Source organism: Athene noctua, chromosome 14 (assembly GCF_965140245.1).
Source record: "Athene noctua chromosome 14, bAthNoc1.hap1.1, whole genome shotgun sequence".
Taxonomy (NCBI): Eukaryota; Metazoa; Chordata; class Aves; order Strigiformes; family Strigidae; genus Athene; species Athene noctua.
Genome location: NC_134050.1, coordinates 20,536,290 through 20,757,021, shown reverse-complemented (window position 1 = coordinate 20,757,021; position 220,732 = coordinate 20,536,290). Strand labels below are relative to the sequence as shown.

The following is a 220,732-nucleotide window of genomic DNA, read 5'->3' as shown; positions in this document are numbered from 1 at the left end:
AATTTTGCCTGCAGATCAGAGAGAGTCCACATCTTCTACTTCATACTGGTATTGTGTTCAGGAACTTTAAAGTAGGATATAGGCTGCTTGGAGTTCCTCTGTTTTTTATCACTTTAAATATAGAAAGACAGGTTAAGATACTCACTTCTAAAGAAAAGTTAGCCATCAGATTTAGAATAGCTGCAAACAGGCTTACATGTCCTGGTCTTTGTGCTTTGTCCAGGCACTCACCCAGCAGAAACTCTTACCAGCTGCTCAGGTGCTTGGTTTCATAATGCTCATGGCATAAAAGGCTGGACACAGTGTCAACGTTCTTTTTGTTCCTACGTCTTTCCTACCAGTCGACCAAGCTTTGGCTCTTGTGCTTTCTGTAGGCATTACTGGTTCTCCCAAAGACTGAGTCACAGCACACTTTACCCTACTAAGAGCCATCCTTGCTGACATTACCCTTCAGCATAGTTTGGCACATCCTTATTTCACAAAACCTGTGTGAACAGAAGCCCTCCCCAAGCCGTGGGCCCAGTGAGTTGCTTCCATTAGAAGGAGATTGTTGGCTGCCAGCTCAGACCTCAGACACATGATCATCTTATTCTGCCTGAATAAGTTAGTAGAGCTGCAGCAATTATGGATGCATGTGATCTTAATGTGTCGCAAACACATGGTAAAAACGCAGCAGCATGAAATGTATTTGCTGATCAACAGAGTTGCACAGTTAGGTCTCTGAGTGTAGAGCCTGTTTTTGTTTTCTTTTTCATGCAAGCAGATTTCTTTAGTAAAATGTACCAAAAAATGCTTATCCTCAAAACAATCAACATGAAATGGGACTTTGTTTCTTTTTTCATTATTTCAGCTGGTGTTTAGTCCAGAAAGCTTTCTAGGCTGTATTTGTTTCACATTTATTTTACCCGTCTCCTTTTTCTTTTCTTTCACTGTGTCTTTTTTTGTTTTGTTTTGTTTTGTTTATGTCATGACACTTGCATGTTCTAGCAGTGAGTACCTGCACTGACTACAGCAAATGGAGATTTCACAATAGAAAGTGTATAGAGACAGTTCTGGTTGTATTGTCAGTTGTCAATGACTGTAGGAAAGACATTGCACTGGAAACTGTGAGTAGGGATATAATAGGAAAGAATGGTCTATGGGTTTAAATAATGAATGAATGAGAGTTCAATGTTAAATGGCATTCTCAGGACAAGCAACTAGGTTGTTAAAAGGATAATGAGATTATAACCTTTAGCAAGCACCAGAGGCAGTATCTAGAGATGGGATTAATATCACAGAATCACAGAATTGTCCAGGTTGGAAAAGACCTTGAAGATCATCCAGTCCAACCATCAACCCAACATTAACAATTCCCCCAACTACACCAGATCCCTCAGTGCTAAATCGACCCTTTTTTGGGGACCTACTTTGAGTGTAGAACAGCTGCTACAATAAAATAGTTAACTACCTAGTGTAAGTTCTGTAAGTATAAAGCTCGTCTTCACAACAAAGTAGTGTGTGTTAACAATAACTGTGCTGTTGTTGACACATCCTGTATCTTGAGCAGATGTACCCTGGATGTAAGGGATGGATCTCAACTCAGAAGGGGAAGGATGATGTTTGCACTGGCGCACATCTGATTTTCAAGAGCTTTGTCACCGCCATCTCAATTCTGGAAAGGTTTGGGACATCACAGGCACTGGTTTTGTCTCACAGAGTTTCTGACAATGTATTTCTAAATCTTGACTTTGTGTAACTATTTTTTAAAACTACAACTGTTCAGGTGATACTACCATTACCATATAAGCTGGTAATGCTAAAGTGCTACTACCTCAAGGTAGAAACACTTCATGTCTACAAGGAAGATCTCAAAGTGCTACTGAACAGTTAGGGGAAATGAGGAGGTTATGTAGTTTGCCCAGTGTCACACATTAAGCTGAAACAGAGGCAAAATACTGAAATCCCAGTCTTTCATCCCTGGGACTTGTGTGCAAATCTGAAGACCATTCCTATACCTGTGATTACAGGCAAATCAGAAAAAAAAAAAAACCTAGCCTGCTTTGAGTTACTTTAGTATTTAATTGCTGGCAGGGAAACTCTGAGAACTTATAGGCATGGTCTGTGACCTGAAACATCATAGTGTTTTACTAAATGGGTTCTTGCTAGTATTGCAAATGTCAGTGTCTTAATTTCATGATGGCTGCTGCCTGGGCACTTCCAGAGACAGCCACTTCTGATGGATTCCTCTAATCATTAGCACCAGCCACTTCCACAACATAAAGTGGTATGCAAATAGAAAAGACATCCAGCCTGCTCAGTCACCATCACCCCATAAACCAGTGCTGAGCACGGTTCCTCACTGTGCACCATTAACCCCTCAGCCATAGCTGCTACCACGTCCTGAAGCCAGTGGGGGCTGCGGGACTCCACTGCCCAGGTGCCAGGGGAAGCATTTGCTCGGGGCTGCTGGGCCTCAGCAGCTCTGCCGCACCTTGGAGAACAAGCTTGTCTTCCCAAGCAGTGGCAAAGCCTGCCAAGCCAGCTCATCCGTGGCTCTGCAATTGCTAGATGTGGCACCAGAGGAGAGGAGGCAGGATTGTACCCTTTCAGCAGCATTTAACCACTACCTGCTGCTGACAGCCATAGTGTCAGATCGTGAGCATGTGGGCTGTGCTTTTGCTTCAGCTCTGCCAGGACAACCATGGTCTCGTCCCTACCAACCTATTGTCTTCCCTTTGCCCCTCCAGGGCAGGGGGGGACCTAACTGAGGGACCCTATGCAGAGTTGTTTGTTTCCAGTTTGCCCAGCTTGCAGACTTGGGTTTCCCCGCAGGAGCAGGGAAGCACCAGTGCCTGCGAGGCAGTGGGAGCAACTGTGTACAGAGCTGGACCTCCACACTGGCAGCTTCTGGCCATTTGATCACCTCAGGCACAAAATGAAGCCATAGTCTAAACCGGTTTTAATCTGATTGTAGTTAACTCTTCTGAGAACTGACAAGTTACACTTAGGAAACAGGACCAGAAAGAGTGGGACAATTGGGTGCCTTGCACGAAACAGTCCCCAGCTGTGTTAGCACTAAAGGAATATTTGTAGAGTAACGTCAACCGAGACACAAACACCTCTGATTTAACCACAGCCCTTACAAAATCCTTTATCCCCTTTATAGTTCAGGAGAGAATAAAGCCCTTTAAAGAATTTTAATGGCTTAATGTTTAGCCCAACATCTTATTAAAATTGTGAAAACTAAGTAGCTTTAAGAAGAAGGAAGGAGCATTTCTGAACAGTGACTTCATGGTTATGCTCCTGAGGGTGAAAGTGGATGTTTGGCTGTACCAAACCCACAAGTTAATCCATTTAGTTGAAACAAAATGTTCAAATTCAGTTTCCTAATCTCATTCCCAGCACTGATCCTATTAGCATTTCTAAGGCAAAGCTTCTGGGGAGCAGGATGGGACCTCCATACCATCCCTGTAGTCCTGCTGGAAAGAGCATAGGCATGGAAGAAAGCTTTTGATTTTCACCTGACCCTCAAGTGCTTTAGCACTTCCACCACCTGGGAGGGCTTATATCAGTATTGGTTGCCCTCCTCTCTCCTCGCGTATTTTCTCCCAGCTGCCCAGCACTAGCAATCATGGCATGTCCCCTGGGAGCAAAAAGCAAACAGAAGTTATTAGCTCTGGTGATCTCCTAGCGAGGCACACAGTGTGGGCACAGCCTGATGGGCTGTGTGAGCCTGCTGGGTGGCCAGAGGAGTGAGGTGGCCCCACAGGAAAGCTGTCCTGACTAATCAACCCCATCCCTCTTAGCAAGATGTTTCCTGAATTTTCTCAGAGGATGTTGGAGGCTGGCAAGGTGTGCTGGTGCTATGGGCAAAGCACTGAGCAAATCCCTAATAAGTTCAGCTGGGCCTCACTATCATGAGCTCTGTGCTGCTCCTGCTGGAAGAGGTGTTGGTCTGAGGGTAGGAAAGGGCAGTTTTGGGAGCAAGCTTTTGAGGAGACTCCTGAGGCATTGAGGCCTAATTATAAAAAATGGGTAAGATGTGTGGAGGGGAAACTAAAAAGGAAATAACCTACAGGAATTATAGGTTCCTTGGGTCTGAGATGTGACTGGACAAGGTTGTTGCTTGCATGAGGCTAGTAGGAGTATATGTCCTTTCTCTAGGAGGTTTTGCAAGCATAAAGGTTAGAAGTTACTGAAGGACTGTTAGAGTTGGCAGCTGAAATTTATTGAGAGGATAAGTGAGTTTGAGGCAGATTCTGATTAAGGCTCCAAATGCTGTGAAGTCATCAAGAGGAATTTATTGCACATGGGGAAAAAAAAATTGAGCTTTCTCACAGATGAGCAGAACATGGAAAAGCAGAAAGTGCTGGTCTTCTCTCCCCCCCAAAAAAAGCATTGCAGTAATCAAGGGGGTTGCTTTGGCAGGAAAGAGTAAAAAGATTCACAAGTGGAGAAACAATTCCCTGTTTCAGCATCAAAGTCTTCCAGTGAGCCCTGTAGGAGACGAAAGTCTGCCTTGAGAGGAAGCAAATTAAACATTTGTCAACTGTGAAAAATACAGGAAAAACTACTGAGCTCTGCAACAGGACTGTCATCTCCACAGAGGCAAGAAACCCCTGTACTGGGAGCTAAAGGGCTGTTCAAACTTCTCCAATTCTTCAACTGTGCTCAAGTGGACAGCAATAACTTTGCTATTGATAAATGCCTGCAAGTATCAGTATGTCTTATCCATCTGTAGAAAATCCTCAGAGGACCAGAGACTATGATGTCCTTTATCTGGTAAGTTTAATGTGTGAGGAACAGTGAATTTGGCTGTAGTAAAGAGCTGTGAGGAATCTTCTGTCAGGTTTGACTCTCCTACTGTCAGTTGTGTAGTATAAGATCCTTTTAAATGGTTTGAGCTCTCTGAGGTATCTTTGTTTCCATGCTGTGATAAGTGCACATATGTATATGTATGTGTGGTCTTTCTTGCATGTATTGCACAACTATGAAACATGGTTATTTAGCAGATTACCTCTTATGATTTTTTCCCATCCATTTTCTAAAAGAGCAGAGCAAACAGTGATATACTGGGCAGAGCATAGTCAGAAGCTGTTTGTGCAGCACAAGGCAACTGGACGTAGTTTTTTGGAGACTCCTTGTACCTTATTATGTGGTAAAATGAGTGCAGAAATGGAATCCTGATGGTCCTGAGCATTGCTCCTTAGTGCTGCCAACAACCCCACGCATATGTCAGGGTGGTTTCCCTTGAACCATGACATGTGGGGGGTTTTTGCCCAGATAAAAGGGTTGAATGTTTACAGTTTATCTCCCATTCAAACATAACACTGTTAATTAGAAATCATGGGAAACAGAGGAAGACTTGGTTACATCAATTATTAACATCAGAACCAAATTATGCTCTGATAATAAAACAGGTTGTACTATAAGCAGAAGAAATAATGAAGCATAGTTTCCAACAGGTACCTGAGGCTAAAACCCAAGTCTAGGGATAAAGGTGAGCAAAACTTAATTAAATCCATTAAACACCAGATAAAATACACTTGCAGCACCCAGAACAGGCAAGAGAAGTTGCCTTTGATGACTGGACTACAGCAGCACTCATCTTCCTCTGGTCCTTCTGGCCTGACAGAGGTTGGCAGCACATTCCCATCTCAGAAGAGCTTGTAATCTGGTGGCATAACTTGAGAGGTGCAGGTTGAAATTCCCATGAGCAAGGAGGGGAATGGGAGCTTCGCGTCCTGTGGCCTCACTAAGTGTGCTAAGCCCTAGACTGTTGTATATATAGAGCACCCATCTCCATTTCTTTTCCCTCTGGCTGTGCTTCAGAAGAACTCATAGCCAAGGACTGTGAGTTGTGAAGATCCAGCATCCTGGAAGCGTGCCTAGGACTTGGAATGCTGACCAAACTGGATCCTGGGAGCCCAGGCCAAGCAATACAGAGTTTCTGCATCATGATTCGGATATGAGCTGCTTGGCTCTCTCGGAGCCCTCCCAGGGATTATTGATACCTAAAAGTTTATAGGGCAACTGAGCAGGAGGATTGCAATTTTAGACTGGAGTGTCTTAATCCCATTTCAAGCAGTTAAATGCTTTGGATATAGATACTAATATCATAGAAGAGAACAAAAAAAAAAGGAAGAAAGCTGTAAACAAATAATTGAATACAGATTCAGGGAGAAAGACTGTTCATTTTTCTTTTGCTTCTTTAGATGTGTGGTGGGTGCTGGCTTTGTTATGTAGTTACCTATTAAAAAAAATGTAACACTGAGTTCAGCAGCAGTGCTAATTAACAGCATAACCACATGACCCCTCTGGGCTAATGATAGTCCTAAACCCATGTTATCTTTTAATAGCTAAGCTGATTAAACTAGCACAGAGGAAAAACAAGTTAGAGAAATTGCCTTCATGGTACTTCTCCTAGGAAAATTAAGGTGCTTTCCAAGCGTGCAAAGTGCATGTATCGTGCCGTTTTCCAACCAGCCAAGATATAGCTGCCTAGTAACTACTGAGTTCACATTTCTGTGGAACTGTAGCACAGGACTGAAAGAGATGATAGAAACAGTCTGGATCACCCAGGCAAACTTGTCAACACAGGGAATAGTCATCTATAATCAGGTGCATGTCATAGCAGCAGTTGCAATTTATTTTTGCCTTAAGCTTTCCTCTCCCTTTTATTTCTTTTCCTTCAATTCTACCCCAGAAAAGGGTGTGTCATCCCCCAAACTGGTCAAGATGGAAACTTGTACAGGGTTTAATTACTGCAACCTTAAGGCAAACTCTGGTTTTACCCCTTGTTCCACTGGGTGGGAAGAATCAGAGGAAAGAGAACATGTTTCCCCGTTTAAAGGCCAGAAAGGACAGCTATGATGAGCTAGCCCATCCTTTGGTAGCTACTATGATTAAATGAGCACAGGAAAAATGAGGTAGAGAAATTACCTTCACAGTACTTCTAGGAAAATGAAGATGTTTTCTTTATCTTGGCCCCCTTCTCTTCCCATCTCTTCTAACCAGCTGTCTTCATAGTATGGTACATGTATGCAAACATGAGGAGCACTAGTCAAGTGGATTAAGTTCCTAAAACATGTACATGATTGCAGCCATGTAGTTCCAACATCTGAGACAGCGAATGCCTTGCAAAGACATCATGACCTGCTTGGGTGGTGCTGTTTGAACCTTTTTATGTTGAGAGACACAGGCACACCAAAGACCATAACCTCAGAAGTATTTGCAAGTGTCTGTCTTCCAAGGACTCACAAAGGCATCAACAGGAGTTAGTACTTAGGCTTGAGAATCTAGGCCTAAATAATGTGCCTAAGGCTTCTGAAAAAACCTGGAAATAATTTTCTATCTGACCAAGCCTTGTACCCAGGTAATAAGAGAATTTCTACTTTTCTTGGGTTGTTACATTTTAAGGGGTTTTTTTGTTTCAGTATTTTTTGTTAATCTCTCCTCCTATGTGACTGTATATAAGTATATGCAGGTTAAAATACATTTTTTAAATTAGATAATCTTAATTAATAGCTGTATATGGTGTGTTAGAGGAACTGTGTGTACTTGGAGGATTTCTGTCAGGCTTTCAAGGCTCAGTTTTATTCCTTGCTGTATTACTTGGCTTTGTTTGTACATTGATGTAGTGTTGATTTTCAAATCCTACACCACCCCCCAGGCAGAAATAGGTGACCTACTTTTCAGCCCTGGACATCTGTTAACTGTAGCCCATGCCTCCCTCTGTCCTTTAACCCCTCCCTCCCTCCCTGCAGAGCATCTGCAGACTCCCAGCCCTTCCAGGGAGCTGCTTTAGAGCTGGGGAGACCCCTCCACAGCGACAGGCAGATAATCCAGAAGGTAATGCTAGAGCAGGAGTGCACACATGACATCGGAGAGGGTTGCAGTTCTGCCACTGTGCCACAGAAGGTCACCCCAAAGCCATCCAGACCCAGGTACCTTCTAAAAAGTCCTGGAGTACCTCACCTTCCCCTCATGCTGGTGACTAAGCCAAACCTCCTGCTTCTGGACCTGCAGCATCACTGGACAAATTTCCCTGGGGGATCTGGATGCAGCCCTTTGGCAGCCACAGGTGCCATCTGAGCCCAGGCCTGACTCAGCAGAGAGTGGTGGTGAGCTGGGGTGGCCAGGTGGGAGCCCCAGGCACGTGTGGCTTCCCACAGCACTGGGAGAGCACTCCCTCCCCACCCAGGCTCCCTGCACCAAGGCTGCTGTGAGTCAAGCGAGGTGTCAGAGGAACAGGAGAGGGCCACAGGGGTGGCTGCAGCCTGGGAATGAGGGAAGGGCTGTCCTTGCCTGTTTTGCCAATTATTAGGCCTAGCATAAAGATGAACCAATAACCAAACTGTATTTGATACAAAAGGGTCAGTACATGGGTGAGCACTGGGGATACAAACAAGTCAGATTATACATAATCAACATCAATCCCACTGACCCCAACAACGACACCGCACGACCAACAATGGGTGGAATAAATGGTGACATGCAGTCTCCCATAGAAGGGACAGGAGACAACTGAGCCAACAAGCCAAATACATAAGACCAAGGAAGCCACATACTGAATCTCTACACAGCCCGCGTTTACAAAAGCCAGACCTGACTGGAGCCCAGTCCCAGGGAGGCGGGAGGTCCTTCCCCAACAGGGAACTCTGCACAGGGCACCCACCTCACACACAGACACTGCCCCTCCTGCAAGGGGTCCCAGCTTTTATCCCTCAGTGGGACACCTGACCTTGGGTTACTTAATGCAGACCCCTGGGGCTCATCTACCCAACGGCTCTGTCTGCCAGGCCGGCACCACCCTGGAGGGAAGCCCAAAGGCAAACTCACCCCCCTTTGGGAAGGGCTGTGGGAAACACCCATATGTCAACCTTAATCTGGGGCTTGGGGTTGAAACCCCAGCAATTCACTGCCTGGTTCAGATAAGCCTCCAGACCCTGAGACAGTCTCTGCCTGAGTGGAGGTTCCTGGGCCTGGCTTTGAGAGACTTGCTTCCACACAAACATCTTAGGCCCCCTTTCCTCACGCTGAACAGGGATGCTGTGTTTGCTCAGTGGCAGTCTGGTCAGCAGCACCCATGGGGTAAAAACCAAATATTCAACCTCCTTCTCATGAGTAGAATAGAATAGTTCAGTTGGATGGGACCTACAACAATAATCTAGTCCAACTGCCTGACCACTTTACAGCTGACCAAAAGTTAAAGCATGTAATGAAGTTTCCCCATTCAGAATTTTCTGTTTTACAGAGGCAGCTCCCAGAGGCCTCCTCTGCTATCACTGCTCTTCCAAAGCAGTCCTTAAGTGCAGCCTTGCAATATGCTTCAACACCAGTTTGTCCTGTCCCTGCTAGCCCCTTCCCTGTCCTGTGTTAGCAGGAGGCAGCAGTGGTATTTGCTTGTGTTGCTGCTTTTTCAGGCAGTGCCAGTTCCGTGCCCTGGCTCTGGGTGGGGGGTGTCTGTAAGGCTGCCCAGGCTCTGGCCTTGCTGCTCCACAGCATTTGTAGGTTTGCAGGTCAAGAGCGTAGTGTTGCGAGGTGATTCTTGCACGATGGTGGGGAGCAGATTCTAAGTGGTACCCAGGTCCTTTGACTTGTTTAGCAATGCAAATATGCTTCTAGTTTGGTTAATTTATGCACTGTCTTTATTGACTATATAATGTCTCCCGACAAACAGCAGGTGGCATGTTTGGATCAAGAATCTAAGTGCTCTGCCTCAGACTCCGGGGGCCAGGGGAAGATGCACTGGGACTGGGAGAGAACTAATACAGTAGAGATGCCCTTTCACTGATTTTCATCATGACGTCAAGCTGTCACTGAAAAGGTCAGTTCTGGCTGGACAGTCCTTCCTCTTGCTCCTGATGGTCTGACAGGAGGGGATGGGTAGCGTTTCCCCCTGCAGCAGCCCAGGTGAAGGTACTCATGCGCCTCAGCTGGTGGAATGGAATGAGAATATGCTCATTTTGCCACTGGAATTTGCCCATGCTGACACACTGCTCTTGCTTTTTAGACCTTTGGTGAGGTTTGGTGAAATGCTGCACAATGTACAGAAGGAAAGAACAATAGGATCCCAGAAGTAGACACTGGACTCTAATTACTTACGTGTTCTCATTTAAGTAATGAGTTGGATGCTGCATCCCCATATGCTTTGTGTACAGGGTGTGAGTTCACAGACATTTCAAGCTTCTGATTTCCCATGCAAGGAAGTAGTCTGCAGTTATCTCATTAATTAGAAAAAGAAGGGCCACTCAAAGCAAATCCCTGCCCTCTGGACAGGAGAAACAAAGTGGCTACAGAAATTTGATCTCATTCTTGTTGAAATAAACTCTGGGCTTATGCAACTGCATGATAAACAGCACAGTCTAGAGCAGGCTTTGCTTGGAAATACTACTTGCCATCACCCAGCCCTGAGTCTGGTGCTCTCCTGCTCTGTCAACTCCTGCATCAGCCTTGGGTCCCCACAGAGTCGTACTCGTGTCCCTCAGGCCTGGTCAGCACTATGCACAAAGTATTCACAAAGGACAGGAGGCTCAGCACAGCCATTTAAGCCTGGCATGGAGCAAAGCTCAAAAAAGGGACAGTATAGAAATGATGGACAGGGGAATAAATGTACATTTTCTTCCTGGGAATCTGACTTGGCTTGGGGTATATGCAGGAGTTGATTTCAGTTGGACAGTCAAGGAGAGTTAGTTAATTCCCAAGCACTCACATCTAAACATGTGTAGAAATTATAAATATGTATCTAGAGAGATGTAATATATGTAGAGACACGTACATAATCTCAAAAAAAGGCAAGTACAGAAGTAATGGACCCAGAAGCAAATGAGTGTATATATATGTATATACAGATATCTGTTTTCAACAACACCAAAGGGTCACTTGTCAAAACTGTTTAGACACCAAGCACTAGTCAAGAGACATCATTCCTGTTAAAAGTGACCAGCAAAACATGGGCTGCTCCAGGCCAAAGGACTACTCTGTTTGTGGTCAGGTTGGGCACTGGCCTATTTCCTGTTAGAGACAAGCAAAACAAACAGTCTACATGAGAGAAATTATTTCTACCTGCTGACAGCCAGCACACAGTCTGCAAACAAAAGTGTCTCCAAGTGTCTGCACTTACCCTATGGTTGGTGAGAAGAATAAGGGAGAAAGACAAATGTGCTGATGATTCCCTTTACTGTGTTGCTTCTTCCTACCAGTGCTAAATCCTCCCCATGTTTCTGCAAACAAAAAGGATCTTTTGTAAAAAAAATCCTTTGATCCTTCTGGGCATTTGCCTTTTCCTTATTCTCATCTCTAGATTTCCATACCTTGCATGTTTCTCTCCAAAGAAGAAAATGCAGGGGATGTATTGATTAATTTAGTTCTAAAAACCTGCATTCGTCTCATGATATTAAAGCCAAAGTCAGGCACCAAATTGCTGCTATAGCTACACAGATAATGCTGTGTAGCAGAGATGCTGCTTTCACCAGCAAAAAAGGGTTTTTTCTGTTATAGATTTTCTAGGGCTGAGGAAAATTAGCAATAGCAGCAACATTTTTATTTCCACGGTAGGACTCTATAAAAATCTCACCCTGAGAAAAGCTAAACCCACCATCAGTGTTTACTCTGTGAAACCTAGTGCAACGGGAGGAGGGAGACAGGGTCAAAAAGGGCTGCTCTGGAGCTGTGTTTCCTTTGGGAAAGTAAGTTTGGTGAGCAACGCTTCACAGCACATGACTGTGCCACCTTGTGGCTTTGGTTAGAGCTAAGCTCTAAAGTATTTATATTTTTTGACATAGATGTCTGCCTGTAAATGTCAGATCTAGTGAAACAGTAATAAAATGCCCAGTAGTACTGCCAGAAAGGCAGTAGGAGTCAAGATCAGCTCTAAAACCTTTATATTTTTTCTTCCTGCCATCCCATATTAGTCTGCCCATACGCCCAACTCAACCCACCAGCCTAAACCGAGGGGCAAACACTTGAAATGAGTAGTTGTCTGCTACACTGGAGGCAGAGCAGTTTATTCTTGGTGGTACTTAACCTGATATCTTCAAGGTGAGAAAACCTTTGGTCACTGCAGCTGTTTTTTTAATAGAAGACACCTGAAACTTTAGCACCTTGACAGCAGAAGCACCATCACAAATCTTCTCTATGCAACTTTCACTCAAGCAATGCATCCCTGATGCCCAACTTGCTTGCACCAGCTGGATCCTGCTGCATCTGAGGAGGGCACAGATGGAGAGCTCTTGAAAGAAAAGGCCATCAGCTGTTTCAGTGGCCTTGAGCTTAAACTGGAGAGTCCCTAGGACCAGGCTTTGTGCACGGGGCAGGCTGCCTCTGTCCATCTCCACGTCAGATGGAGGAAAGGCCATCAGAAACACAGAAGTGATGCAACCTGTAAAGTAAGATCACAGATCCGGATCAATCACAAAATGAAGAAGAGCCGCAAGGTCTCTGGGCCTGCAGTGCTACCAAATGGTACTGAACACTCAGTCTCTTCTCTCTGAAATGTGCCACTGGCTTGTCCTAAGTAGTGCTGACACACATAAGACTGCCAGGAGGAATTAAACTGCCATTAACTCCTTTTTTTGTTGTTTAGGTAACTAAGCAGCCAGATAGTGAGCAGAGGGCCTGGCTGCCCTTGGCAACTTCAATTACAGAGAGGGAAAGGTAGCAAAAAGGAAAAGCTGCAATGAAAACAAACAAAATGACTCCTACACTTCCGTAAGAGGAGGAGGAAATTCTTCATTCGAATTAACTAACTTTAGGAGGAAGAAACCCCACATCAACAGATGCCACCAGGTGTCACAGCCAATGAGGAGAGAAGCTGTGCACTGACTGTTGAATGTATCCGTCCCACTGCAGCTGAGACTTCAAAAGGTGATGTATGTCAGACCTCACATGTCTTGTGATGTTTAATGATTTACAAAATTTACTGATAAAACTTCCACTTTCCACTGGCACATGTTGACTTCATGCATCTGGTTTCCTCTGACTGTCCTTCCCCAGACTGAAAGCCATGCTGGTTTATCAAAGATCATTTGGAACCACTTGCGGGGTTTAAATCCCACCAGTGGACACTCTCTGTGGTGATCACAAGTTTACTCCTGCTGCTTGTGCCAACAGGAAATGGTCCTTCTAACAAGGTGGATGCAGCCTTGATGCAAAAGAAGAAACAATCTTGTTTCTGCATCAGGACTCTGGAGATTGGATTCCATTCCTGGTCTTCCTCTTTTACCTGATCTGGGGCAAATCACTGAACCTCTGTATACCTGTACACCTGCTGAACTACCACATTTGGTCCATGGATGATTTGTTGCAGATTTCTGGCCTAGATAGGTTTTGCCCTGTAACTTGATTTTTGTAAAAAAAATAATAAATCTGTTCTTTCCTACTCACATGTCTCATTCCCCCTCCCTAGCCTTTCAAGTCACTTTTCTATCTCAAGCATGGGTTTCCTATACTATGATGCTAGAGATTTTTGAAATCCAAATCCAAATTCTCACCTCTTTAACTCAGGTATTGCTGACACAGAGACTTTACAAATATGTCATTTGTTGTTAGAACCTGTGAGAGGATATGAGCTATTTTTGCTACAGAATAAAGTTGATTTGTGAGTGTTCTTTCAAAGATGAAGTCACTCTACTAAGAAACTCACTATCTAAATGCATGCAACTTGCTGACATTATTATCTAGAATGTCAAATACTTGTAAACAGATTTAAGTAAGTATTGTGGCTGTGTGATCCCAATCTTTGAAATGGGAGAAGTTACGTCTGTTGTAGCAGAACAATTCTGCCATAACTGCAGGCTTTGTTCTCAGATGGATGTTATTTGCATATCCTGGGGGACTGTCTGTTTTCTCTAGCCTGTTGGCTTACCTGACTGGTCTTTGAGGAACCTGTCTTATGGACACTCAGGGTCTTTCCTTAGCCTTTTTGATTTATGTCTTGTCCCTAGGCTTTGTTGCACAGTCAGTTCTCTTGTATTCCACAATTACAAACAAACAAAACTAATTATTCTCATAAATCCTTAATCTGTTTTCTAGTAAGTCAGAGACGCACTGAGAACTTTGGAAAACAGGTGATGTGTAAGGCTGAGAACTCAGTGTTACCCTGTCAGACACAGAGTTTCAATCCCAATTCACTTACATTTACGTAAACATCACAGATAGACACTGGCTTTGCAACAAAGACAGAAAGGGGACCAATAAGGCAAGAGGCCAGTTGTTATATACGATTTAAGCTGATTGTAACTGAACTGCTGTCACAATAAATGTGACAAATTGTTGGTAATACTGAAATGTGACAAATTGTTGGTAATACTGAGGATTTCAGTCTTTCTAGACACCCAAGATTAAGTTTTGGAAGACGGATGTTTCTGTGTTTCTGTTCATGCATGTGGTAGGAAAGTGTGAATTGTCTGATCTCTTCTTACATTACAGGCTACAGAGTATCACCGCTGAAGAGAAAATGCCGCAGAATAATTCTGTCTGGTTGTAAATCTTAATAAACAGAATTCAGTGGTTTCCTAAAGCCAAAAGTGGTTGACGTAAGAATGGGGGAGAGAACATGCCACTCCAATTTAAAAAATAATAAAAAAAAATCACTAATCTGTCTTCAAAAGAATTCAAAATGTTTGAAACAACTTTGAATGACACAGAACATATGAAGGAAGAGAAAATTCCTTTTAAAATGACTGTCACTTATTTAGCCAGAGGAAAATAACCTTTTAGCAAAACTGGAAGAAAAGATGCTGTACCTTGTACACCTACCCTCTCCCTTGTATTTTGAGCAAGCTGGAAAACCATTCTATGCCTCTTCAGGTCTTCCTTCCCCAACTTTAACTGCAATCATAAGCATTACTAAAGTTACAGCAAGGAAATCTAATCTTCTGCTGTAAGAGTGAGAAGCCTTGTCCCTACATCTGTTGCTGTCTTTACAATGCCTGACATCTGAGAAACACTTCTGGAATAAGACTGAAGATGGTGGTCCCAGGGGTCTTAAGCATTTCCTTGCTGGCTGCATCTCAGAAATCCAACAGGATCTGGAAATAAACTGGATTCTTCAAGTGCTCAATTCACAAAACCTAGCCTTAGTTGTAGGTAAAAAAAAAAAAACAACTTATAAAAAGAGACAAAATACTTGACCCAGTGAACACCATCTCTTGTGAGGACAGTGGGCTCCAGAATGCACATATTCCTCTATCTCTTTCATCCCCAATTCCTGATTTTTCAGGTCTGATTCTCCAAGCAGATCTATAAATAGAGAAGTGGGTTCCCATTCAGTCTAGCTTTCGTTTCAAGTGTGCTGCCTGATCCTGTACAGACACAGCAATACAGTCTCTACATTTTGGATTTCCAAACTTTGAGCTTTCCCTAACCCTGTTTAATTCTTCCTGGGGGATGAATGTTGTAATGGAGCAAACACAGGAAACCTTGTTCTCCAGGAACTGGGTAGAACTGTGTGACAAACAGATCCTCTGAATGCTTGTGTACCTCTTCTCTAAATTTATACTTATTTCCTGGATACACCTGCCAGAACTGCAAAAAGGGGTAAGGATGAAGCCTAGAGGCCATGAGATGCTCACCAACCTGCCGGGGTCCCTTGTCAGCCTTCCTGTAAGGGATAGGATTAGTGTTCAGGTTGAGAAATGTAAAATTCCAGTTTATTGCTGGCTCCTGTAGCATATCAGGAGTTTAAAAAACTTGAACTGAACTGAATGGAAGCTATTTTCTTTTTGTTTTTTTGTTGCGTTTTCTTTTTTTGTTTGTTTGTTTTGTTTTGTTTATAATCAATTCTCAACATTTAGGTTAGTGTAGAGCTAGGAAATTTAAAGCTTTGAGAGACCAGTTCCTTGCTGGTATCAGTCAGCACCCTTCCTGGTTGCAGAATCCTGCCAAATCAAACAAAAGATTTATTATTTTAATCCCTAAACCTGCTCCCTTCCTTGTAATTATAGGCAAAGGATAGGCACCTGCTGTGCAAGAGAAGCTGAGGGCACAGTCTCACCTACATGAGCATTTTTCCCAACTCTAGCTCCAGGGAATATAACAACTGAACTCTTGCCACTCTATCCAAATAGATGGGTTTTTCGTATGACATGGGATTTTTGTATGATAACCTACAATAGAAAAGAGAAGCTAAGGATACCAACCCTTCCTAATGCTGCAGGCTATGTATAATGTGGAAACTGACTGTAACTTCTGGAGCCTGAGATTTCTAAATTCTAATTCGAATGCTTCTCAGTTCTAGTGGCTGCCTATATATAGCACAGTGCCTACAGTAAAATGAGCCTAAGCCCTAAATCTATTTCCCTACAACCTAGGAGGAATTCAGCACTCTATGAGAAAGAGATAGAGACCATCTAATCAAACCTGTAATGATAGCCTAATGAACTGAATTTGGATACAAGAGAAAGCATTGGCATTGTTGTCATGAGTCCTCAGACCTTTCTAGGCCATGCAAAGTTCAGTAACAAACATCACTCCGGAAGTAAGATTGTTAAAACTGTTGCGATCCCTTAAATCAGATTTATTGCCAAAGTAGCTATCCCTTCAGAAAATTGTAACAGAAGGCATTAGCCTCAATTAGGACAAGCCCAGATCCTGTCTTTGCAGTCTGTCCAGAACATATGTAAGCTGTTGATATCCATCTTCCTATCCCAAAAGCCAACTAACTCTAGCCTCAAGCCTGCTATTCATGTTAATTACAGACAGGAGTCCAATCACTAATTGTAAGAGGAAATTCAAGACCTCAGCCTGCCCCTGCCATCCCTCTTCTAATTCTACTGTTCCATGAGGAATCCATCAAAACCCCAAACTGGGCAGACCCAAGTAAACTGCTTGTCCTAATCTTCACTGTAGCTATGATCTTAGCCAGCTGATCTGGCAATACCCCTTGCAGTTACTATCTTCATCTCATTGCTGCAATATATTCAGAGTCCAGTAATTAGCCTGGCTCATCAAGCCTTCATTTCCCAAACGCTAGCTTTGCCTCCAGTCTTAATTATAGGCAGGGGCTCTGTCTTACTGCCCAAACCCACAACAGCATTGGCTCCTGAGCACACCAACTCTCTTCCTATCCCTGCTTTCCAAACAGTCCAGCAACTACCTGGACTCTTTGGAGAAAGGTTGTGGTAGTGGGGCTCCGTGTTGCTAGCAGGGACGTGGGCAGGCTGCTGTGCTCCATCCAGCTTGAGGATGCCACAGCGCACGTGTGCTCGCCTGCCTTCCCTCCACCCTGCTCTCCACAGCAGCATGAAAGGGCACGCCACTGCTCCCTGCACAGGTGGGGGAAAGGCAAATGTACCTGGGGAACGCCCAGCCTAAAAAGCATCAGTGTCACATGAAGAACTTTCTTCTCCCCATAGCTCTGTGTGGGCTTTATGGCAGCAGGTGGCCACAGCTGCTTCACTGTACTGGCTCAGGCTGAGGAGGAGTTCCTTGTCCCCGCAGCACCCTCCCAGCGCCGTGCTCCGTGGGGCAGCTGGGCAGGTGCTGATAACACCGCAGGGTGCTGGCTGCTGCCGGGCAGTGCTCGCACAGCAGCAGGGCTGTCTCTCCAACGCCCCCCCTCACCCGTGGGCTGGGGGCGGGCAAGATCCTGGGAGGGGACACAGCCAGGACAGCTGGCACAGAGTGACCAGAGGGATATTCCGTACTGTGTGATGTCTGCTCGGCCATAAAAGCTGAGAGGAAGGGGAGGCAGTGTTCATTATTTACAACATTTGTCTTCTGGAGCAACCGCCTCATGTACTGAAGCCCTGCTTCCTGGGAAGTGACTGGACATTGCCTGCTGAGGGGAAATAGAGAATAAATCTCTTGGTTTCCTTTGCTTCCCCACATGACCTTTGTTTTCACTTTATTAAACTCCCTTTATCTTGACTCATGAGTTCTTTCCCATCTTATTTTCTCCTCTCCCCCATCCAGCTGAGGAGGAGAGTGATAGAGCAGCTGGATGGGCATCTGGTCTCCAGCCAAGGTCAACCCCCCCATGCTCATGCTTCATTACTTTTTTTTTTTTTTTTTTTTTTTTTTTTTAGGATCTACAACATAGATAGCTTCAACACTGCTGTTTAGCAGCATTTCACTCCTAGTTGCTTTGGGGATGGCATAAAGCATGGCAGGAGATCCAGACAGCTGCATAGTTTGGGACCAGGCTTTTTCTCAGCACAGCTGCAGGTCACCCATGCTCTGGCAGAAGGCATCTTGACCACATCAGCCACTTCCTGCGTAACCAGATGCACTTTCTTATCCACTTGAATCCACAGGGATGCTGCACTGAATCAGCCAAACACCTTGAGCTGCCCTGCTGTGGACAATAACAGTTGGGGCAATTTCATAAAAGATCAGGACCAGTGGATTTAGAATTACGCATCCTTTGCTGTCAGTACAGGCTTGGTCCTGGGAACATATTCAGATTCCATTGAGCCAATTGATATAACAGAGCTGTATTTCGCAGTTAACAGGTTAAGAAATCTGTAAAATGTGGGAGACTACAAAGATCCAGTCAGACAGCTGAGAAAGCTTTTCTGGAGGAAAAACACTGGCTCCTCCAGTTTCAAGAGGGACCCTGAAACATCTGGGATTTAGGCACTGGAGGAGCAGGAATGATAGGTATGCCACACAGAAATCTGTGTTCCTTGTATGGGATGTGTGTATCAAACACCTCCCTACAACCAGCCACTGTGACAGTCAGGGTCCACTCCAGGAGATGAAGACCTTGTGCATCATCTTGGGTGAGAAAGCCCAGCTACAGCCAGGAGTTCTGGAAAGAAGAGTGGGAGCACTCTGCTCCATGCCATACAGAATCCTAAGAAATGTTCCATTCCTCTAAGTAATTTGGTCCAACTTTTCTAACACATTAGGATGATGGATGGCCTCTTCCAGGCTCTGCACAGCAACAGAAACCCAGATCCTTCAGGTTTTTTTCCTCAAAGTACAAATGTATCTTAAGCATAGCAATGGAATAAATCACTAGAATTAGGCAGTCATCACATGGCTGGTCCAGGGTCCATTTATATTAAGCATTACTAGCAAGGCTAATGTGGCTAAGACAGAAAATTTTTCGACATTTTCTGGTTTAGTACAATGTAAAACCTGAAAGAACTTTCTAGGAAACAGAAGCATGTCTCCGACTTTGTATGCTATATTTTTTTCTACCCTGAAAAAATCCAAAGAAGTGGAATTGGACGTCATCAGGACTGCTGATGACTGCTCAGAAAGACTTCCTTTATGCTGAGTCTCATTCAAGCAGCACGCAGCAGAAGGCATATCTCCATTAAAGATTTTTTTGACTTTTAGGTTAACATGGCAAATTTCACAAATCTGAGACCACCAATATTGACTGAGAAATTAAGACCAAACTAGACTCAATGGAACTAGTTTTCAAATATGTTCACCATAAAAAAAAAAAAAAAAAAAAAAAGAAGTTATTAGTTAAAATATTTACTTTGACATCCTATAGCATCAATTTAAAGGATACTATTTTAGAAAAAGAAATGCAGATCAGAGCTAGTCAAAACACAGAGATTATTCCTATGGAGTGTAGCATTTTTGATAAGGTCATGCTGACAAACTTGTAAGTTCTATAGCTAGCTAACAACTGTAATTCTAAAGGTGATCAGTTTTCTAATCAACCTCTTCACCTCCTTGCTCTTGCTGTTATTGTACATTTTAAAATTAAAAACAAGGAGACAGCAACACTATCCTTATCTTAAATTCTATCTAAACCAGTTGTGATACCGGCTGGTCGATTCTACTGTAGGTGATGAAACAGCTTTGCTCATGAAAAGGGCTGCTAATCAAATCTTTTACAAGTATTTATTATAAAACAAAATCCACATAATCTATAGTACAAGTACAGTCTGTTATCTGTACAGATATTTATACAAAATACCAGTTACTTCAAACAAGACTTTGGTTTTGTTAACATAAAGAACCATTGCAGTTTCATGACCAGAAAATTGTTGACTTATAATGGTCTGAAGTGATGAAAGCCCCAAAGAAGTTTTTCTTAAGACAGTATCACCATGTTCATTTGTATGCTAAAAGGCCATGCTTGGAAAAATAATTGGTAAAGACTTTCTGTAAGACAACAAAGATTTTAGGGCTCTAATGAAAAGTACCACAGTGACAATCTGAAAATAACATCAATTTAATCCCCAAATACATAAGTGTCAGTTACTGGCTTTTTTTTTTAATGTTAAGTATTTTTGACAGATATTGAGATTTCTGCTAAAATAAATATGAATGTATAAATCAAAGACCACTTGAAATAACGCATTTGAGAGAAATTCCAGTATATTATGAATTCAAGACATGCATACTCTAAAAAATTCAGAAGTTGCCAGCTTTCAGTTAGTTTCACAACTTGTGTATTTTAACTGAAGACAACCCTGACAATGATACAGAGCTTTGTTAAAACCAGTGGCGTACAATCTACGTATGATTCTGGGTGCACTTCTGATGTAAGGCTTTACTTTTTTCACCAGTTAAATATGCTGAACTGTTTAAAATATGTAAGGCACTGAAGTATTTGGTTTGGTTGTCTTTTGTATTAACAAATGATACAGACGGATACACATGTAAAGCTGTGATTATTAGGCTGTTTGCAGAATACATATTTTAATATACATATGAAAAATATTGTGGGGGGGGTTTATAAAACTTCTTGGTACTCTTCGTATACTCATGTACATCTACAATAGCAGCAACTGCGATACAATTTGGTAAGAAAGTGGTCTGGGTTCGAGTTCTGTGTATGATGCCATCCAAATTTCATGTACAACAGCAAAGCAGTCCTCCCATTTTCAACAGATTTTTATCTACGTAGGCTGATGAATTCCATGTACAAGTATTGTGTTTGTAATTGCAACCAAAATACTTATTTACACCTGCAGGGGTACTTGTACTTATTGTACGAAGTGCCTATCCACGCACTGCAGGATCTCTGTGCAAATCCAACTGGAGCATCGCTCCCTCTGCCAAACCTGGCCACCCTGGGAACGTTGTCACAGGAGCAGCATCATTCTTATTTAGAGAAAGGTGCATCAGTGGAAGTACTTGCTTTTCAAAGATGTAAATGCTGGTGAATTAGTCTGTCACTTACTGTAGCTGTCAAACTTGCTTTTCTCCTCTGATAAATCCCTCTAAGCACATTCTCTGCACATATTTTGTCAATATAAAAGGACCCACTGAAGAACTGCCGTTGTGGTCTTCCACCCACCAGGATCCTGTGTTGGCTGGAGCCCCCAGCCCCTGGCCCCAGGGGTGGGCTGCAGCAGGGGCCATGCTTCATGCTGGCACAGACGGGATGTGGCAGCGTGCTGTCGTGGGTGATGGGAGCACTCCCAGTGGGGCAGGACGTGGCATTGCGAAGGATTTCATTGTGGAACGCAGAAGCCATTTGTATCAGACTGGTTTCCATCATTCCTAACAACAGGCTTAATATTGATTTAAAACCATTTTTTTCCTTTTTTTCCCCGCCAGGGAATGCAATCTTATGTGAAAAGGCCCACAGCATAGTTGGCCAACATCAGAATAAACAAATTAAAGAAAAATACCCTCTACAAAAACTACAGTGAGTGTTCTCAGGAAAGAGAGCTAGAAGACATGACAGGACTGAAAATATCTATGTATATTAATATTTCTTTTAACATGTGGTAAAGGCCTTAAGCTGTTTAGCTAAACTTACAATAACTGAAGAAAGGGGCTTTTACATTTAATGATGAACACAAAGCGTAGCAATACCTAAAGGGAACAGCTACAGAACCAGCAGACACCTCTCAGAAGTGAAGGATTCAGCCTGCCCTGAATCTCTACAGACAAGCCAAATTTCTGGCAAGGACTGCACTCATAATGGGGTCATAATAAAACCAGAAACAACCGAATAACTGATCTGTAAACAACTACCATCTTTGACTGTGGCTCGTCTAAAGCTCTGTCCAAACATGGACGTTTATAAAATGTCCTTCAGCACTGTAACAGCAAATACGTTACTTCTAATTCAGGGCTCCATGCCAGGCACTCCTGTGTGTTATTAATTATTGGGAACATGCTTGCCTTCTGTTTTCATTTCCTGACATTAATGGATATCACTTGTAGCACAGTTATAAGCACAGCTACTCATTTGGATTGACTCAACATATACCCCAACAAAATGGCTGACATCAGAAAAGATCTGCTTGAAAATGCTTGAAGCAAACAGGACACACAACTTCTGTGACGCTTGACTGGCCACATCCTAAAGTAGTACAAGGTGCTCCAGAGGCTCTGATGAAGGGTAGCACAGGAGCTCTCCGGAGCAAAGGGATCTGACCGGCGGGCAATGGAGGAACGTCCTTGTGGCTGGCACATCAGCCCAGTGTGAGCAGCCCTTACTGAGTGCTCCTGCTTCCAAATCCTTTTTCACTGCTGTGCACAGAGCTTCAAAACTGCAAAAGCACCAGAATCCAAGAGGCACCAGTTGGCTTAAAAAATGGTGAGAAGATGATGAGCTCTAGATTGAGCGTATGACCTCTAGATATCAGATGGACAATAGATGTAGGATAAATGTGCCTGGAGATTTCCAAAAGGCCCATCCTAGGTGTGCAGAACAGGTGTCGAGGGAAGAGACCATTTTGCTATTACTGAGAAAATAATCAGAACTTTTAGGGAAGTGCTTGCACCCTTTGCAAAGCAGAGGTGTCAAGGTTTACTACTGAAAACCAAACCCATTATTCCAAAAAAAAGAAACTTGTTTTTCTGCACTCCTCTCTAGAACATGCTTATGATGCAGTCTCATTTTTAGACATGGGGCATTTTGTGCTGTGATACTATCCTAAAGAAAACGTTAGTTGTCATACATACAGATTTAGCTTAATCTTAGCCTAAGTGCTCTTTAGCAATCTGACCAGACAGAAGAAACCTGAACCAGTAAGACATCTGGGATAGTGCTAACGAAGTTTCCTCAAAATCACCCAGCAATAATGAACAAATTAATTACCTCCACTGCAAATTTCAGGGTGCAGTGGCTACTGACCAGTCTAGCAGAAGTCAAGCTCTAATTTACATAAAACTTTTGCTTGAAATTAAAGAAATTATGTCGAAGATCATGACTTGTACATTTACCTTACAGCTTCACATTGCTGCTACATCTGTCCTGCAGACAGGACAAATTCTACAAAAGAGAAGACGACCCAAGTATCTGCCTTCATGACTGCACTGGAAGGCACGTAAGCTGCTCTCTGCCAGGACATCTGCCCTTTCAGTGTAGCACAGAATCAACCATATAATTTGTCCATTACTAGCTGCTCTCCAGACACAGTTCTGTATTACACCCTGAGCTGTTTCAAGTTCTAATATGCAGTCATAATGGGCTTGGAAAATAGTGGTTGAAAACACTGATTCAAGTACTCACAAGCTTGCACAGGTAGTTCAATCACGTGCACCCCTCTGCAGGTTCTCAGGGGAGAACTCTTGGAGTCTTTTAATCAGATTTCTCAGAAAACTTTTGCACTATTAAAACTATGCCTAAATCTCACCAAAATACAACCTTTCCCCCACTTACCTCCTATTGTGCCCTGAACTGCCACATCTTGTCATATGCATTCACCAATTCCCTGCAACTCTTTCTCTCATCCTGATGTAGAAGAAAATGACACCTATTTTCTATGCTTTAGCCTGAAAGTCCACAGGCTGTCAAACCACTAAGAGCACACTGAGGATATTTCTGGAAAGAAGTAGCTCCTGTCACTCAATTTTCCTTCTGGCATTTTCTAGCACAGCAATCCTTTTAGTCTACAGCAATAATATTTCATATTTAAATGTTAAGGTGCTGAATTTGTATACAAATTCCTTTTAGAAGAGGCTTTTAAAGTCAGTATTATGGAACAGTGTGGGGCTTAGATTCTGACCGCCAAACTTCAAGAGCCTCAGAGGAGAGAATTTCTCTCAGCATGATGAGAAATCAAACATCAGCAAGAGGCTATGAATGTCCAACTGAAATCACAATGTACATGCTTAATTTATCCCATTCAGCGCTTTCTTCCAAGTTCCAAAAGAATTAATTTGACTCAAGACAGCTGAACTCTTAGCTATAATGCTAATTTTCTTGCACTCAACTCCAAACTTTGTAATACAAGTCTTCAGATGAAGTGGTTAGGATTGTTATAGTTGTGGCTCTTTAAGAAGATCAGTGGTTTCATGAAAAAAATAATGTAATTTTGCATCCAGTGTTATCACAGGAATACAGGAAAATTTATGTAGTATGTCTCTAAGCTAGAACTGTAACATGAAACAACTAAACTAATGAATTCATTATAAATGGTGAATAGTTATCATGCACAAAATTACGTACGATATGAAATTGGATTACCAACTGCTGTAATGCAGAACAAGTGCTCCTTTATATGGTCAATGTGGTACAGAAAATATCCTGTGGATCTATATTCCCAATTTAGTTCACTGAAACACAATCACATGAGAATTGTTTTGTTTCACCAAATCATTAACACTCGTTCAGAGATCTGCTAAGTCACTCTCAGAGTAACAAACTATGACCTTGTCCCTCTTGCCACACTACAGAATTACTGATGTTGATAGGGGATGGGGGGAGAAGCCATCCTTAATTTCCAGTGTTGTATTCTTCAATTCTGTATTTTTTTCCATGAAAAATGGGGGGCATTTTCCTTGTGGTCCATCTCTCAAGTGAAAATTCAGATGTGAAGGTAGTAAAAGCTACTTTGAGTTTTAGCAACACACTAGCGACAGCATAAATCCTATCCTTGAACAAGGTAGATAGGAAGAGCAGATCTGGACTAATAAATCTGAAAACACATCCTGGATCAGAACACCGTGTCCCAGCCCCTCTGCCACCAACCACAACAAAGACCTCTGTCCTGGAGTTGTAGGGTTCCTCTGATGTGCTCTCAAATAACTTGCTAAAAAGACCCAAAAGCAAGTACAATTTAAGTTCAAACAAGAAGGAAGTTTTCACTGTTGCCAACAATATTAAGGCTGTTAAAGGCCCAACGCATCTGTTATTCAGCAGCTGCAGAAACAGGTGCGAGTCTGCATATTCAGAACTTCCCTCAGATGTCCCAAGCAGGCACCCACATTATCATCACCAGAGCTGAATTTATAAAGTGCCATACAATACCCAGTCCCTTTTGTTACAGCAAGAGAGCAATCAAAGCAAAAATGTATCTTCTGTATTTTGAGAAGGACTGACCCGAGCCCCCGATTCCCAAGGGGTTTTTATGGTAGGAGCTGGGAACATGAGCACTTTGCTGATCATGACGTCCTTAGGTTACAGCAGTTTGTATGGAAGTTTTTATTTCAACAATGAGAAAGAAGTATTTGTCTCCTCTGCTTCCTCCACCATGCTTTTCCTGTCTATTTCTAAACCTGAACTAATTTTGTGGCAAATTTTATGAGATGTGACTAAACTGTTTGAGTAGCAGATGTTTTTGTTTTGAGCTATGCAGATACCATTTTCTACAAACACTGGCTAAAAATGAAAAAAACTTTCTTCATTTAAATGAATACAAGTGACTGTATCGTTCCACTTTGGAAAATTAACATTAGAGATGAAGCAATTCTCTGATCAAGTCAACACAGATGAACACCTCAGAGACCTGGCACAGTGAATTACTGAACTTTTGGGAAAAAGAGAACTAGCACCATATTTAGAGAAGCAGCTGACTATCACAGCCTCTTCCCAGACAGTCATCAAAGCCTCACAAGGAAGGAAGAAGGAGCTTGGTTTCATCACAATTAAAATGGTGAGCGTGACCAATCTGCAGTTTGTCAGGTATTTCTCTTAGCTTAAATATCACTTTAAACTTGCCACTTGCTCTCATCCACAGGTCAATACAACTGCTTTCACTACTATTCACCCAGTCAAGTGAGGAACTGATTGAAGCTAAACCAAGTTTTTTAGGTCTGGTTATCTTTTTTAGCCTGACTCAGTTCCAGAATTGGCCATGTGCAGAGTGGCACTGCGATGAGGTAGGGCAGGATGCCTGTGGGCCTAGTTAAGCTGGAAGGCTTGGCCAGGAGAAGGGTTCTTCCAGTTCAGTGCTAAGCAAATGGAGAAGGAGGTTTGAAATCCAGGTCTCAGCTGGGAAGTGCTCAGCTCTCTTGCAGACAGGAGCATCTGAGGGGTTGTGATCTTTGCATGTTTTCTCCCAGTGGTGGTGAAGGGATGAGATACCGACAATTTTAAATGTGTTTTTCTTCTCTGTGAATAAACTTACATCTTTCTTTAGACTCCTCCTCCCACAAGCCACTTTGCTTTGTCTCACATTATTAAAAAGAATTACATACACTTTGCATGTAAAAAGGCGACTTAAAAATTCAAAAAGGCTCGACATTCCCTCCCCAAATCCTTTGGAGATTGAGTCATTTTCATGACTTCAAAAAGGCAAATATGGCACAAAAGAATGGAAATTAAGTTAAAAAAATCAATTTTATAAATATTCTTCCTCTGTACAATTTTTCACAGCCCCACCCCTCCCACCCGTTTTTATTCACATTTCTTTTTTTAATTCCCACCCCGATTTATTTTTAAATCATAAAATATATATTTAAAATCTGTTCATATTTTAAAATATTTACAGGAAAAGTTCCTTCTGTTGAGGTCATGAGGAGTCTGTACAAGGAGAGGGTGGAGGGGGATAGAGGTGAAAATAGCTTCGTTCCGTGGCAGGAGACGGAGGACAACTTTCTTCTGCCGACATGTACTGACTGCGAGGTGTGGGCGGAGGGGGATAAGGGTCTGAGTCTGAATTTAAATCTATATAGTATTTGTTGGCCTTCCATCGACTAGTAGTATAGTCACTGTCACAAACATCTGTGCTGCATGGGGTTGTGGGTGGAGCTATCCCTCGTATAAGGTATGGCCTGCAAAACAAACAAAACAAAACAAAAGCACGTGCATTAGTTGCAATCTGGAGAAAAATAGAGAGAGCAAGAAAGAAAGAGATTCAAAACAAACAGCTCTGTGTCCTCAGTCAAGACACCTGCTCATTAACACTATGTGAGCCCTGATGAAGGTTTTCAGAGGAACCCAACAAGTACTGCAGCCCCTGGCCAACCAGAGGAGACCACGATGGCCATTTAGCCCAGTCACTAACAAAAAGGCTGACTCATCAAAGAGCTTGAAGATAAGCTTGAGTAACTGAGCAGAAAGCACCAACCTTCTCTACACAGGATGCTAAGTGACTGTTACACAGCAATATAACGTGTACGTTGCATTATTACTCAGCAACACTGTACTGAAAGGTGTAAACCCTGTGGTGTCAAAATAAGAACACAAAGCCAATGTTTAACATTAGAACTGGCATAGCCTCCATTTGAATGGTCATTTATTAAAGGGGGACAGGATTTTTAAACAAGGTAAAGTCTGAACAAGAATATTTTGCTTAAGATCCAAAACTAAAGGGCAGACCAATAGAAGATTTATCAAACCTTTTTATCTGAACTGTACCTGTAAGATCTCGTGGTTGAAGGAATGTTTGAGGAGTAAAACATCTCTGCATTATACAGGGAGCGATCGGTAGCTGGGGAAGGAGGTGGGTTCAAGATCTAGGAAGAACAGGAAAAAGCAGTGAGAAAGTTTGGTTTAATTTTACACCTTTTCTTATTTTGAAAATATTATCTATGCCTTCATCCTTATTTTGGTTTCCTCTCCTTGATGCTTGGGTGAGTTAATGCATTTTTAAAGATCACAGAACTTCATTATGAGACTTTACTCTGGGCTTAGGTACACTGCAGGCCTTCAAAGTTCTCACAGTACAGGGAATTTTCTTCCTTGCCACATCTATTATTACACTGGAAGGCTAGAGAAGCTGGAAATTAGACCCAGTTTTGATGAATCTCAGTGCACTCCCTCGGACGTAAGAACTGGTATCATCCTCAGCGGATGCTAATGGGAAATAAAGTCTGTTCCAGTCCCAGCCCCTAAACATACCCCCAGCAACAGCAGGGTCAGAAGGCCAAGTTCCTTTACTACAACTCCATCCTTCCCTGAATACTTCCTTTTTACTGCCGTTCTGTAAACATATGATTTTGGCACAGTTCACAATGCAAAGAGCCCAAGGCTAAAAATAGTTACAGCCTGTCCTAGCCTGTGTGTGCACATACATGGTTGCTGGTAACCCTCGCACTAGGAAAACAGTTGTGTTTCAGAATCCTTCAGGATTCTTCCCCTAGCAGGAAGCAGAACCCCTGATAGGGCCAGCAGGACACTGCCCTAAGAACAAGGAGGGCGCTTCACCCCTTCCAATGTGGAAAATTACAGCATTGCTGTTTGATGGCTGGGCCTCATCAATGTGAGCATCTTGTACACAGCCTGTCCTGGGCATTCTGCCAAGCCACGGCCTGCCACAGTGACCACGACAGCCTCCTTCCTCTGCCCCTGCTCCTCTCTCACAATAATACTGTAGAATCACTGGAGTGGAGAACATTGTTTTGGGCTTCACTGTGCAGCAAATGATTCCTGGCCACTGAGATGAGCTCCTCCTTACTAACACTGACGAGCCCTGCATCTAGATTCATGTGAGAGGAGACAAGCTTGAATACCCTCCTCCCCTGCCAGCCGTGGGGAATGAGGAGTAATTGCCCCAGGAGTATCTTCCACAAATCCTCTTCCTTGGAGAAGCTACTTCTGGATTCTCTCCCACCAGCACCCTGAGCTGCACCAACACCACTTCACATTCAGATTAAACACAGCAAACAGAGTGTCAGCCAGGAAGCCCGTGGCCAGGTTCTTGGGCATATAAACTGGCATAACACCACTGACATCAATTTCTTCTAGTCTCTGGACCATCTCTCAGTACCACTAAGATGTGTTAAACAAAACAAAGAAGTCAAGACAACTAGATGCTCATATCTCTCCTTTTTATTATTAACCTAAAGCTGGGTAATCAGCTACCAGGTAGAACTGATTAAAGTATTTGAATTAAGCAGTAACTTTAATGTAACAAAGCCCTTGCAACAGCTTCCTTCTAAGAATCCAGCATGTCCTTCCTGAAGGAGAGGCTGATATCCCTGCAGGCTCTGGCTGATGTAGCCCGGGGTGGAAAGTGTGGAAGAAGAATGCTCAGTAATGGACAAATTGGTTAGGCCAGAAGTTCAACAGAAGAGTTGATCTTTTGGCCAACAGATTCCACAGAATGGCACAGGCAGGTCAGCTCTTGGGCTTCTTTCCAGATTTATTTAAGTAAGGGGTTTTTAGTACAAATTCAGCTAAGTTTTTTCTGTTCTGTTTTTTGAGTTCCAAACATCTGCTAGCTCTGACTTCCTGATGGCTTCTTTGAGAATCAATATTACCTTGTCAATAGATGAGCTCACAAGCCTCTCTTTTCCATCTTTCTCCTTCTTAAAGGGGAGAGAGAGCACATCTGCCACTGGTCAAAACACTATCAAAATGCCCATACATAGCATAACAGTTTACATGTAAACACAAACGCACATATACCCAGACAGTATGTGGGCTCCCGAACAAATACTACTGAAAAAAAATCACCTCAATAGCTAGCAGATTGATTCGGCAAGCTTGTGTGAACAGAAGATTGCTCTTAAGCAGGAAGGAAAAAAACTGTCATATAACAAAATGCTGGCAAACAGTAACATAAGAGTATGTTTCTCCTACATATTCTTCAAGAATCATTTCTATTCACACTATGCATCTTTGAATTCATGAAAACTGATGTGGGGACTAAAATTCTGTCACTTCCAACAGTTAAAAGCCAGAAATGGAACTAAATTACAGCTGAAAAAACCCCAGTGTAACCTCTGCTGGTACCAGTGTTTTGTCCCAGTGCATGTGCTTGGTTTTCTGAATCAACAATCAACACTTTATCTAAACATCAAGACAAGCTTATTTCTTACGCGTCTGCATTCCAGTCCTGCCATGTCTTGTTTGTCTTTTCATTCCATGTGTGCCTGCAGCATTACGCAGTGCAAAATGTCACTGGGCAACTGACATCAGAGTGTACAAAGAGCAAAGGAGGTGGCACCTCCAAGGGAGTCAAGACAGAAGAACAGAAGTGCCCAGGAACAACCCAGCTGAGTATCACTCTAATAGCAGAACATTTTGGACACCATATAGCATGGTGTAATCCTGATGGACTTCAACAAAGCCCTTCTGTGAAGTTCAGTGGGTGTTGGACTGGGCCTGTATATCATAAACAGTAACACCCAAGAACAACTATTAACACTCTATTTAGTAGCACAAATTTGCATCGTCCTTTTCTTCCGAACTGGGAAATAGCTAACTCAAGGTGTATACTCAAGACATACCTGTGGGTAGAAAGTGGCTTTAGTGCTGGATGAGCTGCTTGAAGAGGCTCCAGTGACATGGTTTCTGTCATATAAGGGGGCACCACTGCTTCCTCCCATGAGACTCATGGAGCTGATCATGGACTTTCCACAAGAGATGCCTGCAGTTAGAGAGGAAAACAAGGTCAGGTAACCCACAACTGTATCTACCAGTGCAAAAGAGAAAACAAGTCCACAGGTTGGCAAACCTGTGCAACCCTACTGGTTGTCATTTTGGGAACCGTGTTTTATGTCAAAACTTCAGGATTACAAGGAACAACATATTTTGTAAAGAAAACATCTCACCCCTAGACCACCTACTCTCTCACTGTGTCACTGAACTACTCACAACCTGCTGCTCACACTCCGCTGAGAAAGGAATCTTCACTGAATGTTGATCCAAACTTTTCACCCAAATCATTAACTAAGAAATTTTCCAATTAAACAAACTCAGGCATTTGCAAAAAAAGCCTTATACACTGCCCAAGAAAAACAAGCCAGACCTCCAAAGTTTTAATTCCCATCCAAAGAAGTTCAATTGCAAGTACATGAACAAAAACAAAAAAAAAAAAAACTATTTTTATTGAAAAAAAAATTACTGCATAAACTGAAAATCATCAGAGGCAAAAGAAAGGAAACCTGGGTGACAGGAAAAGGGAAGACAACATTCTCCAACGTGTGTTACTCCAATATCCACTTAAATCAGACTTTCTTAAATCAGATTTTCAGCTTCTTCCTGTCAGACTATTCAGTGTTAACGGAAGAGTTTAGTTTGGGGAACTTTTCAGCAATTTTTCAGATGGAGGCAGTATGTATTACAAGCAGAGTGACTCTATTTGTGATCACGATTCATGACTATCTTTTTTGGAAACGCCATGGTATTAGGACCCTATGTATTTTCTTCAGAATTAACACCAATGCTAATATTTTCAGCTGTTGTAACTTGTCATGGCAATATGGATTAGAAAAAAATAACAATACAAATGAGAATCAGAATGACAGCTTAGTTTAGCACCTACAGAGGTACTGATGAAAACCACTGATACTTTCTTTAATTAAAAAGCTTTAGTGTGAATTTCACTTTAAAGAACCACTGCAAAGATTTCACCTGCAATGATTTCATTCGAAAATTTTATTTCCTACCACAAAAACCTGTTGATAACCATAAAACCATAATTTAAGAAGGAACAGCTGACCACAGTCATTAAAGTGTGAGAAAGGCTAAACCTAAGTTGTCTCTGGCTATCCTCAAAGCCATGGCTAGAGGAAAACAATAATTATCACATCTCAAAAACTTCTTTAGTATCTTCATATTAAGTACCACATCTTTTGATTTGTCTTTATGATCTCTCTGATTTTCAGCAGACATGGAAAGCAGACTCCAAGTGCTCTGAAGTACGGATTTCTTGTATTCTGGCCCTGTCTGGTAGCTTTACAGGAGAACATTTACTTTCCAGCTTCCTGAGCAATACGAAGAGATATTCTTTCTTCTCAGGGCTTTGTAGTTAAGAATTTGCTATTTCCTCTATGAAAAGTATATTTTATATTTGTAAAATAACTTAAGGCACACCATTTCAGTGTTTACTTTGATGTCTCTATGAGGTTTCTGGGTTCTTATCTATTAACTGAATATCCTGAGCTTTCATGTATACTTCAAGTCCTTCAGCACCGTAACTGCACGGAGTTCTCTGAATGGGTGGTTTGAGTCCTTGGCGAGGTAGAGAAGCTTTGCTGTTTTACAGATGAAGAACTGAGACACGGAGAGAATAAATACTTTGTCCAAAATCAAACAGGAAAGCTGTCTCAGAGATGGGCTAAACCAAAGGGGAATGTTTTCATTATACTTCAGGCAATGAGCAGCCAGGCTATAAAACCACACCCAGACTGCTTGTGTTCTTCCACAGTTACTGAACTGTCTAGGTTGGAAAAGCCCTTGAAGCTCCTCCAGTGCCACCATGACCCTCACCCTGACCGTTCCCAACTGCCCCAGATCCCTCAGCGCTGGGTCAGCCCGACTCTTCAACCCCTCCAGGGATCCCGGGGACTCCCCCCTGCCCTGGGCAGCCCATTCCAACGCCCAACAGCCCCTTCTGCACAGAAATCCTTCCTCAGAGCCAGCCTGACCCTGCCCTGGGCAGCTTGAGGCCATTCCCTCGGGGCCTGGCGCTGGGGCCTTGGCTCCAGAGACTCATCCCCCCTCTCTGCACCCTCCTGGCAGGGAGCTGCAGAGGGCCAGGAGGTCTCCCCTCAGCCTCCTCTTCTCCAAACTAATTCTCCAGACTATTTGCTCTTGTAACTCTGGGGAGGGAGGTTTATCTGCTGCTTTTCTGTATTAGAGTAAACTAAGCTTCTTCACTTCTTTCCTCTGCTTCTTTCCACTGTGGAGTAACTTACCCACCCTGAGCAGACAGGACAAAACTGTGTGAAGACCTCTGATGGACAGGACAGACACAAGGACATCTGAGTACAAGACACAAAGAGCAACTCCACAGAGCTATCGCTAGAAGGCTGAATGGCACATTCATTCTGTTTCCAATACTGCACGTGGTTCACAACTCTTCACAGAATTTTGCAGGTTTTAGGTAAGAAGTACAGTGCAAAACTCAGGCTTTATTACATCCACTAGAATGAACTACTTAAAGAGGATGCTTTCACTGGCAAAATACTGTAGATTTTCTGTCAGAAAGATGTGCAGATGTAGCCTAGCATTAAAACTGCATTTGAAAATCTGGCAAGATGCCTAATGAAATGCATCTAATAGTTTTTCCGTATCCGGTCCAAATGACAGATTTATACCAAAACCACCGAGCAGATCAACATGATTTCTGCTCTTTGAAAACTCTGTGTCTAGCACTCCAAATCCAAACAATCTGATTAGATGCAGGGTCCTTACCATCCTTACCAGTAAAAGTGCCATGCTGAGAACTTCCTGGAGCAATAAAATTAAGAGGGACGTGAGGGGTGCCACTGACATACTCATGTGGAAAAGGACTGTTGGGCCCAGCATAGCGCTGACACACCACTCGCTGGCACACAAAGTACATTCCTCCCATGACAAAAAGTGACAGTATTATACCAATGACAGGACCGATGGCACTACTGTGTGGCTGTGACTCATCTGAGGCTGGCTTTGTTTTTTCTGGAAAGAGAGGAGAAAAAAAATTAAGGAGGTCATTAAACATGGGGCAATATATATATATTTGCTCGTGCAGCAAATCACTCAGCTCGCAGACATTCACACAGTGTCTTTTAAAGTACCTGCAGCAGACTCAGGCATCTATAACTCCACATATTCTGATTCAATGCACAAGACTTCATGCCTCCTCTTCCCCTCCACATATATAAAGCAGTATTAGCAAGGTACTGTTCTTTCTGTCTAGCAATTAATCTCGTAACAGGATCACTTATTGTCTTGATGTAACAGCAGCCTAGGAAGTTTCTTTTTCTTCCCCCCACAAAGTCTACCAGTTAAGGATATAGGACACTTATAAACATGAAGTCCTTAATCAGAAAGGAATCTGCTCTCTCAAAAGCCATCTGGGCTATCAATAATGTTAAAAAATTAAAACATTTACCAGCAGGGAAGCTACCATATGTATAAAGCCGTGGATGTCCTCCTAGCTAATATAGGCCTTAAGATAGAATACTTTTCCTTCCTAAAATATTACTTGCTTTCTAAAAAAAAATCCTTACAAATTGGAAGGAAACCACAATACAGATCTCAAATACTTTCTACTTCTTATTTCTTTTCCCCTATATAGCCCAATGTTAAGTAATAAAAAGCGCTGCAGTATTTGAGATGAGCTGTGTGTATCTCCACCTGATTACTTTCAAAATTCTTGCCAAATAAACCTGACACCTCTATGTATAAACTTGGCCAAAGCCAATTAATTTTACATGTTTAGATCACACTATAGACCCCTCCCCCCCTTAGTGAAGTTTTAAAGAAATGAAATGGCTCGTGTAAGATTCAAGCCTTCACAGAATTTTTCTCCAGTGGTTCTGGTTTCAATGGAAGGGAATGGGAAACAACTGAAATATGAGAAGGAAGATAAATGAAATACAAAGATGTACCAATAAACTCTTAACAGCTCAGCATCAGAAATCTGTCTTAGAGTCTTTATCTACTTTTCACACCTATTGTGTGCATGCCATCTTTTCTGTCAGCTAAGGCCCTAACTTTCAAATAGTTCAGATATGATACCAGAAAAAGCAAAGCCAAAATTAAATATATTCCCAAAGTAGCTACTTTAAAACACACAACTCTTGTTTTGGTTAAATCTAGCTTGTTTTAAATGTAAGAACCTTATCTAGAAAGTAGCAATCATTTTTATTCCCTACTTGAGTTCTTCCCCTCAGTCAAGCAAGAAACCACAGAATGCTCTGTTCCACAAAGAGACTCCAGAGGAGACAGTCTTATGTCTACATAAAGACACATTTAAATAAGTTAAGACCTAATTGCAGGATTGGACCCTAAGTGCAAACAGGAAACAGCTGCACTAACTTGGCAGCACAGAAGTTTGCTAAGCGCACAAAGAAAATAAACTAAAGAAAGGGAAAAAAGAGTGGCGTTACATTATTCAGGTAATTAGGGGAACTGGGTGAGACCTGACAGATAAACAGAAGAAGCATGAGAAGCATGTTCTGTCTGAAATTTCCAACAGGAGGGCTGAACAGTTTTTGTTGCCATTCTTTTAGCATGCCTGTAACTTGCATGTATCTACTGCCACGAGAATTCAAAGTAACAGTATGCCCAGAAAAATCAAGGTCTCTCCTTATATTTTTTTCCTACCTGCACTTTAAGAGACCAACTTGTGGTCTCCTGTGGACGCTTGCTCACTGAATGCTAGTTCACAGAATCACAGAATCATCTGGGTTGGAAAAGCCCTTGAAGCTCCTCCAGTCCAACCATGAACCTCACCCTGACCGTTCCCAACTCCCCCAGATCCCTCAGCGCTGGCTCAGCCCGACTCTTCAACCCCTCCAGGGATCCCGGGGACTCCCCCCCTGCCCTGGGCAGCCCATTCCAACGCCCAACAGCCCCTTCTGCACAGAAATCCTTCCTCAGAGCCAGCCTGACCCTGCCCTGGGCAGCTTGAGGCCATTCCCTCGGGGCCTGGCGCTGGGGCCTTGGCTCCAGAGACTCATCCCCCCTCTCTGCACCCTCCTGGCAGGGAGCTGCAGAGGGCCAGGAGGTCTCCCCTCAGCCTCCTCTTCTCCAGACTAAACCCCCCAGTTCCCCCAGCCACTCCCCAGCAGACCTGTGCTCCAGACCCTGCCCCAGCTCCGTTGCCCTTCTCTGGCCACGCTCGAGTCATTCAATGGCCTTTTTGGGGTGAGGGGCCCAAAGCTGAACCCACTCAGCGAGGGGCGGCCTCCCCAGTGCCGAGCCCAGGGCTCAGTTCCCTTCCCTGGCCCCGCTGGCCCCGCCGGTGCTGACACAAGCCAGGATGCCATCGGCCTTCTTGGCCCCCTGGGCACGCTGCTGGCTCATTATCACCCCCCAGGTCCCTCTCTGACCGGCAGCTCTCCAGCCACTCCTCCCCAAGCCTGTAGCGCTGCTGGGGGTTGTTGTGGCCCAAGGGCAGCCCCCGGCATTTGCCCTCAGTGAAACTCCCCCAGTTGGCCTCAGCCCATGGCTCCAGCCTGTCCAGGTCTCTCTGCAGCCTCCCTACCCTCGAGCAGATCAACACTCCCACCCAACTTGGTTTCTCCACATAATTAGCCTCTAGCTTGACCGTATAATTACAGAGGATAGGGCTGTGCATTTTTAAAAGCCACCCCAAGCTTAGCAGCAGCTCTGCAAGTCCCAAGGTACTGAGCACAGCAGAATCAGGTCCCCCCAGGTACAGATCTGAAGGTCCATCCAAACAAGGCAGCATTTTATCTCTCGTACAGCATTTTAGAACTAGATTGAAGAACACTGGGCTTTCAGTTTATCTTCACTACTGCTGTTCCTGCATTACCTGGAATAACAGCATTACAGACCTGCTACACAGTGCTGCAAGCTCACACTCTTGCTGCACAGACCAGTGGAAGAGTATGACTATATTCAGCAGCCAAATACAACTATGAGAGTATCTGGCCAAGATTCACTGGGCTTCCCTGAAAGAATATTACTGTGCATAGGCTGGGGCTCTGCATAGGGATGCAGGATGCTTGAATCTCAAGGAAAGACATCTCACCACACAGCAGCTCATCAGAACCATCAATGCAATCCGGAAAGGAGTCACACTGTTGCTTCAGGAGGATGCACTGGCCACTTGCACATCGGAACTGATTGGTGAGACAGATTGCTGCACAGAAAGAAAGAAAAGATTAAGTACTACTTGCATGGGAGCATTTGAGCCTCTTAAGAAAACCAAAAGAAGTGAGACACGAAGCCACAGTACATTCTGTATGACGACCAGGTAGGCACTAGAACACATGCTTTGCTGCTGTGGGTAAAACACAAGTCTGCATTTCTCCGATTCTTCCATCTTGTTGTTATACATCCTACTCAGTGATGCTAAAGTAAAATTCTGATCCCAGTAACACCTCATCCTTTGTCAAATCAGTCCTGTAGGGCCAAAACTGGGATCAAATCAGCAAGAATCTCTTACAATAACTAACAGAGTATAGCTGGTCACCTGACATGTTAACAAAATGTAGTAACATTACAAAACTTTACATAGTCTATACTATTTTATGTAGCCCTGTATAATAAAACCTTGCTAAATAACTGTTAAATTTCTTATTTTCTGTTTCAGCAGAAAGGACCCGTCAATTAACTCTGGAATCTCCATCAAGTCAAAGCATATTAAATGATCAGTAAAGAGACCGTCTTATGAGGGCTAGTAACCAGCAGTCCTGGAAGGTTCATGGTATAGGTTATTCAATGCAAAAAGAAGAAAGGTTCTTCTGGCAGAGGGGATCAACATTCATGTTCTGGATCACAGCACTGATGGTGTTGTGAAGTAGACCTCTTGAACAGCCATACTTATTTTGTTGTGGCACAGTTTGCAGAGCAGTTCTCACGTAAGAGAACTAAATTATCCATGGAGAAAAAAACTTAGCTGGAAACTCCAAACGCGTCAGCTCCTGGTTTGGACTGTTATGCCCCCAGTACGTTGGATGCAGCTCTACAAGGTCCTACAGTGCACACAAAACACACACATGTTGACAGAAGGCTCTAAAAACATCTAGAGCTCCCATCACACCATTTAGGTTCTTGCACTATGAGTAGGGCCAAGTTTTGTGTGCACCTTCCTATTTGCCAGTGACTACCGGCCCTTGACTTATTCTTGCAACTGTCTGCTGCTCCTCTGTCTTCCATCAAGATTCTGCCTTAATATCCTTTCTCTTCTTAGGTGCTGTATCTTCTACTGCTGTCTTGCCTTGCTGGATTCCTTGTTTCTTCTTGATTCAGCAATGGACAGCTTGGAGCACTGAACCTGTGTTGTAGAGATGAAGTTTCTTCAGTGCCATGGTAATCTAGCTGCTCTATCAACAGCCTGTTAACCTTGTGACCTCCACTGGGTATGAGAGCATCAGCTAGCAGTGTCACAATAAATTCAAGAAGATAAAAGCCAGAGTCTTAAAGATGTGGGACAAGAACCACGAACATATCTGTGGACATTTCTTTGGCCACTTCCAGTCACAGTCTGCAATCCCTGTGCCAATGGCTTCAGATTCAACTCTCCAAAAACACGCCTTGGGAAACCAGGGGATGGGAGAATGGCTTCTGATAGAACCAAGGCACTGAAGTCAGACCTATGGAGAGGCAGTGATTATCACTGCTCTGACCAGAAGACAATTCCTCTGACACATGAGGTATAATAGAAAAGTTCTGTTAACTTTTCTGCTATAGAAGAACTTCTACTATAGAAGAACTACTTGCTAAGCCCAGTTAGCCTCACCGCCCTAATAAAGAACAAGAATGTACCATATGCCACCTTCCCTTCCCCAAGCACAGTGGGTTATAGGCTAATACATGCTAAGGGATGAGAAAGGCCTATCTGTTTTATTTTTCCTAGGAACCCACTCAGGCCTTGGCCTGTAAAGATTCCTGAGGACTACAGAGACCACGTTTGCCACATCTCCCTCAGTCTAACCCTGAACAGAGTATGCTCATAGCCCTCCTTGGGAAGTGTCAGACAGCATCCTAGACAAAAGTCTAGTCTTGGGTGGCCCAAGTGCTTGCAGAGGATTGGGCATACAACCCCTGAATATTTGATGCTTCAACTATTCTAGAACAGATGGTAAGGCTCATCTGTGCCCCCAAAGGGTCTGTGTAGGGCAAGTCAGACGTCCAAAGTTTATACAATGCCAGGAACACTGGCATTAAGTTTGCTTAGCAGTGCCCATCATTTCACAGGGAGATGACCAAATGCACATTCCCCTTTGACTCTGTGTGTGGGTAATGGCACTGTTACACTGCATATGGGATCCACAGTGGACAAAGCAGAGCCTCTTGATGAAGCAGTAGAGGTAGTAAGTACAAACTCTCACAAGAAAGGCAGGAACTTGGACGTGGCTGATCTTCTTCTTGTCTGCAAAGAAGGTACTGGTGTGCTGGTGTCCAGTCTCAGAGTTACAGAAGACGCTGCAAATCCACAAAATTGCTCATGGAAACGTCCACAAAAAAATCTACCCTGCTGGCCCTATGGCAATGGTTAGCCACTGAATGAGTAGAGCCAAGAGTCCTGAGGCTTCACAGGGCAGGAACCATGCTACTGAAAGGCTCCTGAAATTTTCTACAGCTCTAAGAAGCCATAGTGCCAGCTCACAGTCAAGTGTTTGTTTTAGCTGTGCCTTGATACTAGACACAGAATATGCAAGTTTTCCCATCAGCCAAAGGATGATGCAAATGCACCCATCCATTCTTTTCTCTTGGACCCAGATCCTATGGCTGACTGCATACAAAGCACCTGCAGCAGCAGGAGCTCCTTGGACGTCATTCCACAGTTTTCTCACAGAAAGGTACATCCAGGACTATAAGCATCAGCTTGCAAAGAGTGAACTCTCAGAACAGCCAGTTCAGCCACAAGATTAAGTTCATCTCTTCCTTCCCATGGCACCTTGTAGTGAGCCCTGTGTGAAGGCCAAGGGGACACCGTGGAAACAGTGCAAGCCAAAATGGTAATAATTATGCAGGAAAAAAAAAAAAAAAAAGCATGTGGTAAGTTCTGCCAGTTTTTTTCCTGTTTTCATTCTGAATGTGGATTAAAGACACTCCCCTCAACCTCCCTCATATCTATAGTTACATGGTCAGAAATTTATGCAGAGAAGTTTAATTTGAGCATCAAAATAAGGAAGAGAGAAAGAAAAACAGAATCAGTGGATAGCTTAGTTAGGCTTATAGTTAAGGCTGTTTTTCCCCATGCAAAACTAAAAATCATATATGTATCAATATATATTAAGAACAGCTAGAATCCCACATGGATGCTTATGTTAGACTAATGAGTTCAGGAAAAATAATCTTACTATCACAATCTGCTTCATCAGATTTATCTTGGCAGTCAATTTCTCCATTACACCGCAAGTGTGCATCGATACACTGTCCCTTCTCACACTGAAACTGTGATGCAGAGCATATGGGACAACTATCTTCATCACTCTGGTCATCACACTCGGGAAATCCATCACACCGCCACGCCATGGGGATGCAGTCAATCTCTCCAGTCGCACAGGTAAACTGGTCTGGGGAACAAGTTGGAGGTTCTGGAGAAAGAGGAAACAAATCACCTTGTGTTTTCCATTTTATTCTTGGACTGGAGTTCTTCCGTGACAATACTAAGACTCCAACAAAGAGGAAAACATGATTTTGCATAGGGAATGAAATTTTGCCAACTTCCTAACAAAAACTGGAAGCATGCTGAGTGAAGAAGCTTGCTCTAGCAGGCAAGCGCTGAACTAAGGACAAGAACTACAAATACTTTCTTTGGCTCTAAGAGCCACCTTTTGGAAGACACTGCCATACACATAAATTCAAATAAACGCTCAAGTTCTGATTGCCAACCACATTCTACACAACTTTAAGCCTTGCAATTATATTAACCTGGAACAATTCTTCATAAAACCTGGGACGTTGGGTTAATTGGCAACAGATACACCTAAAACATTAAAACATTTGCTTGCGCAATATCTGTTTCTCTGTTTTAACAGTGGTTTCTCCACAAACAAATTTCCGAGTGTGTGGTGGGGTTCTGGTAGCAGGGGAGGGGGCTACAGGGGTGGCTGCTCTGAGAAGCTTCTTGATGCTCCCCCAGCTCAAAGAGCACGAGGAGTCCCCCTGAGGAGGAAGGAGAGGCAGACACAATGTGTGACGAACAGACCACAACCCCCATCCCTGCCCCCCTGTGCTGCTGGGGGGGAGGAGGGAGGGAGAGAAATTGGGAGCAAAGCTGCGCCTGGGAAGAAGGAAGGGGTGGAGGAAGGTGTTTTTAAAATGTGGTTGCATTTCTCGCTGTCCTACTCTGATTTATTGGTAAATTGCTGCTGGTGGTGGTAGTCAAATTAAATTGATGTTTTTTTTCCAAAATCGAGTCTGTCTTTTGCTCATGACCATTAACTGTTGAGTGAGCCCCTCCTGTCTCTGTCTCAGTTCCCAAGCCTTCTGTTGTACTGTCTCCTCCCCATCCCCCAGAGGGGAGCAGGGAGCCAGCGGTCCCTGATGCTCAGCTGCCCTCTGGGCTTAAACCACAACGCTGAGTCAGATATGAACTGAAAAACATGAATGGAGGAAAAATAATCTGTAAAGGCCTGTTAAACATTAATCTAAGTCCCCTTGCTGGAAAGTCTCCGGGCTGCAGGTCAGTGGAGGTTCAGAGCAGCATGAGGAGCTGTTGGCCTGCCCTGATCTTACATTCTTTCACCATGGTCAGAGACAGAACACTGGACCTTGCACACAGACATTTTTATGTTTGCTGGACCTAAGAAAGCTGGGACTCCCTTCAAATTTGAGTCTTCACAGCCCCCAGAATCCTAGCCCAAATCCATTCCGCATCCATACTGTTGGTCAGGCTGCAATCACACACTGATAGCATTAAGCAGCAACTACAACAACATGTAGAGATGCAACAATGACGCTCTAATAAGGGATTTGCAGTTGCTTTCTTCAGAGTGTCAAAAGACAATCTGGGTCATGAATCTGTGGTAAAAAATGCTCCTGTTTCTTACATACAACAGATTAGCACACACTTTTTCACCATTAGTATCAATGAAAGAAACAGTCAACGTGTAAGTTCCTTCAGTTGTTGACAGTAGCAATTAGTTACGTTCAAAATGAGGGGCCACTGCAGCAAATAGATGTATTTCCAATCATTTCAAAAGTTACTGGGTCAAACCCCTGTGACATGATTAGATCAGTTAGCAGAGGCAGTCACTACTCCCCACAGCTGCTAATGCTAGAGCTAATGCTCTAAGTAGATGCTTTACCACTTGGATTAACAGAGTAGCATGTCATCCCCTGTCTATGACAGCAACACTGAGCAAGCTCTGACACTGGATGGTAGCCCTCCTCTGGAAACCCAGCGAGCACCTTCAGGCTCAGGAATGGACTTCACAAAGAACACAGCATAAGGGAACCTTCTCAGCTGTAAGCAATGACAAGACTTCTGTATGAATATTTTTCTCCTGAGGGTGGTGTTACAGATCCTAGAGCTACGCAATTACATGCAAACCATTTTTAAAGTGCTGCTGTCCTTCCTTCATTAGGGGCAAATGTTCAAGAATGAGACTCAAGTATAACCAAGAGCTTGAAAAACAAAATGCAAATAAAAATCCAAATGCATTTCATTTTTGAAAATTTTACGATTTTAAGTTTCTGATTTATGATTATTTGGTGTAGCAGTATGAGAATTACAAATGTAGCCAGTGACCTGACGGCTGTAGGTAAGAAAAAGATGCCAGATACTCACATTAAGATAATTCTTGAATGTAAGTTTGATATGAGTGTGCTGTTTAATGTTTAATGTGCAACATTTCATATTGCATTACGGTTGCTCTTGGCAGGCACAAGCTTGCATTTAAAAACTTGTCAAGGGTACATGGACAAAAGCTCTCCAGCCAAAACAGCTAATAATCTATTCTGAAATACTGGCTATTGGCTGCTACTACAGCAGACAAGATAGGTTAAAATTCTGCAGCCTTAGTGGAGAATTAGAATAAAAACCCCAGACACTGAAATGGAGGCCCCTTAATTTTTAGATTTATAGCTGAAGATAACAAAGAAGTGGGATGTAAGACTCTTGTTGGCCATGTTGTGCAACACCAGTACAGCAAGAAATGTAAGTAGATTGATTTTTTGCCCCTCCCTGCAGATGTAACCACCACTACTTTAAAACCACATAACATGTTGTGGTCATGGGAAAGAAAACAGTTTATAATGGAAATGACTGTCCCGTGGGAGGTCAGAGTTCAGCCAGAAAATGAAATTCACAGCAAAACGAATACATAAAAAGAAGTCAAGAGAACCAAGAGAGCCAAACCATTTAAGATATGATGCCTCCCAAAAATAAACAATTTTTTTTTTGTTTTGTTTTTAATCTCCTTTTCAAGTGTAATGTAACAATTTTCAAAAATCCTGCGATTGTGAAAGGGAAGTCGAATGGAAAAGTCTATCATGTGGAAAGACGAGAGTTACCTTAATTAAAAAGGACTGCAGTGGAGCTTTTGGCCTACATTTCGTAACTAGAGAGTGCAGTGTTTCATGTTAAGAGGCCAAATTCATTTGAAAGACTGAAGTATGACACTGTGGGAATGCACAATTTCTGCTGCCAGGTCATCACAGGTTGACACAACATCATCCTATAAGAATTTGTTTAAAGCACAGACCTGTCACATCATACAATTAAAAAATCTCAGTAGAAGATGAAAGTATTTTAAGGTCAAACAAGAATATTCTGCTCACAGTGAAAAGTCACATACGTCCAAAAACTGAAGCAGAAAACAGCTTGTAGAAGAACCAAAGGTCAATTTAACAAATGATGCAACACACCATGTGTAGGAAAGCACTGTGAGTACATCCACATTTGGGACTGGAATGAAACCTCAATCCCCATCTTTTTTGCTGTGCAGTTCTATTAAATATAACTCACCTCCACACGTCAAGAGATTCTGTAGAAGTACAAGATGCTCGGGGCATGAACATCTTGGAGTCCCATCTCCTTTGGCAATGCAGATGTGTGAACACCCACCATTGTCCCGGGAGCACGGATGCACAGCTGGAGAAACACACAGAAAAGAATATTAGACAGCATAAAAGAAATCATAACTACTCCTAGCTAGGGAAAACTCACAAAATCACCTGCAAAACACTTCTGTTGAAGTAACCAAGATTTCACTACAAATTAACAGGAAGACACAAGCAGGATTTTTCAGGAATCAGCAGCAAAAGCTGACTTACTGCTTCCTGAGGACTACATTTCTCCCAGTCACAGTGATATGGAGACGTTTAAAGGACTTCTAAAAAGAATTTGGGAACTCAGGTGAAGAGGAAGGAGAGAAAAGGTCACACTTACAGCGTACCTAGACATCCCACCTACATTTCTAGGATAGCTAGGCATCAAGAATTAACATATGTCACTGCAGGATGCCAGCCCCCAAAACCCTCAGGAATTCTCCTTTATCTTAAAGAGCTCTTAATATCTAGGCCCTCCACTTTCACGTTACTCAGAAAACTGCAATATAAGCACACACAGTTGATTTTTAATTTTTTTTTTTTAAAGATAGGAAGCTCCATGGTTGTGTTCCCAAATCAGTTACCCAGTATCTCAGTATCTGAGAGCTCCTCATAGAATCACTCTAAATGAACATTAGGTGCGTAAGAAACAGGCACAGAGAAGTGAAGTCACTTTCTGAGGACTCCAGCCCAACAAAGAGACCTGGTCTCCTGACTACTTATTCAAGCATCTGCTGGAGCAATTTGCAGGCTGCAGCCTGTGTTACTTGTGATGCTGATGAACAATGCATTCTTTACTACCAGTAAGAACCAAGATTTCCACAGGGAGGAAATGGTATAGATATCTTAAGTTCGGTGTCAAAGTCCTTTTCCATCTGTCCAGGCTTCTCAGCAACCTTTAACATATTCATTGAATTAATACAGTGTTGGAGACACTACTGTTTGATGCATGGGTTGTTAGCAGAAAAACTGCATGCATGCATATTGTGTGGGCATGCACACATGTTCAGATGTATTTTTACTCCCCTGTTGTAACAGAAGTCACCTATACGGGGCAGTTTTCAGCTGCAGAAGGTGATTCCTTTCAGTGTGACTTAGAAGAAACAGATCTCTTGCCATAAAAATTAAACATTTTTAAAACCACACGGCATATAAAGTGGGGGTTTTTTTACGTGCTGAGAATTAGAGAAAAAACTTTTTGAATCATTCAGTAGTACCTTTGAAATACATTAAAAATACGAGAAATGGCACAGAAGAAGAAATACTGGTTATTGTGAAAGAAAAAAGAATGTCTGGGTGAGGATTAGCACAGAGAATCTACTACAGTGTAAATACTTACACTACCTTATTTGTAATGGCCTACCCACATTGCCAAGTTTGAAAATACTTTCAGCTCTCATGGAACCTAACGTACATGGCACAGAGGGTTGCAAAGTGGAATAATTTCTTCTGAAAATGAAAGCATTATACACAAATGAACCCTCCCTAGATAAGACAACTCATCACAGGCAACAAAGTTTAAAGAGGCCACTGTCATTAGCTCCCTGTTTCCCACATCTCATTTGTGCTTTTATATTCTCTTTCATATTCCTACTATTAAGCAGGAAGAGCTGTAGGTTGTCATTTTGAAGTGGTTTCTTCAAGAGGTTTCCGCACTCTCCCTCAGCCCAGAGGATCTCGGACCACCAATCCAGAAAAAGAAGACCCTGCACAAGTGACCCCTTCCAGAAGGGAGCACCTAAAACGGCTTCCCCTCTGACGGGAGAGAAATTCCACATCCACAGTAACTCACTGTAGGAGCTTCCTGCCCATTCTCTCCCCCTCACTGGAGGCTTTTACCTCATTGATTGTGCTGAGTCAAACCAGTCATGCTTTACACAGGCTTTGAAACCCCTGGAGAAAAGGCAAGTACAATCCTTTTCTTTCTTTGTAAAGGTTTTTCCAAGTCTTATTATTTGGTTGTACTTAAAAAATTAACAACCATAATTGTAAGTAGCTTTGAGTGAATTCAGTATCACGTGAGCTTGTACAAAGCAGGTAACTAAGTACATGAAATCACATATTCTAGCTGTGCAGAAATACTCCTCCGGACAGGAACAAGGAACTTGTTTCTCCTCCTCTTCCAGGATCCCAACTGGCCAAGTTGAAAGCACTCCATGGCTTACTTGAAGCCCACTGGGCAACACTATTAACATATTCAACTGGATGAGGACTTTGAGAGACAGTGACCAAGAGTGAGAGACATCATATATTGAAATAAACTCACAGAATTCTTCCATATCAAGCTCTTCCACAGCATGAATGCCTGTCAGGTGAGCAATTCGGCCTTGAATTCTAGTCCTTTTGTACCCATTCATTTTCTCCACTCTCTCAATCATCTGCTGCTGACGATCAATCCAATACAAGTGATTCCCCAGCACTGTGAGTCCCATTGGCTGAAGGATGTTGGAGTCCTCCAGGGTCACACGGTTGGCACCTGAGATCAACAAAAAAAGACGAGTTTTACACCAGTCGACTTTTAACTAATTTCTTTCAAAAAAACCCCAAACGAAACCCTGAAAATAGTTAGCTCTAAGGTCATTGGCTTCATCTGTCTATGCAGACCAAGGCTCTGCTTTTTCAGCCTCCTCTCAGGCAAATGCAACCAGCTGCCAGGTTGTGAGGGCAAGCAGGTACAACACAAAACACAGCTCGTCCGTGCACACACTGCCTGGTCATTTGGACCCTCTAAATAAGGCTCTGGACACTAAAAATGAGGCTTAGCGCCCTAAAACTGTGGCTTTGAGCCCTAAAAGAAGGGCTTGGACCCACAAAATGAGGGTTTGGGCACTCAAGATGCGGCTTGGACCCTAAAAACAGCTGTCTGGATACCAAAAATGATGCTCTGGACCCTGCAAATGAGGCTTTGGACAATAAAAATATGGACCCTAAAGAGAAGCTTTCTGCCCTAAAAGTGAGGGTTTGGGCCACAAAAATTAGGCTTTCAGATCTAGAATCATCGCTTTGGACTCTACAAAGGAGGAGTGCTGAAAATGATGGGCTAAATGTTAGAGATGATGCTTTGGAACCTGAAGAGGAGATGAATGGTTCCTCTATGGATGCCAGAAATGAAGATTTGGTCCCAGATATCGGGCTTTGGGCACTATTATGGAGGCTTAGAGCTGTAAAAGAGACCTCCAGGCCATCAAAAGGAGGGCTTGGGCCTTAAGGATAGGGCTTTGGGCCCTAAAAAGGGGGCTTTGGAAATTAAAGTGAGGTTTTGAACTCTGAAATCAGGTTTTATCCCTTCAGAAGATGCTTTGGTACCCAAACCTAAGACTTTACATCCTAAAATTGGGGTTTGGGGACTCAAAATGAGGCCACATGCTCTGTTAATTGTAACTGTGCAGTTCCTAAAAGCCTGTGTCACCGATACAGACTCAGCTCTTTGGCCAAAATTTTTACCATACCGAGCAGCACACTTTGTTGGAATCTACAATCAAGAGTGAAATGCAACCAATTAGCTTCACGGCCATTACTCAAATAAAAAACATCCATCATGCAAAGCAAGAGGCAAGTACACAAACTCACATGTGAAGTTGTGACATATGTCACAACTACAGAGATATGATCATGGAAGAAAAGCTCATATTCTAACAGCCTCAATTCTTTCTTCACCTTCGCTTTTTTCTTCAATAACCAACCAGAAAACTTAAGCTCCAAGTAAATCAGTACGCTCTTAGAAACACTGTGAAATGCTCAGGTTTTCTGCTCTACAGAAATGTGTAAAAATCAGGTTAAGTAAAAATGCATTTATGACTGCTTTTAACTTTAATTGCTTGCAGTCTGCTACTGTGTGCTGCCCTACACTTAGTGGCATTTAATTGTTGCTTTTGTTCTGCTTGTCTAGAGTGAACAAGAGATTGCAAATTATTCTGTTAATTCACAGAAACCATTCTGAGGCTGTGTATGCCTAGGTATACTGGATAGATTTGATTTTAAAAATGAGGAATCAAAACAAAATCATAACAGTGCTTCTTCTGCTCTAGTATTTCATTTTGGAATGAAGACCTTCTGTCTGCTTGCATTTAAAAAATAAGTTTTGAGTGTCTACACAAAGTGAAATTATTCAATCTGGATACATAATAAAAATGCTATGAGTACTGGATTCAACCAGTTTGCTGCATAAATTATGTAGAGCTCAGCCAAGCATAAGAATGTAACATTTATTTCAATTACAGATTCTATTAGTTTTGCACATAAAACTACCGCCTGCAATGACTCCTGCTTGACTGTCATGACAAACAGAGTGCATTCAAATCAAATTTAGCTGTAGATCAGAAATTCTTGGACTTGCAATTGGGATTTTAGTTCTTTAGCCCTGAATTTCTTTTGTTTCCAAATCGATGAGGAAGACTTACTGTTTCATTCCATTTTCAGAAGAAACATGCATGAACAAGTGACAGTACAGTCCTGGTTGCAATCTGATATGTCTGTTATTGCACACACTTCCAAGGTACCACCAGATTTTACTCTTGTAAAGAGTAAAAGAACAGAATAGATGCACCTACACTAACTTCACTAAATGGGCACTAAACCTGACCCTTAGTCCTACTCTCCAGCAGTGCAGTTCCTGAGACGTTCTTTGTCTTCTCCTAAACAGGTCTTCAAATTTAGAAATACCAAGAAATCTTTTGACAGAAGAAGGTTCTCAGCGAACAAAGCACAGGGCGCTTTGTTCATTTGCCCTGCAATGTGCTGAGCACCCTCCGCTTCTGTGACCTTCAATGTCATTGGATTTTTAAAGATGACTCTCCTTCTGCCAGACTCTAAGCCTCACATTTTGACCCAAAAGCACAATTTTCAGTTGTATTCAAGGTACCACAAGAATAGGCAAGCCTCATTTCAACTTGATATAAAGAAAACTCCTGCCTTCATGATTTTTTAAGTGCTAAATTGCTCATCCATTTAGAAATAAAAGGCAAGCTGGATTCCTGAAGGATATCCTGAAGGCATCCTGAAATCACGAATACTTGAGGTGTCAGGTGACACTTGCAAGCTAGCAGTCTTGCTAGAATCTTAGCCTGTTTGAACAGCCTCCAAAATCCAGGCCTACACCAGACTACATTTAATGGTTTTGGGGGGTATACATCAAGCATCTTTTTTCTCCCTCATCTGCAAAAAGCTGAACGTTGATGATTTGGGAAACTGCTGGAGCTAACATTGGATAAGGTGATTTGATCTTGAGTAAATGACAGTCCAAATTATTAATAAATAATTTTAAAAGGAGCAGCAAAAGGCACCTATAGCACTGGGTGACACCATTACAATTGTTGTTTAGAAGAATGATCAAAATAAAAAACTCCATCTGAATAAATAGGATATTTTCAACAGATACGGTTAGAAAAAAAGAAAATATGTTATAAATAAAGAAGTGTTGTATTTCCATAGCAATTAAATACTTTGATTACCAGAAGGAAAGGGATGTGTAGTCTTTTCAAGATGGAAACCAATAGTTAAATGTAAAGAACATTAAGCTGGAAGGACACACAATTCCTCTATTTAAAGTCTAATTGAAAACAAAGCAACTTTTCACCACAGCAATTTTATAGCTTTTCCAGTTACTTCAACAATAATATAAACCACTACATTTAATTGACTGGTGTGGCAAACAAGTTATTTGTAAATGGTTTATGAATGTCTAAAAAGCATCAAAAACTCCAGCTGAAAAATTCAAGAACCTTGTAAAGAAAACTGTTAAGACAGTTTATAGTGCTTTCATCCCTCTCTGAGAGTCAAGTACTGGACATCTGAGGTTACTCCATGAGTTAGCAGGATGCTGTTAATCCAAGTGTAGTTCAGGCTTCAGGAACTTCCATAAGCATGTCTTCTCCCCAAGCCTATGAGGGCATAAGGTTCTCTAGACAAGTCTAACTGGCATGAAGGATGCTATACACAATTTTGGTCCAATTTACTCAGCAGCCTCAGTTTATGCCAAAATCCTTTTGCTAATATATGCCCGTTTTGGAGTGTTTTGCTCAGAAAATACTTTTTAGAGGAACTAATTCAAGCCAACCTAACTTTGGCTGTCAGATTTCTTCTGAAGTTGTGGTACAAGACTGCAAAATATTTTAAAATAAAATTATGTTGTGAACTGTTTTAAAAAATCAACAGCTCTGTGAATCAAATTACAGTGAGCTCAGCTGGATCCAATATAACCATAGTTTTCTGGCTACATGATACATATCCTCTAGTCAATAAATATTGTTTTATTTTAACCCTGTAGCTCTCTCCTGCTTTTATCTTACCTATAAGGGTTTGATTCTTTAGCTGTGACCCCATCAAATAAATATGCATTAAAAGCTTTGTTTAAATATTAACCAGAGAAAGTTTAGTTTTCCCAGTAAAAGGTTCCAAAGAATTGGATTAAAATATATATCCAGTATGCAAACTTATGCTTACATGGAATTTTAATGTCACAAAAAGGAAGAATGCATACAAAGGAAGCTGCAATCACAGGATACAACTACCAGCACATGACGGCCTAGCTGTTGATTTATTCATATATCAGTTTAACCAAGTCCTATTGTCAGGTCTTATTCAATGAAGACTTAGATCTAAACCAATAATAAGCAGACTCCTCTGAATTTTAAGCTGTACTATGCAAGGACAGAGTCCATCTTCTGACCTGTAACACGACAAGCAAGAAGCACCTGCCCCCTGCCTACCCCCATCTGCTAGCTGAGTGCATGCTAAATCAAAGGGGAAAAAAGGATGCTTAAGTACATACAAGTAGAAGACCTAGGCATAGTCAGGTCCACTGGATGCTACAGATTTATTAAGTAATATGGTTTCCTATTACATGGAAGCTACTTTTTTTATCAGCAGTAGCACTAGTTATGATCCTGTCGTCCCTCTTCAGTTCACTAACTTCTCCCATGTACACCCCCCCTCCCCTAAACCATATGACTTCCACAGAATCATCTTCGGTGCCTCTTCTCTCTGTCTTGTGTTTGTGGATACCACTTCAGCCACAATACCTACATGATACGAAGCTCTTCTGTCTTGTTATTTTACTTTTGGATTCCTCCTACAGCACTTCTCCTTTCACCACTAGACAAAACCCTCTCAGTATCTCTGATGCATTTTGTGCTGTTTCCCACTCTGCCAACCTTCCTTCTCAAACATGGGTTGTTTCATAGGTCAAGTTCTGTCTCTCTCCTATCTTCCTTTCTCCTACAAATTTCTGTAGGTTCTCTGATGTCTATCATGGATTGGACATTTTACGGCTACACAGGCAGTTTGAGAATACTCCCCTACCCATCTTGATAACTGATGAAAAACATTGGCTGCTTTACCTCCCAGCTCTGGCTTCATGTTTTTATTGCCTCTCTGACAGAAAAGACCCGAACCTGACCGTGAGTCAGTTTTAGATGCTCAAAGGTGAACTGTCCTTGTAAAAAAGCAAACAATTTTCTCCTGTTTTAGTTCATTGCCTCACTATAACACAAAGGAAGGATGTGACTACATGGCAAGAAGAGAAGAGCCACCAAAAACTGGAGAATCAGCCTTTTATGGCAGGTGCCAATCACTAGAACAGTTCACCCTCACACTAGTTCACTTCTCTCTGCACTTCTTTTAGGAGTTTCATTTCTTGATACATGGATGATGATGATGAGAGAACAAATCACAGGTCAAAGTAGGGCCATTGGATCCTCTGTGCTGTACTGCTCACCAGATGAGCGAGACCATTTCTTCACTTCTTCAGCACTGTCAAGTGCTTTTAAAAGTCAGTGATGAACAGTGCTCTCTAAGTTCCATGTGGTGCTATCGCTATGGACATAGAGTAATGCTTTATTTTACAAATATGGCACAACTGCAGTGAGTTGACATCTCTCTTTGCAACACTGGTATTCCAGATGAGCTGCCTTATTATCCATCTTGGAAGAAAGCCATTCCCTTTCCTTCTGTTTGTTTTTCAACCTACCTTGACTTACTGAGCTGTAAACTCCAGAGAAAGAAAACCCAAAAAGTTATACAAACTTTTCAAACTGTAAGAAAAAACAAAAGGGCACAGGGGAGGTGATTTAGGGGTTCCACATCTGGCACCACCTATTTATATCTGATCTTGGAAGAGCTGCTTTCAGAACATATCAAAAGTCAAGTGGCTCTCTTGGAGGGTGGCAATCACTACAGTTGTGCTTATTCCAATCACATCAAAGATGGGGAGCCCACCGGCCACTGCTATCCGTGACTACATACACAGAACTGGCAACAGTGCAGACAGAAGTTACTGGCGTCAGCATCAAAGAAGGAATGATGTCCTATACATACACACACTCTGCTCCAAATGCTTAACTGAATACCACATACCTGACAAGTCACAGCTTTCGATGCGCTTCAGATCTGCATCCACCCAGAAAAGCTTTCCAAGTTTGTTGTCAATCACCAGCGCTACTGGTCGGATCAACCCTGTTGTAAAAAGCACTTCTCTCTCGGTGCCATCAAGGGCTGCACGCTCAATCTTGGGAGCTCGCTCTTGCATGTTGGTGAAGTACATGTACCTGAGAACAAGGACAACAGCTGCTTAACCGAGAGCTTCAGAAGGGAGGCAACTCACCTCTGCACACGGGCTCTGCGGTGTAAGTGGGAATGGTTCACACAGGGATCACTGCAGTGACTGTTGCTCCCGGCAGCAAAGATCCAAATCTGACAGTTGCAGAACCCCAAACACTTGCTAACTGGCATATTGAGATAGCCTGAAATTAATAGCATTTGTCATTTATACACCAGGCCAGAAAATGCCTCAGCACTCAGCACCGCTACGCTGGCAGCACTGTTCCTGCAGTGGAGGTAGGGGTTGTAAGAGGCTAGCACAGACTTTCTGCAACTATCCTTGGGTAAAGCTGTCCCCATCTGTGAATTAAAGCCCTGCAGCTCTTTCTGACAAAAAAACATTAACCATCACATCCTCTCCTTCTGGGTTGCCTTCCTTGTCAGCAAGTAGAAGTTCCTACCAAATTTGAGAGGAGCAAAGATCACAGAAGGAAGAACAACCAAGGATGGCATGTTCCTGATGCTTTAGTTCCAAGAATTCTTTGTATCTGCCTAAGCCAGTTCAGCTGCAAACAGAAGCAGTCTCTGCCCTCCCCCTTCATAGGGAAAAAAATGTCTTGTGAACCCACATGATGAACTAAGAACTCCCTCAAGGAAAAGTCCGCTATTTTTTCAGTGGTGGATAACACGGGCAAAATCTCTAATACAGAATCACAGAATCATGTGGGTTGGAAAAGCCCTTGAAGCTCCTCCAGGCCAACCATGACCCTCCCCCTGACCGTTCCCAACTGCCCCAGATCCCTCAGCGCTGGCTCAGCCCGACTCTTCAACCCCTCCAGGGATCCCGGGGACTCCCCCCTGCCCTGGGCAGCCCATTCCAACGCCCAACAGCCCCTTCTGGAAAGTAGGATACATTGCTGCATAATCTTTTGGGATGGCACAAAGAGAGGCAGCAGTCAGAACATGTGGCCAAGAAGAGAGGTGGAGGGAAGGATTTTTGGAATTAAGGCAAAAGGAGCTCAGTACACAGATCACTCATTCAGCATTCCTAGGCAGTCAAGAGTCTTCAGCATAGTCTCTTTCCTCCTTTAATTTAAAACAGATTTATATTTAAATCATTTGAAAACCTGACTAGAAAAGTTGAGAGTTTTAGAGATCAACAAACCCAAACTCCTGTTTTAATGGAGAAAGCAGATAAGCTTTTATAAATACAAAGTATGTCTAAGCAACTTAATCCAGTAAGATTAGAATCTTTCCTCTAAACCCCCTCTCCCCATACCAGCTTGTGAACTGTGCAGAGTACACTGAGTATTGCATAAAATACCAATCCTATAAATGCTCTAGATAGAGTCTCTGGGCACTACTGTATCCACAGTTACATAATATTGTTATTCAATGTATGTCAAGCACATGGTGAGCCATTCAGTAGTAAATTGGGATTTGAGCATCTAACATATTAGAGAGTACAGTAAAGGAGCTCCTTTGATTTCTAAGAATGAAGCTACTAACCATGTGAAGTGGAGATGGGGTTTGCTGAATCTAACCCAAACAGCTTTGCAGCAAAACAATGTATTTTGTTCCTGTGTGAGATCACTCTAGTGCATCCTACCTGTTTTAATTCATTTCAGAAGTTTTTAGGATACACATCAAGGCAGAACTAAAGTAAAAATTTATAGAATTTAAGGGATTGGTTTGTTTGTTTGTTTAACTTTATACTATTACCAGGAACAGTTGTATCTTATGAGAGATTCCTTTTTTCTCCTGGAAACATTTGTTTTATGATGACCATTTATGAACCAGATGCCCAGCTGATATAACCACAGTGTAAACTCTCCTGGTTTTTGCTATTAGATGGTGGGGCTGTGCACTCATGCAGCGAAGAGGATAAGGTGGTTTTGCTTTGCTTTGCCCACCTGGGTTAGTTCCTCACTGTAACCACCATACAGCTGTGTGAACACCTAACTGCATACCAGAGGAGGCAGCAAAGGAGAAAAAGCTGGACACCTTTAAAAGCCAGAATCAGACAGGCAGTTGCCTACATCCTGAACAAATAAATATGCAAAAATTCTCCCTTTTAAAATATAGACGCAACACAAGACTCACACACACAGCTGACATCCATCCCACGAGTGCTCTGTACAAGGTAGAGGAAGGAATCTCACCCTCGCTCTGCATTCACGACGATGGCTCTGGGCCTGTCGTGATCCCCTCGCAGCACCATCCCAATCGACTCGCCGTTCAGCCTGTGCACATTGACTGAATTTGTGGCCTCACAGGTCCAGTACAAGGTATGGCTGTATATATCAATGCTGAGGTCGTGTGGCTGCTTCTCTGGGTTCTGGCTTTGGTTTGGAGTACTCATAACAGTGAAAGGCTGCAAAATAACGTATGAGGAACAATTTCTAGTAATTATTTTGATTATTGACTGAAGAACACTGCACAGAAAGCACAGTTTACCTACGTGATGGTCCAGAAAAACCTTAAACCACCCACAAGGAAACAACAAATACAAGAAATGCAATAAAGCTTAACCAAAAAAGATTTGAATCGAACTGTGGATTAGAGGAAAAACATCTGGACAAAATCTGTAAGATTATGTAAAACTCCCCAGAAAGCCGTTGGGGGGCCTCCTATAAGTAGAATTAATTAGCAGGAGATGGAAGAAAACAATAGTGCATGTTTATGCATGGAAGAATCTTGAATACAACAATGTAAGAAACAAGGCAGCCTTCTGGCCAGACCTGCACTGCTACAGTCAGCTGAACAAATCTCTATCTCTTGACAAAGTCTTCTTACTTTATTATTTCTAGTGTAGTAGATATTAAGTCCTGACTTCTCTTAAAAACTAAAAACATTTAATGAAACTTGGTTCTGTTTGCTTACATGTCAAGTGGCTGCAGCTCTGCCTCACATCCATACTAACAATATTACCTTGCTTTCATCCTCAAATGTTTATGATGGACTTAACAAAACTTGACATTACCGCCAAGTTCCTGGAATCGTTACCCTCAACCCCTCCCAATCTAACTAACATACTATTTACTATACTTTTTATCTCTATGTTGAATACCAACATAGACTTCAATACTTTATTTCTGTGAAGAGCACTAGAGCATATAAAAAAATCCCTAAAGGAAAAGAGTATTTCTGTTGTTTGTTTAACATTACACTGGCTCCACAAGTACCATTGGATAGTAATACTGCTGGCAGGACTCCCAACATCAAATCAGCTTTCAAAGGTGACAGCTTCTGGTGACACGATAACAGTGAGGGGAAAGCGGTGGCTTCCTGAAGTGTCCTAATGCGGCGCTCCCCATCCAGACACAAGAACAGTACCAGAAAAAGTTCATATGGTTCAAGAAAGCTGACGACACCATTTCATGCTAAATCAAATGAATTACTCAACACAGCATTACTTGTGAAAGATATATTTTCACAATTTAGTTTTAAGCCTCCGTGTTCTGCATAAACAGGCTTTTTTCTTTTTATATAAAGCTTTATCCCTATTTTGTCCTGACAGTATGCCTAGAAATAAAAAGAAATAATTTCCTGAAATCAAAGGTTACATTACCCAGGTATGAAATTCATATGCGTCATTGCAAACAGCATGATCAGAAAAATTAAGTAAATATAGTTAGTGAAAATTGGAAAGTCAAAATTTGCAGGGGATCTGCATCTTCAAAGCTGTGTGACCAAGGTAGAGGAAAACACAGAGCAAATGAATCTCCATTGCAATTTGCACCTAGAGAGTACCAAAGAGAAGCTAGACTACAACAATTAGCACCTAGTATAATCCCAAAAAGCAAGAGCAAAACTTCTTCAAAATTCATCCACAACCCAGCTAGCTGCTCATCCCATCATACCTCCTCCCAGTCTTAAAAGAAATGCCCCCAAAACAAAATTGTCATCTCTTCCTTTGAAGGAAACTGTAAAACCCCTGAGTCCCTAGACGTGTGAAGAGACCGGTCCATTTCCACTGAGACTGTGTCATACTGTTTAGATACAACTGCCCAAGAATTAGGAAAATGTAATATGCCCCTTCTGCATTTTGTTTTATATTCTTATTCAAACCACAGTTTTGAAAGAATCTGTTAACTTGACTGAGAGTTAAGCTGTGGTAACACATGATGCTGCCCAGGAGAACAGTACTCTTCCTTCCACTGTTGTGTCAAGAACTAGCGCAAAAGAATAACGTCCCCAACTCAGTAAAACAATTAAGCATGTGGATAAGCCTATCCCTATCTGGCACAGCAATCAACTCTACATTCACTCAGGGTTTAACTACAGCTTGGACAGCTGAGAGTTTTCATTTTGAGAGAGCTTTACAATGATGACAATATTATCACACAATTGGTGTGCACAATACTGATTTTAGAATGCAATTTATCTGCCCCGACTTTAAATAATGAGTCTGCCTTACTTCAGTGCCCACCCTTAACTAAAGATCGCAATTCAAGGCTTATAGTTTCAGGTACATATGATGTACTATATTCTATTACACTTCTTTTGTATGAATTAAAATCACCGATCCTAAAAGCCTTCAGTAATTTTCACATGTAAGTAGAATATACATGAGTAAGTGCTGGCAAGAGTGAAGTTTACACCAATGATTCATTGGTGCAGGGGACAGAAGGGGAAAGTAAAGCATAAAGTACAAAGCACACAAAAAGACCAACACAAAACTATATACACCATGTCAACTTGCCTGAGTGCCATCATCTTTGGCTCTTTTTATAATATTCTGACGTCCATCCACCCAGTAGATCAATTTATCTAAGGGATCATAATCAATAGCCTTGACATTCCTTAGACCATGCATAGGCAGGATGATATCTGGACTTTGCTGATCATCTGGTATCATCCGGCTGATTGCAGATTTCTGGCTAAACAACAGGAAGCTGGCAGGGGCTGCAACAAGCCAAAACAGTGTAAGAAAATGCAGCTCATATGGTCAAAAATACACCCACACAGAAGACAAAGAATATTTAGGACAAAATCCCAGAGGGACAATTACATTACAATGAAAACTAAGGTAATTCATAACTGGAGATTTTTGCTGGTAAGTTGAAAATGGTTCTTCGTGTACTTCAGGAGGATAAATGTGCACACCCTCACCCAGAAAGTATTTCCGTTTCATATTACAAAATAACTAAAGTTCCCCATGTGGAATTTAAGTAACACCAGTGACAGTGGACAATACACAGTCACAGGTTTTCCTGTATCACCACAGAACCATTTTGATTCGAAAAGACCTTTAAGATCATTGAGCAAAACCATTAAGCACTGCCAAGTCCCCCACTAAACCGCATTCTTAAGTGCCACATCTACAGGGGCAGCGACTCCACCACTTCCCTGGGCAGCCTGTTCCAGTGACTGACAGCTCTTCTGTTGAATAAATTTTTCCTAATATCTAGTCTAACCCTCCCCTGATGCAACCTGAGACCGTTTCCTCTTGTCCTGTCACTTGCTACTTGAGAGAAGAGACCAACACCCACCTCACTATAACCTCCTGCCAGGGAGCTGTAGAGGGCCAGGAGGTCTCCCCTCAGCCTCCTCTTCTCCAGATTAAACCCCCCAGTTCCCTCAGCTGCTCCTCATAGACTTGTTCTGCAGACCCTTCACCAGCTTCACTGCCCTTCTGCGGACACGCTCCAGCACCTCAATGTCCTTCTTGTAGCGAAGGGCCCAAAACTGAACCCAGTATTGGAGGTGCGGCCTCACCAGGGACAAGTACAAAGGGACCATCACTCCCCTAGCCCTGCTGGCCACACTACTGCTGATACAAACCTGGATGCTGTTGGCCCTCTTGGCCACCTGGGCACACTGCCAGCTTTCATTCAGCCAGCTGTTGACCAACACCCCCAGGTCCTTTTCCACCAGGCAGTTTTCCAGCCACTCTGCCCTGAGCCTGCAGCGTTGCAGGGTTGTTGTGACCCAAGTGCAGGAGCCGGCACTAAGCCTTGTTGAACCGCCTAGAGTTGGTCTTGGCCTATTGCTCCAGCCCGTCCAGACCCCTCTGTGGAGAGATCAACACTCCTGCCCAGCTTGGAGTCATCTGCAAACTTACGGAGGGAGCTCTCAATCCCCTTGTCTAGATCACTGGTACAGATATTAAACAGAACTGGCTCCAGTGCTGAGCCCTGGGAACACCACTTGTGACCAGCTACCAACTGGATTTAACTCCATTCACCACAGCTCTTGGGCCCGGCCATCAGCCAGTTTTATACCCAGCAAAGAGTACGTCCCTCCGAGCCACGAGCAGGTAGTTTATCCAAGGAGAATGCTGTGGGAAACGGTGTCAAAGGCTTTACTAAAATTCAGGTAAACAACATCCACAGCCTTTCCACTACCAACTAAGCAGGTCATCTTGTCAAGTAGGACCTACCCTTCATAAACATATCCTTTCATCCAGTTAAAATTTCTTTATATGCTACGGAGCCAGGATGCCCAAAATTTTGTTGGTTTAGTTTTTGTAAGTCAACAGTCCACTTTCTATTTATCTGCTATTTTTACTAGAAACTTATATTCTTATGGACAATCAGTGAACTGGCAGGCTCATAGTATCACATGCAGGGAGAAAACAAACATGATTTCAAGCGCATATGCATGTTGCACAGACTACTTAGGAGGCTGTTTTACTGAATGCTATTTTTGCTGCCTGTATTAAACACTTAAGAGAAAAAGATGTTTTTTGCTTAGAACTTCTCTTCCACCCACCTACATGCTTAGGTAAGGACGGGGAAATCGTCAATCACACACCTGAATCACCTATAAAGCACTTCTAGTAAAACAAGAAAGACCAGATTTGACAGTGCAGTTATTTATAAAATTTGAAATACAAATCTTCATCCCTAATTCATGACACAAAATTGGATATAAAACTCCATACTTTGCCCTCGTATTTAAAGATCACCTTTAAAGCCAGAACCTTTGAAATGGACTTGTGATATCCCTTTTCTTTTCATACTGAAAGCGATCACAAGCACCTGGGAGCCACAAGCACTGAAGAATATAGTAGCAAACAAAAAGGCTTACAACTACAGTTCCTGCTGTTGGGATCCAAGGTATAATGAGCAGCACAGCCACACCTAAATCCATTTGGTATGGCGAGGCACAAGTGACCACAGTGGCCGTTATTTTGCACACAATCATTCAAGCCATCCTGACGTGAAGAATGGAAGACCAATATATCCATCACAAAATCCAGGTGACCCTGAATAAGTGTCCTGTTCTTCCCACTGGTCTTGTCTGCTCTTTCTATGCTGTGAAGATTCCAGTCTGTCCAGTAGATGTAGTCACTGTACTGGGTTAATCCAAATGGATGAGGTAGATCATCTGCTATGATTTCTCGTTCTTGTCCTGGAAAAATAAGGATAATCAACTAAAGGACAGTTCCCAAGTCATGAAATGAAGAGTGTAATTGACATCAAGAAGAAGTTTTTTCTTCCGTTTTTAAAATAAAACCTAATTTCTGGTCACCATCATGGGATTCATTATTAAGCAGTATCTGCTCAAGACATAAACTAAACACTTGCATTCAAAAACCTTATCCTGACATCCTCCTGCCTTAGAGCAATTTGAAACTGTGACAGTGTATTTTCATTTAAATAAATATTACTCTATATGTCTCATGCTTATCATCCCAAATAGATAATGGAAAACATGTTCAAAAATACTATCAGCTCCAGGAAATCACTTAGACCAATAAAACCACAATTAATATGCACAAAAGCAATGATATATAATAAACTTGAGATTCAAGAAATTGTGTTGTTTCACTCAAGAAACACAAATCTTTTGCAGTGCAATTTAACATACAGCTACCCCCAGAGATTAGGGAACCATTTGTCTGGCAGAAATCCAATACTCCCACACTCAGTGGCTCAGTTAGCAACATTCACAACAGATTTAACACCTTCTAGAGCATTAAATGGCCTCTGACAGAGATGCCCTACAAAAGCAGATAAAAGTCTTACTGCAAATCACCTTCCCAAACATTTTCAAGCATAAACCTCTATGAATCTCTGGCACTTTACATCAAATGAAGATGTAGCCTTCATCAGCATCATCTCCTCCTGCCTCAAACAAACGTCCGATGTTAGATTCTACGGAACACCTCATTTTTCTTCCCCTGACCTACTTTTCATGATGCCCTCGCCCATTTGGCCAAGACTGGAGAAGGAATGAAAATCCCAAAAACTAGAACATGAAACCATTTCCCTATAAACCACCAGAACTAAACAGAGGCAACCTTCCCAATTGCTTTTAGGCATCCGAAGTGTCCCAAGTTAGGGAAACAGGTATCCTGCACACTTACTAGAGCAATTCTGGTCCACAGGGATGAATTCAGGGGATAGGCTCTTCTGAAGGAAGTTTTCTAATTGAATTTTTATAGTTGGTAGGTGGAGAGGAATCTCCCAAAACAGTGAATTTTTCCTGCTGGGTAATGTTTATAATACCCAAGATGAAGCTGGGACAGCATTCATCCATCAACCTAAGAGTGCTTTATTCATTGCTGGCGCGGTACACATTTCTATCAGCAACACTCATTCAGATCTCTCCTGGCAAGGAGACCGTCACTGCATAACATAGGCCAAGTCTAGTAACATTTCCTTAACCAATGAGCCTACTTGCTGTAAGTCTACCTGAGTCTTTAAATTCTGCTAACTAAAAAGACATCACACAACATTGTTAGCTTCAGAAGCTTCATCCTTCTACTTTCTCACCACAAATAAATGTTAACAGTAGGTTCAGCTTTAGAACCAGTTTAATTTACCACAGATTATTTCAATATTGTGTTTCTTCTCAATGCCACAACCAGTTTCCAGTACAAGCTTGCCTCTGGCCATTTTGCTTCTCTAAGTATAATGCAGAAGCTTAGAGAGAGCTTTGTTAGATGATGCACTCTGGATGGAAAAAATCTAACTATAGATAAAGAAACAATTTTCCTGCAATTTTTGAACAGTAACATTCATTCAGCACTTGTCATGCCAAAGCAACACATGCAAGAAATGCAAAATCAGTGATAGCCTTGGAATACAAAACCGCATCGCTCTCCGTTTTCCTGAGTTTAGTAGATTCTCTATACTCTGAAGATATGCACACACAGTAACACCTTAAAGAAAAAAAATCTCACTCTAATGGCAGCTTTTCACAGATTAAAAAAAAATAGTTGCAGGGAAATTATACCTATCAATCACAGCATTGCTGTAACAATCCCGTATGAGTTTGCTTAAATACTGTATGTTCTGCCACATAAACTTTGACTTTTACATTGGAATCCCAGAGGCATTAATTCCCATCTCACAAAGGCCTCTCATTGGAAATAGAAGAGGGATATGACGTCAGGTCAGGAACTTCTGGATTCCACTTCTGATCCTATCACTGATTCACTGTGTGGCATTTGGAAATTTTTTATATGAACTCTTCTCAAAAAGGAATTCATATCTGCCTCAGCTAAAATCTTGAAGACCATTTAGTATTTACAAAACATCTGGACAATACAAAACCACTATGTCAGCTGCAGAAAACAAAACTCTCTTCTTTTATCCACTTAGTTATCATGTCAGTATCAATGAGAAAGTTTAGTAAATCTCAGCACACCCCTTGTGTGTATAAACAAAATTCCAGTGGAAGATATGAGAATGTGTGAAGTTGTGTACAGAACACGTTATGATACACTGCAGAAGTAGCTGCACAACCTTTCAGACTGCAGGAAATTGCAAGCAGTATTTTGGTTTTGATTTTGAATTAATACAACAAGTCTGAAGCTGGAAACAATAGTTCAACAGAACATTAAGTGTCCAGACTGAAAAGTTAGGGATGGTTTAACCCTATAAGTTGTTGTCACTTTGAGAAACTCAGAGGTCATCTCTGCTTTGACAGAACACTGGCAGTTTCATATCAACACAGAGAAATGATATCCTATTTCACCATCATTATAAATCATCATACAGTTATTTATTTAGGAAGCTTTTATCTCCTTAAACATTTAACTCTCCATTTATTCTCATAAGAAAAATATACACACAGATTTAGCATCAATTATATTATTCCAATTTCTTATTATTCAATTGCTTTACTATGGCCAGTGCATATTTCTGTACTCCCTGATATAACAGAACACCAGATTACCTAGCATATTTGATGACTCAATCATGCTTGTGTCTAAGTCTGTCCAATATAGCCTTTGGTCCACATAATCAATAGTGAGGTCATTGGCACGACCCACTTTATCCACCAAAGTGATGCTGTTTGTTCCGTCCATATACGCTCGAACAATCCTAGGTTTACCTCCCCATTCAGTCCAGTACATGTATCTGCAATGAGAAGTGGAACAAAAAGAGCAGATCAGCTAGGTAAGACTGTGTTTGGCTGCATGCTTTTTTTCTACATTTTCAGTTCTTAAAAAAAAAAAAAAAAAAAAAGAAATAAACAGTATTACAGTACTTCTTTTTTAGACAAAGGCAGAAAAATATGACTGACAATTTTTATTTTTCATTGTAATTTCACTGGTTGTGGAACGTTTATTGTCTTTTCAAAGACCCTGAAGAAATGGAGCTATATAAACTGCCAATTAACTTGTCACGTACAAGAATATGCACACAAAACTTTGAAAACAACACTGTCCCTTACCCTTTGGTAGGATCAAGAGCCAGAGACCTTGGGTTGTCCAAGTCCTTCCAGACAAGGACCTGCCTATACTGTCCATCCAGGCGGGCTACTTCGATGCGATTGGTTCCAGTATCTGCCCAGTACAGGTTTTTTCCCATCCAGTCTACAGCCATTCCCTCAGGATAATCCAGCCCAAACTCAATCACATGTTCAACAGAACTCCCGTTCATGAAAGCACGGCTTATCGTCTGGAAAACAAAATTGTGTAAAAATATTACAGCATTGATGGATACCCCACGGAAATAAAAAGGAATAATTATGATGTTTAGTTTACAAAAAGAAATAGTAAAAAAAATATAAATCAGCCAGTATTACAATTTTAAAAATAAATTTCTGCTGTCAAAAAGATACAGCAATTCACAGGATAGAGACATGAATTTTCAGAAAGCTAGTGGTTTCTGACAACCAATCCATCTTAAAAGGATATGATTTTAAGAAAGCACTAAGTAAGTACCTGTAGATTCTTCCTTGCCCCTTCTCCCTTTCTTTTATTTGCACACAAAAAGTTTTTTTTTTTTTAAAAATACTTAATTTGCTGTAATCTTTTAAGCCTCAGAATCACATCTCAATTCAGAGAAATCTGAATTGAATTGTTTCTCATGATTAGTCACCCGCAGCAAGTTTGCTGATCCCACCTACATTTTCATTACGCACACTCAACAAACCAAGTCACAGGGTAAGGACTGTGCACATATAAATAAGCCACTCCTAACAAGGAGCAATGAAACAACCGCCAGGTAAATCACTAGTAACTTCAGGATCAATGTACAATTGTCCACCCTTGTTATCAACATTAAGCAATCATTCTACATGCCTGCTAATATTTCAGCCATTAATTCTTAATAATTTGATAAATGAAGGTATCAGGGTAAGAGACATTTTTTTTAAAGGTAAATGTCAAAACCAGAAATCATGTGGTATATTTTTACAGGTATAACCCATATCTCAGAAAAAGTATAATCCCTTTTTGAAAATGAGTCCTCATATAACCAGAAGCAGGAGGAAATCGTGGAAGTGTTGCTCACCAAAGGCAAGGGAGATGACTATGGGCTATGAAGTTACACTACCTGCTGCTGAGCTGGAGGAGGTGGGGACAGAAGGGGAATGAAAACCCAGACATGCTGATACGTATGTGAAAATACAGTATGCTGGAGAATTCAGGAGGCCACAAACAAGTAAAATGTTTTCCAGTTCTGCACAGAGTGAGACTGGGGTCTATGCACTGACACACTGTATTTTCCATTACAAATGGTTAAGACAACCATAGCTCCAGCTCTCCACGTGCTCGCGCAAGATTTATTTAGTAACTGTGTCTGCAGTACAGTAATTTACTGTGTTGGCACTGTTCCTGAAGGAAAAGTATCCACACCACAAGCAGCACTGTTAACCCTGAAGCACAACCCTCATTAGGCTTCAGAGAGAGGCCATGGAAACTGCACGTGCCCTGCAGTCACTGAAAGTGAGCTTTTCCCCACTATGGCTTAGGCACACTGGCAAGGAAACTTTGATTGCTCTTGGAAAAGCTATTAAAAGGCTAAACGGAGGAATTCAGTTCCAGTGAAGTGAATCTGTCATTTTCTACCATTACTTAACTCACTTCAAAAAGCAAAGTAACACTGATGAACAGCACAGCACTTTAGCATGCACCTGGATGTACCCCAAACATGTCACAAGAAATGTCAAACTCCTGGGGAACACACTGACATAGAACTGGGGGCGGGGGGGGGCTTAGCACAGTGTGGAGGGGACTGGACAAGTTCCCTGGCCTTTTCTGTGCCAAGCTGGAGGCACAGACTAACAGCAATCAATCCAAAGTTCACTTGTCAGATGTTAATATTGAATAAGATTGCCTTCCAAGTCAAAACTGGAAGAGTATTAGAGAGCTTGGGGGGTTGTCAAGCTCGATGTTTAAACTACTCTGTGACATGAAAACAGCTTTTCTACAATAGATACATATATGGATGCAACACATGGAGCATCCAAGATTTAGGCATTCAGTATGAGCAGATACCACTTTGGATTTTTATCTGAAGCAGGAAGATGCCTGTCACCCAACTGTGCATTCAACAATGCAACTGTCTTCATCTCCAAGGGTCTCCTTGGATGCAATTCAATGACAACATTAGCAACTGCAGGACAGATCATGTAACAGAGACCTTTGTTAGATCAAAGTAACTGCTCTGTGGCTTTATATTCAGGGAATTCACATGTCAGTAATACCTTCAAACTAACATCAGTCCAATAGATTCTGTTATCAGAGACATCAAAATCCAGAGCAGATGCTTCCTTGACTCCAGTAAGAGGAATAGCAACATCATTATTATTGGTTTCAAGGGAAATCCTATGAATTGCTGCTCTGCTTGTGAAAACTAAGAAGGCTTCGGGAATGATGCAAGTCTTCATGTCACTCAACAGCTCAAGGCCAATGGGACAGGCACACCTGGTCTCCTGGGGTGTAAAGAAACACAGATGGCTGCAGCCTCCGTTGTTCTCTGCACATGAATTAGTTCCTTAAAAAAAAACCAAACAAAACAGATATTGGTGCATTGTGGAGGGAGGGGGAAAGGGGAGGGGGGGAAGGCTGAGCGGAAATGCAGCGCAATTATAATTTTTCAAAAGAAGTTAATGCTATGGGTTGTCAGTAAGGGAATTCTAAAAAAACCCCCAACAATCAAAGCTGTTTCTTTCCTTGTACTCAAGGATTAGGAAGCTAGTCCTATCCCTCCTGTAGTACAAATAACAGCTACAATCATACCCTTCTAGTTTCCCCAAAGATTAAATCCCTTCACTGAAGGTAGGTAATTACATCCATGTTCAGCTTGGTTATTTTTGGCCAAGTACCCCATCTTTCTATCTCTTTGAAACTATCAATTTTACAAATATTCAATGATACAAAACAAAGAGAAAAGAGATGGATAAGTGCTGTTATTTCCCAGCCGTTTAGTTTAAAGCAGAGAAGATTCATCAGCAGTAGCAGTTCCAACAAGATCACCACAGTCTCACACATTTTTTTTGTGTGAACAACCATGACTAGATGGGGAGGGAATATGGAGGGGAAAAGTAAGGACCAAAAGATAAATGAGTGCCTTTCTCCATCTGCTGGACCCTAGGATTTAGGTATTTAAAAACTGTTGCCTCAAAAAAAAAAAAAAATCTCAACCAGGTTTCTTTTAATTTTCCCTTTTTAGGGCATACAAATTTCAGATTGATGCTGTAACTTGCAGCTTGAGGACTTGATTATCTTTCAAGTAGAGCTTCCCAAGAGGCTGGAAATCCATGTACTGGCTGACAGGGTATAATTTCACAACCTACTTTATGGGATTCTGTTGCAACTATTCTCAGTAATTTTTATAGCTGACCAAGAAATCTGTTTACTGCTGTGCCCAGACTCCAGTGTTCCAGGTCACAGACAGATCTGTGGTGAACATGCATTTCCCAGGAGTTACTGCTGAAGCCAGGAGGCGCTGTGGCATACTCCTCTGTAGAATGCTAGCAGGTGACCGAAAACACTGGCTGCACCTTTCAGCAGATGCAGTGGAAGAACATCGAGCTCCAGCTGCTGATCCCATGTTAAGGGCAAGATTTAACTGTGAAGATTGAAGTACTTAGATGTTTAGGTGAAGATTTAGGTGTTAAAGTTAATAGTTAAATGCCAAGTGCCTTGAGGCAACAACATTCTAATGGCTATTGACTCTGTCTATGCCACCTGATATAGTAAAAAGCGTTCTGTTAACTGAACATCACTGGGACTTTGTGGAAGAAAAGAGCAACAGAAAATGGAGCGATTCTGTGAGCACCAGAAGTAATGATTCCCATAGACTGGAGGCAGGAATAAAATTCTCCTCACAAAAATTCAAAGAGTGTACCAGAAGCCATGGAAGACTTATGTCAAATGTCACTAAAAAATGGAAGCCCATACTTCTGTTGCAACACTGTATTTTCCCAACTTTACAAACAATAGCTGCAGTTTTCCTTTAAAATGGTTCAAACATATGAGAGCACAGTTATTCTCATTACAAGCAATCAACAGTTGCTTAATGAAGCAAGCCCATCTAGAAGCTACTAGAGATCCATCCTATCATTGCTCGTGCTTACCAAATACTTTGGTAACACTTGTTGCTTTAAGGCCCATTAAATCTGGAAGCTGATCAATGATAATGTCTCTGCTAGCCTTTATCTTGTGAACTCTTTCAATGCTTCGTCTCTGCCAGTCAGTCCAGTAGATGTAATCTCCCAGCAGCGTGAACCCAAATATATGTGGAAGCTTATCTTCTAGGAGGGTTTTCCTCATTGTTCCATCAACATTTATGACCTGTGGGATGCATGAGAAAAAAGGAAAAAATTAATCTTCTCTAACATTGGTACAATTAAAATGGCAGTATCAATCACATTTTGACAACTCCTCTATTTTTTAATTCAGGAACCTCCTGAAATTCAGAGCATGCTTCTTTCAAAACAATGTACCTCTAGGTTTATTGAAAAGAGAAATATATTGGAATGACAAGACTGGATTGGCTTATCCATTTAAAAACCTATGCAACATAAATTTAACTTGCATCAGTTCAAAACCTGCAAAGACCACTGCAAAGGGAGTGGTTTTGGGGATGGGATTGAGGTTTAGAAGATTCTTAATCTTTATTCATGTCTTGGTCTCATTATTGAACTCTCTCCTCACAAACCAGGGACTGCTGGAGCGAACTTTGGCACCCACCCATGGGGAACAGAGGCCATCAGCATTCTTCTGGGGCACGAGACCACATAGCACCTGCACTTCCTGAGATTTCATTTTTTTATCATAAAAGAATTAAGTTTTCCTCACTCTTGTGATAAGACAGATCTTTAAGATGTGGATTAAGTATGGACTTATATAAATTTGTATTCCTAAAAGTGCAGAGAAAGCAAAATAGTACTGGAGAGGGGATAAGCCCCACAGATACATATACACTATTTGTTAATGATTTCACAGCCAATTACAACAATGATCTCAAGCTACCCCACTTTGCTTGGCTTAAGGAAAGAGATTCATATAGTTTGACACTGATCAATAATTAGTGGGCAAGATAGGAATTAAAATGTCCACATACAATTCCCCATGCCACATGCTTAAAGTCACCTCCATCAACTACACAAACTGTAATAATCTTTTCAATCATCCAGACATGTCTTATCCATGGCAAAGAGTGTATATAAGACCCAGGTAAAATACTTATGTTACAAATCCCCAGATTCCTTCCCATTACTTCTTGCAATTGGTAGCTGAAATGCAACAATATTTTTAAGATGCTACTTGAAAATTTATACTGTGATCAGCATCAAGTTCAGTATCATTAAAACCAAAATAAAAGACCACAACTTAAGACAATTTATTTTCCAGTGTGATTCAATCAGATCTCCATTTGTTGGTAGAAATGCCTCACAGGTAGCCAACTGCTGTGCTTTAATTTAGGCTACCACAGCTTGTGATTGAGGCTTTAAGTAGTCTCCTCTTTACTATCATTTGATAATTATTTGCTTATTCAGGCTCAAAACACTAAACCTGTACCTTGTAGGTGATTAAGTTGTCTTCACTGGGCAAAGTTTCTAGTTGCTTGTGATTTAAAGACTGCTATTGTTATTTCAACACTGTATTCCCCTGGCTTAAGTTGCTGAGTGTTTACACAATATTTATTTCTTATTAAAAATGTCTATAACTTAAACGCAATGCAATATTAAACCATTAAACGCCTAACAAAATTGTGGGCACTCATAATCAATCATCAGTTTTACCACAATTTAATACAGATATTGTAAAACAGTAAGTTGTAAGGCTCTATCCATACACGGTAAGCAGCAGAAGCACCTACAATTTCTTTTGTTAACATGACCAATGACAATCATCACATCTTACTAAATTATCACATGAATCTCAGTATGTTCAGCATGTGAATTTCAGTATGTTCACACAGGGCTACTGTAGATATCCAAATAAATAAAAAATGAAATATCTCTTTGAAACCTTGTAATACTTTACAAATTTACGAAAACAACATGCATTTCTTCTGTGACACAATTTGGGCACATTTCCCCTTCAGAGAAATGCAGATGAGCTGTGGTCACCAATTTTACTACATGAATTTTATCTAGAAAAAAAAGTGGTAAATGATAGCACACTGTGTTGGGTTTACATGGCAAGGTTTTGGTAGTAGAGGGGCTACACGGGTGGCTTCTGTGAGAAGGTGCTAGAAGCTTCCCCCATGTCCCACAGAGCCCGTGCCAGCCAGCTCCAAGATGGACCCGCCACTGGCCAAGGCCGAGCCCATCAGCGATGGGGGTAGCGCCTCCGGGATAGCGTAGTTAGAAAGGGGGAAAAAACCTGCTGGGCAGCAGCAGCTGGAGAGAGGAGTGAGACTGTGTGAGAGCAACAACTCTGCAGACACCAAGGTCGGTGAAGAAGGGACAGGAGGTGCTCCAGGTGCCAGAGCAGAGATTCCCCTGCAGCCCGTGGGGAGAGGGCAGGCTGTGCCCTGCACCCATGGAGGTCCCCGGGGGAGCAGAGACCCACCCGCAGCCATCCTCCTCCACCCCACGCCGGAGCAGGGGGTGCCCGAAGGAGGCTGTGACCCCGTGGGCAGCCCACGCTGCAGCAGCTGCTGGCAGGAGCCGTGGCCCCGTGGAGAGGAGCCCACGCTGGGGCAGGTTTGCTGGCAGCACTTGTGACCCCACGGGGGACCCATGCTGGGGGGGTCTGTGCCTGAAGGGCTGCACCCCGCGGCGGGGACCCACGGGAAGATGCTGCAGCCCTGGGGGAACAACCCACGTGGGAGAAGTTCGTGGAGCACTGTCTCCCGTGGGAGGGAGCCCACGCGGGAGCAGGGAAGAGTGTGAGGAGTCCCCCCCTGGGGAGGAAGCAGCGGCAGAGACACGGGTGATGGACTGACTGCAACCCCCATCCCTGCCCCCTGTGCTGCTGGGGGCGAGGAGGGAGAGAAAACTGAGTTAAAATAAACACAGGAAGAAGAGAGGGGTGGAGGGAAGGTGTTTTTAAGATTTGGTTTTATTTCTCATTATCCTACTCTGATTTGATTGGCAATAAATTAATTTCTCTGAGTCTGTCTTGCCTGTGACTTTGAGTTAGTGTGTGACCTCCCTGAACTTATATCCACCCATGAACCTTTTGTTGTATTTTCTCTCCCCTGCCCAGCTGAGGAGGGGAGTGACAGAGCGGCTTTGGTGGGCTCCTGGTGTCCAGCCAAGGTCAACCCAGCACACACATGGGACACGCACCAGATCACTAGATCTTCTAGCCACCACCAGCCAAACAGCAGAGGTGAGCAGTGAACTACTGCACCCTGTGCTATGCACAGAAATCATCACTATAACACAGTCTAACGTGCAACTCCAGGGTGCAGATGTCTTCAGCCGCAGAGGAAAGCAACTCCACGAGAACTTTAAGACTATCTAGCAGCTTATGTGAAGTTCAACACATGCTATAACGTAAACCTCTGGATTCCTTCCAGACAAAAAGCCTCCTGCTGGAGACAGTTAAAAATAGCACTGGCATTCCTGAAAACTAAGTTTCAGGGGAGTTTTGTGTCAGCCCATCAACCTACAATTCTTCTACTACTTGATGAAGTAGCAGAGGCTGAAGATTAATGTTTCTTTATTTTGTTAAGCTGAGTACATTTTTTTAAAAAAGACTGTATCTGCGGTTAAAAGCCAAATGGTTCTGCAATTATCTCATTACATCATGTCCAGGCAAACCCCAAATGCTCACTTATTTAAAACAGTATCAATCCCACAGGCAATACTGCGGGTTCAAAAGTTCATCATGCATTCTCAGGTGCTGGAGCCAAACTGGTGCCACAGTAAGTAAACAAGACACCATTTCCTTTACAACAATGCATCAGCAGGATGATGATCAGACTACCACGTTTCCAACAACTTTTACAGATCTGGACAGTAGAAGTATTAATTCAAATACTAGAGCTGCTGCCTAAAACACACCAGACGAAGACTGGATCCAAGGATGCAGAAGCACACAGTATTTAAGGCCATGCACATCTGTGGATGCTGCAGATGACATGAAGCTGTTGAACTTCATGAACCTCATGAAATCCAACAAGGCCATGTGCAAGGTCCTGCACGGGGGTTGGGGCAACCCCCAGTATCAATAGGGGCTGGGGGATGAAGGGATTGACCAGCCCTGGGGAGAAGGACTTGGGGGTACTGGTGGACAAAAAATTGGGCATGAGCTGGCAACATGCGGCCACAGCCCAGAAAGCCAACCGTATCCTGGGCTGCAGATGCAGCAGCGTGGCCAGCAGGCCAAGGGGAGGCCATTCTCACCCCCTGTGCTGCTCTCGTGAGCCCCCCCTGCAGTGCCGTGGGGGCTCTGGGATCCCCAGCACAGGATAGACACGGATCTGTTGGAGCGGATCCAGAGGAGGCCACAAAAATGACGAGAGGGCTGCAACAGCTCTCCCATGAAGAAAGGCTGAGAGAGTTGGGGTTGTTCAGCCTGGAGAAGAAAAGGCTCTGGGGAGACATTGCTACATAACACAGCTATTCAAGCATAACAAAAATAAATAACAGAATATAAAATGCCTAATGGCTTATATTTTGGCTAAGGAGGTGATGGAATAAGTGTTTGCTCTCTCCCTCCCAAACATCCCTCACCCCAGTCCTGTGGGCAGAACACCTATGAATCCAAGCAGGCTTCCCCTGGATGCAGAAGGGTAGCTGTGACACTGAGGATTTTTCTGTGCCGTGGGGAATCAAGCCCTCTTAGTGGTAGCTAATTCATGTCAACAGACAGAAAACGCTAAATAATGGTGAGACTATCTTTTAGTAGCAACCAGGACAAAGCTGGAACGGTGAACTGTCCCATGCAGTTCAATAAAGGTACATACACATAGTCTTTACTTCAAAATTCCCTGCCATCCATCTTCCTAAAGATTCACCTCTACTCTAGCATATTAAACCAAAATCATGAGAACACAAAGTAAAAATCTACAAACAGGCCTCATATGGCCAAAAGCCCAACTCCTTTCACTAAAATGGCACAGCTAATACAATACCATACTAACTCATCATTTAATATAGAAATGATGTGTAGCCTACTGACTGCAGCCAAATGGAAGCTGTTATGGTACATTCCTTGTCATTTATCACAAAAAAACCCTAGAATAGGCTTTTTTCTACTCATGGTCTTCATCCTCTCTCTGTAATTGATAAATGGATGTCAGCCTGGGTCAAAGGATAAATGCAACACTAAATCTGCTGTCCTTTCCATATGAAACACTGAAAGCCTCCCTTGAACACAGGCACACACTAAAAAACCCCTGATTAGTTTTAAGACTTCAGTGACAAATCTCCTAATGAGGCACTGCCAAGCTCAGCTAAAATCTGTTGTGGGCAAAATGAAATCAACATCAAAAGCCTTAATGAACTGGATTACACAAAAAACATGATAAGGTGATAAGGTGTGATTTTTATTTTTTTTTTTAAGATGCTGCTGCAGTGCATGCAAAATGATTTAACAAATATTTCCAAATATAACACTCAAAAGCTCTTGGCTGTTTGAAGAAGATTAAAGTAAAACAATGCAATTAAATTCTGCACATCAGTGTGATTCATGTAGTCAAGTTATATTTCAGGTGCATCTGTGAAAAAAAGGCTATTCAGCATAAATATGGGATGTCTTTTGACAGAACAACAAAGAGAACTCTGACACCTTGCTCCTATATTCAGTTCATTAAGATAAAACAAAATTTATTCAGCTGCTACAGACAAAGCTGTAGTCAAATGGAAATCAATTCCTGGGCTGAGCTAAATCACTCTGTTAGCAGTAAGCAGACATAGCAGGTTGGCAATGGCAAAACAACTTGTCTGCCATATTATGAGGAGACCCCTGTGGCAGGCTTGTGAGTCTATGACTCTTCTCTTGTGGATCCATTCTTCTTCCTCTGTGGAAAAGGAAAGCTACACTTTCTTTTACTGTGAGGATGACTGAGAACTGGAACAGGTTGCCCAGGGAGGTTGTGGAGTCTCCATCCTTGGAGATATTCAAGAGCTCTCTGGTCACAGTCCTGGGCAACTGTCTTTAGGTGGCCCTGCTTGAGCAGGGGGCTTGGACCAGATGACCTCCAGAGTTCCCTGTCAACCTCAACCAGTCTGTGATTCTGTGAAAGGCTTCTAACAATTCTCACCAGAAGACCCTAAACAAGCATCTCAAGTGAACAAAGCCCAGTCTTCTTTAGCTGGAGAACAAATTTGTGAGACAGATCACGTGGGTGGTAGTCAACAGGGAAAGAAAAAGAGAAAAATGGAGAGAAGTGGAAAACTCTGGAGGGTAAAGAAGCCTGCCCCAAAAAGGTAAGAGTGAAGCAGCTGCAAGTAGTCTGTACCACAGACTATAATCAGATGAGTATGAGCCATTCATTAACATGTCCAACCGCTGAAGCACAACCACCTTTCATCAACGCTTTGGGATACAAGTGAACTCTTTTTTTTTTTCCTGGTCTGAAGGGGCTTAATGCCAGGCATGTACTGGCAGACGATGGCAAGCACACAAGAGAATAACATTAAAACAAACAGTACCAGAACCCATGTATCAAAAAAAGGGTGGGGATGGACAGACAACAGACATATCTGGCCATTTTCCAGAAAAAGAGACTACCTGAGTCTCTTAGCAATCTCTTACCTCAAACACATGAGTGAGACTCGAAAATTTAGAAAACAGTTCCTCACTGTTGTCAATAATTTCTGTTCACCTTGACAGTATTTAGGCTACCTGGTAAAACTGCCTCATAAATTGAGGAATGTAATACTGTAATACTGTTATTACATTTCATGGATTAATCCTACATGTACTATTGTGGCTCCTCTTTCAGATCATTCTCATTTCAGGTAAGTTTTGACATTGATGTACATTTTTATTAATATTTTCGGAACTCTCATATCGCTTAGGTGTTAGTGCTGGTTGCCAATGGCAAACTATCAGCCCCCACTTACATTTAGAATAAGCTATGAACCAAGAGAGCACAAAGAATGAATTGATACAACATCATGAGTGAAACACCCCTACTGAAATGTGGGTAACAATTTTCTATTTGCATATACACATAGTGACATACCACCACCCTTTTCTAACATATTATTTTCCTTTCTTTAACAGACATTTCTTCATTTCTCACTGCAGAACACACAATTTTACCTTGTTGAGGATAGAGCATGACAAGATACTTCTCTGCTCTGATCTTATGATCTTTCATAACACAAAAGCCACTTTGAGACACTCAGTAAAGAGAATTCCAAGGAGGATTACTGAATGTCAGTACTCTTTTTGGCAGCCTTCCCTCACAAGTACCTTTACAGCCTCCTAAAGCTAAAGCACGGCAGTGAGAACAAACCATGCCCACTGCTAGGCTCTGTCTCGCAGCTGTGGTTGCACGCTAGGGCTGGTAGGGCACCCAGGCCTGTCCTACAGGCATGCAAAACGTAGTAGCTGGTGTGCAATGCCAAAATAAAGCTATTGGTAAAAGAGCTCATGCTCCAACTTTTTTTGATAGTCTTACACACAAAAAGAAATTCTCAAAAATCTAGCAATGTCGGCTTCTGGATGGGATACTCAAAACCCATTTGTTCCAAAATGCAGCAACTCCAGCACATTTTCTTTACTAATTTGTTGTTTCATATAAATTAAAATCTATACTTACAAATGAATGTTAGACAGTTAAGTAATGACTTGTTAAAAAAAAAACAAAACACCAACCACCTACAAAGATGTCATGCAACACAGTATAAATTTACATTACAAAGAATAGTCTATAGTGATCTCCCATTTTCTCTGAGAATAATATAAACAAATATATTCTTATCCTTGTGCCCGTATTATCACCATGTGATGCGGTTACTTATTTGCAGTGTTGATCTGTTCATATTTTTCCATATCAAATCATCACCTCACCTGATTTTCTCCTAGGACTTCACAAAACCTTATTAGTTCCAGAGAGAGTATCGCATTTTCAGACAGACTTTTCAAAACACGAGCACATGTAATAAGCTCTAACAGATACTGATCGATGGATACATTTCTTCTTGTTGGAAAGGTTGTGTTAACATGACTGTGATTTTGAACCCGCTTATATTTTATAAACCTCATCTAGGAGCAGCTAATGTTCTCCATATGAGTTACATCAGCCTGACATTTCCAGAACTTTGTTCTGCTTACAGGATATCAAAGGATTAAGGGTGCAGCTGGTCAATTCTGCAACTTATCTCTCATAAGCAGGAACACAACAGCATGCTGTGAAACTCCTTAAAAGGGGAAAAGTTAAAGCACAAACATTCTCAAAGTAATTTATGGCAACTGGTGGCTAGACCCTAAAGCATAGAGGATCTCCTGAATTAGTATTTAAGTTTATTTTTAGGTAGAAGTTGCTTATTTAATACACTTCAGGGAAATTTTAACTTCCATAAATACTTTTTCATTCTGAAATGTTGACCACCATGAATTAAGTTTAAAGGGGCATGCAACAACTCTGAAATTTAGCTAACATCCATTATGAAAACAATATGCCATTGTAACTTCTAGTTAAGGTGAAGAAGAATTTAAACTTTTTACAGTAATAATTTAAAAACACACATATCTTTATTTTTTTCTTACTTCTCTCCTGACTTCCCTTTTCTTCAACGGGATTCGAATAATCTTCTAAAATCTTTACCTCTCCCTTCCCAACCCAAGCATCTTTCCAACTCTATAGACAGCTAAAAGTCTGTGGAAATAGCACATCGTATAAATATTTACTATGCTGTACTCCTGCTGATGAAATTGGGACTGCAAGCACATTTATAACCTATATGTACAACATGTAGGAAAGACAAAAAAAAATAATCAAATAATAAGCTTGATATGAGAAGAAATTTGTGGTAAATTTTTGAGTCCAAAAGCAAATCAGCAATCTCAGTAGCCAACAAGAATTCCTCAAAAAGTCAAAAGGATGTCAAGAATAACAGCTACACTTGATCTTGAAGTAGAAAATGAATCAGTGCTGGTCAGTCTTTCCAAAGAAAAGACTTGCCCCTGTCCAGTGTTACCATGCTTACATTAACTTGCAACGAAATAAAAATTAAGCTGAATGTAGTATTTACTACTCCTATTTTTCTCCTTTTTGTTTGCTTACCCAAATACAGGTGGAGTTAAAAGTTTTTTTAGAAATCATCTTTTATCTTATGGACAATGAGGAGTCCGTGAAAAATTGATTGAGAAATGCTGGTCTAGTTATGACCTCCTCTTGCGGTCTTTCCATCTCTGCTTTGCACACAATCCTAGGTCTCATGCAGTCAACTCTGCCCACAGTAAATGAAGTTTAAGATAGAAGTGTTTTGTCCAGCATAGTGGGACCTCTTGCTCAGAACTCAGCTTCTTAGTTTTGCCTTGGAGAACCATGACATTTTCATTTTCTTAACCTTACCGCAGTGCAATTATCAGAAACCACTTGTAGCTCTTCACATCCTCTTCATACTGTGATAGGCACATACAGAGCTTCAGATAGCCAAACGATGAATCCTTTATGCTCTGAGTCACCAGAAGCATCAAATATGGAAATTCCATTGGAAGTCAAAGGTTAAAATAATACTCTAGATTACTTGACATGTCCATCATGGCACTACACCATGAATATGGATGCTTTTATCCTCATTTAATAATGGATTAGCCAAGTCCTATCTACCTCCCTTAGTTATTCTTCAGAAACTGAATCAAAGTTCTCTGATTAAACAAATATTTCTCTCAGAGGGAGGCAGATGAAATACTAATCCAATACAAATACAACCAAAGGCAGTGGGCAATACAATGCCTCCTTGGAGGAAGGCAATGAAAGTCTAAGGACTCCTGTATGCATCTACAAATACTCATTCAGTTGCTCATCTCATGAAGCCTCCTGGGCCAAGTAAACAGCAAATTCTGATCATGATTCCCTTCTACTTGTACCATTTATAGAAACACTGCGTTAGACTAATCCAATAAACGCAGTCTTACATACCACTATGTAGGGTGTATGTCAGCAAAGCACAAGTAAAAGCCATGCACAGAAACCTAAATACGTTGACCACAGTTAGCTGAAGTATCAGCAGCTGTACAGAGCCCAGTCTAAGGTACTGTGCTAACACAACTACACTGCTAGTTCCTGCAGAACAGAGCCAGGTACCTCAGCACAGCAAGCTCTGATACATGCAAGACCTCTGACAGCTGAAATGTACCTGCTGAAAGAACAGATTATGGCAAGACTCCTCCTGCCTGCGCTCCACTGTCACTTGGGATAAGCAATACTATCAATCATATTTATTTGAGACACTATTAATATTAGTAAGGTATGCAAGGTAGCCTTCAGAGAGTTTATCAGATGGTCTCCAGTCCCTGCAAATGGTTAAAAAGGCAAACATAACTTTTGGCCAACACAATCTTGATCTGTTTTCAAATAAAGCTACCTCCTTCTCAGGCCAAAGCCTGGAAGGACAGACAGACCGTTAGAGGATGTTCTGAAGATCAGCCCATGAGGTTCACCACAGGAAACCAAGTCCTGCACAGCCGAAGGCCCCGTCTCTCATGACTGTGGTACAGGAGTATGTTTTGTGGTGCTGCACAGGGAGGGTGCCACGACTTCTGCAGTCAAAACTCAAACTCTCTTGTGGAGTAAAGGTAACACAGAAAGATGTTCCATTACATTGCTCTCTCTTCAGCAGCCTTCTCAAGAGGTCAGACCATCAGCTGAATTGCCCAGAACTTACACTTTTCATGTAGATCTCACAATTGTATGAGCTAACTGGCTTTTTCACCAGATGACCTCAGCGTACATTAACAAAAAAGAAAATAAACCCCTCTTGTTCTCCTGACAGGACAACAGAGGTATAGGAAAGAAGTTGCCTTCAATCATCAAGCAACACTGAGAACTCAAGAGACTCAAGGGCCAATCTAACATTGCATTCACCACACAGTGTCTCCCTTCCCATGCTCAGGTTAAGTGAGAGCATTTCCCAGGTAGAATAACATTTCAAGTGAGGTTAATGTGCAATATTTTCCACCTACTGGAAGGAAAATAAATAAATAAATAGCCTCCCTATGGTTCATATACAGGGCTGGTTTCACTGAAGAGAATATAAATTCTTCAGTCCATATCACACAGCTTCTTTTCAAACCAAGGCTGTAGGCCTGATCAGCAGAGAGATGTGTAGAAGGCTCCTTAGAGCAGATCTAAGCAAGGTTGTTCATCAAGACCTTCCTAGATCAAACTAATATGAAATAGTGGAGTCAAGAGTTTAGCCAAAATTTAGGATGTCCTTTTAGCTTACAAGACAGGTTTTTTTAGGGCACGATTCCTTGTACCCCAACATAAGTAAATAAAAGAGGTATATTTAGCATCTACTGATAGGAGAAGAGCAGACATACACAATGTCTTCAGGAAGTTAGCTATGGTCAACTACAACTTGCAAGCTGCTTCTCTGTCTTTATCAGGCTGGTCTAAGGTTATAGTTCAGAACTCCACTCCAAAAGAAAAGTACCTAAGAGTCCCTTCTATCCAAAGCTGAGCAGTTAACTCAAGTATCAGGAGGATGATTCGGGTTTATGACTCAAATATCAGACAAAGATGGGTCCCAGTGTGCAACCTCAAGTCAGTCACCAAATCCCTCCAAACATTATTCCTCCATGTGCATAACATGGATAAAATTTCTTCTTCTTTTCCGAACCCTGCCTTGTCTGTTCAAGCTGCTTTTCAATACCAAAGAAAGGAGCCAAGCTAATATATCTTTCAAAGCACAGCTTAAAATTTGGCAGGCAGTTGCTGCTCAGGCCAGTTCAAGCAGATGCCACCTTGCCTTTGGCCCCTCATTCCCCTATTCACACTGACACCTTCTTGCCATGTCAGCACAACTACTTGTGTGGCAGAAAGCATATCAGACTGAAAAATGTAAATCTTTTTGGCTGATTATTTTTCAGCTGGATCAGTTCCCTGCTCTGGTTTTCTACGTGGCTGCACAGACTGCTATGCCACCCAGAACAGAGCAGGAACACACTGAGAGAGGGAGGCAGGGACTGCCTGCAGGCACTGATGGAACTTGCACAACATCATCTTCAGTCATGTAACAGATCCACGGGAAAAGAATGTCTTTATAGTGTGCCTCACTGGGGAATGTGAGGAGTTCTTTCCTTTTGAAACAGTACAAGTGATTTTACACTTAAAATTAATTGGGGGACATACTCTAAAATAATAAATACATTAAATAATTGAAGACTTCTACGTTATATAGTTGATAAATGTACCTTAGAGGGCTGACAGTTAATTAGAAACAAATCATAAAGCTTGTGCTCTCTTAGTCCTATGCAAATGTCCCTAAGACTTACATTTAATGTGAAGCCAGCACTATTTGAAGACAATCCCATGTAAAAGGGGCAAAATACAATCTGTGCATGCGACTGAGTCACCCACAGGGAATGTCTGTAAAGCCAAGCAATAAAAACCAGCCCAGCACCACCACTCACCTGTGATCTGCCCACTAACGATTCTCTCCTGCAATAACTAAAATCCAAAACTCCAGGCTCACTTTCAAATTATTATGTGTGAAAGGTGAGGAGTCTGATGACAGGGCATCAGTTTTTCAACCCTGAGCTTGCAGAGGAGGCAAGGATTCCTCCTGCTTGCACTCCCAGATTTATCTTTCTGCCCTGTATTCCCTTGAGCTTGAAAACACTGGATTAGGTAGGGCAAAACATCATCTTCCCAAACAGACATTGCAACATGATGCTTCTAAGCCTAGAAGGGTTCAACAGAAAACCAGGATTCAATTTTATAGGGGTGGGGAGGGAAATCTCTCTGAATTTGAACTATAATTTTTAAAAAGAACTCATTCATGACAGTATTTCCCTCCCTGAAGGACAGCACAACAAAAAAACTGATATTACAAGAGACTGGGCTTACAAGAAAGACAATGAAACATCAGTGGCTGTATTTTTCTGCTTTTGGATTGGAGGGCTTGTTTTTAGAAGGATGACTATTTCTAAAATAGTTATGTCTGTAGCATACAAGCAACTGCAACCATGGCATCCCAGGCTAGAACAACAGTAGCAGATTAAAAAATAAAGCATTTCATGTGAGCCACAAACACACTAAGACTACATAGGTAAAGGGCAAAGACAGAAATGTTGATCACTGAACTCTTGGCTCCAGACATCCAAAACGATTGGATCAATTGTTGCTCTGTTCCCATGTCAAGGGAAAACTCCTGAGCTTAAAAACACTTGGAAGATGAGAGAGCAGTTCAGGTAGATAGCATACGCATACCCAGCTTTTCCTCTTCTGTAGATACCCGTTTTGGTTCACTGTTGGAGTCAGATACTAGGAGCAGGACTTTAGCCTGACTCCAGATGCCCTTTTTTAAGTTCTAACTCAATAATGCAATAGGAAGTCCTGAAAGGAACAAGAAGTAAACGTTGACTTAGAAAGAAAGACTGGAAATGGTCATTTGAGCAAAGTGTTTCCTACCTTCTGATCCTAATTAGGAGGAGAAGAATCTCCAAATTAGAATTCTCTCTGCCCCTGAGCTCAAGTATGATTTTAGCAGTACTCATGCTCTCAAGTAAGAGAGTGGGATCACAGGAGACCATCAGCTGCACCCACTTCTCCTTGTTGAGATCTTATTAATGCCTCTTCAAACAATGTAACTCTCAAGTACAAGAAGAGAGACAGATAGTTGGAACTGATTAAGGAAACCCAAAGCTGTGTCTCTCATTAGTAGTAGGCAGACCTTGCATCTAGACTGGACGTGACATTTCTGGTTCATAATACTTTCAATAGATAGAGAAATAAGAGGTGGAAAGGAAGGGAGAATTGGAGACATGCAAATACTGCACAATACTAAAAACTCTGGAGGAACTCTGCCAACTATGATATGCATGTACAGCAGTGAGCACAACGGCATTCAACTTCAATGCAACTTTTATCTGCTACTGTAACATAAAGGCATAACCCTACTACAGCACTTGTTTGTGTGGGTATCTTTAAGGATATATGGCATTACATTCCTTTTTTTTTTTTTTTTTTAAACATCATAAAAGCACATATTCTAAATTAAACAAAAATATTTGCAGTCATATTATTGCTCTACTTTCCAATATTCCTACAAAAAGCTTACAAAATAATCAGGAACACATGCTTAAGCTTTATTTAAACCTGCTGGAACTTCTGACAACAATAAAAAAAAGCTTAAAGGAATCATTGGTAAGCTTCCTATGAAAACATACAAAAAAATCTAAAATTCTACATGAAATTCCTGAAACAAACATTTATTTGGAAAAAAAAAAAAGTGAACAATCACCAAAAAAAGGTTACTTCTGAGCAAGGATTTGAGTCACAAATACTTAGATCTGCAAACAAAATAGGTTCATTTAATTTAATCCCAAAGGCAATTTATTCAACATACATTACAGGTAATTATTTTAAAACTTGTTAAAATAGTCAAATTTCACACATTCAAACTTATACACTGTAACAAGGAAAAAAAAGCATGAGGCCATTTTAAACTCAGCCTCGTTCACTGGCCTCATCCATTACCACAAATGCTATTAGGGATTTCACTTTAATAGGAAATGACAGGCTCTACTAACATTTCATAGAAATCCCCAGCTAATTTAACTGCCAGGCTGGCTCCTCAAATTCTGAAATATTAATCTGGTCCTGAGGGATGGACACTATATATAATTTAAGGCATTCTACAAGGAGGACTGGATTACTCCTGATCTTGCTCGAGTAACACAGAAGTATTCCCCTCTCCTGTGCTCAGTTCCAACCTAGCTATGGCAGCCTTGTCCCAGCCAAGGCTTCAAAGAGAAAGCAGTCCATCTCAGTACAGCGAATGAAGGCAATACAAACTGGTTTTGTTTTTTTAAACAGGAATTAGAGAGAAGCCTATTCTCAGCTCAGAAGAGGTCAATAGCACAACTGAAAGATGGTGCAGGGGTATTCACAGAAGTCCATTTAGGAATCAGATATCTAATATTAGAAAAGAAATCACATTCTGATGGAAAAGGAATCTTAAAGCTGCTTCTGTGAAAACAGTTATGTAATCAAAAAATGTTTTCTGAAAGTATTTTTAAGTAAAAAGAGAAAAAGAATTTTACCATTTTCCAGCCAAGAAAAATTGAAATATGGTCATTCAAACAGTATTATTTCTTCTCAAGTTAGTACCCCTACAAACGTGTATTAAGATTCCAATTCCCTTTGCTTGCTTCTTTCAGGGGTATGTTAAGGCAAGAAACTGGTTCTCCTGGCTCTCCTTGATACTAGTGGAAAATTATTTGATATGCTTCCTAGGAAAAAGTTATTCAATCTGATTCTCCTCTTGCTTTGGATTAAGAGCTACAAAAGCCAGCGTCATTTGACAGGTATCCATGAGAAGGGTTAATTCTTTTTTTCCCCAGGTGAATTCTTGGCTCCACATACTTGAGAAAACTGAAGCCAGAGGTAAAAGTTCAAGATGTTCATTTACCTCTCTCAACATAGAGAGGCTATAATTTTGTTACACAATAACCCCACAAATTCACAATCATTTTAAGCCACTGGAAGAGATGGTCCAAGAACCTCTCCTACACATCAGCCTTTGCAGCTCATTCTCATTTCCTTCTACACCAACGTACGTCTTTCTATGGCTGTAAGTCAGCTAGACCAAGGATTTGATTCAGGGTGAAACTAGCTTCTCCAGTCCTCTCTCAGGTACAGTGCTGACTTAAACCAATCTCAACACTTCGGTGTAAATCTGGTTTGAAGGCTTTCGTCTCCAAATCAGAAATGCAATGGTCACCTGAAGCAAGGTGATCTTATGGAGGTTTTTTCCAACAATTTTACTCAGAAAGCACTGAAGGGCTAGGTTTGTATCAGTGAGTTTTATACTACATCACGTGCTGTCTTCCCACAGGTGTCACAACAAGGAATTTACACCAGTGTTGTGTACTCCAGGTAACACATCAGCAACAGGGTGCTCCTGCCTGACCCAGGATGTATGCTAGAAGGTGACCTGTGGCCTGATTAAAATCCAACTGAAGAAACACTTTAAAGCTGTAGGTTTCAAGGAAATCTAAGAGTGAGCCACTCTGAGCCACAAGATCAGCACAGTTTCAGCCTTCCAAAACAATGTTGTCAATGTTGTCAACTGCTTAAAATGATAGAAATACAGTAAAGAACTATATATATTGACCATATTTATTTTTGTGGGTGTAATGCACTCTATATCATATAAATATATTTTTCTTGATTACCCTTGGACAAAACATTCATGTAGAACTTGAAGCACACACAACACCACATTTTCATTAAGCCTCTTCTGCGGTAAGGTCAATGACATGTTTACATGTTACATTAAACGCAATTCTATATAGTATGTGCCAACATATGTCTAGAGTTTCTTTAACCCCTTCTGCCAATACTGTGATCCCTTAGCTGAAATTAAATTGTGTTTGGATGTTCATTCAAAGGTTGTACATGAAGGCTGGAGAATCAGGCTGACATGAACCTCAAAGTGCAACAAGAAGAACTGCAAAGTCTTGCCCCTGGGGAGGAATGACACCATGGCACCTATATATGCTGGGGGCCACCTAGCTGGAAAGCAGCTTAGCAGAAAAGGACCTGAGGGTCCTGGTGGACATCAAGTTGAACATGAATCAGCAATGTGCTCTTGCTGCAAAGAAGGCTAATTGTATTCTGGGCTGCATTAGGAGGAGTGCTGCCAGCAGGCTGAGGGAGGTGATACTCTTCTACTCGGCACTGGTACGGCTACCCCTGGAATACTGTGTCCAGGTCTTGACTCCTCAGCCCAAAAGAGATGTGGACGCGTTGATGTGCATCTAGCAAAGGGCTATTAAGATGATGAAGGGACTGGAGCATCTCTCCTGTGAGAAAAGGCTGAGAGAGCTGGGCCTGTTTAGCCTGGAGAAGAGAAGGCTCAGGGAGAAATCTCATGACTGTATGTAAATGCCTGCAGGAAGGGTGTAAAAGAGATGGGGCCAGGCTCTTTTCCATGGTACCTGGTGACAGGACCAGAGGCAATGGGCACAGAATGAAACACAGGAGGGTCCCTCCGAACATCAGGAAATACTTTTTCCACTGTGAGGGTGACCAAGCACTGGCACAGGTTGCCCAGGGAGGCTGTGGAGTCTCCATCCTTGAAGATACTCAAAAATCATCCAGTCCTGGGCAACCAAAGAGTCACGGTCCTGGGCAACCAGCTCTAGGTGGCCCTGCTTGAGCATGGGGGCTGGACATGATGACTTTCAGAGGAGCCTTCCCACCTCAACCATTCTGTGTAGCTGCTGTTTTGTGAAGCCTTTCTATTCTAAAAAACATGTAGAGATGATGCTTCCCCACTCCATCTTGTGCACTGTAAATCCCTCCACGTTGTGGTTTCCAGCACATATGGAATGCATTGCAAACAGACAATCCGCCAGCTGTGGTGGCGACTGAGAACCGCAACGCAGTTATAAAACAAGAAACTTCAATCCCAGTTTTAGTGCAATTATGTTAATAAGCCTCAAACATAACCATAACAAGAAAAAAAGTTTCTCTGCATTTTTTTTTCTTTAGATTGATTTAATTAGATTAAGGGTGGGAAAAAAGCTGTACCTTGGTAAACTAAGTTACAAACTCTAAATTTTCTTCCAGATTAAAAAAAAATAATTTTAAAACCTAGTTTTATAAGGTAAACTTATATTTCAGATATATTTCTGGGTGTTGTTTAAATCATATATTATGTTAACATTGCATAATTTCTGTTTAGTTTTGCTATCTATAGGTTATTATCATTCCATAGCTGTAAAGTCCCCCATATGTAGCCAGAAGCTGCATCTTTCTAGATAGTGTTTGTAAGCATATTTTGAAGTAATAATCTCATAATAGATGACACACTCAACCTTGAAATCTTATTTCCCTTCATGGTCCCCCACCTTTTTATATACTTGATGAACTATTTAGTAGTAGAAAAGGAAGAACCTCTGCAGTATTATCACATATTTAAGCAAGACTTTGTCAGATCTATGTGGTCCCATTCAATTAAAAACCTCAGCTTCTCACATTAGAAAAATCTGAGGTATTGTTGATGCAGTTGGGCGAATCTGCATGCTGTACGTCAGACTAGCAGGATACTTCATACCAAGGATGTCCTGGATCTCAAGGTCATTTTGCCGTTGTAATGAAAAAACCTCTTGACAACAGCAGACTGGCACCAAAGAGAAAACCAAACATATTTCTCTCACTCAGTACCTACATGGGCTCAGGAGACTATTATGATCTTAGTTTGAGGCATGGGTATCAGACCCAGGTTTTGAAAGGATCAGAAAACAAGACTACTAGTTAAGTATTTCTCAGATCTATCACTACACCCTCCAAACATTTATTTGACATTAATTTTAGGAAAGCACTTGCATACTCTAAAGTTTGCCTTTCCTAGAGCTTGTGGTTAATGAAACCAAGTGACTTAGCTGCCCTGTGATCTGAATTATAGAAAAAGCACATGGTTGGCAGCAGATTGGGAAGCTTCCTAACACAAGACCATGGTTTCACTGGCTCCCAGTGCCCTGTTCACTGCACTACAGGACTTAGTTCATAGAACCACAGAATCACTCAGGTTGGAAAACATACTCAGGATCATCAAGTCCAACCACCAGCTCTATTCTACAAAGTTCTCCCCTACACCACATCCCCCAGTCTCTGCAGGCTTAGGGACTTCCTTTATGCATATACTTGTGGAGAGTGTAAAAGTGTTTCTCCTCTAAGAGGTCTATTGTTATAAGGGAACAAACACACTTTAAAAAAACAAAACAAACAACCAAAAGCATAACATCTGATTTTGGTGTTGTGCTTGCTTCATAAACTGTACTGAGCTCCTTTTTCAGATTGTTCAGTCAAGATACAGCCTTCCTCAACATACCACAGCTAATATTCCACTCACTCCTTCAGCCAAATTTAAAACAAAGCAGCTCATAAAAAGGCTAGACAGGCTGTTGTAGCTACCTTCTGCCTTCTCATTTAAGAAGTCTGCTGCAAAAGCACACCAGCTATTCAGAATGAGACACTCTGCTGTATATTCGTACTTCACACGTATAAATCGTTCCTTCCAGCCTCTTGCTCAAGGGTCAAGCCCAGCTCCAGAGAACACTTGCTGAGGTTCACCTCTCAGGAAACACGCCACCTGCGAGGCTCGAGGGCTGAGGCTCCCAGCACCAGCTGAAATACATTAGCAGTCTGTGGAGACACCCCCTCTGTCCTTCACCAGAGATCTCTGCCAACCCCACATGGCAGTAATTGCTCATTTAGCAACCTCAGTAATCGCCAGTGGTTTTTGTTTTCATGATAATCTCCACCAAGTTTGCAGGCCTCCAAAAGACCTGAACCCAGTTTTCACAGACAAAAATATTCAACTTCTTTTCTAAAGTCAGACTTAAACTTTGGCTCAAAGTGCAGGGCCCCAACACTTGTGAGGCATTCTACCCCTGTTCCAAAAAGGGCTCAGCATTCCTGCTTTAGTTCCAGCAACCCTCCTTTTGATCTCATACCTTGCACAGCACTTCTGGCTTTAAAGCTGCTGCACCATTCAGTGGAAAGCACAGAATGAAAGATGTAAGAGTTCCAGGGATGAGACTGGCCTCATCAAAAATCAAAGGTCCTTGGATCTCCACCTGCACATCTGCTTTTTGTGGGTTTACTTATTTATTTATTATAGCTAAAAGGGATTCATTTCTACACACCATTTCACCAGCAGTGGTTTATCACTCCATTGTAAAACACTCTGAAATAGCTACAGAAACAAATAGCTGCAAAACAAAACACACACACTCTCAATTGCAATGAAGTGGCCATAAAAGCATTCTCCGGTCAGACAAACGATACGGAAGGCTCTCTGGGGACAAAAAAAACCCCTCAACCAACTAGTCTAAATAGCTAAGGAAAAAATACAATTTTTAAGGCCTCCATCACCCTGTGGGAAGGAACAAGGCAGCTGCATCTTGGTACAGTTCTGCTTAGCACCATTTATAGAGAACACCAGTATCAGTAATTAATCCGTGACGGAAGCCTAAACAGTGATACACATCAACATCAGAATTCCTTCTTAACAAAGGAGGAAGTCATCATATCATGTTGCCTTCCAACAGTTCGGTTTACGACGCAGTATGTTCCACTGAGGCACTCCTAGTGCCTCACCATTCCTGATACAAGGTCAACACTGAGTTGCAAGTTAAAGACCACCTAACAGACTTCTACTCTCATACAGTCTGAAAAACAGCTTAAGTAATTTCCACTATGATATTTAACTTCAGTCATCTGAGTTTTGGAAAGAGGAAGCAGACTTGTATGTTCATAAACAAAGAATAATTAGAGCCACACTTGTGTGTCTGAGCAGACACTTGGATGCTTTCTGTTGATAAATGCATTTGAAATATGGCTGCCAATGTTTCACATGAAAACGACCTGTAAATAGGCACAGGTATCAGACAGGGTAACTGAGGACCAGAGATTACATCCTAGAAAACAGAAAAGAAGCACAACAGCTCCTCTATATGCCGGTGTGTTCTTCCCCATAGAGCAGAGAACTCTCAAACTAGCTGTGAAGCATCAATAACCCCTGGGTAGTTTGATGCCATTGTCAGGAGCACAGATGCTTTTTTTTTTTTCCCCTGCAGATCCAGGCTCAAATTTAAGCATCAGCAACACAATTTTACTGTTTTCTAGATTCTATTGTAACATGCCAAGCTGTGGGCACTGCTCAGGAAGAGCTCAGATGGAACCTGGCTCGTTTGCAGTCTCTGAGAGGGACCAGCAGGTATGTGCTTCTTGTTTCGGGGAGAAGAGGAATTTTTTTGCCAGTTCACTGCAAGTAACACTGAGTCAGAACTGTGGGATCTGACTGTACTTACCTTGACTTCTGAGAGCCATAAGATCTTCCTCCTCTTCACCAAATCACTTCTGATATGACTAAGATCCACATTACCTCCTCAACCAGAGTAAAGGAGGAGTTGGGTGGAGAATTTGTGTCCCAGCAGAGCTCAAGGGAGGGAAGCAAAGCAGAACCAGAGTGACAGATGCAAAGGTGGCCAACAAAAGTGGGCCCACAAGTCTGGCTGGGCTAGAGAAGATAAAGACATAAAGACAGACTGCCACATGCTAAGCAGCTGCAGTTCTGTCTAGTCTGGGGACCAGCAGACCTACTACACCTGCCTTTTGGAAGATGAAGGGCTGCATAACACTACAAAGAAGGGCTGCTTCTCTGAAAATAGTTTATTGACCTAATGGGAAAGGTAAGGCCACCTTTAAGGATGGAGATCAATATAACACAGAGGCTGTACATACTCTGTAATGTAGGAAGGTTCAGGTTCCCTCAGACAGAGGACAGACACTCAGAGTAGGCAGGGAGGGAAGCTTCATGTAGCTGGAGCAGGAAATTAAAATGTTCATAATTCCTCTAAGAGTTCTTCCATAAACTGAGATGAAACACATGTTAAATATGCATAAGTCCCTCTTGTGCTTCACAGGATGTCTGCATACACAGCTGCTAAAACCATTAACGTTCCATCAAATCTTGTAGCAGGTCCCAGAAATTATCATCACTGTACTTACCTGTTAAGGGGTAACTGGGGGAAGTTTCTGGCCTTGGTCTTCACTTACGAAAGAGGGAACAAAAATCGCCATTTCCCAGGACATCAATTCCAGAATTATGTTTGTTTAATGAAGTAGGGTAGGTAAGAATAAAGGACAAAAAGGGAAGCATGAAAGATACATCCAAATTCCCCGTATTTAAGAGATGCACTGGAAAGCTGGGAAAGCAAGCAAGGAAAAAGAATGATCTCTGCTTTGTTTTGATAAAGAAGAACTCAACTAAATCAACACAGGTTTTAACGTCTAAGTTAAAGAATGGGAACAACTTCTTCAGGAATGGGATGAAACAAATTATCTTGTCAGCATGGAAAAGTGGAGGGAAAGGCAGAACAGAATGTGGTGGGAACACAGCCAACAGTAAATAATGATTAAAGAACCCTGCAAATGAGAGCTAAATCACTAATTGCACCTGCATTACTTTCTCCAAATCCCATCCTCCCTCCTGATTCTAAAAACTTCTGGAGACTCACAAACCCTTCTGTTTTACTCCCTCTGTGGAAGAAATGCAATGCCAGAGTGGGAAGACTTCTCCCTTTTTTCCTGCTACTGGCCACCTGCAAGACTGAACTAGTCTCTTCATTTCAGTGCCTTTGTCTCTCCCTCTCCCCTTTTGTTTTGTCTACTTAGCTTTGGGGCTTGGTGGGTGGCTGCTTGGGTGTTGTGGGTTGTTTTCATATTTTCGTTTGTTTGTTTGGGTTTTTTTGTAACATATTTCGCATTTTACTTAAAACTTCAGCTCTTGAGAGACAGTGACTAGGTGGGAATCTTGAGCTGAATTCTAATATAAATGTTTCAAGTGGTTGGGTTTCAGAAAAATTTTTAAAATGTAACATGAATCCCTGAAAAGCTTAAAAGAAAAGGGCAAAAAGCAAGTTATGAAAAGTCATTTTAAGTCCCGATTTTTAAACAGATCTTCTTTAGGGAGAAGAGTTGTTTCATGCATGAGCTGCACTGCCCGGGGCAATGGGACAAACCCATCATGTGGGTTTAGTAATACTGGAACAGCCACACACCGTGTTTTCAGGCTGTGACTGGCATTGACAGGATTCAGTTTTCATTAGGAATCAAAAAAAAAATAATAATAAAAAAAAAATCTTCGTTTTGTCCCTATCAGGAACTTTCTCATGAAGCACACCTTGAGCAAGGGCTGAGAAAGTTTCAGGATCCAGCTACCTCTATGTGTGTGCATATGTATGTACACAGATACATGCATACATACATATCTGTATTTGTGTGTGTGTGCATGTGTGTGTGTTTCTAATATGTTTCAAGAAATCCTGTTTCCTGTTGGAAGATTTAAAGACACGAAAAACCCACCCATGGACAAATCAGTTACATATCCTTTACTTCTCAAGCCAAATTTTCCTGGCGATATATAATGAGATTTTACATACTTTGTGCCTCATGGACTAATTAGATCAACGCAGGCTACTCCCCCTGTCCCTCCCTTTTTGTAGTAGGGATTTTCATTGCCTGTAGCTATACAAGTGCAGTTGCTTTTGCCAAATACTTGGGAGATGCTGCTAATGGCTTCATTTGAACTCCACATTGTTGCATATTAGTATGGAGGAGGGGGGGTTTGTGTATTTCAGTCCATATTGTGATTACTTTGATGTTGTTTGTAATGAGGAATATGTTTTTATTTATACATATCAGAGCTGTTATAGGAATTTGTGCTTCCCAAAGGATTAGATTTCCACTATCAAACAAACACAGAGTATACTTAGAAGGGGAAGGCTAACTAGAGGTCAATTTTCCACTCACAAACCACAGTGCTTATCCTCCTTCACAGTTCTTTCCATCCACGGATCCAAACACTTTGTACAGAAAGCTATCCGTTATCCCCACCTTGCATGCAAAGAAACTGAGTCAGGACATTGTCATACACTGCTGCAGGTCACACGGATGGTTAGTGCAGCATTAGTAGAGTCACGAGACCCAGTGCTGCCACCAGATTGACGCTGCCACCCACATATTTTGAAAAAACACACAGGAACTACCAGAAATAAGGATCCATAATTCTCCTGACAGGCAGTGCATAGGAGGGCAGAAAGAACAAAGTTGAGGGGAAGGTTTGGCTCAAGACGTTTTTAAAAGGAATTCAAAAAACTTAATCAGGGGAATATGTATGGCTCCTGTTACTTCTCCTACTTCCAAATGCTGAGACCACAAACAACAGCACTACTTTTTTCTCCCTTCAGAACCTCGAAGTCCATGTACAAATTATTACAGACTCTTGAAATTAGGCACTTATGCCAGAGGCAAGAATGAAGCTGCACCTCTGCAGTACAGAAAAATGATATCTCACTGCTAATCTCCACGGTCAAGTACTTAATACCCTAGATGGAGATGATTGTTTTGTAGGAGAAAAAACCCCCGTCATTAAATGAAGTTTTTGGCGCAGCTCACTTCCATGTAGATTAAAGCCTAACTGAGTACCACCAGGTCTTACTGTATGAAAGCCTGAAAAATAAATCTGTCTTGCCAAAGTGAGTTTGGCCTCCCAGATGTCATTTTGAAAGTTTTCCAGGGGCTTTTATCATTTCAGTTTCACGAACTCCTCTTAGCCTCATTTAAACAGGTAATTTTAACATTAAGATCTTTTAAAATTACAGTATCTGACCACTTGCAATGGGAGAACAACTCTTCAGAATATTTTGTGGGCTCTCCAGAGCTTCCTTTTCAGAACAAAACTTTTGTTTGGGGTACATCTTTGTCTCTTTATATTTATTTAATGCTTTGTTTTGACTGGTTTAATTGTTTGTGATCCTTACAGTACTCTGGTGGGAAGAAATTATGAGAGTGAAAGCTAAGGGGAAGGAGAGTGACAGCATTACAACACTTCAAGTCTGGTAGAAAAGACACTTTTACAGACCTTTCAGCACCTTCTGAAAACAGTCTGATTCAGTGCAGAACTACAGAAGGAAGAAGGCTCACAGTTAATACATGGAGAACCTGGATGCTCCCAGCTACCAGAACTGCACTCTTCACTCATGGGTGTGTGAGAAAACTGGAGTTTTAATCTGTCCCAGTGAGTGGCACATATTCTACGCACTCTTTAGACACTAAGAAGGCTCCTGCAATCGGTCATTTATTTAAGGAATGCAAACTCTGTCTGAATAAAAATCTCCCAGTACTGCTCCCGGACAGGACTAAACTCTACCGTTCTCTTATGACCCAACTGACCAAGATGGGGTGGCACTACAAGCAGAGGGTAAGGACAGATGGACACCCACACAGCCTGGCATGCCTGGCACTGCAATAACCCCAGATGAGCACGTAGGGTCTTACCTGCTACAGAGAATGGCTTAAGGCCATGTCCGAGTCTTAATTCCCAGCTCACTGTCAGCAGAGGTACAGACTCATGGAGGACTCCTCCCCCTGTTTTTATTAAAGAAGGCTGAAAACCAGAGAGAGTAATCTAAACAGACCAAAATGTTTCATTTTCTGCTCGGAGTTACTGGGTTGATATCAAAGAACAGCATTTGTAACAACTGGTCCATGCGTCTTTTGGAATCTTATGCTTTTTTTGAACACGAGGACATGGGAGGAGGCAGCCACTGTGACTACAAAAATATCAGTTTCCTGTTTAAATTTGGGACCATATTTAGACCTGATAGCTTATCCTCTGAGAGGTTTCTCTGGATAGAGGGAAGGTTTGTTTGTTTGTTTGTATTAGGGATAAGGCAGTTTCCTGACTGGGATCACAGTATTTGTATTTGTCAGTTTTATGCCAGCTGTGAGTAAAAAAAAAAATCAACTCATTTACTCAAACAATGCCTGTGGTGAATTTTTTTAGTACATCCAATCCCAAGTCTTTTTTTCAAAGAACTGGTCATTTCCACATGAAAAATACTTCAAATTTTGGGAATGCCTGGGCTATGCAGCTGTTATGTAGTAAACTATTAGCTACTCAAAGGAAGTTCCTTTCAAAGAGGAAGCTGAAGTTGGTTTGCTTAGAAATAGGAGACTTCCCATGACCTTCCACTGCCTGTATCTTAATGCCAATGTGTGAGTTTCAACTATATGTTCAACACAAGAGACTTTTACCTACCCCTTGACTGTGAACAGCTGGCACTGCCCCCTCAGTCGGTTCTCTAAAGAACTGTCAAAAGCAGCTGCAACATGGAGAAAAAAATACTTGCAAAAAGCGAGGGTGGAAATTTTCACCCACTTATTTGGAAAAATACCAGGGTGAGAAGTTGACAAGCAACGTGCCTTTGGCTTGTCTAGTACTCACCTCTCCAAAGCAGAAGAAATCTGAGAACTCATTGAAATGAGTTTCTTTTCACTCTTTGCTGGGGTGTCTAACGGAGAAGCTCGAGTCCATTTACTTTAAAGCACCAAGGCTGAAAAAGACAGTGGTTCTCAAGTTGCTTCACCAATGGATGAATTGCTCAGTTACTCAAAGAAGGGCAAAGACCTGGATGTTATCAGAATAAACTGTCTGAGCCTCATCTGCTGACATAAACGTGTCAGTTGTTAATACAGTATACAGATGCATAGGACCTCTTCACTCTATGCCTCTCCTCTAAATGCTTGTTTCAGCATGGAAAAACTGAAAAACAAAGTGCATTTGTACCAGGTTTAATTTGGAGAAAAAGAAATTACATCAACTGTTCCAGCATTCATTCATAGCATAAGGTATCCCACTCCACTTTGGAAACTGGACTGATCTGACATGTTTAAGAACTTAGGCTATTGCTCCAAAACCAAATTATTTGTGTTTTATTATCACTCTGTAGCAGCAAATTATCTTTGATCTCAGCACGCCTTCCCCCTCCCAAACCTCATTGGCAATCTCTTCTCTTTTAAGAGCCATTTGCTACATGTTTTCAATTTCTTTCACAAGATCTAAGCAAGCTGAGATATTCACCAACAGAAATTATTTTAACTTTGCATTGACAAAACTGGCCTCTGCTACCAGGTGCGCCACTACAGTCACAAGTTCAAACTTTCAAAAGCCAGGAAATAGATAATGAAGGCACAAATTGATGCAATCTTAACTTTGTTCTGGAAAATGGTAAGTAACAACTAGCATTGATTTCTGTACATTGTAGCACAATCAACAGGTTACTAAGAACGATGAAAATAAAGGAAAAGAAGGCCAGTTACCTGGTAGATCCTTCCCATCTCAGAAGACAACAAAAAACATGCATGAGAAGCTCTTGACTACACAAGGGTAGCATCAAGTGCATCAGTTCTGTCAAACAAATGGGATTCCTCCTCCCTGTGAGGTGTCTCCATAGCAGGAACAACCAGATGACAGACAAGATGGAACTGCCATGTGGGTGTTAAGCTCACACCAAAAGGAGATCTCGTCAATGCATAAGCACCATACAAAGTCTCTAGACCCACATCCCATAATGCCACAAACACAAAGTATCAAAGAGAAGACATTCCTTTTGCTGCCTGTATGGCCATGCCAGAGGCCTGTTGATAAAACAAAAGGCAAATGCTTGTACCAAGAACAGTTTTGACATTTGGTCTGCTACTGAATCCTCAAAGGCAGATTCGTGAGGTCAGAACACTAAAGCCCGCAAGACAAACCACAGGGAGGAAAAAGCAGAGGCCAAAAGACAGGCAGTGGCACTCCACAAAGGTGCCTTGAATCTCCCTGTTTCTTGGCAGCAGAAAGTTTGCATTTATTTAGCATTTCACAAACCTTAAATTAGTAAAGCTTCAAGGAGCTGGAAAACACTAACCTTCCTCCACTGCAGGGGCACGTGATACCGAAACACCCAACCCAAGGTCTTGCAGTAAGTCAGTTTAAGTACCACCTACTTTTGTCCTGCAGGGATCTACTTTATGCTGGAAGATCTCCCCAGTACAACTCTGCCAGAAACACCCACTAGCAGAGGAACATCTCATACTGGTGGAGTGCTGGTGCTCTGCACAAATGACCTTCCCAGCTCCAGCACAGGCTGAGGAGCATGACTTCTTCCACAGCCGTAACCCTCCCAACTCTTAGACCTGACCTGAGTCCCAAATCTAACTGCCACTTAACTGAAACATGCCTTAATTTAATCATCTGTAACGGGAAGGCCAATGATGCTCCCTACCCACAAGAGCTCTTCAACTTCCTAGATAGAAGTGGGTGGCACAAAGCTTAATCCTTCTCTAAAAAGGAAGTACTTATGTTTCACTGCCTCACAGGATGCTCTTGAAAAGTTGCTGCAAAACACAGTATCTCCCCAGGGCATCAAACACAAGGCTGGGCCTTACTAAACCTCTGCTGGGCCATGAGAATGCAACCAGCCTTTAAAAAAACAAACAAACAAACAAAACAAACTCAAACCCAAAACCAAGAACAAACCCAGGAGTTTTGTAATTACTGTTCTGGAAAAATCTTTACAATGTCCTGGTTATGACCTTGGTCACCTCCCAGATTCCTCATGGAACCTGACAATCCTCTTGTGCCCAGCATTTTCAGATCACTAAGGTAGTATCAAAGCTTAGGCTGGGCCTTGCCATTTTAGATCAGGAGTTCTGCAGGGCAGCATACATCTCTTGTATCAGTCTGGACTAGCAAAAATGGTATCTCTGCATCACGGCATGGTCTTCAGGAGTCACTTCCAATCTAAGCATAAATTCACAGGCACAAGATTTCCCAGCTGCAGTTATTTCTACACAAGCTGTCACAGGTAGTGACAAGTTGGGTGTCAAAAATTTGCTTAAGTTGACATTATTTCTGTGGGAGCTGTGCAAACAAACTCAAGCAATTCTCTTTTTAATGCTCATGACAAATATTTCACTTACACTTTAACAAAGACACGCATTTCTGTGCTTTTAGTCCAGGTCTTGCTTCATGTTGCTACATGCTACATGCAGCTGCTGGTTGCAGTTTCTCTTTTAAGCATTTTTATTAATTTGATTTAATAATATGCCACCCATTAATATCCTGTTCTGACAACAGACTGGAGTAATTGTATTATTTCCAGTGAGTACGAATCTGCACCAGCAAATCCAGTGTTTGGAAACAATTCTACAACAAGAACAGGGAATACGTAGATTATCCTGTGCTGCTCTATGACATCACCATTTAGCAGTGGAAAGTAGAGCACTATTTTTGCCAAAAAGAAACATAACTGCTTTGCCTTCCAAAGAAAAAAACCACACTCCACCCCACCCCCTAAAATCACCAACTCACTGAATGGTTCATAGACTTCAATCTCAAAACCATTTAAGAAAACAGGGTCCACTTAAATTCATACACATTTCTCCATATGGAGCTCCTACTGAGCACTGAAGGTGACTAATCAGCATGTCACAAGCCAAGTGGATGACACCAATACTGCCACAAAGATGCATGGTTCCTACTTCTAAACAATGGTAAGTGGATCGTTTATCAGGCTGGACAACAAGTTCTAGAGAATATGACTTCCTAAACCCAGATCCTTATGACTCTTCACAGACATACAAGGCACACCAAGTACCTATTAAGAAAAGGATTTTCTGTATCACCTCAGTGATTCAGTGTTGTGCCTCCAGATGTGGCCAAGGTGAATAGGTCTCTTCAGTTATACATGAGACATGGAAATCTTCTGACTCCTGCAGTCAGGCAGCTAGAGACCATGAGTTAATAACGCTACCTCGTGAGGTTAGACTGAAGAAGAGTAAAGCAAAGAAAAATCAAAGGAACACACAGAAGAATCCAGTAAAATCAGTATTAAAGTAAAAGCAAAGTTTTTATTTATCCCTTACATCACCGGAAAAGGCTATTACACAGCTATTATTGACAGATAGCACAGAATTTGGACGAGTCTTAAACATCCATTGCTGCTGGGTTAGGAAAACCTCACATGACAAGAGCAGAGAGGAATCTGAGAAGGTAAACTAGAAGATTATCCACAAGCTTTGAGCACAATTTGCAAAAACTTCCTTTTTGCTAAGTAAGTGAAGGGAGGCCTCAAACCAAACTTAATCTTTCACCATACACATTTGTTAAATTGAGTTTGTTAATTCTTACTGTTTATCTGATAAACTGAACATCCATTCTGAGATGTTTTCAAGAGACCAGGGGTTTGAGTGGGAACTTTCCTCATGTAGACCTGTGCTAACTGCTTGGGGCTAAACCAGAAGGACTCATCATAGGACTGGGAGATGACAACAAGGTAGCTGGATCTACAACCTTGCTGCTTTAACCACCTTGGTAAGGAGAAACCCCAGGGGAGGGAAACAAAAATCAGTTCTGCTCTCTTTCCAAGGACACAGCTTTCATGACTAGTGGTTTCTAAAGCAGAGGGGCTCTCCTGTGCTTTACCTGCTAGGTGAGAGCAACGGGGTTTTCAGGCATTCAAAATAAGACTAAAATGTTATTAATACATATGCAGAAAGCAGGCAAGTTTTATGTTAGAAGCAACTAGCTAGATTCTACGATGTCCTTCCTGGAAAGTTTTTTCTTGCCTTAAATTTGTCAAAAATGTTTGATGTTTTAACAAGGAACAAAACCACACCCATAGCTAGAAGAAAGGTGCGCTCTGTGCTTGCCACCCATTTTACACATTGTAATGTTTTGCTTTTCAACAGGATATACATATATAATTATTAAATATACACATTTTATATATATATAAACTCTCTATATAAAAAGATCTTACTGATAAGTTAAAAAAACACATGATCCAAGATGTTATATAATCATGAACGTGGGCAATGTAATTAAAAATAAACCAATGAAATATCTGATCTAAGAAAAACTGCATGTGGGGTTTTTTAGCTAGAAAGTAACTCTACAACAAGTGAGGAACTCAAAGGCAATTCAGCTGAATAACTGGCAAAATACAATCTGAGCAAGTGATTGTCTTTCTAAACTAACAACTCTGCTCAAGGAAATTTATAAAGGTAAAACATCCCATAAAGCAAAGTTACTTGAAATTAAGAGGTAGGAAGAAAATCAGTGTAAAACTATGAGCTAAGATCGGAATAACAGCAGGCAAATTTTACAGCTGTGAGTGGATGGTAGGTGACAAAGCCGCTTTAAATGCTGGACAAAAGTCACTGGAGGCAAGGCAGGCCGAAAAAGAGCCCAATGTGTTTGTACAATGGCTCACAAGAGGCTCCTGAGGGAAAGGGAAATGGCAACAGAAATACCTACGGTAGCTGCAAATGCAGAAGGACAGCAGGGCCCCATCGTAGGTGAAGTCAGTCACACAATAAAGGTGACAAGGAAAACATACGGTGCCCCAGACAGAAACCAGCACGCAGACAAAAATGTGAAATGACAAGGATAACCAAGACATCCCAATAATTGGGATCAAGAAAAGGAAATGACCACCTTGAATACATTTCTCTAATAAAGTTTGTTATTCATGTGTCCAGCTATGAAAAATCCCATGAAGAGTGACACTGACCATTTTAAACTATGAAAATTACAATTTAGAAAACTAATAAGAAATTAAATACTATAGAATCTCTTCTCTCCTTAGCTGGCTTGGCAACCTATTAAAATCTGCTTTCCTGGGCTTGTCGAGGAGCACATTTCTTTTCCTGCTTTTCCCCCTTATATTAGAACTATGAACAGCAACTTCCTATTACTCCCATTATTTCCTCTCCATTCACTGTTGCTCTCATTTCTACATTAGCACTAATGCAAAAAACACTGCAAATCATGCACAGACTAAGCTTTAAAAAATTAAGGTGGGTATTTGTCAACTTTTAAATCCCTCTGTTAAACAAACAAACAAACAAAAAAAACGGAACTCGCACAACCAGGAATCCATCAGTAACGGAAAGAGCAATGCAAGGAATCTATAGACCCATCCTCAGAGAACTATGAACAGGGAAAAGAAAACTCTATGAAGAATTCTGTCCTTGCTTGTTATTTGAAGGCAGAAAAAAAACGTGAAACAAAAAGTCTGAGGAGAAAATTAGAAGCAGCTTTCAAAATAACACCACACAAAACACCACTGTGTTAGGAGGGGGAAAGGAGAAGGGGGAGGAAGAAAAAGGGAGAGGGGAAAAAAGAAAAAAAATTGGGAAAAAAAAGGAAAAAAAAGGAGAAAAAATCCAATCCAACTGCTGAAGTGCTAGGATATTTAATACTGCCAACTCACAAACCTGTCAAATGGTTTCCTCCCATAAACTATGCTTCTTTCTTTAATACTACAGTCCTTCTGAAAAGGGGAGGCAGAAGAAAAATGATTGCACTGAATTTGCATAACTACACAACACAGGAGATTTATGAGCATTTTCTAACAACCAAATCAGCCAAACAAATTGTCTGCAGAACTGCAACAGTAAGCTATTGGGGTTCTTACTGTCGGCAACATCACAAGTGGGTTGGGAGAATCAAATCTTTTATTATAAAAATCAATCACAATTCCCATTCTGTTCCTCAATCCCTAAAAAAAAAAAAAAAAACCTAAAAAACCTGAGTGCTGCTAATTTAGCCTTCTCATTGAAGAATGAATACCAGATAAAAAGGGAACCGACAGCTGGCCCAGAGCCAAAAAGAAAGCTTTCAGGCGCAAAAATTGCCGAGAACAATGTTTGTTCTGCACTCAGATATTTTTTTACATGCAACTTTGTACAGACAAGACAGGCATATCTGACAACATGGCTAAGAATACACATTTATGATGGAAGATACCACCTTTTAAAAGGAGAAATAAATTAGAGATTAACGCCTTTTTATGCAAGCTGCAAAGAGAAGAATCCCTGGAGCAATTCAATTCAGCACAAGGAACAAGGTTTCTTTCAAAAAGTCACCCTTTAACTGGGAAGGGCGCTTCTTTGCAGGGAGTCTGAACTGAGAAATACGCAGCTCCTTGCTTTCTATTTATAGTCATTCAAGCAGTGAATAGTCTCATTCCAAATGCCACAAGGCATACTCACAACCTTTTATTCCAGAGACCTGATTTGTGTTTCATTTCAAAAAGTCCAGCCCGATTAAAAAAAAAAAAAAAAAAAAAGAGGGGGAGGAAGAGAGAGAAACGGCAACGAAACAGAAACACTTTTTTTCCCCAACTTTTCCTTTATGAAGTTGGTGCTGGAGAGTGTGGAAAAGAGGGGTTTTTTTTAGAAACTTCCCTATGGGAAGGAAAAAAAAGTGTGAGCTTTGGAAGCGCATGCATTTTTACTCATTAACACTGAATACCAGTTGCCCTGCAATTTAAGCAAGTCTGAGGGAAGGAGGAAAAGGAGTGAGGGGTGAGAGCATTTCAATTACTTGGCTTTGAAGGACCCTTCTGAATGAGAAAGAGACAGAAAACACTTGTCAAATGCAAGTTCAAGTGAAAGCCACTTCTGCCAATGAAGTGTGCAGATGGCTGTGGGGGTTCCGCTGAACCCTAACTGGGCCTCTATTATGTCTTTATTGCTCACAAAAAGGCAAGGGTCACCTTCAGTTTAGAATAAGTTAGCATCCTTTCCCACAGAATGACTCTGGTCAATCAAGCCAAGCAAAGGAAGTCTTCCTTTGAGTGACTGCTATCCCATCAGCGCACTGAAGAATTTTTAGAAAGGCTAAATAGACACAAAAACCTTTGGTCTCATCTACACTACAGACATTTATCAGAGAAATTTCCCACCATTGCAGGCAATCTTGGGAGAACTAGGGTAGGCTGGTGGTGTCTGTCATGTATGTCTGTTAAATTTCTTTCTTGTTAGGGCTGGATGACACAAGTCTAAAAATGGTACTGACAGCTTTCAAAATTTCACTAATAAGACGTGGCATGAAAAGCAAGTTCTACACCTCTATTTTTGACGTGCGTTCTTCAGAACCACGGGAACTCAGCAGGCTAGCCCACCACATCAGGTCTCCTGTTTCTAATAGCATCCAGGATCACATGTTTCACAACTAAAGGTTGCAGAAATTTCTGTCGATATGGTACCACAACCCTCTCCCAGCGTTGGGCAAGACAATCCAGCTGGTGCTTTCCAACGTTACCTTCTGTGGTGCTGTGAAATACCATCACCAATGCAGAACCCTTAAAAAAAACAACAAAGCTGAAAGAGAAGGTGGCTAGATTCTGTGTTTGTGGCCCAAACCCCTGTATTCCTCATCTGAAAAGCTCACACCTATGGTCACTGAACACCAAAAAGGGTGCAGTGTCCTCCTCAGCAGGTTCAGAGGATTACACACAAGAAGGTGAGTTCCAGACACTGAAAGGTCAAGCATCTCCAACACTTCCCTTCCAAAACAGCAATAGAAAAATAAGAGCAAGGGAAGGACTTTTTCCCCGTGAAAAGTTAGTTCCCAAATTACAGTGACAAACCAACCTACCCAGTGTGGTACATTGTACATATTGACACAACTATCCCCAAAGGATCAGAGAAACAGGTCTCTCTCAACACTGCTGTAAGACAGTATTCATGGGATCACAACTCCTGAGCAGCACAAACTACCTTCCCTCTAGGTCAGAGGTAAGCTGTATGGCAAAGCTCAGTATTATTCTTGAAAGCAAACAGGAGAAAGCAGGGAAACAAAAACAAAAAGAAGAATAGTATTTAAAGACATTTCCTTATAGCTATTGGCAAACAATACAGCAAGTAACTTCAAGAAGGTTACTAAGTTAAAGACTCTCTTAACTATTCTACCTGCTAGCCTGACAAAGAAACTCCGAGTTACTCCAACTTCCATAGAAGCTGCCTTTTTCTCAGCAGCTGGAAAAAGATGTACTTGTTCTGTGCCAGAAAAGACATGAGGTTCTCATAAAAGGGGCCCCATTTCCACACTTCATAGGTACAGAAGCCTTCCTATCACTAAATACAAAATCCCTTTTAAATACAGGAAGTTGACCCCAGCAAGGGAAGTAAAGCAGAATTCTCCCCTTAGCAAGCGGAAAAGGGTGATTTGATATCAGATAGCCTAAAATAATTCTTCAGGGAGAAAGGAGAGCCAGCGGAAAAGGGAGATTTGATATCAGATAGCCTAAAATAATTCTTCAGGGAGAAAGGAGAGCCTCAAGCATGTAAAACTCAAATAATTCTTCAACTTTGTAGTTTAATACATCCTCAGGATTTCCTCTTGATAAATATAGCAAAAGCTGCACATACAGAAGCAATTCCTGAACACTCCACAAAGACCAAATTTAGAAGCTGTCTATCAGTTGCTCAGTTTTTAAGTCATCCCTTTAAAATAGTAGTACAAACCAATACAGTCCCTGGAAAATTGACAAGATTTAGAGGTCTTTATGACTACACAGCAACCCTAATAAATCATGAATGGTTGTAGATGAAAGTAAATTCAGAGAGATACAAATTCCACTATGGAAAGACTCAAACGAATATTTAAACTGGCAGCTGCCAGTATTTGTGGATTTTTCACTTTGAAGCTAATGGATACAGTATCATGCTGGGCATATAAAAGTTTGGAAGAATCCCTGATCAAGAGCATACTATGGAGGATTATTCAATCAAATCAGTATTTGAGACTCTTCTACTAGTGCATTAAGTGGCACGACTAACACAGGCCACATCATCTCCTGTATGCTCTACTTGGGTCAAGAAGCTCACGCTGTGACTGCTTCCACACACGCGGGTTTTGATGCAAGGCTGGTTTCACTCTACTTCTTTACAGATGAACATTTCTGGCTATTTATGATGCTGAAGGCAAGGCCAACAAATATGAACCTTTTACTTGGAGCAGAGAGAACTGAACATTTTGATGATGTTTATTTTCTGGACATTGGGAAAAGAAGGGAGGAGGGGAGATTAATCCAGTACCTCAAGCCCAATCCTTTAAAAAAAATATATATCTTTACTACGGAAAAGATTCACCTTTACTGTGGAGAATCCCTTTATGCTCAACAGTCTTCACTTCAGACATGCAGCTGCCTTATCCATATGCATGGACTAGACTATGAAGAAAAGAACCGGAGTCTTGAATTTGATTTGAAGTTATCTGGGAAATCTCAGCTTAAAGAACTAAGACTGTGCTCATGGCACTACATGTTGCTGAGGAGACACGATACAACATTTTCAGTCCATGATGATTGTTTTGAGGACTGAAGCCTCCACACTCCTGTCTATGGGGCTGCTGCATTTCAGCCAAAAGGTGATAAAGACAAGACAAATTGAGGCTAGGTCATCATTCACCTGCAGATGCACCCCCCATCCCATCCCATCGACTGCTGAAGAACAGAAAACTATATGTATCTCCAAGACCACTAACGAACACAGGCTGGAACTGGCCAAAGTTTGGATGTGTCCCTCATACCAAACACTTTCCTGTTCAACACTGTCACACTTCTCTCTTGCTCAGGGCTCAGTTGACTCCGAATGCTGAAAAGCAACAGGAGGAAATTCCCCTTGATAAGTTTATCTTCCGTTTGGTCAATGAGTGTCTCTGCTCTGTGAACACCTCCTTACTACATAGCTTAGGGCAGAAAGGTGCAACACTCAGGTTCTCATCAGCTAAAGCATCTCATTTTGTGATCCTGGCTCTCACTTTCTTCAGCAACTCCCACACTTTGTAACAGTCCTCTTAAAAGTAAACAAAGCTCATTTGGTGCAAGGTATAAAATAACATACTGAAATTCCTCATTAAGCAGTAAGCAAAACACAGACAACTCTATCTTGTAATTAGAAAGAGTGGAGCTAGAAGGCTCTATGCTCCTATGGGCATTGCATGTTAGGAGGTAGAGGCTGTATGTATTTCTGTGTTCCAGGAAAAGACAGTCTCACACCAGGAAATCATGAACCACAGTTCAGGGTTTAGAAGCATGTAACACAGCCAAAGGAGTCTAAATTCATAAGAAACCATTATGATCTGAAATCCCTCAGCAGTCTGACCTGCTGACCATTACATCATCTCTGTACATCATCTCAGCAGTCTCTGTTCCCCACTACAGGCTGGTGTGTACAAAACTGGACCAACTGCAATGTCATTTCTATGGTATCAAAATATTTAAGAAAGATCATTCCAAATATGCCGGAGCAGAAAACTCTAAATCCTTTCAGCAGAGGAAGCTGAGACTCCTCTAACAACCCTGCCAGTCTGAACTGAGGTGCTTATTCTTGACTCCAAAGCTGGTGATGAGTCTGATGGTGCAAAGAGAACACAGCCAACAGACAGATGAGAGTGGGGATTCCTGAAGAGGAGAGAATAAAAGACCCTCTTCCCCTAGCTGCTAGGTTTCCTTATTCTTCCTAAAGGTACACACCCCCTTTTCACTGAAGAAGCCCTGTCAGTCTTTATATAGTTTTGTAGAATTAGCAAGAATCTGTTCTATTCTTTATGCAACTCTCCACGGATATTTGTAACTGTCATCATTAAAGCACTGAAGTCAAAGATACAGCTCTCTTCCCTCCCAGAGAGTCTGTGTTCAATGCCAGCAGTGTCCTTCGGGGAAAAGCAAATCATAACTAATTTGTCATCAGTCTTAATAAAGTCCAAGAACTGGCAGAATCCTGCAACAACACTTTAAGATAGTCCTTCCTCCAAATGACTCCTCCTACCCATTCCACAGTGACTATCTGGCTGCTGGTAAAAATTCAGTCCCAAGTATCCTCTTTATCACTAGTACAGATCATTCCCCTTCAGAGTCTTAAAAGACAGTCAGGTCTTTGGACACTGCTACAAATACAGTTCTCGTGGTTATGTTTGCTGAGCAGCTCCCTTCACGTAAAACAAAAAAATCCATCTACCTACAACAGACACGTGCTTGCTTGTTCTTCAAGCAAAACACAGCAATACAGAGGCCTAACAGCTACTGCAAACTAATAAAAACATAGTGCTATATCATGCTCACAAACCACACACACAATTTTCCACAAAAACCATACCCAGAGGCCACAAACATGTACACATGTCACTCCCCCAACAACACAGCTTAATCCCAGGCAGGAGAGTAGTGCAGTGCAAAAGAAAAAAGTAGAAATGGCACTAAGAGCAGTGTTCAAAGGAGCAGCCCAGGCCGCAGGAATACGCCACTGAACAGGGCCTATACCCTTTGCTAGCCCAATTCTGACATAGGCTATTCAACATTAACCAGTTATATGTCAATATAGTATCACAAAGTGTCCATGTATCACTTTAGATGTTTGGCACTTGTAAATTATATCCTTTCTAGATGCAAGTGTATTGGAAGCAAAGAGCATAGGATATGCTTCATCTAGGGACCACAGTATAAACTTCAATTGCTAACTTACTTCTAACACTCAGGTTAGCTGACATTTCTCTGACACAGTCCTGAATCAAACCAGATGTCACTGAGGAGTTTCAAAAAAAATCACTGAAATTAAGGCTCCCTCACTATCATGAATTTAAGTGATTTTATTACTGCAGATGTCTACTTAGACCAGTATCTATTCTTTAGACCAAGGAATCCTGTATTTCTTATTTCTACATCCATTTCACTTTTCTGTTCTCTTGTATTAATACAAAAATCCAGTGTGGGGATTATTTACATTAATGTAAATACAAACTAGGCCTTCTGAAATACACATACATTTACAGAAAAATGATGCTCTGAGTTTTATATTTCTAATTAGCATGTGGTGACAAGTTTGAATTCATTGTTCTCTCTCTGAGATTTGCCTCTTTCAATAAATCAGTCCAGAATATGTCCCGAGTAATTTATTACACCACAGACTTTTTAATCCTTTGTTAAAAAATGACAGTGCAAAGAAACACACAAATGTATTGGTTATGAGAATGCATCTTGTGTAAATTAAATATTGCATTTTTTAGGTCAAATGACTGGAAAACAAAGTGTAATATGTGAAGTACACTTGGACTTGTTTAGAAAAAGCAGCCTTAAAGTAGTTCAGTTGTTAATTTTTCCCCACAGTACAACTGACTTCTGCAAAGCCTACTCCAACTTAAGTAGGAAATTGTTCCAAATGTCCTTTTACACTACTTAAGCAGAATGTAATCAACAACAAATGAATTATAAAGATTGTTTCTTTAAATTTTAAGGACAGCCCACATAACTGCATCTTGAAAAATTCTTTCAGTGAACTCCAGGACTGTCATCAGGTGCTGACTTACACTTCAGACTTAAATACCCTACAAACTTGCAAAGAATTACTGCACACAATTTAGAGTCTTCTGCAAAGACAGATGAAGGATATTTGTCAACAGAGGGGAGGAGGGGGGGACACACAAGGCAAAGATGCCGGAAGAGATAATCTCATAACATTTATTCCAAGAATATTGCACAAACTTAAGTAAAATGCATACATAATAACAGACACCTGAGAATTCAGTAATTGCTCATTATACAGTTATACCGTAGGCACTTTAAGCAAATGTTGAAGAAATAATACATGGGAAAACCTGGCTAACCACAGAATTGTTTTTAAGGAGAATTAGGAAACTCTACACGTGGATGCCATTGGGTCTTTGCTTCCCTCTCTACTGGAACCCTGTAATCCTTATTAATCTGCTGTTTGTTCCTGGAAAATACCTTTTCTCTGTCAGTAAAATCTCGAGTTCTGTTGGATTAATCCATGTCCCTTACCCATAGCTGCAGCCATGCAGACAAACACATGATTTCAACAGACATGACTCAAAATTTGCTATATATTTTTCCTTGCCATACACTTTGCCAAACTAACTTTAAAAGAAAAATAAAATTAAAAGCTGGGAACAATGTTACCACAGGGTGCCAAATTTGCAGCGAAAGCCCCATAGGCTCCTGTCACGCAAAATTTTGACAAGCCTTGCCAAATGGTTTCTTCAGGATGCAAACTGCTTGCAAAGTGACTGAGCCCTTTGTGTCGCAGCTGACTGCTGCAGATAGGAAGGTTAGGAAATGGTTTTTGCCAGGAAAGGGTTTTCACCGTGTTAAGTTTTACATGCACAAATAAGAACACACTCTCCTTCTACAGGATGCTGCCTGGTACTCTCAGCAGCTCTGCAGCATTTCTTCTCTAATTGTGGAAGATCACACCCAAAAGTAATGCCAAAATGTGTTACCAAAACAAACAAAAAACAAACCAGAGACATTTACATTGCATTTCAAACCCAAAGTCCAGCAAAAAAACAGATGTCTTCAGCTTATCAAATTTCCAAGTTGTACAAAGTGCAGTCGCTGTTTAAGAACTTCATATATGAACAGGTCTTCCCAGGGAGAGTAAGATGACTCCCTGCAGATCTAAAATACCAGAAACCAGAGCAGAATACCAAGCAGAGATATGCACAAGTTATATTCACTCTTGTTTTTTGCTATATGGAAAGCAACTGAAGGCATACTATGTGATGAAAGCAATTTTCATCTACACATAGTTTGTCAGAAAGCTGCAGAGAGTAGTGCATTTTACATTACTGGGCATCAGTCTTAATACTACTTCTTCCCTGACAGGCTTTATCCAACCATGTTCTGCACAGTAGCAGAGATAATGGTTTCAGTTCATTGTATTTTGCAATTTCTACACAGTGAGCCTGGGACATTTTGAGGCAGGTGAAAGTAGATGCATAGAGGAAGGCAGGGGAGATGGGAATTTTCTCCTTTACCTTACACCTGTCACAGATTTTTGGTCTCTGGAAGATTTCTAGGTCCTTCAGGAAATCTGGGACTGCAGTTTTTAGATGAGAAAACTGTCAAGTGATAGCACTGCAAAAGCCCAAGAGAAACGAATAGCTCTGAAAAGAAGGCAATGGGAGTAGCAGATGCACCTTAAAATAGAGTTACAGCTTACGATCTACCATCCCACCCCTGCTGGTTTTAGGTGTTAACATAAACTAAATTTATCCAGTAACAGGCTTCAAGGTAGTTTTAGGTGCTTGCCAGGAAAAAGAAAAATCCTAATACTCAACTAGGTCAACTATAGTATAAAATATAAACATATACCCTCAACTTGGAGTCAGCTGTCTTCTGTTTCTGACAAGCTGTGGATGCAACAGCCATACAGACACATACAGAACAAATCACAGAGACACCAGCTGCACCAAGCAAGCCACTTAAATGCCATGCTCTTGGCAACAGAACACATGCATGAGAGGAGTTTATGCTGAATAACTTCAATCACAAGTAAAAGTGGAAATGCCCCACCCTCATTCACCACACAGTGGGGTTTCATGTGTACTGGGGCCAGCAGAGTAGCACAAACCATGGCTTACTGGGACAACCTAGGGTATCGGAGAACCTCCCAAATAGAAATCTTGCAGGAAAGGGCTGTTAGGTTACAAATATAATACAACCCATCAGATCAATTTCCTTCTATTCCAAAATATTTTGTTAGTGCACTTTTTCCATTTTGCAGTACAGGAGTATTAAAGAAAAAAAAGCTCTATTAGAGATTAGGCTCAAACCAACCAGTATCTGAGCTGCGTCAGCGACTGGTTAAGTCACACAGTTCTTTCCCACGTGAGCAGAATATACGGACATGACTGGCACGTCTTCCAAAATGGAAATTGAAAGTTTGTTTTCTAACAGAAGTTCTGCAATAGATATCTAACATCCATTTCTGCTGATAACATGCCAGGGCCATTTTAACTTGTGCCAGTTCAGAATGGACACTAACAGACCCCTCCACAGCATGGTTCAAAACTGCAGGCAAACACATAGGATTTTTTTCATCATCTTACCCAAAACAGGCTTATTGAGATATTTGTAAATACAGCCTCAGGAAGAGTCTGTTCGTGATAGCTAACAAAAGTAAACTCCAAGCATAAAGTGAAAAACTGCAGAAGGGAAAAAAAAAAAGGGGGGAAGGGTGGAGGAAGACTTAAACTGAGAATATTTACACCTGTTTTAATCTAAGAAAATGTGGAATTCGTTGCTAGGAACATGGAGATTTCACTCTTTGTGTTAACAATTAAAACAGGGTTGCACAATATATAGGAATCAACGTATCTACAGATGTCACAATCCACTTCACATAAAGAATAGATTCTGTGTGCAAGACCAAGTGAACCACACTATTTTTGCAAATAGAAGAGAACCATAAAAAGTAAGTATAATAAGCAAAAGAAAAACTGAGGGAGTAGAAAATCCTTACTTTGGCTTCTCTGATTTTCCTAAACTTTGATGTCAAACCAGACAGCATCAATGGCTTCGCTGCTTTTACAATGAAGTGAGACAGACTGACTAGACCACTTAAGCCCACAAAACCCAACTACAATCCCACCTGGAAAAGGTGGCATCTGGAACATTCCCTGTCCTGCAGGCTGAAAGGTCAAGGGGGACAGGATCTCCCTGACAGTCATCAAGGCCAGTACTTGGCAACTGCCAAACACTGAAGTTACATTTCTGGAGCTAGCAGACAGTCTTGCTTCCCCTCTTCCCAAGGGCCAAACCCTCAGAGCACAGCCATTGCTCACAATTTATCTAAAAATGTTGCATATGCTACTCCCCAAAACAACATGAGAACTCAATTGGCTTCACAGACCGTGACGAAGGGCAAAATTTCTATGTTGCTTTTCTTAAGATATCGGTACAGAAACAGAGTGTTGTAACATCACAGTCAAAACATGACTTCGGCAAACTAGCTTATACCATAGGAAGAAAATTTTTAATTATTGCTTTATAGAGAAAAAACATTTTGGGGGGTCTTTACTCTCACATTCTGGTTTGATAATTGTTTTAATGAATTGATTTCAACTAGCTAGTTATTCCCCTCATGTTACTTTCAAGCTAATTCAAATTCCCTGGAGAATTCCCTCTTCAAATTACAGTACTCAGAGATAATTATTTAGCACCTTTAAGTTTCAAACTGTTCTTCCAACATCTTTGTGGAAAATAAACAACTGCTTCATGGTAAGAACATACTACAGCCAGGTCAAGGGACTTATGGCCACTGGTCACCTAGAGCTTAACAAGACATTAAAAAGGAGTACTTGTCTAGCTGACAAATCTAATGATAACAGATATGAATTTTTGAATTTGCCTGATCTCAGGTCACATCTCATGCTGTCACCCAAACCTCTGAATTAATCATCACCTACTATAGCAACTTAGACTGAGGTTCAAAACCCAGTTTTTCCTTCTCAGAAACAGGAGCACAAGTGGCCAGTAATCAAATGCACTTCTTAAATAACTATTTTATTTAGAAACTGAGCACTGAGGGTGGTGATCAACACAACAGGATCTTAAGCAACTGAGATTGCCTCACAACATCTGTGTGATATATCTGGATCTGTATCCATATTCTCTATCCATACCCTCAGTTGTCTCAAATTAAATGGACACACTCATGAAAGTAAGCCCACTACCACAAACAGGTCTTCAGCAACTCCATGAACACATCAAAACCAAATGTATAAAATGGCTATATATCAGTATTCCCAGATTACACAAAAGCTATGTGCCCTTCTATATCACATTATCAAACTCTATCAATTTGCCAAATCTCCTCTCAGTTGAATACTGTTAATAATTCACTGAAACCTCAGAATCTCATGAACAAATGCTCAGAAGCCCAAAAAATCTTTGCTCCAGAGCTTCATTCTAATGCTTTTAATTATTTAATTCATCACCTTCTGCTCAGAGTGACATCAATCCCAGTGACTCTGGGACATCATTCTCCGCAGCGATATCTAAGACTTGTTTCAATTCTGTGCCAGCACAATTACTTTTTTAGATTAAGATTTATTTATGGAATACTAATGCAAAAATAACGGGAAAAAGCTATCTCCTTTAGGAGAATGTCTCTTGAAACATCTGTGGCCTCCCTGGTGCAATTGCTAATGTCCATGACTAGACCAGTACAGATGCCTGCTTTGACCATATTTTTAAATTTAAGCAGTGAATCTCCAGAGACACTTCACCACCTTACTCCGGGGAGCACTTTGTAACAAACACCCAGATAATGTCCAACTTTGTCTAGTGTTTGAGCAATAGGTAGACAGGATGATTTTTTTGCATTTTTAAGAAAATTCTTCCCAAAGAAAGGGGGGCATAGGGAAAACAGACCGTGCTCTATCAGACATTCTTTAAACAATTAAGAAATACTAAACAACGTCATAAGTGTTTATCCAACATGGTGAAGGACTTCCCCACTTCAAATTCAGAGGTAGAATGCCTGTATCATTTTCAAAGCAGGCAGTACATTAAAAACAACTTCTTGTCCATGAACCTGGATTCCACATAGTCATTAAGGTCCCGAAATATGGCTCTCTAGGGCCCCCATATCCACCTTCTCCTGTACACCTTGCATCAACTCTTTTGCAGGCAGTAATTTTAGATACTTGTTCCAAGCACCATGGAAAAGTCAAAACACCTTTTGAAGAGGTCATACCTGAGTGTCTCAATTTGTCACAAAAGCCTCAGGTAAAACCTGAGATTTCAAGCCATTAAATTACACTTGTAGTGATGTAAACATAACAAACATAACATTTCTTGCAAAAGTTTTCTGAACCACATGAATGTGTTTCCTTTCTTCTCAAATATATCTTGTTATGCTAAATATCATGTTAATATTAATGAAACAACAAACTCCTCAAAAAATGGACAAAAGTATTCGAGACAAAGCGGCACATGAGAACAGCACTTGTTTTCTAAGAACGCACATAAGTATGGCTGTATTACTCACCTCAATTTTATCTGTTTTTGCATCTCCCCAGTATAGCTTGTCTTTTTCAAGATCCAGTGCCAAGCCATTAGGCCAACCTAGGGATGTATTAACCAGAACTCGCCTTTCTGAGCCATCCAGATAAGCACATTCTATCTTTGGACTTTCACCCCAGTCGGTCCAATACATATACCTGTAAAAAAATGAGGGGAAACAGTCAATGCACATAACGTACAAGATGAAAAAGTGTCAAGATCTGTCCTGCTTTTGGAAGAACTTTCTAACTTTCTGCTTCCCAAACTGGAGCAAACAAGCCAACTCAAACTGTAATCAGCAGTGAGAATATAAAGTCTGAGCATTAAATAAATTAAACTATTAAAAATGTGCAGTGGCCCAACCCTTTCATAGTTAGGATAACACTGAAGAAGCAACGAAAATTCAACCCAACACACAATGTACAGGTTCACTGAAGAACACTATATTTAAAAGTCACATCTTATACACAGATTATCAAAGGGATAAAGCATGGCAAAGCCTGTTATTTCCAGAACATTTGACAAATAATACACACATAATCTCATAATTTGCAGATTTTCAGTTTCAGCAGACCATAAACTTGATCCAAATATTATCACAGGGCTATCAAAAACCACAGAACTTACCCCATGACAGGATTGAGCACTATTGCTCGAGGTTCATCTAGGTTTTCTGAGATAAGGATCTTTCTTGATGTTCCATTCAACCGGGTCACTTCAATGCGGTCAGTTCCAGTATCAGTCCAGTAGAGATTCCTTGCCACCCAATCCACAGCAATACCATCTGGATGGTTGATTTCTGTGGTTACCAGAGTCTGTGCTCCAGAGCCATCAAGGTAGGCCCGACGGATTGCCCGGACATCATCATCAGTCCAGTAAATGTAGCCTTCCACAGGATCATAGTCTATGGCAATTGCATGTCTGATATTGTCTATCTGCAGAATAATGTCAGTGAAATCTGGCATGTCCAGGGATATTCTCCTCAAGTCTGTCCTTCTAGCAAGCAGTAAGACTTCTTCAGCACCTGGGGAAAAAAGCATTCATGGTATTATTTCCTTTGCTATTGATGTGAACACTTCAATACAGCACAGCAGGCTGTGAACTGTCACTGACACTATAAAAATAAGAGATTTCTTTAAAATAAGGACATCAAACTTTCTCTGAAATATAAACTTGTCTGAGTAGGAAGTTATTCCTAATCAGTTCTTCTCAACTAGCTACTTGTGCTGGCACTCTTATCTCACAATGACAGCATCTCTCTCCCAGCCTCCTAAACCAATATGGAACATGCCAATCACCATCTTAAAAAAAATAAATCAGTGGGGATAGGTCCAAATATTTCATCACATTATACAAAATTCCTCAGCTCAGCCAAACTTCCCACTAGCTGCATCAGTGCATTAGACATGGTTTTCACACAAGCTCTACATAATAAATGACAAGGGCTAACAGAAGACTTGAGTATTTTGTAAACAAATTACATTAATGATTTGCTCCAGACAGCCCAACAAGAAAGCAAGTTGCAACTAATCATCTGGCCAGAGTTGATGCAAAACTAATTCTAAGGCAATAGGATTGTTTGTTGTTCTTTTCTCTCCTCTATTCTTCCTCCCCACTGGAAAGTTTCACTGCTTGCGGGGAGGGTGCCAAACAACAACCTGGAGCACATTTCAAAGACAAATGGCATCTTCAGTGTCATTTTTCTGGCAACTTCTTTTATCAGTATAAAACCAGGACACACAGCAAAACATCCAGTTTCTTAGCACATTTTCCCCACATTCACCCATGCATGCTTCAGCATAAATAGAGCAATATGAGTATGTGTCTTTTTCCTACTCTGTTACTAAATCAATGTTGAGTACTTTGAAAACTGACAAGGGGTTTTTATCGTTTAGCAACACTGAAAAACTAGAAATCAAACCAAAGTCACTTGTCCTGTTTCATTCAGACCAACAAACAACAGAAGGAGGTTTTAACTTCCAGTTCCCACCAACAGCCCAGACTGAAAGCAAATGGCCAATATGGGACATAGCTTTTGAGCCTATTAAGAATAACAGAAATTCAAATCCTCATGAAAATATTATTCTAGAAATAATTCACACCTAGGAATGCATATGGAGTTCTGGAGACTCAGAAGTTGAATCTGTTGCACATCAAAATGAAATTCATGTTCACTTTGGGAGATGGGGTATGCTATGCTGCTATTTGCTTTTGGGTTTGGAAGTCAGACCTTAATCTCCAAATCGTATCTCAGAAGCTCTGAAAAGAAACAGTGCTCAGGCTGCAAATACACAATAAAACGATGTAGCAAAGCAGTGTTGTAACATCACCCAAACAAGTTTGCTACTCAACACAAAGGACACACTTTGCTGCGCACTTCAAACTACCTCAAGTCACCACAGCTCTTGGATAAAGTGGCACTGCCCCTCTCCTTGCCATGGGCTGCTTGTTCTCACTCCTACATTACGCTTATCACATGCAAGCACAGCGTGGCTGTGTGTTGCAAACCACGCTAAAGAGCTGATCCAAACAACAAATAACAGATATAAAACCATCAGCCCAAGTTAACAACCAGACTGGTTCACTGCAGAGCTCCACAAACACTTGTGCTGGCACAAGGCAGGACTCCAGCAAGAATGCCTCTTCCAGCAGCATTAGCTGACAAGGTCTGATAACTACAGTATCAGTTGCACCAACAGACTTTGAGGGAAGGCTTGGGTAGAAGGAAAGCAACAATAATTCGGAGCTCAAAAACCACGTGAAGAAAAGGGAGGAGGGAAAGCCCATACATTGACAGCAAAGCAAGAGAGATGTCTACCATCAAATTTCCTTAATACAGTTTTTCTAACTTCAAAGGTTGCAAAATAAAACCAGGTTTTCAAGGTAGAGTGTATCTTACGCTTAGAACCTCTGCTCACTTCTCTGGACATAGCAAAACTAGTAACCTGTTGTCCAAGTTAAGAAGGAAACAGCCCCAGGTGACCATGCAACTTGTAAGGCATCCCTCTTCCGTTTGCCCACTTGGGTAAGCACAGCAACAGTTTTTCACTTTTTAAAGTTTCCTCTGTTAAGAGAACAACGTGCATCAGTAATGCTTAGAAGGCACTACTAGCAAAACGATTCATTTTCAGAAGATTTATGAATTTCCTGGATTTTAGTACCTTTACTAAATAAAAATAATGGGATACCTAAAACAGTATTTGATATTATGCTTTAAAATGCTGGTTCACTTCCTGAACAGTGAAAAAAAATCAATCATTTGATCAGCTGCTTTCTTAAAAAAGACCACTGTCGACAGAAGTTCAATATATAGCTTATACCTCCTCTTCTACCGTGCTTCTTTACTAGATGTATATTCCAACAAATCATCTTTGAAAGATTAACTACATATAACGGCAACCAATACGAACGAAAGGCAACACTGTCAGCTACTTCACTGTATACTTCCGAGTACATCAAATGCAAGACAGTTCCCAGGCAGTTATTTTAAAAAGTTATCTGGGAACAAAGGCAATCCACAGCCTGTGATGCTGTTCTTGCTCTCTACATCGAGGATTACCCCAGGAACAGCAGTCTCAGGGCTACACTGACATCTCCACACTGGAGAAAATCAAAACCAAGACAATATGGAGAGAATCAACTTTAAGCAGAAAGGGAGGATGATCTCCAAAATAATAAAAGGGTTGTATTCAAAACTGGTCTATGCAGTGTTAAAAATGGTATTTTTATGGAGCTTGTTCAAAAAGAAAGGCTTTTAGATCTCTTTTTGTTTCATTAACTTGTGTTGACATTTTATTAGAAGTACATAACTGGTATCAAGTCCCATGGTGCTAAGTATGAAACATACTTGGGGTTTTTTTCTGACATTACCATCTCCAAAAAATTTAGTGTCACTGGACACCGGTTTGTCCAGCACATGTTAGCTTGACAACAGGAGAAATGAAAAGGAACCTAGGTCATATTATATATGGGCTAATATTACCTCCACATTACCTCTGACAGTGTAGGTTGTCTACCACCAAACAGTGTCTTTACAGGAAAAATTTCTCAAAAGTCTTATTTCTTAACACATTTAAACACACAGAAAACATCTGATTTTCTAATGCAAATTAAAATTACACCTTAATATCCAAAGGGGAAAAAAAAAAATCACTGTTAGAGAGTGTCCCTGCAAACCAGGACACTGATCTGCAAATGCAGAGGTTGGAGAGCAACCGACAACAGCACAGCAACTACAGCAGAAACAAATACCTCATCTAACAAGGTTTTATGTCTTGCTTCTATGTTTCTGAAATATTCCACTTATGGGACTCCAATTAAAACCTCCTGATTAGTGCAAGTTAAATAAAAATTCATGCCTCAAAACAACATGGAAAGGGGGATGGATCTGGTCATCCAAGTGCTCTACAAGCACAGAAGAATTTTAAATTATAAATTTTAAATTATTTTACTCAACTGCCTCAAAAAGTGGTAACACTGAAGCTGTTCAGCCATCCACAGCGCTCTGAGTTTCATATCCATCTTAACTTCTGAATTTCTACTATATTAATGTGTCTGCAATCATAATCTTAATATTAAAGTATGCGTAGTGTGAAGCAGAGAAGCATCAAACACATGCCTAGCAACAGATAACACAGCAATTACCAATATTATATGTATTTCTAAGACAACCAACATTACAATCATGGGAACAGACAGATAAGAATCAAATGCATATGTTTTGCCTCTTCATACAACTGATTGCAGTTTCACCTTAGTTCACTGTGAGCAAGGTCAGAGTTGAATGCACCAGAGGAAGGAACTGTCACTCTAAGGCCCACATTATGCCTAGAGATGCTGGCTAGACAACAGGCTGAAAGACACTTCTAATACCCCCCCTAAAATTCACAATTAAAACTAAAAGTCTTCAGTTCCTTCACAGCAGCAATGAGCAGACTCAGTTTTATCTCATCCAGCTCTGTCGTATCTTCACCTGTGCACACCTTCACACATTGACTTGCACACAAAATAATATTTTGACCAGCAACAGGACAGTCAGGACTCCTTGAATCAGCAATTACAGAACAAATACAACCTCTTGCAAAGGGAAGAAAACAACTCTGTTCCTGACATATTCAACTGTTCTAGCTTTTTCTGGAGGCAAACACTACTGTAGAAATATTCCCAACCTCAGTTCTGTCCCATGGACATATACAGATAAAAAATGAACAAGCAGAAGAAAACTTTGCTGACCTAGCAGACCAGAAAAAAAAATACAATCCACTTCAGCAGTTGACAGCCAGGACAGTTTATTGGTAGTTGAACCGGATGCTGCTTGGGAAATTGTTCTAATTTCTGAAATACCTCTAACTGAGACTTATGGGAAAAAGAAATAATAAGAGCAATAAGCTACTTGGCCAATTTAAAAGCTCTGGCTGCTTGGCAATTTATACTGTAGACAGATTTAAAATTAAGTCAAATTATCACACAGGACTCTTGACAGACACGCATCTACAACTTTGGACATTAAAAAAACATGTGAACAGAGAAAATGTTATCACAGTGTATCTCGCTATGTTCCACCCTCTGCTCAAAAGTTGGTAAAAGATCATTATTGTGGGTAATTTTTGATAGGTGCAAAAATCCTGGCTTTTATTACAGCACAGTTTATAATCACTGTGTTGGTTTATAACCGTATTTACCCCTATTAACAAATTTCTGCTAGAGAAAAAAGAGTTGGCAGCAGGCTCTGAGCACACACTAAGAGATGAGAACTTGACATTGGTTCTCCCTAAAAACCTGGACAAACATGCTTGTCTGCCTCATTAGTTTTATCTATATCATGGATGTATTTTGATTATTAATGTTGGTAGGAATGTTTTCCAGGCTACAGAAGTGTTATGCTGTGACTTGCCTAGTGTTATCCCAGATACCCTAGAACCTGCCTAATACATTACAGCTAGCTATTTACCAAGTGCTAAAGTGCTACGGCATTTATTTAATTAAATTCATCTTCAAAAACCTCGCTCACCGCAGTCACTTTTGTAACCACATGATTAAGAGATTCCCAGCAGAACTTCTAACTATTATAACATGGTCATATATAACACTATACAATGAACAAAAGCCTTTTTGGGAGGGGAGCAGGAATGTAAGCTATTCCAACAGCACAATTGCAGCAACCAAACACTTCAGCAGCAGTTTATGTAAAGTCCTCCATGCACACCATAGATCAGAAAAACAAAAAGAATTATGTCTCGCTAAAGTTGCCATTTAGAAAGCATTTCAAAAGACGCAAGTTCAAATAGTCATTTTCTTTTCCAATTGGTTTAAACTTTAAACTCTTTATTTTTTCTCTTTTTTTTATTCAGCTAAAGCTTTCTGCAGTCCTTCCACAGAACTTTTCAGTAGGTCTAATATCCATAAAAGCCGATGAACTGTCCTGGTTAACATGCACAGCAATATCTGAATTTAAAAACCAAACAGAACGGAGAACAAAATAATACCATTCAAGGCAGTTATTCTCACTCCCTGAAGACTATATTCTCTCTCTCTGCAATCAAGAAGTCCTATAGAAAGAGGTTAAGAGACTTTTTTTTTTTTTTTTGCTCATACATGTGACATTTTTCCCCCATACCCAGTAATCAATTATTTCTAATATCCATGCTAGGAATAGTGTTTGCTTTGATTTGGTTGGTTTGTGCTCTCATTATTAGAAATTCATGCTTCAGTGCTGGAAATGGCAACTGTATTCTATTTGCAAAATTAACTGCAATCAGAGCTGACAGCAGTGAAGCCGGCCATCTCACCAGCTTGACAAGAGCCTTTTTTATTCTTCCCTTGGCTCACTTCACATTTGACAAGTGACAAGACATCTATAATACAGTAACAAATGCTCCAATTTATTCACCCAACCTAAACAAATGTAGACTGCAGTGGCTGCCTCTGCTAATCTATGCCAGAAAACGCCATGCTATTCCTTTCCCATTTGTCTGTCTGCTAATTAGGCTAGAACAATGCTCCATTGTGGGACTCTTCCCCCAGTTTTATGTATGTGCATGTGCATGCATCTGCATGTACAGACTCAGTCTATTTACAGGCAACTTTGGAAATCTCTGTATTTGCGGGGAAAAAAAATCAGATAAACTGTAAAAATGGGAAAGCTTTTAGCTCTTCTCCAAAGAATAAATAGTAAGCACTTTTCGAAAAGAGTGTGTTAGAAGTACTTTGACTGTAGGCAACTCTTTCACAAGCTGTTTGATTAAAGCTATCTCAGCACTCTTGATACACTAAAAAAAATTATTAGAAAAGCAAGGGATGTTGCTATTTGCTGCAATACAGTGAATTACTCGGTAAAGTTTTAGTGTATGGCAAAAAGGGGGGGAGGACAGGGGCAGGATATGGGAGTGGGAGAAAACATCATTATTCTGTATGAAAACAGGTAGTGCTGCCATGCTGTTTAATAAGCTTTACAATATTTAGAACAATTACAACATCTTGCACAAGGGTTTGGCATTAGATGCTCTTCACACCACAGGAAAAATGATGCAATGAAACTCACTATGAGACCTTTAAATCAACAACACTGTATAAAACTCCATCCCAGCTATTCAACTTCCACAGAAAATAAGAATATTTAAGGAGTTGGAACGAAATTCTGGTAATACCTAGAAATAAATGGAAATGCTTTTTATATATTCTCCTTGGATACCTTAACATAGCCAGCTGCAACATGAAGAGCACTACGGATCCCAGTTCAGGTCTTTATTTCTCTTCCAGTCTGGGAGGAAGAGAGCCTGCTTCACACTGTGTGATGGCAATGGGCTGGGAAAAGCTGGCGAGCCACTCTCCTACTTGACACTGCGGACGGGGGAGAACATGCACCGCACATCAGGTTTACCATTTTAAAACAGAGAGTTGTGTGCGGTGAGAGCGTGCAACCACAGTAGAAACAGGAAAGGTTTCTCTGAAAGAATGTTTTGAGTGCCCACATTCAGAGAGGACTCGATTGAAATAAAAGGTAAGTAGGCATAAGGAAAACTAACACTTATGACAAAGAAAGGAAATACCAGAGCACTCACATAACTCAGAAATTACATCATATCTGTCTGCATGTTACAGTGAAAAGCTATTGTCTACTCTTTCTTCCCTTATCTCAGTAGCAAACTTCTAACAGTTACTCTGCCTGAACCAGAAAAAAATCCCGACAGTTCTGAGTTTTAACATATTCATACAGTCATGAAAAAACCCCCACAAACAGAATATTATTTAAACTGTACAGCTGGTAAGATCATCAGCACAAAACAGCTGACTAAGACAAAAGCAATGTTTCTTCCAAAGAAAGCTTTGCAATACAGAAGTCATAGTTAACCCTACTCTAATCTAGGACTGAGCTTCTGTGAGACACCTTAACATACCCAGTACTACACTTGCAAGCACAAAGCTTTGTAAAGTTACTACTGACAGAGGAGTAGATAACTCTTCTGAAGACTTAAAACAGCATTACTGTAAGAGTCATAACTGCACTGATAGTAACCAGAATCAAAGATCAGCACAATTGTCTTGCTATTGCTGCACTAAGCAAAGAATTATGCAGAGGTTTCATCCAAAGACTCAAAGCACCTGAACAACTAAGCGTCACCCCCCCACCCTGAGGTTTGTTTATGCTATACACGATTTAAAGAAAGAGAAGAGAAAGTTGGAAATGTTAAGTGGTAAATCTGAATGTTAGCTTACAGTATCACAGTCCCAGCTTCTACTTTTTATTAACAAAAAAAATGAACATCCCTTTGCACGGAATTCTTAATAACAGTTCATCACAAGCCATAGGAAAAAGGATGGGCCAAGAAAAAGTCTGTCAGAAATCCCCACCACTACAAAAAAGGGTACAGTCTTAGGATTCTGGTATTTCCTTGCAAAGCATGGTTTTAAAGTTTAAATGGACCTATTCTCTGCTGAAGATACACAACCCCAATGGCTCAGAGTTAGGAATCACTGACTTTAGAAATGACAGCCATTTTACCATCTAGTTTCTGTTAAACAGTTTTGGTGGTGACACCTTCAAATACAGATGATGATCAAAAAATCATTACAACCCAACAAGACACATAACTAATATTTTTTTTTTTAAATACTGAACATAAATACACTTCCAATAGTTTTTCTACAATCCCACTTCTGTTGACTTCTAAACCCAGAAGTTTCCCACTCACCAAGAGACTCTAGAACACATTAGTTTCTCTGCACTGCTGTCCTCCTTTACATGAACAGAAATAAATACTTCACATCCCATGGGCCCTCTCTGAGGCTGACAGCTGTATAATGCTTTGAAGTTTAAGCATTATTTATTACGTTCCAAGGATGATAGAGCCAGAAAATTCAATTCTGAACTAACACAATCATCTGTCAAAGTGTAAACAATCATGGAAAAAAGTTATAAACAACTGTAAATTAGGGTTTGCAAATCTAGGGAGTGTCTCAACCTCACTGTTGCTACACTGATGCAGTAAAAAAGAGTTTGGCCACCTAATGTTTGAAGAGGCAGCCAAGCTACAGCAGCTTAACAAGTTATCACTGCATCTTGGTAACTTCCCATGTGTATGTACCTAGCCCATGGTGAACACAAGATAACAGAGTTTACACATAAACCTTTCCAGTGCAGACCCAGGGTGTTTTTCTCCTGCAGCATAAAACCAGAATCAGTCCAGACACTAAATAGCACTGAAAAGGGATAGTGTTGCTTTTTCCTTTATACACACACAAACAAACCCCTAACCACACACAGAATGAGCTAGTTACTACCTCGAACTAGACGATGTTTCAGAGTCATGGATAGTCCCCGATCTGAAACATGCACCAAAGCCTGAAAAGAGAGTTTCATTCACTAGCTCGGCAAAAACACTGACAACAAAGCTAGAAGATAATATGACAAACCTTCTAGAATGGTCCTCACCCCCCCCCCAGGTTTCTTCCTTACAGCACTTTTCTAATGAAATTATAAACAAGGCCATTTCCATATGAGGCTATTCAATTTCATCACTACACAAAGTACTCCCCACTTAGGGGGATAAAAGTTGTTATGATTAGAAAGTAATGTAATCCTTTCATACAGATCAAATAAAATCATAAACATAACATACTAACAAAAGCAAGGGGAAAAGACTCAAAACAAACATGATCTACACAGGAATGAAAGAAAAAAAAAACCACTGATGAAAATTTTATGAAATGGAAATAGAAGAGGGAGCCTCTAGATTTTCTCGATTGTCAGGGTACCCACTGCTGGACATTACAACCTTTTCTGGTGTACTGCAAAGGTACTTCAGTGAAATATAGTTCCACATAATACTATTTCTTATTGAGTAAATAATACTCTAGCATATCATTTTAGTGATAAAGAATCAAAAGGATGTGTTTGAAGTAAGTAATATAACGTGGGTCCAGATGCAGCGAGTAAAATGCTATTTTCTCATTCAATGCACAGAATCTCATTTTCATAGCCTGGAATCAGGGTAACTTTTCACCTTGCAGGAATGACCATAGACTACTTGTACATTTGTTCTATTATCCAAACTTTCCCTCTCATCTGGTGCAAACCCCACAGGTGTTTTGAGTAGATCATCTGCTGGCTGGAGGGAAGACACCACTACGATTAGGGAACTAATGTGGCTGCAAACATTGAGGGAGATGCCAATTACACAAATCCCTCCTTCAGAGAAGCAGCCCCATCTCAGCCTAACAAAAGAAAAACATGAGATCGACAATTCCTTGATAAGCAAAGGGAACATGATACACCTTAGGGAGAGCAGTAGGGCAGGGGGAATGAGTAAGAACTCCTCCAGAACTTCTGGGTAGCATCTCCCTATGGTAGTCAGACACCAGGCACAGGACAGAAAGACAACTATGAAGTCAAGCATCTTGCAACCGAAAGATCATGGTTTTCCACATTTCAATCACAGAATGGGCAAGGAGGAGGCAGCTGTCAAGGTTCTAGGCAATAAGGTAAAATAAGAGTTTTCCTTTTGTTTATTTTCCTCATGACAAAGAGACTAGGACACGAGTGCTCCTTCCCAGTACAGCCCCAAATCAATGCGATCATATAATCCAAGTTTATCCACTGATATACAAGATTCTATTCCAGCATTTTCTGAGTGCTAGAAGACAGATAGTTATTTGAGGTTATTCACACAATGCCAGCAGAAGCTTTCTCAGCTACCTTAAAGAGATAATTTACAGCAATTATCCCAAACAACAAATGTCTCCCTAGCCCTTCCCTTTCACAAAGGGGCTGTTCATCTCTCATTAGCAGTTAATCTACTTAATCAGAAAATCTGGATTAGTCCATACTGTTTCTCTTTATTAATCAGGAAGACCTGTTAGCAAAGGGATCTTCTGCTCTGGTGGTTAAACTGCATGAAAGAAATACTCGGCAGTGGAGGGATTTGCCTACCTGCTTGTCTTGCCTGGAGGCTTAGTCACTCAAACTGATGATTGCTCAGCCAAGGAACTGCAGACACAGAACTTCCAAAAGGTATGATGTGCACCAAGAAACACACAGGAGATGAGAAGGAAGTGCCTTAACATTTCTTCCTTCAGTACTTTTCAGTCTCCCGCACAAAAAACTGTATGAGCCCTACACTATTAGCTGGCAGGTTCCAAACCCACTGTTTTCTGCTTTGCATTGTGAAGAATGGCAAAGAGAAATAAGATACTGGGAATATTACCAAACCCCGATCAACTGCCTCAGCAACAAGATCAAGGATAAATAAGAGAAGCTGACTCTTCAAATGCCTGAGGTCAGTGCTACCTTCTCAAATTATGAAAATGTAGGGGATTTTTTCTGGTTTTCATTTGAGAAAACAGAATCTCCTAGTTCACTTGAGAAATTACTGCTGTCACACCTTCCCAGCAGAAAGCCCACAGCTCCTACCACCATCGGAGATTGACTCAACAGCCAAAGCTGTCCCATTTTCAGGCAAGTAACAGCTGACTTCAACTGCAGAAATACATCTCTGGCGAGCTGAGGTCAACATGCCATATGTCTTAAACGACCACTTACATTCTGACATACAAAGGGCAAGATTACTGCAAAAGTAGCTGGCTAGTTAAACATCTAGACTGAGATATCTTAACGGAATCAGATTTCTAGAAAGTACCCACCATCCAATTGAAGGGGGGAGCAGAAAAGGGAAGAAATTCTCCTTGTTACTGCTTTAAAACAACCAGTCTCCTGCCATTAATTAACTAGAAGGTTCTGAAAATGAGCAGCTTTTTTAGTTTGACTCATATTATGTATAAAGCTAAAGATACTGCAGCTACTCTTATGCTGGCTTTAAGAAATGCTCACACTGACGTACAGTGAGTTTAATTTCCACGTGTCAAGTAGCATAAACTCTCTCTTCTGTAAGGGTAAGATTTGCTGGAGTAAAGAAGTCATCAACATAACTAAGAATTCTGGCACCTGTTTCAATGTCAAACCTGCCAGCTATGTCAGCAGGCCATCCACAGGAAACCTGTGACATACTAACAGTACCCACTCTCGAGCATTTGTAATACACACATAGTGTATACATATACATTTTTCTTTTTTTTTTTTTTTAAAGCATTCATATCCTAACTTGTAACCCAGTTTACCTCAAGACAATAAAGCTGAAACTAAGGAGGATCAGATGATATAGGGAATTTAGAACATAAACCAATGAACACTTTAGGGTTATTAAAAGGCATCAAAAAATATACATAGAGGATCTTGGATGCAATCCCTGGTCCCAGTGAAAGTTATGGAAGCTTTTGTGTGATTTTAGTAAGACCAGGTTTTCACTACCACCATGAAATGAACAAATCACATTTCAGTGTACTTTACTCAATTTATCAATTCCCCTTGAGATTAGTTTAAGAACGAGAATTTAAAACTTGAAAGCATCTTTTAAAAATCTCACACATTTATGTATAAATATATATAAAAGCACCTGAGAAGAGGAAACCAGAAAGGACCACAAGTCACTGAAGAAAAAAGATGCATTAACAACCAAAAAGTGTAATTTATCCACGTAAGGGACCAAGCAGGCACTGGCCACTGTACCAGAGAATCTTCTATATCTGTATTCAGCTGCAGTATCCAACAGGTCCTGTTCTTTAGAGAGATGCAAATACCCAAATTTCCTTTAATTCTGCTCTATACTTTTCTGTCTGTCAAATCTTAAAGTGAGTCACTAGTAGGAGTAAATGTCATCTTGGACATTTATCCTTAACATATTAATCAGCTGAATTTTTTTTTTTTACACAGCCTTTAGGAAAAGACCCCTGATAGAAGTCGTCCATTACTGAGCATTGAAAGTATAGCATCAAGCTTACAAAGCTATCCACAGTATATGGGCATTTACTTTTTCCTAGTTCAGTAATAACACCGAGGTAAGCAGAAGCCAAGGTACCATTACTATATTGTTGCTTTTGCAGCCAAATTCCTTGTCTTCAGGAAAATCATTCATGTTTTTATAGCTCTTGCTGGAAATGGTTGTGCTCAGTCTACTTAGAATTACAGAGTATCTGGAGTTGGAAGGGACCCATAAGGACCATCAAGTCCAACTCCCTATTCCTTGCAGGACTACCTAAACCTAAACCATACGACTAAAAGAGTTGTGCAGATGCTCCCTGACTTAGATCTACAGGGAGCAATGCTCAGCGTATTAAAGGAATATACTTTTAGTTGGCCCTGCCCTTAGTGCAAGGCATCACTCCTTTGTGCAAGCCTCAAATTACCGAGAGCATTTCTCTGAGTGTCTGGCAAACGTCGAGGTCATGGACAGAGAAGAGATACCTCATACAGATGAACATCAAGATCTTACTGGTGTTAAAGATCAGAGCCTGGATTTAGCACTATAAGATAGGAGTAGTCTAGCTGTGATGAAAGACTCCTGATGCAGTTTGCCACTAAACAGTTCCCCACTGCCAAATACTTGCTGAAGTTGCACTCGATGTCACATTTGTCATCTACTGCTTGCCTGCATGCAAATGCACCTATTCCTCAACCACCCATAGGACTTCTTACCAAGAGGTCTCTCATCTTGCTTTCAAGTACAAGAAGGGGAACAGACTCCTCATCTTCCCCAGCACAAATGGAATGAAGTGTAAATGGAATCAGTGTAAAATGAAATCTCCAGGAGATTTCAGTATAAACAATGACTACAGCAATGCACAGAAAGGTTTGGAGTTCTTTTATGGAAGCAAGCGCAGGAAGATTCCTCTCAATGGAAACTTGAATTTGGAGAGGAATTTAGATATAACAAGTGTGTATAATGCTCAGGAACGTTAAGATTTGTCTGCCACAGGTTGCACAGGAAACAGAGAAATCACCAGCACAGAATGAGCAGATAAAATATTGTCAGGGAACTTCCCTTATATTAGAGGGTAAAATATGTCATGCAAAATTAAAAGGAAGACTACAGAATTTAGTATCTTCCCCTCCAAGCTCCAGAGAAGATAAAGAAAACAAAGCTACTGTTTGCACAATTGTTGTGGGTTAACCCCAGAGGGCAGCTCAGCTCCACCCAACTACCCACTCGCGCCCCACAGTGGGATGGGGGGGAGAGAAGAGGCAGAATAGAAGTGAGAAAACCAATGGTTTGAGATAAAGACAGTTTAATAGGTAAAGCAAAAGCCGGGCATGCAAGCAAAGCAACACAAGGAATTGTGTTGCCACGGGCAGGCGGGTGCTCAGCCACCTCCAGCACAGCCCAGCTCCATCACGCTAACGGTGACCCGGGAAGTCAAATGTCATCACTCCAAATGTCCCCCCTTCTTCCTTCTTCACCCCAGCTTTTATTCCTAAGTACAATGCTGTATGGTATAGAACATCCTTTTGGTCAGCTGGGGTCAGCTGTCCCAGCTGTGCCCCCCCGACCTCTTGTGCACCCCCAGCCTGCTCGCTGGCAGGGCAGTGTAAAGAACAGAGAAGCCTTGACACTGCACACTGTTCAGCACTACCTAGAAGAGTCCCTATGTTATCAACACTGTTTTGGTCACACATTCAAAACATAGCACTACACAAGCTGTTATGAAGAAAATTAACTCCATCCCAGACAAAACCAGTACAGCAATTTTAGTAAAATGGATCAAAAACTAATGATGCCCAGGCCCAGTGAAATTGCCACAATGAAATTGCATAATGAGTAAAATTCTGTAGTTTTTACGGAAATATTTTATCCATATACTGCATTACACATTTAATGAGAAACAAAAATAAAATCGGAAACTAGTTTTTTAAACCTTGGAGTACACAGCTTCCAGAAGTTGCATTCATCTGGACTAATTCTGACATTGTGCAGCTCTGAGTGCACTTGCTGAAGTTAAAAAACATACAATAAAAAAAGAACATTAGCTGAAGTCCTAGTTTATCCTACTTACTACAGCTCCATAACCTTAGAGACAAGACAGTAAAAACTTGGGAGGACACGAGGTGGGGAGTATTTGAGCTTTCACTCAAAATGTTTTGTGGTATCAGCCATGGATGATATGTGTTAAAATTCTGTCAAATTAATTTTAGTTCACATACAATTGATTTACTTAGTACCATGATATCAGAAAATGAGGTGCAATGAGAGTAAGATCCTTTGGGAATGCAACACTAACAGGCAGAGGGGATTTAGGAAGTGACCACTTACAGGGAAATATATCCACTTCTAAGAAAAAATATGAGGCTTTTTGACATTCTTTTAGAAGGCCTGCAGCAATAGCTGTATGCCAGCAACACTGAACACAGCAGAGGGAAATTATATATTTTCCAGAAACATAAGAGAAACAAGCTGCTGAATGCTGTTTATAGAAATCAGCTCAATCTTAGAAGGATGCATACAGAAAGCTGCTGTATGAAAGACTGAGATCAGGGTTTAATCACAATTAGCTAATGAAATACATAACAAACCTCTAGACTTGTTTGAATGTGATTAAACTGAACCACATGGTCAAGTCAAAGAGGGTAGGAAAAAGCAGGGGAGTCATCCAACATTTTCAGACTGCACGTCCACCTCGCAGAGCAAAGTAAAACTGCTCCACGAAAGCAGAACAGGATAGAAAGATCCTGGCTTCATTTTGCCTGGAAATCAAGTGGTGCAAATTATATCAAAGGTGCACCACGGCTGTTGTCAGAGACACATAAATTCGCATCCTTCACTATGCACCAAGGAAAGCAAGAATGAGACGCTAAGGAAGGTGACACTGCTCAAAAGAGATGCCATGCAGCTATCACCTGAAGACTCTGCCCTGCAAGGTAAGAAAGGTTCAAATTGTTTACTGTTGTAGACATAATAGGCTATTAATACCTTTACAAAGCTACTAATACCTTTGTCTTTCTCACAACACTTCAAACTACTACTAGCCCAACAACAGAGCTCACTAAATCCTAGGAAAGGAACAAAAGGACAGAAGGAGAAGGAACAGCTTCCTGAAAGAAGCCCTCACATACTAACAAAAGACACATGAATCAAAGTGATTTCATTCATAAAGATAAATATCATCCTTAAACAAAGAAAGAAAGAAAAAGAAAAACCTCAGGCTAGTTCTAAATCAAAAAAATTACTGAAAGAAGGTCGCCAAGATTTTAAAATTTCCACACTCCTGCTCTGCTTTCTAAACTGGCCCTGCTTGTTCATTGCTGATCAAACCGAACATTGCTTCCCTGAAAATATGCATAGAAGACACATAATTTTTACTTTGGTCTTAAGACTTTGATTAATTGCATCAGAAAGCATCTAAAGTGAGAAAATGAAGATTAACTAAAGCAGGCTTACAATTTTATGACTGTGTGAATAAAGAGCTAATTGGGTAGAATTAGACATCCCTTTTAAATGACTGCATCCAAACCTCTGTTCCATTCTCAAACATTAATTTCTCAAATATTCATGTCATTGCTCAAGCAGGCTTAAAGAAGACTTTCAGACAAAATAAAACCAAATTAAACTCAAAAAAACCCAACAAAAAACACCCCACCCTCCACAAATCAAGAAATCCACCCGGTGTAAGAACTGAAGCTCCCTTTTGAAATATGAAATTTCAGAGCTGAGTGATCCCTGGAAGTTGTTGAGGTATTAAGAGTTACTACTGACTAGGCCACCCTCCACAGGCTCAGACTAGAGCCACTGGGCTCTGACAGGCATTAGAAACTGTGACTTCATTATCGTCTACAAAGGCAAGATCGGATTCAGATACTTATCTAAAATGGTGTATTTGGACACATCCACCAAGACAGTAGTGATCGAACACAAGCTCTTTAAGTAATTTCAAAAATAACAGCTTGAATGTTCACTTTGCTCAGAGTACACGGTCAGGTGCAGCTGATTTACTTTCCAAACATACAACCCCTGTGCTTGTTGATATGGGAACTTCAAGAAAGTCCAGAGCATTTTCACAGCCAACAAAAGAAAACAGACTTAATATCACGCATCTTGAGGGAGGCAACACAAAACACCTACCTGCACTAAACAAGTACACATTCCCAGAGAGGAACTTATACTTGATGCCAGTTGCAGCCTATCCATATATTTAGTATCCATCATTAGTGACGGATATCTTCTGTAGAGCTCATTTTTTACATATATTGAGAGCAACTGTTTAGAACCAGAGAGAAAGCAAGACCATAAGCCAAAACTACAGAATAATGAACTATTCTTTTAATCACAGAATCACTCAGGTTGGAAAAGCCCCCTGGGATCATCGAGTCCAACCCTCAGCCCGACTCTACAAAGTTCTCCCCTACCCCACATCCCCCCACAGCTCATCCAAACGGCCCTTAAACACACCCAGGGATGGGGACTCCCCCCTCCCTGGGCAGCCTGTTCCACTCTCTGACCACTCTGTTGGTGAAAGAAGTTTTCCTAATGTGCAGTCTGAACCTCGCCTGCTGCAGTTTAATACAGACACAATACCTATCACTTCAGCATAGCAACAGTTATATGTTCAGAAAAAGTGTAGAAGTCCCATTTTGGAGTTTCAATGTATACAGACATAACCACAGCAAAGCAAATAGTAGCAAACTCTGTCCTTGAATTCATGTTTTCTCAACTCCCTGGGCCCATTACCATTCAACCCTCTTTGCCAAGAGTTACAGAGCACTCATACCTGCACAATACCATTGTCTGTGTTCCTCAATATCCAAGAGATCTGAAATCGCCTAAGAACCTCGGAACTTTTCTGACAGAGATATACAGTCACATTATATAGTTATATTTGCAACAGTGAACTCGCCAAGTGGACACAGATTTTGAGAACAGAATGCTCTTTCCTCTTGCAGACAAAGCCCCAGCAGTATTTGTGTAATTCATTTTTAAAAGCCTAACGTCAAAGAAGCTGATATGCCCAAGTGACATTGTACTTCTGCCAATAGGGAACAAAATGGAGAGGTGGTCAATGCTGTTGCATCCCTAGTTCCTGATACAACTTTACTACAAAGGACTCGTGCAAAGAACAAAAAGTCAGTTCCTTGCAACCAAGGAGTTAATTAATAAGAGGGGAAAGAGAAGCACATGGATGTTGGCATAAGGCAGACAGGACAACAAAAGATGTGGAGCTTGGGAAAGAAATAATCCATAAAACTGAACCAAAAGGCCACATTCTTATGCAAAACCAGATTTCCTGTTCCCATCCCACTTTTTTGCCCTCCTTTGACGAGCACCCTTGACGGATTGTCTGGCCGGACAATGAAAAGGTGAAAGCACAGTATAAGCAGTCACTCCTGCTTGTGCTGTCCGCCAAAACGCCAAAAGCGGGCTGACCTTCATTCCCACTGCCAGAAACACGAGGTCAGCATGAACGTCTAAAAGGGTTGTCCTCAGCATTCAGAGATGTTTTTTAGAAGCTGTGAAAGGGAAACTTTCCAAAGCTGGAAGGGGGAAAGAGAAAGGTCTTTCAGCAGCTGCAAGAACTACCTTATAAGCTTTTCAACTACAGCAGGATGAGCTAATAAAGCTGGCCCTTAAACCCTGAAGGTTCAGCGTTCAAATTCTGCTTCAAGTTCACAAATGAAAGGAAGCTATTACGCTTGCTTTAGTACTCAGAGGAATCAAGCCACATCAGAAAATTACTGTATTCTTTGACTCACTGAAAATGCATCAGAGACAGGCAGCAGAGTGTCTTTTAGTCTGTTGGCGGAACATTCTCCAAAACCTTGCTTCCTAGTGTCCCACCACCCTATCAGTGTTAATTGCCTGCTTTTGTAAGATGCATTTTTAAAAGAAGCTTTCTGATCAGTGATAAAACCAAGCTTTCAAAAGCATACTACTAGACTCATTCAACTTATGAATATGAAATAGGCATCTAGTTATATTTTCCAATTAAAGCATACGCTCTAGCTATTATACTCTAAACAGCTTTCTGCTGGGAATACACAAGCCTCTTTTTCTCCTTCTTAGTGACATGGAACAGCCATCTAGAACATTATTTTCTCTAGCTCAATTATCTGAAGCAGCAAACTTTCTAAGCATCTTCACAAAAAGCCCTGCCTCATTTTTTCAAATTAAATAAAATGTCCAAAACACACAAACTAGACCCAGGAAGAAAAAAAATCTCGGTGCAATTTTCTCATTAAGTCCTTCCCCTAAAGCAGCCCAAAGGGAAACAGAGGGGACATTAATCTTCAGAACCAGAAAAATAGTATTTTTAGCTTAAATCTTCATTTTGAATTTTTCTGTACAGATTACTTCATTATAGAACTAACTGAAGCAGGGGCAACTCACTGGGTTATCTCTAAAATAGTATATGGGCACTTGGACGTGGCCTTGAACATTTTTTTGGCACATCTGTGTGCAGAACACGTCTCAAGTGTATTGCTAACTTTGAGGTGCAACTGGAAGGCAGTAACTCAGCCACCACTACTGTATCATTGACCACTACTGGACAACAAATGGGAAGTATCAAAAGTCTGTCCACAATCCATTCTCCAAACAGAAATGCGTCCTACAATAGCTTACTTCTAATAAAATTCTTCTCCCATGGGGTCCACATACTACTTCATTCCTACAGAAAAATGGCAACACAAAATACAGTCAATATTCTCTGATTTCTGATGCAAGGGATTACTTTAGTTCATAAAAATCACCATCTCTGGTAGCTTGGCAGAAGATTTAGGTGCAAAATTTCTGCCATCTTCACCAGCACAAGAGCGACATTTCAGTGTGTCAGGCAGTTCCTCCCAGCTCACTTCTTCAAGGCTCAACTTTTAAGTGGAAAACCCAAACCAAATCAACCCTGTCACTGTAGAAAAGCCAAGCTCCTACCTGATTTGCACGTCCTGCCATCGTCTTCTAGCTGCACACCAGTGGGACAGGCACAGCTGTAGAAGGGGTCTCTTGGAGACAGCAGGCACAGATGGGAGCAACCACCGTTGTTTTCTTCACATGGAGTGTGAACTTCAAGAAACGAAACAGATTTATTTTCATTTTTCTAGAACCCCTAAAGCCCTTTTTTCTCTATAAGGAAGAAATTATAGATCCCAAATGACTGGCACAAGCTTTAGTACTAAAAGACAGAGGAACTACAAAAATAAAGTGTTTGATTCCCCCCTGCCCAAGATCTTACTGCTAGGGGCACCTAAACTGAGATGCACACAAAAGCTGATTTTGAAAGAGCTGACAGCTCAGCACATTCTCACTCTACAGTTCTTTCAGTGTTTCTAAAGCTGAACACAGCTAAGGGTTTTGGCCATCAGTTACTTCGTGGATGCTGAGTCTGCTAAGCATCATGAAAATGGAAAACAGGGCTTGGAGGATGGTGATGGTGGGGGGTGACCAGTTCTATGAAAGAAAGGAAAACATAGTAATTTCTATCATTCCTACATTACAGTAGCATTGCATGTTGGAAACATCTTTTCCTACTGCAAAGCCTTCACAGCAAGACATATCCCTGAATCACCAGGAAATCCAGAGGAGCCACATGTAAAATCAGCAATTTTGAAAACATTAAAAAAAAAAACAAAAAAAACTGGGGGCAGAGGGAATGACGGACAGGACAGGGACAGACACATGACAACTGCACGCACCTATCTCATTTATATGGGGAAAAAAATGGCAGCAACATATGAAACTGTAACCATAAATAATTATGGAAATATTTCCAGCTATTAAAAAATTATATTGCAAGTTGTGCAAGATCTCTCCACAATCAATCATAGGTTGAATAAACATCTGAACTGTTTTAATAAAAACCCACAAAATTTCTGGCTAATCTGCCTTGTGTTACTTTTACTGACAGTCACAAAGAGGGAAAAAAAGGGAGAGGAAGAAATCCAAGCTGATCTTAATGAAGTCAATGGCATCTGAGCTATTTTCAGCAAATGCTATTTCCCTATGTGCATATTTTCTTTGTGACTGCCCAGAAATACTATGACCCAAGTCTAGGACATTCCCTGAGCTCAAAGCAATGACTGGAATTCAGCATAGACAAACTCTTATCTGGAGCTGTGAGATAAACCAGGGTGCATACCCGATGACCTCAATGAAAACTTGCACATGTTCCATCACCAAGACGATTTCCAAACTCCTATTGCTTACTTTCAAGCAAAAAAAAAAAACAACTTTACCAGAATAACAAACATCTTTAGGAAAGCAGACTTTACAGTTGGCATAAATAAAGAAGCCAATCCAAAATGGCAGAATATCTCCCCTAGGCAAGAGATGATTCTTCCCATAGCTACTCAGTTATATACATTTCCATACCATTGCTTCTAAGTCCCATTCTCACTATCCTAAGAAAAAACTAGACCAACTGCCACATGGAATCACATGCGTATACAAAATATACCTAGCTTCATCCAGTTCTCAATTCTCTACACCTGCCTTCGTTTGAAGCGGCATCATAAAGAAAAAAGAGGCACGTGTATGTTTCAAATAACAGCTCAGAACTAAATCCCCTCCACACTGAAACATTCATGAACTATTTGATACATATTGAAGATAAACATGATCACGTCTGGACTGCAAAAACCACATTATAAGCAGAAAATGCACATTACATATTTTGTGGTAATTCTACTTATTTAAAAAAAAAGTAATAAGAAGCATTTTTGTCAGTTGTTTTTAAAATACTGGTGTTAAAAAGATTGAGACTTTATCATTCTCATTCAAATTTTCCAAATCAAAAATGCCACTGAAATACTTCACTGGATTTTCAATTTTGTTACCAACTGGGATGATGAGCCAGTTCATCATTCAGGCTAGAATTTTCAAAGGTAGATACAGGATTCGGGTACTTACACCTTTAGCAACCAATCCCCTGGCAAGCATTCAAAACCTTAGAACTTCAAACTAAGCATTTTTATGATTAACATTTTTCCTGATAGATAACTAACAGTAACACAAAAAATAAAACATACAGTATGGCTGTCGGTCCGGACTTAAGACCTGGATGTCCATCGGTGAGTACAGGGCAGACAGTATTTCTCTCCTTTTCTCTCCCGTCCTTTTGTTACAGGCATGAATGGAGCGTGTTTGCCAGTCCGTCCAATACAAAGTGTCACCAGACAAGGTCAGTGCAAAAGGATGAGTAAGACTACCTTCAACAACTTTTTGCCTGGATGAAAGAAAGAGCAAGGATTACAAATGTATTGGTTCCACCTGTTACCACCCACTAAAAATTCTGGCTTTGTAAAAACTCATATAGGAATCATCTTCTTACAGCAAATTCACTGGACCTTCAAGAGATTCACCTAATGCTAGAAGTGATAATCAGGCTGAAAAATATAAAACAAGACTTCACCCCTTCACAGCAGTAAGGACACAAATATACTGGGTTTCATAGCGACACAGTATCTGATTCAGCTCCACGCTGACCTCTGAAAGGCCACGCTGAAGTTCCTCAACAGGGCTGCTGAAATGCCCAAACACAACTGCCTTTTGGAGGAAACATAGGCATTAAGAGTGCTCCTCCAGTTAAAACATTACTTTTTTTGTCCCTCTACACAATATATGACATCTTTGCACAGGACTTCAGTTGCACTCAGTCTTTTCTTGTAGCCGGAAAAGGAAGAAATAACCTTGGAGTATCTTTAAATTACTCCTCTTAACTTGGCCAGCAGCAGAAACAAGTATTTTTCAGATTACCTTTTAAATGTAGAGCAAAGATCAGTTATACTTTTCTAAGAGTAAATATTAATAATTCATTAATATAAATGAAACATTTCAGATGTTTTTCAGTGACCTCATTCAGCCACACTTCTCTTCTGCAGATGCATATATATTTTCACATTGGTTATTAGCTGAACTGAAAGCCACAAAACACGACATCTCCAAAATGTTTTCTAAATTCATGGGATCCTCAAATTTATACATACTGTAATAAATTTGTATAAGTTAGATTCAGTAGTTCTGGAGACATCTCCTAAATCACTGAAAACATACTTGACAATTCCTCAGTCAAAAAAATATGCCCTCACTTTTCACAAAACTCACGCATTCTATGTATGCACAAACACAAAGGCATACAGACACCTTCCAAACCTGTGTCCTGACACAGCAAACCAGTATTCAAAGTTTTTCATCATACAACTTTGAGAAAGTTGAAGTCTCACCATCATCCTGAAGGAAAGCGAGGACCATATTTTTCTTACACCTAATTCAGATCTGCATTTACACTGTTTCCATTGAAGAGATTAAAGAAAAAACAAAGAACGGCTAACGTTTGGCAGGGAAAGGATTCTGTTTCATAGATATCATTTGCCAGGGAGAATATAAAAAGTACCCCCAAAATTCTTCGTACTTATTTAGACACTGATAAGTTTGGAACAGACTGACACAGGCAAACAAGTATTTGCATATATATGTACAAAACAGGTAATATGGAAAAAAAAAACAAAACAAATTTTTTATTATTCTTTCTGTTCTAGAAATGAAAGTGAAACTGCTCTAAAATTTGTCTTTCAAATTATCACTACTTCTCTCCCCACAAAACACGACAGAATAAATAGAAATACTGATTTCACTTCTCTTTCCACTCTCACCTTTGCTGTTACATGTTTACTAGTAACAGCTGTGGCTGTATTCTAGTATCTGGCAGCTGTTTTCTACTACATCTTTCCCCTATTTCCATCATTCTTAGATACCAAGTCTCACCTTCTCCTGTAATTACATTCCTTTGAACAGTTACAGCCAACAGGCTTGCTGAAGGTTGCTAAAATGTAACATGCAGAATGCAAATTTCCTTTTTATTTGACTCTGAAGTGATTCTGGGAGTGGAAGAGTAGAAGCTTTTGAAACACCGTAAGATTTCCTCATTGACAAGTCTGGGTAAAACTTACTTCACTCTGTGATTAAGGAAGCAACCTCCAAGGCTATGATCTAGTTTGAATCATTATTGAAGTCTACCTTGACACCAGAATCTAAGAGTCCTAACTTCAGAGACTTCTGTTTCAACACTGAGCAGTGGAAGGAAAAAAGCATAAATAAAAGTTTTATTTTAAAATAGTTAAAATTAAGATCAATGTTCATAGCATTTTATTAATATGCATAATGTTTTAAGGAATCTTTATATGATAACAATCTGAACTACACACAGCTCAATGATATCAAGCTATTGCACTGGACACCACCTAAAAGTCCACGTGCAGTCAGACACAAGGAACTTCCAGAAAGCATCGCACATAGGAATATCTTGACCTCAAGATATTCCTATGTATGCATAGGAATATTCCTAAGTACGCATTTACACCCTCCAGCAGTTAAATAAAATATGTAAGAAGTGTACACCAGTGAGCTGATTTTTTTTTTAAATGCAAAATATATTAATTTTTCCTAAAGTACTGTTTCATTTATGGTTCAATAGAAAACTGCTTGGAAGGTGGTGGACATGCACTAATCTAGCACAAAGTAATTTGGACAGATTGCTGGAATTACTGTATTCAAAGGCTTGCTCCCTTTCAGGAGCTACCTTAAAATGAGCAAAATAAATTTTACTTACCATTTACAACTTTGAAGTTTTTACACATACAAGCAAATAAAGTTTATACTATTTGTACATGCATGGTAACTGCAGAATTAGCCTGGAAACCTTGCCCTCTGCAACTCACCCCCAAATCAGAGAAACAGATTCATGTTGTATTTCATGAACATCTCTCAGATTTTGAATTCTGAGGGACCATTTTCTTTCTGTGAACCTGCACTCAGCCTTTGAGCTACCACACTCTTCCGTACAGGCCTTCTCCCTTGTCTATACTTCTGACTCTCAGTCTGTACCTGTCGCTTGCTGCAATGCCACCGTTATCTAGCTCTTACATAGTGCTCTCAAAGGAACTTAAGAGCATTTTATAAAGTATGTCAATATTGTTATTCCTCTTTTATGAATAAGAAAGGCACAGAATGCACCTCAGTTAAAAAAAATGGAAAACCTCCATGAAAAATACAGTGGCTTTTTTGGGGGAGAATAAAACGGATACATGTAAAATAAAACTCCCCCAAATTTTAACAAAGCAAAATGATTTTGTAACACAGACATTTAAAATGTTATGAAATAATGAAAAAGAAAATGTCATTTTAAACTATTTGAAGACCAAAGCCAGACCAGAATGCAGAGACTTGCCTCCTCGGTAGAACATTTCACTGGCAGATGACACTCACCCTTCAGGATCAACACAACCTGCCCACTGAACACTGCAGAGAATTGAAGGCACAATCTCAAAAATCTAGGTCTGCCCTGTCTGAAGGGTCACCTCTCTGTGTCTACAAAAGCCAAAACTCAACAGCACACTTGGACAGGACCCACTAACCAAAACTTCCATTCTGTGATTTCTACTAAGCTTGAGAAAAATCTGCTTCCTGCTTGCTTGCAGTCTGCAATGCTGAAGTTTATTAATTTATAGGCACGCCACAAAGGACATCTTTGGATGGGGCCAAGGACAAGTGTGTTTCAATACGTATTTCCTGTTTAAAAAAAAAATAGTGACATACTGTAAAATTCTAGTCACTAGTTAAATGTCAGATTGCTTAGGGCCAAGGATAAGCATCTCCAAATATTTTTCAAGACAAATATGTGCCTAAATATAAAAAATCTTGCTGTACAAGGTGGCTATAAATAGTCTATAGTGAAATACTGATACAAATAGTCTTACTTTTAAAACCACTTTTATAGGATGTGAGGCTACTTCTTTTTGCAAGGCTATTAGCAATTGCACTTTAAAAGAATAAGGTATTAGCATTATTCAAAAAGCCTCAGTTCAAAATGAATGCGGGAGATGAGAAATAACTTAAGACCATATTAATGACTAAAGGAAACTTACCTAAAGGAACCATCCAGATTTGCCCTATGAATGAAACTCAGTTTTGCATCAGCCCAGTAAAGTTTCTGCTCATCGAGATCTATTGTGAGTCCATTTGGCCAATAAATATCTGAATCGACAATTATTTTTCGTGTGCTGCTGTCCATTCCTGCTCGTTCTATCCTGGGTGTTTCACCCCAGTCAGTCCAATACATGTATCTGAAAATCAAAGCAGAGATGCACACAAATTAAACCACAATACATGCTGATTAGCTTTAGGAACAGAAGGGATCACAGCTCTTTGCAAAGCCCTTAAGTGTATACACACAGATGTATACCCCCAAACCTTTATCACACTTATTAACTTACTAACATACTTACCAACATAAATCAAACCATAGTTCCAGAAGGTGCAAAAAAGTTCCTTCATGAGAGCATCTCTCACAAGCATTGCCTCTGCATAATCTATTACCATTCTCTTTCAATGTTGGGCAGCACCCAATGGTCATAAGCATTTACAACCGAGTATTGTCCTTGCGTGGCCAGTTATTACATGTTAATATCCTACATCTCATTCTGAAGCAACTAATCACCTATCCAAGCAGGCAGTGGCCATAGCTGAGCTTCCTTTTGCAAGTCTGTATACAGAAAAGAATACAAAATCAAGTGCCCTGAAATTCATTTCTATCAATAAATAAGTCATGAATCTGTGCATACTTAGAATGACATTAGAATAAATTTTGGGGTTCTTTTTTTTCCCCTTCCCATGTGTTGGCTTTCCCAGTGCCAACACAGAGCCATTTCTGGCACGGACTGTGTCAGGAAGCCTCTGCCCTGAGTGAGCCCTCGAAAAGAGGTGTCTGTGCACTGGACTCTCCAGTACTGAGGGTTCATCACGCTGTGTCAGACCAACCAGCAGCGCTGGATGGGCACCAGCTGGGTCAGTGCACTGAGCTACATCTAAGCTAAGCCCTGCTACCACCGGAGCTCCAGAAAAGCATGGTAAAGAGGCACCTGTTTAGTCTTGCAGAGCTCATGCTTAGCCAGACTTTTCATAAACTTTTCACAACCTCAGCCCCTCAGATCCCCTGAAGAAGACAGCACTGGCTGTGCAGCCACGCTAGGGAACACATAGGAAGAGAATGCAATCCACCTGGGTAATGAAGTGGTGATTACACTTGTAACTGCAGTCATGTTCTTCAGCAGGACACACTCCCCTTTGCAACAAAGGGGTTGTCTAGTCTGGAGAAGAGGAGGCTGAGGGGAGATCTCCTGGCCCTCTGCAACTCCCTGACAGGAGGGTGCAGAGAGGGGGGATGAGTCTCTGGAGCCAAGGCCCCAGCGCCAGGCCCCGAGGGAATGGCCTCAAGCTGCCCAGGGCAGGGTCAGGCTGGCTCTGAGGAAGGATTTCTGTGCAGAAGGGGCTGTTGGGCGTTGGAATGGGCTGCCCAGGGCAGGGGGGAGTCCCCGGGATCCCTGGAGGGGTTGAAGAGTCGGGCTGAGCCAGCGCTGAGGGATCTGGGGGAGTTGGGAACTGTTAATGTTGGGTTGATTGTTGGACTGGATGATCTTCAAGGTATTTTCCAACCTAGACAATTCTGTGATCCTGTGAAAAGATGCTTCTGTAAACTGCAGTAGCTCTGTAGCTGCTTCACACACAGCTGAGGCCATCGTTTCAGCCAAGGAGGAGCAGGCAGCTGCACTGTTATCCCCAGGACATGTCTCTCACAGCACATGGTTAAAATGCTCTCATCAGCATGTACAGCTGTACCTCCCATTCCAGCACAGTCACAGCACCTATTTAGACCATTCTGATCATAGCGGCATACATAATCGTTAGCATGTTTATATAAATATTTATTTTATAAAAATGTTTATTTATATAAAAATAGAGAGAGAGAAATGACTCGCTTGTATCACAATACACATACACTTGCGTGTGGGAGGGTAAAACAAGGAGTTTTCTAGTTGAAATGGTAAAGCTTCCATGCAGGTGAGCCCTCAGGCTTCTGAGACAACTCTCCTCAGAGTGACTGCAGAGGACTCGCCTTCCCCAAAACATCCTGGCTCCTGCAGTCAGGATAGACTGACTGCTCCTGAAGCAGCAGCAGTAACTGAGCTGCCCCAGTTCACAGGACAACCTATGAATGTAAATTGTCACTCATTTTGGTTTTCCTTAACAAGTCAGGCTATAATTTGTGGCAGCTCAAACTGTGTGGGGAAGCAGCTATTGACAAACAACAGAAGCCAGAGAAAAGCAGACATAAAAGAAACTGTCTGTGCATCCAGCTGGTGAATCAGACTGTGAAACTCATCCAGACAAATACTCATTTTTGGTCAGGTCAAATCAGTTCTCTGATCCGGCTCACCTGCACTAGGCTTGAAGTATGCAAAGGACACCTTGAGCCATCTCTACGGGAATGAAGATGGACAAAAGATGGACTGTTGAATTAAGAAAAACCTGGCTCTTAAAGGTGGCTTTGGGCTATATCACATGGCTATGACAGTCCCACACTTAGTCATATATCGAAATGTATAAATACAGGCTAAAATAGAGCTTAGATCAAAATCAAAAATCCTATGACAGTTATTTAAAAACACAAACAAAGGAGACAAAACTAGCTAAGTCCGATTAAGCTTAAAAATCAGGTTAAAATAAAAAGGATGAAAATATATCCCTAAAATTACACTTGAGCGGAATTCCTCTCCTGAAGCCTCCCATTGACGTTGCAGCCTGCCCTGAAGCAAAATGCATTCAGATGAAGGGGAAAAAAAAAAAAAAAAAAAAAAAGAGAAAAAAAGAAAAAGTCTGTAAGCCAAAAGGTCCTCATGGCTTTTCTGTGAGATGAAAGGAGTTCCAGCTCCAGAGCCTCTCCCCCAAAAAACACCTGTTGCTTAATTTCATAGGTGATGGCCACACAGAGACTGCTGGGCAGAAGTATACTTTCAGCTTCGCGCATTAATTTGCCACATCCCTACATTTTAGCTCATTAACAAGTACAGACTGAGCTTGCTCAATCCTAATCAATGCCTGTGTCACTCAAAGGTCTAAAACTACACAGTATTAGCAAAGGAACTGTACCGCTAAGGAGGGTGAAGATGCATTTAGACAACACGTAGAACAATCTGAATGCAGGCAGCATTCTTTCAAAGCACTTCTCTCACAGTTGGACTTTTTTAACACAACACGTAAAAGATTATTAGTATCCTGTCACCATGATGTCCTGATTGCAGGGTGTCTCTGCAACCCTTTAAGTATCATAAAGCTGATATTCCTGGTGAACTTTACAGAATATATTACGTCTCTGCAGTCATCAAGCCCCTACTAAAGTAATGGTTTCATTCCCCCCACGTGCTACAAAGCACCCCTGTGGTCCATCACAGGAAAGCATGCCAAGCACTGCAATGGCAAAAGCAGGTCTTGTCTCCATTTAACCTCCTCCCCTTTTCCAACAGGTTTCCACCTTTTTGGCAGGCAGTCAGTAGTGATTCGCGATGAATTATAGGAAATCAGCTCTGGTTTGGGAATCTTGTAACACACCAAGACCCTGAACTGAGAGTTTGAATATAAGCTTTCCTGTAGCAGGAGTGGGAGGCAGGCTCTGGTCTCTCTAAGCCTATTTAAACCCACGCCACTGCCAAACGGAGCAGTTCCTTTCCTGGCTCCTACCCTGGGTGCTGACATTAGCACCCTCCAAGAAAAAAAAACCAAAAAAACCTTTCAGTTACCTTAGCAAATGATCTGTCTGACCAATGGTCCCACAGCAGTGGTGCTTAAACAGAAGGAACAAATAAAGGCAGCAGCCATACAGCTGAAATCACCTATGGAACTGCCCCAGAGAAAGACAGTCATTACTCTCCAACTTTCCCCAGATCAGTCACCAATTAGTGCCCTGGACTCTACAATTAGCTAGGGCAGGCCTCTTCATCCTTTCTCTCCCACCATAATATCTAGGCAGTTTCGACATTTTTTTGGTCAACACAAGGCACAACACAGCATTAGACATCAAATTTTAATAGGCCATAAAATGTCATGTTTTAAATGCATGGCTGTAGGGGATTTTAAAGAATGCGCAGTCTTTTTTACCCTCCTCTATCTTGAGTGAAAAAGCTAGCTCAAACCAAATTAGATACAGTGTCCTGACTGAGACACCCTATATTGAGATTCAGCTGAAGACAGAAATTTTGGGGGCATGTTATAAATCCTAAAGAAAAAAAAAAAAAAAAGTACAGTTATTATGGAAAGAATGACGCAAGCTTTGCTGAAGCACCACTGCAAATTTAACTGGAACACTAACAGCAGAAGATAAAAATTGGGGGGAGGAGGGAGGGCAAAGAAGCTTCCTTCAGGTGATTAGTTATGAAGAGAAAGAAAAAGGCTTTATCCTACCCCTGAAAGAACCCATGGATCTCTTTAAGAAAATGAGTCTTCTGTCAAAACTACTAAAATCTGCTTGCCCTAGCCAGGTTCATCAGATAAAGAGCCATACAGGAAAAACAGTGGAGAAGTTCAGTATTTTAGTAATGTCCAGTAGTAGCCATCATGTCTTACACTTTGCATCTTCCAAATGCCCCAGGACACAGGATCAATTCTTACACAAACAGCAGATATTTTTGGTTGGGGCTTTATGGGGGGCAGGGACAACAAGGCAAAAAGCTCAAAGTGGCTTCTCAGAGAAAAAAAACAGTCTGTGCACTAACAGTTTATATGTGAAGAACTGATTTACATCAACCTGATTTAAATTAACTTTAGTTAATAGAGTTTAAACCTGTTAAAATTACCTAGTCCAGGGGTCTGGAGTGGTGACCCATTATTTCTCCAGGAAAAAAAAAAAAAAAAAAGCTTTAATTTTTTTTGAACCTGCTCAGTAGCCCACATTTCTTACTGACCTCAACAAAAACCAAGCACTTCGAAACAGTCTAGACACCATTAATGCTTCTGGGACAGCTGACAGTTCAGGACTGATTTTTTTGTTTTACAAATATAACCTTTTTTGCTGGTGTCCAGTACATTAACAATCCCTGTTATTTTCATTTCACTATAAAATTGGATATTTAGTCCAGGAAAGGTTTCCGGTAAATTCAGTAGACTATGCAAAGAAGCCCAGCCCAGCACTACCTGTGCTACTGAACGTTCCCTGGTTTGGAAGCCTGTTGAAAAGATATACACTGAATAATGATGAAGAGCCTAAGCATGTATTTGGGTAGGTTTGTTTGTCTGGTTGATTTTGCTGGTGGTGATGGTGTATTTAAATGTAAATTACACAATTTAAAATATCCCAGGGCATACCGTAACAACTCTATGGAGCTAAAAATATCAAAACGAGTACTTGGTATCTTACTAGACATTAGATTGATCACGTGTTTGGGACTGAGATTTAGCATCCCAGGAGTTTTGTACCTAGCTTGCAATAGGTCAATAAAAGTGTAACAGCACTGAAGCTATTAAAGAAAATGAAAACATAAATTCCTAAAGAGCTAATTAAAAAAAAAAAAAAAAAAAAAGTGAGCAAAATTCACTGCTAAGCAGCTATCACAAAATCAGTACTCTCAAAAAACCCCAACCAAACAACTAGAGAAGCACTGAACTAAAAGAGGCCCTGGGGCAAACACTTAGGTTACTTTACTCGGTTCTTCAGAGATGCTCAGTGTCTTCTCCCTTACTGGGTTTTAACTCCAGACTTTCAAGGCAAAAACAAAGTGGTGGCAGGGGGCAGAAGAGATTAACATCTAATAATAATTTCTCAACAACTGCACCAATTCTGTCCCTAAACCGAATTGCACTTTGCTACACTAAAGAAACCAGCAGGAACAAACCAGCAAAAGCCAGAGCTTCCTCAAGGAGAAGACACGTGTACTTCTTTCTGAACACACAACCACTAACAGTGCATCCAGTCCATCATCCAGTATCCAGAAGTACCAGACTCAGAACTGAGTTTGTAAAATTCAGTTACTGCTCTATCAGTAAGCACAGTAGTTGCAAGCTTCCCCACCAAGCTTTCTGGTCAGAAGAAATTACAGAAATGCAGTTCAACTGCAGTCAGCAAGTCACTGGGTTTTGGCACATATTTAATTACCACACTGAATGAAAGCTTGAATAGTGCTTCAGTGCCATCAGAAGAATGGGACTGAAAGACACCTTGCAAAAACAAATTTTAAAGTTGGTAAACTGCACCGCACTGGTCTTTCCTATTTTTTTTTCCCCACTTAACTGATTTTAAAATCCCAGGTGCAGAAGCAAAAACAGGATGAAGACCGTATTTCCCCTCAGTTTTAAAGCTGCAGGTCATTTCTTATTTCCTGCTGCTTCATCTCTTGTCATCATTTTTGCAGAGATTAGAAATCGTGGCCATGCCCTCAAAGAGCAGCCGATCAGACATCTGAGCTGGAAGGTATCACAGACATAATAAAAAGCGGCCAACACTGCCCAAACACTTTTTCCACCTCCCGAATATGCAGTACTGTTGCCAAACCTTACATAACCTGCTTACACAAAAGGGGCCAGTTGTACAGATGATGTAAATCAGCACAAACTTCTCCAATTTCAACAATGTTCTCAAACTTATACAAGGCCAGGGCACGAAACAGGAGTTTACAGGAAACTGCTATGAAGTTTAGATTCCTGCACATTTAAAACTTACTTTTCCCATCCCACCTTTAAAGTTACAAAAACTCAACTGCAAAACTAAATAACACTAAGTGCTTACAGAAGGGAAAAGAATGGCTTACATAGCATTAAGTTGCAAATTACTTACTCAAATTACCTTTTTTTTTTTTTTTTTTTACTTGAGCACTGAACTTTGAGACGTGGATGTTCCTGACAAAAAACATTACATTAAACCCAAAAATATGCCACAGCAGGTACCCATCACATCTAATCACATCATATTCAAAGACATGTATTTAAAGCAAAGCAAACAAAACCTCTGAGAACCACCTACAGTTTTCCTACATCTTTTATTCTGACAGGTTTATTCTTTTAAAATATATACTATATATATATATATACCCACATATATATATATATATACACACACTATTTGGCAACTGAGAACAAAGAGGAAAAACATAATTGCCTGTCAATTGATGGATGCTCAAATATTATTGCAATGAAGTAGTTGCAAGGAAAGAGCGCATCTTTCCCTGCTCACCCAGATGGAAAGGAGTAAGACACCCTAGTGATTTCTCAAAGGTAAACAAGCACACATTCAATACAGCTTCAGTAGTTGGTTAAAAAGTCAGGTTACATGACCCCATGAAGCTGAAGAATCCTCAGAGAGAGGGACTCAAGATTTCCAAACCCACTGAAGCTAGAGAAGGAGGGCAGCAGTAAGGAGATACATGCAACACTCCTCAGGGGGGTTAGGAAGATAATTTTCAACCTGGAAAGCAGTTTTACTGCAATACCGCTGATATCCTGACAAAAAGAAACTGCACTGGTAGGATTTCCTGCGGGGGTGGGGGGGAAAGGAGTTGCACATGCTTTGTGCGTTATGCACTTTCACCTCTAAAAGAATGTCCAGCACATTCGTAAGCAAAAACTCCACAGAAAACAGGAGAACAACTATAAGAAGATAGAATAAGCCCTCATAGCTTCTCCTCAATCGGTAGGTACAAAAGACAACACAGTATAACTTTTTCTTCCCAGACGTTTCTGAAGAGATATGAATAAATATTAAATATAAAGAAATTATTTCCTATTGAAAGCACTTCACAAGCAACTCAGCGTTATACCACCTCTATAGCGCCGTCAGGAAAGTGCAGAAAACAAAGTAGGAAAAGGACCTTACGAGGTCATGAACCCTGCACCAAAAATGCTGCTTTTTCACAGAATCACTGAATATCTGAGACTGGAAGGGACCTCTGGAGATGTCTACTACAACCCCACCACTCAAAGCAGTGTCAACCAGAGTAGGTTACCCAGGATCTCATCCAGTCAGGTTCTGAGTATCTTTAAGGTTGCAGACTCCACAAACTCTATGGACAACCTATTCCAGCGGTTCATTACCCTCTCAGTAACGAAGTATTTTCTTTCATTTAATTGGGTCTTCCTCTACTTCAGTTTGTGCCTGCTGCCTCTAGTCCTTTCACTGGATACCACTGAAAAGAATCTGGCTCCATTGTCTTTACTCCTTCACATCACATATTATTATACACAGTGGTAAGGTCCCCTGAGCCTCCTCTTTTCCAGGGTAAACAATCCCAACACCACCAGCCCTGCCTTCTATGGTGGATGCTCCAATCCCTTAATCATCTTTGTGGCCCTCTGTTAGGCTCACCCCAGCATGTCCACATCCCTTGTGTGCTGAGGAACCCAGAACTGAGCCCAGGACTCCAGGGGTGGCCTCACCAGCACGGACTAGAGGGGAAGGCTCAGCTCACCCCATCTGCTGGCAGCACTCCTTCTAACAAAGCCAGGATGCTGCTGGCTTTCTTTGCAGGAAGGACATATTGCTGGCCCATATATTCAGTTCATTGACCCCAGGTCCTCCTCTTCTTTCAAAAAATATTATTTATTTTAGGAAAGTGAAAAATATTCCAAATCTCACTACATTCAATTCATTTTAAGACCCACTGCAGCAACTCAGAAGTCAGGGAATCTTCCTATCAAACTGCAGAATGAACTCTCTCTCCATCCATTTGTGAGATACCTGCCACCCTCTGCTGTTTACACGTAGACCCAGTCATGACTTAACCTCGGACTACTAACTGTACCTAAAGTTAAGCTTAGATTTCTTTCTCTCTCCTTAAGGCACACTGGATGAAAGCAGATCAGGAGAGTCCAAGAAATTATGTCTACACATGGTACTGACTTAGCAGAGGACAGGGGTCCAGCAAACATATTGAACAGTAATTCAATAGTGCAAGGTGTTGGTTGCTCTCCTACTCACAGATCTCACAGCTGCCCTTAAACGTTTCGCTCAGGCCAATGCATTTTATCTACTTCAGTGTGCTGGTTCAGTTTAACTCAATGTTTGGGAAAACAGTACACTCAAATGACAGCCAATAATGTGTCAAGGCATGCAATCTAAGCATGTTCATTTTCATGCTTGTAATTTTAAACACAATTTAACAAAATGAAACATTCAACAGATTATGTGGAAAATTGCTTACTTCGGTTTATGCTACTGTTTACTTTTACAGGAAAAAATTTGGACCATGTTTTAATTTAAAACCAAAGCCACCCATTCATGACAAACAGAAAGGTGCCAGCCCAGCCAAACCAACACATCGTATATGCCATGATTTCCGTGCTGCCTCTGTGCAGCTATAACCTGCATCCATCAAGTCCTCTAATCAAAGAGAATCCCAGCTTCTGCCATCAATCTGTCCCAGAGCCAAAGCTACAAGACCAGAGCTGCATTCTGTCTTCACATGAGAAACCAGTGCAACGCACACTGGCACTGAGACAACCAAAGCCATCCTGCTGCTCCTTCTATCCCCTTAAGAAATGGTGTGGAAATTAAAAAGATTAAGAATACCATGATTCCCAAACTACTTAAGAAGACTAAATGTGTACAGAGCAAAGAAGCTTCAGCCTCCAGGACTCAGGATATGAAGAATTACAGAACTTGTAGCAAAAAAGGAGTGCTAACAGGGCAGGGAGTCCAATGGGGTTATTAAGGAAGTCTACACCTTTCCACCTCTTCCCCATGCAATTACAGCTGGGGGAAAAAAAAAGTAAATCACTTTTTTCTGCTACCTCTAAACAAGCAGTTCTGCTCTCAAATGAAGCAAATGGTCTTTTAACAACTTATCTTTAGTTAGATCTATGAGAAGGAAAAGGGAGAAGTAAGCAAAAGAAACCAATGAAACATTTATGGAAAGGCTGTCACCATCAAGGGCATCCATCTGAAAATTAGAGTAAATAACACTTCCCACAAGAACCTCAAGTTTCTCATGCATCAGGCTATTCACAGCTATTCGGACACGCAACATGTCAAAAGCTTTCCAACTCCCAGAAATTACAGCCATACCAAGATACTGGATATGACTCGTAACCAATTTTATGGCTGAGTACTTCTCTTACATTCTAAGAAAACAACTGTGCTACTCATATATTCATCCTCATTACAGCGTTTCAAATAATTAACCAAAAGCTTCAAAATAATTTTATACTTGAAATTCATTACTACACAGAGACACACAGGATATAAACTGATCTCTAGCTTTCAAGGCAGCAATACTCATGTTTCATTCAAAACCGGGGTATCTTCTGCATTTTAACTGAGTAGCCATGAGTGAAAATAAGAGTTGCTAAAAAGCATAATCTACACATACCCTGTTTGATGCTTTTCTTCTCTCCAGTATTTACAACAGTCGCAAGTTTTTATTCAGTACTCCCCCTCCCCTCAACTATTCCAAAGGTGTTAAGATCAGATGATACACTGTTAAAAACATGTCACCATTCACCGTCATTTAAATCAAAATATTCAAAGCCTCAGGCTACTTCAGTTCATACAGATGAGGCTTCAGCACACAGATGCCAATGGTTCAATGCAGAAAGCCAACATGCTTAACCTTAAGGACACAACATACTGTGACACCTTCTCTTCTGCTTTTCTGCAGAGGTGGATGGCGGACTTCATTTCATGTTGTGGTGTTCGTGGTGGGATGTTATGCCCAGTGTGGCATTTGCCTAATAAATATCTTTTATTCCATTTTGAGTGTAATTCTTCAAGACATGGACTAGTTTGGGAGAATAGAGGAGAATGTACTGAATGTACAGTGATCATCCTCAGGAATGTTGTAGGTGTAATGACCAGGCATGGCAGTGTATAGGATGCAGGATAATAGTGCATGGGAGGTGCGCTAGCTGACATCTAGAGGTTCCTCTCAAAGCCTGTTTTTCTGTGATTTCCACCTGACATTCAGAAGTATGATTTTTTTTTTTTTATGTTTCAGCAGGCTTGAGAGAAGAGAAGGTGTCACCAATCTGCACAAGGACATGCTCTTTTGTCAACAGAAGGAAATTAGTTTTGTTTGACACAGAGCATACCATGAGTACTACTAGTATCAGTTAAGCATTTACGAATTGCTTATCTGACACATTTTTCTTCTGGAAACTGAAGTTGATGGGCCTATATCTAATGAAGTTTTCTTCCTCATTCTTTAAGCTTCCACTCACTTCTCAAGAAGAAACTGCGAAAAGGCCAAAATCACGTTTATGAGAATTCTTCCAGACTGAAAGCAAATGTCTAGCAACTTTAAGACTTAAAACCAGTTTTAAGAGTTCTAGTGTAAATTTCATCAGATTTCATGATCCAGAAAAAAAAACCCCAAAATTTACTCAAGTGCTCTAATCTGATTTAATTTTAGCACAAATTCTTATTCTTCTGTCAGTTCTAATAACCGCATCTGACACCTGATCAGAAAAACATAGGAACAAAAATACAAATGTAAAGGTACTGAACAGTTTGGTTTTCCTACTGTCATCCACTTTCCTTCCCCAGAAAATACCGGGAAACAAGGAACAACTGGTTCTAGAGAAGCTCAAACTCAGACCTGCTGTGCCTAAATCAAATGTAATAATCACTACTTCACAGATGCACCTATGAAATACTTCAGAACTACTATGTGAAATGAAGCAGTCGTAAAAGCAAATTAAATCATAGAATTAAATCACTGACTGGTTTGGGTTGGAAGAGACCTTAAAGATCACCCAGTTCCAACCCCCCTGCAATGGGCAGGGACACCTTCCACTAGCCCAGGTTGCCCAAAGCCCCGTCCAACCTGGCCTTGAACCCTTCCAGGGAGGGGGCAGCCACAGCTTCTCTGGGCAGCCTGTGCCAGGGCCTCACCCCCCTCACAGCCAAGAACTTCTTCCTTACATTTAACTTAAATCTACTCTCTTTCAGTTTAAAGCCACTACCCCTTGTCCTATCACTACATGCCGTTGTAAAAAGTCCCTCTCCATGTGAATGCTTTATTCAAATTTGAATGTTTTATTTATTCCACAAATATACATGATGTATGATTTTTCAGTTTATTAGGTTTACTGTATTAGATAGTTAGTTGAGCAAACATGCTTTTAATTCAATAGGACCCTTGTGCAATACTGGATTTTGTCACTTCTACCCAGAAGAGCAGCTCTATGGAGGCTGATTTTAACTGACCACTGGCTAATTATAAAGGATACATGTATCTTCATAATGAATTTTCACAGGCCATTTATTTATGTTGCTTTGTTGCAGTGGATTAATACACTAATCAAACAGGCTAATAATTAGAAATGTCTGCCACAAGTTAAAACCAATAGAGATGTTTCATATAAAGCTGCTGCTCCCAATGGAAAAAAACCTCAACCTGTAGGCTGAACTAATGTTCAGGACAGCAGCAGCGGCAACCCAAGGAACTGATCTGAGCAAGAGCCAGAACTGTCAGTCTCGCCTCACCTCAACCTATTCTGCTGATCAATACCAGAAAGTTGCAAGGTGACCGGCTCACATATAGACATCTACATTTTTGGCAAACGAATCTTGTTCCTTATAACAGCCCATTCCACAGTAACTGTTCACACTTGCACACCTTCCCTGGAGCAGTAAATGCAAGATACACAGAAGTCAAGTCCTCCAGGAAGGAAAGAATAGGCTACCACAGACATACAGAAAAGTAAAAACAAGGTAAGATACCTAACACATCAAAAAGGTGTCTTCTGTTGTTACACTTAATTGTGTTTAAGAAATGCTGCGCATCTGTTCTGCAGAGTATTGCTGCAAAGAACTGCCTTTCAAAGTCATGCAAAATAAGCTACGGCTGCATCTCTCCTTCTTCCAAGGATTAGATTTGCAGAAGCAACTGCAACTTCACCATCACCACCGATAACTTTTAGAAAGCTCTCCTTTTGACTTGTAGCAACAATACTTTCTCACCCAGCTGTTCTAATCCAGTTTTCATTGAAAATTATAATTTTGCATTTTGGGTATTATAGGACCAATATCCTACCAGAAATCCCTAGTTATTCCTTTCAGTTTTTCAAACCCAGAGAGTCAAAAAGCACACAATATGGCATGAAATGTATTGCCACAACCAATATTTAAACTACCTTAATGAAAATAGTCAAAAGGCAAGGAACTGCAACCACTTACAAGATGCCAACCTCACACTGGTATTTCATGGAAAGCACCATTCCACTGTCTCTGACCTACATCATTATTAAATACTCAATTTAACATCATATTCTAACATCATATTCCCTCTTTAAATTATACTACTGACCTCTGGATCTAAAGTTAGTTTTCAGAATTAGTTAATTCTGCATAGATTACTTGTTGTCAGGATACACACAGGATTCCTGCTAATTTATTTAAAATACTCCCATACAGCAATTTGCTATGGGAAGGACTCCTTTCACCTAAAGGCATCTGTAGTGAAGTCAGGATTAAGAGGACAAGGTACCCCCTGGAAAAGGCCTTTGGTCCAACAAAGTCCCTCTACTTTCCCTTTCACTGGTTATGGTTGTACCTTTCCACCAGTTATCTTACAGGCACATCCAGCATGTGATGAGTCAACAAAACTAAGGATTTTGTTTCTTTGGGTACACATAGTTTCATTTAGTTCTTGTACATCCTTTACGTATTAATTATAAATGTACCCATAACAATTCACATTAATCCGGGAAGCCTTACATGAGAACCCCTGCAAAAGCAACCTGAGAAACTTGCAGTCTGTAGCGTGGCAGTTGCTGACATGGCAATCTTAAATTGCCCGCTGTTGATTAGTTTCAATTTTCACTTCTTACACACCAGAAGCAGGTAGTTTCTCAAGAGACTGCCATCTCCCAACGCAGGATAAACCCCAAACTACTTTATATTTGTGGTTTATCCTAAGCCCTTGACCTAGAATAAAATAAACTCAGCATCCCCTTGCAAAGAGGCCAGACTCAGTGAAAACGTCAGTTGATGCCAGATTTTTCTTACAGATGAGAAACCTACTTACAGGTACTATACAGAATAGGAGGATAAAGTGATCCCCAAGAAGGAGCTGTGAAAACAGCAGCAGATGAGCAGCAAACCACCTCACTCGTGTGGATTTGTGCACGTAAGAGAAGTGCACCTCACTTCCCCTTATCACAAGGGTCCATCCAGCACAGCAGATGATCAGTCATCACTGCAATGAATAGAGGGCCCAAACTGCACAACATCAGTACTATTTGTGCACGGAGACAGCAAACAGCACAAATGTGAAATGGTGGGGAGTACTGAAGACGGAGGGAGGAACCATACAGAGATGCAAATATTTTCCAGAGCGCTAGAAGGGACACATCCAGCCTGCTTCCTTATTGCTTCCTAACCTGCTCACCTTAAAGCATTGAGAGTCCCCGGTTTCACCTGGATTCTTTTACTTGCCAGTGCAAACATGATTATTCAACATGACCACTTAAAAATGTCCTGGTTTTGTTTAGCAGAGCACAGCAAGTGAGAATTCCTGTTTCAACTCGTGCAGATTTACACACCTTGCTGTCTAGATACATTAAACAGACATCACATATCAAATGAAAGCTAATTTACCAGGCAAGATAACCGAGAAAAGTGCAATGGAATAAGTTAGGCAATCATACTGGTTGAATATTTGGCTTGGCACCTAAGAACAGCTGCATTTTTCTTTTTGGCTCTATGTCTGGGCTGTCATTTCTTGCCACAAAATATTTAAGCTCAAACATATGTTCAGCTACAGATCTTGAGAAAAATACCTTGGGAAAATGTAAACTGAAACAAAAGGCTATGTTTCTTTTTCAGAACTAGAAACTTAATATAAATCACCACTGTATCCATTTAAGCATTTAAGTCAAATTAATATTTACCCATGAGCAGGATCCAAAGCTATTGCCCTGGGCTGATCAAGGTCTTGCCAGAAGAGGACTTTTCTAGATGTTCCATTGAGATTAGCTACTTCTATCCTATTGGTTTCTGAATCCGTCCAGTAAAGTTTTTTCCCAATCCAATCACATGCCAGGCCATCCGGGGAAACCAGACCAGAAATGATGACATTCTGCACCACATTCCCAGTTTGGTTAATGTAAGTTTGCTTGATGGCTTCTTCACTCACATCTGTCCAGAAAACGATGCCTTGCGAATACTGGAAGTCAACCGCAGCAGCATCCTCTAAACCACTGACCACCACAGTGGACTCCAGCTTCGTGCCTCCAGCATCCACAAGTCGAACATCCCGCCGGTTGGCAAAAAGCAGAAAGGGAGATGCTACAGAGGAAAAAAAAAAAAAAAAAAAAAGGAACATGTTAGTATTACTGGCATCTACAGAAGTTAAAGCACTGAGTATGAATATGGCAGAGGAGGACTTGTTTTCCTGGATCAGTGAGGCACGCAGTACAGCAGAAGGAACACGGAAGTTTCACATGAGAGAGAAATATGCAAGCTACCCCAAAACCTCTTCTTTCCACATGTCAGACAAAGGAGTAAAAGACAGAGGAAAGAGCAGACCCGATTCTATATCTAAGGGACACAGACAGTATCTTCAACACTGTTGAAGAGTTCAAACCGATGCCCTTCAACAATACCTTCTGTCAATCCATAAATCCAGGTTTAGAATAAATTAAGTCTTCATGGTTTAAAAGCTTGGTTCACCCAGTTTAAATAGTAACAACAGACAGAAGGTAAGTACAGATGCCTTTTAGTAGTAGGCTGGAAGCTAACAGTACTAGATACAATACACTGAAACGCTCCCACCAAGCACCCTCCTAGATGGCAAAGACTAAGACAGAGGTTCAGAGCTACTGTCTTCTCCCCTCCAACAGAACGAGATTGAAATTCGAGGAAGTTTGAAGGAAGATGATGATGTAGGGACTGCTGTTAGTTGGAAGAGGCAGCAAGAGCAAAAGGACAAAGGTTCTTGCTATTTGAAGCTCTAAGTGGGTGATGGAAGCTGGAGTCCTAGTACTGAATGACAGGGAACAGGCTTTGAGAAGGGAGCTAACTTATGACTGATGCAAAAGGGATAGGAAGCTTAAAGACACATCAAAAAGACAGCCATTGAGATATTCCAGCAGTACCTGCACAAGTTCTAGATCTCGTGTGCAAGGTTCAGTTGGACAATGACATGACTTCAGTGTATGATGCTGGCATTCACAGACAGAAAGGAAGGAGGTGGGGGGAGAGACTCATAAGAAGCAAGGAAATTCACCTTGCTGAGTTGAATCTGACAGTAAGACATACAGAAGCAGTAGCAACACTGGCAGAGATTTTAGGATAGACAAGATGACACTTGTCACAACACGTGTCACACCATATCTCATCTGCCACTACACTCAATGAGAGAGGTAAATCTGTGCTTGCAATTGAGGCTGTCCCTCCACATGCCCACAATCACAGAACCACAGAATCAACTAGGTTGGAGAGGACCTTGAAGATCATCTAGACCAACCATGAACTTCACCCTGACCATTCTCAACCCCACCAGATCCCTCAGCGCTGGCTCAGCCCGACTCTTCAACCCCTCCAGGGATCCCGGGGACTCCCCCCCTGCCCTGGGCAGCCCATTCCAACGCCCAACAGCCCCTTCTGTAAAGAAATACTTCCTGATATCTAGTCTAAACCTTCCCTGGCGCAACTTGAGGCCATTCCCTCTTGTCCTATCACTTATTACTTGGTTAAAGAGGCTCGTCCCCAGCTCTCTGCACCCTCCTTTCATGGAGTTGTAGAGGGCCATGAGGTCTCCCATTCAGAGGGAGAGAAAGGTGTGAAGGTCTGAGTCCTACAGCTCCTCCCTCTGCTCCTCACACAGAGTATCACAAAAACTCTAGCAGAGAGAAATTGTAAAGATCCTCTGAAGGACCCACTATGGGGGGAGGAGGCATGATTCAAACAGAGACAAAGGCATGATTTGGCCCAACTGCTTCTTCCAGAAGAGGACATTAAGTAGACATACTAAGGTATGTTCCTTCCCAATCATACCAGCCAGACCGATGGCCAAGTTAGCCACTTCTCTCCTAAAAGCACAGGCTTGCTTCTTCATCTAGCAGTAAACAAGAAAAATAGTTCTGTGCAGATATGGCTGGGAAGTCAGCAGCCAACTTCAATGATGCCACCATACTGGCCACAGCTGTGAGCACTACTGGCAGCTAAGAACGCCAGTAATTCAGAAAAAGCCACAAGATGCTGGAAGTAATGGAGCTCCCTCAGCTACTCCTCTGATTGCCAAAGTTGGGTATGGATCTTATGTCATCAAACGAAGAGCTATTTTCATTTGTTCCTACTGTTTGTCACCTTGAACCCCAGTACCCTTCCCTCTCCTCCCCCCAATTCTTCTAACTCAAGCAGCAGCTGCTGGAGTTCTACACCAGTCAACAGCTGACTCCTACCCTCACATACAATCATTTCACTTGATGCTGCTGCTTCCAATGTGCACCCAGCAGAGGTCCAAACACTTGGCACTCAACTCAAGGGACAACACACAGAACAGAGCAGCATATGTTATTTCATCTTCTATGGCTTCAAGCCTGTGATATAAATACCTTTCGTTTCAAATTCATGTTACTGTATATAATATATGAGAGTTCACTCTTGATACTGTCTTTTAGATTCAATTCCTGCTGCACTTTCAAAAGAAGACAGTTTATATGAGGTTTGAGTTGCAGATTTGCTTTACTGGCAGCCCTGACACATGTTGTTGCCTTTTTTGTGAACTGGCTCCAGCTGCATGCTCACTGCAGAGTGTGTGCCCCTGCATGGGCCAAAGCGAAGTACATCTCTGACAACAGCTTATGTATTTATGTGGAGGGCAAGGACCTCAGAATCTAAAACTCAGCTTCAAATGAACTTAAAAACATGCATAAAAACTTAGCCTTTTTATTATTATGCTGCATGGCCTTCTTTTTTCCCCAAGTCAGGAAAGAGATAGCTTTATTTTTCTTTTTGGAGTAAGTCTATCCTGATGAAAGAAATAAGGAAAATTTAAATCAGCTGGTGGTTTTAGTGAGGATCTTGGACAGCAATGACACAGACAACTGTTATCATAAATGTTTCACTGAAAACGTAATATCTTTGTTTTCTACAATATTTAACTCAAGAAAGTTTATACAGCTTGAGGATAATTATTTATTAAGAAATGAAGTCTCAGTATCACTCATATCTCATTTCCTAACTTGCCAAGTCCTCCTGTCATCTTTAAAAACACTGGGAATAGCATCATGAAAGCCCAACAGGTTAGTTATTGAAAACAAGAAAAAATGTCTAGAATGCAAAGTGCTTGTTTTCTTCTCTGCAACTCATTGGTTCCCCATAACCATGTCTATTTTAAGTGGCACTGTACCAAACCATCTGAACACTTGGAAAGTTTGATGTGAGCAGGCTCTGTTTAAGTCAGAAGTTCTTTGGGGCAGAGAACTTCTCAAGTTATGCACATTGCCTCACAAATCAGCCCCATACCCAGCCAAAGACCAAAGCCATAACAAGTCTACGTACAAATTCTAAAAAAAATATTGTCCCAAAAATGTGTTTTGAGGAATATGACAGATTTTCATCTAGGCATTTCCATGCTGAAGCCATTATTAATTCAACTACAAAGGGAAAAAGAACCTGAAATATCAAGTCCCATCAGCAGCGGAGGAACTCAATAGCTTCTTCACCAAAGATCAGACATGAACAATGTCTAATCCAATCAGTATCAATATTATCCCAGATCCCCATCCCTTTAAAAAGATTTCTTCCCCACTGATGCACACAGTAGGGCAAGAGCATACCAATAACACATTAACCACTGTGTTCTCTGTCACTTCTGTACTTCAGAGTCATCCTGATTGAAGTGTAGCCCCATTGTGTTGGCTGTGAACACCCAGCAGGGAAATCACACTGCCCTGCTTGCAATTGTTAAAATTTTACTGTGTTTATACACTGATGTAAACTGATTGTTTATTGAAAATGGCCAGAGATTATCCCTTTTAAGAACAAACGAGTATTCTATTTCATTTGGAAAAAATAAGAGATAAGGCAGAACTTTGATTTTTGAAAATCATATTTACTTCTCTGCTCCTCCCCACCAGCCTATTTTCTTCAGTCCAAATTTTATAAAAAATGGTTGCAGAGCCCTTTTAGAGCATTACTGGTATGAAGAAAAAAAAAAAAAAAAGAAAACAAACCAAAAACCACCGGTCAAAACAAGTAACTGCTTCTTGCCTGGAATGCTGCTGAAGAAACACAGGCTCTTCCAACTTTAATGCAAAAGACAGAAGAGTGATTAAATGCTCTGTTCCTTCCCATGGCCTTGCATTTATCACATCAGGTCAGAATGTGACTTGCAGGCAAAGCTAGCTCTAGTTAACTGAAGCTTTAACTAAGTGCAACTTCTAAGATGTCCCAAGAAAAGTTCACAGAACTTTTCAAATTTCCAACTTTCCCAGTTAGTAAGCAGTAAACCTGAAAGAGGCAACCAAGAAAGCAGATGCCTTTCTAGAATGATAGATACATAGCATTTAGTTTCATAGAATTACTAAACTCAACGGTTCAAATGACACATTCACTCTATGTGAGTATGAATCCAACTCTGTGTGAATTTAGAATCCAACAGTATTCTAAAACATTATAATGAGAAACAAAGCAAGCTCAAAAAGCAGCAAAACAAATGGCATTGACCAAAAACTTGATTTGCTGTGCCATCAACAAACCATCCTAGAGATTCAAGATATTCTCAGCAATACACAGTGCAAATTTGTTTATTTTTAATTAAACTTGGATGTAGAATCAAAGGTTCACTTCCAAGAACATGCAGACCAATCTCCTTTCAAATCATGCTGTCTTCTCAATCCTGAACTGGTCTTGAAAGTCCAGAGAACACTCTTATCCTTGGTGCATTTAATTCTTTATTGCACAACTGTTGAAAAGGCAAACTGGAAGGCCAGTTAACAGCAGTTTAAGAGGAGAGGGATGAAGGGACAGGGGAGACCCAAAAAAACTTGAAACAACTTCGATTACCACTGACCTTCTAATGAGCTTATCTGTTGCACAAGAGGCAATACCCCTTGTTTGAGAAATTACTCCATGGTTAGAAAGTTAGGAGACTCTCAAGGAACACTTAGTGTTATGCTCTATTTTGATCAGCAATGCTCCCAACAACTGCAAATTGCTTGAAAATGGAAACACCAGCTTCTACTTTGAAGAGAAAAGAATAAACAGTAAGAGGATGAATGATGAATGTGGCAGACAAACTGTTTACATCCAGTCTATTACCACCCAATTGAAAGGACAACATTTTAATGTAGTTACCAAAAAAAAAAACCCCTGTATTCTTTTTCAGTAAAATTAGAACAGTTCATATTTTTCCATAATAGGCAATATTTAAAACCTCTGAACATAGCTGTTCATAATCCCTTGACAAAACAAAAAAAGAACCTGAAATCCCTCAATTATCAAATTAACTCTAAAGAGATAACAGCCTAAACTGTAGAAAGTTACAAACTTCTTGCAGCAATTCCACAATCTCATTTGGATCATGCAGTACTTGATCAACAATACTTCATTCTAGAAAGACTTTTTTTTTTTTTTTTTTCAAAAACTCACCAATTTTCCAGTGATTTTCTGCCAACTGGAAAACACACCCTTGACTTAATAATGGAGCAATCAACACAGAGGCTTATTGCACAACAGTGTGAAAATAGAGCTTCTCATCAGCCTACTAACTGGAGAAAATGAAACACTCCTGACCAAGCTGGTTAGGAATCAAGCATGGGTTCCATTTCCAGCTTTGTTCTTCACCTTCTGAATGCTCTTGGGCAAAACATTTGTTCCTTGTCTGTGTTTAATTACTGAATTTTAATTGGTTCATCACCTGCATTGAAAGCTGTCTTGTGCAGACATAAGAAAAGACTGGAGGATTTGTATACTTTATGTGTAATTCATTTGGTTGACCGTTACAAACAGCATCAGTAGCACATCTCACGTCTACCATAGTTCCCTTACCACCACCTCTATCACATTCATAAGCAATAAGCAATATAAAAAAGCAATTTTTAAAATGCGCTGAGGCTTAAGACTCCTCTGCACTTCATCATATTTAAGAAGGCAGTAATAATCTTTCTTTTTCTGTGCCTTACAGTCATCTCTCTTAAAAAGATATGCTCTGTGAAGTATGACAAGACTACTGTCACAGTAACCAGCTGTAACTACCTTCCAACAGAACAGGCTTCTGTTGCTTCTGAATTCAGCCATTAACCTTCATTTTTTGTTTTAATTCTACAGCACTTAAATTTTATTAAGTGCTTCAGAGGCACCCGTTAGCCCCAGCAAAGTGATGTGGGGCAAACAACTAAAAACTGCACTACCTGATCTTTGCTATTAGTTTCAGTAATGGTTCTGAAAACCAGTTTGACAGGGCTCAGTATTAAGACTAAGATGATCATGAACTATAATCAACATAGCACAGCATTTGTCATCAGTTGCTGGTTAGCTGCAACAGTTCTAAGACAAGCTGAGCAAGAGAGTTTTAACAAGTTATATTTATACTACTGCTTCATACTTGTTGACATGCCTACATTTTGTCTCCTTCCCCTTAAAGCCAAAATAGAAAGACATGAGAATACTGGGGCACGTGCATGATTCCAACTCTTGAATGCAGCAGAAGTGCAGAACACACACAAATCCTATGTATAGCACGGGAGAAAAGCTTTACTTAACAATTCTTAAACCAGTTAACTAGGCTAGAGGTCATGGAAAGGTTTAACTGTGCTTTTAAGAAAAGTGACCAAGGAGCTTGGAAGCCTGGTACACAATATAAAATGAAGATCTCATTTTAATAAGCATACAAGCTAAAATAGCCATCCAAAATTACAGTATGTGCAAGAACTTATATTTTAAATATTATTTCAATTCTTAACAGGACAAATGCATAGGGGACCTCTGTGGTTAAGCCATCTGTACTGTTGGACAGAGAGAATAGCATATAATTCTTGCAGCAGTCAATGTCCCGAACCACAAGAACATTCATTACCAAAGAACAAAAACACCACCACCCCCCCCCCCGCCGCAGGCACACAAGATGGTAAAAAAACAAGCATGGCAAAACTTTTGCGCCCAAGGGTGTACAGTCTCATGGAAACTCTAAAACAGAACATGGAGTGAGCATGCCGCAGCTTTCTATACTTAAAACTGGCTGCTATGCAGAAACAAGACCATGTAGGTAGGGTCCTACCAGCCATAAATTAATAGGAGAAACCAGTTGTACAGCACAAAGTGATCCCTCTTGTCCAGCTCTAACTCTTCAGGAGCATAAGGAGGCTTAGACCTTTGATTTGTAGCACAAGGCTCCTTACAAACATTTAGGGAAGGAAGTTATTCCACATGCTGTCACCCTTTTGGGCATTATCCCCATTTTTCATGGCTTAGCTCAAGGAGAGAGACAGCAGCTGGTGGCAGCAGGAAGCTCACATGCCAGGACACACAGACACTCCTGGAGTCAGACCACAGATACAGGAAAGAAGGTAAAAAGGAGAGATCAGGCATGGAAGAGAAAGGAAGGTAATCAAGAGTTTAACTAAACCTAAAACCAAGTACAACTGAAAACCCCAGTCTGACACCTTGCTAGGCAAGAAGGGAATACAGCACGTACAAATCCCACAGATACACATAAATTTATTTTACTCTTTTAATGCAACTGTTAGAGAGTTTATTTCTTGAATACTCTAACCTGTGCATTCTGGACCCCAGTCCTTTTTATTGGCAGCTGCTGCTGCTGCAGAGAATCCAACTTCAAAAGACCAATTAAACGTTGACCTTCCGGTACTAACTTCACATGCTCAACCCGAGTTTAAACTTGCCAGGTACAGTCCTCCAAAGAATAAAGGTCTATTGCTTCCATCCTTAAAACACATTACTGTAGATAAGGTGAATTCCCAGTGTAACTCCTACATTACTGAATATTCTTGCTGCAACATAAGAGGTAGGTGGTAACACTTTGTAGGGCGCAGGACTGAAAAAAAATCACAGCTCCTCAGTTTCACTCTCACATATACTGCTTTAGTGAACCTGAGCAGGTGCTTCAGCCCAACGATTTGTAAAAATTATTCCACCTGCTGCAAACATACCCCCCCTTCTGCTGTTAATTATCTCAGAGGGCTGCCAGGAAGCCTACCCATAATTGAGCAAGGCACTTGAAGATCTCCCAGCAGCAGGCTCCATGATGCACACTCAGTTTTTCATGCCTGACACAGCTGAGACTTCTCTCTGTGAATCAGGGAGTGAGTGTGGATCAGCATGCTGCGAAGGAACAGCTATTCAGTGAGGGCTGGTTTACAGTAATACTTCAAGAGAAAAATATATTCCTACCTCAAATTCCATCGCATTTCTCTAACCCTCCAGCTCAATACATTTGATCTCCAAAACCAAACTCCAAAAGTGTTCTGGTTATCAAGTAAGGAGGATTCACTTCCATTTTATATGATTTTAGGTAGAATCACAGTCTAAAATTCAGGGGGAGACAGGAGTGTTATTTTAAAGCAATAAGAATATCCCATGTTTATGCACACTGTGTGCAGCAGATGTCAGGCAATTTTTGTAGATTTTACTCTTTACCAGCCTATATTTTTAATTGTTTACATGGTCACACCAAGCATAAACCAGTGCAAAGTAATCCAATCCACACTAGTATCCCATATTATGAAATATATTTGGTGCCAGTTTTATTTATACGTGCTAAGCATTATCTTGAGTATCACTGCAGAATACTAGAAGACAGCCAGGATCTCAGTGATCTATTTGCTATCATAGCAAAAGGGAGGTTCTTCATCCATCAATATACCTACAAGTAACATGGCTTTAACCAAAATATGGAAGGGGGTGTATGTAAATAAATTATGTAAGTTTAAAGGACATCTGGTTTATCATCAGCAAGCTGGAAAGGGTCCACAGAAAAGTTTAAAAAAAAAGTTTTAAGTGGGTTTAGAAAACATACGAAGTTTGTTCTTCTCATCTAGGAGAGGAGCTGGGAAGGCAGTGAGATTAAGAAGAGTTAAACAACAGTCCCACCGCTAAATACTTCTGTGAGAGGCTGAAGATCATTTATTCTTAGCCACTGGAGAAAAGCGAAACTAAAGAAATTAGATCAGGTTAGGGGTTTTCATTGATGAGGAAGGGAATGAAGAAATGATGCAGAGAGAAATATGCTCTGAAGATACTAGAGCACACTGCAGAACTGCTTTGCAACAGGTGATTTTTAATAGCAGTTGGAGAACCATTCCCCAGGTATGGCTTTGGTACATTGGTACATTCCTGACTCAGCGAAGGAGTTTCATCTGTGTGCCTCAAAAATCAAGACAAAAAAAAAACCCAAAAAAACCCCAACCCTCAGGGAACTGACACCCCCCCCCCCCCCCCCCATTTCACTGAAAATCTTGATTACAAGGGTGTGGGGCTGCTTGTGTTTATGCTTGGTTTGACACAAAACAGTTTTAAAACCTCTCCCAGTAACAATACTCACATCTCTGTTTCTGTTGCCCTCCTGAAGCAAATGAGCTTAGTAGCTTTATCAAATAATGTTAAAATATCGTTAAGATAAACTGCTGGCTACCTTATTTTTTTAAAATAAACTAGCAGTAAGTAAGTTTTTTTAAGATCCTGTTATATTCTCTGGATTGTGTAGGGTTCCCCTCCAATAATGACAGGGTTTTAGGAAGACAAGAGATTTACTTCAGACTGTTGGTTTTGTTTGGCAGCCTACAGTTTTTAAATAATAATGTTAGCAGTAACAACAAAATATAGCAATGATTATATACCATTTCATCTCCACTGGCCTGAATTAGTTCATTTCCCTTGGTCAAGAGATGCCAAAAGACTTCTCTGAAGACCATGCTCTGAAGAAGTCCAGCAAAGGTGTTTTTGTGTAATTTGTATAATTATAATATTTAGGATTTGTTTAGATTGTTTGGGATAGCAATAAAATGTTTTAAAACTCTCCAACAGCACACTCTGAATTTGCTCATTATTGCTTTGTCCTGTTTCGAGTTATATTACCTACTTCAAGTGAAAAATCTTCACATACTAGAAAAAACAAATGATTGGATTCAGTATGCATTAACTGTGCACTTCTATCTCTGCAGAGGCTGGAAGCAAGCTATGTGTGTTCAAGATCACTTTTCTATGGACACATTATTTTAAAGGAGGGTTCCTCCGACTCATCTGTCTTTTCCCACAGACCACCCATTAAGCACGCCACATGAACTCCAGTCCTGGTGCACAAGGCAATGGCTCTCAGACTGTCCTTAATACCCCTGTAGCAAATACTGAAATTGGTTACATGGAACAGCATATTTCATCTTCTTTTAACACAGTTTCACAGCTGTGAAGGAGGACAGCCAAGTCCATGCAAGCAGCCAACACTACAGAGACCACCAAGCAGCATACAGAACATATTTAGAGATCCGCTGAAAAACTAAACAAAAACCAGAATATCAGCCGTGATTTGGGGACACTTACATCAAGTTGCTGAGGCACTCATTAGATAAGACTCAAAAACACTTCAACTGTTTTATTTATAGGAGAGAACACATTCACTGGAGCATACAACAATTTTCATCTGGTCTGTTTTGTGAGAGGAAATTTCTAAACATTATTGCAAAACTCGTTCTTGGCAAACTCTCCCTGTGCAATACACAACTGGTGTTCATCCAAACAGTTGTGAGGACCATAGCTTCATGCAATCTTGACTAGCTAATGCTAAACAGACATATCTCTGCAGTCTGAACCACCTCTTCCTGACCTCAGGTTCTCACTCGAGCATTTTACAGAGGTTAAAATATACATGGGATTTTCCCAAAAGCACAAGTATACTGTTCAACAACAATTTGCTTGTTCTCCTGAGGATTCTTCCGCAGTTTGCTCCTCAAGAACCACAATGCACATGACAGCATAAATACAAATATACTGTCTACTGAGGATTAGGGCATTTGGGCTCCAAATACAAGCTTTGAAAACTAGCATTTTGAAAACGGCTGTTAAGCTCAGCATCCTCCAATCTTAAAAGTCAACTTTTGAGTTTAGTGCTGGTTGGAGATTAGAACCCGCACTGAACTTCAAAGGAGGATAAACTGACAACTTCCATCAAACTTCATGATGATGGCCAAAGCTTCCAAGGTCCGCTGAAAATCCCAGTCTAAATGTAGACAGTAAACTCCACAAGGAAGGTGAAAACTTTCCCATGCTTTCAGAAAAACTAAGCAACAGCACAAGCAACAGCACCTCACAGGTCTGTGCTGAGATGTCCGAGTCGCACACTGTGTCTAAACAGAGGAACTGGATAGCAGAGACCTATCACATACACATGGGCCATCTACTGACCCCACCACTTCCAGCCTCCAAATCTCCTCTACATTAAGAATGGTGTGATACAAGGAAGGCTGGTCACAGGCCTCACACACTAGCTGCTGTCTCAAGATGTAACGAGTGAACTTCTCCACATCCATCACAGACTACCGTACTGCACAGGACACTCCCTTCCTCCAGCTGTACAAAGCTACAGTCTTTACACTGCTGTCCATAAGAGTGAAAGATGCTGTAAGCATTTACAATTTGTAATCCTGGGTCCAAAAAACTAAATGTATGGGCAATCTTCAATGACAAATTACTCATACTGAGGGAAGAGGAGTATCACTTTATAGTGTCTCTCATGCCAAAGCCTGCAGTGACCCTACCTCAGCTGGAAGCTCAGTTCAGAAGTTTCTGAGGGTCATGTTCTGAGGCAAGTCACTCAGCAAGTCACCAAGAAGTTATCACCACAAAAATACAGTTGTTTATGGCAGGCACTTTCATATCAAGGGCAGGTCCATGGCTCTTTTATGAGAATAGACTGGCATCACTACCGCTGCACTAGTCAAAGCTAAATAAAAACTCGTGTTAACCACAGCTGTTTAAATACTAAAGAACAAATACGTTACCTCTCTCCTCAGTCTGTTACACAGCTGGTAACTGAAACACAAATGTGTTTACTGCCTGCTCAGATGGCATGTTTGCACTGACCTATTCTGATAAAGAACTTAAGAAATTAATGGCTTCCCCTTGCTATGAGTAGTGGTGTTCACATGTATGGTACTATCGACGTCCACCCCCTTACCCTCTCTTTGCAAGGTGGTGGATTGTGCACCAATTCCTTATTGGATTGCGTTTCTCTGTTGCACACCAAGAGGTCAGTTAGGAATGGATGTTCATGGGGTGACAGCACTGGGAAGGAACTCAGCAGGTGAGAATCCGATTTCCATTCTACCAGACCACCCTGTTCAAATATCGCTCCTCTTCGCACTGATTCTGTAATACCAAATACTTTAATTGTCTTGTCAGTGAGACGGTTTCATATTTTGATTAAGGATTCTTTAAAGTACAAACTTGTATTTTTTCTAATAGCATAGGATACTAGTATCAGTTCCATAACAGTGTTTACCACATTCAAACCACACTGGAGCTATCAACTGACTCAGGACAGTTTTCTTTGAGAGAATTAATATGGCATCCTTCTTGTATCCACAAAAATTGGAAACAGCCTGTCCATTGAGATTTCTGATATTTTCTGATTTTAGAATAAGCAGAAGTGACACTGAAGTAATCTCTTACACGGTATTGCCATTGGGCTTTGCCAAAGCAGGTAAGTGCAAAGATAGTGCTTAAAAAGAGGGATAGGAGATACAGCAGGGGAAAAAAAAACCATACTTGGATGTTTCACATTCTGTGATGCAGAGTATATGGCAATAATTTTGCTGTTGTCATTTTAAATGCAGTAGGCTTAGATTACCCCCCACCTCCATGTTATGCTCAGTAGAGTTTTATAACTGCAGAGGAAACGGAAGATTCATCCTACTTCTGCATAAACTGATTTAGAAGAATTCAGACAAAGGGGTGACTTCCTTGAACATCTAAACATGACTTTTGTTGTGAATAACAGATCAGGTCAATCCAAGAGTGGAAAAAAACCCTGCAGTGTCCCCTTTTCAGATTCTGGATGCCAATGGGAGCAAGGTTCTTGTCTGGGGTTTTTTTCCAGTTTATTTTATTCCTCCTTGGTTTGGCAGACAGCTGTCTGGCCAATAACAGTAGATTATGCAGCGATGATGGTTCCAAACTTTTAATGGATAAAATAGTGGTTCTACATAATTTGGAAAATTTGGCTTGCAAGTTTTCTCCAGAACTTGAACAAATATAGGCTTGACAAAGGTATGCTTGTTTCTGATCTGAATTGTTTCCAGTTTCTAGTTCCAGTTCCAGATGTTACATTAACTCCAAAAGGTGCAAATCTTAAGAAAGCTGAAAAAAGACATTTTATATCTAATCCCCAAATGTACAATATGTACCCTTGAAAAAAATATATAAAATTACTCAAAAACAGCATGTGCTAGATTCAGCTGCTGGCAAATGTTATACATTGGAACAAAAGTACAGTCAAGTCAGATGTGAAAGACTCAAACATAGGTTCCATAATTTGATGTTGTTTTCTTCTAAGAGTTAAGAATCTTCCCAAATAAAACCATCTTGTTAAAGGGAACCTGCCACACGATACTGGGCTTTAGAGGGAGTTGTCAACCTCCTTCTAATTTCTGTGCAAGTCTCATGACTGTCTTCTAGTCAAATATTCAAGATTTTGTCTTTGTGAGAGTTTTTTAGGAAGGAGATCAGAATGAAGATGAGGCAACAAGAATTATTTAAAATAATGAAATCTGTACTATTGTGCTTGTATTTATATCACCGATAATACTTAATTTGCCACCTCTAATGTAGCAAATAACCTGCAAGTAACCTGCTCCAAGCTTTTTAAAATCACTCCTTGTTGGAGATGACTCTATTTTAGCCAAGAACATTGATTAAACTAAATTCAGTCCTTGTGGCTCCTTTTGTCTCTCCAAGGTGAGTGTTTGTCCTGCTGGAACTACACAAAGGGAGATATTCTGCTATCTTCTTTATTATTATTTTATAAATCTAACTGGTTTTCAATATTGTGTAGCCAAAGACATGCCACTGCTGATAATTTAGCTTCTTCTCAAACATCTGTTCAAAAATAGTGGATTTGCTGAAGAGCAAGCATGTTTAGAATTTCACTACCTTTTCTTCCATTTTTTTGTAAGAAGTCAGCCAAGGGTTAGGAAAAAAAAATCTGACATGCTTTATTTTTGACTTAAAATGATCACAGTATATTACAAACTGAGTCAAAGATTCAACTCTTCACAAGGCCTGAAGGGAAGTGTTAATTAAAGGGGTGTCACAAGGCCACTGAACACAATTGTTTTGATAAATGGTTTCATGTGTCTTCAGTGATGAGTGTATGATTTTTATGGACATAATGGAATAAGATGCTACACTCTCTGGGGCGTGCCTGCACTCTGCTGTTAATGCAAATTAATGCCTGCATTATCTTCAATGGCACTGCAGTTCACATACTTGCAAAGTGAGTGGTTAGATTGAATTGATCCGACTAAGGTAGTAAGTGATACTGCTCATTAACTGATGATATTCTTGCTATAGAGAGTAGACTACATTCTATTATCATTTACCTGGCAGCCATCATCTGCAACTGTGATATATTTTTATCCCTGGGTCCAAAAATTTTTGGTAAGGTCTCCGCCAGTGACTCCAACAGTGAGTCCCAAGGACTCTTAGTACCAAACTACTATTTGGTACTATGTCAGTGTTGGACAGAAGAGCTTGAGTGATGTCTGCCCCATGAAATTTTTTCCCTTGAAATCAGAGGTGTGTGGGGCTCACTCATAATTCTGCTGCACTGCAAATTAGTGAAGATCATAAACTGGCAAAAAATGGTTCCTTCCTTTAACTGTGCGAAGGGTCCCTAACAGAGAGCAATAAAATACCAATGTTAGCCTAGTTGAAGAAACACAAAATAATCATCTGTGCTATTTGTCCCTCCAACATATGGAATTTAAGGATATTTCCAGAAAAAACAGTAGTCACTTCCAAACCTCCAGAATAAAAGAGGCTCTCCACATTTGGACCTGTGTTGGCAATATTCAAAAGAAAGCAGATTATATCAGTCCCCTTGTACCTATTTTTATAGGCTGGTAGTTTGTGTGTGCAAGAAGGGAAACATGTTTTGGAATTCAGACCCAGAATGCCTCATTTGCTTTCCTGGAAAAAGTTTTGAGTCTAGATAATTATATAAAACTGAAGAAAATCTGAACGAATGAAAATTTGGGGCCTCAGAAGATAAGTTACACAGGAACTCTTTAACATTTTTGGTTCTGTTGTTTTTGCAGCTGACCAAATACTGCTCTGTACAATCTCACGGTTATTAATTGGTCACTCTCCTCTGTGTCTGCTGCATTCTAATGTTTGCAGAACTGTGTGATATGTATGTATGTATGTGTTAGTGTGATATGTAATCAACGATAAAGGTCCCAAAAAGGAGACTAAAACCAATATTAAAGAAGTAGTGATGCTCTGTGCTGAGGAAAGGTTGTAAAACTGCAAACGGCAGAGGAGCTGGAGGGTCTCCCCAGACTCCCAGGGCAGTGCAGGGCATAGTACACACTCCCCTGACAAATGCAGTATTCCAAGCCAAACCATAAACTCTGTGCAAATCAAGCTCCAGCTACATGCTGTTAGGAGGGATCTTGATTTAAATATGCCCTTTGTATTGGGCTGGGTCGGATGCGTCTTGGTCTCCCTGAAGCTGAGTCCAGTTGAATTTTTATTTATCCACCCCCCACCCCCAGTTGCTCCCCATCCCACAGTCTCCTACTACCTCACAGATGTTTTTCAGGTGCCCTGAAATCTGCCAGTATGTCTGCACACATAGTTGCTTTCCTTGAGCCGATCCTGTCAAAAAGATCTCCATTTAGAAAGGCAAGTAGATTAAAAAACCAAAGTACTAAGGCAACTTCTGTAACTTCTTTGCCCAGCTCAGCTGCAGCCAGAATGCTGCCTGGTTGCAGACTTGCAGAGCACATGTGCTGCTGTGTCTTGTACACACAATGCTCAGTGAAGGAACTTTATAGGTGGTTTTCTGCTTAAAAAGAAGTAACACAGTGGCATGCACAGGTTTGCTTTACTCATAAGCTTTAAGCACAGACCCAGCCATCCACAAACACAAAAACTTGAGATTTTAAAATATTTTCATGTAGAGTTACAACATATTATTAGTCAACTTCTACTTTTCAAGTTCAGCTTATTTACCTCATGAAATTTTCATGTGAGTCTCAATAACATCTTACTGGCATAAGAAATTAACTGTCTGCGGTGCATATATGCAAGAGAAGCGGCTACACCATTGCCAAATACTAATCTCACATTGCAGAAACACAAAGTAGGAGAGGTACTAGAGAAGTATGGTGCATCTCAACTTCAGCTGCAGGTTGAAGCAACAACCCATATCATTCTTTTCTTCCCAGTTCACTCTGAGACCAAATTCTTCAATTTTCTTCCACCCATGGTTTACCACCTGTATAAACAGGCAAGCCTCATTACTGTTTCAACTCAACATGTATCTGCCTTTTCCAAACAAGAATGGAAATTAATGTCTAAAAAGCTTTGAGTTCATCATAAAAGAGTCCAAAATCAGAAGTCAATCTGTTCCCTACAAAGTCTCTACATGAGGCAGAAAAAAACAACACAAGCTTTACGCAGCATTAACTATTATCATTTGTATCATGGTAACACCTAGAAGACAGAATCAAGATTGTTACTCTGAAAGGCACAATATGGGCACATTGTGAAGGACTGTCACACCTAAAGAACTTGCTGTCTAGATACACAAGGCAATGAAGGCCCACAAAAGACCAGGATTAAGGGTCTTGCCCATGGGCGGTCGATGTCAGAGCCAAGACGAGAACGCAGTGTGCTAAGTGGAGCCATACCCAGTGTAATTTTCCAGACTGAGTAAATTTACAACCTTTTTATACCTTCAAGGTACCTTACAAACAAATTTTAAAAGAGCACAAAAAGACAAGGATTTTACTACGGCAAACTGCTTCGGAATTATCTCAGTCACCTGAACTCTCCCATCCCTTTGGCAGCCTTGACAAGGTGTACTGCAGATAAGAAACTGGACTCCTGATATACATCTACAGAAGTGTGACTAAATGTTTTTCCATCTTTTCTATGGTCCAATTTCAGCAGATTTAAGTGCCAAAAGAAATAACTCCAGGGCTATGCTGCAGTGCAAATGTTCAAATGGGGGGGGGGGAGGAAAAGATACATAGCTCTTCTCCAAAATCAGAGGGCCACAAACATAAGCAACACACTGCTGGAAGGGCAGACAGAAAAGCAGGAATGCAGACATTTTTCCCCAGATATAAATTAAAATATACAGATTCTAAAACTGCTTATAGAACACAGGTGACAAAACGCATCCATGGGGTGTTTTATTTATTTATTTATTTTTGTCCAAAACCCATCCCTCATTTCTAGAGAAGGAAGGGTACAAGCCTGTTAGCATTACACAAGGAAGCAATATAATGGAGGGCAGAGCCAAGTGCATTTGTTTATACTAAAACAAAACTAACTTAAGCAATGAGTGGCCTTCACTGATCAGATTATCCTGTTTTGTACAGAGCATCCCTTTCCTCCACCCTTTATTTGCACATTTGGCTGTGTCTTCATTGCTAAAGAGAAAGATGTAATTATTACATTAAGATAACTATTTCGGTGTAAAAATGCCAGCAGAGAAAGGTAACTTTTACATCAAGTAAAAAGCCAGTGTCATTATTTCACTCCTCACCTGAGGTTTCATCAGCTGCATGGAGTTGCACTGACTCTTATCAGGATTTTTACATCAAGATTTCAATATCAGTGTAATTACACCTGTTTCAGCCATGAAGACATGACCCAGGATTCTCAGAGCAGGAAGCCTTCTCCCTTTGTGCCTGGAAAACATTCAGGGTATTTCAGACGAAATGATATTCCACACAACTATTCCAATCCTATGCTATAGTTGAGGAAAAGAAAGAAATACTGCCATCCTTCAGGAGCCAGACTAGGAACCTGACTAAGGCTTCAGAATACGTTTAATACACTGCAATGCCCTGCCTAGCATTTAACACACAGTAGGACTAAGTGCCATGTGTCCCCTCTCCGGTAAATCCCTTTTGAGTATAGTAAACTTACTACAACCAGTTTTTACAACTCTTCTATTTCTAGTTGTTGAAGATTGTTTTGGAGTTTAAATGTCCTGGATTCTGCCCTCCCTATTATACATACATTTGGAGGTGTTTTTTACTTAAAGACAGTGCACAATACAAATGTTAATACAAAAAGCTACGACGCGCAGTCTAAAAATCACGTTTCCAATCCAGAAACGTGACGAACACGACACATGCCAGACATTAGCACACCCTCAGCAATTAACAACTGCATTTTAACTTTGTATAAACAAGACCCTGCAGCACATTGTTAATAAACATAAAATGCATGCAAGAAATGACCACATGCATTTAAGTAACTCCCTTCAGGTATGAATGATGACTGAATACAGCAGCAGACATCTACCCTCTTAAAACACAACAGGGGCTTATGAACCCAATTTAACCCACATATTTACATGAAAATGAGAAGGGCTGGTATTTCTACATATTAAAGAAGTCTTGCTTAAAAAAATATATTATGCCCCAAATGTAAGCCTTATGTAAATAATTTAAAAAACAAATAAACAAACAGAAGACACCTTAAATTAGTGAACTGCAAGAAAATGGAACACCGTGCCTGCATCCATCTAGCCTTTGAAGCACTGTCTGAAAGAGAAGGTTGAACAACCATCCGGAGTATTGTTAAACCAGAGGAAAAGCCTACCTTCTTTTAAAACTAGACGTAAACTAGACCACAAAAGCACTTTCTTTTTATGAAAAAAAGCTTTTTCCTCAAAAACAACAACAAAAAGCCAACCACCAACAACAAAAAAACAAACCCACACCAAACAGGCACTGACTTGAAGTACAGTTCACAGAAGCCCTTCACTTCTATACTAAACTTAGGCACCTCATCCTGTAACTAAATATTTGCTCAGAGTTAGGACAACCTTCATTTTCTACTTACAGAAAGCACCGTAACATTACAATAATAGTGGTACAAAGTGGAAACCGGTAACTCCTTTATCAAGCTCATCTAGTGCAGAAATTAACTAAAGAAGATGCAAATTAAAATGAGTATTTCTTTCTCCTTTAAAAAGGGAACCTAAATTCCAGGACTCCCTACTCACATCAGTCTTCTATTAATTACCATGTGCAATCAACAAACCTCAACTAGGTGACAAAGTAACTCACTTTTGAGGACAATTCAGGGTTTTTTGTCTCCTTTTCTGTGACTAATACTTGTAATGTAGAGAAGCACTGTGCAATACACATTATTGACTCAGCAGGAATGAGATTCAAAACCACCAACTCGTTTTATAAAAGTTACTGAGGAGCCAATAACTAGAAGTCATTATCATCCATCCACTACTACTACTTGATAATTGCACCATGACGCTCTGAAGCAAGAAGATGCACTTTATGTTCTCTATGTTATCAACATGTGAAGAACATCAACTTTGTTTTACCTAGAGGAAGTTAGGGCATCTCAAGAATGTGCTCCACTGATTACAGCATTATGTTCTTTCCTTTATAAAACCCTAGAATGCAGAGTATGCTTATATATACACACACAGATATATATACACACACACTTAATAAGATAACAAGACTTGACATCAAATGACAGAAAACATTTCTAGAAGCTACTTAAGTTGAAACTTACAAACTAAAGCCTTCCATCTCATGCAGTAATTGTGCAAGGACACCACAGAACAGCACAACATCAAAGGAGAAAACATCTATCTACTCCTGCAGAACAGTTAATCCATACAATTAACCCACTATCATATCACACTATAAATGCGAACACATGCTCCATTTCTGTGTGCCTCAGAAGATTCTCAAAGATGCTATTCTTGTCACTAATGAGGTGCAGCACAATTAAAGACTTGCAAAAATAACACACCGGGTTTAGATTTTATTCATATACATATATATTACAAAAAAAGAACACAGAGAACAAAACATCATAGGCTGCGTAACATCGGAATTGCATGGAAATGTGGCATCATCCTTCCTTCAAAGTTGAGTACGTTACACCCATCAAAAATTCTTGATCTTGCAGTACCACAGTTTTATTAGAGTAGAGAAAAAAATTATTTAAATCATATTTTACACTATATCATAAAGCAGTCTCTCTATTTCTCCTCACTGATGCAGGTTTTGTTAATAACATGGGGGGGGGGGGGGGGAAGAGAGAAAATAATAAAAGAAAATAATTGACCAAGGAAAAGGGGAAAAGACAATCCACAACACAAAAGGTAACTGAGGTTATTAGGCCCAGTTTTCTAATCTAGTTGACTAGATGACCACATATTTTTGTGCTGTCACTGGATGGAGCGTGGTATGGAAGCTGGATGCTGCTTAAACTAAAACCACTGGAGAGAGCACTCCCTTTGAAACACAGCCTGATCTACACCAGGTGGTGCAAACAAAGCCCTTTTCCTTCAGACTTAAAGCAACACTGTTAGTTACAAGAAGGACCCCAGCAGACTCTAGAACATTTAAAATTAGTAAATCCACTGCATGGATGACATTGTTATAACCTCATTTACAGTGACCTGTGTCTAAATATTATTTAAAAAACCCAACCCAAACACAAACAAAAAAAAAAACAGAAAAAAAAATAAAAAACAACTTCTCCAGGATTATAGGAAGCAACAAGAGAACCACCTGTAGAGTTCAATTTAAGGATCAAATCAGCCTCCAGAGAAGAAAAAGAATTAATTAAAATCTAAACAGTAAGCCGCAGATAAACCCAATTCAGGGCTATTTGGGGTTTGCATGTAAACTTTTGTGCACTATTCAAATAAAGCCTTTTTTGTTAGTGCCAATTTTACAACTGTATAGAAATACGTGCTTTGAGGTTGCTAACCGACAAATTTCAGGAATTCTTGGGTTTTAACATGAATTTACATCTGTCATTTCAGACACTGGGAAGAATTTTGAAATCTTTACTGCTCTGCTGATGCATCACTGAAGCCAGTGCAACAGGTGGAGCTGAAGTTGGAGATCCAGTACTAGTATCCAGCAAAAAGAGTCTGATCAGACATTTGGCACATACTCAGCTGAACATGGGAGAAAGGCACAGAATGATATCTGCTGTAGACTGATCCATTTGTTAATGTTTTGGGATCATGCCAGCAAAAATTATCCTCTTAGGAATAAGCAGTATTTATGACAGGACTTTGAATACATTACCATTCCATGTTTCAAAGTCTTTCTAAATAAAGATAATAAAACACCCTCACTTCTGGCCACAAATACAACAGTGATCTGACAACTGACATCTCACACATCAACAACTGCAAAAAACACACTGATTTTTTTTTTCCAGCCATCTCGCCTTCCTGGTGAAGGCCAGAGTTTTGAAAGTGAACTTGGATAGCTTAAAAGTTAAAACTTTCATTGAAAGAAATGTTGTCAAGCACACTAAGCAAACACAACTTACTCAATACTCACAGTAAGCTGTTCCCAGTGTCCTGCTGATGTTTAAATAGGAAAATAACCCTGCAAAGTCCATTCCTTTTTATAAACAGCCAACATCAGTTCAGACTTTATAATAACAAACTGGTGCTAAAGTTTCTTTTTGCAGTCAGAAGTGTACGCACATAATGCTTACTCATCTCCCACTGTGCTTGACTGGTCTATTCTTGCAATCAAATGCTTCAGTTTAAAAGAAAAAATAGTTATCAAAACTCTAGTTGCTGCAGAAAACAGGGAGGGTTTTGTAGAATTCAGTATATTGCTTCTGACTCAACAATAAAGTGGCAGACAAGTTACAGAGGAGAACGCACTGCATGCAGCTGTAATTCAGAGCACAGCAGCTGACAAGTTGTATTTTTATCCCCGCAACCTCTCCACGTGCCTGTTGATGCCCAAGCCACCAGAAACCACGCAAAGGCTTTTCATTAGCACTGGTACATAGTCTCTCAATGGCTATGAAGCTTTACTGAACCAGTGATGAGTTCCTGTCAGCACAGTGGTTTCCAACAGCAATGACAGTCATGCAGCAGGGAATAGAGACCTGAAGTCATTTTAGTTTCCAACACAGACCAAGATTTTATTTATAAAAATAAATAACTGCTGCTAGAGTCTCAAAATGAGCATAGGAAAGAATGTGTAAAGCAGCTTCCTCCCAATTAATGGCCAGAGAACTAAACAGCTGGAGAATTTAGCGGTAATTTAAAAAGAGCAGCAAAATTTAGAAGAATAAATTCCTACCCCATACTAGTACACTGGTTTGAGTGTACCCGTCATGCAGCGTGGGCTCCCAAGCAAATCATTACATTTCCTGTTGTCCATTCAAACAAGTTCTCCCACCTAGCTCTGGCTCATTGCCAATCAAGGACCAAAAACGTGTCTGAAAGACACTCTTGCCACATAACCTGAAGTGTTCTCATAGGCTCTTGGCAATACATTAAGAAAAGAAATACTTAAAAGAAGGCATCCTTCCTCAGAAACTAGCATTTGTGGACAAGGAGGTCGTAACAGGTGTCATGTTATAAGCAGCCATGATAATGAATCAGTTGATATCAAGATGTGACCAGCAAACGCTCAGATTCAGTAACACAAGCCTGTTACACAGTCCCAATCCCTACAGTACAAAATCAGGTCCAAGGCTAAGACTTGGACTATAATAAAAATATTCCTGAACAGATTTTCACGGGGAAAACAGTTCCAAAATACAAGCACCCTTGGAGAAGTAATTGTGGAATAGCCATTGGGTTTTGAATTCCTATTCTATTTCAAACATAGAGCAAGTTTTGTTACCCTACAAAACCCTTATAATCTGTACAAGGAAGGTGATACTAACAGGTCCCAAGAACATTCCTCAAAGTTGGGCACTGCAGCACATCTCCTTTAAAAAGAAAACTTTATTCTGTGTCCCTGCAACATTGACTCCACAGAATCCCAGGAATCAGAAAAGCACAAAAAAAGCATGCCAGAATCTTTACCTGTATCTACCAAGTGCCTTCTGGATAGGCACAGCAGCTTTTACACATTCAATTTGCATAGGTAAGAGCAGCAGTGTCAGGGAACAAGTATGGCTTGGAGGACTGAGTCAGCTGCACTGAGAACTTACAGCACTCCACATCCTCCCTCAATGCACACACTTCCTCAGGAAGAAAAAAACCCAACAAACAAAGACAAAAACAAAAAAACCAACTCAGAATAGCCAGGCGAGTGGCCAATGCTCACAAAGATTCCATAGCCATTGTTCAGAGAAAACAAGTGACTTGCATCATTCCCCACATGCAGTAAGCTTCGAGCTGGCTGAATTTTGCCTCTGAGGACCAGCACCAGATGTGCTCCATCTCCAGATGGCAGGGGGTCCTCACCCTAGGGATCAGCAACCGAAGATATTTTCCATGAGCTGTAATTACTGCAGCAGGACGGAGAAGGGCTGCATGTGTCAAGGTGGTAATCCCCAAGGTAAAGGAACCCTAGATCACTTACATCTTTTGCAGACAACAATGAAGACCTTAATTTGGACTGTGCAAGTTGAGAGATAATATGGAACAGAGGTCACAAGCATGAAGTACTTCTACCTGCTCATCTTCTCTCCACTGTGCACTAGGCTGAATGCCAAGCAGCAATCCCGGGCTAAGGTGCAGCTTCTCCAGTTTTACCAACTCCATCACAGAGCAGAGTGTTCGCAGAGCCACGTGCAAAGGGACAGCGGGCCTCTTCAAACTGCCAGAAATAGGAGGGTGTTTTGGGGTTGGTTTTTTTGTTTGGGTTTTTTTCTTGTTTCCTTCCATTCAGTGATGCTGCCTCATCATCCTACTTCGAGAAATAACCCAACAAGTTTCCAAGAGCTCTCTCGACCACCGTTTTTAATTACCCACCTACAGACATTCCAGCCTTTAGCAATCTTGGGGGGGGGGGGGGGGTGTGGGGGGGGGGTGTGTGTGTCAGGAAACACAACACAAAACAAGCAGGTAAAAGGAAAAACGATACACAAGATCCCTGCCTACAGGAGCTTTCAACCTGAGAAGAAATACTACCAACACAGGAGAAGGATACAACACACAGAAATTGTAAAATAAAGACTGCAAAAGGTGTGGAAAGTAGTTACAAAAGATCAAAGATTTAGGTGCACAAAACTGATCAGGCATATAATTCTGATTAATAAAATACACATCACCCTACCTTTTCAGGGATACTTCACTTACCATTCTATTAGTTTGCAGCTTAATTTTCTCTAATGAAATACTAGTCATTGAGAGAGTAATACAATGGAGTCAAACAAAGCAGGTTTATTGCTAGAAGGTTATTTCAAGAGTATGTGTATAGGAGAAGATTATTTTGAGGTGCTTCTTGTGTAAAACACTCCAAGATGCACTCAGAGAGACCATTTATGTATCACTGTCACTTTTTCTCATATGAAAAGTTGGCATTCACAGACTTAAAGGAATGCTTCAGTAACAACACCAAAAACCAATGCAGTCCCATGCCTAGCAACTGTAAAACTTTCCTCCTTAAAATCATGTAGTAAGAATTAACACTGGGAGTTAAAAGTCTACATAAAAAATAGGGATTTTTTTTTTTCAGAAACAGAAGGTTATTCAATAATACAACCATTAGAATGAAAGGAAAAAAAAAAATCAAGCAGGAGAAACTGGTTAACCAAGTGTTTAAGCACATAAGAACATACATACTACATACACACTCACACATACATGAGTGGAATATGTGGAATTTCCCCCCCCCCAATATCTCATGCCCTTCCACATGTACATGCTTCAGTATAAACTAGCTAGGGCCTTGTCAGAGATTACTTCTGCCTAAATCAGCACTTCTGTGAACTACAAGCAAATCTGCCTCTGCTCTGGGGAACTGAGAGATCTGGTAGAACATTTAAACTCTGAGCAACTACCAGTCACCAAGTAAAACCCAGGCATTTTCTAGTTCTCTGGCTCATGCAAAATGGCTTCACTTTCCATAAACATCTTGAAGGCTTTTTAAAACGCTAAAATTTGTGAACAGCAGAATGACCTCAGCATTAACAGGCATCTAACACAGGGATGTGTCACAATCATACAGGATTCCTTCAAGCAGAAGGATTACCACCCCCAGTCCTGACAAACATGTTGTTTCTGTTGCTTTGATAGAGGAAGTTCAGAAGTAGCCAGGATAACTCCATGGTCAACCCTCTGTCCTTTAAATTTAAATGAAAAATCTTCCTAGTTGAGCATTTCATTTTTCAGTTGCAGTCAGATGTGATGGTAACAACGAGGGGAATGACCACAGCCATGAATACATTTCAGAGAGAAAATTAATCACAACCTGTATCACATTTTTGGCCACAAACTAGATGTGAACAGAGAGCAATTCCTCTGAAAATATTAACTATCTGTAGAACTTGTTTGTCAAAGTTTATTAGGCCAAGTAAGATCTAGCAGCAGACTGTTAATCTATTTACTAATTGTCAAGCATGCCATTCAAAGTTCAAATTATATAGATTAATTCTACACACAGGCTACAGAGCTCACTTCGGTTATTCATCTGCAACTCTTACAGAACTCCTGCAGATAATGGTTTATTTACAGCAAATATCATCCAACAGTCACTTAAATTTTTGCTGGTGTGTGTGCATTTCTCCCAACTCTACCATTAGCTACAATGTTTACAGAAACTTACATTTTGAGCTCCCTTAAGACTTGATTTACTCTGTTCAAATAAAGTCTCCAGAAACATTCCATGACTCTTTCCAGGGTGCATGGTTCCTTCTAGTATTCACCATATCTGACTTCTGCAATTGAAAAATGCACCTTTTTAATAGCATCATGGAAAACCTCCTCCTGCACACAGATTCCAAAGTCACAGCTGACATGGAGAGTGGTGGAGGTTTGTGGCTCAGACTGGGGTGGGTGTTGATGAAGGATCAGATGAGATGAAATTCCAGGTTCATAGAGGTCTTGGGGGTACATAAAAGGGAAAGACTTGCAAACAATTCAAGTCCAATTTATTGAGGCTTCACTATAGTTCTGCCTGTGTTAGCCTCACCCTATCTAAGTCACATGCAGCTTGCCTAAGTAAGTCCAGATGCATAACTCTTCATGAGTATACACTTTCTAGCACTTGAACACCTGCAAACTTGCATTTGAGAGCATGGGTAAGTAACAGTCAACTTGATCCAGACAGTAAAAAACATGCTGTTAAAACCCAGACAGACAAAAATTCTCCATAACTACAGATTTCTTTTACTCAGCCATTGAAGGTGTGGCTAATGTACACTTACTTTTTTTTTTTTTTTTTTTTTAAATCATCCACTGCTGGGCAGACCTCCTAGGTGGAAAATGCTGCCCATGTGCATTTTCATTCTCTTGATTCTGACTTGAGAACATGAATACTAACACAGCAGTTTAATTTGCTTTCATATTTTTTGTGAAAGACATACCCAGGTAAGTCACCAATACAGACTGCTGAGGCTGAATTATTTTCCCTTCAAAAAAAATAAGTTTAAAAACTTAGTACTTCAAACTGCCAACTCTCAAGAAGGGGAAGCAATCAGGGAAAAATCCAAAGAAAGAAAAACTATTTATATAATTTATATCATATTTTATGTCCAAATTAATTCCTATAGGGCAGGCAACTCTATTCTGAGTTTCTCAATATTTCTAGAACTAGAAAAATTTCAGAAATGAAAACGAAGTGTGACAGAGAAAATAGGAAACTTGGTGGCCATGAGTGACCTTCCTTAAATGGGACAGAATTTGTAAGCCACACTTCATTTAAAATAACTAGTTAAACAAATTAAAGGCTCCAAAGCTCCTTTAAATGCTATACACAATGTAAGTAGTGATCAATGTATATCTAATTTATGATTCAGTGGTCAAGGTGACACTTTTCATAAAACAAAGGATTAGAATTTTGGTTTTTAAATTCTGCTGCTTTGAGAAGTTCAAGAAACATCATTATGGCTTTTATATTAAGCTACAAGTGCTAAGAACACTAAGTATGTTATACAGACATCCCCTATAGTTACACATGAGGGAATAAATCTCATAACCGTTCATTCCTTCTCCTCCTTGAATTAGTCAGTCATCAGCAGAGACAGCTTGTTATCCAAGAGCCAAACTCTTGCTTTCTCTCTTCTTCCATAATTAAAATGTAAAACAGATACAAATATACTTCTATTTCAGAATGTATTTTCATGACATCACCAAGACACTGGTCTAGTGACTGAACTAAAAACAGTATTTGAAGACAGATACACAGCAGCAACATTTCCTAGGTTACTTGGAATGCCACACACAGCTTTGTGATTGTCCTTTTAAAGCAAACATTCTTTGCCCCAGAAAACTTATTTTTATACCTGCATAACAACTTGTAGAAACTGTCTCTTACCAATTATTTGGAAAGAATCCTTGAACAATAATAATAATAAAGACATAAGGCCTTTCACATCACCTCAAATATCAAGTATGCACCCCTTCTAAAACTAAACATGGAGATACCAGCCTAGATGACTTTCTAAAATTTGACACACCAAGATTTCAGCCCTCAACAGCCTCTTCAAAGTCTGATTACAGAGGAATATGCCACAGCTCATGTAGAATCCTAGAAATGACGGGCTGATGGAAAAGGACATGGCAAAGTGCCCAACCACCCCACGGGGTGCAAGGACGATCAAAACCTCGTAACAATGAAGTAGCTGGCACACCACTCAATGTCATAAAAAATGCCCTTCATTCTTACTCTTTATGTGTGGCTCTGCAGGTGTGTTATTTAGGAAGTCTGAGAAAAAAAAAAATCCACACTATAAAGAAATAAAGCTTCAATGGCACAGGCCAGCTACTCCAAAAAGCTCCCAGAGATGTGTCATGGTGGGAAACCTGCAGAACACCTACACCATGCACAGCCCAGCTCTTTACTTCAGGAGCACATACAAAATAAAACCAGGGTACTTCTGACCACCACTGTCATAGTGAGTCCACTGAAAAAGCATTTCATCTCTTACAGCAAGGCCAAACCCACATCTTTATTTAAGAATTATCTAAAGAGAATGGCAGAAGCATGGTATAACAAAGTACAGCTGCAGGTCAGGACATCCTACACACTGGCTAATCTGAAGCAACATTAAGTCTCACAAAAGCATTTTGGTTGATATATTGTCATTTGCACAGTCTGTGCTGTTGTTTTTTTAATTCATATAAAGACAAGTACACCAGACAGACTTAAGGGTATGTCTCCCTCTCAATTTATAAAGATAAAAAAGGAAGCAACCTCACCTTCTTGACAGCCGTTCTCTATAGTGTGAACTTCTGCATTCAAATAAACAAACATTTAATTTCATGTCTGGTCTTCTTTTTTTTTTTCCCCTTTCTGAAGTCCAGCTAGGATAGTTTTAATTTGGAAGAACAGAAAAGAATGCGTTCATGCAAAATGAATGAAATAAAAAAAAGTATAAGGACTGGACAAAGCATCCATGAACTTGGAATACAAGTAAAACTGAAATTTCCACAGGAGGTATACTGAAGTTATTGCGAGGATTTAAGCGCATTACTGAGGTTAATCATAATCTGTGCCCAATTCAAAACCTAGAGTATATGGCTTAAGCCATAAATACATAAAGTATTCCATAAAAGTTCTCAAATGACATACCAATAACCCATAGACTATAGCAGCACCATACACTTTCATCATGTTTTTTCAGATCCTCCACTCCTTTTGACTTAGTTAAAACCAGCACTAAACGGCAGAAAAGAAAAAGAACATCTACAAAATCCCATTACAGTAATACTATTTGATTCCCAAACCCAAAAGCCAAGAAATTCAGTAAGCAGGTCCACTCAATCCACAGCTCCTCCTCATCTGCCAAGAGGTTTAGAAACACGAAGCAGACGCTTGCTAACCCTCTCTTGCTTTTTCTGACCGTTGAACACAGCAGAAAGATGAGGTCAAGCTTCTGTCTTCACTTACTACGACCTCCTACCTCTAATCTAGTTCTTGCAGGCTGAGAATCAAGAGTCCCCCAGGGCTAATTTATCACCTTTACTATCATGTGTAACAAGCCACTTCCAAAAAGAAGTATTAATACAAATGTTTAATGAATCACATTTAATGCAACAACACAGTGAAATTCAAGTCAATGTGCACTCAAAACAACCTAGAGAAAGGGTAGCAGAGAACCTCTGGAATCACCAAACATCACAAAACTGTCAAATCCCAAGCTAAATGAAGGGATGTCAAGGTAACTCACTCAACCATTAATTTCCCTCTCAGACAAAACTCAAGCCAACAGGGGGTCCTGTAGTAAGGACAAAACCACCAAATGAAGATCACTGCACTTTAACAGGACACCACGTGCCCTTTAACAAGAATCCACGAGAAAAAACTGAAAATTGAGCCCTTTGTATAACCACACCAAAGACAGAAATATAATTTCCATCTTTCCGCTTTTCATAGTACAGGGGAGAGTTATAGCCTAACACACTTGCAACTTCACTTCTCCATCTGCATGATTTTTCAGATAGCTCAGGAACAGCACACTTCATAGTTTTGTTGAACAATTAATTACCTGTTTTACCTCTACAGTCTCAACAGGAATACTAGAGTTCAAAAACCTTAATTCTCCCTGTCACAAAGACAACTTTTATTACTGTTTAAAGGAAGTCAACTTAAACTGGGGAAGCTCCATTTCCTTACGTATAAAAGATAAATACCAGATGCTCTGTTAGTAGAATATTCAGAATTTGCACACACTCATGCAGCACTTCAGAAAGCCGAAGTGCCAAACAGTATTCAACAACTACTATTAATCAGGGATATTTTTAAATACATACGCCAACATCTGAGGTTCTCAGACCACTGACAATCACATGAGGAACTTACTGTTGCATCTGCTGTCAGGGCTGTTTGTTGCAACAGCAATAAACCTTCATACTGTGAAATGAAGACAATTCTGTAGCTGATTCACAGTCAAGAAATTCCCTCTCCCAACAGACTGTCCCCATTAAGCTAATCTAACACAACACACTCATATAAAGCATTTATTGGTTTAAGAGGTTCCAGTTGCTTTAACCCTTTTATCATCCAGAGCAAAAGAACCAATTTAAATCAAGCATGTGTCAATTTACTGGCATCCTTGCAAAAGTCACCCATGGATTTAACATCAATACAAAATGACACCTTACATCTGCCTTTGCTGGCAGGCAAAGCGTGAGTCAAGCAAGAGTAAAGGAAAGAACTGCTAAATTAAACATCCTTTTTATTACATGGACCCTCAATACCCTTACCATCACCCATTCTTTACACTCTTTGGAAATTCCCAGTACAATTTTGCGGCTTAACAGATATTTTCAATCTTTAGCAAACAGAAACCAAAAAAGAGGAAACGCTGGTGAGCTCCGCATTCTGATTTTTCTGAGAAGGAACCAAAAGAATTGTTGGCAAATAAACTCCTAACAAACAACTGTACTGAACAATACTTTGTGGGACATATTTCCCATTTTCTCTCCTCCCAGCACAACTGTTTAATCACAAAAAAAAAATCTCCAAAACTGCTCAAAATATCCTTTGACTCTAACAAGAGACTTTCCATGGCCTAACTTAATGGGGGTAGGACTCCCTAGAAGTATTTTTTCCAGTTCAGACATCCCAGCTGTGGGCTGTCAGCAGATGGCACATCTGTGACTTCTTCAGAAATTCCCAAGCGTCCAAACAGCACGTGGCTTTGGCCAGCCAGCGTCCCCAACCACTATCCTAGTTATCTGCTCCCGCCCTAAGTGAACTTGCAGTGTTGTTGGACATGTCCTGTTGGGAAACAATACAGAGAAAGAAGAAAATAACCCTTTTTTTTTTTTCCTCAAAATCTCTAAACAAAATGCTGACTCCATTGTGCGTAGCAGAACTGCACCACTGCTGGCCTGTGTTGTGGACAGGGGCGATACTTACTCTACTGCCATTTTCCCCTCAAGGCTCAGGTTGACACCTATTTGAGTTCTCCACCAAGGTCCTGAGCAGAAAATAACAAGTATTCCCTTCAGGTGTTCTCAGTGGTGTGTTTTTTTCAGACACATCAACTCCCATGAGAATTTCTGAACTTACAGGGGCCAAACATTTTGAATGTTTAATAGCTCTTGGGTTAAAGATGTAAGGAAAAATTAAGAGGATTTCTTAGAATGAAAAGAAATAAAGCTACCTATAATAACCACCTTCTAATAAGGAATTTAAACCTAGTTATTGTTCTCGACCTCAAGATGGCAGGTTGCTTTCATACAATACAGTATGTTCACAAAAAATACTGATCTAACATGAAACTAAACCTTGTCATTAAAGCTATTCCTGACGATCACAAATAGAGACATTTCTTTTATTTCTGCTTTGACAAAAAGGAACAACTACTTTTGACTCTACACCGCTATAAATTTTAACTAGAAGCAAAGTTACATTAGACTCTCTTTGAAAATCACAAGCATCCATATTCTAGGAGAGGTTTTGTCACCTTTATTTGCTGTTCTGCTGCCAGACCTTACCATAACAATAAAGGGTAACAAATTCCCAGAAACAACCTCTGTTTGCTAAAAAGTTACCTTGGCTTGTGTTATTCAAGAACCATGCAGGACTGAGAAAATTCACATTCAGAACAAAATCCGTGGCCTATTTTACTAATTACTACATTATAAACAAGTAAGAAAAATTCTTAAGATAAAAATGAAAGCAGCTGAGATTAAAAAAAGGTTCAAAAATAGCAAGAGGCAATGGTGGAATTCACACCGGTCTATCGACAAAATGCATTCACACTCGTTCTCAAGTACTGACTTCATGTGTCATTGCTGATTTATGTATTACAGACCCAGCTACAATATGTGTAATTTTAAAACATCTCTAGATGCTTTAAAATGAATTTAAAATTAAATTAATTTAAAATGAAATAGCAACAAATGAATTCACGTACCATACCTAAAAGTCAGTTAAAGCCATTATCCTTTCTCTGGCGAGAGAAGATTCAGTGCTTTGAAAGTACCAGCTTGAACTTCAGAGTCAGTCTGAAGTTACAGTATTTCCTCACTATTTCAAGAGGATTTATGACCATAATTTGTGACAGACCCTCACATCATGCTAGTAGTAGTTACTAGGAAAATAGCCCTCTAAATCAATGACAGACTGACTGAAATGGCACTGAAATGCAGTTGAGGACTCCTACATCACACATTTCCCTGTCATAAAATTAGCAACTGTTCCTTCCTGCTACATTCTACCTTTAAACATAGTGATAAGGTTTTGGTTATATCAGAAAAAAAACAGCATTAATTTAAAAGCTATTTTAGGGTTGTGCTCAAATGCACTTTTTATTTCACACTGTATCCCTAGTTTCAGACTTTTGTAACCATCCTGCCACACTACTCTGTTCACACCTTTCTGTATCTTGTGCTTCTTAGTATCAGGCAAATAGTCGTTCCACTAAAGAAAACTAAGGTAACAGTCTGATAGTTTTCGGAAATATTCTAGCACACGCCAAGCAACAAGCTAACTAGCTTTTGTGAGTTTAAGTAAAAATAAGAGATAATTCTTAAACAGGAATTAACTACTTCCAGATTTTAAGAGCCCCACATAAAACACCTCTGTGCGGTATGAAACGTTCTGAACTTACAATATTTTCAGACAAAAAAATGCCATTGTCATAAACATCTTGTTCTTGAATACTCTGCACAGGCAAAAGATCACTCCCTTCAATGAAGCACCAAATGCAACGATCATTTTGTCTTATCTCAGTTAAAAGAGAGTCAAGTATAACCCATATCTGAAACAGGTTTATCATTACTTCAAGCCACATAAATAAAAACATTCCACGTACAGAGCAAGGACTTAGCTCCACAGCAAAATATTTCACAGCCAAAGTATTCAGGATCTATTACAACTTGACAAACTTCGCAGAAGCTTTAACACTGCCCAAGTTCCAGCACATCTCCAATCCTGCAGAGATCTATTCACATATTTGTAAAATAAGCACATCAAAATACTTTTCAGAGATAAAAGTCCCTTAAAGTCAGGTGTCTGCTTACAGGGTGGGGGTTCTCAGGGATGGAACTGAAAACGTGGAAAGCCTCTCATAGTACATCCATGCTCCTTTTAAAAGGACAGATGAGCTGCCCTTAAAAGTACCGTCCAGACCAACTAAACAAAAGAATCACATACCTTCCTACTAAGTAGGCAGAACAAAAGCAATGTCATTAAGATTTATAACCAAGACCCTTTAGCTAATTACTAAAAACCAGTACATTTGTAGAAGAGTTTTGTGCATGTTAAGGAAGGTGACCACTGATACAGAACACAGGCTATCTTAAAAGAATCACTGTCTCTAAAATGAGATGAATCAAAAACAAACTCCAAGTGACAAAACTTAGTTTTGTTGTGAACTCTTCCTAAGAGTTCCAAATGCAGTTATCCCTCTTTAAAAATACTCCTCTCTATTAGAGTCAGTTAAGTAAATGTAAGGAAACCCTCAGCCTGTTCTCTTGTCATTTAAGCTTCTCGTTAAGTTGATTTTTCCTGCACTAAACCTACACAGCTTCATCCCGTCAAATAGGAACATGAACATCTTTACACAAACATGTTCGGAAAGGAACAAGCCACACTTCAGGTTTTCTGAAACATTTTTAAAAGACTGAGGCAATGTGATCAGAGAAGGTGCTTCCTGAGATGCAAAGGGCATCTTTTTCACACAGTCCTGACAGAACAAGCAATATATAATACACACCTAGAGCTCCAACTAAAAATATGGAATGATGATGCCAACAGAAAATGGTCAGTTCTCCTGCTCTAAATGACAGTTCTAATAATTACACGTGGCTTCAAAAGGTGGGTGGCCTAATAAAAGAGGCCCTGAGGTGATGTTCTGACAGCCTTGGCCACGCCGCCGAGTTTTCTAAACTAGCCAAGAAATCGCAACAACGAGGCTTCCGCCCGCCGAGGCACCGGGGTGAGGGATTCGGCCAGCGCAGAGGCACCAGCAAACCTGCAGTTTTACACGCGCAGCCCCAAACTCCCCGGCCCGGCCCCCCTGAGCCGGGACCAAAGCCGCCCCGCACGGCCGCGGCCCGCAGAGCTCGGCCTCCGTGAGCGCGTCCACTTGAACCCCGGTATTGCGAAGGGAAAGCGAAGGGCAGGCTCCGCGCCCGGGCCGGGGGGCGGGTGGCCGAGGGGCCCAGCGCTGACCCGCACCCCGGGCCGGGCCGACCCCCGCCCGCCGCCGCCTGCAGCCGGGCCGGCCGGTTCCTCCCGCCGCAGCGCCTCCCCCCCGCCCCCGCCGCCCGACTCCAGCCTCAAAGTGGATCGGGGCGGGGGGGAGCCGCTCGCCTTCCCCCCACCCCCTCCCCAGCCCTGCCAAGAGTTTGATGAGCGACACCCGACACCCGCCTCTCCAAACCCAGAGAAATCCCTGCCCGGGACCGCGGAAGGGCGGGAGGGGGGACGGGGCGGGGGGGGGGACGGGGCACGACGACTTTTGTTTCCCTTTTTGCAACTGTACGCGTTTACCTGAGCCACCCCCCGGGGAAAAACTGCTCCACACCCCCCGGGGGGGAATGTCCCGAGGGAAGGGGGAGGAGAGGCCGCCTCTTCCTGCGCCCCCCCTTTTGCTGGGAAGAGGGGCGAGAGGCATAGGGGGGGCGACGCATCCAGCCTCCCGTCCTCCTCTCGCCCGTCCCGTCCCGTCCATGTGCGCGTCCTTCCCCCCACACACTCCGCGGGAGTCCGGCCCGTGTCGCCCGCCCCGCGGGGTCCCGCTCCCGCCGCGCTCCCGCCGCCGCCGCCCTCCCGCCGGAGCGCGGGGGAAAGTTTCCTCAAGTCCGACAACAAAAGGGGCAGCGGCGCTCGGTTCCCCGGCGGCCCGGGCCCCGCGGCGCCCCGCAGAGCTTACCCCCGGCCGGGCCCGGCCCGCAGCGCAGCACCGAGGCGGCCAGGAGCCGCAGCAGCAGCAGCAGCGGGAGCGGCGGGGCCGCCGCCTCCATGTTGTGCCGCCGCAGCAGCTGCCGGAGCCCACGGAGCGTCTCAGGCAGGCTCCATGCTCGGGGCGCTGCGCTCGGCGAGGAGGGAGGCGGGGAAGGGGGGAGGCGCTGGAGCCGGCCCTCCTCCTCCTCCTCCTCCTCCTCCTCCTCCTCCTCCTCCTCACGCCGCGCCAGGGAGGGGGCTGGGATCCTCCGCTCCCCCCGGAGGAGGCGCGGGCGCCCCGTCCCGCCGCAGCGTTCCCCACGCGTGGGTGCACCTGGCCGGGGCGGGGGGGATCTCACGTTTGGTGGTTTGTTGTTGTGTTGGGTTTTGTTCTTTTTTTTTTTTTTTTTCTTTTTCTCGTTCCTTCTGGAGCAATTACTCCGAGAGCAGCCAGGAAGGTCGAAGATGGCTCGCTGCGTGTTCAGAAATCAACTTTCTGGGGTGGATTTCGAAGTTAAGAGCGGGGACGCCCCCCCCCTTCTGCCTCCAGGAAAAAGGGTGGTTGTTTTCTTTGCAGACGGAGGTTCGCTTTTGCCTTCCTCCTCCCACCAAAACAAATGTTTTACAAAGCCACTCTCCGACAAAGCATTACTTTTCAAAGAAAGGTGCATTCAGCAACAAGCTCTTGTTGCCTTTTCCCTCGGATAAACGTGCCACCTGCTCATAGAAACACATTCCCACCCGGAGAGGGGCAGAAACTGCTCCGTGAGGTGAGGCCTTGGTACGGAGGGCTGAGCAGCACCCAGCTCCCACCAAAACATCCTGCACCTCCTGAACGCCAGATACCGCCCCGCTTCCCTAGCAGGGATAGAAGAAAACAGCCTAAATCCAGAATTTCCCTTCGAGTCTCCATTTTTCCCTTGTGCTGACACCAACTCTACAATAGGGAAAAAAAGTTGCTAGATGGCTTTGTATAGAGATGGAGACAGCAAGGGTCTGCCTGGCATCCCATTAAACTATTTTCACAAGTCTCAGAGCAGGAGCTGTAAATCACAAGCAAGTACTTAACAAATGGATGCTAAGTTTAATAGTTTCGTTATTTCAGAGATGAGCGAGTTCTAGGTTTCCCAGTTGCCACGTACTAATATATTTGCCTTGCTGTAGGTGTTACAGCCACAGCTGAGATTTCTTCTTGGTTGCCCTGTGGACCCCTGCCCATCTCAAATACCAGGATCAAATATTCAGGAATTGTTTTCGGTCCTGTTGGTTATTCCATTGCAGACTTGCCCTCAGTCTTCCTCACCTCAGAAAGGGAAAAGGTGTAGCGGTTTGGTTTGGTTTTAAAGTCAGTGGTGTTCAACTTAGCTAAGAAAGCAGTTTAAAATTTAAAGGAGTTACAAAAGGCTTATACTGCTGACCTTAAAGTTGACCTGCAAAGGAAAATAAAGTTTTCTTCTCTATCTTTCTGCTGCTTTAATGTATAAACAACATGTATTTTAAAGAGCGTCCATTTTAGGTGGCTTTTAAAACCTAGAAAAATCTCAGCTTTCTTGAAGACGGGAAAACTAGATGTGGGCTTTCTTGATAGAAGGTCTGTAATAAACTGGAGCCCAAATCTGGGCTGCTGTAAATCATTAATGGCAAAACGTTGTGTGAATACCAACTGAATAAGGGTTTTGATTTGGATCTGTTTAAAAAAACCTGCCCAACACCAGACAAGTAACTGGAATAAAGATTTCTATGTTGGAAGACAGTGATTGGACTTTACTTTTGATGGATCCAACCTCCTGCATTGTGGAAATTACCCAGTAGTCCTGGCATCACTGTGACTGGGGATAATTAAAGTCAGAGAAAGGAAAGGAAACTCCCTGACAGGAGGGTGCAGAGAGGGGGGATGAGTCTCTGGAGCCAAGGCCCCAGCGCCAGGCCCCAAGGGAATGGCCTCAAGCTGCCCAGGGCAGGGTCAGGCTGGCTCTGAGGAAGGATTTCTGTGCAGAAGGGGCTGTTGGGCGTTGGAATGGGCTGCCCAGGGCAGGGGGGGATTCCCCGGGATCCCTGGGGGGGTTGAAGAGTCGGGCTGAGCCAGCGCTGAGGGATCTGGGGCAGTTGGGAACGGTCAGGGTGAGGTTCATGGTGGCACTGGAGGAGCTTCAAGGGCTTTTCCAACCGAGGTGATTCTGTGATTCTGTGAATTGGCACGTGAAGCCATTGCACTTGCAGCAGGCAGTGGGGAACGGCGGTGCATGGAGACCAATATCCCAAACCCCTGTCACCTGGGAGAAGAGCAGCACCCATATGCAAAACTGTTTTGTGTACCTCCATGGAAAGCCAAGCTGTCCTGCGGTTGCATCAGTGGCACCACCTGAGTCCCTCTTCCCACCAAGGCAACTGGGTTCCTTACCCCATGCTCCCCTTCACCCTGACAGGACCAAGGACCAGTTGCTGAGGTGACTTGCCCATAGCAGCAAAGCCAGTGCCAGGACACACGGGGCAGGTGACCTGCCCCTGAGGCTGCTGGAGGGGAACAGCAACTTCTTCTGGCTGGCAGCTGCTCCCAGCACTTGGTGTCTTGGGGCACAAGGTCCCAGGAGTGGGATGTAACATGGCTGCTGCTATCCCTGCTCCATCCAAGTGTTCTTGTTTATGTCCCTCTCTGACCTTGTCAAACTGCATGGGCAATTTAGGATTGGCTGCACTTGATACCAACAGGGAGAAATAGCAGCGTGTAGTGGCCACACTGGAGAAAGAAGTAGTATTTTATACAGGAGGCTGAAAGAGATAAAGATGACATTGATCTACAAAGGGATTTGGACTGAGAGATTTCAAGACAGAACATTTTTCAAAGGAAAGTACCCACCATAAGAAGAGACATTGAGACCAGGTAGATCCACTGGTGACCGATCAGAGCCACACGCCAACCTTGCTGCAATGGATGACTATACACAGGTGTAAACCACAGAGTTTCATACCATGATGAATTTTGTTCTGCACCATAGCACAGCTCTGGTATAAAAGTTAATTTTCAGAGTGAAGTATTCTTGCCTGGCAGCCCCTTTCCTTCCTGACTAGGTCTATTGAAATTAGCAGATTGGATGATAGAATCAAAGCTAAAACAAAATGAGGAGAGAGAGGCAGACAACTAGGGAAGACAGTCTTACCAGAATGCACTTTTGGGGCTTTGACCATAACCTCCGCTAAAAAGACATTAATCATGGTCTAATGCAATGGCAAATCTACTAGCAGCCAGGAATGCAGTATTCCTCCAACCCAGAAGATGCCATCTTAAGCTCAGTTAATATGTTGTAGGGGAATGTGGAGGAAATTGAAGTTAGGCAACCCTGAAAAGAATTCTCACCCATGTGCTGAGAAAGCTGCCTTCCACCTGTTTTCCAGCCCTGCAAGAATTCCTCCAGCAAAACCCAGGGAGGCTAAGCCGTGACATTCTTGAAATGCCTGATACATTCATTTCTATAAGAAAGTAAAAAACAGGTTTTTTTTAAAAAAAAAAAAAAAAAAAAACCAACAAAAAAACAACAAAATTATCAGGATTACAAAAGCATAGTCCTATCCTTCATCGCAGTGGAAAAAAGCAGGATTCCTTTCCATACTGTTGTATGCTCACAGTGCCCCAGCAGAACTGCAAAACCAGAGCCAATACCCCATTTCACCTCTTGTGTAATCCTGGGCAAGCCACAGTCTAGCATTTCCTCAGCTTCTCCTACAATAAAAGGAGCAGGGGGAACAAGTTTCCTCCTTTTCATCCTTTCTGTGTATAGTGTGAAGGAAGCTGCAGCAAGTTTGGGGCCTGTCTGTAGGAAGCAGGGAAGTGAGAACTGCAGGCTGGGAGCCCAGCACTGCCCTGCCAAGCTGTCAGCTGGCCAGTTCTTGCAGTCTGCCATCACCACCACTGGTGGAGAAAGGAGGCACATGCAGAGACACAGGGTGGAAAACAAAGAGCCCAGCTGGATCTGAGCACCTGAAGATCTCCTCCAGGATGACCCAGCCATCCCACCACAGCTGGGAAACTTGGCTTGACTGAAATGCTCCAAATGTTTTCTGCATGTTTACTCCTCCTGGATTTCTCCCTCCTACTCCGGTTTACAGAATCCTTCTCTCCCAGCTGCCAGAGCTGTCTGAGCTCCTGTAGAGCTAACATTTAATGACAACTGCAGAAGCCCCTAAAGTGAATTTACTGACACCCAGGTTTATATTATGATGAATATCAGTACAAAGACATGCATCTTTATTCCTCTGGGGCAGCACTGTTTAGGTCAGGAGGAAGCCACTAGATCCGGATAAACTGAGGATGTTCTTTGGTGTTTTGCAAAGGGCAGGTAAAGCGCAAAATGTTTTCCTTCTCTAGTTCTAAGGCCATAGGACAAAATAATTTTCCTTTCTCCGTGTTTCAAATACACTTCTTCAGACTTTCTCTCCCAGCTTTCAGCTAGGAAGCAGTCTCAAACTAAATATATGTAGGGACCTCTATTCTTTCTCACCCTGTATCACAGAGAAAATGTTTACAAGTAGTCTAGAAGGAGTCAGAAATTATAGAAGAAAGCATCATCTGGACGTAGGTTCCTTCATCTCCTCCAAAAAATAGACACACTAAAGAAAACATATATATATAACAGCCATAATTAAGAGTAAACCTCCTGAGGAGAAATCTGAAGTAATCTTAGCAATGGGTAGGTTTGGTCAATAACTCACCAGGACAAGCTTCAGAAAACCCGGGTTTAGTCTCCAGGTCCATCCATCACAGACTCTACAGATACCACTTGGTTTCTCCTCCAATATCAAGTGCTTGTATTTGTCCCATTCAGGTGGTATTTTCACTCTTTATCTTTCTTGCCCATTCAGAACATCTTTCTCAGCCCAAGCTGAGAAGCTGAGAAGCTGAGAAGCTTGAGGTGTCATGGAGCTCTTAGGCACTGCTTTGAAAAAAGTGGCTTCTTAAGTGCTAAATAATACTTAATGTTTAAAACTAAACCACTCATTAAACTGCCTGAAACAGTGGGAAAGTGTTACCATCACTGCTCCTTTTCCATAGAGAAGGTGACAGTAAGACAAATAATACTTTTGTTTATATCATGCAGTTTCCCTGGCATTGTACAAAGATAATAGCAGATTTTGTTCAAAGTCATTATTCCCCAAAATTTCTCATCAACCCAACTTTGTCTACACAGCAGTTTTCTTCCTCTTCTTTCTCCCCCCTTCCACAGATAAACTTTAACATGAACTGAACAGTTAAACCAGCACAATCTGCCGTGCAGACACAAAAAGGAGTGACTTTTTCAGTGTAGATTAAAATCAGTGATCTTTCAGCCTGTGGTTTGTATGCTGCATTTAAGACACTCCTAAAAGTAACAATGAAAAGTAAGCTGAACTTGAGTGTGTTTAGATTTTCTATACAGGACTCCATACGCTTATTGGGAAAGCTTTCAGGGCTGAAAAAGATAGGAAGGCTTAGGATGCTCAGGGAAAGGTTAAGGTTAAATACCAAAGGAAGTGACTGTTCCAGAGCCTAGGCAGCCATGCGAAAGAGCACAGGTGCATTGTAGGTATAACTGGAGAACATTATGCATTGTATTGTATTATATTATATTACATTACATTACATTATATATAAACTGGAAAACTTTCCTGTGTAAACAGGGCTCCACACCTGGAATTGCAACCCCAGCATTTCCACTGCAGCCATTTCCTCTGTCACGACCTCAGTGACGCTGGTTAGGGCAGGGAGCTTGCAAAAATAAAGGGGTTTGTCAAATAGTTATGGCATATTTTAAGCGATAGAGGTGCTGCAAGTAATCTAGGTGGGACTACAGAAGGAAAAAGGCAGAGAATGGCAATCCTTCAGCATTTGCTTGAGATTTTCTGCAATATCCAGGGCTCATCTGCCAAGAGCTTCTGCTCCAACAAGGACAAATAGGTCACACATGCCAAAAACTCAAATACAGGGAAATCTGGAGACATTGCAAACTGGATCGGAGTGCTGCAGGACTGAGAGTTTCTGTCAGAGTGAGTTTAAGGATAGAGAGAGTTCACACAGGATCACAAGAAGAAAACTAATATTAATAAAAGGGTGAAAAACGTCCTGCTGTTATCATTTGAAACAACATTTAAGGGTGTTCTGTGTTAATGAGCTGGTGAGGGTAAAAAGCCTGTTTCTAAAGCCTCCTGCTGGCTAGAAACCTCAGGAACAGAGGGGCTGACACTGCTTGAGAAACATCACCATAAAAAGTTCTGAAAACATAAAAATAGTTCAGTGGGGGTTTTTTTGGTGGTGGTTCTTGGATTCTGAATGCTTTTCTAGTTACAACTACACTCCCTGCTACAGCTACCAGAACAGCAGTCATCGCATTTCCCTGCATTGTATGAGCAAGAGATTTTCTTTAAAACCTCCCTAAGAGCTACCTTTGCAAAGCTGCTTGTAAAATTAACTACTCCTGGCACTGGAGCTGCACGTTATGTGTACTTATTAGTCATCAAAGTTCCGTATCAAAGAGAGGAAATATTCTGAAGGGACATGGAAATTTAGTTGCAGAGGAAGGAGAAGATTAACATTTCCAGTGTCTCAGAGGAGTCCTCTCCTCAGACCTCCTTCACCCTATGTTCCTTGTGAACAACCATCTTTTATTACAAGCAAGGCCAGCATTTCTGTGGCAATGTTAAGCAACAGCAAAAACTAAAGAATTCAGCACAGAGATAAGAATTGAAATACCACTGAAAAAATACCTAAGTGAATCATAGAATAATTTGGGTTGGAAGGGACCTTTAAAGTTCATCTAGTCCAACCCCCCTGCAGTGAGCAGGGACATCTTCAACTGAATCAGGTTGCTCAGAGCCCCGTCCAACCTGACCTTGAATGTGTCCAGGGATGGGGCATCTACCACCTCTCTGGGAAACCCGTTCCAACATTTCACCAACCCAAGCATAAAAAATGTCTTCCTTATATCTAGTCTGAATCTACCTTCTTTTTGTTTACAAGCATTACCCCTTGTCCTATTGCAACAGGTCCTACTAAAAGGTTTGTCCCCATCTTTCTTATAAGCCCCCTTTAAGTATCGAAAGGCTGCTGTAAGGTGTCCCTGGAGCCTTCTCTTCTCCAGGCTGAACAACCCCAACTCTCTCAGCCTTTCCTCATAGGAGAAGGGTTCCAGCCCTCTGATCATCTTTGTGGCCTCCTCTGGACCCACTCCAACAGATCCATGTCTTTTCCAGGGACTCCAGAGCTGGACACAGCACTGCGGGGGGGTGCTCATGCAGAGGGGCAGAATCCCTCCCTTGACCTGCTGGCCACGCTGCTTCCAATGCAGCCCAAGACACGGTTGGCTTTCTGGGCTGAGAGTGTACCTTGGAAACCTATGTCCAGTTTTTCATCCACCAGTACCCCCAAGTCCTTCCCTTCAGGGCTGCTCTCAATGCCTTCACCCCCCCAGCCTATATTGATAGCAGGAGTTGTCCCGACCCAGGTGCAGGACATTGCACTTGGCCTTGTTGAACCCCACAAGGTTCACACGGGCGCACTTCTTGAGCTTGTCCAGGTCCCTCTGGATGGTGTCCCCTCCCTCAGACACGTCAACCGCACCACTCAGCCTGGTGTCATCTGCAAATGTGCTGAGGGTGCGCTTGATCCCACTGCTTGTGTTGTTGATGAAGGTTCCAGCAGTTCCCAGTATGGAAACCTTGAGGGACACCACTCATCACTGATCTCCATCCAGACTTTGAGCCATTCACCACTACTCCCTGGATGTGCCCACCCAACCAATTCCTCCTCCACCAAACAGTCCATCCATCAAACCCATATCTCTCCAATTTAGAGAGAAGGTTGTTGTGAAATACTTTTCTTATATAGAAATTAAAATGAAAAATTTCTTATATAGAAATTAAAATTCTTGTACGCAACAAGAAAATATGTTCTGCCTCCTCCTTCTCCTTTCCCCTGACTATGAGGTCATTGTCTGTCTAACCTCAGCTGCATCTGCATAATCAACAAAACAGGCCTGTTTGTAAAGCAAGGCACTCCCCTTTCTCTATAGCTTGCAGGGACCTAAACATCAAGAAAAAGGGTAACAGGAGAAGCCTCCTCCTAATGCGATATTAATCAGACAGACCTGCCCTTGAGATAGTGAGGATGCAAGAACAGAGGCTGTATGGGCCATGGAGAAATGATGTGATTTAAGGTAGCACCTTTACATGCCCCTACACTGCTCCAGGCATCTCTGCACTGTACGGGTGTCTGGGTACTGAGTAGAGGCAGAAAAGGTTCATCTGAAGGTAGAAAACTCACAACATTTATTCGTATATCAGCCAAATCCTGCCTCACTTTACATCCCAACCAACTGTGGTTGACACGTGAAATAATAGTAACCTGTTACAATCTGGGTGGCAGGCCATGGAGTGTGCAAGCTTTGTAGTATGATTACCATACTCCACATTACCATCCTCATTCCAGTGAGCACTTGGGTGTACTGAAGAAACATTGTAAACTGCTGTGATCTGTTAGCACTAGTACATACCTGTCGTATTCATTCATACCTTAAATGACAAAGCTCACTTTCACCATTGAAAGCATCACCAAGTGAAGTACTGTAGGGCTGGAAGATGAAGAAATATTATCAGAACAACCTGGTGGTAAGCTGCTCCCTTAAGTAGATTGCAGACAAGGTCACAGACAGAGGTAATTTGACATTTTCAGCATTAAAAAATAAGTTTCTCTTACCTTTGAAAACTGCTCAAGATAAAGAATGTTGTAAGCAGGGGTGAAGCCATGCTTGACAAGTTACCATCTGACTAATTTTTTGTAGGTGGTTAAGATGCCAGGCAAGACTTGCTCTGTCCTGGCAAGACGGGAATGTTTCTTGTACACAGTGGGAAAGGCCCCGTGATATGGCTCAGTGCCGTGACTATTTACATATTAAAACAGTGGATGTCGAAACTGATCCTGAACGCAATCTGTTACGTGAACTCTACCTGCCGCCTGCTCGCTGGCACCACTGGGAGTGGTTCTTGCTGGGATTACACAGCTTGCTCCTGTTGGCTGCCAGAGAAAGTATAAGGAAGTTAAGGGAGGAAAAAAAGGAAGGTGACCTGTGGGGAAAAGTTGCAGACAGGTGTAACTGGGGGAAAAAAACCGACAGAGTCCTGATAAAGTTTTCTACAAGATGTATGAATCACTAGACATCAATACACACACAAATCCATTGCATTTAACATTCTCTTGGACAGCATGCGGTCAGCGCTTTGTAATATTGAAGAATATACAAATATGCCTATACCGAGTTTGTTATGTAGCAAATCTGATGGCTGAAACTGCCTGTACAGACAGATGATGTTATTTCTGTGGTGGTGAGCAGCTGCCTGAAGGTCCGGGCCCGGGACTCAGCACCTGTAGATGGCAGCATTGGTGAGCATCCCTGGGGAGACGGCAGCTTCCCCCAGCCCAGCTCGCACCTCTGCTGCTTTCCAAAGCTTTTGTAGCAGCTTTCATTGTGGAAAACAAGTATTTTTCATCATTAATTTAGGTTTCACGATTTGTAATTTTAAAATAATTTGTATTTTCTCTCTGTTGGACAAAGCACATCGGCCTGCCAGCAATGGCTCTCTGAAGAAAATTAGAACTATTTCAGCAGCTCATGGGAACTCTGGTCAGTGATAACGGACTCGCTACAATGGGCACTCTCTAGCTATAATAAGGATGGCTGCTGTTCCTGGAAGAGTCATAATTCACAATAAGTTAGGGGTCTAGTGAAAGCAAGACCTGAGGTCCTGTTGGTCTGTCAATACTATTTAAAGTGGGTACATTTTCTTTTGCAGGGAGTCCAAGATTAACTATAAAATGAACAAGCTTTTGTCCATACAGAACTACAAAACCTGTTCTCACTTTAGAGTCAATTGCAGTTTCAAACTCCCATGTGCCAGCAGATGTCTGTTGAATTTGTTTTGCAAACAGCTTAAGGGGGACTGATCGGGTCAGAGTGTATCCACAGTGATAAGCAAACATGACAACACTGTTTCTGTGAGATTCTCTACCATTATTTCTTACAAACTGGTTTTTGGGCTGGATTTTCTGCTCCTAGCATCCATTCAGTTCTTTACACAGTTGGCACCTTACAAACCTCTAGTGTCCAGAAGAGAAGCTGAAAGTCTTGCTCAGGGCTCTCATTCAGCTGGGGGACTTCAACCACCCCGACGTGTGCTGGAAAAGCAGCACAGTGAGCTGTAGGCAATCCAGAGACTCCTGGAGTGCATTGAGGATAAATAACTTCTGAAGGCAGGTAACAGACAGCCCTCCCAGAGGGGCTGCATTGCTGGACCTGTTACTCACCAACACAAGTGAGCTAATTGGCAGTGTCAGGACTGGAGGCGGCCTGGGCTGCTGTGGTCACCCACTGGTGGGGGTCACAGTCCTGAGGGATATGGGTCAGGCAAAGAGTAAAGCCAGGACCCTGAATTTTAGGAAAGCAAAATTCCAGCTGTTCAAGGAGTTAGTCAATAGGACCCCCTGGGAAATTGCCCTCAGGGACAAGGGAGCAGAACAGAGCTGGCAGATCTTTAAGCACGCTTTCCATAGAGTGCAAGAACTCTTGATCCCCAGGTGTAAGAAATCAGGAGGGACAGTATGAGACCAGCATGGATGAGTCAAGACCTGCTGGTCAAACTAAAGGGCAAGAAGGAAATACACAGGCAGTGGAAGCAGGGACAGGTATCCTGGGAAGAGTGTAGGGACGTTACCTGGTTGTGTAAGGATGGGTTCAGGAAGGCCAAGGTGCGGCCGGAGCTGAACTTGGCAAGGGATGCAAAGAATAGTAAGAATGGCTTCTATAGGTACATCAGCCAGAAAAGGAAGGGCAAAGAAAGTGTTACCCCCCTGATGAACACAACTGGCCAGCTGGTAACAACGGACAAGGAGAAGGCTGAGGTACTCAACAACTTTTTTGCCGTGCTCTTCACTGTCAACCTCTGTTCCCACACCTCTCGAGTGGATGGACCTCAAGGCAGGGACTGGGGAGCAAAGTCCCTCCCCCTGTAAGAACAGATCAGGTTCGAGACCGCCTGAGGACCTGAACATACATATGACCGTGGGACCTGATGAGGTGTGTTCCAGAGTCCTGAGGGAATTGGCTAATGTAGTTGCCAAGCCACTCTCTGTGATATTTGAAAAGTCGTAGCAGTCAGGTGAAGTCCCCAGTGACTGGGAAAAGGGAAACATTGCACCCGTTTCTAAAAAGGGGAGAAAGGAGGATCCTGAGAACCACCAACCTGTCAGCCTCACCTCTGTGCCTGGGAGGCTCATGGAACAGATCCTCCTAGAAGCTGCATTAAGGCACATGTTGGACAGGGACGTGATTTGAGACAGCCACCCTGGCTTCACTAAGGACAAGTCTTGCCTGACCAACCTAGTGGCCTTCTACAATGGAGTGACCATGTGCTGGGTTTGTGTGGTGGGGTTTTTGGTCATGGGAGAGGGGGCTACAGTGGTGGCCCCTGTGAGAAGCCTCTTGAAGCTCCCCCAGCTCCAAATGGGACCCAACTCTGGCCAAGGCCAAGGCACTTAGAAATGGTGACTGTGCCTCTGTGATAACGTATTTAAGAAGAGGAATCCAGGAAGCGGAGGTGGAGTTGTGAGGAAGAAAACTGTGTGAACACCGAGGTCATGGAAGAAAGGAGAAGGAAGTGGGGGGAGGTGTGCCAGTGCAGAGCCCCCCCACATCCCATGGTGAGATGGAAGGGCCATCCCCCCCTCCCACCCATGGAGATCACCAGGGGAGCAGAGGCCAACCTGCGGCCTAGGGAGGACCCTGCGCTGGAGCAAGTGGCTGCACCCGAAGAAGGCTGGGACTCTGAGGGACAGAGAAGCCCCACTGTTGTAGTTTGGTGCCGGGAACACTGCAACATGCCAGGGTGACCCATGCTGGAGTGGCTTTGGGAGAGCTGCATCCCGTGGGCAGGACTCACATTGGAGAAAGTTTGTGGGGGGCTATCTCCCGTGAGAGGGGAACCACGCTGGAGCAGAAGAATGCGAGTGCCCCCCTCCTGAGGAGAAAGCAGCAGCTGGACTGGCTGCATGCCCCATACCCTGCCCCCTGCACCGCTGTGGGGGTGAAGGCAGAGGGATTGGGAGTAGAACTGAGCCCAGAAGGAAGGGAGAGTGGGGGAAGGTGTTTTTAAGATGTGGTAATGCTTTTCACTGTCCTACTCTGTCTGTTAAGTGTTGTTGTTGTTAATGCCTAAATTAAAGTTATGTTCATTTTTTCTTCCCCTAACAAGTCTGTCTTTTGCCCATGACCATCATGGATGAGTCACCCCTCTCTGTCCTTATCGCAGTTCTCAAGCCCTTTGGTTTATTTTCTCCTTCCCAGCTCTGTGGGTGTGAGCAGGTACATGGTGCTCAGTTGCCCTCTGAGCTCAAACCACAACACTACATCAGTGGACAAGGGCAGAGCTATGGATGTCACCTATCTGCAAGACCTTTGACACAATCACCACACAACCTTCTCTCTAAATTGGAGAGATATGGGTTTGATGGATGGACTGTTTGGTGGAGGAGGAATTGGTTGGGTGGGCACATCCAGGGAGTAGTGGTGAATGGCTCAAAGTCTGGATGGAGATCAGTGATGAGTGGTGTCCCTCAAGGTTTCCATACTGGGAACTGCTGGAACTGCTGTTTAATACCTTCATCAACAACACAAACAGTGGGATCAAGTGCACCCTCAGCACATTTGCAGATGACACCAGGCTGAGTGGTGCGGTTGACATGTCTGAGGGAGGGGACACCATCCAGAGGGACCTGGACAAGCTCAAGAAGTGGGCCCGTGTGAACCTTGTGGGGTTCAACAAGGCCAAGTGCAATGTCCTGCACCTGGGTCGGGACAACTCCTGCTATCAATATAGGCTGGGGGGGTGAAGGCATTGAGAGCAGCCCTGAAGGGAAGGACTTGGGGGTACTGGTGGATGAAAAACTGGACATAGGTTTCCAAGGTGCACTCTCAGCCCAGAAAGCCAACCGTGTCTTGGGCTGCATTGGAAGCAGCGTGGCCAGCAGGTCAAGGGAGGGATTCTGCCCCTCTGCATGAGCACCCCCCTGCAGTGCTGTGTCCAGCTCTGGAGTCCCTGGAAAAGACATGGATCTGTTGGAGTGGGTCCAGAGGAGGCCACAAAGATGATCAGAGGGCTGGAACCCTTCTCCTATGAGGAAAGGCTGAGAGAGTTGGGGTTGTTCAGCCTGGAGAGGAGAAGGCTCCGGGGACACCTTACAGCAGCCTTTCGATACTTAAAGGGGGCTTATAAGAAAGATGGGGACAAACCTTTTAGTAGGACCTGTTGCAATAGGACAAGGGGTAATGCTTGTAAACAAAAAGAAGGTAGATTCAGACTAGATATAAGGAAGACATTTTTTATGCTTGGGTTGGTGAAATGTTGGAACGGGTTTCCCAGAGAGGTGGTAGATGCCCCATCCCTGGACACATTCAAGGTCAGGTTGGACGGGGCTCTGAGCAACCTGATTCAGTTGAAGATGTCCCTGCTCACTGCAGGGGGGTTGGACTGATGACCTTTAAAGGTCCCTTCTGACACAAATGATCTTATAGTTCTGTGATCAGATACTTGGCATATTCTGGACTCTACAGTTTCCTTTCACCTGTCTTTCTCTAACACTAAGTGTATGCATAAAACATACAATATTTGCAAAACACAAATACCTGATAGACATGATTTTTGACAGAATGATACAGCAGGCACACACAAGCACAGGAATGTGATGGTTCAGGACTTTAGAACTTATGCAGAAGAATTTATGCAAGGCTAATAGTTGTACTAATGAAGTACCAGCATGGCATCAATCCAATTATAATAGAGAAAACATGATGTTCTGCTTAGGAAAGAGAAGGGTTAAGGTTTCATTACTTCTTGGTCTTCTATGAGATCAGACAGTTGTTTCAGCCACTGCGGTCCTTTGCTGAAGAGGAGGACATGCCAGAGTTAAGGTCTTGGTCCTCTTCAGAAGAAAATGGGGCCTTTACAAGAAACTTCTATCAGCTTTATCTTCAGTTTACTGGCTTTGTTTCAGAAACAGGCCACCTTTGAAGTTAGCTTTGGTATAGTGACTTCCAGCACCCTCTGCCACATCACACATCCAGCATTTCTGAGTTTTCCTTGCTGCCATCTTCCCTGAGCTATTCTGTAAAACAAGTGTTTAAACTCCTCAGTGTGGGTCCTAAATTGAAATAGCATCTGACAGAGAGTGCAGAGGTGGCTGGGCTAAATTCAGGCCATAGGAAAACAGTTTAGAAACCAAATGATGGAGCTCTAGCCAAACTGAAACATGACAACTGTTACCTGTCATTGCTAGGGGAGGTAAGTGACTACAGAGGCAGGAACACCACAGAGCACAGGCTGCTCTGCAGGTTTTTAGCCATATGCAAGGAGAAATGCTGCAGATGCAAAATTCTGAGAAATCACACAGAAGATTGAAGTCCTCCCTGCTTGATGCTGACAGCACTGAAACACATGGAAAGAGCAAAGCAGGAAAGGGAGCTGGTCGAGAAGGAGCAAACAAGAAAGTCTCAGAGTCTTAGGAAAGAGTGAGAACAGCAAAATAAGCATTGTAAAGAACATGAAATTAAATGAATAGAATTCAGATCCCATGGGAAAGAAGTTCATAGAAGTCTCCAGTCCTTAAAAAAACATACCTAAGACATAAACTGTTCTAACATAGAAGTGTCAGGGAGAAAGAGACTAAATCATGAGGTTCTTCAACAACCTCCCCCATAGAGAGGAAGCATGTAGATTGTGGGAAAAGAGATAAAAATTACAATCAACAATAGTACAGATGTATAGAGATGAAAATAAGAGAGGCCATGGGAAAAAGTAAAATACAACTAGCACAGAGAAAAAAGATGATAATTGCACTGGTACAATATTAGTAAAATGAAAACAAGTTGAGGAACAGATCTATTAAGAGGCCGTGAAAGCTCTTTATTAGACATCACCAAACAGGCAGCATTTAATTAATTTTTTGCTTCAGTGCCTATTAAAAGATGACTGTGTATCCAGCAGTCAACAGAATTAACATCAGCAATATCAGGGACAACTAGTGCAGGACTAGCACATTTCCTGGAGGTGTTTAAGAGAAGGGTCAACATAGCGCTTAGGAATCTGGTGGAGTTGGGAACTGTCAGTGTGAGGTTCATGGTTGGACTGGATGATCTTCAAGGTCCTTTCCAACCTGGATGATTCTGTGGTTCTGTAATTTACAGAAGAGTGGTAAAGACAGTGTCTATCTTTAAAAGGGGGGAAAGGGAGGAGTCAGAGTTATGACTTGCTTCATTTAACTTCAATTCCAAGAAAAAACAGAACTAAGAAACCACTTGGGAGCACCTACCTGGTAATTGAGAGGCAGGTACCATCCAGCACACATCTGTCACAAACAGGTCCAAAGAAGCATGTTGCAATTACTTTTTATGACAAAGACCTTGTAGAGAGACAAGGCAAGCACAAGGAACCACATATGCTGACTCTGCTGAGGGTTTTAACACTGTTTCATGTGACCTTGGCAAAAATCAAACTAGGAAAAATATGGTCTGGATGAAAATATTACAGAATAACTGTGATATTCATCATTAAACTGCATCAGTAGCTGCAGTATTCATCCAGATTAGCAGGCTAAAGGAAGAAGGTTTGAGAGGAGAGGTGGGAACAGTATTAGCTTCTGAAAAGAGAAAAGGAATAACCTACCTTCCATGCCCTTGGTAAACAGCACAAGTACAGGGATCAAATCACAGCAAGAGGGAGGTCCAGGTTAGCCATGAGGAAAAAATTTACAATGATATGGGTAGCAGGAATAGAGACTAAAGGAGTCTGAGGAGTCAGCCTTGCCAGAGGTTTTAGGAGGTCAGGTAAAACAAACCCCCTCTCAGATTTAGTGTACACAGTCAGTTCTGTCATGAGGCTGGGGCGTGAGGCAGCTGACCTCTTGAGGTCCCCTTTCTCCTTTGTTTACCTTAATCTTAACACTTCTTTATGAAAGAATTACATTAGTTTTCTAGGATGTCCAGTAGTATAGAGAGGTAAACTAGTGCAGATGAACAGAAATACAAACTGACCAGCTTCTCTCTCTTGCCCAGGCTGAAAATATTCAAATATTCACCAAGGGAAAAAAAAAAAAAGAAGATAAGGCTGTTGAACTACCTGACTTCTGTAATATCAGACATCACTAAAAAAAAAACAACCCTCAAACATTTTTAAAGAGGGCAGCATCAACAACTAATACAACCTCTTAAAAACTGTAAGCAAAAGAGGAGTTTTCAGTGGTTTCAGAAACTCTTTCATTTAGAGGACAGTGGAGATTCAAAGGACGAAAGGGAGGGGTGAGAAAAAACCAAGACTCCCCAACCTTCCTATAATTTCTCTCCTCCATTTCCAGGAATGATCTGGAAGTCCAACACACCTTTCTTTTCTGTAAGCACCCCAGAATGGCCACACATAGGGACCCAACCCATAAGCAGAGGGCCTCCTTTCTCTCCCAAGTGACCTAGGACTTGCCAGAAGTGACCTGGTGCTGTTTTTTCCCCCTCCAGCTCTTGAGACTCCTCTTATCTGATGGGTCCAGGACTCTGTGAGAGAGTGAGATTTGCAATGCCTCACCTAGGATCCACCATGCCTCACAGATCTCCCCAGCATTTCTTTGCTATGATGGATCTTTTAACCCCTGCAAGTAATTCCATGACTTTTCATGCAGCCTCTTGAATCATGCTCCCCCCTCTGAGCAGTTAAGCCTTCTTTCCCCTTCAGACAGATTTCTACTTATATTACCAAGTTCTGATCCCTCATCACTTCTATAACTTTGAAAAGAGATTCCAATCCTTTCTATAGTTTCTGCTTTTTCTCCCCATTTGTTATGTAAGCCTTGGAAAAAAAATAGCAGATGTCAACACTGACTGACAGGAAGGCAATAACCTTGACAAGGCACAGCTCTTTGGCATTCTGAATCATCCTTGTGCATAAACCCTCTCCACACAGGAGAGGGAGACGCCACAGGGTTAGGAAGGGCTCTGTCATGTCCCAAAGGGCTGGTGTTGCTCTGTGTGTTCCTGAGGTGAGAGGATGTCCACCCAGGCATGGCACACACTCTTCCCCTCTGTCTTCAGGCTTCACATCTCCAAAAGCTGTTCATTGTCTGTACTCTAGGTTTCCTCCCCCTTCCTCCACAGCTGGTCTTCAAACCCCGTCCAACAGCAGCATGGCCGCAGCAGGACAGCCTCCAGTGCCGCCCTGGAATCACACACGTGTCTAATTGTGGATTTGTACCCAGCCTGGACAGGAAGCAAGTTTGGGCCAGTGCCCAAACCAGTGAGACCTCCCAGTGTGCCTTGCCGGAGGGCTGTTCTGGGAAATGCCAGGGAGGTCCTGCTAGCCCACATAATGGTCATGTAATGGGAGACCTGACACCAGCAGGCAGATCTGGATAGGGAGGGAATGAAACTAGAGGCAGCATCGCCTGATGAGTAGGACGTGGTCTGAGAGGCTGGAGACTTGTATCCTGGTTGTATTCTCAGTTCAGCAGCTCATCTACTAAATAACTTTTCCATGTGCTTTGGTTTTTCCACCTATAAAAGGGTGGGAATTAATCTTGCTTTCCTCCAAAATTCTTTCAAGTCCACCAGTAAAGCACACTACTTAACAGCTACACACTAGTTCCATCAGAGAGGCAGGCAAAAGCTTCCTCTCATTACAATCACAATCTAGCTTTTGTTCTTTTATGCTCTAAAGGACTTTAAGGATGCACTGCCAGCTCATATGAGTGGGCACAAGGGGCAATATAGTTTTGCTCTACACAGTCTGACATGAGAGAAGCCGTGCTGACCTGTTATTATTGTGTGAAGACACCATAACTCAGGAACTACCCAAAACCAAATGGAAAATAAAGGGAAAACATAACATGAATGAAGGATTCTTAGCAATTGGGCAATAACAAGCCAAAGTGGAAAGTTTAAAGTGGCTAATCACAAACAAAGAGCTTGCACTTTATCTGCCAAGACTGAAAAAATCAACCTCAAGAAGGCATGCCAGGGAAAAAGACATCTATAAAGGGGCAATAGCTCTGTGTCTGGCAGCACTAGTAGGTGTAGGCTGTAACAGGTTATTAAGCAGCTTGGCTTTGAGAAAAAACAAATGCTTATTTCCAAGCCTCTAAAAATAGCAGGCTGAAATATGACCATGAGTCCACTTAGTATAAAATGTCAGGACTCCTTGTTTTTGAACTAAAAGGTATGTCTTAGTCTGTGAATATTTTGAAATCAAAAGAAGTCAGGTGATAGCTAAATCTATGGTAGTTAACTTTAGCAAGAAGCTGTGGAAAGGACTTGGTGTACTGCTTGGTCAAAGGGATACAATGCAAGCGAGGCAGGTGTGAGGAAATCTGCTCGTGCCTCCTCTCTGAAGTGGCTGTATTTGCAATATGAAGGTCTTGTTCCTGGAGGACTAGAGAGGGAAAACAGAGAAGCCACATCCTGTGGCATTTCAGCTGACTGGGAAGCAGGAGCCAGGCCTGCTCTTGTTCTCAAGCATTGCAACCTGTTTGGGGAACCAAAAGGAAGAGAGACCTAGAGAAACAACAGCCAGGCTCTCAAGCTATCCTCCTGAGATTCAGCAACACCACCCTCTCCTTTGTCAGCATGACTGGCACATCTCTCTGCACTGTTTTTGCCAGGAGTGAGGACACGAAGCCCACTGCTCACCTTGTGCTCCATCCCAAACCATCTGGATATGAGAAGTAGAATACTTGTTTCCATCTCTCTCCTTTATTTTTAGCCCTTGTAAGTGATTAATAATGGTGATTTGGGACCTAGGGAAACAAAAAAAGGTGGAAGAGGAGGGATGGGGGAAAAATGGAGGGAAGAAGGAGGTCATCTTAGCAGTTGACTTTGTTCTTATAGCAGAAATTAAAAAAGCTCAAGTTCTTAGCACTCAAATTTCCAAGAAATCTGGATGTTAGAGGCAGTCTGTGCTCATCAGCCTTTGCTTAAATATTTACTTTGGCTCCATGACTGCCCCTGGCCCAGGCTCTTGGCGCCGTGATGTCACTGTAAGAAGCCAGCAGCAGACCCCTGGTAGGAGCGGTGGCCATCAGGATGGCTTTCTAGCACTGTCCTGTGTTGGTCATCAGCTACCCTGCTCCCCATTATCACACCAACATATCCAGAGGGAGCAGGCCAGCCTTTGGCTCTAACCTTATTTCCCTGCTGTCTGCACTAGGAACCCTCCTTTATTTGCTCCGTAACTGTAAAAAAGCATCCAAAAGGACTTCCAAAGAGTTTACAAATTGTGGGGACAATCTACTCTGGAAGAGGTGGGAACAAACAGCTTTGAATTCAAAGACCAGGCTCATCAGTAACTGGGTATTCCTGTAGGTGGGATACTGTCAGTGACAACTAAGAGTCTTACTTCAAGAAGAAGCAAAAATCACTCACCCCCTCCCTTAGGATAGGTGGGCAGTTAGAAAGAGTAAAGTGAAACATTGTGGTATCTTATACACACAATCTGAGGAGCATCATGGCCTTCTGAAACAGCCATAAGTGGGCAGAAACAGAACTGTATTTTCAGTTTATGTGATGATGCTCTACCTGTGCCTGTCTGCTAGTCAACAGTTTCTCTTTACTCCTGATATCTATTTGTCAGTCTTGACAGAAGAAAAGAGGGCTCAAAGATACCAAATTTGCAAAAGTTTCATAGAAATAGATGGCTAGTTGAGGAGAGAAACCTTACTAGTATTCCCATAAAAAGGGAGAGGCAGGACCTGAACTCAGAGAGTCTGGTCTCTAGGAGAATCTGTACAGGGCAAAACCCATTATGTGAGCCTCATGTCAAGGCAATTTTTAAAACAGAACTTCTCTCTTAGGCACTGAAGATCGCACTTCTAAAAGACAGATCCACAGGAGAACAGCTTTGTTCTCACCTCTGCCCAGCAGCTACGAGCTAGGTCTCTTATAAAACACAGTCTGACAGCTACACCAAAACAGTCATACAAGAGGAACTTGTTGAAAGAGCAATTTCAGCATTCACTTCTTGAGACCAGGTGTTTAAATGAGACTGGCAGTCAGATAAGCATCAAAATAAAGGGCTGGACTTCTTAAACATCTCGGTGCACTAAGTGCGGACAGACCGGTCCTGGGGGTCACACTTGAGAAGCACAAGTCCAGCTGCTGGGTGTTCATAGCATCAAGATATCTGCCTTTAACATGTGCACTATCTAGAAATGTGTCCTTTCCCTTGGGGAAGGTCCTTCCACCTGCCGAAGCCAGCCCAAAGCTGCTGAGGCAAGGATGGCTCACAGCCAGGTCACAGACTGAACTCCAGTGAGGCAGCTGCACAGGAGCTGGCTAACAGGGCTCCCCTCCAGGGGACACTGCACAGCACAGCACACTCTTACAGTGTCTCAAACTCAGAGTTTGCCTCAAAGGTGAGTCCAGAACATCATTTGACTGCAGTACTGTAATTTCTGGTGCCCCAGATCCTCCATCCACCAAACGTCACTGGTTGGCATTACTGGTACAGCACCAAACCTTCTCAGCAGCCTGGTTGAGAAGACAAGAATGAAGGCGTGTATCTCTTCTATTTTCATTCCAAACTGCATCCAGCTGATGCTCCACATGGAGGACCAGGGGATGGCTAGGACAGCTTATCCAGAGAAGTGCAGGTCCAACAGGAAGGGCTGAGACATGGCTGCTTTGACAGCAGCCTATTGTGTGGCCCTGGACATGTTTTATTCACCTTTCTGCCTCCTGTGAACAGCAGTTGATGGTACATGCCCGTGTGCTGGCACATTTCTAGACTGGACCTGCACAGCTCTTCTGCATGTTCCTCACCTCCACTTCTACCCTCCATTCTCCCTGGCAGAAATCTTTGCAGAAATTCAGGAGAGCAGACATAAATACTAACACTTCTTCCACAGGGCAAGTTCAAGCTGGCCTGAGAGCAGAATTTAAAATATAATTTAAAAAGCAAGCAACATATTCTTAAACACAGACCATAAAGAGCCAAGCGCCCGTCGCCTGGCACAGCTGGGGACTGCACTGCAGTTACTGCCAGGTGAGGTCAGCAGTTTCTTGTTTCAGTGGAGATGAAATGCCAGCCCTCTGCCAGATTCAGTCAGGTACCACCCGGGCTGTTTCAGTGATTTCCAGTGTCCTCCACGCTCTATCCCCTCTCCCTCCACACTTCTCCCTGCCTGCCTTCCTGCATCTTTTACACCATCTCTACCATCGTATACAAGGGTTCCTTGTCACCAAGTTCTCATCTTGCTCTCTTATAATGAAAAACAGCTGTGGCAGGCATGTCCCAAACAAAGCCTTACACATTCCTGGTGGAACTGCCTCCTCACCGCCAAAACCCCCAGACTTTATATTTACTACAGAAAATTCAAAACACAACCACTTTTCCTCCTCCAAGCTGTAATTTCCTCCCTGACAGGCCAGTCAAATTTAAGATTTCACGTACTATTCTTATCTCGAGTCCCTGCTTTCCCCCTGCCCCACCACTTAGCCAAGCTGACAGCCCTCCAGCACCATGAACATTGCTATAAGTAGCTTCTGTGGAACAGAGTAGCACATTCTTCCTTCTCTGAAAAAGACCACAGAGGGTGGTTTGAAGTAGAGATAGGAAAATCACTGTAGTGCAACAAAAAACTCTCTGAACTGTACTAGACCTTCTCACCATGCGGACCCCTATTTGAAACCATGCAGGTGGCGAACACCTCTCCTCTCTTACTTGTGTTTTACTTTGCATCCTATTTTCTAGCACTTTTTTCCCAGAAACTACTATGGCAAAAGCCAGGGGGAAAGCCTGGTCTTGGGCTATTTCAGGCCCAGTTCTGCAAAGTCTGAGTGAATCAGTTTAGATTTCGGTACAAAGAAAAGTGATAGGTGCCTACTGTGAACAGAAGACCAATAAGCATTTTACCCCTTCAGTTTGGCTATGAAAGCCATCTTGAACTGGGCCTGTGCTGCAAAAGAGCAATTAAATTTATTTATTTATAGATTGCACTCTGAGAAACCTGGGGACAACAGAGTTGACCTGAACTACTCCATGAACCCCAGTGAGGTATCATCTGTAACTTTTGCTACTCACAGAGGAAAAAATGTGCAAGCCATTGACATAGCTAAGACTTACAGGATGAGTTCAGCCACCAGAAGTACACGTCAGTGTACCCTCTTATAATGTGGTGACTTTTAAGTACTAGAGTGATCTTTGAATGGACTAGCTTGAGTCCCACACAGCCTCCAGCTGCCACACAGGGGCTTCAGATAGGTTTTAGGGTACCCAACGGAGTGCTTTGCACCTCCTCTCTTCTCATGGCTGATAAATGGCCTCCACCGCAACCACGCTGCTCCTCTTCCTCACCCCCCCAGCAGCAGCTGGCACCAGCAGAGATATAAGGCTCTTCTAGGTCACTACTGCGGACAAAGTAAATGATAGAGCTCAGCAGAACCCCCCCAGCAGCAGGATTCAACTCCACCACCCACAGACTGCAGTCTGGAAGTGGAGATGGGAGCACAGGGCTGTATATTTGGCAAGATTTGTGTAGCTTTTTGCAGAGAAGGTTTCCTATGCAGGCTGTGCTTAACCCTTAGTCTAGACCAAGCCTTAAAAACATGCTCCTGGGAAACTGAGGTCTTGCCTGCCTTTTAGCTGCTCAATTGTCCTCCTAACCAGCAATCTTTTTTACAAGAACAAGGGCAACCTGAGCTACCAACTGAGCCTCAGTGATGAGGAGGAGGAGTGGTGACCAGCCAGGGGAAAGCAGTAGCACTGTACTTTCTTTCCTGACCATTTTTTGCCAGTTGTCTGAGCTCCAGGCCAGCAATTTAAGTTACCATAGTTTGTTCCAACATTATAAAAACAAGTGAGGGAGAGTCTGAAAGCAAAGCCAAGCAAGGGAAGGTCAAAAAGCAGCCTCTCCTCTCACAAGACCTTTATTAAGGACACTACTTCTTGAATAACCAGGATGTCTTAAAGACTACCTCAAGGCTTGCTCTCCTGCAAGCTATCTTCAGGCATTGAAGGTATGAATTCCATAACACTGGAATTCTGGAGGCAAGTCTTCTGTCAGCCTGACAGCCAAAGAACAAGCTTTTAATTCCTACCTGGTTCTCTTTCTCAGATCAGCTGCTTTGCTACATAGGCAGCAATCATTCCCCTGCTGCATTCTCCCTACTCCAGATGATCAGCAAACCACTCGGATATCCCAGGAAGGTCAGTCTCACCAGAGTACTTAGGCCATAAGTAGCAAACACCAGCCATCACAGGACTTGCTACAGCTTGTACCTGCAGCTGTATGCTCCTCGAGTAAGGCAATCCCAGCCCCATCCACAAGCATCTCAAGGTTTGCCTCCCACCGGGATTCTTGGCCAATTTACTGCAGTGAGTTGATGAGTCTGTTAGCAGAAGTCCCCAGAGGGATGGTTTGGAAATACTTCCTCCTACCCACTCTCCCAACAGATTTTCACAAACTACTGTCAGACGCTGATACACTATTTCAATAGAAGGGATGTATAAATATGCATGACATTTTAGTACCACAGCACATGGAGCTGACCTAATTTCTTACCTAATATGAATCTACCAATAAGATGGGGCCAGGACAGCCCCGTTCTGCATTGGCAGGAGATGCCCACTTGACCTCTGGCCAGAGCATTGCTGCAGCCACAAGCAGTCTGCCTGCTCCAGTGCCTCTGAGCCATCAGGAGGGTGGCCTTAGGGAATGACTGAGTCAGAGAGAGTTTCTGGCCACCAGTTGGCAATCAAAGCCAGTCTCGGCAAACTCTGCATAGGATGCAGTGGTCAGTATTTGGCCTGTGATTTCCTGTGTTACACACAACTATATTACCCTTGAATATAGAGGCAGGGCCACTGTATAGTTTTTACAACACCCTGCACATATCTCCAGAACCCAGCTGTGCTCCCTGAAAGATTCCTGGTAATTTTCCTGAGATCAGAAATGTAGAATAAGAGGAAGAAAAGCAAAACCTTTTAATGATATTTATAGACATCCATACAGCAACTCCTTTTTACAGAACCAGACCCATAAAATTACTGAAAGAGAATGATCAGGGACTGGATCAGCTCAGAATAAAGGTTTAGTCCAGCAGCATCCTTAGTAACATGACTGAGGTGAGAGAAGGGATGAGTGAGCAGGGCTGTGTAAGGATGATGAGAATACATGGAAGTTGCAGAGTGTGGGTGCAGCCATAATCCCCAGCCCTCCTGAGTTCCCAGCACTGGGCACGTGTGCCAAGCAGGTTTCTACCATACACAGTAGGGGAGGCAAAATCCTTCCTCAAATTACATGCTGTCCCTTCCCACAGGCAATTACTTCAGCAGCTGAAATGTCTGCGATTAATGTGTGCAGGAAACTGCTGCATCTCACCTCCTGTTTCAGCAGATTTGTGGGGCTGCAGAAAGGCAGGAGTGGCGGCTGCTCTGTTTTGGGAGGAAAGGATGGTGGACACTTCTCTGCAGGAAAGAAGTTTTAGAATGGGTCAAGGAATAGTCAAGACCAAAAAAAAAAAAAGTGACAAAGGTTTGGTGACTTCAAACTAGTAACAGTAGGCTTCTTGATCTTTTATTACCCTCATAAATTAACCAATGTGAAACCTCGTTCCCAAAACCTCATAAAATCCCATAAAATATATTTATCATGTCCTTCCAACAACAGTGTATGAAGCAGGGCTTGTCCTGGCACAGAATGCTAGCACTTCAGGCCTCCAGAGTAGCATTAAACCCACAGGTTACTTCAGTACAGCCACAACCCTGCAGAGCCATCCCTGCTAACATCTGTGCCAGATCCATGCTTATTCCCTGACACACAGGGAATGACTCAGTTTAGATTCTTTGTGAAGACAGGTTTCTCTTTCTGCTCCTGCAAACAAAGGTGTTTTAGAAGTAGACAGCTCCGAAGCAATCTGTTGGTTGCACATATCTTTCGAGACAGAGTTTTGGTGCTGGGGCACAGGGCTCTGCCCTTGCTGAAGACGCTTCCAGTGGTCTGCACCCACAGGACAAATGTCTGCATCGTGAAAAGCAAAGTTCACTGAAGAAAAGTGTAAGTGGCTGCCCTAACGAGGGAGAGGGAAAACAATAAACCAAACACACCTGTTCAGAAAGGGGAGTAACTGTCTAGGCAAGGCACTGTAGAAAAGGGGCAGGACTTGGACTAAACCACAAACTAAACAAGCCAGGAGCACAGACCAGTGGCCATAATTTCTGGAGAGAGGGTCAGTGTGATTCTAGGACTTTAGGATTGATATACATTTGGTACTAGGAAAAAAAAACCCAACAAAATAAACAAACAAACCCAAAACATGCTGCCACTAGTCTATGCAAACACAAATGATACGGAGAACACTTGCTATTTCTCACAATGCAAGAGTTAATGGGCAATAAGGGGGGTGGGAGCAGTGGTTAAATTGTGAGGCAAACACATCTGAGACAAGCTGTGGGAAATATGTTTTTTGTGTGGATAGCACGTAAATTGAGGAACTCAGTGTCACCAGATGCTTTGAAGATTAACCATAAAATTTGACTAACCTCTTTTTCAGCCAATTGAATTAGTCCATCAGGGTCTATTAAACGTGATGATATAGATGTAACCTACAGTTCAGGAAGTTTTTAAACCACTGATTGCTGAAAGCTGAGAGTGCCTCATGGAGTAATCATACCCGGATTATTATATTTTCTCTATTCATTACTGGCCATATGAGACACCTGACACCAGGCTGAACTGGTTTGTGTGAGTTGGTATTAAAGTATTTTTCTACAACTATAGATTTTTCTACCACCTTAGCAGAGTTTTAACCTCTTCCAATTCTTTCTCATCCAAAATGGGATCCAGTTAAAGGAAAATGAATATTACTGATAGTTTAGGAATTGTGATAAAGTTAGAAAGAATGCACTTGCTTTTCTTCACAGGAAAAAAATTAGGAATATATGGCAAAACACCTTCAATACACACTTATTAAACTAAAGAACATTGTTCAAATTGTTCTCCCCCTGAAAAATAATATAAAAAGCTACATTTATAACAAGCAAGATTTCAGTTAATCATTGCAATAAAACATAATTATGAAGTCAGTTAAGAGCTACAGTAGACAACTGAGACTGTAGAATCTTCGTCATGTAAAATCTTCAGGAACAGGTATAGACAAATCATTGTCAGGATGTCTAGGTATGGTCTATGGGATGGTCTAGGTATGCTTGATGTTACCTCTGTTCATAGGAAGAATTGCATGAATTTATCAAGTGTTTTCCAGCCTGCTTGTCTAGAACTCCCATGGATTCGAGATGCCAAGAGCAAAATCCATGAAAGCTAAAGAACACAAAATGCAGATCAGGGGAGTCAGAATTTCCCCTAGAAAATGATAAATTTGACCAAGTTGGTATTTCTAAAGCCTTGTGAGAATATTCAAAGCAATTATTATTAATTTTAGAGAGACTCGGCAGCAATAGAGGAGGGAAAGCTGCATTTGATGACGATAATAAGGTGCTCTGGAAAAAGCAGAGTGGATACAACTCTCTTTCCAGCAATGCATGTCCCATGTTCACTATGAGACCTCCACAGTTAAAACCCTGCAGCTCCCCCGTTCCATGCCCACCAGGCAAACAATGCTTCGCTGCTATGCGTAGGTTGACCAGCTGCCTAGCACATGTACTAGCTGGCCAGCCCACATCGTGTGGGTTTGGCAAAACAGATACTGGGACAGTGTCCCAGCTGAGTTCTGCTAGTCTGTTCCCCAGTTAGGGCACCAGTCTGTGCCTACCTGGTCTCTTCTACCTACCCAGGGCTTTCATTGAATTTACAGGCACTTCACTACTGCGATGGTAAGTGTTATCAGCCTCTGCCTAATTTGTCATCAATGGACATCACAGGAATCATCACAGGAAATAAATGATCCAAGTAGTGACTGGTTCACCTGCTGGTTTCAGTGGGACATGCCTTTCCTTTAGCCTGCTGAATGGAAGATTAAGGGGTGACTTGACAAGAGTTTAAAATGCCCTTACATTTCAAAACAGAGGGCCTTCCATTACCACCAACAAAGATAGAATAAGCTCAAGGGGTCACATACTGAAATCCTGAGTAGCAACCAAGTACACATTTTAACCCTACCCCAGGGTATTTTAGGTTATTTCTCCCCTTGTTCTCACTGTGAATCTCCTTCAAAGAAGAGTGCACCAGACTCAGCTGGGCATCCCCCCTGTCCTCCAGCAGCCTTCAGTTCCTCAGCATCAAGAACAGCTTGTTTGTGGCACAGGTTTCTTCCCCATGTTGGCAACCATGGTGCTTGTAGCTAACAATCTATTAGCTATAATTAAACAGCAGGTGCTGCCTTGGGAATTAGCTGCTATAATCTGTTGTAGTAACAGAAAACATCATTTGAGGCAGATGGTGCAGAGACCATGGGTCACAGGGCAACAGATTAAAATATGGAATGATTTTCAATAGGTGCAAGAATATAGCTGGGTTAAGTTTTAGGGTTTGATCCAGAGTGCAAAATGCTGAATTAAGTCTATATTACCTTCAGCAGTGCTGGACCAGACGAATAGCATTTGGTATCTTAGAGTAGCGATGCCCTCACTAAAATCAATGTTTGGCCTGAAGCCGTGGCAAGTGACAGTCCTCCAAACCGTGGGCATGGCAGGCAAAGTACTGGGGGAGAACAGACAAGCAAGCAAGAAACATTGTCATGTCCCCTCTCTCTGTGATGTTTGTCTGCTCCACTTGAGACTGAGCTCCACATGGATTCCTGCTCATTCATAAAGGAAGATCTCAGAAATTGCCAGCACGCACCCTGGGCAATACTGGTCTAACCTCTTACAACAAAGCCAAACGGTAGGCAGCTTTAGTCACCCACGGCTGCAAACACGGCTCCTCTCACCACTGCTGCGCTTGCTTCAAACCATATCATCCTCCGCCACCTCCCTGAGTGCGGGAAGGATGTGGTTCACCAAGAATCATTTTCCAAATTCATCCCAATTGCTCAATTAATTATCCCTTAGCTTCGACATGAGGAACCAGTTTCTACCTTCTGCAGCAGGTCTATTTTTAGTGAAGCATCAATTTTCTCTGTTTTGTTATCCCTTACTCACTGTTAGTCCTGCCCACACAACAAATCTGGCATTGATTGCTTGTGGTAGACAAATATTTTTGGCTTTGGCTATGAAAGAGGCAAGAAGAAAAGCGTGGAGGAAAGGATTCTTAATAACCAGAAAGCATTCGCTACAATGGTGAAGGGCAAAAGATATTGGAAATGATAAAACTAGTTGGAAACTTGCTCTAAAGCCCCATGTTCCTGAACTTCAGTTTGCTTTATACGAGCCCTTCTGCACCACTAGCTCTCTTCTGTGAGCTGTGTTAAGAGTTCCAAGAGCTTGGAGCACCTTGAGCTTACTGCCATCCTTAAACTCCAGCCTGTGAGAAGCAAGGGGCCTTTCAAAATTATGCAAGCCAAAGAAAGCTTCGACGACCAGTAGCTCACTGGACTCAGGACAGCAAGGAGCAGACTTGGCTCTGGCTGCAAATGTCATTAATGCTATAGGTCCTGTTGTAGATTGAGGAACTCATAGCAGAACGGGGAGCAAAGACAGGGGCACCAGGAATGGCTGAAGGGACCAAACAGGAGCACAAACTATTCGTAAACTGTTTATCACTATGTACATACATGCCTACTGTTATTCCTCAGTCGTGATTTTGATCCATGCTAGTCCTGGATGTGATCTCCAGCCACGGTGTGTGCGCGGAAGGAAAATAACCCTCATTTGATCTGGAAATCTCACATTCCTGACTTCAACTGCTGTTCTGGAACTGCTGAAAGAAACAACTCTTCCCAGCCAGGCCAGGTGTTTAAATGGCTTGGACTGGAATTCACTGCCCTGAGCCACAGTTTAGCAGTTGCTAAACCTGGACATCAGCCAGTGCCCCAGACTATTAACCATTCCAATAACTCCACTGGCATTTTTGTCATCCTCTTTTGGAAAACAGAGGAGCTTGAACCAGACACATAAATATAAGAGTTACCGATGATCAGTCCAAATACCCAAGCTGTCTACAGCTGAGTTTGTCCATCCATTCCAGTATAAAGGAGGGATGAAAGGTAAACCCTGTGGCAAGACCTTTATCTTAGTGATAGGCTCCAAAAGAGTTTTCAGGAAAGGAGAACAGTTTGGGAGGCAAATTAGGAACCCAGCACAGCTTCCAGGGCTGCTGTCAGTAGCTAGGAGGCGCAGGAACCGAGGGTTATTAGGCTCCACCTAGAAGTCTGCCCCAGAGCCCCGGGCCAAACGCTGATGCCTACCTACCATCCACTCCCCTAGGTGCGGCCAAACCCGCCGGTATCGATGTGCCCTCGCCAGCTCTGTGCAAGGTTCATGGGCACTGGTGGAGCCCTCTCCCATCATCCTCCCCTCTCCATCGTCAAACAAAAACCTCCAAGATTATACTGACACATTTTTCTTCTGGATTCCCATGTTCCCAAGCCAGTAAATAGCAATTCAGCAGGGTTGTTTTGTTGCTCATTTTAAGCAGTGAAAAACTGACCCGTTTGGGATTCTGCAAAGAAGAGATGAAGCTAATGCAAGGTAAGAGCAGAAAACTCTTTTGAGGAGCCCAAAGTGTCCCATATAGAGGACAAGCCGGCCTTCACAGTACAGAGGGAGGATACACTGTTCAAGGGAGGTTGCTCAGGAGCCTTCAACTGAGTTTTGAATTACGGTCTCCCTAAAAGAGGGAGTCTCCCTTAAACAGGGGTAGCAAAATACCTCATTTTTCCACATCCCTTTTGTCTGGCCAGATTGTACAGTTCAGGTCTGGTTGTAGTCTTAGTTAAGGCTTGAGGACATGGAATCACAGAAGAGCTGAGTTTAACCCAAGCTGCTAAAGACACCAAGGGAGACAAACAGAGATCCCTTCCCACGTTCAGATTTGTATGTCTCTTGTTCCCAAGGAGCAGCACCATGCAGAGCTCCTGCTGCAGTACCATCCCTTCCCACTTTGCAATCACTCCTAGAAGAAGGAGGCTAGCTTTCTGGAAATGCTCTCCTTCTATCTCAGCTGGGCAGATGCTTTAGTCTTTGCTTCCTCCACAGGCACCACACCTAAAATATAAATTATATTCCAGAAGGTGGGGGATTTTTTGGGATTTTTTTTCCCCCCCCATTTTAACCTTTTGTTAGGGTGTGGAAAGAGAATAATCCCAACTGAGCATTCCTTACCTAACAAACTTACAGTTGGCTGCTTAATTAGGAATTTAATAAATGTGACTTAATTATGTCTTAACGAGATTGCTTTATTAATGCCCATGGCCATAGCCCTTTAGGGCTCTCAATCTTGTCAGATCTCAAAAGCTAGGCTGAGTCAACACTTGAATAAACAGCTGCCAATAAAATACCTTGTGCTGCCAGAGGTGGCATTTGAATTTTACTAGATGATTCCCTTCCCAGGTTGAGCTCTGTACCTTTGCACAGTGCCAGCTAAAGCTTTGCTCTCAGAGGTTCCTTTTCTGCATGAAACGCAAAGTGGAGAACTGACCACTTTTGACACTGCTCACAGCAGGAAGAGTTTTAGAAGTCTTAGTGGCCAGGCTGGAGTAATTACAGTTCCCTTTACTTACTTTAATTTTCACCAGGAACCAGTTTTCTCCACTTCTGAGGAGCTGTTGTGCAATGCTGCCATATACTGTTAAGACCTGTCGACATGACAGACTTTTGGCATCTTCTTAGGTATCTGAAGTACCTATAAAATGCTCCTTGGCCATCTAACACTCTTATTACTATTAATATTAGAAGAAAAGCACGTATGGACAGCTCTCATTTCTATTCTCAAATGGCTTTTTTCAGTTGTAAGCAACTTCATTAAACTTTAACCTTTTCAGGTGGAATTTTGCTCTTCTGGTTTCTGCCTAATATTTTTGGAAAGTTTGGTTCAGCTGTTTTTTAGTTTTAAGGCCGTGAGTAGGCAGGGAAAAATACAACTGTTGCCATGATTTAAAACTTTAAAATAAATATTCTGTCACCTTGTCTTGAGTAACCCCACACTTCACCAGGAAAAGAGAATTTTTAAAGTTGGCTCAGACACGCACTTGTTAGTTTTCCAGTGAAAACACATCTCAAATTAGCTGAATCACATCAATGCTTACTGAGGTAACCTACCCAGAATCCACAACTAAAAATCCAGAGATGAGTCTCTTAGGCAATAACCACTCAATAGCAGCAATAGTGATAGAGCTCATGGCCCTTGAATGCTAGAAAAGGTATTTTGCAGACCCTGTTCTTCAGGTCAAAGGAAGGTGGTTTAAAGGAAAGGTTGCATCAAACATCCAAAGAGGAAGATGGTGCTGCAGAACAGCCTGTTCCTGATTTTTTTTGTTGAAAAAGTAAAAAAGCAAGCAACACCCTCCCACCCCCAACAAGTCGTGCTTTTAATTCAGTACAGAGCAGAGCAGCAGAAATAGCTGAACCAGTATCACAGAAGATGCAGGAACCCCTGGGGAACAAACACCTGACAAAGTGACACCTCAAGCGGGGTCTGTAGCTGACAGAACAGCAGCATGAGGCCACAGGTTCAACACAAGACAGCTAACAGAAGGAAAGTAGATATCAGACAATGATAAGTCTTTTCCCGCCCCCTCCCCCCAGCTACCCATATCCCAGATAAGGCTAGAAATAGATTTTTATGAAAATTCATGTATTTTAGGACCTTGTATTCAGCAGACTATCTATGGTCCTTTCAAGGCATACTGAGCCTTGGTTCCCTCTCCTGCAATTTGAAATACCCAGTATTTCTTACATGCAAAACAACTGCAGCCCTCTACATATTTTCTCCTGGCCTGCCACAAAATGAAGGCGTGTTTCCTGGCAGGCAGTTTGTTGCTCTTCCAAACCGCTCTGAGCAGTCTGCTCAGTGTTACAGCCAACATGGGCTGCTGCAATGCAACACACTGAGGAAATGTCCTGGAACAGTTTTATTTGGAGCTGACATCTCTGACGGTGAGCCGATGCCTCGTGGAGAGCTTCAAAGCATAACTGACACTACCTCTAGAGCAGGACAGCTTCTGTTTCCTTCCCCCCTTACCTTCTTCTTGTACAAAACCAGCAAAAGTTGTATTGTCAGGGATGAGGCAAGAAGCAATAAAGTAGAAATCAGAGGCCCAGCCACTTCTCTTTGACTTCACCACTCTTCTCCTCTACCTCCCTAAGTTAGTTGATATTTCTCTGCATTCACTCTCTTTTCTACCCCAAAGATCTCTAGTCTGTACAGGTCACAAGCTCGCCAAACCACAGGCAGTGTCTCAGTATATCTATGCTTCCAGCCTAATGTAAGGGGGAGCATGACTAAAATGTTTTAAATAATTAACTATCAACTAATAAAAGCCATATTGTGTGGGAGGGGCTGGTCAGCTTCTTTTTATGCACTTGAAGGCTAAATGCTTTGTAGCACATTCCTGTGTCAGCTGCTTGGGAGAGTGCAACATTAAGGAAGCATCTCTTGCTCTTTTGTCCAAAGATCTATAAGTACCTCTGGCCTTTGGGTGACAGCCACAGAAGGATGGAGAATGGTCCCCACTGGTAAGGTGTTCCAGAGCACCAGCGGTAAGGCTGGCTCTTGTCACTCGAATTCACTTGTCACCCTTTCCCAGGCACCTGCACTACAGGAAACTCTCAGGGCCACTAACACAATATGTTCGAAGACTATGGAGCTGGAGCGACCCTCAGGTCCTGGCTCCAACCCCACCAAGCCAACAGGGTCATCTCCTCTGGTTTCAAGTAGCCTGCATTCTCTACAGCAGCTGCATCGTGACACACAGCACAGCCTCCTAGTGCCATTTTCAGGCACACCTAAATCTCCTAGGCTGATGACAACGTCAAGCCCCACATCCCAGCAAACGCGCCATCAGGAAGCGAGGCTCACCGGTGAGTTAGATCATGCTGCGCTGTAGCTGGGGTGAACAAGGTGCAGACACTCTCCCCTGCATGCTCCCACCCAGCCCGTGTCTGGGCTCATGCCTCCAGCCACTCTTACAAGCAAGAGGAAGACCTGGTGCTCTTCATCAGCCTGCCCATGCAAGGGCTGCTCTTCCTGAGCAGGCAGCAGAGTTCGACAGACAGGCTGCTCAGGAAGAAAATTCAAGAACCTCTCTTCTCTTCCCCCCGCTCTCTACTTTTACTGTAGCTGGCTGAACACTCCTCTTTTCTGCCCAACTCTGGTGAATGCAGCTGTGAGAGCTACAGAGCAAGAACAGCTGGCCCAAAAGCAAGCAGCAGCTCATTTTCAGTTCTCCTAACCCCTTCTCTTCTGAGACCCCAGGAGAAACCCTGTCCTGACACCAAAGCTAGAAAATAAGTGTTTCAGCCTCCATTCCACTGCCTGCACACACAGCTCACCCTGAGAGCAGCACCAAGGGCAGGCAGCAGCTATGGCCCCACAAGCACCAAGCCACCGGCACACACACACGGGGAAGAGGAAGTTGTTATCAGGCCCCAGTAACACAAAACAGCTGCTGCCTGGCCAGAGCAGCCACGGCTCACCCCTGCTCCAGGCTGAGCACCAGCTGCGCTCAGGAAACCTTCTGGTTTAGCTTGTGGTCCAGATTCCCACTGAATGGGGAGGCACCTAAGGAGGTCCCAATAAAATCAACACCCGAAGTCTTTGTTTGCCCCAGCTGTTTCAGCAAATCAGCCCAGAGGCCTCCACCAGCATGGCCTTTCCCTTAAGACACCCCTTTTTCTCTAGATTAGCTCAAACAGGTGATGCCACAGCACATCCCCAACACATGACAGCTGTAGCTAAAATGTATTGGCCAGGCCCTTTGGAAGCCTTGGAGAGGAAAAAAAAAAAAAAAGGCA

General features: G+C 41.7%; 1 protein-coding gene across 1 annotated transcript; it reads right to left on the bottom strand.

Moving 5' to 3' along the window:
- Positions 1–26,484: 26,484 nt before the first annotated feature.
- Positions 26,485–186,979, bottom strand: LRP5 (LDL receptor related protein 5). The gene is made up of 23 exons (XM_074918436.1): positions 186,831–186,979; positions 151,766–152,162; positions 136,984–137,181; positions 133,090–133,286; positions 130,997–131,128; positions 111,381–111,777; positions 110,740–110,911; positions 66,740–66,956; positions 64,865–65,154; positions 62,606–62,832; positions 62,105–62,289; positions 59,006–59,329; positions 56,676–56,878; positions 54,133–54,344; positions 51,788–51,978; positions 45,702–45,911; positions 43,353–43,478; positions 39,739–39,975; positions 36,459–36,569; positions 33,176–33,412; positions 30,256–30,395; positions 27,440–27,537; positions 26,485–26,853 (listed from the first exon to the last, which is right to left on the bottom strand). The coding sequence occupies exons 1-23, from the start codon at positions 186,919–186,921 to the stop codon at positions 26,592–26,594; spliced, it is 4,854 nt and encodes a 1,617-aa protein (XP_074774537.1). The 5' UTR covers positions 186,922–186,979; the 3' UTR covers positions 26,485–26,591.
- Positions 186,980–220,732: the final 33,753 nt, after the last annotated feature.

Bases quoted from the DNA above. Each gene is read 5' to 3' on its own strand.
- LRP5 (XM_074918436.1), bottom strand. From the start codon at position 186,921: ATGGAGGCGGCGGCCCCGCCGCTCCCGCTGCTGCTGCTGCTGCGGCTC. The intron at 137,182-151,765 runs GTAAATATTAAT...TTTGATTTTCAG, and splicing joins GCTTTGGATCCTGCTCATGG to ATACATGTATTGGACTGACT. The intron at 62,833-64,864 runs GTATTACTGACA...TTTGTTTTCCAG, and splicing joins GGACTGATGTTAGTTTGAAG to ACGATAAGCCGTGCTTTCAT.